We start from the raw sequence: 288,358 nt of genomic DNA, 5'->3' as shown, positions 1-288,358 counted from the left end.
CTTTTTCATGCACCCTTAGTTGTGGCCAGTCTGGTACTGTAATATCCCAGGGTTTTTCTTCTGGTGGAGGGATGAGAGAAGGGCTTTGTGAGTTGGCACAGGGGCTCCAGACTGACTGTCCCCACCGTGTGAGTGGCAGCCAGCGGTGCATCCTTGTACAGATGCTCCCTGGGACAAGTATTGTTTACTACTTATACTGATGAGCGCAGTTCCTTATTTTTCTTGTTTTACATCTCTTTTGATTTCATTTTGTAGTTTTTCAGCACTCTGCAGCCATGGCCAGCATTAAGCATATCTAGGCACCAAGAACTCATGGGCAGCCACTTTTAGCTGGTAAAGTTCGTATTTAGAGAGAGATGGGGCTTGATTCTGAGTTGGAAGTAGCAGTGTCTGAGTTTGCATCTATCCGGTTGCATGTCTGCTTATACACATTACACCACATAGTAGTGTCAATTACTCACATTACACTGCATAGTAGTGTCCCTTATTCCCATTACACCACACAGTATTGTCTCTTATTTATGTTACGCCATACAGTAGTACCTCTTATACACGTTATACCACACTCTAGAGCCCTTATTAATGTTATGCTACACCTAAGTACCCCTTACACACATTATCCCACACAGTAGTGCCCCTTACACATCATGCGCATAATAGTAGTGCCCCTTACACATTATGCCCACTGTAGTAGTGCCCCTTACACATTATGCCCATACAGCAGTAGTGCCCCTTACACATTATGCCCACAGCAGTACTACCCCTTACACGTTATGCCCATGTTTCCAGTGCGACAATTATATCGGAAGTATAGTGAGAGTTAGGGTGGCCAACACAGTTTAAACAGTCATTTATTTAAAATATAATTGACAAGAATAAAAATATACTTATCCAAGTTCCTTAAGGCAGTTACACAGGATAATCAGAATCCTAGCATAAGGTGTGGTCCCAGGGATCCTCTTTTTGCTGTGTAGTGCCTAGGTCTTGTCAGTCAAAGGAACCCTATTTCCAATCTCAGGACTCAATGGAGGATGCCATCAGTCTACTGTTACCCTCTATTTAACCCAGAATTCTGGGCGGTGGTCAAGGGATCATATCTCCGTATACATGTTATTGGAGTCCTTGGTCACTGGTACAATATTGTGAAATCTATTGTTGTATAGAATTATTATTTAGGTCAAATAGTCTTTTACGTCTGTGTATTTTGGATGTCCACAGATGTCTAGGTCACTTGATCAAAGTATACATCTATTTGGTGGCCACAAATAGATCTATTGTCTGGCCTATTATGTAACCCAAAGGGAAACCAGTTTCTGATTAATGTACTATAAAGAAAAACAGCTCGTTCCTGCAAAGATGCACAGGGAAAGTCGTACAACACAAATATATGGCTATGTGTACACATTTTATACATAGAAGACAAATATTTGGATTTAGGTCAGAAATCAATACAGTTACAATCCACCATTGGCTTCTATGTATTAAGAGTTATGGTAATATTGTCCATTTTCATCATACTGACCCATCAACCTGAGTGGCAAAACTTCTTTGCGTTCCTTAGCCTTACAGCATTTAAACAATAATAGAAATACTATATGAATCACAACTTTCATAATAATTAGAAAAAGTGATTACATAAACTATAGTATATAATGTATAATAGTTGTAGACTTTTGATCAGTCAAATTTGAGGGAAATTTCAATCCATTGGCTCAACTCTCTCCAGCTAACAGGAGTAGCTACATACTGTATGGAAAACTTTTTGATGAAATTGGGAAGTGAGTGCAGATCCACCATTCTTTTTCTCCCAATCCTTCCACATACTGCATTTGTAAAAAAATATTTTCCCAAATTGAATCTAATTCATAGAATGATCTACTGGTTCTTTTCACATTCACTTCCAATGATAATGTCTGGTCTGCTGTGTGCTGTTCAAACATGATCCAAAGGAAACAAAAAGATGAATCCGACTACCATCAAGGATGTGCCTGTTATATAGTGCCATACTCCTTGGTCAGGGCGAGATTCCCTCAGGCCAGCAAACATCTTGGCTCAACCTGTTGGGGAAAAATAAACGTGTTCATTTTCTCATCAGCATTCCCTGGGGTACAAATGACAGGTAGGAAAATACACTGGGTTAGCATCACCTTCAACCAGAACATAGTACGTTTTTCCTGGCCCTAATGCTACTATCTCTCCCATCTTTTTCCCAACCTGGTTGCTACTATTATGGTGTTCTTATCAATTAGGACAGTAGTGTCACTTACTCCTATTACATTGCCCAGTAGTGTCCCTTACTCACATTATACCGCACAATAGTGTCCCTTACTGACATTATACCGCACAGTAGTGTCCCTTTTTCACATTATACCACACAGTAGTGTCCCTTACTCACATTTCACTGCACAATAGTGTCCTTTATTCACATTACACCACCAAATAGTGTCCCTTATTACCATTACACCGCATAGTAGTGTCAATTACTCACATTCCTAGTAGTGTCTGTTATTCACATTACACCACACAGTATTGTCTCTTATTTATGTCATGCCATACAGCAGTACCCCTTATACAGGTTACACCACACTCTAGAGCCCTTATTAACATTATGCTACACATAAGTACCCTTATACACATTATGACACACAGTTGTGCCCCTTAGACATCATGCGCCTAGTTGTAGTGCCCCTTACACATTATGCCCACAGTAGTAGTATCCCTTACACATTATGCCCACAGCAGTACTGCCCTTTACACGTTATGCCTACAGTAATAGTGCCCTAGTAGTGCCCCTTACACATTATGTCACACAGTAATCCTTTTCACACCCAAGTTTACTTAAGTGGAGACATCACCAGTTCCTGTATCTCTAAATAATGAAACGCTCTGGGATACTTGTATATAGTATATTGTAAACCTGATATACAAGGTGAAAAAACATCTAACTTTCCTTAATCTGTATTCCTGATTGAGGTCCACATTGACATACTCATGTATATATAGACGCATGGATGCTATGTAAGAATTATATTAATTGGGATAGTGACTTATGACACACAAAGACCCTACCTAAAGTTTTGACTACGAGCAGAGATATTGGGATACTGACAGATTGTACATATATACATGAGAGATCTTCTTACATAGCATCCACATGTCTATTTAAACATAACAGTATGTCAGTGTGGATCTTATGCAGGACAACACTTTAAGGTAGTTTAGATATTTTTCACCATGGATATCAAGTTTACATTATGTATACACAGGTATCCCATAGCACTCTATTATTTAGAAAAACAGTAGTAGCAAAACGGTAGCAGTAGTAGTAGAAATAGTAGTGGCAGCACTGCATCTGTTGAGTCACTGTTACTGCCGGTGTCTGTTGGCACTGCAGCGCACTAGTGATCAGATTCAAAATAAACTACAGCTCCCAGCAGCCCTTGCTGTGGGAGCTCCAGACAACAAGGGCTGCTGGGAGCTGTAGTTTATTTTGTGTCTGATCATTAGTGCGGTGTAGCTGGACACAGACAGAAATAGTGACTCACCAGGTACAGAACTGTCGATATTTGATTCTACCACCTGGCCACGTGGGTGGCACACCCTTCTTGCTCGCTACCATCCTGGCCAATGGGTAGATAAGCCCCTGACAAGCATCTATGGGGAAAAACGCTGATGCAGCAGCTTTAATTCTGCCCCACCGCCGATACATTTCACCAGGGGCGTTTCAACAGAGGAGGGGGCCCGTGTGCACCTCCGGGTGGGCCCCCTCCTCTGTACGGTGCTGTAGACTCCGGCATTGTGCCGGAGTCTACTGTGCATGCGCAGGTCTCTTGAAACATGGCGCCCGCCGTGATCTAGAGACCAATTTGGCTACAGCGCATGTACGGCGGCCATTTTGGCAGCGATTTCTGTCGCGATCGCAGCACCCGCCGCTGGACTCCGGAAAGGTTAGTATTAAAATGGGTGCAATGTGTCCGATGTCGGCCCCCCCGGACCCTGGGGCGCGTGTGCACTGCACACATTGCACCCATTATAGAAACGCAAATGCATTTCACTCAGCTGAAGACGAAGCAGCTTCAGTCCCATTGTAAGTGCACATAATTAATTTAGATAATATTTAATACAACATGCAATTGGAAATGTTTATTAAAAATATAAAACATCAAAATAGTTTAATTGCTAAAATTTCATAGACAAATGCAGCTGTTACACATAAAATCATGGCTCTGATTACTGTCCGCTCCGTCCATCTTGGGTCTGTTTTTCAGGTGTGGTTCATAGGGTTGACCATACGTAGGTCGACAGTCACTAGGTCGGCCACTATTGGTAGACAGTGACTAAGTCGACACCTGAAATAGGTCGACACAGTCATTAGGTCGACCTGAACAAGGTCGACATGACAAAAGATCGACATTAGGTTGTTGTTTTATTTTGTTGTTTTCTTTGTAAAGTGACCAGGAACCCCAATTAGTGCACGTAAAGCATGAAAAATGGAAAAAAATGGGGGGAAAAATATATGAAAAAAACTCATGTCGGCCTTTTGACATGTCGACCTAGTACATGTCAACCTATAAACCATGTCGACATAATGCATGTCGACCAATAGTGGCCGACCTAATGACTGTCGACCTAAGTGTGGTTGACCTAGAGACCGGATACCCTGTTTTTCAGTGAAGCATGCCGTGCATGTCCGGATGATAGAGGTACATGCTCAGACTGAATAATGGATGTGGCTGAGGGGCCGATTTACTAAGCCTAGAGAAGTGATAAAGCAGTGATAAGTGTAAGGTGATAAAGCACCAGCCAATGAGATCCTAACTGTCATTTTTCAAACCCGTAATGATTGGCTGGTGCGTTATTACATTCCCCTTATAACTGCTTTATCACTTCTCCAGGCTTAATACATCTGCCCCTGAGTTTCATCAAAAAGAGGGGTGTTATACAGCAGATTTAGCTCTTGTCAACGAGGTTTGGAATTTTGTGTATCCTGATAAAAAATGTTTGTAAACCATTCGTGACATCTCTGGATGAACTACAGATTTCCACCTGCAATGTCTTAATGTTTGTAGTGTAGAATATGTTATGTAATATAATACACTCATATCAGGATGTACATATTACCTTGCACGCTAAAAGCTCATGTGTACAAATAATATATCTCATAATTACTCATACTATGAAACTTGTCTTCTTAGACTATTACACTGATTGTGCACCTATAATTCTGCCAGAGTGCATTGTCTTATAGTGGCATTTGCGCTGGCAGATGAGCGTATCTGTATGGAACAATGGCAGGCAGAGGTGTGCATAAATTTCTAGCAGGCAGAGGTGGGCATGACGTGCTAGCAGGCAGAGGTGGGCATTAAGTGCTAGCAGGCAGGACAATTACAAATTACCTTCATGCACTTTCTCAAAATTTACCTCAATTGGTAGAATTCTAGGAGCGGATGGCAAGCAAGACATTTCTAATATGTTACTTTTCAACAAAAAAAAGCCTTTTTATTATGTACTAGCTGAATACTCGTTCTTCTGAATTTCAAGTATTTCTGTGAGTATAATTTTAATTTTGAAGGACTACCTAGTAAACTAATTAGACTTACAACAGGACATGCGCAATTCTTTTTCAGGCTGCACCTCCAATTGATGCTGTCAAAAGGCTGGCGCTGAGGAGAATAATCCTCCTTCTTCACTGCCCCATCCCGCCTCTGATGCTGCCCTGCCCAGTGCTATAAATGCTGGGACAACTGGCCAAGCTCCGCCCACTGTATGTTAAATATGTAAGGTTTGCAGGGATATGCTGACTCTATTCCAAAAGACCCTAGGTCTCCTTGCTTAGCTTCTCGCTCTCTTTAGGGCTCTTCCTTTGAAGTAAAAAGGTAAAGATTTTCGCACAACACTTAAGGTCACTGGGAGAGCTGTCGGTATCTTTTATACAGTAGATAATCAGTTGCTGACTATCAAGCTTTCCTTTAATGCATTTAAGAGTCAATATATCTATGTCTCCTAATCTCCTGAACCATAAGGCTGCACTTCCTTGCCAGTGGCAGTTTTAGAGCAGTCCAATATTCAAATAGGGGAGCCACACCCACCAATGTTTGACAGTGTTTAGGGGTGGCAGTTAAAGTGGCTCCCCTATTTGAATAATGGAGTGCTCTGCAACTGCCACCGGCAAGGAAGTACAGGAACAGAGCATTGTGTTCTCCCCCCTCCATGACTTGGTATCGCCAGCACAATGGATTCTTTATAGCACTGACTGGGTGGGCTGTCTTAACTCTCCTCTGTGAGGGGGAAGGGGGGGGGGATTATCTCACCCCTTTTAACCCCTTTGTTGGTGGAATTTTGAAAAATCCTTTCTTAATGGGTGCTTATGTCACAAAAGCAAGCTACTGTCCAAAATATTACATAAACGCATCCCCTTATGGTTCAGGAGATTTTGTGATGAGTCAGTGGTATTTGCCTTCTAGATCTATATGGGACACAGTTTCCCTACTGTCTCCTTGCAATCTATTCCCCTCCATTACCACTAAAGTATCATATAGTACCATCACTGCACTGGTCATACATCAGCTTATGCAGGACCTATACAGTAATTGCACCCAATAGACCAATCGTTGTGAGCAACCATAATGGACCTCATTTAGCATCACAAGCCGAATGAGCTTGTACTGGTCCGTCAGACAGGGGGAGAAGGTTAAGGCTGTGAGGGAAGGGTTAGGGTTAGGTTGTGGGGAGGAGGGGCTAGGTTTAGGCTTGGGAGGGGGTGTTATGTTTAGGCACCCCTGCGGAGGGTTAGGGTTAGACTGCAGGGGGAGGAGGGTCAGGTTTAGGCTGCGAGGTGGGTGGTTAGGGGGACATTGGGGGAAGGTAAGTTTACTTACGTAGCCCCTGTCGGAATTCTCAACATCGGGATGCTGTGGTCAGCATTTTGCCTGCCAGCACCCCGAACACTGGCATATCAATCGCAACCCATTTTTACATAATTGCATTTGTGGGAATACACAAACACATCTGTCAGGGCATGCTAGTACTTGTAGTTCCGCCGAGCACAGCATGCCCTGGAAGCCATACTCATGCATCTATCTTGACACAGGAAGATGCCGCACACAAATCTGAAAGAATTTCTTTTGCGTGCTGTGTTAATAGACGGATGACAGTGTGAAAAAGAAACATAACCATGAGGTATTTCTTTGTGGTTTGCAAAGCCACGATGAAAGCTGCTCTGCATCCTTTAGACTGCGTGCAGGTTTTATCGAGGTTACTGTCATGTTCTTGTGTTTTGTTTTAAGTCCACAGTTGCTTTGATCTGTGTAAATCTGTTTGTTTAGCAGTGATGTTTTCTTAATGACCTGTCCACGCCACAGCAACACTTGGGGGACGTGATGGTCACTGGCCTAGTCTGACAATAAAAACGTACGAAGGATATATAGCCATATAGTGCACTTTCTTAGAAACAATGTTTAGTAAATATTTATTATGTAAATGAATATTAATGAACAGTGATATAGTCTAACTTATAATACTTAACATCACAATATATCTATCTAATATCATTATCTATCTATCTATCTATCTATCTATCTATCTATCTATCTATCTATCTATCTATCTATCTATCTATCTCCAGAAAGGAGATGGCATCTGATCTAAATGATTCTGATTGTGGAATGATTGAGGGCAGTGGCGTAAATACCAAGGGTGTAGTGGGTGCAGCTGCTATGGGGCCCCAGCTGCTTCCAGGGCCCGCTGCTCTCCCTGCATTCAGACATCGGTTACCTCCAAGGCCCACTGATCCCCCCATCACCTCCGCCCACTGTGAGAACAGCCGATAGCAGCCCTGCCGGTGCAGAGATTCGCAGGTATTTAAGGGGTGGGGCCTAATTCTGTGAAGTGCCCCCCTTATCAGACACCTCTGCTGTGTTCAGGATGCACAGGTAATGTATCTTAGTGGTTGGGTGTTCTGGGCAACCCTGCTATCCTGACCTGTTGCTGCAGGAGCTGCTGGTGGCAATGGGCTGTCCGGGCCCGGTGCTCCCCTAGGCCCCGTTGGGCCTACGGGAGCCCTCGCCTGTAAATAAGCCCCTAGTGACAGTGATGTGAAGGGAATAACACACATTATTATAACACTTCATTAAAGTACTATACCACGCACAAACTGTATACTGTAACGATTACTACTAACACTGTGTAGCCATTGTCTCCTGGAGCAACACATGTGTTATCCTAGCATCATCCTGGCGTATATACTGCTAGTTTTTTCCTAGTGCATATGTGCAACATGTGTCTTTTTCTGCCTGCTGTTGCATAAGCCCCAGTGTTTATTTCTCTTACGTCCTAGAGGATACTGGGGTCTACATTAGTACCATGGGTATAGACGGATCCACTAGGAGCCTTGGGCACTTTAAGAAATAAATAGTGTGCACTGGCTCCTCCCAGTCTATGCCCCTCCCACCAGACTCAGTTTAGAAAATGTGCCCGGAGGAGCCGGTCACGCTTAGGGAAGCTCCTGAATAGTTTTCTGCATTTATTTTCTGTTTGTTGTTTTCAGGCAGGGCTGATTGGCACCAGCCTGCCTGCTTCGTGGGACTTCCTGAAGATTTAATGGTCCAGTTTCTCTGCTGACAGGACACTGAGCTCCTGAGGGAGTCATTCGCAAGCCCCACCACGGCAAGCGTACCCTCCCGCAGCATGCCGCCACCCCTAACAGTTCCAGAAGATAGAAGAGTGGCGAGTACAGTGCCGACGTCCCGGTAAGCGGGTCGCCGGTGGAATGGTGGCACAAGGGTAGGAGCGCAGCACTGCTGCAGGCTGCACTCCGGGAGCTCAGTAAGGTGATACACTTGGATGAGTCCATGCTGTGAGGAAGACGCGCTGAGCCACCAATGAAACCCAGATCTGGCCACTTACCTAACAGAGGGTTTTAACTAGAGATGAGCGCCTGAAATTTTTCGGGTTTTGTGTTTTGGTTTTGGGTTCGGTTCCGCGGCCGTGTTTTGGGTTCGAACGCGTTTTGGCAAAACCTCACCGAATTTTTTTTGTCGGATTCGGGTGTGTTTTGGATTCGGGTGTTTTTTTCAAAAAACACTAAAAAACAGCTTAAATCATAGAATTTGGGGGTCATTTTGATCCCAAAGTATTATTAACCTCAAAAACCATAATTTACACTCATTTTCAGTCTATTCTGAATACCTCACACCTCACAATATTATTTTTAGTCCTAAAATTTGCACCGAGGTCGCTGTGTGAGTAAGATAAGCGACCCTAGTGGCCGACACAAACACCGGGCCCATCTAGGAGTGGCACTGCAGTGTCACGCAGGATGTCCCTTCCAAAAAACCCTCCCCAAACAGCACATGACGCAAAGAAAAAAAGAGGCGCAATGAGGTAGCTGTGTGAGTAAGATTAGCGACCCTAGTGGCCGACACAAACACCGGGCCCATCTAGGAGTGGCACTGCAGTGTCACGCAGGATGTCCCTTCCAAAAAACCCTCCCCAAACAGCACATGACGCAAAGAAAAAAAGAGGCGCAATGAGGTAGCTGTGTGAGTAAGATTAGCGACCCTAGTGGCCGACACAAACACCGGGCCCATCTAGGAGTGGCACTGCAGTGTCACGCAGGATGTCCCTTCCAAAAAACCCTCCCCAAACAGCACATGACGCAAAGAAAAAAAGAGGCGCAATGAGGTAGCTGTGTGAGTAAGATTAGCGACCCTAGTGGCCGACACAAACACCGGGCCCATCTAGGAGTGGCACTGCAGTGTCACGCAGGATGTCCCTTCCAAAAAACCCTCCCCAAACAGCACATGACGCAAAGAAAAAAAGAGGCGCAATGAGGTAGCTGTGTGAGTAAGATTAGCGACCCTAGTGGCCGACACAAACACCGGGCCCATCTAGGAGTGGCACTGCAGTGTCACGCAGGATGTCCCTTCCAAAAAACCCTCCCCAAACAGCACATGACGCAAAGAAAAAAAGAGGCGCAATGAGGTAGCTGTGTGAGTAAGATTAGCGACCCTAGTGGCCGACACAAACACCGGGCCCATCTAGGAGTGGCACTGCAGTGTCACGCAGGATGTCCCTTCCAAAAAACCTTCCCCAAACAGCACATGACGCAAAGAAAAAAAGAGGCGCAATGAGGTAGCTGTGTGAGTAAGATTAGCGACCCTAGTGGCCGACACAAACACCGGGCCCATCTAGGAGTGGCACTGCAGTGTCACGCAGGATGTCCCTTCCAAAAAACCCTCCCCAAACAGCACATGACGCAAAGAAAAAAAGAGGCGCAATGAGGTAGCTGACTGTGTGAGTAAGATTAGCGACCCTAGTGGCCGACACAAACACCGGGCCCATCTAGGAGTGGCACTGCAGTGTCACGCAGGATGTCCCTTCCAAAAAAACCCTCCCCAATCAGCACATGATGCAAAGAAAAAGAAAAGAAAAAAGAGGTGCAAGATGGAATTGTCCTTGGGCCCTCCCACCCACCCTTATGTTGTATAAACAAAACAGGACATGCACACTTTAACCAACCCATCATTTCAGTGACAGGGTCTGCCACACGACTGTGACTGATATGACGGGTTGGTTTGGACCCCCCCCAAAAAAGAAGCAATTAATCTCTCCTTGCACAAACTGGCTCTACAGAGGCAAGATGTCCACCTCATCTTCACCCTCCGATATATCACCGTGTACATCCCCCTCCTCACAGATTATCAATTCGTCCCCACTGGAATCCACCATCTCAGCTCCCTGTGTACTTTGTGGAGGCAATTGCTGCTGGTCAATGTCTCCGCGGAGGAATTGATTATAATTCATTTTAATGAACATCATCTTCTCCACATTTTCTGGATGTAACCTCGTACGCCGATTGCTGACAAGGTGAGCGGCGGCACTAAACACTCTTTCGGAGTACACACTTGTGGGAGGGCAACTTAGGTAGAATAAAGCCAGTTTGTGCAAGGGCCTCCAAATTGCCTCTTTTTCCTGCCAGTATAAGTACGGACTGTGTGACGTGCCTACTTGGATGCGGTCACTCATATAATCCTCCACCATTCTATCAATGTTGAGAGAATCATATGCAGTGACAGTAGACGACATGTCCGTAATCGTTGTCAGGTCCTTCAGTCCGGACCAGATGTCAGCATCAGCAGTCGCTCCAGACTGCCCTGCATCACCGCCAGCGGGTGGGCTCGGAATTCTGAGCCTTTTCCTCGCACCCCCAGTTGCGGGAGAATGTGAAGGAGGAGATGTTGACAGGTCGCGTTCCGCTTGACTTGACAATTTTCTCACCAGCAGGTCTTTCAACCCCAGCAGACCTGTGTCTGCCGGAAAGAGAGATCCAAGGTAGGCTTTAAATCTAGGATCGAGCACGGTGGCCAAAATGTAGTGCTCTGATTTCAACAGATTGACCACCCGTGAATCCTTGTTAAGCGAATTAAGGGCTGCATCCACAAGTCCCACATGCCTAGCGGAATCGCTCCCTTTTAGCTCCTTCTTCAATGCCTCCAGCTTCTTCTGCAAAAGCCTGATGAGGGGAATGACCTGACTCAGGCTGGCAGTGTCTGAACTGACTTCACGTGTGGCAAGTTCAAAGGGCATCAGAACCTTGCACAACGTTGAAATCATTCTCCACTGCACTTGAGACAGGTGCATTCCACCTACTATATCGTGCTCAATTGTATAGGCTTGAATGGCCTTTTGCTGCTCCTCCAACCTCTGAAGCATATAGAGGGTTGAATTCCACCTCGTTACCACTTCTTGCTTCAGATGATGGCAGGGCAGGTTCAGTAGTTTTTGGTGGTGCTCCAGTTTTCTGTACGTGGTGCCTGTACGCCGAAAGTGTCCCGCAATTCTTCTGGCCACCAACAGCATCTCTTGCACGCCCCTGTCGTTTTTTAAAAAATTCTGCACCACCAAATTCAAGGTATGTGCAAAACATGGGACGTGCTGGAATTTGCCCATATTTAATGCACACACAATATTGCTGGCGTTGTCCGATGCCACAAATCCACAGGAGAGTCCAATTGGGGTAAGCCATTCCGCGATGATCTTCCTCAGTTGCCGTAAGAGGTTTTCAGCTGTGTGCGTATTCTGGAAAGCGGTGATGCAAAGCGTAGCCTGCCTAGGAAAGAGTTGGCGTTTGCGAGATGCTGCTACTGGTGCCGCCGCTGCTGTTCTTGCGGCGGGAGTCCATACATCTACCCAGTGGGCTGTCACAGTCATATAGTCCTGACCCTGCCCTGCTCCACTTGTCCACATGTCCGTGGTTAAGTGGACATTGGGTACAACTGCATTTTTTAGGAGACTGGTGAGTCTTTTTCTGACGTCCGTGTACATTCTCGGTATCGCCTGCCTAGAGAAGTGGAACCTAGATGGTATTTGGTAACGGGGGCACACTGCCTCAATAAATTGTCTAGTTCCCTGTGAACTAACGGCGGATACCGGACGCACGTCTAACACCAACATAGTTGTCAAGGACTCAGTTATCCGCTTTGCAGTAGGATGACTGCTGTGATATTTCATCTTCCTCGCAAAGGACTGTTGAACAGTCAATTGCTTACTGGAAGTAGTACAAGTGGGCTTACGACTTCCCCTCTGGGATGACCATCGACTCCCAGCGGCAACAACAGCAGCGCCAGCAGCAGTAGGCGTTACACGCAAGGATGCATCGGAGGAATCCCAGGCAGGAGAGGACTCGTCAGACTTGCCAGTGACATGGCCTGCAGGACTATTGGCATTCCTGGGGAAGGAGGAAATTGACACTGAGGGAGTTGGTGGGGTGGTTTGCGTGAGCTTGGTTACAAGAGGAAGGGATTTACTGGTCAGTGGACTGCTTCCGCTGTCACCCAAAGTTTTTGAACTTGTCACTGACTTATTATGAATGCGCTGCAGGTGACGTATAAGGGAGGATGTTCCGAGGTGGTTAACGTCCTTACCCCTACTTATTACAGCTTGACAAAGGGAACACACGGCTTGACACCTGTTGTCCGCATTTCTGGTGAAATACCTCCACACCGAAGAGCTGATTTTTTTGGTATTTTCACCTGGCATGTCAACGGCCATATTCCTCCCACGGACAACAGGTGTCTCCCCGGGTGCCTGACTTAAACAAACCACCTCACCATCAGAATCCTCCTGGTCAATTTCCTCCCCAGCGCCAGCAACACCCATATCCTCCTCATCCTGGTGTACTTCAACACTGACATCTTCAATCTGACTATCAGGAACTGGACTGCGGGTGCTCCTTCCAGCACTTGCAGGGGGCGTGCAAATGGTGGAAGGCGCATGCTCTTCACGTCCAGTGTTGGGAAGGTCAGGCATCGCAACCGACACAATTGGACTCTCCTTGTGGATTTGGGATTTCAAAGAACGCACAGTTCTTTGCGGTGCTTTTGCCAGCTTGAGTCTTTTCAGTTTTCTAGCGAGAGGCTGAGTGCTTCCATCCTCATGTGAAGCTGAACCACTAGCCATGAACATAGGCCAGGGCCTCAGCCGTTCCTTGCCACTCCGTGTGGTAAATGGCATATTGGCAAGTTTACGCTTCTCCTCCGACAATTTTATTTTAGGTTTTGGAGTCCTTTTTTTACTGATATTTGGTGTTTTGGTTTTGACATGCTCTGTACTATGCCATTGGGCATCGGCCTTGGCAGACGACGTTGCTGGCATTTCATCGTCTCGGCCATGACTAGTGGCAGCAGCTTCAGCACGAGGTGGAAGTGGATCTTGATCTTTCCCTAATTTTGGAACCTCAACATTTTTGTTCTCCATATTTTAATAGGCACAACTAAAAGGCACCTCAGGTAAACAATGGAGATGGATGGATTGGATACTAGTATACAATTATGGACGGGCTGCCGAGTGCCGACACAGAGGTAGCCACAGCCGTGAACTACCGCACTGTACTGTGTCTGCTGCTAATATATAGACTGGTTGATAAAGAGATAGTATACTCGTAACTAGTATGTATGTATAAAGAAAGAAAAAAAAACCATGGTTAGGTGGTATATACAATTATGGACGGGCTGCCGAGTGCCGACACAGAGGTAGCCACAGCCGTGAACTACCGCACTGTACTGTGTCTGCTGCTAATATATAGACTGGTTGATAAAGAGATAGTATACTCGTAACTAGTATGTATGTATAAAGAAAGAAAAAAAAACCACGGTTAGGTGGTATATACAATTATGGACGGGCTGCCGAGTGCCGACACAGAGGTAGCCACAGCCGTGAACTACCGCACTGTACTGTGTCTGCTGCTAATATATAGACTGGTTGATAAAGAGATAGTATACTCGTAACTAGTATGTATGTATAAAGAAAGAAAAAAAAAACCACGGTTAGGTGGTATATACAATTATGGACGGGCTGCCGAGTGCCGACACAGAGGTAGCCACAGCCGTGAACTACCGCACTGTACTGTGTCTGCTGCTAATATATAGACTGGTTGATAAAGAGATAGTATACTCGTAACTAGTATGTATGTATAAAGAAAGAAAAAAAAACCACGGTTAGGTGGTATATACAATTATGGACGGGCTGCCGAGTGCCGACACAGAGGTAGCCACAGCCGTGAACTACCGCACTGTACTGTGTCTGCTGCTAATATATAGACTGGTTGATAAAGAGATAGTATACTCGTAACTAGTATGTATGTATAAAGAAAGAAAAAAAAACCACGGTTAGGTGGTATATACAATTATGGACGGGCTGCCGAGTGCCGACACAGAGGTAGCCACAGCCGTGAACTACCGCACTGTACTGTGTCTGCTGCTAATATATAGACTGGTTGATAAAGAGATAGTATACTCGTAACTAGTATGTATGTATAAAGAAAGAAAAAAAAACCACGGTTAGGTGGTATATACAATTATGGACGGGCTGCCGAGTGCCGACACAGAGGTAGCCACAGCCGTGAACTACCGCACTGTACTGTGTCTGCTGCTAATATATAGACTGGTTGATAAAGAGATAGTATACTCGTAACTAGTATGTATGTATAAAGAAAGAAAAAAAAACCACGGTTAGGTGGTATATACAATTATGGACGGGCTGCCGAGTGCCGACACAGAGGTAGCCACAGCCGTGAACTACCGCACTGTACTGTGTCTGCTGCTAATATATAGACTGGTTGATAAAGAGATAGTATACTCGTAACTAGTATGTATGTATAAAGAAAGAAAAAAAAACCACGGTTAGGTGGTATATACAATTATGGACGGGCTGCCGAGTGCCGACACAGAGGTAGCCACAGCCGTGAACTACCGCACTGTACTGTGTCTGCTGCTAATATATAGACTGGTTGATAAAGAGATAGTATACTCGTAACTAGTATGTATGTATAAAGAAAGAAAAAAAAAACACGGTTAGGTGGTATATACAATTATGGACGGGCTGCCGAGTGCCGACACAGAGGTAGCCACAGCCGTGAACTACCGCACTGTACTGTGTCTGCTGCTAATATATAGACTGGTTGATAAAGAGATAGTATACTCGTAACTAGTATGTATGTATAAAGAAAGAAAAAAAAACCACGGAAAGGTGGTATATACAATTATGGACGGGCTGCCGAGTGCCGACACAGAGGTAGCCACAGCCGTGAACTACCGCACTGTACTGTGTCTGCTGCTAATATAGACTGGTTGATAAAGAGATAGTATACTACTAATATTATATACTGGTGGTCAGGTCACTGGTCACTAGTCACACTGGCAGTGGCACTCCTGCAGCAAAAGTGTGCACTGTTTAATTTTAATATAATATTATGTACTCCTGGCTCCTGCTATAACCTATAACTGGCACTGCAGTAGTGCTCCCCAGTCTCCCCCACAATTATAAGCTGTGTGAGCTGAGCAGTCAGACAGATATATAATATATATAGATGATGCAGCACACTGGCCTGAGCCTGAGCAGTGCACACAGATATGGTATGTGACTGACTGAGTCACTGTGTGTATCGCTTTTTTCAGGCAGAGAACGGATATATTAAATAAACTGCACTGTGTGTCTGGTGGTCACTCACTATATAATATATTATGTACTCCTGGCTCCTGCTATAACCTATAACTGGCACTGCAGTAGTGCTCCCCAGTCTCCCCCACAATTATAAGCTGTGTGAGCTGAGCAGTCAGACAGATATATATAATATTATATAATAATAATATATATAGATAGATAATAGATGATGCAGCACACTGGCCTGAGCCTGAGCAGTGCACACAGATATGGTATGTGACTGAGTCACTGTGTGCTGTGTATCGCTTTTTTCAGGCAGAGAACGGATTATAAATAAAAGTGGTGGTCACTGGTCACTATCAGCAAAACTCTGCACTGTACACTACTGAGTACTCCTAATGCTCCCCAAAATTAGTAAATCAAGTGTCTCTCTAATCTATTCTAATTCTAAACGGAGAGGACGCCAGCCACGTCCTCTCCCTATCAATCTCAATGCACGTGTGAAAATGGCGGCGACGCGCGGCTCCTTATATAGAATCCGAGTCTCGCGATAGAATCCAAGCCTCGCGAGAATCCGACAGCGTCATGATGACGTTCGGGCGCGCTCGGGTTAACCGAGCAAGGCGGGAAGATCCGAGTCGCTCGGACCCGTGAAAAAAAACATGAAGTTCTGGCGGGTTCGGATTCAGAGAAACCGAACCCGCTCATCTCTAGTTTTAACCCTCTGTTAGTCACAAAAAGTCCTCAGGCCAGTAAAAAAAAATGCGGGAAGCCGCTCACCATTTTCCCTCTGCAGCTTTTACTGACAGGATACACAGGGAAGCACATCTCCTCCACAAGGACTCCAAGTCTCCTCAGCGGTACCAGGGGGTCTTAGTAAGGGGGGGAACAGTGTTAGAATACTAAGCCCTATTAAGGTGCTTAGATTGCGACCCAGCTGAGTTTTACTTAAGCTAAAAGGGCGCTGTGTGGCTGTCTCCGGCTTCTGTATCTCCCTGCGGGCTCTGTGTGGGTTAAAAACTGTGTTTTCACCTTCTATGTGTGTAACCCTTCCAGTTGCCATGTCCAGGGACTGCGTTTCCTGCACAGCAGAGTGTCTGTCCTCCCCAGGAGACTTACTGCCCTGTACTCAGGATAGTGCACATACCCTGGGGGGAATGCTGACCTGTCACAGGCATACAGGCTCTGATAGAAGCTTTCAGAAATGTCCTGCACATTCCTGACAGGGTGGCAGAGGTAGAAAAAAAAATCCTCAACAACTTTTCCTGCATCCAAGGAATTGAATGCCCTATTTGAGGAAACTTGGGCTAATCCTGATGAAGTTTCAGATCCCTAAAAGATTGATTGTATCTTTTTCCTTTCCTCTGGAAAATAGAAAGAAATGGGAAAACCCGCCGATTGTGGACGCATCGGTGTCTAGGTTGTCACGTAAGATAGTCTTACCTGTTCCTGGGGCAGCATCCTTAAAGGATACGGTTGACCGCAAGATTGAGACCACTCTCAAATCTCTATACACTGCTGCAGGTGTGGCCCAGAGACCCACTATTGCTTGTGCATGGATCACTAAGGCCATTGCTAAGTGGTCAGGTAAACTAATTGACGAATTAGATTCCTTACCCAGGGGGGGAAATAATTTTACTCCTACAGCATATTCAGGACTCTGCTAACTTTATGGTGGAGGCCATAAGGGAATTTGGTTAGCTCAATGCATACACCACTGCCATGGCAAGGTCAGCACGCAGGGGCTTGTGGCTGCGCCAGTGGACTGTGGATGCGGGTTCCAGGAAAGGCGTGGAAATCCTACCATTCACAGGTGAGGCCCTTTTTGGAGATGAACTGGATAAGTGGATATCCAAGGCCATGGCGGGTAAGTCTACGTACCTTCCTTCCGCAGTACCCCCAGCTAGGAAAACCTACTCTACTCCAACCCTGCAGTTCTTTCAGACAGCGAAATTTAAAAACAAACCCTAGGGTTTTTCTACAGCATTCAAAGGCAATAAGGGAAAACCCAGAAAGCCAGCAGCTGCAGGTTCTCAGGAGCAGACCTCCGGATCTGCTTCCTCAAAGCTTTCAGCATTATGGTGGACCACACTGCCTGGAAGACAGGCAGGTGGGAGTCCGGTTACGTTATTTCGGTCACATTTGGGCAGCATCTTGCCAGGATCCCTGGGTCACAGACCTTGTCTCCCAGGGATACAGACTGGAGTTTCTGGAACTCCCACCTCACAGATTCTTCAAATCAGGCTTACCAGCTTCTCCAGAAGCAATTATGACTTTACAGGTAGCCATTCACAAACTGGTACAGTCTCAGGTCATTGTCCCAGTTCCACCTCCACTACAAACCAAGGGTTTTTACTCCAACCTGTTTGTGGTTCTGAAACCGGACGGTTCGGTAAGGCCCATCTTAAACCTCAAATCTCCCGTACTTGCGGGTGTTCAAGTTCAAGATGGAGTCTCTGAGAGCGGTGATCTTAGGTCTGGAGGAAGGGGAATTTCTGGTGTCTCTGGACATCAAGGATGGGTACCTTTATATTCTGATTTGGCCGCCTCAACAGGCTTATCTAAGGTTTGCAGTACAGGACTGTAACTACCAGTTCCAGGCACTGCCATTTGGCCTCTCCACAGCTCCAAGGGTATTTACCAAGGTAATGGCAGAAATTATGTTTCTCCTCTGCAAGCAGGGAGTGAACATAATACCATACCTGGAAGACCTGCGGATTAAAGCATCATCCAGGGAGAGGTTGTTGGACAGAATTGTCCTCTCAACCCGGCTCCTCCAGGATCACGGGTGGATTCTGAACATACCAAAATCCCCCCTGGAACCAACATGGAGGCTTCCATTCCTGGGGATGATCCTGGATACGGAGGTACAGAAGGCATTCCTTCCGCTGGAAAAGGCGTTGGTAATCCAGTCAATGGTGCAGGATGTTCTCAAGCCAACCCGGATATCGGTGCATCTCTGCCTTCGCCTTCTGGGGAAGATGGTCACCTTTTACGAGGCTCTGCAGTACGGACAGTTTCATGCGAGGCCCTTTGAGCTGGATCTGTTGGACAAATGGTCCGGATCGCATCTTCATATGCACCAGAGGATACATCTGTCACCAAAAGCAAGGATTTCTCTTCTGTGGTGGCTTCAGACTTCTCACCTGACCGAGGGTCTAAGGTTCGGGATTCAAAATTGGATTCTGCTGACCACAGACGCAAGCCTCAGAGTTTGGGGAGCGGTCACCCAGGGGGAAAGTTTCCAAGGAAAATGGTCAAGTCAGAAAGCCATTCTTCTGATTAACGTTCTGGAACTCAGGGCCATATACAATGCCCTTCTACAGGCAGCTAATCTTCTTCAAGATCACGCCATTCAGGTTTGGTTGGACAATGTGACGTACATAAACAGACAGGGCGGAACGAAGAGCAGAGCAGCAATGTCAAAGGTAACAAGAATTCTCCTCTGGGCAGAAAGACACGCGGTGGCGCTGTCGGCAATCTTCATTCCGGGAGTGGATAACTGGGAAGCGGACTTCCTCAGCAGACACGACCTCCACCCAGGAGAGTGTGGCCTTCACTCGCAGGTGTTCGAGTCCTTAACGCGTTGGTGGGGGCTTCCACAGATAGACATGATGGTCTCTCGTCTCAACAGGAAGCTAAAGCAGTATTGTTCAAGGTCGAGGGACCCACAAGCAGTAGCGCTGGGCGCTCATGTGACTCCACGGGTCTACTAGATGGTTTACGTGTTCCCACCTCTTCCATTGATCCCAAGAATTCTCAAGAGAATAAAATGGGAAAAAGTTCAAGCAATTCTCATTGCTCCGGATTGGCCAAGAAGGGCCTGGTACACAGATCTACTTGAGATGCTCCTAGAGGACCCGTGGCCTCTGCATCTTCGAGAGATTGTTCTACAACAGGGTCCATTCGTCTGTCACGACTTACCGCAGCTATGTTTGACGGCATGGAAGTTGAGGGTCAAATTCTAGCCCGGAAAGGCACCCGGACAGGGTTATTCCAAACCTGAACTAAGCCCGGAAAGGGGTAACGTCTAAACATTACCACCGTATTTTGGAAAAAATATGTCTCGTGGTGTGAACACAGGAAATTTCCTGCAGTGGAATTTCATCTGGGACGTTTTCTCCTTTGTCTACAGTCAGGAGTGGATGTAGGCCTACGTTTGGGCTCCTTGAAAGTCCAGATTTCGTCCTTGTCCATTTTCTTCCAGAAACGATTGGCTTCCCTCCCTGAGGTTCAGACATTCTTGAAGGGTGTTTTTGCACATCCAACCGCCCTTTGTGCCTCCCACGGCACCTTGGGATCTTAACGTTGTGTTGCAGTTTCTACAATCGGACTGGTTTGAACCTTTACAGGAGGTTGACGTAAAGTGTCTTACGTGGAAGACTGTTATACTGTTGGCCTTAGCTTCCGCGAGGCGTGTGTCTGAACTGGGGGCATTGTCTCAAAAGCCCCTATTTGATTTTTCATGAGGATAGAGCTAAACTCAGAACTCGTCAGCAATTTCTTTCTAAGGTGGTATCTGCTTTTCATATCTGCCAACCTATTGTGGTTCCAGTGCTTACTGACACCTCTGCTACCTCAAAGTCCTTGGATGTTGTGAGAGCTTTGAAGATCTAAGTGAAGAGGACAGCTTGTCACAGAAAATCTGACTCGCTGTTTGTTCTCTATGATCCCAAGAAAATTGGGTGTCCTGCTTCAAAGCAGTCTATTGCTTGCTCGATCAGGCTTACTATCCAGCATGCTTATTCTACAACAGGATTGCCGGTTCCTAGAGTACAGTCCCACTCTACTAGGTAGGTGGGTTCTTCCTGGGCGGCTACCCGGGGCGCCTCGACTTTACAGCTCTGCCAGGCGGCTACTTGGTCAGGATCGAACACGTTTGCTAAGTTCTACAAGTTCGATACTTTGGCCTCTGAGGACCTTTAGTTTGGTTAATTAGTTCTGCAGGACCCTTAGCACTCTCCCACCCTGTTTTGGATCTTTGGACATTACCATGGTACTAATGTGGACCCCAGTATCCTCTAGGACGTAAGAGAAAATAGGATTTTAATTACCTAATGGTAAATCCTTTTCTCGTAGTCTGTAGAGGATACTGGCCGCCCGCCCAGTGCTTCGTGTTTCCTGCACTGTTACTTCGTTAAGTAATGTTGTCGGATCAGCTGTTGCTGTTCCTGTTCAGGTTTTGTTGGCATGGCTTTCCTCTTGTTTGTGTGTGCTGGTTCGAATCTCACCACTGTTCTGTTACATCCTTCCTCAGGATATGTCCGTCTCCTCGGGCACAGTTTCTAGACTGAGTCTTGTGGGAGAGGCATAGAGGGAGGAGCCAGTGCACACTATTGATTTATTAAAGTGCCCAAGACTCCTAGTGGACCCATCTATACCCATGGTACTAATGTGGACCCCAGTAGCCTCTACGTAGTACGAGAAAAGGATTTACCGGTAGGTAATTAAAATCCTATTTTTTCATTATATCATGCATCTGGTGCACCCAAATTAACTTGATAATGTGGGATATCATACCTCCCAACTTTTGATGCTAGCAATGCGGGACCCAAAAAGGAGGTGCAGACTTGGGTGGAAGGGGATGTGACATCAGACCGGAGAGGCATGGCCTTATGGCACAACCCTGGAGAAGAAATATCCCATATAGTGAAGTACAGTTTAATAAACCAAAAACACATATACAATATTATCACGTGCATAAAAATAGGTAAAATGTCCACACAAATTGAAGCAGCTCCCTATGGCTATGCAAGAGGTAATTACCAGCTTGTTTAGAACTGTGCCTGCCGCACCGACCCATATGGCAGCAGGAGGGCCAGTGACATTTGGAGTGCTTGGAGTGTCCGGGACTCTTACACAAACCAAACCTATTTAGAACTGGTGGCACAGTTCAAATCGGCTCCAGTCACCATCATTCATCATGGAACCCACTGCAGTTATAACTGCATGGTCCATTCATTTTTTCATGAAAGAGCATAAACATAATTTGCTTTAATACCAAACTTTTTTATACAGGTACTGCATTCTAGCTACAAGCGCTCCTTTATTGGATACTAACATTTGCTTTTATTACAGGAGCTGCTACACATTCTATATATTCATGAGCGTGGGTTTTACTTCAGTTTATATTACTTATCTTTGTGTAATTATGACACAACCCTGTTTTAGTCATTTTGGGGTCTACACAAACTTTCCCCACCTGAGGGACACCTCAGCCCACTGGTGGGACAGTGTTCGAATTGGGAGGTATAGGATATGCTCATATACGGCAGCTCATTTGGAATCTGAATGAAGCACCACATGAAGTTCATGGCCTTATTTTTGTAAGTCATGGGATGGTCCAAATTTTCCTTTCAAAATGATGGAAGCCCTTGTGTATGTTTTTTTGCTATTAAATAAGACTTGATCACTACACTTTACATTCTATTCAGTAATAGGGATGATACAATAATAAGGGACAAACTTTGCAAGCATAGAGTTTAGTGTCACAACAGGCTACTTTGCCGGAGTATAACGTTCCCAGTGATACAACGTTTGCCCTGTGCTTTGCTTACTTTACTGTCATTGCGCAGCTAGTACTCGTCTTGTGAAATTAAACAAATACTGTAGATAGTTAAAGATGGTTGTTTGCACACCAAATCTTCAACCAGCACATGCCCTATACGGCCTGTGCAGGGTGACCATGAGTGTGGGTTACCCCTGCCTCAGTGACTACCAGTCCTGTACTGGACAGCGAAGGACTGGTGAATCTATGTGGTGGAGAGCAGCAGTTGCAAAGAAATAAACCCACAATTCAAACAAAGAATAACTCAACAAAAGACACATAAGGTGTCCATTCATTATTGCAATTAATGATATAGAGAAAAACCCTTGTAATCCTTGAAATAACCACACAGACAGCAACTGCTTAGATTAAAGGTCACAGCTTATATTAAGTATGAGTATGACCCAATTAAATTCCTAAAAGGTGGTTAACAAAGTCACTTCAAATCAGCTCTAGTTAAAATGAGGAGTATACAAGGTGAGTGATGACTAAAACACCCCTCCTGAAGACTCAACTGCGGGTTGAAGGACTCACCTCCCCTTGCTCAGGCACATACTGGGCATCTCAGCAAAATGCTGCCAGGTCCCCCCCCCCCCCCCCACCTACAGTAGGTAGAACAACTTGCATTACTTCAAAGTGGTAAGTGCCCCACAGCAACCTTTTCCGTCTCATGTGGCTGGTGATATGTTTTTTTTTTTTTGGGTGAGACGATGGGTCTTCCAAACTGAACAAGATGGAAGCTACACCTAGTATCTACTATATATAACCCTCAATTAGGCTCCACCTACTAAAATCCTATAGGCCAACAGGAACCAATAGAAAAAACTATATAACAATAACTCTACCTAACAACAGGGTTCCAATCATCAGCCAATCACAAAAATGAAGGACTCTCAGGGGTGAATTTACTAAGATGGGAGGTTTATTTAAGATGGAATGTTGCCCATAGCAGCCAATCAGATTCCATGTATTATCTTCTAGAGGTATAGATAAATGAGAAGTGGAGTCTGCTTGGTTGCTATGGGCAACGACCCATCTTAAATAGAACTCCCTTCTTAGTTAATTTACCCCTAAGGGTCTGATCAACCAATAGGCTTATCAGGCTGCAGCCTGGAGCACTGGGTCCCGGGGGGCGCAGCGCCGGCACAATAGATTAATTAAGTTTCTTTTACTTCCGTATTAGCCTAGGGTGGCTGGAACCCTTTACAGGCTTCAGGGAACTCTTATCTAGTCTCAAGCTTAAACAACCCTCCCCTACCTTTAAAACACTCAGTCACCACCTTATTAAATACAAATTACTTTTTTTTATCTTTCTTGATCAGTTGTAGTCCAAGGGGCAGATTCAGTTAGGCACAGGTTTGAATTACACTGTTCTTGTAGGTAAAGTAATTGGAACTATTAAATGATTGACATATGATCAATTCATGATTCGTGACTTTCGTGACTCGGAGATGTACACTAATGCATTCACAGCTGTGAATTTGTATGAAGCTGATGTGCGAAAATAGGGTAATGCTACAGCTACATGGGAATGTATTAAGACACCCACTAACAGCTTTGCAGATCCGAGCAACTACGTGCAAATACGCAGCAGCGGTCGCAGATCCTTCCATCGAATCCTTGAGTAAACCCATAGTCATTCACAATGTCCGGGGGGAATGGAGATGCTGGCGCCATGATTTCTGCTTAAGGTATTGCAGTTGTAGGCTGAGACACACACAAGGAAATGGCAGACGGAAGCAGGACGCAGAACGTTGGGCTACCACCCTTACCCCGCTAGTTACGGTCTTGGCACTCGCTTTTGTTTGAGAGTGTGAAAGTTATTCAGACAACCTATAAATAGGTGTTGTTAAGTTGATAAAAGAGCTGAGTTCACAAAATAAAGATTATGGTCATTATGTGGTTTTCAAGAATATGCAATAACTGTTCTCAAAACAATGTCAGCCTGTACTTTCAGTTTATGTTCTAAAATATGACATATGCTTCAAACAAAAGGACGTGAGTTTATCCTGATGTTACTTAAGGAGTCGTCTGCTACCTGCCAATGACTAATGATAAACTATACCTGAGAGATGTAAGACAAATGTTTTGGAATGATGATTTCCTTTCCTATAAGAACGTATCTGACATTGTAACACCTCAAAGCCTCAATGGGCCTAGGGCCTAATTCAGACCTGACCGCTGTTGTGCAAAATCTCACAGCGGCCGATTATCGAACGACTGAGCATGCGTACAGATCGTAATGCGCGAGGCCAAACTGTGAAAAAAATACTGCGTCTTTTTTTTATCGCTAGGCGTACGCAGGTTGATTGACAGGAAGCGAACGTTTGGGGGTGGTAACTGCCCATTTTCTGGGAGTGTCAGGAAAAACACAGGCATTCCCAAGAGTTTTCAGGGAAGGGTGTGTGACGTCAGCTCCAGTCCCGATCCGCCTGTTTGTATCGCAATGTAGGAGTAGGTCCTGGACTACACACAAACTGCACAGGCTGGAAAAATCATTTGATGGTGAGTGAGTTGCTAACGGATTTGCAGCTGGCCGGCATTTGCAGACTTGTACGCAGACTTGCACGGGGCTGATTTTCACTCTGTATGGGTGACAACTATCCGATCACAGACCTCTGCAAATTCGCAGAGGTGCAATCAGGTCTGAATTAGGCCCTATATCCCAGCCATTGTAAAATAAAATAAATTTTTATATAATACAATATTTATAATCAATCCATATTACATTTTAATATAATACAATACTTATAATTAAACCATATTCACCCGAAGTAATTATAGCCGAGAACGACATATGACTTTCTCGTGTACAATACAAGATAACATGAAGATAATGTGTGCTTTGTACTTTTTGTATCACAAGGAAATGTTTGAATGCTCATTATTTGTACTCAATGTTGTGTGACTTTGTGGTATAATCTGTTTTGTGAACACACAACTATTTTATTGATGTATTGTTGTTTAAATTAGTTGTTTTTTTTAAGCATGATTATACTTTTCTCATGGAAATAAAAATGTCTATCTGTACTTGATAGTGCTTCAATTTAAGAAGACTACGAGAAAGAATCGTAAAGAATGAATAATAAAAAGGAGACTAGGGTCACATCCTGTACAGTGAGACTACTGGGCGCCAGCTGAAACATGCTCTACCACAAAGGTATTTGGAATCGAACCTCCAATTCACCTCAAAACCACAAGAAAACGTCTTGACTGAACAAAGAATAGCAAGCACTCTCTTCCTCACCTATCAGTGTGTCTGTCAGGACATTATTGTGCTAAACAACCCATAGAGCCCTAGTTATCCTATGTCATTTGGGTGTTTGAGATTACAAACGTGTCAATTTATAGGAGGAAAGAAAAATCATACATAATTTGTAACTTGGAACAAAAGCTCAACATTCTGGGATGTGATCCGTATAATCCAGGCCTCATGCATGTGACACTACATACTACTGGAAGAAGCTCTTCTTATTACCACAGAGGAAGAGGTGTCAGACAAAACAGTTATTATTATTAACCTTTATTTATATTGTGCACCAAATTACGCCATGCTTTACTGTTATATATTCCTTCACTGTCAGAACATTACTTAGGCATATGACCATTTTGATTATGTTTAATGGTCTCTACCATATTACTGTGAAAGTTCCGCTACCACCTTACCTCACTAACACAGGTCAATAAACATCCCAGTTAGCAACAGCGCCAAGCTATTAGAATTGCTTTTCCTGTTTACTTTTCACACTCTTCCACTAATAGACATTCACCAAAGATAGTCTAATGGCCCATACACACTATGCAATATCGTTCACAATCTGAACGATATTGTTCAGTGCTAAATGATATTGCATAATGTGTATGCATGATCCGACATACGATGCGCGCTCCCGTGGGTCGTATGTGACGTCATACGTCGGACTGCATGCAGTCTTGATGAGGTGATATTGTGTGGTTTTGAACTCCAGTGATGACTTTGTTTCTAGACATCGTTTGTAGTGTGTACACATGATCCGATCTGATATGATATCTTATACAATATCATACGATATTGTATCGTATGGGATCACATAATGTGTACATAGCATCACTCTAACTTTTACCATTTACAGCTCTATACAGAGGAATGAGAGAGGATTCCCTTATATCGCATTTTACCAAATGTCCCATGTCTCAAGTAGAGTATGTTTTTATTATAAAATTGCATCAAAATATACATATATACATTTTTACAATAAATAAATTAAAAAATAAATTTACATAATCAATTTTTTTTTTGCAATGATGCCATAGATAATTATATCTTTGATGACCACAGAAACTCCTCTTTTTGTTCACTGTGATATTCTCATACCAAACAACATAAATCAAACAAAAAACTGAGACACTTCACTCCAATAAACATTCTTATTTACCTTCTGACCTCCATCTATCTCCCCGTCCCTTTTCTCATAGGAGCCCAGACAAACCTCAGACTCGCACACATTCATACACCCTCCACCACCATACATCCCTCCCCATTCACTCCATACTCCATCCGCTCTCCTCACCCCTCACTCAAACCAGGACTTCCAACATTTAACAAGAAAGAATAAGGGATTTTTGCAGCACTTCAGATACATGCAAACCAATTCAAAAAATAAACCATACCAAAATCTAAAGATACAGATTAACGTGAAAGAATATCTTAGCCAAAGGCTGTAGAGAGGGAAGTCATCTGCCACCCACTAAGGGAGCTTCAACTGGTGCCACAAACGGGACCAGTCGACAACGTCCAACCTCCCCATCTCCAACACCATCATCTGACTCACCTCGTGCAGAATTAGAGCCACCACCTCCCTACAAGGAAGGACTTTGCCTCTTAGAGATACCTGACACCATGCACTCCATATGTGATACCTAACTGCTAAACTAACTAAAAAGTAGAGATGTGCGCCAATCCCATGTTTTGGTTTCTGTTCTAATTTGTCTTCGGGTTTTGGTTTTGCCAAAATCGCCCTCATGTGTTTTGGTTTTGGATCTGTATTTTTTATTTTTGTAAATTAATAAAAACATCCAAAATCACATAGTGTGGGCCTGTTTTTTCTCCTACAGTATTGTTAACTTCAATAACATTAATTCCCAGTTATTTCCACTCAATTTTGACCACCTCACAATATTCTTTTCATCCAATTTAAGCCAAAAGATTGCACCGAGCTCGCTGGCTGACTAATCTAAGTGACAGCAGATGGCAGTGCACACACGTGGCAGTTCAACTTCAAACATGGCAGATCTAGGAAAAAAAGTGGCACTTCAGTGGCAGACAGGATGGCAGTTTAATCCACTATACGGCCCCATAGAAATCAAGAATGTTTTCATTAGTCAATAACAAGATTAGAGGTCCGTGGAAGGTGGAGTATGTATGTAGTGGAAGATAGGTAAGGGAAGGAAGGATTGATTAGTAAGTTAATTTAATTTGTTTGATTCTGAAAATTTTCATTAATCATTGGGGGCATTGGTGATTGTCTTTGTTGCATAGACAAAAAAATTTATTGGTCATTGCACTAATCCGACCATTACTAATTTGCAACACATTTTTATTAACAAAAAAATAAAATTTTAATAAACAAGGATTCCTGACAAGGCTTACGCAGCCAAGAAAATGAATAGCTGCACAGCAGAGCTGCAAATATTTAAAAATTTACCAACAAACTGCCCATAATTAAAAGAAAAGCAGTGCAAGATGGAATTGTCTTAGTTGTAAAGGACATGCTCAGTTATGTTGTAAAGGACACGGCAAGTTTAACAAACCAAGCACTTCATCGACAGGGACTGTCACTTTTGTTGCTGAAGTGATTGATTTGTTTGAGCCCCCACAAAACAGACTACCAATGGGCAGCTGACAGTGCTGGCAATGATCTCTACAGAGGCAAGATGTCATTGCTATTATCATACTCATCCTCACCCTCCTTAGGGTGTACCTCCTCTTCGCACAATATTAATTTGTCTTCACTGGAATCCACTATTACAGGTGCCTCTGTACTGTGACATAATTGCCAGTAAAGGTCTTCCTTGTGGAATTTGTAGTTAATTTTTATGAACATCACCTTTTCCACATTTTGAGGAAGTAGCCTCCTACGCCGATCGCTGACCAGGTTCTCGGCTGTGCTGAAAACTCTTTCAGAGTACACACTGGAGCAGCACTGAGCAACTTAAGTAATGCAAAGCCAGTTTGTACAAGAGCCTCCAACTTGCCATTTTTTCCTCCCAGTACTCAAAGGGACTGCTTGACATGCCTACTTGGACTATTCTCCAGAAAAAGAACAAAGTACAAAAAATAAAATTTCATAAACTAGCAATTTGTTTATATTTATTAAATCTACACATTCCAAAGTATAAGAAACTACTTTGATTTAACTCGTTTCTCGGAAACCGAACCCCCCCGAACTTCACGCTTTTTACATGGGTCCGAGGCAGACTCGGATCTTCCCGCCTTGCTCGGTTAACCCGAGCGCGCCCGAACGTCATCATCCCGCTGTCGGATTCTCGCGAGGCTCGGATTCTATCGCGAGACTCGGATTCTATATAAGGAGCCGCGCGTCGCCGCCATTTTCACACGTGCATTGAGATTGATAGGGAGAGGACGTGGCTGGCGTCCTCTCCGTTTAGAGTAGACTAGAGAGTAGTAGAGACACTTGATTTACTAATTTTGGGGAGCATATTAGGAGTACTACTTGCTGATAGTGTGACCAGTGACCACCAGTTTAATTAATCCGTTCTCTGCCTGAAAAAAACGATACACAGTGTGACACAGTCACATACCATATCTGTGCTCAGCCTCAGTGTGCTGCATCATCTATGTAATACTGTATATCTGACTGTGCTGAGTGCTCACTGCTCACACAGCTTAATTGTGGGGGAGACTGGGGAGCAGTTATAGCAGGAGTACATATTTTAACAGTGCACACTTTTGCTGCCAGAGTGCCACTGCCAGTGTGACTGACCAGTGACCACTGACCACCAGTATATTGTGATTGTCTGCCTGAAAAAGTTAAACACTCGTCGTGTGGTGTTTTTATTCTATAAACGCATTCTGCTGACAGTGTCCAGCAGGTCCGTCATTATATAATATATACCTGTCCGGCTGCAGTAGTGATATATATATATTTTTTATATCATTATCATCCAGTCTATATTAGCACTGCAGCAGACGCAGTACGGTAGTCCACGGCTGTAGCTACCTCTGTGTCGGCAGTCGCTCGTCCATCCATAATTGTATACCACCTACCCGTGGTGTTTTTTTTTTTTCTATCTTCTTGATACTAGTAGCTTACTTTAGGAGTCTGCAGTGCTGAGCTGACAGTGTCCAGCAGGTCCGTCATTATATAATATATACCTGTCCGGCTGCAGTAGTGATATATATATATTTTATATCTCATTATCATCCAGTCTATATTAGCAGCAGACGCAGTACGGTAGTCCACGGCTGTAGCTACCTCTGTGTCGGCAGTCGCTCGTCCATCCATAATTGTATACCACCTACCCGTGGTGTTTTTCTTTCTTTCTATCTTCTTGATACTAGTAGCTTACTTTAGGAGTCTGCAGTGCTGAGCTGACAGTGTCCAGCAGGTCCGTCATTATATAATATATACCTGTCCGGCTGCAGTAGTGATATATATATATATTTTATATCTCATTATCATCCAGTCTATATTAGCAGCAGATGCAGTACGGTAGTCCACGGCTGTAGCTACCTCTGTGTCGGCAGTCGCTCGTCCATCCATAATTGTATACCACCTACCCGTGGTGTTTTGTTTTTTTTCTATCATCTTGATACTAGTAGCTTACTTTAGGAGTCTGCAGTGCTGAGCTGACAGTGTCCAGCAGGTCCGTCATTATATAATATATACCTGTCCGGCTGCAGTAGTGATATATATATATTTTTTTCATCATTATCATCCAGTCTATATTAGCAGCAGACGCAGTACGGTAGTCCACGGCTGTAGCTACCTCTGTGTCGGCAGTCGCTCGTCCATCCATAATTGTATACCACCTACCTGTGGTGTTTTTTTTTTCTATCTTCTTGATACTACTAGTAGCTTACTTTAGGAGTCTGCAGTGCTGAGCTGACAGTGTCCAGCAGGTCCATCATTATATAATATATACCTGTCCGGCTGCAGTAGTGATATATATATATTTTATATCTCATTATCATCCAGTCTATATTAGCAGCAGACGCAGTACGGTAGTCCACGGCTGTAGCTACCTCTGTGTCGGCAGTCGCTCGTCCATCCATAATTGTATACCACCTACCCGTGGTGTTTTTTTTTTCTATCTTCTTGATACTAGTAGCTTACTTTAGGAGTCTGCAGTGCTGAGCTGACAGTGTCCAGCAGGTCCGTCATTATATAATATATACCTGTCCGGCTGCAGTAGTGATATATATATATATTTTTATATCATTATCATCCAGTCTATATAAGCAGCAGACGCAGTATGGTAGTCCACGGCTGTAGCTACCTCTGTGTCGGCAGTCGCTCGTCCATCCATAATTGTATACCACCTACCTGTGGTGTTTTTTTTTTTTTTCTATCTTCTTGATACTAGTAGCTTACTTTAGGAGTCTGCAGTGCTGACAGTGTCCAGCAGGTCCGTCATTATATAATATATACCTGTCCGGCTGCAGTAGTGATATATATATATTTTTTATATCATTATCATCCAGTCTATATTAGCAGCAGACGCAGTACGGTAGTCCACGGCTGTAGCTACCTCTGTGTCGGCAGTCGCTCGTCCATCCATAAGTATACTAGTATCCATCCATCTCCATTGTTTACCTGAGGTGCCTTTTAGTTGTGCCTATTAAAATATGGAGAACAAAAATGTTGAGGTTCCAAAAATAGGGAAAGATCAAGATCGACTTCCACCTCGTGCTGAAGCTGCTGCCACTAGTCATGGCCGAGACGATGAAATGCCAGCAACGTCGTCTGCCAAGGCCGATGCCCAATGTCATAGTACAGAGCATGTAAAATCCAAAACACCAAATATCAGTAAAAAAAGGACTCAAAAATCTAAAATAAAATTGTCAGAGGAGAAGCGTAAACTTGCCAATATGCCATTTACCACACGGAGTGGCAAGGAACGGCTGAGGCCCTGGCCTATGTTCATGGCTAGTGGTTCAGCTTCACATGAGGATGGAAGCACTCAGCCTCTCGCTAGAAAAATGAAAAGACTCAAGCTGGCAAAAGCACAGCAAAGAACTGTGCGTTCTTCGAAATCACAAATCCACAAGGAGAGTCCAATTGTGTCGTTTGCGATGCTTGACCTTCCCAACACTGGATGTGAAGAGCATGCGCCTTCCACCATTTGCACGCCCCCTGCAAGTGCTGGAAGGAGCACCCGCAGTCCAGTTCCTGATAGTCAGATTGAAGATGTCAGTGTTGAAGTACACCAGGATGAGGAGGATATGGGTGTTGCTGGCGCTGGGGAGGAAATTGACCAGGAGGATTCTGATGGTGAGGTGGTTTGTTTAAGTCAGGCACCCGGGGAGACACCTGTTGTCCGTGGGAGGAATAGGGCCATTGACATGCCTGGTGAAAATACCAAAAAAATCAGCTCTTCGGTGTGGAAGTATTTCAACAGAAATGCGGACAACATTTGTCAAGAAGTGTGTTGCCTTTGTCAAGCTGTAATAAGTAGGGGTAAGGACGTTAACCACCTCGGAACATCCTCCCTTATACGTCACCTGCATTCATCATAAGTCAGTGACAAGTTCAAAAACTTTGGGCGACAGCGGAAGCAGTCCACTGACCAGTAAATCCCTTCCTCTTGTAACCAAGCTCACGCAAACCACCCCACCAACTCCCTCAGTGTCAATTTCCTCCTTCCCCAGGAATGCCAATAGTCCTGCAGGCCATGTCACTGGCAATTCTGACGAGTCCTCTCCTGCCTGGGATTCCTCCGATGCATCCTTGCGTGTAACGCCTACTGCTGCTGGCGCTGCTGTTGTTGCTGCTGGGAGTCGATGGTCATCCCAGAGGGGAAGTCGTACTCGTAAGACCACTTTTACTACTTCCACCAAGCAATTGACTGTCCAACAGTCCTTTGCGAGGAAGATGAAATATCACAGCAGTCATCCTGCTGCAAAGCGGATAACTGAGGCCTTGGCATCCTGGGCGGTGAGAAACGTGGTTCCGGTATCCATCATTACTGCAGAGGCAACTAGAGACTTGTTGGAGGTACTGTGTCCCCGGTACCAAATACCATCTAGGTTCCATTTCTCTAGGCAGGCGATACCGAAAATGTACACAGACCTCAGAAAAAGACTCACCAGTGTCCTAAAAAATGCAGTTGTACCCAATGTCCACTTAACCATGGACATGTGGACAAGTGGAGCAGGGCAGGCTCAGGACTATATGACTGTGACAGCCCACTGGGAAGATGTATGGACTCCCGCCGCAAGAACAGCAGCGGCGGCACCAGTAGCAGCATCTCGCAAACGCCAACTCTTTCCTAGGCAGGCTATGCTTTGTATCACCGCTTTCCAGAATACGCACACAGCTAAAAACCTCTTACGGCAACTGAGGAAGATCATCGCAGAATGGCTTACCCCAATTGGACTCTCCTGTGGATTTGTGGCATCGGACAACGCCAGCAATATTGTGTGTGCATTAAATCTGGGCAAATTCCAGCACATGTTTTGCACATACCTTGAATTTGGTGGTGCAGAATTATTTAAAAAACGAGAGGGGCGTGCAAGAGATGCTGTCGGTGGCCAGAAGAATTGCGGGACACTTTCGGCGTACAGGCACCACGTACAGAAGACTGGAGCACCACCAAAAACGCCTGAACCTGCCCTGCCATCATCTGAAGCAAGAAGTGGTAACGAGGTGGAATTCAACCCTCTATATGCTTCAGAGGTTGGAGGAGCAGCAAAAGGCCATTCAAGCCTATACAACTGAGCACGATATAGGAGGTGGAATGCACCTGTCTCAAGCGCAGTGGAGAATGATTTCAACGTTGTGCAAGGTTCTGCAACCTTTTGAACTTGCCACACGTGAAGTCAGTTCAGCCACTGCCAACACAGAGCGATTCCGCTAGGCATGTGGGACTTGTGGATGGAGCCCTTAATTCGCTTAACAAGGATTCACGGGTGGTCAATCTGTTGAAATCAGAGCACTACATTTTGGCCACCGTGCTCGATCCTAGATTTAAAACCTACCTTGGATCTCTCTTTCCGGCAGACACAAGTCTGCTGGGGTTCAAAGAACTGCTGGTGACAAAATTGTCAAGTCAAGCGGAACGCGACCTGTCAACATCTCCTCCTTCACATTCTCCCGCAACTGGGGGTGTGAGGAAAAGGCTCAGAATTCCGAGCCCACCCGCTGGCGGTGATGCAGGGCAGTCTGGAGCGACTGCTGATGCTGACATCTGGTCCGGACTGAAGGACCTGACAACGATTACGGACATGTCGTCTACTGTCACTGCATATGATTCTCTCCCCATTGAAAGAATGGTGGAGGATTATATGAGTGACCGCATCCAAGTAGGCACGTCAGACAGTCCGTACTTATACTGGCAGGAAAAAGAGGCAATTTGGAGGCCCTTGCACAAACTGGCTTTATTCTACCTAAGTTGCCCTCCCACAAGTGTGTACTCCGAAAGAGTGTTTAGTGCCGCCGCTCACCTTGTCAGCAATCGGCGTACGAGGTTACATCCAGAAAATGTGGAGAAGATGATGTTCATTAAAATGAATTATAATCAATTCCTCCGTGGAGACATTGACCAGCAGCAATTGCCTCCACAAAGTACACAGGGAGCTGAGATGGTGGATTCCAGTGGGGACGAATTGATAATCTGTGAGGAGGGGGATGTACACGGTGATATATCGGAGGATGATGATGAGGTGGACATCTTGCCTCTGTAGAGCCAGTTTGTGCAAGGAGAGATTAATTGCTTCTTTTTTGGTGGGGGTCCAAACCAACCCGTCATTTCAGTCACAGTCGTGTGGCAGACCCTGTCACTGAAATGATGGGTTGGTTAAAGTGTGCATGTCCTGTTTATACAACATAAGGGTGGGTGGGAGGGCCCAAGGACAATTCCATCTTGCACCTCTTTTTTCTTTCATTTTTCTTTGCGTCATGTGCTGTTTGGGGGGTGTTTTTTGGAAGGGCCATCCTGCGTGACACTGCAGTGCCACTCCTAGATGGGCCAGGTGTTTGTGTCGGCCACTAGGGTCGCTTAGCTTACTCACACAGCTACCTCATTGCGCCTCTTTTTTTCTTTGCGTCATGTGCTGTTTGGGGAGTGTTTTTTGGAAGGGCCATCCTGCGTGACACTGCAGTGCCACTCCTAGATGGGCCAGGTGTTTGTGTCGGCCACTAGGGTCGCTTAGCTTACTCACACAGCTACCTCATTGCGCCTCTTTTTTTCTTTGCGTCATGTGCTGTTTGGGGAGTGTTTTTTGGAAGGGCCATCCTGCGTGACAGTGCAGTGCCACTCCTAGATGGGCCAGGTGTTTGTGTCGGCCACTAGGGTCGCTTAGCTTACTCACACAGCTACCTCATTGCGCCTTTTTTTTTCTTTGCGTCATGTGCTGTTTAAGGAGTGTTTTTTGGAAGGGCCATCCTGCGTGACACTGCAGTGCCACTCCTAGATGGGCCAGGTGTTTGTGTCGGCCACTTGGGTCGCTTAGCTTAGCCATCCAGCGACCTCGGTGCAAATTTTAGGACTAAAAATAATATTGTGAGGTGTGAGGTGTTCAGAATAGACTGAAAATGAGTGGAAATTATGGTTATTGAGGTTAATCATACTTTGGGATCAAAATGACCCCCAAATTCTATGATTTAAGCTGTTTTTTAGGGTTTTTTGAAAAAAACACCCGAATCCAAAACACACCCGAATCTGACAAAAAAAATTCGGTGAGGTTTTGCCAAAACGCGTTCGAACCCAAAACACGGCCGCGGAACCGAACCCAATACCAAAACACAAAACCCGAAAAATTTCCGGTGCTCATCACTACATTTTAGATAGGTTTTTCATTACACCAATGTAGAAGTTCCAAATCATAAAAAACAATTGCCAATTATAACAAAGTTTTCACAGCACACTATTCTGTAAATTGTAACTGTTTGGAAGTACTGTATCTTCTCTTTGTTCACTCTACCCAATATGCAGTATTTTCAAATTAATATGAAATCTGCCAAATTGCTCAAATATGCACAGAAATATTAATATTTAAATATACTAAGCAGCTCCATTCCGCACATCACTGTGAAAGGCAACATGTTCATGCTGTACTAATAATAATCATCACAAAACAAAACCACCACAGCTCATCTTTGTAGTCCAAATATGTAACTAAAATCCATAAACAAATTAATATAGTTGTTTTTATTTGCTCTAAAATAGCGGAAAATTTAAAGTGTCCCGTGCATCACACAAATCAAGCTAAATCTGGGAAGTAGTAATACCCAGTGCTGTAACTAGGCATTTTAGCGCTGTGTGCAAGAAACGGCATTGGCGCCCCCACCCCCCTTATGCAAGATAGGGGCAGTGCGCGCTGTAGGTGCGTGAAAAAATATATAGGGGTGTGGCTTCATGGGGAAGGGGCGTGGCCACAAAATAATACCAATTCATACTACGGTGCACAGTAGTCTCTATTATTCAAATTATGCTGCACAGTAGCGACACTGAACCAGGTAGAGCCCCTTTTACACATTACAGCAGACAGTCCGCCTTTTTACACATTACGGCAGACAGATTCCCCTTTTTACACATTACAGTAGACAGCGTCCCCCTTTTTACACATTACGGCAGACAGCTTTCCCCTTTTTACACATTACAGCAGACAGCATCCCCCTTTTTATACATTACAGCAGACAGCATCCCCCTTTTTACACATTACGGCAGACAGCGTCCCCCTTTTTACACATTACGGCAGACAGCGTCCCCCTTTTTACACATTATGGCAGACAGAGTCCCCTTTTTACACATTATGGCAGACAGCGTCCCCCTCTTTACAAATTACGACAGCCAGTCCCCCTTTTTACACATTGTGGCAGACAGCGTCCCCTTTTTACACATTCTGGCAGACAGCGTCCCCCTTTTTACACATTACGGCAGACAGCGTCCCCCTTTTTACACATTACGGCAGACAGCGTCCCCTTTTTTACACATTACGGCAGACAGCATCCCCCTTTTTACACATTACGGCAGACAGAGTCCCCTTTTTACACATTACGGCAGACAGAATAGATAGAGATAGAGAGACAGATAGAAAGATAGATAGATACTTACCATCTTTTCGCACTGGCAGTCAGGCTCCTCGGTGCTGGCAGATGATCAGAACCCGGGCAGGGGGGAAGGAGGAGGAGGGAGGGGGACTGGATCCGCAGCAGCGCTATGTAATTGGTGGTGGCGCCGCTGCAGCTGTCCCCTCTAATTCCGCATTGGCTGCCCGGCACCGCTGTGAATGCTGGGATGAGGGAAGCGCATCCCAGCATTCACAGCAGCGCCGGGCAGCCAATGCGGAAGGAGAGGGGACAGCTGCAGCGGCGCCACCACCAATTACATAGCGCTGCTGCGGCTCCAGTCCCCGTCCCTCCTCCTCCTTCTCTGCTGCCTCTGGCGCTGCTGCTCTCCTCCCCTGCCTCCGGACCGGCTTCTTCAGCACGGCGCACATAGCAGAGGCGGCTTGTAATGAGTCAATTTGACTCATTACAAGCCACTGGCCGTTGCGCCCTCAGGGCAACTGCGCTGTGTGCCAGGCACACCTGGCACACACGTAGTTACGGCGCTGGTAATACCCTTTTGCCTTTGCAACTTCTGGAGGCTGTATCTTTCTTACAATGCTGTCCTGGGTGTACAACACCTTATCCTCCTGTCAGGGGTGTAACTAGTTCTTGTGGGCCCCACAGCAAGATTTTAAAAGAAGCCTCCTACACTCCCTGAGAGTGACGGGGAGTGGTGGTGGGGGTTTGAGGTCAGAACAGCAGAGAGGGCGCAGGGCCTCAAAGTGGTTGACGGTACGAGGCAAGGTGGAAACTGAGGTGTCAGTTATGCTAATATAAACTCACTAGGAAAGAGTGTGACTACACAATAGTAACCCCAATTCAAATTACACCGTAGTGTGTAGTACAGTAGTGCTTCTTATTCATGTTGCGTCACACAGTAGTGCCACTTATTCACATTACACCACAAAATAGAGCCCATTCATGTTCTGTCACATAGTGGTAGTGCTCCTTACACCACGTTATGCCATGCAGTAGTATTGCCGATTACACCAAGTTATGCCATGCAGTAGTAGTGCCCATTACACCACACTATGCCCCACACAGTAATGCCCAGTGCACCACATTATGCCCCACACAGTAATGCCCATTGCATCACATTATGACCCACACAGTAATGCCCATTACACCACATTATGCCCCACACAGTAATGCCCAATGCACATTACACCCCACACTGTAATGCCCATTGTGCCACATTATACCACCCACACAGTAAATTTCCATATGCCACATTACGCCCCACACGGTAATTACCGATGCACCATATTACGCCCCACACAGTAATGCCTATTGTGCCACATTACACCCCACACAGTAAAACCCCTTCTGACACATTATGACCCACACAGTAATGCCCATTGCACCACATTACGCCCCACACAGTAATGCCCAGTGCATCACATGACGCCCCACACAGTAATGACCATTGCACCACATTACGCCCCACACAGTAATGCCCAGTGCATCACATTACGCCCCACACAGTAATGACCATTGCACCACATTACGCCCCACACAGTAATGCCCAGTGCATCACATAATGCCTGCACAAGTATCATAACAGGGCACCAGAGTCTGATCCACATGTATAAAAATAACAGGACACCGGAGTCTCGTCCACATGTATATTACTATCAAGACCCCCACAGTCTGCTCTGCCTGTACTATAATAAAAAGGCACTGGCGTTGGCTGCACATGTATTACAGAAAAATTACCCCACACACTGCTCCATCTGTAAAGTAAATATTATTTATTTATTTATTTATTAACAGTTTCTTATATAGCGCAGCATATTCCGTTGCGCTTTACAATTAGAACAACAGTAATAGAACAAAACTGGGTAAAAACAGACAGATATAGAGGTAGGAAGGCCCTGCTCACAAGCTTACAATCTATAGGGAAATAGGCATAGATACACAAGGATAGATGCTACCTATTTCATAATGGTCCACCAGATTGCTAGGTTCTTAATGGGTTGTATGATAATACCGCACAAAGTTATCCAAGTGTCAGGAGGGTGTGAGACTAAAGAAAGACAAGATCTGTGATGTTATGAATATATGAATACTCTACAGAGGATGTAATTAGATAGGGAAGCACTGAAGGTTATGTAGGTGGGTCTGGAATTTGATAGGCTTGTCTGAAGAGGTCAGTTTTCAGGGAACATTTAAAGGTTTGGAGACTAGAGGCGAGTCTTACTGTGCGTGGAAGGCATTCCAGAGAGTGGGTGAAGCCCGGATAAAGTCCTGTAATTTTGAGTGTGAACAAGTAATGCGTGTGGATGAGAGACGTAGATCTTGTGCAGAGCAGAGAGGTCGGGTAGGGAGATATTTTGAGATGAGTGAAGAGATGTATATTGGTGCAGTTTGGTTAATAGCCTTGTATGTGAGTAAAAGTATTTTAGATTTAATACGGTAGAATACCGGTAACCAATGGAGGGACTGACAGAGCGGATCTGCAGATGATGAACGTCTGGCAAGGAAGATTAGCTTCGCAGCTGCATTCAAAATGGATTGTAGTGGTGAGAGCCTATGTTTGGGAAGACCGGTCAGGAGACTATTACAATAATCAATGCGGGAGATAATGAGAGCATGGATTAGAGTTTTTGCTGTGTCTTGTGTAAGATATGGTCGTATTTTGGATATGTTTCTTAGATGTATGTAACATGATCTTGAGACAGATTGAATGTGGGTAACAAAGGACAGTTCAGAGTCAAGAATGACACCTAGGCAGCGAGCTTGTGGGGTAGGGGTGATTGCCAAGTTCTCAACAGTGATAGAGATAGGAGGTTGGAAACTACTATTGGCCGGTGGAAATATAATTCATTCTGTTTTGGAAATATTAAGTTTGAGGTGGCGAGATGTAATCCAAGATGAAATGGCAGAAAGGCATTCAGTGACACGGCCCAATACAGATGGTGACAAATCAGGGGAGGATAGGTAGATTTGAGTATCATCCGCATACAGATAGTACTGAAATCCGAAAGAGTTGATTAGTTTGCCAAGAGATGTGGTATAGATAGAGAAAAGCAGAGGACCTAGGACTGAGCCTTGCGGTACTCCAACTGAGAGAGGTAGCGAAGGAGAGGTGGAATCAGAGAAACGAACACTGAAGGAGCGATTAGATAGGTAGGATGAGAACCAAGAAAGGGCTGTGTCCTGAATACCTAGGGATTGTAGTGTTTGTATGAGAAGAGAGTGGTCAACAGTGTCAAAAGCAGCAGAGAGATCAAGGAGAATAAGTAGAGAGTAATGTCCTTTAGGTTTAGCAGTGACCAAATCATTCACTACCTTAGTTAGTGCTGTCTCTGTGGAGTGTTGGGCACGAAATCCTGACTGAAGTGGGTCCAGTAGGCTGTGTGAGTTAAGAAAGTGTGTGAGGCGAGTGTAGGCAAGTCTCTCAAGTAGCTTGGAGGGGCATGGGAGCTGAGAGATGGGATGGTAGTTAGAGAGAGAGTTCGGGTCAGAGTTTTGTTTTTTCAGAATGGGAGTAATCACTGCATGCTTGTATAGAGAAGGAAAGATACCAGTAGACAGGGAGAGATTACAGATTTTCGTTAAGGTTGGGATGAGCACAGTAGACAGAGCTTTACTAATTTGTGAGGGTATAGAGTCAAGGGGAGAGGTATTAGAGTAGGCAGATGAAAAGAGTGCAGATACTTCATCTTCATTTGTAGGATCAAAGGAAGAGAAGGTGTTAGAGGGTTCAGGCAGGGAATTGAGCCGGTCACTTGCTGTGGAAGAGCATACCATTTCATTTCGGATCTTGTCAATCTTGTCCTTGAAATAGGAAGCAAGATCTTGCGCACTGACAGTGGCTGGTGGGTTAGGTGAGGGAGGGACAAGAAGTGATTTCAATGTATTAAAAAGTCGCTTGGGGTTAGAGGCTTGAGCAGAGATGAGAGATTGAAAATATGTTTGTTTGGCAGTGTCCAGAGCAATGCCATCATTACTTGCAGGTGCTGCCAGTCACATCCTCGCACTCACTACTCTCTGCAACATAGTCGTCACCCTCAACAGGGACTTATGGTCTGTACATTCCAAAGTAGAAAGGCTACAACAACATGGCCACCGCTGTGTAGCCTGGTACACAGCGGCCGCCTAATTAACACATGGGAATGTGGAGTGAATGGTGCACGGGATGAGAGGGGTGCGACTGGGTGCAGGGGAGTGGAGTTCCACAGTAGGCAGCTGATGAAAATGGAGTGACTTGGTGCGGTGGAGCAGCCAGGACCCACAGGCATCCTGAGCTCCATAGCCACATCCCCTGCACCTATGGTAGTTACGCCACTGGATCGGGTCAGGATCCCGACGTTCAGGATGCTGGAAGTCAGAATACCGATGCTGGAATCCCAACACTGCTCAAAATACAGACATTGAGATCCTGACATCGATCGCAATGCTGGTGCTGGAATCCGTCTGCCGGCATCCCTATAGTAAGTATGCCAGGGTCACTTAGGGCAAGCCCACAGGGGAGGGGGAGGTTTGGTTTAGCTAGCGGGTAGAGGTTAGGCACAACTGCGGATGGTTAAGGTTAAGCTGCAGGGGTAGGAGGGTTAGGTTTAGGCAGTGGGGAGGGGGTTAAAGTTAGGCTGAGGGTTAGGGTTAGGAACCACTGCGGAGGGTTAGGGTTATGCTGCGGGGGTAGGAGGGTTAGGTTTAGGCAGCGGGGAGGGGGTTAGAGTTAGGCTGGGGGTTAGGGTTAGGCACTACCATGGAGAGTTAGGAGTTAGGCTACGGGGGTAGGAGAGTTAGCTTTAGGCAGAAGGGAAGGGGTTAGAGTTAGGCAGGGGACTAGGGTTAGGCACCACCGTGGTGGCTTACTGTTAGGCTTTGCGGGTATTAGGAGTGGGTTTAGGCAGCGGGGATGGGGTTAGAGTTAGGCTGGGTAAGGGTTAGGCTGCAGGGGTGGGAGAGTTAGGTTTAGGCTGGGGGGGAGGGTAGGTTTAAGCAACATATTTTGATATCTTGGCTGTGTGCTTAGGGTCGTTGTCCTGGTGAAAGATGAACCGTCGTGCCAGTCTGAAGTCAAGAGAGCTCTGGAGCAGGTTTTCACGATGTTGCTGCATTCATCTTTCCCTCTAGTCTCCCAGTTCCTGCCGCTGACAAGCATCCGCACAGCATGATGCTGCCACCACCATGCTTCACTGTAGGGATGGTATTGGCTTGGTGATGAGCGGTGCCTGGTTTCCTCCAAACATGATGCCTGGCATTCACACCAAAGAGTTCAATCTTTGTCTCATCATATGAGAGAATTTTGTTTCTCATGGTCTGAGAGTCCTTCAGGTGCATTTTGGCAAACTCCAAGCAGGCTGCCATGTGCTTTTTACTAGGGAGTGGCTTCTGTCTGGCCACTCTATTATACAGGCTTGATTGGTGGATTGCTGCAGAGATGGTTGTCCTTCTGGAAGGTTCTCCTCTCTCCATAGAGGAATGCTGTAGCTCTGACAGAGTGACCATCGGGTTCTTTCTTGGTCACCTCCCTGACTAGGGCCCTTCTCCCCTGATTGCTCAGTTAAGACGGCTGGTCAGCTCTAGGAAGATTCCTGGAGGTTCCAAACTTCTTCCATTTACGGATGATGGAGGCCACTGTGCTTATTGGGACCTTCAAAGTAGCAGATATTTTTCTGCAGCGGGGTACACTGTGTTCCACAGGGAAAACATCGGGGTGTAGAGATGGATCTTGATCCAGAGGCACGAACAGGCTAAAGCTTTAGACTGTCCCAGAATGCATTGCGGGGCCTCCTCTATATAACCCCGCCTCCAGGCACTGGAACTCAGTTTTAGAGTTGGTGCCTGCATGAAGCAGGTCACTTACCAGGGTGGGCTGCGCTAGGCAGCCCTGAAAAAGCTATTTAGAAGACTTCAAGGGCTGCAGCACTTCATATGTCAGTGTGACATACTGTGCCGCGGCTCCATCACCTCTCCAGCGGCGTAGCATACTCCCGCTGGCTCTGTTCCCGGGTACTTGCTGCGGAGGCGCTCCGGTTCCCAGGCACACCACTGCAGACGTTCTCCTGGATCGCGTGGCTGCTACTAAGGGAGGAGGTAAGAGGGTGCCCCAGGCGCGATCCGCCATTAAATCACATTCCGGTTGCGGTCTAAGGAGACGTGGACACTGTGGCCATGCAGGGACCCCACTATATCCACCAGGGCATGGGAGCACAGGGCGGATAAGTAAATATCCATTTTAATAAGGCTCCATAGTACCCGGTGGTGAGGACCAGCATAGGGGATAAGGCGCTTGACCTGTAGCCCCCCCTTCAGCTCCGTGTGCCATCTACTGCTGGTGTTCACGCCCTGGAGCTGCCTCACACTCTCCCTCACTCCCTGACTGAGACGCTGGGCATCATTTTATAAGAATAGCTGCGACTGGTCTCCGGGACTGCAGGGCAAGGTTTCCTTTGTAAACCTGCCTGTACATCAGCGCCATGGTTTTACAAACACTTAAGTATTCTACATGTCGATATTAAGACAGCGTTAGTTAAGAACAAGTGTACCTGTGACAGAATATATAGTACGAGTATTCTGATACTGTATATACATCCGGTCTCAGACCGCACAATGGTGGTCATTCCGAGTTGTTCGCTCGTTGCCATTTTTCGCAACGCAGCGATTAGGTGGAAAATGCGCATGCGCATGGTACGCAGCGCGCATGCGCTTAGTAATTTAACACAAAACTTTGTAGATTTACACAAGCTCGAGCAACGTTTTTTCATCGCTCGAGTGATCGTAGTGTGATTGACAGGAAGTGGGTGTTTCTGGGCGGAAACTGGCCATTATCAGGGAGTGTGCTAAAAAACGCAGGCGTGCCAGGTAAAAACGCAGGAGTGGCTGGAGAAACGGGGGAGTGGCTGGCATTCGGCAGGGCGTGTTTGTGACGTCAAAGCAGGAACTAAACGGACTGAGGTGATCACAATCTAGGAGTAGGTCTGGGGCTACTCAGAAACTGCAAGGAATTATTTAGTAGCAGTTCTGCTAATCTTTCGCTCGCTATTCTGCTAAGCTAAGATACACTCCCAGAAGGCGGCGGCCTAGCGTTTGCAATGCTGCTAAAAACAGCTAGCGAGCGAACAACTCGGAATGAGGGCCATTATTTTATATATATATATATATATGTGTGTGTTTATATGATAATACAATGCAATTTTATTGTCATGAAAATAATTATATGCATTGCAAACATGACTATGTGTGCCTGTATCTGCTATGTGATTTCACTGCGGTGTATTACCAGATATGTCTCTTACTGTACACTAGGGGACTAGGTGCGTCTGAGTCAATATATATTGCGTCACAATATTTACCTATTATGTGTATTCTACTGTGTACTCAGTCACATAATACCGGATTTATTCACAGGTGTTGTGTACTGGGTACTCAATCACATGCTAACGGATTATTTGCAGGTACTGTACTCTGTCTGGCTTCATTGTACTAAACCATTCTCTGTTGCATTTGTGTATAATGTTTAACACATAAGGCATTAAATCTGGGGACGCTCCTGCATCTTGCAGAGCATGCGCAACGGATTTACCTGAGGGGGAAGTTTTGTGTGATGGTCTGTGTACTATGTCTCATACACCTTAGAGATGAGCGGGTTCGGTTTCTCTGAATCCGAACCCGCATGAACTTCATGTTTTTTTTCACGGGTCCGAGCGACTCGGATCTTCCCGCCTTGCTCGGTTAACCCGAGCGCGCCCGAACGTCATCATGACGCTGTCGGATTCTCGCGAGACTCGGATTCTATATAAGGAGCCGCGCGTCGCCGCCATTTTCACACGTGCATTGAGATTGATAGGGAGAGGACGTGGCTGGCGTCCTCTCCATTTAGATTAGGAGAGAGAGAGAGAGATTGACCTGAGGCTGATACTGTAGAAGAGAGTGCAGAGTTTAGTGACTGACCACAGTGACCACCAGCAGTGCAGTTGTTTTATTTAATATATCCGTTCTCTGCCTGAAAAAAACGGTACAAACAGTGACTCAGTCACATACCATATCTGTGTGCACTGCTCAGCCCAGTGTGCTGCATGCCTGCATCATCTATGTATATATTATATATCTGACTGTGCTCAGCTCACACAGCTTATAATTGTGGGGGAGACTGGGGAGCACTGCAGTGCCAGTTATAGGTTATAGCAGGAGCCAGGAGTACAAGACAGTCACATACCATATCTGTGTGCACTGCTCAGCCCAGTGTGCTGCATCATCTATGTATATATTATATATCTGACTGTGCTCAGCTCACACAGCTTATAATTGTGGGGGAGACTGGGGAGCACTGCAGTGCCAGTTATAGGTTATAGCAGGAGCCAGGAGTACATATTATATTAAAATTAAACAGTGCACACTTTTGATGCAGGAGTGCCACTGCCAGTGTGACTGACCAGTGACCTGACCACACTGACCACCAGTATAGTTAGTAGTATACTATATTGTGATTGCCTGAAAAAGTTAAACACTCGTCGTGTGACTTCACTTGTGTGGTGTTTTTTTTTTTTATTCTATAAAAAACTCATTCTGCTGACAGACAGTGTCCAGCAGGTCCGTCATTATATAATATATATACCTGTCCGGCTGCAGTAGTGATATATATATATTTTTTATATCATTATTTATCATCCAGTCGCAGCAGACACAGTACGGTAGTTCACGGCTGTAGCTACCTCTGTGTCGGCACTCGGCAGTCCATCCATAATTGTATACCACCTACCCGTGGTTTTTTTTTCTTTCTTCTTTATACATACATACTACTACATCTCTTTATCAACCAGTCTATATTAGCAGCAGACACAGTACAGTACGGTAGTTCACGGCTGTGGCTACCTCTGTGTCGGCACTCGGCAGTCCGTCCATAATTGTATACCACCTAACCGTGGTTTTTTTTTCTTTCTTCTTTATACATACATACTACGACATCTCTTTATCAACCAGTCTATATTAGCAGCAGACACAGTACAGTACGGTAGTTCACGGCTGTGGCTACCTCTGTGTCGGCACTCGGCAGTCCGTCCATAATTGTATACCACCTAACCGTGGTTTTTTTTTCTTTCTTCTTCATACATACATACTACGACATCTCTTTATCAACCAGTCTATATTAGCAGCAGACACAGTACAGTACGGTAGTTCACGGCTGTGGCTACCTCTGTGTCGGCACTCGGCAGTCCGTCCATAATTGTATACCACCTAACCGTGGTTTTTTTTTCTTTCTTCTTTATACATACATACTACGACATCTCTTTATCAACCAGTCTATATTAGCAGCAGACACAGTACAGTACGGTAGTTCACGGCTGTGGCTACCTCTGTGTCGGCACTCGGCAGTCCGTCCATAATTGTATACCACCTAACCGTGGTTTTTTTTTCTTTCTTCTTCATACATACATACTACGACATCTCTTTATCAACCAGTCTATATTAGCAGCAGACACAGTACAGTACGGTAGTTCACGGCTGTGGCTACCTCTGTGTCGGCACTCGGCAGTCCGTCCATAATTGTATACCACCTACCCGTGGTTTTTTTTTCTTTCTTCTTTATACATACATACTACTACATCTCTTTATCAACCAGTCTATATTAGCAGCAGACACAGTACAGTACGGTAGTTCACGACTGTGGCTACCTCTGTGTCGGCACTCGGCAGTCCGTCCATAATTGTATACCACCTACCCGTGGTTTTTTTTTCTTTCTTCTTCATACATACATACTACGACATCTCTTTATCAACCAGTCTATATTAGCAGCAGACACAGTACAGTACGGTAGTTCACGGCTGTGGCTACCTCTGTGTCGGCACTCGGCAGTCCGTCCATAATTGTATACCACCTAACTGTGGTTTTTTTTTCTTTCTTCTTCATACATACATACTACGACATCTCTTTATCAACCAGTCTATGGCCCTCATTCCGAGTTGTTCGCTCTGTATTTTTCATCGCATCGCAGTGAAATTCCGCTTAGTGCGCATGCGCAATATTCGCACTGCGACTGCGCCAAGTATCTTTGCTATGAAGAAAGTATTTTTACTCACGGCTTTCTCATCGCTCCGGCGAACGTAATGTGATTGACAGGAAATGGGTGTTACTGGGCGGAAACACGGCGTTTTATGGGCGTGTGGCTGAAAACGCTACCGTTTCCAGAAAAAACGCAGGAGTGGCCGGAGAAACGGGGGAGTGGTTGGGCGAACGCTGGGTGTGTTTGTGACGTCAAACCAGGAACGACAAGCACTGAACTGATCGCACAGGCAGAGTAAGTCTGGAGCTACTCTAAAACTGCTAAGTAGTTTGTGCTCGCAATATTGCGAATACATCGGTCGCAATTTTAAGATGCTAAGATACACTCCCAGTAGGCAGCGGCTTAGCGTGTGTAACTCTGCTAAATTCGCCTTGCGACCGATCAACTCGGAATGAGGGCCTATATTAGCAGCAGACACAGTACGGTAGTTCACGGCTGTAGCTACCTCTGTGTCGGCACTCGGCAGTCCGTCCATAATTGTATACTAGTATCCATCCATCTCCATTGTTTACCTGAGGTGCCTTTTAGTTGTGCCTATTAAAATATGGAGAACAAAAATGTTGAGGTTCCAAAATTAGGGAAAGATCAAGATCCACTTCCACCTCGTGCTGAAGCTGCTGCCACTAGTCATGGCCGAGACGATGAAATGCCAGCAACGTCGTCTGCCAAGGCCGATGCCCAATGTCATAGTACAGAGCATGTCAAATCCAAAACACCAAATATCAGTAAAAAAAGGACTCCAAAACCTAAAATAAAATTGTCGGAGGAGAAGCGTAAACTTGCCAATATGCCATTTACCACACGGAGTGGCAAGGAACGGCTGAGGCCCTGGCCTATGTTCATGGCTAGTGGTTCAGCTTCACATGAGGATGGAGGCACTCAGCCTCTCGCTAGAAAAATGAAAAGACTCAAGCTGGCAAAAGCAGTAGCACCGCAAAGAACTGTGCGTTCTTCGAAATCCCAAATCCACAAGGAGAGTCCAATTGTGTCGGTTGCGATGCCTGACCTTCCCAACACTGGACGTGAAGAGCATGCGCCTTCCACCATTTGCACTCCCCCTGCAAGTGCTGGAAGGAGCACCCGCAGTCCAGTTCCTGATAGTCAGATTGAAGATGTCAGTGTTGAAGTACACCAGGATGAGGAGGATATGGGTGTTGCTGGCGCTGGGGAGGAAATTGACCAGGAGGATTCTGATGGTGAGGTGGTTTGTTTAAGTCAGGCACCCGGGGAGACACCTGTTGTCCGTGGGAGGAATATGGCCGTTGACATGCCTGGTGAAAATACCAAAAAAATCAGCTCTTCGGTGTGGAACTATTTCAACAGAAATGCGGACAACAGGTGTCAAGCCGTGTGTTCCCTTTGTCAAGCTGTAATAAGTAGGGGTAAGGACGTTAACCACCTCGGAACATCCTCCCTTATACGTCACCTGCAGCGCATTCATAATAAGTCAGTGACAAGTTCAAAAACTTTGGGTGACAGCGGAAGCAGTCCACTGACCAGTAAATCCCTTCCTCTTGTAACCAAGCTCACGCAAACCACCCCACCAACTCCCTCAGTGTCAATTTCCTCCTTCCCCAGGAATGCCAATAGTCCTGCAGGCAATGTCACTGGCAATTCTGACGAGTCCTCTCCTGCCTGGGATTCCTCCGATGCATCCTTGCGTGTAACGCCTACTGCTGCTGGCGCTGCTGTTGTTGCTGCTGGGAGTCGATGGTCATCCCAGAGGGGAAGTCGTAAGCCCACTTGTACTACTTCCAGTAAGCAATTGACTGTTCAACAGTCCTTTGCGAGGAAGATGAAATATCACAGCAGTCATCCTGCTGCAAAGCGGATAACTGAGGCCTTGACAACTATGTTGGTGTTAGACGTGCGTCCGGTATCCGCCGTTAGTTCACAGGGAACTAGACAATTTATTGAGGCAGTGTGCCCCCGTTACCAAATACCATCTAGGTTCCACTTCTCTAGGCAGGCGATACCGAGAATGTACACGGACGTCAGAAAAAGACTCACCAGTGTCCTAAAAAATGCAGTTGTACCCAATGTCCACTTAACCACGGACATGTGGACAAGTGGAGCAGGGCAGGGTCAGGACTATATGACTGTGACAGCCCACTGGGTAGATGTATGGACTCCCGCCGCAAGAACAGCAGCGGCGGCACCAGTAGCAGCATCTCGCAAACGCCAACTCTTTCCTAGGCAGGCTACGCTTTGTATCACCGGTTTCCAGAATACGCACACAGCTGAAAACCTCTTACGGCAACTGAGGAAGATCATCGCGGAATGGCTTACCCCAATTGGACTCTCCTGTGGATTTGTGGCATCGGACAACGCCAGCAATATTGTGTGTGCATTAAATATGGGCAAATTCCAGCACGTCCCATGTTTTGCACATACCTTGAATTTGGTGGTGCAGAATTATTTAAAAAACGACAGGGGCGTGCAAGAGATGCTGTCGGTGGCCAGAAAAATTGCGGGACACTTTCGGCGTACAGGCACCACGTACAGAAGACTGGAGCACCACCAAAAACTACTGAACCTGCCCTGCCATCATCTGAAGCAAGAAGTGGTAACGAGGTGGAATTCAACCCTCTATATGCTTCAGAGGTTGGAGGAGCAGCAAAAGGCCATTCAAGCCTATACAACTGAGCACGATATAGGAGGTGGAATGCACCTGTCTCAAGCGCAGTGGAGAATGATTTCAACGTTGTGCAAGGTTCTGATGCCCTTTGAACTTGCCACACGTGAAGTCAGTTCAGACACTGCCAGCCTGAGTCAGGTCATTCCCCTCATCAGGCTTTTGCAGAAGAAGCTGGAGACATTGAAGGAGGAGCTAACACGGAGCGATTCCGCTAGGCATGTGGGACTTGTGGATGGAGCCCTTAATTCGCTTAACAAGGATTCACGGGTGGTCAATCTGTTGAAATCAGAGCACTACATTTTGGCCACCGTGCTCGATCCTAGATTTAAAGCCTACCTTGGATCTCTCTTTCCGGCAGACACAAGTCTGCTGGGGTTGAAAGACCTGCTGGTGAGAAAATTGTCAAGTCAAGCGGAACGCGACCTGTCAACATCTCCTCCTTCACATTCTCCCGCAACTGGGGGTGCGAGGAAAAGGCTCAGAATTCCGAGCCCACCCGCTGGCGGTGATGCAGGGCAGTCTGGAGCGACTGCTGATGCTGACATCTGGTCCGGACTGAAGGACCTGACAACGATTACGGACATGTCGTCTACTGTCACTGCATATGATTCTCTCACCATTGAAAGAATGGTGGAGGATTATATGAGTGACCGCATCCAAGTAGGCACGTCACACAGTCCATACTTATACTGGCAGGAAAAAGAGGCAATTTGGAGGCCATTGCACAAACTGGCTTTATTCTACCTAAGTTGCCCTCCCACAAGTGTGTACTCCGAAAGAGTGTTTAGTGCCGCCGCTCACCTTGTCAGCAATCGGCGTACGAGGTTACATCCAGAAAATGTGGAGAAGATGATGTTCATTAAAATGAATTATAATCAATTCCTCCGCGGAGACATTGACCAGCAACAATTGCCTCCACAAAGTACACAGGGAGCTGAAATGGTGGATTCCAGTGGGGACGAATTGATAATCTGTGAGGAGGGGGATGTACACGGTGATATATCGGAGGGTGATGATGAGGTTGACATCTTGCCTCTGTAGAGCCAGTTTGTGCAAGGAGAGATTAATTGCTTCTTTTTTGGGGGGGGTCCAAACCAACCCGTCATATCAGTCACAGTCGTGTGGCAGACCCTGTCACTGAAATGATGGGTTGGTTAAAGTGTGCATGTCCTGTTTTGTTTATACAACATAAGGGTGGGTGGGAGGGCCCAAGGACAATTCCATCTTGCACCTCTTTTTTCTTTTATTTTTCTTTGCGTCATGTGCTGTTTGGGGAGGGTTTTTTGGAAGGGACATCCTGCGTGACACTGCAGTGCCACTCCTAAATGGGCCCGGTGTTTGTGTCGGCCACTAGGGTCGCTAATCTTACTCACACAGTCAGCTACCTCATTGCGCCTCTTTTTTTCTTTGCGTCATGTGCTGATTGGGGAGGGTTTTTTGGAAGGGACATCCTGCGTGACACTGCAGTGCCACTCCTAAATGGGCCCGGTGTTTGTGTCGGCCACTAGGGTCGCTAATCTTACTCACACAGTCAGCTACCTCATTGCGCCTCTTTTTTTCTTTGCGTCATGTGCTGATTGGGGAGGGTTTTTTGGAAGGGACATCCTGCGTGACACTGCAGTGCCACTCCTAAATGGGCCCGGTGTTTGTGTCGGCCACTAGGGTCGCTTATCTTACTCACACAGTCAGCTACCTCATTGCGCCTCTTTTTTTCTTTGCGCCATGTGCTGATTGGGGAGGGTTTTTTGGAAGGGACATCCTGCGTGACACTGCAGTGCCACTCCTAGATGGGCCAGGTGTTTGTGTCGGCCACTAGTGTCGCTTAGCTTAGTCATCCAGCGACCTTGGTGCAAATTTTAGGACTAAAAATAATATTGTGAGGTGTGAGGTATTCAGAATAGACTGAAAATGAGTGGAAATTATGGTTTTTGAGGTTAATAATAATATGGGATCAAAATGACCCCCAAATTCTATGATTTAAGCGGTTTTTTAGTGTTTTTTTAAAAAAACACCCGAATCCAAAACACACCCGAATCCGACAAAAAAAATTCGGTGAGGTTTTGCCAAAACGCGGTCGAACCCAAAACACGGCCGCGGAACCGAACCCAAAACCAAAACACAAAACCCGAAAAATTTCAGGCGCTCATACACCTCCCAGTCAGTCCGCAGCTCCTGTAATTAATCAGGAGCCAAATTGGGCTGTGTTCTCCTCCCTACTGGGTGCTCTAGTGGAACGCTTTATGCCCCCTATGGGACCACCTGTAACATTACAGTCACTGATGTCCCTATGGTTACTCCACTTTTGGCGGGAAAATTTTGCCTCACAGGTTGTAGCGTATGACTAATTTCTTGGTCAGGCTAAACCCTATTCCAAGTCACTCTCGTGATTCTGGATCATCTAAGCGGGCTGCTTCCTCCTCCCTATCCAATAATCTCTCAGATATTTTATCTGACGAGAGGGGGAACATGCTGTCCTGTCAGTCCCTATATTAGGTGTTTCTGACAAGGATTTTCCATTGCTAAATGATATCACTGCCCTTGTGGTTACTGGTAAGCAAATCCTACAAATCACTGATAAGAGGTTTCTCCTACTGTGGTTGTTCACACGTCAGAAGGTAATTAAAACTCTGTTACCACAATCTGACCGTTAAGTGCACATCTGACAAGACCCGTGGTCTAATCCAGGGAAGACATTTACCCTGTCTACAACGGGCATTAGCTCCATATCCTCTCCCTGCAGAGTTATATAACAAGTAGGTAATTCACTGCTAGTGAACTCATATGTCACCCATCTCGGGTGTCGTCCACTCTGCTTTTCACCACTGTCCCCTCACTGTAGGAACCGACAGATAAGCATGTGGAGGGATGCTTGACGTCTATTACTCCCTTACAGGTGTTGTACATAGATCACGATAGCGTCCTCTTGGGGCTACACAATAAATTGATGACTGGATCAGGCATTAGAGGAACAGCTGCACAAGGATATATCTGACAATGCCAGACATTCCCTGTCTCACAATAACACTGCCTTTTTTTTTTTTACGCCAGGAGGCAAATAATGTAAGGGGCATGAATCAGGATTATTTTTCTTTCCTGTGGTGGCTAACGTCTGGGCATGCAGGTTGCAAAACTGGTGTATAAGGTAGTCTTTTCTTGCAATGTCACACCCCTTTATGCGAAGCCACGCCCATTTCAACAAAGCCACTCCCGCAGGAGACATGGGCACTTTAAGAAAGAATTTAGTTCCTGGTGTGCACTGGCTCCTCCCTCTATGCCCCTCCTCCAGACCTCAGTTAGAGAAACTGTGCCCAGAGGAGATGGACAGTACGAGGAAAGGATTTTGTTAATCCAAGGGCAAGATTCATACCAGCCACACCAATCACACCGTATAACTTGTGATAACTACCCAGTTAACAGTATGAAAACAACATATCATCAGTTCAAGACCGATGCAACTATAACATAACCCTTATTGAAGCAATAACTAATGTGCACCTGAAATTTTTCGGGTTTTGTGTTTTGGTTTTGGGTTCGGTTCCGTGGCCGTGTTTTGGGTTCGAACGCGTTTTGGCAAAACCTCACCGAATTTTTTTTGTCGGATTCGGGTGTGTTTTGGATTCGGGTGTTTTTTTTCAAAAAACCCTAAAAAACAGCTTAAATCATAGAATTTGGGGGTCATTTTGATCCCATAGTATTATTAACCTCAATAACCATAATTTCCACTCATTTTCAGTCTATTCTGAACACCTCACAATATTATTTTTAGTCCTAAAATTTGCACCGAGGTCGCTGGATGGCTAAGCTAAGCGACACAAGTGGCCGACACAAACACCTGGCCCATCTAGGAGTGGCACTGCAGTGTCAGGCAGGATGGCACTTCAAAAAAATAGTCCCCAAACAGCACATGATGCATAGAAAAAAAGAGGCGCGATGATGTAGCTGTGTGACGACTAAGCTAAGCGACCCTAGTGGCCGACACAAACACCTGGCCCATCTAGGAGTGGCACTGCAGTGTCAGACAGGATGGCACTTAAAAAAATAGTCCCCAAACAGCACATGATGCAAAGAAAAAAAGAGCTGCACCAAAGTCGTTGTGTGACTAAGCTAAGCGACCCAAGTGGCCGACACAAACACCTGGCCCATCTAGGAGTGGCACTGCAGTGTCACGCAGGATGGCCCTTCCAAAAAATACTCCCCAAACAGCACATGATGCAAAGAAAAAAAGAGGCGCAATGAGGTAGCTGTGTGACGACTAAGCTAAGCGACCCTAGTGGCCGACACAAACACCTGGCCCATCTAGGAGTGGCACTGCAGTGTCAGACAGGATGGCACTTAAAAAAATAGTCCCCAAACAGCACATGATGCAAAGAAAAAAAAAGAGCTGCACCAAAGTCGTTGTGTGACTAAGCTAAGCGACCCAAGTGGCCGACACAAACACCTGGCCCATCTTGGCATATTGGCAAGTTTACGCTTCTCCTCAGACGCTTTTAATTTTGATTTTTGGGTCATTTTTTTACTGATCGTTTGTGTTTTGGATTTTACATGCTCTGTACTATGACATTGGGCATCGGCCTTGGCAGACGACGTTGATGGCATTTCATCGTCTCGGCCATGACTAGTGGCAGCAGCTTCAGCACGAGGTGGAAGTGGATCTTGATCTTTCCCTATTTTTTTAACCTCCACATTTTTGTTCTCCATATTTTAATGCGCACAACTAAAAGCCACCACAGGTATACAATGTAAATGGATGGATAGTATATTATTATATTACTTATGGAGGACGAGTGCACTGACGACACAGAGGTAGGTACAGCCGTGGCCTACCGTACTGCTTATATATATAATATACTGTATATAATGGACCTGGTGGACACTGTCAGCAGACTGCTAAACTAGTATGAAGAAAAAAAAAACCACCACAGGTAGGTATACAATACAATGTAGATGGATGGATAGTAAGTATAGTATTATATTACTTATGGACGACGAGTGCACTGACGACACAGAGGTAGGTACAGCTGTGGCCTACCGTACTGCTTATATATATAATATACTGTATATAACGGACCTGGTGGACACTGTCAGCAGACTGCTAAACTAGTATGAAGAAAAAAAAAAACACCACAGGTAGGTATACAATACAATGTAGATGGATGGATAGTAAGTATAGTATTATATTACTTATGGACGACGAGTGCACTGACGACACAGAGGTAGGTACAGCCGTGGCCTACCGTACTGCTTATATATATAATATACTGTATATAACGGACCTGGTGGACACTGTCAGCAGACTGCTAAACTAGTATGAAGAAAAAAAAGCCCACCACAGGTAGGTATACAATAATGTAGATGGATGGATAGTAAGTATAGTATTATATTACTTATGGACGACGAGTGCACTGACGACACAGAGGTAGGTACAGCCGTGGCCTACCGTACTGCTTATATATATAATATACTGTATATAACGGACCTGGTGGACACTGTCAGCAGACTGCTAAACTAGTATGAAGAAAGAAAAAAACACCACAGGAGTGTTTTTCAGGCAGACAAACGTACACTGGACTGGTGGTCACTGTCAGCAAAACTGTGCACTGTACTCCTGCTATAACTGCTCCCCAGTCCCCACAATTAGGCAGTGTGAGCAGTGCACTCAGCACAGATATATCATGCAGCAGTGCAGCACACTGAGCACAGATATGGTGGAGCGTTTTTTTTAAGGCAGAGAAACAAAGGATTAAACTAACTCACTGGTGGTAAACCCTGCACTGTACTCCCTAACAGCTGCTCCCCGTCCCCAATCCTCCCCACATAACTAAGTCACTCAGTTTACTCTGTTCTTTTCTAATATAACGGCGAGGACGCCAGCCACGTCCTCTCCCTATCAATCTCAATGCACGTGTGAAAATGGCGGCGACGCGCGGCTCCTTATATAGAATCCGAATCTCGCGAGAATCCGACAGCGGGATGATGATGTTCGGGCGCGCTCGGGTTAACCAAGCAAGGCGGGAGGATCCGAGTCGCTCGGACCCGTGTAAAAAAAAGGTGAAGTTCGGGCGGGTCGGATCCCGAGGATCCGAACCCGCTCATCACTAATAACTATATACAAGCATTGCAGAAGAAGTCCGCACTTGGGACGGGCGCCCAGCATCCTCTACGGACTATGAGAAATAGATTTACTGGTAAGTAAAATCTTATTTTCTCTAACGTCCTAGAGGATGCTGGGGACTCCGTAAGGACCATGGGGATTATATACCAAAGCTCCCAAACGGGCGGGAGAGTGCGGATGACTGCAGCACCGATTGAGCAAACATGAGGTCCTCCTCAGCCAGGGTATCAAACTTGTAGAATTTTTAAAAAGTGTTTGAACCCGACCAAGTAGCAGCTCGACACAGCTGTAGTGCCGAGACCCCCCGGGCAGCCGCCCAAGAAGAGCCCACCTTCCTAGTGGAATGGGCCTTGACCGATTTTGGTAACGGCAAACCAGCCGTAGAATGCGCTTGCTGAATCGTGTTACAAATCCAGCGAGCAATAGTTTGCTTTGAAGCAGGGGCACCAATCTTGTTGGATGCATACAGGACAAACAGCGCTTCAGTTTTCCTGACTCTAGCCGTTCTGGCTACGTAAATTTTCAAAGCCCTGACCACATCAAGTAACTCGGAATCCTCCAAGTCACGTGTAGCCACAGGCACCACAATAGGTTGGTTCATATGAAAAGATGAAACCACTTTTGGCAGAAATTGCGAACGGGTCCGCAATTCTGCTCTATCCAAATGGAAAACCAAATAGGGGCTTTTATGTGACAAAGCCGCTAATTCAGACACTCGCCTAGCCGAAGCCAAGGCTAATAACATGACCACCTTCCACGTGAGATATTTCAACTCCACCGTTTTAAGTGGTTCAAACCAGTGTGACTTTAGGAAAATTAACACCACGTTAAGATCTCAAGGTGCCACCGGAGGCACAAAAGGAGGCTGAATATGCAGCACTCCCTTTACAAAAGTCTGAACTTCTGGGAGAGAAGCCAATTCTTTTTGAAAGAAAATGGATAGAGCCGAAATCTGGACCTTAATGGAACCTAATTTAAGGCCCAAATGCACTCCAGTTTGTAGGAAGTGAAGGAAACGGCCCAGATGGAATTCTTCCGTAGGAGCATTCTTGGTCTCACACCAAGAAACATATTTTCGCCATATACGGTGATAATGTTTAGCTGTTACTTCCTTCCTAGACTTTATCAGCGTAGGGATAACCTCAACCGGAATGCCTTTTTCTGCTAGGATCCGGCGTTCAACCGCCATGCCGTCAAACGCAGCCGCGGTAAGTCTTGGAACAGACAGAGTCCCTGTTGCAACAGGTCCTGTCTTAGAGGAAGAGGCCACGGATCTTCTGTGAGCAGTTCCTGCAGATCTGGATACCAGGTCCGTCTTGGCCAATCTGGAACAATGAGGATTGTTCTCACTCCTTTTCTTCTTATTATCCTCAACACCTTTGGTATGAGAGGAAGAGGAGGAAATACATAGACTGACCGGAACACCCACGGTGTCACGAGGGCGTCTACCGCTACAGCCTGAGGGTCTCTTGACCTGGCGCAATACCTCTGTAGCTTTTTGTTGAGGCGGGACGCCATCATGTCTATCTGTGGCAGTTCCCACTGACTCACAATCTGTGCGAAGACTTCTGGATGAAGTCCCCACTCTCCCGGGTGTAGGTCGTGTCTGCTGAGGAAGTCTGCTTCCCAGTTGTCCACTCCCGGAATGAACACTGCTGACAGTGTGCTTACATGATTCTCCGCCCAGCGAAGAATTCTGGTGGCTTCCGCCATTGCCACTCTGCTCCTTGTGCCGCCTTGGCGGTTTACATGAGCCACTGCGGTGATGTTGTCTGACTGGATCAGAACTGGTCGGTCGCGAAGTAAGGTCTCCGCTTGACGTAGGGCGTTGTATATGGCCCTTAGCTCCAGGATGTTGATGTGAAGACAAGTCTCTTGACCTGACCAAAGACCCTGGAAATTTCTTCCCTGTGTGACTGCTCCCCAACCTCGGAGGCTTGCGTCCGTGGTCACCAGGATCCAGTCCTGAATGCCGAATCTGCGGCCCTCGAGAAGGTGAGCACTCTGCAGCCACCACAGAAGTGACACCCTGGCCCTGGGGGACAGGGTGATCAACCGATGCATCTGAAGATGTGACCCGGACCACTTGTCCAGTAGGTCCAATTGGAAAGTCCTCGCATGGAACCTGCCGAAGGGAATGGCCTCGTATGACGCCACCATCTTTCCCAGGACTCGAGTGCAATGATGCACTGACACCTGTTTTGGTTTCAATAGATTCTTGACCAGAGTCATGAGTTCCTGGGCCTTCTCTATTGGGAGATAAACCCTCTTCTGGGCCGTGTCCAGAATCATGCCCAAGAAGGGTAGACGAGTCGTAGGAACCAACTGCGACTTTGGAATATTGAGAATCCAGCCGTGTTGCTGTAACACTTTCAGTGAAAGAGATACGCTGTTCAGCAACTGCTCTCTTGATCTCGCTTTTAAGAGGAGATCGTCCAAGTACGGGATAATTGTGACACCTTGCTTCCGCAGGAGCACCATCATTTCCACCATTACCTTGGTGAAAATCCTCGGGGCCGTTGAGAGACCAAACGGCAACATCTGAAATTGGTAATGACAATCCTGTACCGCAAATCTTAGGTACGCCTGATGAGGTGGATAAATGGGGACATGAAGGTACGCATCCTTTATGTCCAATGACACCATAAAATCCCCCCCTTCCAGGCTTGCGATGACCGCTCTTAGCGATTCCATCTTGAACTTGAACCTTTTCAAGTTTAGGTTCAGAGATTTTAAATTCAATATGGGTCTGACCGAACCGTCCGGTTTCGGGACTACAAACATGGTCGAATAATAACCCCTTCCCTGTTGAAGGAGGGGAACCTTGACCACCACCTGCTGAAGATACAATTTTTGTATTGCGTTTAACACTATTTCCCTCTCTTGGGGGGAAGATGGTAGGGCCGATTTGAAATAACGGCGAGGAGGCACCTCTTCGAATTCCAGCTTGTAACCCTGAGACACAATTTCTATTGCCCAAGGATCCACCTGGGAGCGAACCCACATGTGGCTGAAATTCCGAAGACGTGCCCCCACCGGGCCCGACTCCGCCAGTGGAGCCCCAGCGTCATGCGGTGGATTTTGAGGAGGCCGGTGAGGACTTCTGTTCCTGGGAAGTAGCTGTGTTGTGCAGCTTCTTTCCTCTGCCCCTACCTCTGGCAAGAAAGGACGCACCTCGGACTTTCTTGTTTCTTTGTGAACGAAAGGACTGCATTTGATAATGCGGTGCTCTCTTAGGCTGTGAGGGAACATAAGGCAAAAAATTTGACTTTTGTTAGGGTCTCCTGCCCTGTGCTGCCACGTCGTCATGGCAACCGGGAGACAAGTGCTAGCGGAGTAACCTGAGCGCAGCTGATACTCCGGTTCGGGTCTTTTGCTGTGCAGTGGTTACAGGCTCTGTGCACGGCAGGGGATCCGGTGCTGGTTTTTGTGCTCACAGTCTGTGAGGTCTGAGTGGGGCGTGGACAGCACCTGCTATATAAGGCCTCTTCTCAGGTTAAGCAGATGCTGCTGAATCTTTGTTGGTTAGTCAGTTCCTGAAAGTTAGCCAGTACTGTGTAGCTTTGTATTTGTTGTTGCTTACTGCAAATAGGCCTTGGGGTTTGGTACTACACTCTGCCAATCCAGACCTAGCAGTAAGACTGGAGTCAGTCGTTTAACTTGCTGGGGTTCTTTTGCTACTCTGTGAACTTAGCAAGTTTGCGGCTGTATTCTCAGACTTGCCTGCCTAAATCCTTTCTCACTGTGCAACGTGTTCAGGTGTCAGTTTAGTGGCAGTAAGCTGAACCTGTGCACTGCAAGTGAGGATTAGGATTGTGGAGACTCTCCTTGTGTCTATCATTCCATCTCTGACCAAGGAGTTTACTGCCACACCCGTTGGTAACCCTTTAGGGTTTTGCTGTTGCCCTTAGCAACAGCATTTCGGGTTCTCTACGTATTAAAACACAACATCTTGCTTTTTCCATCTGAGCATTCCTAATACTAGGGAGACACCCAGTTTCTTAGCCTCTGGGCTTCTCTGTTCACTTTGTGTTTATTTTGTTACCCTATCACCTTCTGTGTACGTAATGTCATATTCCCCAGTCTGTCTGTGAGTTCATTTGTTTTGCATCCCTATCCGTTCAGACACCAGTACATTCCTGCAGGCACTGGTGTGCATAACAGTTCAGACACCTGTACATTCCTGCAGGCACTGGTGTGCATAACAGTTCAGACACCAGTACATTCCTGCAGGCACTGGTGTGCATAACATATTCAGCAGCCCAATACTCCTGTTGAAATTTTGTGGGAATATGGAGCATACCCCTCAAAATACGTTGCAACAGGTGGTCGATCAGGTGCAGGTCCTGACTCGACAATTTAATGATTTATCCATTAAAATGCACACCTCCCAGGCCGCTGGCGGAGCTCCCGCAGCAGCAGCACCTTCAGGGGTTAAGGAGCCGAAAGTAAATCTCCCGGATCGTTTTTCTGGAGATCGCTCGCAGTTCTTTTGTTTCAAGGAGAGCTGCAAGCTATACTTCCGGCTTAGGCCTCAGTCTTCTGGGTCGGAGATTCAGCGGGTGGGCATAGTGATTTCCTTGCTACAAGGAGACCCACAGGTCTGGGCATATGGGTTGCAGCCTGACTGTCCGTCGCTTAAAAGTGTTGATGCTTTTTTTACGGCACTGGGCATGTTGTATGATGACCCTGACAAGACTGCCTCAGCCGAGGCTCAGATTTCGATCCTTAAGCAAGGGCGAAGGCCAGTTGAGGTTTACTGTACAGAGTTTCGGAGGTTTGCCCATGATACCCAGTGGAATGACCCAGCCCTGAGACACCAGTACCGAAGAGGTCTTTCTAACCAGATAAAAGACCAACTGGTACAATATTCCTTGCCTGATAGCTTGGATCAGCTCATGCAGTTATCCATCCGGGTGGATAGACGGCTGAGAGAGCGTAAGCTTGAAAGGGAGACCGAGGTTTCCTTCTTTCCCAAGGGAACCTCAGACTCTGAGGAATTTTCCGAGGAGCCTATGCAGATTGGGGCTACCCGCCTCTCCTCGCGTGAGAAGACGCGGAGGAGACAGCAGGGGTTGTGTTTGTACTGTGGGAATAAAGGTCATGTGGTAGTATCATGCCCAGAAAAGCCGGAAAACTTCAGGGCCTGAGGGTGACGGGAAATATCCTGTCAGGCCAGAAGTCAGAATTTCCCAAGAAGACTTTTATCATTCCGGTGACCTTGAAGATCCTCGGTCAAACTGTCAAGACTGAGGCCTTTGTGGACAGTGGGGCCGACGGGGTTTTTATGGACCGCCAATTCGCCCTGAAACACTCTGTTCCCTTAGTACCCTTGGCATTGGAAATTGAGATTTGTGGGTTAAACGGGGAACCATTGTCCCAAGGTAAAATTACCTCTTGCACTAGCCAGATTTCTTTGTTTATTGGAGCCACACACTCTGAAAAATTGTCCTTTTATGTGACTGTCTGTACGTTTGCCCCATTGGTGTTGGGGTTACCCTAGTTAAGGGCCCACAATCCTCAATTTGACTGGGTCTCTGGGGAGATTCTTAGTTGGGGTACTGATTGTTTCAGGAGTTGCTTGCGCCTTCCAGTCAGGCTCTCGCAGCTAAGTTTGCCAGGATTGCCAGGGTGTTATGCAGATTTTGCGGACGTGTTCTCCAAAAAAGTTGCAGAGGTACTACCTCCCCATCGCCCCTATGACTGTGCCATTGATTTGTTGCCGAATGCTAAGCTTCCCAAGAGCAGGTTGTACTCCCTGTCACGTCCTGAGACTCAGGCTATGGCAGAGTACATTCAGGAGAACTTGTCTAAGGGATTTATCAGACCTTCACAGTCTCCAGTTGGGTCGGGGTTCTTCTTCGTGGGTAAAAAGGACGGTTCGTTGCGACCCTGCATCGACTTCAGGGAATTGAACCGTATCACAATTAAAAACTCATACCCACTGCCTCTCATTTCGGTCTTGTTTGACCAGCTTCGTACTGCCACCATTTTTTCTAAGATTGACCTACGTGGGGCGTACAATCTAATCCGAATAAGAGAGGGGGATGAATGGAAGACTGCCTTTAATACCCACTCAGGGCATTATGAATATTTGGTGATGCCTTTTGGGCTCTGTAATGCCCCGGCAGTCTTCCAGGATTTCATGAACGATGTTCTCAGGGAATATTTGGATAGATTCTTAGTTGTATACTTAGATGACATCCTAATCTTCTCCCATTCCCTGGAGGAACATCGGAAGCATGTACGCTTAGTCCTCCAGAAACTCAGAGACCACCGGCTTGGGGCGAAGCTGGAGAAGTGCGAATTTGAAGTTCAGCAAATCGCATTTCTAGGATATATTATCTCCCCAGAAGGTTTCCAAATGGAGGGTTCCAAGGTACAGGCAGTCCTGGATTGGGTGCAGCCCACTAGTTTGAAGGCGCTTCAGCGTTTCCTGGGCTTTGCGAATTTTTATAGACGATTTATCGCTGGATTTTCGTCTATAGTGGCGCCCTTGGTGGCACTCACTAAGAAAGGGGCGGATGTTGCTCACTGGTCTTGTGAGGCTAAAGCGGCTTTTGCCCGTCTCAAAAGGGCATTTGTCTCGGCCAAGGTGCTGCGACACCCAGATCCAGAGCGTCCTTTTGTGGTGGAGGTGGATGCCTCTGAGATGGGTATTGGGGCAGTGCTCTCTCAGATGGGAGTGTCTGATAATCGCCTTCATCCCTGTGCTTACTTTTCCCGTAAATTTTCGCCTGCCGAGATGAATTATGACGTGGGTAACCGGGAATTGTTGGCTATTAAGGATGCACTCGAGGAGTGGAGACACTGGCTTGAGGGGGCTAAGTTTGTGGTCTCAATTCTCACCGACCATAAGAATCTGGCATATTTAGAGTCAGCGAAGCGTCTCAATGCCAGGCAGGCACGATGGGCTTTGTTTTTTGCTCGCTTTAATTTTTTGATAACATATCGCCCTGGGTCAAAAAACATCAAGGCTGATGCACTCTCGCGGAGTTTTGCTCCAATCCAGGAGACCACAGAGGAGCCGTTGCCCATTGTGTCCCCATCATGTATTAAAGTGGGCATTACCCAGGACCTCTTGTCATTAGTCCTTAGAGCACAGGAGCAGGCTCCTCCAGACTTTCTGGTAGGTCTTTTGTTTGTGCCTCCTAGGTTAAGACAGCGAGTGTTCCTGGAATTCCATGCCAAGAAGTCGGCAGGTCACCCGGGTATTGCCAGAACTCGGGAGTTGCTATCTAGGGCGGTGTGGTGGCCCTCGGTGGCTAAGGATGTGGATCAGTGGGTTCAGGCATGTGACATCTGTGCCCGAAATAAGACTCCTAGAGGGGTTCCTGTTGGCCCATTACATCCACTCTCTATTCCATCTAAGCCATGGACCCACATTTCAATGGATTTTGTGGTGGACTTGCCCAAATCCTCGGGGATGACAGCCATCTGGGTTGTCGTTGACAGGTTTTCGAAGATGGCGCACTTCGTTCCACTGGTTGGGCTGCCATCGGCCAGACGCCTGTCTGAATTATTTATGCTGCATGTTGTGCGTCTCCATGGGTTGCCACTTGATGTGGTCTCTGACCGCGGATCCCAGTTTGTGGCAAAATTCTGGAGGGCATTTTGTTCCGATCTCCAGATTTCTGTCAGCTTGTCGTCAGGCTGCCATCCGCAGTCTAATGGGCAGACTGAAAGGGTGAACCAGTCCTTGGAGCAGTTCCTCAGGTGTTATGTCTCCAAGTGTCAGACTGACTGGGTTGCTCATCTGTCCATGGCGGAGTTTGCCTATAACAACGCGGCTCACTCTGCTACAGGGATCTCTCCATTCCTTTGTGTGTATGGGCATCATCCTAAGGCCAATTCTTTTGACCCCCTGGACTCCACGCCTGGTGGTTCCTCTGTGGTTTCGGTCCTTAGAGGTATTTGGAGGAAAGTGAAGAAAGCCCTTGTGTCTGTGTCATTAGTGACCAAAAGGGTTTTTGATAAGCGGAAAAGACCCTGCAGCTTCAAATTAGGAGACTTCGTCTGGTTGTCTACCAAGAATTTGAAGTTGAGACAGCCATCTCATAAGTTAGGCCCCCGGTTCATCGGCCCTTATAAGATCACCAGGGTTATCAATCCGGTGGCATTTCAGTTAGATCTGCCCCGTTCTTTGGGTATCAATAAAACATTTCATTGTTCCCTTTTAAAACGGGCGATTAGTAATCCTTCTTCCAGTGGAAGACCTTCCCCTCTTCTGATACGTGGCCAGAGGGAGTTTGTTGTTGAAAGGATTCTTGACTCCAAGATGGTTCGGGGTCGGCTGTCATTTTTGGTGCACTGGAAGGGGTATGGCCCGGAGGAGCGGTCGTGGGTGCGCAGTTGTGATCTTCATGCCCCCAGACTGATACGCTCTTTCTTCTCGCAGTTCCCCGATAAACCCGGTGGTAGGGGTTCTTTGACCCCTCGTCAGAGGGGGGGTACTGTTAGGGTCTCCTGCCCTGTGCTGCCACGTCGTCATGGCAACCGGGAGACAAGTGCTAGCGGAGTAACCTGAGCGCAGCTGATACTCCGGTTCGGGTCTTTTGCTGTGCAGTGGTTACAGGCTCTGTGCACAGCAGGGGATCCGGTGCTGGTTTTTGTGCTCACAGTCTGTGAGGTCTGAGTGGGGCGTTGACAGCACCTGCTATATAAGGCCTCTTCTCAGGTTAAGCAGATGCTGCTGAATCTTTGTTGGTTAGTCAGTTCCTGAAAGTTAGCCAGTACTGTGTAGCTTTGTATTTGTTGTTGCTTACTGCAAATAGGCCTTGGGGTTTGGTACTACACTCTGCCAATCCAGACCTAGCAGTAAGACTGGAGTCAGTCGTTTAACTTGCTGGGGTTCTTTTGCTACTCTGTGAACTTAGCAAGTTTGCGGCTGTATTCTCAGACTTGCCTGCCTAAATCCTTTCTCACTGTGCAACGTGTTCAGGTGTCAGTTTAGTGGCAGTAAGCTGAACCTGTGCACTGCAAGTGAGGATTAGGATTGTGGAGACTCTCCTTGTGTCTATCATTCCATCTCTGACCAAGAAGTTTACTGCCACACCCGTTGGTAACCCTTTAGGGTTTTGCTGTTGCCCTTAGCAACAGCATTTAGGGTTCTCTACGTATTAAAACACAACATCTTGCTTTTTCCATCTGAGCATTCCTAATACTAGGGAGACACCCAGTTTCTTAGCCTCTGGGCTTCTCTGTTCACTTTGTGTTTATTTTGTTACCCTATCACCTTCTGTGTACGTAATGTCATATTCCCCAGTCTGTCTGTGAGTTCATTTGTTTTGCACCCCTATCCGTTCAGACACCAGTACATTCCTGCAGGCACTGGTGTGCATAACAGTTCAGACACCAGTACATTCCTGCAGGCACTGGTGTGCATAACAGTTCAGACACCAGTACATTCCTGCAGGCACTGGTGTGCATAACAACTTTCCAGCTGTAGCTGTGGAGACCAGGTCCGAGAGACCTTCCCCGAACAATTTATCACCCCTGTAAGGTAAAACCTCCATATGCCTTTTTGAGTCGGCATCACCTGTCCATTGCCGAGTCCACAGGATCCTTCTGGCAGAAATCGACATGGCGTTTATTCTAGAACCCAGTAGACTAATGTCTCTTTGAGCATCTCTCATATATAGGGCAGCGTCTTTTATATGCCCCAGGCTCAATAATACAGTATCCTTATCTAGGGTATCCAATTCCTCAGATAAGGTATCCGTCCAATCCGCTACAGCACTACACAGCCAGGCCGACGCAATTGCCGGTCTTAGTAAGGTACCTGAATGTGTATAAATGGACTTCAGGGTACCCTCCAGTTTGCGGTCAGCAGCATCTTTGAGGGTAGCCGTATCCTGGGACGGCAGAGCTACCTTTTTGGATAAGCGTGTTAAAGCTTTGTCCACCCTAGGGGAGGATTCCCATCGTAGCCTATCCGTTGGCGGGAAAGGATACGCCATAAGAATCCGTTTGGAAATCTGCATTTTCTTATCTGGAGATTCCCAAGCTTTTTAACAAAACTCATTCAGTTCGTGTGAGGGAGGAAAAGTTACCTCAGGCTTCTTTCCCTTATACATATACACCCTCGTGTCAGGGACAGGGGTTTCTTCTGTGATGTGCAAAACATCCTTTATTGCTATAATCATATATCGAAGGGATTTAGCCAATTTTGGCTGTAACTTTGCATCATCGTAATCGACACTGGAGTCAGAATCCATGACGGTATCTGTGTCAACAATTTGGGATAGTGGGCACTTATGAGACCCTGACGGTCCCTGCGACAGAGGGTCAGGCAAGGGTTGAGACCCTGACTGTCCCAATGCATCAGCCTTGTCAAATCTTCTATGCAAGGAATTAACATTATCATTTAAAACCTTCCACATATCCATCCAATCAGGTGTCGGTGCCGTCGGCGGAGACACCACATTCATTTGCTCCCGCTCCTCTCCCACATAGCCTTCCTCATCAGACATGTCGACACAAGCGTACCGACACACCACACACACACACACACACACACACACACACACACACACACACATACACACGGAATGTCCTTTCTGAAGACTGTTCCCCCACAAGGCCCTTTGGAGAGACAGAGGGGTATATTTACTAAGCTCCCGATTTTGACCGAGATGCCGTTTTTTCTTCAAAGTGTCATCTCGGTTAATCTCGGTCATTTACTAAACACTAATCACGGCAGTGATGAGGGCATTCGTAATTTTTTGCAAGTTCAGGTAAAAAATTACGAATGAATACACCATCGGTCAAAACGCGGCTGTTTAAGTATGAATCTCGGTCATTTACTAAGAAGTGCAAAGCCAAAAAAGAACAAACACTGCCGTGAAAAATTTCAACTCGTAAAAAAGTGCTAAAAAAAAACAGAACTTTTTTTTTTATTCGTGATTGGATAGGCATGCACGGATCCATGAGATCCGTGCATGTATATCAGTGGGAAGGGGTGGGAAAGTGCTTATTTTTAAAAAAAAAATTGCGTGGGGTCCCCCCTCCTAAGCATAACCAGCCTCGGGCTCTTTGAGCCGATCCTGGTTGCAGAAATATGGTGAAAAAAATGACAGGGGTTCCCCCATATTTAAGCAACCAGCATCGGGCTCTGCGCCTGGTCCTGGTCCCAAAAATACGGGGGACAAAAAGAGTAGGGGTCCCCCGTATTTTTAAAACCAGCACCGGGCTCCACTAGCTGGACAGATAATGCCACAGCCGGGGGTCACTTTTATACAGCGCCCTGCGGCCGTGGCATCAAAAATCCAACTAGTCACCCCTGGCCGGGGTACCCTGGGGGAGTGGGAACCCCTTCAATCAAGGGGTCCCCCCCCCCCAGCCACCCAAGGGCCAGGGGTGAAGCCCGAGGCTGTCCCCCCCCATCCAATGGGCTGCGGATGGGAGGGCTGATAGCCTTTGTTGTAAAATAAAAGATATTGTTTTTAGTAGCAGTACTACAAGTCCCAGCAAGCCTCCCCCGCATGCTGGTACTTGGAGAACCACAAGTACCAGCATGCGGCGGAAAAACGGGCCCGCTGGTACCTGTAGTACTACCACTAAAAAAATACCCAAAAAAACACAAGACACACACACCGTGAAAGTATAATTTTATTACATACATACACACATACATACATACATACTTACCTTAAGTTCCCACGCAGGTCGGTCCTCTTCTCCAGTAGAATCCAAGGGGTACCTGTTGAATAAATTCTACTCACGAGATCCAGGGGTCCAGGCTCCTCGGCAAATCCAGGGATAATCCACGTACTTGAATAAAACAAAAAAACGGTTGCCCGACCACGAACTGAAAGGTGACCCATGTTTGCACATGGGTCACCTTCCCACGAATGCCAGAAACCCACTTTGCCTTCTGGCTAAGTGGGTTTCTTCAGCCAATCAGGGAGTGCCACGTTGTAGCACTCTCCTGATCAGCTGTGTGCTCCTGTCCTCACTGACAGGCGGCACACGGCAGTGTTACAATGTAGCGCCTATGCGCTACATTGTAACCAATGATGGGAACTTTCTGCCCTGCGGTTGACCTAAAGTGACGTCACCGCGGAGCAGAAAGTTCCCATCATTGGTTACAATGTAGCGCATAGGCGCTACATTGTAACACTGCCGCGTGCTGCCTGTCAGTGAGGACAGCAGCACACAGCTGATCAGGAGAGTGCTACAACGTGGCACTCCCTGATTGGCTGAAGAAACCCACTTAGCCAGAAGGCAAAGTGGGTTTCTGGCATTCGTGGGAAGGTGACCCATGTGCAAACATGGGTCACCTTTCAGTTCGAGGTCGGGCAACCGTTTTTTTGTTTTATTCAAGTACGTGGATTATCCCTGGATTTGCCGAGGAGCCTGGACCCCTGGATCTCGTGAGTAGAATTTATTCAACAGGTACCCCTTGGATTCTACTGGAGAAGAGGACCGACCTGCGTGGGAACATAAGGTAAGTATGTATGTATGTGTGTATGTATGTAATAAAATTATACTTTCACGGTGTGTGTGTCTTGTGTTTTTTTGGGTATTTTTTTAGTGGTAGTACTACAGGTACCAGCGGGCCCGTTTTTCCGCCGCATGCTGGTACTTGTGGTTCTCCAAGTACCAGCATGCGGGGGAGGCTTGCTGGGACTTGTAGTACTGCTACTAAAAACAATATCTTTTATTTTACAACAAAGGCTATCAGCCCTCCCATCCGCAGCCCATTGGATGGGGGGGGACAGCCTCGGGCTTCACCCCTGGCCCTTGGGTGGCTGGGGGGGGGGGACCCCTTGATTGAAGGGGTTCCCACTCCCCCAGGGTACCCCGGCCAGGGGTGACTAGTTGGATTTTTGATGCCACGGCCGCAGGGCACTATATAAAAGTGACCCCCGGCTGTGGCATTATCTGTCCAGCTAGTGGAGCCCGGTGCTGGTTTTAAAAATACGGGGGACCCCTACTCTTTTTGTCCCCCGTATTTTTGGGACCAGGACCAGGCGCAGAGCCCGATGCTGGTTGCTTAAATATGGGGGAACCCCTGTCATTTTTTTCCCCATATTTCTGCAACCAGGATCGGCTCAAAGAGCCCGAGGCTGGTTATGCTTAGGAGGGGGGACCCCACGCATTTTTTTGGGGGATTTTACATTGTTTAATTAAAAATAAAAATAAAAAGAACCCCAGCACGGATCACACAGATCCGGCCGAGATTGATTGTAAAAAAAAACGGCAGTGTTTTGCTAATCACTGCCGTAAAATTAGGTAAAAAAAAACGAATGACATCGACATCGGAAGAAAAGAAAAACACGAATACGACAGCTTAGTAAATCCATCGTAATAAATTCAAAAAGTTGCAGTTTTACACTGCCGATGTCATTCGTGATTGAACTTTGACCTATTTTCGGAAATTACGAATCTTAGTAAATATACCCCAGAGAGAGAGTATGCCAGCACACACCCCAGCGCTATAATATCCCAGGAATAACACAGTAACTTAATGTTAACCCAGTAGCTGCTGTATGTATAGTTTTTTGCACCTAATTATGTGCCCCCCCCCTCTTTTCAACCCTCTTCTACCGTGTATCAGCAGGGGAGAGTCCGGGGAGCTTCCTCTCAGCGGTGCCGTGGAGAAAAAATGGCGCTGGTGAGTGCTGAGGGAGAAGGCCCGCCCCCTCGACGGCAGGCTTCTGTCCCGCTTATACAGTAATTTTGGCGGGGGCTCATACATATATACAGTGCCCAGCTGTATATATGTGTACTCTTTTGCCAACATGAGGTCCCAAATGCTGCCCAGGGCGCCCCCCCCTGCGCCCTGCACCCTTACAGTGACCGGAGTATGTGAGGTGTGTGGAGCAATGGCGCACAGCTGCAGTGCTGTGCGTTACCTCTAGTGAAGATCATGAAGTCTTCTGCCGCCTGTGAAGTCTTCTTTTCTTCTCATACTCACCCGGCTTCTATCTTCCGGCACTGCGAGGGGGACGGCGGCGCGGCTCTGGGACGGATGGCGAGGGTGAGATCCTGCTTACCAATCCCTCTGGAGCTAATGGTGTCCAGTAGCCTAAGAAGCAGGACCTAGCTTCAGAGAGTAGGGCTGCTTCTCTCCCCTCAGTCCCTCGATGCAGGGAGTCTGTTGCCAGCAGAGCTCCCTGAAAATAAAAAACCTAACAAAATACTTTCTATCAGTAAACTCAGGAGAGCTCACTGAAAAGCACCCAGCTCCTCTGGGCACAGTATCAAACTGAGGTCTGGAGGAGGGGCATAGATGGAGGAGCCAGTTCACACCAGGAACTAAATTCTTTCTTAAAGTGCCCATGTCTCCTGCGGAGCCCGTCTATCCCCATGGTCCTTACGGAGTCCCCAGCATCCTCTAGGACGGTAGAGAAAAAGGGGTTTTATATGCAGACTGTTTTACTATTGGTATTATCTCTGTGGTATTTGGGATGATATACTGTATGTGTATATGGATAGTGTAATATTTTTGGTATAAAGTAATTCATGTCTTAGCTCATTCACCATGCCAGTAAGGTATTTTCTTATTTTTAACATTATTTTTAATTGACTTAATTTACATATATTTTATTTTAGCGCCGTTCCACCAGTTTATAATATTGCTTGGTTTTGAAGCCATGGCAGTGCATGACTACCTCTCTAGTGCTGACTATCTGGCATTGCACAGCTACTGTAACTGCCTAGTTCTGATGGGTTAGGTCGGTCACCATACCGACGTAGGGTTCCCGGCTTTTAGATGGCCGGTGGGGGAAGGGAGGAGGTGAGCGTAACAAAGCCAGGTTCTATTCCCGGCCGGTGGGCTATTGAGCCTTCGGGATCCCGGCGTCAGTTTTGTGACCGGCGGTCGGTCACATAACCGCATCCCGTTCTGACTCCTTTGCCAGAAAACAAGGCTTGATAGAGAGCTGGTAGCACAATTGAATAAAGAAAAGTGAGTGCTTGCAACAATTGCAACATCTGCATGGAAATGCATCCAGATCTCCATCAGCCTCATACATGCCTAGTTTGCAATAAGTCATCATTATTATCATCCTCATGTATCATCATTATTATCATCGTCAAGTGTCATTTGCACCTAAGGCAGGTGCAAATGACACGTCCCAACGGGTGTTTAATTGCTGATTATGGATAGGATGCATTTACAGTACATGAAATGAATTCTGGATATAGTAAAAATGCCCAGTTGATAGCATGGTTCGGCGCCTTTGGTCATGATGCTCGGCCTGTCCATAGTGCACTCCAGTCTGCAATATATGCTTTTTGCTTTCTGGGCATATACAGTGCTAATACACAATGCCAACTGGCATTAGGTAAGGCGTTTTACATGTGAGGAACCAAAATATCTATGCATTTATACTATATATATAATAATTACCCAGAAATCTATGTATTTCTATTGTACAAATACATGAGGAGCAGCCATCTTGTCACCCCCATTAGTGCTTCTCACCACTAAGCCCATTCTCTGGATACGTATATCCTTAATGTGCTGCGGAGCTCAGTCACTGTGTCTGCTTTCCTCAGCTAATGGAAAATGACACTTGGTGAAGTGTCCCCGCATTTACTCCTCACCGGCAGAGCTAGGTTACGACCCATAGGGCCCAAGGCGAGAGACTTGTTTGGGACACATTCCTCCTACAATTCATATACTGTATATCAAAATACACATACATAGGCAGGAATATATATAAAGACACACTCATACAGACAGGGTAACATACTGTATAAACACAGGCAGATATACAGATGGGGGAAACTCTCACCTTGATGTGGAGCCTCCAGCACCATCTCCCTCCTCTCTCCGCCTCCTCCATGTTGCCAAGGCAGAAGTTGAACAAGCCATGTAGCCCCACTCCCTTGCTTTGGTCAGAGGAGCATGTGCTTGGCTCGACCAATCAGAGCTCAGAACACTCTCCTCAGTCCCCAGGGGCATATAGCTGCAGGAAGTGATGTATCCCCCACCATTACCCGGATTTTACCTAATGCGGTTCTTCCAAAATCGGGAGAACTTCAAAGCCCCTCAGACAGTTTCATAAAAAAAATATATATATCACTGAAAAAAAATAAAAAAATGGGCAGTGGCGAACGGGCCCCCTAGGGACCACTTTATGGATAATCCAAGTGGGCTTCCCCTGTTCAGTGACATGCGGTGGAGTGAGGCAGAGCCTTTCCTGTTATACTAATGTATGCACCAGAGTTTTGACTACATAAAGTATATGAAAAATACAAAGAATATATTAGAAATATCTTCTTTGCATTATTCTAGTCATTTTTATAGTCAAAATTCTGGAGTAAAAAGTCTATGACATGTGAGGCAATGCCTGATTTATATATGCTGTATATATATTGATATATGAAACCAGTTACCAGAATACCTAAGCAATAAATGGTGACAATATGCAAAATGTACTGCTGGTCCATATATACAATAAGTTGTTTATGAAATAGGCATCCCAAGCAGAGGTGGATTAACAGAGAAGGGGGCCTGTGTGGAGACTCCGTATAGGCCCCCTCCTCTCTACGGAGCCATAGACTCTGACATGTTCTGGTGACTAATGACTACTGCGTATGCGCGGTGGGCTATTCTCCCAGTGATGTTTTGCCTCGACTGCAGTGCTGACTCAGGACTCCAGAAAGATAATTATTTGAACATGAACAAAAGCCATGGCCTCTTCATCATAGCACTTCAAATGCAAACTCAGAGGCATTACACAGAAATATAATTTAGGAGATATTCAATTGTTTAGAGCGCCGGCAGCCAGTATATGGCGCCCAACGGAGCTATTCAGTTGTAGTTGCTGGAGCCTGCATTTCAGCTCACACTCCCTGGGGTGCGAAAAGTCATCTGTTTAAGCTCTCAAACTGGACTTTTCACGCTGTGTCATTGGCGTTTCTCTAATGGGTGCAATATGTGCAATGCACACGGGCCCCAGGGCCCTGGGGGGCCCACACTGCACACATTGCACCCATGCTTTATTAATTAACATTCCAGAGCTACAGCCGCGGTAAAAAATCACTGGGAAAATGGCCGCTGTGCATGTGCAGTAGAAATTTAGTTTCCGAAACATGGTGGGTGCCATGTTTCTGGAGACCTGCGCATTGCCGTGGAAATCAATGGGCCCACCCAGGGTCTGCACATTGGCCCCCTCCTCTGTAAAAACGCTCTTGCGTTGTGCCCATTAGCCTGATCGTGTTTAGCTGCTTTACGCGGCTAAAGCCGACCTCTCTGGGCAAGACAAGTGTGATAAATAAGCACAATTGAATATCGCCCCCCGATCTCCCGTCACTTTAGATGGGAGATCGGAAGCGATAAACAATTGAATATTGCCTATTGATGACGGCACCCATCTAGTCTGCCCATGTACACGCACACACTTAAACATTAGGGTTATTTTTTTTTGAGGGGGGGGGGGGAGCCAATTAACTTACCAGTATATATTTTGACTATGTTAGAAAACTGGAGTAGCCAGAGGAAACCCACGCAAGTATGGGGATAATATACAAACTCTACTCCACACATTTACTGCCCTGTGGGGCAGTAATGCTAACCATTGCACCATCCGTACCACTCGGTCCAGCTCAGCTGTGCTAGGCATCTCATGCCATATGACGTATTGAGGCTAGGGGACTGAGGACACATCTGTAGAAAATAAGGAAGGGACTCCTTACCCAAGCAATCATATAGGGAGCAGCTCCCCACCTTAAAACAATAAAATGAAACTTTTTTTCTCAGTGGTTTTAACTTTCCATATACAGTATTTTAATAGTTTCTTCCATAAATTCCCCTATGCCAGTTGACACAGAGCAAGGGCAGTTTTATTATTATGAATAGTATTTACTACAGTATATAAGATTGTAGGGTCCATGATCCTCAAAATATCTTATTTGGCCATTAATCCCTCATCAAAGTCCATATCCCTATCCAAATTCATATTTGATTTTGCGACATGTAGAGATAGAGCGGATGCCAAGTTATCAGTTTACAGCATCACAATTTATAGGTCTCATTAAGTTAGAATGTTGCCCCCTTTATACTTAAGTTTTATCACAGTCCATGACCCTCATTTGTTCTAATGTCATCATTATTGAGGGATAAATTATGCTTAACAGGTTTATTCCAATTAACAATGTTGGTATTACTGGTTCCCATTAATAAAAAGGGGAAGTGTGGATGTTATAAAGGCTAGCACGGTATAATGATTTGACTCCCACCATGGCCCTGTGTGGAGTTTGTATATTCTTTCCAAGCCTGCGTGGGTTTCCTCCAGGTATCGCAGTTTTCTCCCACAAAATATACTGGTAGGTTAATTGGCTCCCAACAAAAATTAGCCTAACCCAGTGGTATCACAAGAGGGGTGTGTGTGTGTGTGTGTGTGTGTGTGTGTGTGTGTGTGTGTGTGTGTGTGTGTGTGGGGCGGGGGGTTACTCTGCTCACCCGGGTGTCACCACAGAAGCCGGGTGCTGAACTGTGACCCTACGTGCAGCAACCTTGCTCCTGTCATCCTGTAGAAGCCAGCACAGCAGGCACACCAGACTCCGGGGGCAGGCAGCATCTCCTGGACCCCGTAGTGACGAAAACAGGAGTCGGGCCGCTTGGCCGCGTCCCCTCCCTTGAAGCCCCACCCCCACACTGCAAAACCTGTATGGGTAAACTATAAAATGAAAGTGTCCGTGGCCGCATGCCCCTTTTGCACCTTCCATCAATAGCCTTAACCTAATCCCCCCCTTACCAGTGCAAAGTGACAGCATTCCGACGTTCGGGATCCCGGAGTTGGCAATTCAATCCATGTTGGGGTGCCCACGCCGGCATTCCGAACAGTGTCGGAATTCAGCGTCGGGATTCTGACTGGATTCCTTCTTTTTTAGTAAAATGGAACTTACACATATACATTTTAAATTAATTTCTCCAACATCAGCCCTTCCCCAAAGAGTCTACTTCCAACCTGGTCTTCCCTAGTCAGACATCCATGAGCCACAGTTAGCATCATGTTGTGTATCTCCTGGATTAAATATAGATTTGTTTACTAAACTTTGCATAAAAAAAGTTTGTAAACCTTAAACACTGAAATAAGAGTGCAATGATTAGGACAGCAATTACGGTCAGGATTCGAGATGAAATCTGTAACATTAACAATGGTATTAACATTTTGAGAATGACTTGTTTTTCATTTATTTTGCCAAAAGCCTCTCCATTCAATCCACTGTTTACCTCTCAACAGGGGCGTTTTAAAAGGGTATGGGGCCTGTGTTCAGACTCCGGGTGGGCCCCCTCCTCTCCTTGTACTGGAGTCTACTGCGCATGCACAGGTCTCCGGAAACATGGCGACCGCCATGGCCCGGAGACATATATCCTACTGCGCTCATTTTGGAAGTGATTTTTGATGCGGCGGCCCATTGCGGTACTCCAGAAAGTTAAGTATAATACAACATGGGTGCACTGTGTGCGGTGTGGACCCCGCGTGCACCACACACATTGTACCCATGATTGAAAAGCCTATGCCCCTGAACTGCCCATACTCTTATGGTTGTAGCTATGTTACTTTCGGGCTCAGGACCTGGAAGTGACAAAACAAGAGGGCAGGAGAGAACTTCCGCCCTTACAGCACCTAAATGTTTTCTTTGTTCTCCGTTCGTTTGGGGTCATTTTTTTTGTCTATGCAGCATTGGACCTTCGCGGTCTCGCTTCGCTCGCCACGCTTTGGGCTCGGTGTCTCACTCCGCTCCGCTTCGCTCGCCACACTTTACTATTCCAAATAGATTGTGACATGGACCCAGGGGGTTATGGGAAAGGTCCTCTCCACGAAGGTAAACTAGACGCTATCATACTCTTATATTCTGCCTATTTGTTCCCTTATTAATTACTGACAGAAATTTGTATAAACCATAGCGGTCATTCTTTAATTTTATAGTTTAGCAGTAACTGAATGCTTTCTCTTTAAAACGGGGTAACTAATATTCCTGGCTTTGTGTACAGTAGTAAGTTGTTGCACAGCATGATAGAGTGTGCTAGCACTATATAAATGATTAATAGCCAGCAGTGAATGCGCTTATGAGTTTCCTGTTCTGAATAGATAACAAAAGTAACAAAAACATTTTGCAGGCCTAGTAACAAAAATAGCTTATACAGAAGCAAGGGCTGTTAATGGCTAATCAGCTGCACCAGGACACTAACTAATGCACATTTAGCTGTTATTGTAACGCTTATAAGCTGTATCCTCCTGGCTCCAATTATTATCATATGTCACAGTGACAGAATGCCCTTTGGCTCACCAACGCTCGGTTGGTAAAATGTGCAAACATTAATTAGATTCATTATAGTTCCTCTTTTATGAATGTCGTCAGCAGCCAATTGTCATAAAACAAAGGCTACTTGACCATGAAAAGACTTCACGTTGCTACCTCATAATGGCAATCCATTGCTCAAACCACAGATCCACTGCATTGTTAAAAAGGTGAGCAATGACCATTACTTAGACATGTCAATTTGCAGCGACATCTCCCACCATTATAACCGTATTAGTAGCCATTCAAGCGTAACTAGGTAATTGTTCAAACACTGAAGCATAATTCGTTTGCCAAGTTCTCAGTGGGCCTGGTTTCTTGGATCTTTCCCACTTCACATGGCCTAGTAACTCTACAGACTTTTACTGCAGGTGGCTCCAGCTCGACAATGTGACATTGCCATAAAACTACTCATTGACGTCAATTCCTAAACATAAATGATGTCTGTAAAATTCACAGCAGCAGGTCTCCTAAAAAAACAGTCTTCCCCACTCTTAAAATCATAGACTTTTTTCTTGTACTAGAATTTCTCCACCTTTCCAAAAGCCTAGGACGGAACTAACTGGTGCTATTTTTAGAACATCTGAGGGGAAAAAAATGCAAATTGCACTGTTGTTCATATTATAAGCCCTTAAGCATACAAATATATAGATATGTCATTATGCCAGGCTTTCTTTCATGAGGAAGTTACCATTCTGGAATCCTAGTTTTGCAATTTCTGCAAAATGTTATATACCTATATAAAATGTTTAATATGTTCATGAAATCACAGTTTAATTTAATAACTTTGTTGTAATGTAATAATAATAATAATAATAATAATAATAATAATAAATATAAAAGTGTAATATCACTCAAATCCAATCAGTAACACAATAGTCTAGGCTACTCCTAAAATCCCAGCCAGCTAAAATACTTTAATATGTTTTCCGTGATATGATATATAAAATGAATAATTTGGGCTCATAGAGGTAAATTGGGTGTGAAACACGTGACTGGCGGTAAGCAGCGGAATACCGGCGGGGGTGGTGAGTGGGGGGGTTTGGCGAGTGCAGCAAGCCCCTTGCGGGTTCTATTCCCGTTCTATGATGCTGTGGACACCTACGAGTGGGAATAGTCTCTTTTGGTCCGCATGCCAACCGTCGGGATTGTGAGGAGGCGGGATGTAGGGGGAGGTAATAACTACATCCTGGGTAAATTTACTAAAGCTTCTAAAAGTGAAAAGAGGTTGCCCATAGCAACCAATCAGATTCTGTCTATAATTTCCTAAAATGCAATAAAGAAATGATATAATCTGATTGGTTGCTATGAGCAACATCACCTCTTTTCACTGTTAGAAACTTTAGTACATTTTCCCCATAGTTTGGTTTCATCAGGAACATATATTTCTTTGTACTAAGTATTAGGGGTAGAATAAATTAAGCGTGGTAGATGCCACGATGGGTTCTGGCAGGTACACACATTAACTAATAGCTGAGTTCTGTTCGCAGGCTTTGCAGGTGCAAGCAGAAATCTGCTACCGTACTGGTCCGAAAATGCTCAGCTGATTGAATCCGGAACAAAAACACTTTTTGGAAACATCAGAATTGTAAGACTTTTTCATTTTCATACTCTTTGCCACCTTGATTTATGAATGAGGCAGGATCTGAAGATAGATACTGTAGAGCAGGCATGTCCAAACTGCGGCCCTCCAGCTGTTGTGAAACTACATATCCCAGTATGCCCTGACACAGTTTTGCTGTCAGAGAATGCTAAAGCTCTGTCAGGGCATGCTGGGATGTGTAGTTTCTCAACAGCTGGAGGGCCGCAGTTTGGACATGCCTGCTGTAGAGCAAAGTATATCAGAACATGTTCCTGTCGTCTTTCTCTTAATCTTCCATTAATATTGATGACTGATTATATTGCAGCTTTGAAGGACTCAAGGTTAAGATAATGAACCAAACAATATTTAATAGTTTCAGAAAGTCCTAAACTTTACATCAATCCACGTGGAGTCCGCAATGGAAAGTTGGATTTCAGCACTGTATTATTCAACAACCCCATGGCCTTGTTTGAGGGAACAAAGATTAGATTCTGCAAGTGACTTAATTTGAATCATCATACAAATTAGCTCTCACTTCATTAAATGAATCTAACCATTAAAGGATCATCTCTAAAGTTACAGTAATGTCCAAACACAATGGACAGTCTTAGTCAGTGCTGCAAGTATGGCAGTACGGGCTGGTACTGCGTACCAGTAAGAGATTGACAGCCGGTACGCAGTACCGCCAGCCCGACCACCTTGCTTGCAGCCGCTGTGTGTCCGCGGGGAGGAGAGCGCAGCGCGTGCCTCTCCTGCCCCACAGTGCTCAGTCCAGTCTCCGGCGGTATGTATCTCAAAAAAGGTGCCGGTTCGTTAGCCAATCAGAGCTCGCAGATCGACAGCGATGGCTCCTGATTGGCTGCCAGACCACAAGCTTTTATTGGCTCACAAAACGACACCTAATTTGAGATACAGTACATGCCACCGCTGCCGGAGACCGGACTGAGCACTGAGGGGCAAGAGAGATGCTCACTGCACTCTCCTCCCATCGGACACAGCAGCAGCAGACCCGGCCCCATGCAGCAGCGGTGAGTTGCATCTGGCACTGCACTACTGGAGGGCATATGTGTATCTGGCACTGCACTACTGGGGGGCATATGTGTATCTGGCACTATTGGGGGCATATGTTTATCTGGCACTGCACTACTGGGAGCATATGTGTATCTGGCACTGCACTACTGGGGGCATATGTGGCACTATTGGGGCATATGTGTATCTGGCACTGCACTACTGTGGGCATGTGTATCTGGCACTGCACTACTGTGGGCATGTGTATTTGGCACTGCACTACTGGGGGTCATATGTGTATCTGGCACTGCACTACTGGGGGAACATGTGTATCTGGCACTACTGGGGGCATATGTGTATCTGGCACTATTGGGGGCATATGTGTATCTGGCACTGTACTACTGGGGGCATATGTGTATCTAGCTCTACTGGGGCCATATGTATATCTGGCCCTGCACTACTGGGGACATATGTGTATCTGGCACTTTTGGGGGCATATGTGTATCTGGCACTATTGGGGCATATGTGTATCTGGCACTGCACTACTGGGGGTATATGTGCATTTGGCACTATTGTGGGCATATGTGTATCACACCCCCATTTTAACTGGCCATGCCCCATGTGGCCACACCCATTTTTGGGCATGCGTGCCTTAGGCGCGCGCACACAGTACCACTAACGACCGTTAACAACCCTTGGTGTCGGTGGTGCATGCATGCTCAATCACGAATGTCGTCCGCCCACCCCGGGAAGGGAAACACTAGACGTCATCGCTCATAGAGCAACGTCGTCTGGTGTGTATTCACCTTTAGTTGCACATGCAGCATAACAATGTCTCTAAAGGATTTAAGTCATTCAATCAGATCAATTCACCCTGGGTTACACTATTGTTGGTGATAGAGAAGTGGCTGTGATATAATTTTTTTAAGAGAAATCATAGTGGTTAATTCTTGTAATGTTTGCGTCAGTACTTGGAGCTAATCTCAGGTGCTTAAATTGCTTTGTAAATATCTCAGGTCACTCGTTCTATTCCATAGCAGGTGCGGGCGGCGGGCAGCAGCAGAAGGGGGCAGTGGGCAACGGCCTGAGTTGCTCAGTGCGGGCTGTAGCTCCGGCATCGCCGGGATCAGGGCGCCGCCATTTTGGATTCTGGTCACATGACCAGTGTAGCCAATCAGGAGGCAGTACTCCAGCCAGCTCCAGTGTGGCCAATCCCAGGTGAGGGCAGGGTATTTCTGGGTACAGTTTCGTGCATTCAGATGCCAGTGCACTGTCTGCCGCAGCTAGTCTGCATGCTAGTGCTCTGTGCTCCTAGATTCCTGAGTCCCGCTCTTAGAACGTGGTTCATGCTTCGTATTCTGCAGCTCCGCCTAAGGCAATCATCCCGTGTGCAAACGCACCCCTAGACCTGTCGTTATTCCAGCACTCATCCAGCTGTCGTAACCACCCTGCTACAGCACCAGCCTAGCTGTCATAGCCATTCGTGCCAGCCTGCGAGTACCCGTTTCCGCCAAGGATCACGGGATATAACCTTCTACACCTACTCAAGCTGGAAAGGCCCAGTGCGAACCTCAAGTGTAACCTTCTCCATTCCTCACTTGCAAACTTCACCATTCCTGAGTACTGACTCGCTTCATGCGAAGGAACGTCATCCACCCAGCCCGCTTCCAGACCGGAGAGTCCGCCTCCCAACCCGAATCACCAGCCCCAGCTAGTACAACTGTGACAGTCATACGGTAAGCCCCAGAAGCTGCACTTAATGCAGACTTCTCCTTGAAGGCTGCAAGGAAAAGTCTGCATTAAGTGTATCCTCTGGGGCTTAGTGCATGGGGTAGCGTCAGTAATTGGATAGCTCCAGTCAGCTTTAGCTGCACTGTAAGCGCTGTGGCTAATTGAATCTATCCATAAATGTGATCTCCGGTAAACGATGCCTCATTACTGAAACAGATTGAGTTTAACCTTCCAGACCCCAAAACATGTAGGTAAATGTCCTGTATATATTACCCACATAATGTCCACTACTAATTATAGGTAGAAATAATAGGTCTTGTATAGTGATGAGCGGGTTCGGTTCCTCGGGATCCGAACCCCCCCGAACTTCACCCATTTTAACCCGAGCGCGCCCGAACGTCATCATCCCGCTGTCGGATTCTCGCGAGATTTGTATTCTATATAAGGAGCCGCGCGTCGCCACCATTTTCACTCGTGCATTGGAGATGATAGCGAGAGGACGTGCAGCGTTCTCTCAGTTTCTGTGTTCAGTGTGCTGCAAATATCTGTGCTCAGTGTGCTGCAAATTTCTGTGCTCAGTGTGCTTGCAAATATCTGTGCTCAGTGTGCTGAAAATATCTACGTTCTCTGCCTGAAAAACGCTCCATATCTGTGCTGCATTGTAGTATATAGTAGGAGGACAGTGCAGAATTTTGCTGACCACCAGTATATATATAGCAGTACGGTACAGTAGTCCACTGCTCTACCTCTGTGTCGTCAAGTATACTACAAAAGTTCAGTAAAATGACCCAAAAATCAAAATTAAAAGCGTCTGATGAGAAGCGTAAACTTGCCAATATGCCATTTACGACACGGAGTGGCAAGGAACGGCTGAGGCCCTGGCCTATGTTCATGGCTAGTGGTTCAGATTCACATGAGGATGGAAGCACTCATCCTCTCGCTAGAAAACTGCAGTGCCACTCCTAGATGGGCCAGGTGTTTGTGTCGGCCACTTGTGTCGCTTAGCTTAGTCACACAGCTACCTCATTGCACCTCTGTTTTTCTTTGTATCATGTGCTGTTTGGGGACTATTTTTTAAATCTGCCATCCTTTCTGACACTGCAGTGCCACTCCTAGATGGGCCAGGTGTTTGTGTCGGCCACTTGGGTCGCTTAGCTTAGCCATCCAGCAACCTTGGTGCACCTCTTTTTTTCTTTGTATCATGTGCTGTTTGGGGACTATTTTTTAAATCTGCCATCCTTTCTGACACTGCAGTGCCACTCCTAGATGGGCCAGGTGTTTGTGTCGGCCACTTGGGTCGCTTAGCTTAGTCACACAGCTACCTCATTGCACCTCTTTTTTTCTTTGCATCATGTGCTGTTTGGGGACTATTTTTTTAAATCTGCCATCCTGTCTGACACTGCAGTGCCACTCCTAGATGGGCCAGGTGTTTGTGTCCACTTGGGTCGCTTAGCTTAGCCATCCAGCGACCTCGGTGCAAATTTTAGGACTAAAAATAATATTGTGAGGTGTGAGGTGTTCAGAATAGACTGGAAATGAGTGGAAATTATGGTTATTGAGGTTAATAATACTATGGGATCAAAATGACCCCCAAATTCTATGATTTAAGCTGTTTTTGAGGGGTTTTTTTGTAAAAAAACACCCGAATCCAAAACACACCCGAATCCGACAAAAAACTTTCAGGGAGGTTTTGCCAAAACGCGTCCAAATCCAAAACACGGCCGTGGAACCGAATCCAAAACCAAAACACAAAACCCGAAAATTTCCGGTGCACATCACTAGTCTTGTATAGTGCTATAGTATAATGGAGCTAAAGGAAAGCTTTTATTAAGTCAGAATGAGTAAAGATTAGGTAAGAGAATAGTGGGGTATTAATGTGTGGGTAAGGGTAGGATTGAGCTTGATAGTACATCAAGAATAAATTGTCTAAAATGTATAAAAATGATTCAGGGAATTAACAGTATCTAGAAACATGGCTGACAATGTCTATGGAAGGAATTGTACTTTCAGTTCTCTATGAATAAAAGATAAAACTTTGTCACAGTCTATATACTGGTCTATAGCAAATTGCCATCAGCTATTAATATACTTAGAAAAGTGCTGCAGTTACTCTGGTGGTGGTCTCCTAAGCCTCATGAGTCCATTTTACTGTGAACTGTACAGAAACCGCAATGTTTGAGAATTGAAAGTTCTTACTGCTGCTGGTAGTTATAAGGAAGACGTGTCAATTCATTTGGCCAGGACTTTTATAAAAACAATCAGGTAGTGAAGCAGCACTGTAGTGAGTTTGATTAATGTATAAGTACTTATTGTGATACTGAAACCAAAAGATGACACTTACTGTGTATCTTTAGTAGTTTGCTTCATTTGTCAGAATGGAAGATAACTTACTCCAGGACAGCTCATTTCAACATGCCCTGCCATACATTTACTTGCACAACAGCTGGAGAACTACAAGTTGGCTAGGCCTGGCTTACACAAACAAAAAGCTCAACTGCACCCCATCTCTATCTTCCTGAATCTGTAAACTCACCCCTTCCCTATATAAATCCATATCTCCCAACTGTCCCGATTTTCGCGGGACAGTCCCATTTTTTTTTTTTTGGGGGGGGGGGCAGTTGGGAGGCCCATGCACTCGCTGCCCTGCTTAGCAGAGCAGTGGTGAATAGATGCGGTGCGCATGCGCACAGCGTTTATTCACTGGAGTCAGAGGGAGAGGGGGCATGCCAGCAGCTCACTGAGCGTTGGGCATGCCCCCTCAGTGACGAAAACAGGGCGTGGCTCGCGATCGCGGGTCCTCCTGAGAAGCCACGCCCCTTTTCTTAGGCCACACACCTTTTTCAGGAGCGCACGCGACTTCGCCGCGTATGTGTCCTCTTATTACAGATGAAAAGTTGGGAGGTATGTAAATCTGATTAGCCCAAGTGCTCTCTTTGACTTGTCTGACTGAAGCCCCACCCTGCTTTCTGTTAGCGGCAGTGAGAGCTGACTCCCCTTCCAAAGACATATGGTAAGTCATCCACTTTGCCACACTATATATACAGCTGTCTTTAAATATCAGTTGAATTTCAATCTCTTCTGTCATCTCCGTACCTGTTGTAATTTATCTCTATCTCTCTTTTGTTAATAACTTCACTAACTCTATATTACCCCTTTCAGACAGTCAGCTTTGAACACGGGTTATTGGCACATGAGCGTGCATAACCCGTGTTCCTGTGCAGTCTAAAATGTGCCAGGGGAAATATACCAGGTCGAGCGACCCGGTATTTCAACCCTGGTAGCGAACAATGTTGAACTCGTGTTCAACCCGGCTCGTTGTGCGGTGTGAACGGGAGCCAGGTCGATGCGACCCATTTCCCATTCACACTGTGTGGACGGGCGGCGCTTGGAGATCCTGTGATCTCCCAGCGCCACCCCCGCTGCGTCACAGCTGACGTCACCAACCGGCAATATGCGGGGCGCCTGAGGTGGGTCGCACCCTGGGAGCTCCCGCGTCAGGCTCCCGTGTGCGACCCGCCTCAGGTGGTCTGAAAGGGGTATTATATATCCTGAAATTTACATAAGCATATGAGATATTACCTGCTCATAATACCTACACATTGGAATAAATACATATTATTGGAAGATATAAACCTTTGTTGGGCTATTTACTCTTTTAGCACTATTGATTATGTGCACCGGAAATTTTTCGGGTTTTGTGTTTTGGTTTTGGATTCGGTTCCGCGGCCATGTTTTGGATACGGACGCGTTTTGGCAAAACCTTCCTGAAATTTTTTTGTCGGATTCGGGTGTTTTTTCCCCAAAAACCCTCAAAAACAGCTTAAATCATAGAATTTGGGGGTAATTTTGATCCTATTGTAACCTCAATAACCATAATTTCCACTCATTTCCAGTCTATTCTGAACACCTCACACCTCACAATATTATTTTTAGCCCTAAAATTTGCACCAAGGTCGCTGGATGACTAAGCTAAGCGACCCAAGTGGGCGGCACAAACACCTGGCCCATCTAGGAGTGGCACTGCAGTGTCAGACAGGATGGCACTTAAAAAAATAGTCCCCAAACATCACATGATGCAAAGATGAAAAAAAAAAAAAAAAAAAAAAAGAGGTGCAAGATGGAATTGTTCTTGGGCCCTCCCACCCACCCTTATGTTGTATAAACAGGACATGCACACTTTAACAAACCCATCATTTCAGCCACAGGGTCTGCCACACGACTGTGGCTGAAATGACTGCTTGGTTTGGGTCCCCACCAAAAAAAAAAGCAATCAATCTCTGCTTGCTCAAACTGGCTCTACAGAGGCAAGATGTCCACCTCATCATCATCCTCCGATTCATCACCCCTTTCACTGTGTACATCCCCCTCCTCACAGAGTATTAATTCGTCCCCACTGGAATCCACCATCTCAGGTCCCTGTGTACTTTCTGGAGGCAATTGATGGTGAATGTCTCCACGGAGGAATTGATTATAATTAATTTTAATGAACATCATCTTCTCCACATTTTCTGGAAGTAACCTCGTACGCTGATCACTGATAAGGTGACCGGCAGCACTAAACACTCTTTCGGAGTACACACTGGAGGGGGGGGGGCGCAATTTAGGTAAAATAAAGCCAGTTTGTGCAAGGGCCTCCAAATTGCCTCTTTTTCCTGCCAGTATACGTACGGACTGTCTGACGTGCCTACTTGGATGCGGTCACTCATATAATCCTCCACCATTCTTTCAATGGAGAGAGAATCATATGCAGTGACAGTAGACGACATGTCAGTAATCGTGTGTCGTCAAGTATACTATCCATCCATACCTGTGGTGCATTTAAGCTTTTGTGCGCAGTATATATATAGTAGTAGGACAGTGCATAATTTTGCTGACCACCAGTATATAATATATATATAATATATAGCAGTACGGTTCAGTCCGGACCAGATGTCAGCACTCGCTCCAGACTTCCCTGCATCACCGCCAGCGGGTGGGCTCTGAATTCTTAGCCTTTTCCTCACAGCCCCAGTTGCAGGAGAATGTGAAGGAGTAGCTGTTGACGGGTAACGTTCCGCTTGAGTTGACACGTGTCTCACCAGCAGGTCTTTGAACATGTGCAGACTTGTGTCTGCCGGAAAGAGAGATACAACGTAGGCTTTAAACCTAGGATCGAGCACGGTGGCCAAAATGTAGTGCTCGGATTTTAACAGATTGACCACCCGTGAATCCTGGTTAAGTGAATGAAAGGCTCCATCCACAAGTCCCACATGCCTAGCGGAATCGCTCCGTTTTAGCTCCTCCTTCAATCTCTCCAGCTGCTTTTGCAAAAGCCTGATGATGGGAATGACCTGACTCAGGCTGGCAGTGTCTGAACTGACTTCACGTGTGGCAAGTTCAAAGCATTGCAGAACCTTGCACAACGTTGAAATCATTCTCCACTGCGCTTGAGTCAGGTGCATTCCCCCTCCTTTGCCTATATTGTAGGCAGATGTATAGGCTTGAATGGCCTTTTGCTGCTCCTCCATCCTCTGAAGCATATAGAGGGTTGAATTCCACCTTGTTACCACCTCTTGCTTCAGATGATAGCGGGGCAGGTTCAGGAGTGTTTGCAGGTGCTCCAGTCTTCGGCATGTGGTGGCTGAATGCCGAAAGTGGCCCGCAATTCTTCGGGACACCGACAGTATCTCTTGCACGCCCCTGTTGTTTTTTTTAAAATTCTGCACCACCAAATTCAATGTATGTGCAAAACATGGGACGTGCTGGAATTTGCCCACATGTAATGCACGCATAATATTGGTGTTTAATTGGGGTAAGCCATTCTGCGATGATGTTCCTCAGTTTCCGTAAGAGGTTGTCAGCTGTGTGCCTCTTATGGAAAGCGGTGATACAAAGCGTAGCCTGCCTAGGAACGAGTTGGCGTTTGCGAGATGCTGCTACTGGTGCCACCACTGCTGTTCTTGCTGCGGGAGGCAATACATCTACCCAGTGGGCTGTCACAGTCATATAGTTCTGAGTCTGCCCTGCTCCACTTGTCCACATGTCCGTGGTTAAGTGGACATTGGGTACAACTGCATTTTTTAGGACACCGGTGAGTCTTTTTCTGACGTCTGTGTACATTCTCGATATCGCCTGCCTAGAGAAGTGGAACCTAGATGGTATTTGGTACCGGGGACACAATACCTCAAGCAATCTCTAAGTCCCTGTGAACTAACGGAGGATACCGGACACACGTTTAACACCAACACAGCTTTGCAGCAGGATGACTGCTGTGATATTTCATCTTCCTCGAAAAGGACTGTTGGACAGTCAATTGCTTACTGGAAGTAGTACAAGTCGTCTTCCGACTTCCCCTCTGGGATGACGATCGACTCCCAGCAGCTACAACAGCAGCGCCAGCAGCAGTAGGCGTTACACTCAAGGATGCATCGGAGGAATCCCAGTCATGAGAGAACTCGTCAGACTTGCCAGTGACATGGCCTGCAGGACTATTGGCGTTCCTGTCTAAGGAGGAAATTGACACTGAGGGAGTTGGTGGTGTGATTTGCAGGAGCTTGGGTAGAAGAGGAAGGGATTTAGTTGTCAGTGGACTGCTTCCGCTGTCACCCAAAGTTTTTGAACTTGTCAACGACTTCTGATGAATGCGCTCCAGGTGACGTATAAGGGAGGATGTTCCTAGGTGGTTAACGTCCTTACCCCTACTTATTACAGCTTGACAAAGGCAACACACGGCTTGACACCTGTTGTCCGCATTTCTGTTAAAATAATTCCACACCGAAGAGGTGATTGTTTTTGTAATTTGACCAGGCATGTCAATGGCCATATTCATCCCACGGACAACAGGTGTCTCCCCAGGTGCCTGACTTAAACAAACCACCTCACCATCAGAATCCTCCTTGTCATTTCATCCTCAGCGCCAGCAACACCCATATCCTCATCCTGGTGTACTTCAACAGTGACATCTTCAATTTGACTATCAGCAACTGGACTGTGGGTGCTCCTTCCAACACTTGCAGGGGGCGTGCAAATGGTGGAAGGCGCCACCTCTTCCCGTCCAGTGTTGGGAAGGTCAGGCATCGCAACCGACACAATTGGACTCTCCTTGGGGATTTGTTATTTAGAAGAACGCACAGTTCTTTGCTGTGCTTTTGCCAGCTTGAGTTTTTTCTTTTTTCTAGCGGGAGGATGAGTGCTTCCATCCTCATGTGAATCTGAACCACTAGCCATGAACATAGGCCAGGGCCTCAGCCGTTCCTTGCCACTCCGTGTCATAAATGGCATATTGGCAAGTTTACGCTTCTCCTCAGATGCTTTTAATTTTGATTTTTGGGTAATTTTACTGAACTTTAGTTTTTTGGATTTTACATGCTCTCTACTATGACATTGGGCATCGGCCTTGGCAGACGACGTTGATGGCATTTCATCGTCTCGGCCATGATTAGTGGCAGCAGCTTCAGCACGAGGTGGAAGTGGATCTTGATCTTTGCCTATTTTACCCTCCACATTTTTGTTCTCCATTTTTTAATGTTTGGAATTATATGCCAGTAATATATCAATAGCAATGGCCTACAGTACTGTACTATATGTATACTGCTGGTCTCCAAAATGCTGCACTGTCCTACTATATACTGCTCACAATAATGCAGCACAGATATGGATAGTATACTTGACACAGAGCTGCAAGATACAGCAATGGCCTACTGTACTGTTCTATATGTATACTGCTGGTCACCAAAAGGCTGCACTGTCCTACTATATACTTCTCACAATAATTCAGCACAGATATGGATAGTATACTTGACACAGAGCTGCAAGATACAGCAATGGCCTACTGTACTGTACTATATGTATACTGCTGGTCACCAAAAGGCTGCACTGTCCTACTATATACTGCTCACAATAATGCAGCACAGATATGGATAGTATACTTGACACAGAGCTGTAAGATACAGCAATGGCCTACTGTACTGTACTATATGTATACTGCTGGTCACCAAATTGCTGCACTGTCCTACTATATACTGCTCACAATAATGCAGCACAGAGATAGTATACTTGACACAGAGCTGCAAGATACAGCAATGGCCTACTGTACTGTACTACTATAATTATAGACTGGTGGTCCCCACAATGCAGCACACTGAGCACAGATATGGAGCGTTTTCAGGCAGAGAACGTAGATATTTTCAGCACACTGAGCACAGATATTTGCAGCACACTGAGCACAGATATTTGCAGCACACTGAGCACAGATATTTGCAGCACACTGAGCACAGATATTTGCAGCACACTGAACACAGAAACTGAGAGAACGCTGCACGTCCTCTCGCTATCATCTCCAATGCGCGAGTGAAAATGGTGGCGACGCGCGGCTCCTTATATAGAATACAAATCTCGCGAGAATCCGACAGTGAAGGTGAAGTAGAGGGGGTTCGGATCTCGGAGAACCGAACCCACTTATCTCTACTATTGAACTATTAGTTCTACCATAGAGAGACAGATATAAGCAACATTGGGATTCAGTATAGATTCATGTCGCCAACATGTGTCCAAAGTTAATTCCTTTGGGCATTACTGCTTCTGAACTTTGTCTAGGTGGCTTATATCCTTAATAAAGTAAGTTGTTAAAAACTGTATCACAAAATCAAGATGTACTATTGTTTGAGTAGCTACGTATACAATGGTAATGTTACTGCATGTCTCCATCATGTTCATGTGCATTATCCACTTTTTAAACATCCTAGGATTCAATTTGCCTGTGCAGCTGCTGCCTGGCTCTCTGCTGCCTCCTGATAACTAGTATCGCTACATTTCCATGCAGTGTCGGACTGGGGCATGAAGGGTCCACCGGGGAATGCAGTGGTAGGTGCCCATATTTAGGGGTGTGGCCAGCCTCCAGAGGGGGTGTGGCCAGCCGCTACATTGGTTTGCGTAACCATTAGAGAGTGTATGGTCTGGGCCCCTTAATAAATATATAAATACTGATAGTGCATGTAGGATAATGTACCTGATAAATATTGGCAAAGCACTGTAGCACATACATCATAGTCCTGTGCAGTATAAGGTAAAATATGTATAATGTATAATTCAAGTGCACAGTCTGGAACCTGATCCCTAAAGAAGGAGGGGACCCCAGGCAGTGTGGCCCACCAGGAGCTTCCCCTGAACCCCTGTGGGCCAGTCCAACCCTGTTTCCATGTCAGCATTCATCAATTCTATTCCATATAATATGTAAGAAGCATAGTTAGTAGACGTAGTTTAGATGTATTTTACATATGGTTTCATCTGCCATAATCATCTGTTCAGTATGCTATATTTCAGGCAACTATCCTATTTTGTGTGTAACCCTATCTTACTAGTTGTTACTTGAAGTGTAATAGTGCAAAGGTTACAATCTTAAATATCCGGAGTGCCTCCACCCAAGCAGGGGTAAAATTACAGGGCTCGCTTGGGAAAGCCCAAAAAGGGATATTGATGTGACCCTTTAATATAATATAATTTCTTATACTGACCTTTACCACTTTATCTTGTGTTTCAGATCCAGCCTATATTTATAAGAGCAAAGTACAATATTCAGGTAAGTATTTTTTTTATTAAATCACCAAATTGTGTTTGTTGTTTTTCCAGGTCAAACCTCAGTAGATCAAAGGAACATTCAATTGGAATAAATTAGCTCTAATCATATATACCAATTTATACAATACATGTATTATACTCTATACAAAGAGACTTGCATGCAATAACCATTGTTATGAATAAGGATACGTTGGTGCACTGTTGGGGCCCTTTCGATAGCGCGATTCCTCTATACTGATAATAGGGTGGTGTACTATCGCATTTATCCTCTAAGTTTGAACCGAAGGGAGAAATAAGTTGATCTTTGGTGTCCTTCCGAATTATTCTTCTGTCCTGATGCACTCCCATAAGAGGGGAGTAGTACGCTTGGACACTAAATAGCCTAGCGGTTGCTGTAAATGCTGTTTGTCTATTCGGTCCTTTAATATATAAGCAATGAATCGCTATAGTTAATACGAGACGATAACGGCGTCCAGATGACTCAAGAGGGCTTCCACTTGTATGTATATATATATATATATATATATATCGATATTCAGTATCGGAGGATATTAATACCCGACACCAGTTCCCTCCTGTAACCTCAATAGCAGTCTTTCAGTATATTCAAGTAAAAGAGTAAGTAAAGTATAACTCCAGATTCCCTTAAGTAACGTATAACTCCAGATTCCCTCTTCCTCCTGGCCGGGCACTTTATGAAGTAGCTGTCTATACTCCGTCTTCTAATAACAATTATAAGCAATACCACCGATGTAGCCCCCAGGAGAGGACTACTGACACCTTTCACTCTGCAGTTCGGGTTGGTGCCTTATACAATCATGGTTCCAGTTTAGCGTTATCCAGTGCTCAGGTGATACTCCCCCAACTCGGTTATAAAATATAGGGCGAATGGATATTAACCATGGGGGATATGCTGTCTCTGGAAACCCCACTTAGGGTTCACTTATTTTAAACCAGTCACCTACTGGTGTCCATCAATCACCTTACAGCAGGCTAGTATAAATCTCTACTGTCCCTGGTATGCTCCACACCATGTAAGGTAATACTGACAAACAGGGAGGGGTTTCCTAAGGGGTGTTCCAATAGTTCTCCACTCCCCTAGGTCACTTTTCAGTGGTGTAACTCACATGACCCACAGCAGGCCGTAGCTGACGGATGTCCCATCATATTTGCGTCTTTTCTGCAGCCGCCAGCCGGGACTATAAAGCAGATGTCCGTGGTTACGTACAATCGCAGGGTATTGTCCGGACACCCGGGGTACGTTCAGCCGTCACTCTGGATTCCGACTATCAGCATGGATGGTCCCAATCAGTTCTGAGGTATTTGCTCCCCGAGTCTCATTAACTACGGGGCTGTCTCGGCTACAGTGACTCACACCCTCGTCTCCGTTCCCGGCTATATGCAGTACCTCCGGTGCTCTATCTCACCCGCTCCGTTCAGCATAATCCTCCTTCTGCCAGCCGTCCTCGCTCTCCCTGCTGCGTAGCTATCCCCTCTCCTCTCTTCTCTCTCACGCGCTGACTAACCGTCTTCCCCGGTCTCTCATGCTCATACCAGAAAGTTCTCTGAGGTGCACGCTCTCCAGTAACACATGTCCATAGTAGCATATCACTGCTAATACCAATATATATATTTGCTATGTTATACAACAATATTATATTACATTAATAAATACATGTACACATAAATTTTCCCATGTTTGAAAGCCAGCTCTTCCAGTCATTATATACATATAGAGGGCTACATTCTCCCCCTGGGGATTCTAATGACCAGAATTAGGAAATCCCCACCCCCTATCATATATTTGTTTAAAATAGGGCCATGGTAATACTGGACTAGGATTTACTAACAACGGTACTTCTGTAGGAATTCCCAATTGATCATAGGTGAGTACCCGAGGGGGCTTCCGAATTCTCTGTGGCCGAGGTGATGGCAGGTAAGCATTTTCTGATTCCGGATTGTTCACCCCCATAGATTCATCCAATGAATGTACATCTATCCCTTGGTCTTCAATAATTTCTTCAACTCTACTGTTGTCTTCCATGCCCCAATCATCACCATTCATGGGAGATTCATGAATACCACTATTAAGCTTGTCGGTATCCTCTGCTTTTCTCTCAACCATCCCAAAAGGTTCCTCATCCTTATAGTAACTACCACTATAATAATCCTCATCCTCGTTATCTCCTATATAGTTGAATGTCTGGGATTCCGGAGCAATAGATCTCGTCCCAGATTGAGGATTTATGTGCTCGGTATCACCATTACTATTTCCCCATCGTGTGTCTTGTGATATGGGTAATAGATGTTGACGGTGATAAGTTACAGAAGGACCCATCCCATCTTCTGGTACTAGTTGATAAACTGGAAGATCTGGGAGTTGTCGAATAATAATATATGGATAGGGTCGCCACCGATTAGTAAGTTTCCTACTCCTAGGAACTCCGAAGATTCTAAGCAATACTCTATCTCCCAGGAGCAAACGATACTCCCGCACTTGGCGGTCATATTGAGTCTTATTTTTTTCTCCTGCTCGTTTCGAAGTTGATTGAGCTAATTGATATGCATTCTTTAACTGTTGCTGAAGTCGCTTCACATATTGACTATGTGATGAAGCAGCATGGGTATGCGACAGAGTCCCCAGACACACATCAATGGGTAGTCTAGCTTCCCGGCCAAACATTAGGAAATACGGTGTATATCCAGTAGATCCATTCTTGGTGCAGTTGTAGGCATGCACTAATGATGCTATATGCTGTCTCCACTGGGATTTCTGTTTTGGACTCAAGGTACCGAGCATATTCAATAATGTCCTATTGAACCGTTCTGGTTGCGGATCCCCCTGTGGGTGATCGGGGGTTGTTCGTGATTTTCTTATCCCGCAACACAGGCAGAGTTCCCTAATTAGTCGGCTCTCGAAGTCTCTCCCTTGATCTGAGTGTATCCTTGCAGGTAAACCATAATGCTGAAAAAACTTTTCCCATAGTGTTTTAGCCACAGTCACCGCTTTCTGGTTGGGCGTCACGTAGGCCTGTGCATACCTGGTGAAATGGTCTGTAATTACTAAGATGTTTCCATCTCTACCTCCAGGCTCTTCTAAGTTTAAAAAGTCGATGCATACCAAATCCATAGGTCCAGAGCTTTGAATGTTCACTAATGGAGCTGATCTGGCTGGAAGGGTCTTTCTTAGTATACAGCTACCACAGGTCTTGCAGAAATGTTCAATGTCTTTGTTCATAAAAGGCCAAAAGAAGCGGTCAGCAATCAACCCTTGGGTTTTGTCATAACCCAAATGGCCATGTCTATCATGCAACTCTGATAATACTAACTGTTTAAATTTACTAGGTAACACCAGTTGTAATCTTTTACTGCCATCTTGCCGTATGCTGCTCCTATACACAAGGCCATCCTGTATTATCAATCGCTTCAATTGACGCATCAATATTCGGGACTTATCTGTAAGCGTCTTCTCCTGAGCTTTAAAGGATGCCCCTCTAACATATGTACTATCGGGGATATATCCAGATCAGCATGCTGTTCTCTGGCCATCTGTGCAGAATTGATGATGTCCATTCCCTCTACTGCTAATCGATTGAGCCTACAATACTGAGACGGGATGGCTTGTTCCGATGCTCCTGTCAAGGTAATGGCAGCTACAATTACATTTCGGGTAATACTAATCTGATGACATAGCACATTTACATCGGCGGCAGGAACTTCTACCCATTCATTGTGATCTTCATTAATTTTCCTATGGGCCATTCTGGATAAAGCATCTGCATCCTGATTACTGATCCCTGGTCGATATTTTATGGTGAAATTATAATTACTTAAAGCTGCCAACCACCGGTGACCAGTAGCATCAAGTTTGGCGGTTGTCTGGATGTAAGTTAATGGATTGTTGTCAGTTTGCACTAAAAACTTGGCACCATAGAGATAGTCATGAAACTTCTCAGTTACTACCCACTTAAGGGCGAGGAACTCCAATTTATGCACTGGATATTTCTTCTCACTAGGAGATAATCCCCGACTAACATAACCCACGGGTCTGAGTTGCTTATCTTGCTGCTGATATAAAACACCTCCCAGCCCATCGAATGAGGCATCTATATGGACTTCATACGGAAGCTCAGGATTCGTGTAGGCTAATACGGTGGAGTTGGTTAATCTATCTTTGAGCTTTTCAAATGCTTCTTCACATGATATATCCCACCGACTCCCGAAAGGCTCTTTAGGCTTAAAATAATCCCTAACTGTCTTCTGCTTAAATTTATAGGATTCTCTCTTTCTTGGCAGATAGCCTCGTGTTAGATCAGTGAGTGGCCGGGCGATTTGAGAATATTGCGGTACAAATTTGCGATAATACCCGCAAAATCCCAAAAATGATCGCAATTCCTTGAGATTTTCTGGTCTGGGCCAATTTTTTACTGTATTTACTTTATCAGGGTCAGTGGCTATTCCCTGTCGACTTACTATATGCCCTAGATATTTTACTGATGATCGACAGAATTTGCACTTTTCAACCGACAATTTAAGCCCTCTTGCTTGTAAACTATCTAATACTTTCAGCAATCTTTCATTGTGCTCTTGAAGGGTCTTACCGAAGACAATGATGTCATCCAAGTAGACCAACACTTCACGGTAACACATATCTCCCACGGTTCTTTCCATAGTCCTCTGGAAGGTGGCTGGTGCTCCCGTTATCCCTTGAGGCATTTTCAGAAATTCAAAAAACCCAATGGGACATATGAATGCGGTCTTGGATCGATCATCTTGACTCATGGGAATCTGATAGTACCCGCAACGAAGGTCCAGCACCGAAAACCATTGGCTGCCCTGCAGACAATCTAGTGCTTCCTCTACCTTAGGGACGGTGTATTGGTCAGGAACAGTTCTGCTATTCAACGTGCGGTAGTCGATGCACAGTCTAATCTCTCCATTCTTCTTTCTGGCCACCACTATAGGAGAAGCATATTGACTTTCTGAATCCGCAATTACGTGATTCTCCAGCAAACCCCTAAGATGACTCCTCACATCATCGAAATCCGCTGGAGCCAGCCTCCTGGATCTTTCCCGAAAAGGCGTATCATCTGTTAACTTAATATGGTGTTCCACACCTACTGCAGAACCTAGATCCCATTCACTTTTTGAAAAAACTGCTTCCCTCTGTAGTAATTGGTCCATCAAAAGTAGTTTACAGTCATCACTGATGTCACTTCCATCAAAACAGGATTCGAGGTTCAGCATCCAATTCCACTGCCCTTTATTACTGGGTTCGGTGTCACTTGGTCCCACAGTTAAACATTCCCCTTTCAAGTACCTACACTGCCCTTCTATTGCCTCTTTTCCACCATTGTATCTGCTTTCTAGTTCTTGTTTTTCACACCATTTAATAAGATTACGGTACATGTGAGTATTAGTGCCCACAATAACCGGTAAGTTTCCATTATCCCCTGGGGAATCAGGACAAACTAGAGCGATCAATGGAACAGTCTCATTGGGGGAGCCCAAACCCGGTTCAAAGGTAATCTGCGTGATGATATAACCCAGATAGGGATACCTTTGCTCACTCAGCCCCCATATAGTGAGTCCACTGAGTGGTTGAATGGGGATATCTGAAAGATGATCATTATACCAGGACTCAAAGACAATGGATACTTGCGAACCACTATCCATTAGAATGGTGCAGTCATGTCCATTAATGATGGCCCTCGTTAGTGGTGCATGTCCCAGTAATTGATCCGGAAGATTATGCGACCACTGGGCACTCCCCATTGCTTTAACCTTTATGATCGGGGAGTCTGTGAGGGGTCCACAGAGCTCCCGTTCTCGTTTTCCCCCATTGATTCCCTCCTCCTATTGGGGAAGTTACCTCCTCTGGTTTCATATCTATTGAGGGGACATTCAAAAGACCGATGCCCTAACTGTCCGCAACTATAACATTCTATATTGGTTCGAGGTCCTCCCCTCCTATTAACTCCGCGACCCCATCCAGAGGTTCGAGTTGTTTCCATAGGCTGTGGTGGAGTCTGTAAGGCAATAAGTTGATCGATTTTCTTGTTTTGTTCCTCAAGTAATTTTAACAGCCGATCATCTATAGGAGGAGTACTAGTGTCTGCAGAGGGTAACACCACTTTAACTTTCTTAATTGACTTCTCACGATTTTCAATTTGTACCTCTTCCAATTTTACTTCTTTAACTAACTCCGTCAAAGTAGGAGGGGGTGCAGTAGCCATGGTGCATCTTAACCGTTGCGCTACAGGGTTATTAGTCAGTGCTCCTTTCAGTACTTGTTTTAACCGTCTCTCATTCACTATTTCGGGACTAAGACCTCCTTTATCCACTATCTTATAGATTAATCTGTCGACACGGTATATATGATGGGTCAAGGTCTCTCCATGGTCTTGATAGGTGCAGTTCAATCGGGCCATCAGGTCTCCCACATCCTCCAATGTCCCAAACGAAAAATCCAATGCTTCTATATAATCTCTCAATTTCGCGGTAGGGTTACTCCTGCGAGTGGCCTGGATCACACCCATGGCAGGTCCGCGTAAGCTCTCAACCACTCGTTGTCGCCTTATATGTTCCGGACATTGCCATTCCTCGGAATGTTGTACGGCCGCTTCACGCCACATCTCATATGTTTCTTCTCCAGCTGGAACAGGGGCGATTCCAGAAAAGATTCTTAATCGGCGGTATCCACCTTCATAATGCCACCGTTCCAAGTGGCTTACCACTTTATCCACAACGTTATCCACTGGAGTATCAGGGTTACCCCTAGGGGTATGATTAGAAGAATCCACTCCTCTACCGGTAGTATGGAAACAACCCCCCGACATGGAATCCCCCATTCCCTGACCCTCGGAGTCCTCCCCTTGGGCAGCTACTTCAGCCGCATACTCTTCGTTCCTCTCTTCTGGCCACACTATCTGGACTTTCCTTCCCATCATGCCTTCTAATAATATCATACTGGGTATAAGGGTTCGATCCAATTGATCAGCATTGGTAATGAGAACAGCACAAACATCCCCATATGGCCCTTTACATTTATCAACTATACGGGGTTGCTTTATACCCCATAAAGACCCTACAGCCTTTAACATTCCTTCATCTGTTATGGTTACCATATTTCCATGTAACCCAAAACAGTATCTAGTATCCACACCTTTCTCTATGCACCATCGCCCAATGTAGGCTTCTGTAATAACTTCCATACTGACAATAAGTATTCTAACCAGGAGACAACTGTATACTAGGATCTCAGCAGTGCCTCCACATGTAACCCTATCTTACTAGTTGTTACTTGAAGTGTAATAGTGCAAAGGTTACAATCTTAAATATCCGGAGTGCCTCCACCCAAGCAGGGGTAAAATTACAGGGCTCGCTTGGGAAAGCCCAAAAAGGGATATTGATGTGACCCTTTAATATAATATAATTTCTTATACTGACCTTTACCACTTTATCTTGTGTTTCAGATCCAGCCTATATTTATAAGAGCAAAGTACAATATTCAGGTAAGTATTTTTTTTATTAAATCACCAAATTGTGTTTGTTGTTTTTCCAGGTCAAACCTCAGTAGATCAAAGGAACATTCAATTGGAATAAATTAGCTCTAATCATATATACCAATTTATACAATACATGTATTATACTCTATACAAAGAGACTTGCATGCAATAACCATTGTTATGAATAAGGATACGTTGGTGCACTGTTGGGGCCCTTTCGATAGCGCGATTCCTCTATACTGATAATAGGGTGGTGTACTATCGCATTTATCCTCTAAGTTTGAACCGAAGGGAGAAATAAGTTGATCTTTGGTGTCCTTCCGAATTATTCTTCTGTCCTGATGCACTCCCATAAGAGGGGAGTAGTACGCTTGGACACTAAATAGCCTAGCGGTTGCTGTAAATGCTGTTTGTCTATTCGGTCCTTTAATATATAAGCAATGAATCGCTATAGTTAATACGAGACGATAACGGCGTCCAGATGACTCAAGAGGGCTTCCACTTGTATGTATATATATATATATATATATATATCGATATTCAGTATCGGAGGATATTAATACCCGACACCAGTTCGCTCCTGTAACCTCAATAGCAGTCTTTCAGTATATTCAAGTAAAAGAGTAAGTAAAGTATAACTCCAGATTCCCTTAAGTAACGTATAACTCCAGATTCCCTCTTCCTCCTGGCCGGGCACTTTATGAAGTAGCTGTCTATACTCCGTCTTCTAATAACAATTATAAGCAATACCACCGATGTAGCCCCCAGGAGAGGACTACTGACACCTTTCACTCTGCAGGTTGGTGCCTTATACAATCATGGTTCCAGTTTAGCGTTATCCAGTGCTCAGGTGATACTCCCCCAACTCGGTTATAAAATATAGGGCGAATGGATATTAACCATGGGGGATATGCTGTCTCTGGAAACCCCACTTAGGGTTCACTTATTTTAAACCAGTCACCTACTGGTGTCCATCAATCACCTTACAGCAGGCTAGTATAAATCTCTACTGTCCCTGGTATGCTCCACACCATGTAAGGTAATACTGACAAACAGGGAGGGGTTTCCTAAGGGGTGTTCCAATAGTTCTCCACTCCCCTAGGTCACTTTTCAGTGGTGTAACTCACATGACCCACAGCAGGCCGTAGCTGACGGATGTCCCATCATATTTGCGTCTTTTCTGCAGCCGCCAGCCGGGACTATAAAGCAGATGTCCGTGGTTACGTATAATCGCAGGGTATTGTCCGGACACCCGGGGTACGTTCAGCCGTCACTCTGGATTCCGACTATCAGCATGGATGGGCCCAATCAGTTCTGAGGTATTTGCTCCCCGAGTCTCATTAACTACGGGGCTGTCTCGGCTACAGTGACTCACACCCTCGTCTCCATTCCCGGCTATATGCAGTACCTCCGGTGCTCTATCTCACCCGCTCCGTTCAGCGTAATCCTCCTTCTGCCAGCCGTCCTCGCTCTCCCTGCTGCGTAGCTATCCCCTCTCCTCTCTTCTCTCTCACGCGCTGACTAACCGTCTTCCCCGGTCTCTCGTGCTCATACCAGAAAGTTCTCTGAGGTGCACGCTCTCCAGTAACACATGTCCATAGTAGCATATCACTGCTAATACCAATATATATATTTGCTATGTTATACAACAATATTATATTACATTAATAAATACATGTACACATAAATTTTCCCATGTTTGAAAGCCAACTCTTCCAGTCATTATATACATATAGAGGGCTACATGTGTTAAAACCCTTTATAGCTTAATGACATTAGTAAATTACTGGCCATCTATAAAGGGCCCCATACACTAGAACAATGGGGGTAATTCTGAGTTGATCGCAGCAGGATTTTTGTTAGCAGTTGGGCAAAACCATGTGCACTGCAGGGGAGGCAGATATAACATGTGCAGAAAGAATTAGATTTGGGTGGGTTATTTTATTTCTGTGCAGGGTAAATACTGTCTGCTTTATTTTTACACTGCAAATTAGATTGCAGACTGAACACACCCCTCCCAAATCTAACTCTCTCTGCACATGTTATATCTATTGTCTCCCCTGCAGTGCACATGGTTTTGCCCAACTGCTAACAAAGATCCTGCTGCGATCAACTCTGAATTACCCCCAATATGTCTAGAGGCTGAAGTCGGGGCAATTTCCCTTGAACTCTCCCGGGAGCTTCCCGGAAGTGGTTCCATACGATTCCAAACTATTTGGTACATTTTGCATGCGATATATCGTATGCGTTCCCAGCCATGCCTGCGGGAACCGACATATCATGAGTGCAGCACTAGCGATCTAGGGGATCTGATCCGACCCTCACGGGAACGCGCATCGGATTGGATCGGATACACAGCCAAAATGTCCGATTTCACCCAATATATCGGCCCGAATGCCCGAATTGGGCTGAAATCGGGCATTATCGTTCTAGGGTATGGGGGGGATCCGGTCTGAAGATCGACAGTGTCTAGGTCGACAATGTTTAGGTCGACCACTATAGGTCGACAGTCACTAGGTCGACATGGATGGAAGGTCGACAGGGTTTCTAGGTCGACATGTGCTAGGTCGACAGGTCTAAAGGTCGACATGAGTTTTTCACATTTTTTTGTGTGGATTTTTTCATACTTAACGATCCACGTGGACTACGATTGGAACGGTAAAGTGTGCCGAGCGAAGCGGTTGCGGAGCGAAGGCACCATGCCCGAAGCATGGCGAGCGAAGCGAGCCATGCGAGGGGACGAGGTGCACTAATTTGGGATCCCGGTCACTCTACGAAGAAAACGACACCAAAAAAATAAAATTCCTCATGTCGACCTTTAGACCTGTCGACCTAGCACATGTCGACCTAGAAACCCTGTCGACCTTCCATCCATGTCGACCTAGTGACTGTCGACCTATAGTGGTCGACCTAAACATTGTCGACCTAGATACTGTCGATAAAACGAACCACACCCGGTATGGGGCCCTTAAGATCGTTAGTAAAAGACTAAAAATAAAAGAGCCCAAAACTGATCACTCTTGCACCGTTATCTCAATTTGAATGTGTTGCATTTGTAACTACCGTTTGGGGGAATTCAATTAGGCGCAAAGTTTAGCGTGGTAAAAAACCTTGTGGACCTTGCACCCTATTTCGGATTACCGTGGGTTTGCGCACTCCCGTTACCTGCGTTATCCAATTTTAAGAAAATGATTGCAGGGTTTTCAGCTCTGAAACCCTGCGGTGCGTGGAAAAAATAATTATACTCATCATGGTGGTCTCCAAGGCTCCCGGTGGTCTCCCCTCCATCTTCCCACTGGGGAGGAGGCTGCTGGGAGGTTCAGGCGCTGCTGTGAGATGTAGTTATCCAGCTGCTGCCTTCAAGGAGAATACACTCACATGGAGGGGATGTCACACACGCACGCAAGCACGCACACACACACACACACACACACACACACACACACACACACACACACACACTCCTGTACATAGACACACTCACAGAGGGATGCTGTCAATTTACCTACTATCAAAATCCCGACAGTCAAAATCCTGACAACCATTGACCGACGTTCAAAATCCCGACATGGTCAAAATACCAACAAGGTCAACATACCGTCATTTAAAATATCGACAGGTAAAAAAGTTGTCATGAGTTTTTCGTGATTTTTTTAATTGAAACCGACTTGTTCATACTTTACCATCCCAGTGGACCAGGAGGGGAAATATGTGTGCCGATCGCAGTGAGGCACCGTGCCTGAAGCATGGCGAGCGCGGTACACTTACAGTGTACGGTGTCCATGTCGACCTATATCAACATGAACATAAAAATATGAAAAAGTTGTGTTGACTTTTTGACATGTGGACATTTTAAATGTCCGTATTTTGACCTTGTCGGTATTTTGATCTTATCGGGATTTTAACCGTCGGTCAACTGTTGTCGGGATTTTGACCGTCAGGATTTTGATTGTAGGTATTTCATACTAAACCCCTCACAGACACTCATACACACATTACACTCGCCACTGCTGCAGAAGACCCAGATGCTGACACTGCAGAAGACACTGACTCCAAACATCCAACTGCTTATTTGTCTTGGAGGTGGTGAGGGGGTGCCACCGGGATGCCAGAGCATGTCAAGATGCAATGCTTACTATAGAAATCACTGCGTCTCATTTTCTGTCCTGAAATTGGATTGCAAAACCCTGTAGCTGCAGGAGAAAACCACAGGATTTGTTACATTTTCCGCCATCAATCGAATTCCCCCCTTTGTCTTCTATCCCTCTCCACCATGCAAATACTTCTCATCCTAGTACTCTCATCATATGCACGACACTGTCATTCATAAAATTATAATATATCACATCAAATGCACTAGTAAGGTGACGGTTTACACCAGCCACTTCATGAAAATGAATTGTGGAACTAAGCTTATACTGTGTTATCAATATATTAGTTTGTCTACAACAGAGCCGGATTAAGGGCCACATGGGCCCGGGGCTGAAAATGTTCAAGGGCCTATACTGAGAAGGGGAGGAGCTGTTACCAGTACTGTGTAGGTGTGGCCAGAGCCACGTGTGTGTGTACACCCACTATACTATCAGCCCCACTGTCTCCCTTAATAAATGAAATTAGTTAAATTGCATAATTTTTGTTTGAAAACTAAAAATAGAATTTTAATACATGTGATTTATGGCTGATTGTGTTACCAGCTAGGCAGCTGGTCCTCAGCATGCTGCCATGATGGTGGGCCTATTTTGATGTAGAGGCATGGAGCTGCGGCTCCATCCGCCCCATTGTTAATCTGACCCTGGTCTACAATATATTTCAGACTCACAACTTTCTGCCCCTTTCACATAATATACTCACATCAGAGTCTACACTCACAGATCTATAATGTCCTTGTTGCAATGTGTTCCTTTTTGGTAGCACATCTGCTTTATGACAATATCATGAGCCTGTTGTGAATGTCTCCATAAATATACAAAAGAGTTATTTATCAGTGACTGAACTTAACTCCTTTAACCCACGTGGGTGAATGCCTTCATGGCAACCAACCTTATTTGCCCATCGGCCCTAACCCTAACATGTACCCCGATACTTACCTCAGGATTCCGGCGTTGGTCACATGACCGTCGGCATCCCAACAGCCGGGATGCTCAATGCATCCCCCGAGATTAAATAATCTTTGGACTCAGTAAAATGCTTGGCTCACACCAGCACCTCTGAACACCGGTTATTGGCACATGAACGCACATAACCCGTGTTCATGTGCGGTATGAAAGGGTACCGGGGTTGAAATACCGGGTCCAGTGACCTGTTATTTCAACCCTGCTCTTGACCAGGGTTGAACCCATGTTCAACCCGGCTCACTGTGCGATGTGAACGCGAGCCAAGACAATGCGCCCCGGCTCCGGTTCACTCTCTATGTACAGGCGGTGCTTGGAGATCATGTGATCTCTAGAGCCGCCCCCGCCGTGTCACCGCTGACGTCAGCAACCCGGCAATATGCCGGGCTGCTGACTGCGGTATGCAAGGCGTCTTACCCGGGAATGTCCCTGCATGATCCCGGGACCGTATTCCCGGGTAAGACCCTGCATTTTTGGTATGAAAGAGGTATTAGTGAGCAGAACACAATTAAGGCTTGCTTTGTTTGGTTAATAATTTGTGTGCAGAGATTGGCAGATGTATTTAGCCTGGAAAAAGCATAAAGAAGTAATAAAGCGGTGATAAGTGCTAGGTGACAATGCACCAGCCAATCAGCTCCAATATGTAAATTGACAGTTATGAGCTGATTGGCTGGTGCATTATCACCTTGCACTTATCACCGCTTTATCACTTCTTAATGCCTTCTCCAGGCTTTATACATCTGCCCCAGGAGTTAGAGTTTCCACTGGGGCCACCTGACATACAATACAGACCCGATCACAGTTAAAGCAGGTTGAAGCTCCATTAGAGTGGTTGACTAATGATGTACGGACATAGGAGGAAGAGAAAACTTGAGGAAGTTTCTCATAGCAACCAATGAGCTTCAAACTGTCATTTTATAGACTGAGCTACGTAAATAATAGTTTGGAATGCTCAACTTCTCTACTTTTTCACTTCAGAAGGATGGATGCATCTTCCACATAGTGATAGTCCCCTTCCAATAACATATATCAATATCAGGTCAGTTTAGTTTTAATTTATAAATTTGCCGGCCAAAATCATTTTAAATATATAATTATATACATAGGCTATATACTGTATATATAACATTTTCCTGGCAAAACTGAGAAAGCAATCTTTTTTTGCGTATAAAGAAATAAGTTGTATTTGTGGAAAAGTGTTTGGAAAATCCTAAACATAGGTAGAAATGTCACTTATTTTTAAATGTCTATTTCTGAACCTAATTAAACCTATGAGAACAAATCATACCTGATCCACTAAACCAATAACATGTATACATCAAAATATAAGCAGTTTTTTATTTTTGTGTTAGGAAAATAAATAAACATAAGAAAATACAGAAATTCTTAAACCCCTAAAAATTATAATTATAGGAAAATACAGAAGGAAGACCTTCCAATAATACCACAAAACCCAAAGACCTAAGAGTAATAGAGCTCAGAGGATGCTCTCAGTGTGCACTTAATATAAGTCAAGCATACAGTATGCTGGGCACTGCACCCAAATGCTTGCATGGAATAAATCATGCTTGCCTACCTTCCCGGAACTACAGGAGGCCCTCTAAAAATGGGGTGGCGTTCCCGGCCCCCCAGAAAGGTCAGCAAGTGTCCTGCATCCACCGCCAGCCCCTCGCAGCCCACCTCGGCCGCCCACAATGGGGTACCAGTGGGCGGTCCGAGGGGGATCCGATGACACGATCTGCGCTGAATTGCGTCATCGTAGCTCCACCCCCGCTATACAGTAGCTGTTTCCCTCGCCACTGGATAGCGGGGGGGGGGGGGGGGGGCGAAGCCACAATTACGTCTTCATGCCACCATGCCTATGGACATGCCCTTTTATCTCTGGACATGCCCCCTGTTCGCCGACCAGGCTGCCACCTCCCGGGAAGAGAGGGCAGCAATGTCGGCAAGTATGAATAAATACGCAGATACAGTATGTACAGAAAAGTAAATTGATCACTAAATTAAGCCGTAGTGTCATTATAGTTAGTCATTGTATATGGTTGATAACTTGTGTATAATATCCCTTTCACATCGAAATACTGCGTCTGATCCAGATGAACATGGTTTCAAGTTCAGCCTGTATTGATACCCCTTTCACACCAAGGCAAGGACCCGGGAAAATCTCAGGTCTTGTGTCAATGTGATATGAGTTGACCTGGCTCGGCGACCCTGGTCATAGGGTTTTTCCTGGTTCCATGCCTCATTTAGCCCCATTGAATATAGCCTGTGCACAGTAGCCTGGGAACACCCTTTCCAAACTGCAGTATACCTAGTTCAGACCTGGGAAAAACCCTGGGCAAGACCAGGTATGCAGAGTCAGAGTGGGGCCAAGCTCAGGTATTGTAGGGGGCATGGCATAATCGCAGGTTGGCATGACCGTGCCCCTTTAATAAAATCTGTAAATAAATAGTATTATGAGCTGCACAGGAGGGTGCCTTATGCCTCTCAACCACATGCAGTATCAAAGGGGAGGTTGAGATCAATGTGATTGGAGGAGACTGCTGTTGCTCATTGGCATCCTTCAGAGTGTGCAGGGCTGGGGAGAGAACCTGGTACTGCTGACATTCAAAAAAGGGAGGGGGGCTCAGTGGTCTTTAATGAATAGACTCTCTACCCCTCCTACAGTAAGCATCATGAAGGGGGGTATATTTACTAAAGTGCAGGTTACAAAAGTGGAGATGTTACCCATAACAACCAATAAGATTCTAGCTATTACTGTCTAGAATTGGGGTGGCTCAGAAGAAAATTGTTTTACAGAAGACTCTTGTGTGGGTGCACTCTTGTATTGATTTGTTTATATGAAAATATTAAAACATAACTTTTATTATCGAGTTAATTTAAAATAAATCCACACTTACTTAGTCCATCACAATTAGACATAAGCTATAATGATACATATATATGCCTCAGCCCGCCAGCATCTCGGAGAGATACCATATATAATTGATGTGGCTGATTAGTGTAAAAGGCTGGAGCGAGTATGAGCAAAAGCCAGTCGATTCATAAATTGGAAAAATTGGAAATGTTCTGGTTAGTCTATGCTAATAGACTTAAGGAGGGATGTAGACACTATAGCTCTACACCCTGATCCTATCCCACCAGCACAAGCTCAGCTTGTGTTAATAAGACCTCAAAGGGTCAATGAACTGGACTGTTGTAGGGATTATAGATCCTGGATTGTATTGAAAACAAATCAGATCTGTGAGGTATCAGGGAAGGCGGTACTTAAGAAGAGTATTCAGTATCAGGTAAAGAGATGAACGAGAGAGATTATTTGAGAAAAAATGTGGTGATCCTGCTGTTGGTATATAGTCGAGAAAGGTCATGAATTACAACACTGGGTATTCTCTGGGGTCCCCCTCACAGATACTGGCCCAGCCCACCACCGTTTTGCTTCCAAGATCGGACGAGATCGGGCTCTGTCGGTGGGGTATGGTAGTAATTTCTCGGGCCCTCTATAACCGACTTACCGATGAGAGTGCACCTAAGGAAGATTGGGGAAGAAGATAGAAAATGTAGCGGATCTGCTGTCTACGTTAGGCACAGGATAACCCTGTGGATCATAGATGAGAGTCCGCGGATAAAATAGAGAGGAAAAATAGAAAGAGAAGGTGGAAAAGCGGAGAGAGGAATAAATTAGGCCTGGCACTGGTATCAGTATTGATATCGAACCGGAGCTATGTCAAATTGAGTTTGTTGTGCATAGGACAAAAAGATTGGCAATAATAAATATTAAATATGTTGGGCCGACACATACAGGGATAAGCCAGAAAAATTCACGATATTGGGTATGTTGAGCAATAACCCTCTTTCCCAACGGAATCAAATTGAGGGGGGGCACCCTGGCCCTACTAGGTGCTAATTACACCACTTGCTCATACACATGCATATATTGAATCCCTATGCAAAAATATTCAGAGAAAGGTTATCAAAGCCAAAAAACAATCAGTATCCATGTACGCTGGTGGCTAAAAAATGTAGTAGCCAGACAAAAACAGTCTCTGCCCAGATCTCTGGGCCACCCTAAATAGGGTAAAAGTTGGTGGGAAAGGAATTACATATACGCAGGACTGGTAGTCAGTATTGCACAATCTATTAGTGAAAGCTTATTGATCGGAAAGAGGATTGACCTGTTGAAGAAACAGTATAATATATATTATATAGACTGGAAGCAATGTGATGAAACAGTATCTGTCCAAAACCTAACCAAAATCCTACATTCCTCAGATGTATGTAAATTAAAGATCGGCATAAATCAATCCTGTAAGAGGTTTAAATGTCTGTCCCAATGCCGTTGTTATAGAGTCAGATTAATGAATAAGAGTGTAACGGTCCCTGCCCAGGTCCCTGGGTCAGTCTCAGGTTACCAGAAAGTGCTCCTTAGGTCCTTAGTTCATACTAGAATAAATGAATAAGAGTGTACCGGTCCCTGCCCAGGTCCCTGGGTCAGTCTCAGGTTACCAGGATCCAGAAAGTACTACTTAGGTCCTTAGTTCATGCTGGAAAACGCGTTTCACCCGTCCTGCGGGCTTGTTCACTTCCAATGCTGCTTGGAAGTGAACAAGCTCGCAGGATGGGTGAAACGCGTTAACTTTAAAAGCTGCTATATAGGTTCAGGGGAGGGGGGTTAGGAGGGGGAGGACTGCTATATGGGTTTAGGGGAGAGGGGGAAGGGGGGTAGGGACTGCTATATGGGTTTAGGGGAGGGGGGGGTAGGGACTGCTATATGGGTCCAGCGGGGAGGGGGGTAAAGACTGCTATATGGGTCTAGGGGGGGGGCTAGTAACTGTGCCCAAGGAGAGACAGGAGCTGTGAATACCAGCATTACACAGGATGCTGTTTGTTTTCAGCACAGTTTTTTTTTTATTTTTTTATTACTGGATTACTGTGTTTTTTTTTTTAGACATCTTGGCTTTTGCCTGTAAAAAATTACGTATGTAATGTGTATTGTGGTGTATGTTTTTATAGTTTATATATATATATATATATATATATATATATATATACAGGTTGAGTATCCCATATCCAAATATTCCGAAATACGGAACATTCCGAAATACGGACTTTTTTGAGGGAGAGTGAGATAGTGAAACCTTTGTTTTTTGATGGCTCAATGTACACAAACTTTGTTTAATACACAAATTTATTAATAATACTGTATTAAATGACCTTCAGGCTGTGTATATAAGGTGTATATGAAACATAAATGAATTGTGTGAATGTACACACACTTTGTTTAATGCACAAAGTTATAAAAAATATTGTGTAAAATGACCTTCAGGCTGTGTGTATAAGGTGTATATGAAACATAAATGCATTCTGTGCTTAGATTTAGGTCCCATCACCATGATATCTCATTATGGTATCTAATTATTCCAAAATACGGAAAAATCCGATATCCAAAATACCTCTGGTCCCAAGCATTTTGGATAAGGGATACTCAACCTGTATATATATATATATATATATATATATATATATATATATATACTCACACACTAATTCAGACCTGATCGCTAGCAGGCGACTTTTGCACTGCTGCGATCAGGTAGTCGCCACCTACAGGGGGAGGGGGAATTCGTTGTGCAGGGGTGTGATCGCATCTGCAGAGAGCTGCACAAACAAAAGTTTGTGCAGTCTCTGCACAGACCAGGACTTACTCTTCTAGTGCGATGATCGGGGCCAGAGCTGACGTCAGAAACTCTCCCTCCAAACGCCTGGTCCCTCCTGCGTTTTTCCGGACACTCCTCTAAAACGGTCAATTGCAACCCACAAACGTCCTCTTCCTCTCAATCACCTTGCGATCGCCCGTGCAATCGCTTTGTACCATCCCGTCGCTGCCCGACGCTGCGGACCGACATGCCTACACATTGCGGTGCATGCGCAGTTCAGACCCGATTTACAAGTTATTTTGTGTGTGGCCCTCGACTATTCACTGGAAGTGTTAAGCGGCCCCCCAGCTGAAATAATTGCCCACACCTGGTCTAGAAGGTGCTAGATGAATAAATAGAATTTGATTGGTTGCTATGAGCATCAATTCCACTTCTATAAACCCGCACTTTAGTAAATATACCCTCACTCTTCTGCAGGCATAATTATGTATAAAAAACAAATACAATATAATAATTTATTATTGTATTATATGATAGTATAATACAATTCTATAATACAAAAGTATAATAGTAATGTTATTTTTAATACATTTGTACATTGTGCTTACACACTTGATATAAGTTATACTATTTGTCGTGAACATGATGCTATAATAAGTTGCATAGTAATAAAATGACTGCAGTTTCTCCTACGAGGTAAGAATATGTAGACAGTATTATTGTTCCGGCCCTAGCGCAATGCAGGAATTATTCTATATGAGTGTGGGAGCAGCTTGTACACCCTGAGGTATCCACTCTCAGTAAAGAAATAATCTATGGATCAACACTATGATGGGGGATGGTGTCAAGCGCTCACCTAGTGTGTATGAAAAGGAAAGAGTGCACAATGTGATGATGCTTTGAGAGAGGTAGAAGGATGGGTATGAGATGGGCACAATGATGGAAGTTCTATACTATAGGATGTTCAGAATTAGTGATTATGACAATACAAACAATCAAATAAATCAAAGGGTAAAAAAATCAATAAATCAATAAGTCAATGGGTTTTAACAAGGAGGTGTAATCAGTGTCACACAATGCAGGGGCCCATCTAAAAGGAGTGTCAGGGAATCTTTTAGGGAACCCTTTACCTAACATAGGCCCCTGCTCCCGAAGCCTATGTCTCCTGATGGTGATTGTACTACACCTATTTGTTGGTCAAACCGGGCTGCAGTGCAGTGTCGTGGGAGTGTGTGGTGGAATCCCGTTCTAATCACTCTCCACTTACCCGTTTCACTGGTCAGAGGAAAGGAGAGGTCCCTTGCTGTTAGATATCTCCAGGTGGCTTAGCTGCAGCTGTCTCCGTGCCATGGTCCAGGCACCTGTTGCTGCAACTGAGCCACCTGGAGACATCTAACAGCAAGGGACCTCTAATTTCTTCCGACCAGTGAAACGGGTAAGTGGAGAGTGATTAGAGCGGGATGCCGCCACACACTCCCACGACACTGCACTGCAGCCTCGGTTTGACTAACAAATAGGTGTAGTCAGGGCCGGTGCTAGAGTTTTTCCTTTTCATACACACTAGGTGAGCGCTTGACACCACCCCCCATCATAGTGTTGATCCAAAGAATATGGAGACCTTATATGTGAAACAGATTACTATCTGGTCGATCAATATTGCCTGTTATGCACATGTTCACGTGTAATCGGGAGGATTGGCCATATGGCCAATAGGGAAGATTCCCAATGTGCATGTGGGGCCTGTTATGCACATGTTCGTGTGTAATGTTCCTAGGTTGAATGAATATGAACTAACTTCAAAAACATATGCTGTACAATAAGAAAAATAATGATAACAAAAAGATAATAACGCAATGCATCTTGAAAAGAAAGCAAATGAATACATATTTTTTAAATAGTTTATAGATTACATAGATTAAAATAAACTACATGATATATTTCCGTTCAGTATTACAGGTAACCTCTCTTTATATTCCTGTCTTAGCATGTCATACCCATTAATGTACCCTTATTTGTTCTCTTATAGGCTAGGCAGGTATTTCAACAACAACGACACACTGAAATGTAGCTAATGACGTAACGCAACAATTTCCATTATCTCACTGCTTTGGATTTTGTGTAAATGTATCTTTCTTTCCTGCAATAATTGTCACCCTTGGTCATTATTCCGATGCATGCTACAGTTGTCAGTTGATAGCTGCTTCATGAACAGACCTTCCTCTTGTGACACATCTACAGTATGTATCACAGTTAATCAAATGTTTATTTCATTTTTGAGTCTAGAAATAAGAAAATGATCTGTGAAATGGCAGATCATGACTGGGATTTTCCTTAAAAGAAAAAAATGTTTACTACAATATACACTTGAAAAGAGAGCTTATACAACTGTTTATAATTGTGTATATGTGGGTGTTTTGGCTTACAGTGCACACAAAATACACAAAGCTACCAGATGTAATCCTAGAAGGTCAGTTCACCACAGCTATCCACAGACAAAACATCCTTTTATTATTAATCACATTAGTTCCAGTCCACTAAAGTCAAACGCATAGGGTATTTTGGAACCTTGCTTATTATATAGCAGACTAGCTTGTAATAAACTGTGGTGGATCCATTAATATTAAATTGCGATAAGTGGGAATCAATTTACTATATACAGTACTGTGCGGTGGAGAAGAGGGGTTTGCTTTATGCCTCTACACGGAGAGCATTGGTGTTTCTATATTGGGTGCAATGTGTGCTGTGCATACGGGCCCTGGGGTCCTTGGAGGCCCATACCACACACACTACACCTATGTTTTAACGCTTACCTTTCCGGAGTCCTGCATCGGGTGCATCAATAATCACAGCCAAAATGGCAGTCGCGTATGCGCAGCTGTGAAATTAGTCTCCGGAACATGGCGTGTTCCCTGTTTCTGAAGACCTACGCATGCGCAGTAGACTGCGACACAATGCAGGGCTGCTTTTTTATGCAAACTTACCCACCTCTCACACTTAACCTGTGGTTGCCTAGTACTATTTCTTGACTTAACCAATGTAATGTGCGTGCAAGATACCATTGAGATTCTCCACTGCTACTACTAATTAAGGAAATGAAGCTCCCAGGGTCAGCTTTTCCTATGCCACCTGAGACACTTGCCCAAACATTATTTATTTTTTACCAGTTATTTATATAGCGCTCACATATTCCGCAGCGCTTTACAGAGAATATTTGTCCTGCCCCAGTGGAGCTTGCAATCTATCTGATCGTAGATGTGCTAAATTTAGTACATTTTCAGACACGTGGGGGAACGCCCAGCACAGGGCTAGTCCGCCCCGCATGTCTGGCTCAGCTTCCCCCCCCCCCCCCTCACAGGCAGGGAGCTACTCGCCGGGGACAAAGCCATGAGATGCTTTTGCACCCGGCGAGTAGCTCCCTGCCTGCGCAGCCTGCATGTGACATCACGCAGCCGCAGCGGCCCGCCCCCGCCACCTGCGTTGTCCGGACTGTGCCCCCCTAAACGGGGTTCTAAGAGCATTGGTTCTAACGCCGTTGGCACAGCCCCTCCTGCCTCGCGACTGACTCTGCCTGTCGAGGCAATCGCAGCTTTTAGCATCTCACTGGGCTCCTGGTGGGGGGGTGCGTGCACTCCGCAAAAGGCTTCAGACTGCAGTCTGAATTAGGCCCTATATTCCCTACCACATGTACACGCACACACGCTAGGGTTAATTTTGTTGGGATCCAACTAACCTACCAGTATATATTTATAGATTGTAGGAGGAAACCAATGCAAGTACGGGGAGAATATACAAACTCCACACAGTTAGGGCCATGGTGAGAATCGAACCCATGACCTCAGTGCTGTGAGGCAGTAATGCTAACCATTACACCATCCGTACTGCCCCAAGCACATTGCCACTACTGTTATTTCTTGAGTTCACTGCAGCTGCTCAAGCAAGCTTGCATGTCCGCACTTATGTGCACTGCTATTGGCCGCCATAGTTATATAGTTTGTACATTCTCCCCGTACTTGTATGGGTTTCCTCCGGGTACTCCGGTTTCCTCCCACAATCCAAAAATATACTGATAGGTTAATTGGCTTCCAACAAAAATTAACCCTAGTGTGAATGTGTCTGTGTGTACATGTGATAGGGAATATATCTTGTAAGCTCCACTGGGGCAGGGACTGATGTGAATGGCCAAATATTGTCTGTAAAGCGCTGCGGAATATGTGTGCGCTATATAAATAACTGGTAATAAATAAATAGTTACAAAATACATACAAAATACATTAAAATTGAAAAATATAAGCAACAAAACGGTTCAGCAATATGAAAGATACTGTAGTCTCCACCACAATAACCAGGAATCCAGAATCTACGTCTGAAAGTCTTTTCCACTCACCTCCCACCTACAACACTCTCAGATGTTGCTGCCTCTCTATGTCACGTTCACACGCATACAGGGGCGCTGACAGCTGTGCCAGGTCCAGGTACTGGGAGGGGCCGTGGCCAATTCAGGGAGGTGTGGCCATCCCCCCTCCTTAGGAAATGTAAAAAAACAAAAAAAAATTGTGGCCTTGAAGCAGCCATGCGCTATACAGGTGAGGACTGATGGGCGCGGGCCGGTGCCCAATACACACACATATCACGCAGGGAGATAGAGAGAAGGAGTACCTGCTTCTGCAGCTGCCTCTCTCCCCATCACAGCACAAACTTGCTGCAGCAGCAGTCACTCCTCCCCCCCCAAGTGCCGGCACTGTATACAAAGTGGGCAGGCACAGGCCCGGGTAAAGAGTACCCGCTGCCCCTCTCTCTCGGCACCACTGCATGCATATGTACTCTTGCTAGTACTCTCACCCACACTTCTCTCCTCTCAGTTGAGAGACTAAGGAGAAAGAGATTTACAAGGGAGAGGGAGATGAGAAAGTGAAAATGAGTACAGAAGAGATAAGAGGTTCTGCTAAAGCAGAAAGAGAGAATTAGGGTCAAATGTAACTGCGGCAAGTGCCAATATTTCACAGATTTAAGCTGGGTGCACATTAGACTATATACAGTATCATCCGATCTGACGGATTGGGCCAATTTATATCATGACCATTGTTTAATGTGTATGGACTATTGCGTGCTCTCCCGGGTTGTTCATTGCATCTTCTGATTGGCCAATCAGAAGGTAGTTTGAACTACAACGTGCTTGTGGATGTGACCACTGAACGATATATCTCGTGGTTGTGCGCTATATCGTTCAGTGTGTACGGGACGGCTGATGTATCATGACATTGGTCATCGGCCGACAGCTACATCATCTAGTGGAAAGCAGTTCGTTTTCCGGCCAGGACACTAATGCCAGAATCCCGACAGCAAAAAGGAATCTTGGCGGTCAGAATCCGGAGCCCGGAATCCCCACTCAGGAAGTGGTCCACGCAACCCCCCGAGGGGGAATAAATTAGTGTTGCGAGCAAGGCTCACCACCGGGCCTGAAGTGTGGCGAGCACACGTGCTGCTCTCGCCATCGGGATTGTCTCTGTGTGCCCTGTATGTTGCACTCTCTCCTACATGTATATACATGTGTGGTACCCACGTTTAGGATACCCTTCTTACCCCATCATGGCCCTAACTGCAGTCAGCGCTGCCTAAGGACCCCCTTTTCTTCTGCTGACATTGATAGGGTTAAACTCCCTACCTGGTGCCCACAAACAGTTAGGGCACTGGGACCCAGGACAGCCTGACCGCGACGGGAAAGCGGGAACCTCTAGAGTGCCAGGGATTGGAGGACAAGAAGGCGCGCAGGTGAGGAGGAGGGGTCCGATATAGAGGAGAGCGGTGTCTACAGGAGGAGGAGTCCGTCCGTCGCGTGGCTGCACAGAGAGGGGAGCTGCCAGCCGCCGCACGCGGGAAGAGGAGAAGCGATGCGGAGAGCGCACCGAGGGAGAGCTGCGGCTGTGACAGCCATCACAGTGAGAGCCGCCTGCCGCCGCCGGAGTGTGAGGGCCACGAACTGCTGCAGAGTAGAGGGGGAACCGCCGCACAGCGGGGAAGCGGGAGCAGACACCGGGGGACGGCTGGAGCTGACCCTAGCACACTGCAGGCACCATCCCCAGCCTGATAAGGAGGAGCAGGGACCAGGCTGGCCGATACCAGACCCACAGGACCGGACGGAGAGCTGAAGGAGACCGGACTGGCAGGAGCCAGCAACACACAGGTACTCTTTTCAGTGGCTCCCTGAAGTTATGGCCCAAAGTGACTTCCGCTCCCTGTTCTAAAGAGCAAGGCAGTTTCCACTCACACCCCGGCTGTTACCCGGTCTGTGCCAGAGACCAAGTAGTGTGACTCAGTGGCTCCTAAGAAAGCCAGAGACTCAGAGGCAGACAGTAGGAACCTCTAACAGTATTACAGAGTCCGCGTGCTCCCCGCTCCTACATAAATACATGTTCGGGATCCAGCTGTCTTAATTATGCCGGAGCTTAATCCATATGTCACAGTACCCGGAGTAGTTTCATCTCCTTGACTTACCTTTTCCGTGGATACAAATACGAGTACCACCGTTAGCTTTTGTTTGATGTGTCATACTACAAGTATTCCGGGTGACGCATCCCCTTACAGATACTTACCTTACGTCCACTGACGTCCTCTACAGGAGTTCTCTGTTAGGGTGCAAGTGTTTTATTAAAGGGACACTAACCGCAAACGCCCACAGAGGTGCAGGAACTGAACATTAGTGCTTGGCGCGCAACACCATCTTATGGACAGTTGAGAAAGCGCTCTCAGATTACTGTCAGGACATTTTTCTTCCTAAGATATCATTGCCATCCAAATGATTGTTATTACGTGTGATGTATTTGATTGTTTGATCCAGTTATCGTTAGGCCTTGGAGATATATATGAGCTGTAGTAACTGTTATGGACAGGGAAAGACTCAGGGTATTGTAGTAATGTTCAACCTATGCTATTGTGTTTAATAAGAATTGAGTTATAGCTATGACTGATATCTTCAGTGCAATAAATGGTTGTCACCGCCCCCATGTGTAGTGGTCCTTGAGTGTAGTGTGTTTGGGTTGTTCTTCCGGGGTTCTCCTGGTCCTTCTGCCCCTGCCCTACAGGTGACGGAACGGATAGTCGCTGGCCTCGGCATCGTTGAAGAGTGGATACGGGCGATCACGAAGACGATCAAGCTTTAGGTACGAACCCACTTTATAAGGATATTATACTTGGCGTCCGCGAACAGGATCGTTTCAAGATGTCGAACCCAGACATTCCGGAGTCGTCCTCGGCACAGGGACAACCACCAGCGGCACCCGGAAACCCGACAGGAACAACGGCATCACCTATCACCATGCCATATTACTTTGGAGCCCCCTGGTTGCCGACATACGCAGGAAAACAAGTCCCTGGCTCAAGCACTTTCAAGACATTCAAAGACAAAATGCTCTCCATGTTTCGCCTATATACGCTCACGGAAGAACAAAAAGTAGAGATCCTGAAGGGACAATTAACTGGCCCAGCACTGAGGGAAGTAGAAGCATGGGAGGATACGGAAAAGAAGAGTGCAGACTGTATACTCCAGAAATTAAGGCGCATATTTGAATGCAAAACGGTAGCAGAACTGAAGAGTCGTCTTTACGCGAGAAAGCAACGACCAGGTGAATCCTTACGGGAATTTGCACTAGGCCTGCAGGAAGCCTTGAGGGCTGTACGAACACTGGATCCACTGGATGTCGGACTGACCGATGACACCCTAATTAATTTATTTATTGAGGGAGCGCAAGGCGAAGCAATTCGGTCACAATTACGAATGTGGAGACGCCAGAAGCCAGACAGTTCTTTCTCTGTGTTTAAAGAAGATGTTCTACAGATATTAGGATTGAATCAGGGCGACGAGACTGAAGACGACAAGGCACCAAGGAAAGTGGACGAAGAAAGCCTCCAGAGCATCCCTCCGTACAAGAATGTAGATGCCACCACCTGAGCGGGGGCAGTCCTTCAGCAGGCACAGGCCCCACCAGGGCCAGACCCTATAGAAGCCCTGAATCGACAGATGTCGGAAGTGACGCTCAGCCTGTCCCGGATGTGCCAGAGGCTAGAAGAACTCGGCAAAGAACCAGGTGGAAGCAGACGCAGAGAATGGCGTCAAGAACGCGGTGGAAGAAACCACCCTCAATGGGAGGTCACGAGAGAGTCAGGCCGACGGCCCACCGATTGGTTTGATCCACAGGGTCGACCGATTTGTAGGGGATGTCACCAGAGCGGACACATCGAACGGAACTGCCCTGTTGATCCTTTAAACGGGGGGACCCCAAGGCAAGGGACCGACCCTCGGGAGGAGAACCACTGACAGGTCCGCCGTCACGAGACTGGTGGCCCCAGTATGTAGGAGAGTGCCCACACCTGCACATCCGCATCAATGGGATTGAGATACCGGCTCTCTTGGATACGGGCTCACAAGTCTCTACAATCCGACTCACGGAGTTCCTTCAACACTGGAACGAAGCCACCATTGTGTCCCCACCCGCTACATGGCTCCACCTGCTAGTCAGCAATGGACAACCCATCGTTTTCCAGGGCTACTGGGAAGCCAATGTGGAATTAGGAAACGCCGCCTTGACCCGCCAAGGATACCTCATCACCACCGCGCCCAGCGCGCACTTGCCACCCGTGATTCTGGGCATGAACATTCTGAGAAACTGTCCAGAGGAACTAGTTGAAGCCCTGCGACACGAGATGAAGAGCGCGGCCCCTAAGGAACGAAAAGCCCTGCAACAGACCGTCAAAGTGCTAGAGAGCCAAAAGAAATTCGTTAATGGTCAGGGTGAAATTGGAAAAGCCCGAATCACTGACCGCCAACCTGTTCTGCTGAGACCGAACTCTGAGCAAGTGGTGTGGTGCAAAACAAGAATTGGTCCGGGGGGGGAGAGACTACGAGGCTCTGGTGGAACCCTGTGACTGGGATGGACAACAGCCGTTCGCTGTGGCAAGGACACTAGCCAAAGTGGTACATGGGAGGGAACCAGTCCGTCTTCTGAACCCACACTCTAGTACGCCATCAGACTCTACAAGTACTGTCCGGTGGCGAAGGTCAGTTGGATCGACTTTCAAGACATCGTGGGACAGGGTGTAAACGCGGCTCAATCAGGAGCGGCAGATGGAGAAGCGTCGGCGACTGGGGAAGAACCCCCATGGTGGGCCGGGATCCAGATCGGCGATGTTGACACCCCCACTGATAAAAGAGACGGAGTATTACAGGTGGTGCAACGCAACACTGCTGCACTCAGCCAACACCCTTCTGATTTTGGGCAAGCGGATGAAGTGTATCATCACATCCCCACGGGGACAACCCCTCCTATCAAGGAACGACACCGACCCCTTCCTCCAGCCATGTACCAGCCAGTGAGGAACATGATCGCAGAGATGAAAGAGGCTGGAGTCATCCGTGAAAGCCACAGCCCATGGGCCGCTCCACTGGTGATAGTGAAGAAGAAAGACGGTAGTCTGCGCTTCTGTGTAGATTATCGCAGGCTCAATGCTGCAACTCACAAGGACGCCTGAACAATGGTTTTGATCTTACACTCATGCGCCAAAAAAAGCAGCCTGGATATAGTGGTAAATAGTGTCACCCACACTAAATAAATGTACAGAAGGAAATATATTACCACACCAATACACGGGCGCTTCACAGGGTCTGATCTGGTGGTATGACTCTCATACAGAATCTAGTGTTGTATAAACCTAGGCGGAAAATGTATAATAGTGTGATACTGTATACAATTATATAAGGAAGTGGTATTCTGGCGTGAACCCATACCGGATGGATTGGTCTACAGATAGTAGACAAAATCACTTGTCTCAAAATCAAGACGTCAGGTCACCGTCAGAAAATCTCCCCTTCTAATCTTCAACGAATGGGATCTCCCTCCACATGAACTCAATTGAAGATCATATGCAATGAAAGAGGGTCCAATAGTGTAATAACATAAAAACAATTTAATAAGTTAAAAAGTGGGACAGGTGGACTCTCACCAATTTTGTAGGTCTAACGAGTAGACAATTGAGCATGCAAAACAATCAGGCGTCCCCAAAGAGTAAAGATGCCAGCAAGGGAGTCCTCCACGTGTACCCAGGATACCGTTCACCAACGCGTTTCGATAACAGCCTGTTATCTTCCTCAAGGTGTATTGGTATCCATAATTTCCGGGTATTTATAACCCACCCAAAAATTTCTAAAAAATCCTATTTCCAGACATGGAGCATTCTAACAGCTAAGATCCCTATCAGTTCCCAGTAATGAGCCGTTCCAGAAAGTCCGTTCCGTGATGTTGTTAAACCGCTTTTACCGCTCTTCAGAATTCGTCACTCACTGGCGGAAGTATCTCTGATTCCAGTACACGTCCGGGCGGAAGTGCGTCACTCACTGGCGGAAGTATCTCTGATTCCAGTACGCGTCCGGGCGGAAGTGCGTCACACCGCAACTATCACCATGACAACGCGGCGATTCTCTCCGTGGTACACGCTACTCTGGAAGCCGGCTCGTCTGGAATATGGTGTCCCATTAGGGTCATATGCATGTGATCTTTAACTTTGTGTTCAGTTGGACCTAAATGTTTTCCAACACCATTTTCCCGGAGACCAATAAATATGAAATATAAAACAACAATGTGTCAGACACTGATAGTGAAATGAACAATAATTTTATACGAATAATGACTTAGTCCTAACAAATTAATACATTGCAGCAAGTCCTAAGCCCAATTATTGGGATTAAAAGGAAAAAGAATGAGTAAAATACAAAACAATATATAATGGAATATAGGCTATAGGATATATTCATATATAAAAAAATATGACCATACTGTAATGGGTAATACAAGATGGGATGTAGGCAAAACTGAATCAAATGAACCACTTTGTCTCGAAGTCTTTATTGAGACCAGTTGGTTCCAACGTCTTATATTTAAAGATGGCCTGCATCTCTGTTCTAGCTAATTTTTTAGGTAAATCACCTCCTCTCTTATCTGCAGTAACTTTCTCCAGTGCGTAAAAATTAATAATATGTGTGGGATCAGAATCATGCACATTTTTAAAATGCATTGACAGGGCGTGAGTCTCCACTCCTTTCTTAATATTGCGGAGATGCTCTCCTACTCTGATTTTTAATGCCCTGCCCGTCCTTCCAATATAAAAACGGTTACAACTGCATTCCATGCCATATACAACATTGGTGGAGTGGCATGTAATGAACTCCTTAACCACATGCTTTCTATTATTGATCATAATCTCCTCCTTTTTGCTGCCAAAGGTGTTTGGAATATTTCTACAGGCAACACAGGACCCGCATCTATAAAAACCTTTAGATGTTATCCTTGGTTGGCCCGAAAGTGTGTCAAGATGACTCCGCACCAATTTCGATTGTAAGTTGGGCGCCTTTCTGTAAATACAGATGGGTCTATCGGGTAAGTCCATACCAATCACAGGATCCTTTTTTAATAACGACCAGTGTTTTCTTAAGATGTTCTTGACTCTATTGTGTTGAGAGGAGTAGTTTGTGACGAAAGCCCACTTGAATGAATTGCTCTCATTTTCCCTTTCTTTAATTCTTGGTTCAATGAGGGTTGACCTCTCTAATTTGGAGACGGTGTCTAAGGCATCTTCCAATGAAGATTTATCATAACCTGATTCTTCAAAACTTTCTTTCATGGTTGATGCTTGGGTCAGAAAGGTTTGTTGGTCAGAGCAATTCCTCTTCAATCTTTTAAATTGGCCAGTAGGAATGCTGTCTAGCCAGTTGTGATGGTGACAGCTGGCTCTATTTATGTACGATCGAGAGTCAGTAGGCTTAATGTAATTTCTGGTCTTGATGGTTCCCTCTTCAATATATATGCTAAGGTCTAGGAAATTAACCTGTGTTTGACTGATATCAAACACTAATTTGACATGGTGATCGTTTGTGTTAAGGTATGAGCAAAATAGATCCAGAGTCACTGAATCCCCCTCCCAAATGAAAAAAATATCATCTATATACCTATGCCAGGACACCAGGTTCGCCCTATGGGTGCCTTCGGTCCAGACGTATTTGTCCTCCCAGGCACCCATAAAGATGTTAGCATAACTGGGGGCGAACCTGGTGCCCATGGCAGTGCCGCACTTTTGCAGATAAAAATCATCCTTAAAAATGAAATAGTTGTTGTGTAAAATGAAACTGATCCCCTCAATAATAAATTCCTGCATGTTCCCTGACAATTCTGATCTTGATAGTGTTTCCTTAACTGCTTTCAACCCTTGTAAATGGTCTATATTCGTGTAAAGGGAATTAACATCGGCAGTTACTAAAAAACAGTTCTCCTTCCACGAAATGCTGTCTAATATGCGTATAGCATCTCCCGTATCTTTCAGATGTGAGCGATTAAGTAACACAAATGGCTGCAAATGGTGATCTATCATATGTGATAGATTGGCGGTTAAAGATTCTACCCCTGAGACTATTGGTCTCCCAGGGGGTTTAACCATGCTTTTATGCATTTTAGGCAGCACATAGATGGTAGGTATTACCGGACACTCCACGAACAAAAATTTGCATTCGGCATCTGTTATGACTCCTTTTTTGCTGTATTTCTCTATTAATTCCTTTAGTTGGCTTTGAATTTTCTTAGTGGGATCTCCACGCATCTGTTTATATGTGGTTTTATCCGCCAACTGCCGATATATTTCTTCCTCGTAATCCTTCCTATCCATCAAAACAATGCCGCCCCCCTTATCGGCGGGCTTGATGATGAGTTCCTTATTGGAAATCAGGGTCTTAATTGCCCCTCTCTCTTGTTGACTAAGATTATATTGGATCCTTTCTTTTTCAAGTTTTTCACAGTCCTCCCTTACAGAATGTGTGAAAGTCTCTATAAAACACCCTTTGAGGTGGGCAGGGTAGAAGGTGGACTTGGGTTTAAAGGAACTAGTTTGGTTCACTTCGGTGACTAGGGTTTCTCCTTCTTTAATTTTGAAGAATTTCTTTAGAGTCAATTTTCTGGTAAATTTCTCGATATCTATAAAAAGGTCAAATTGATTGACCTTTACTGCAGGGGCATATTTCAGGCCCTTCTCTAACAGGGACCTTTCTGCTTCCAACAGGGTATGTGCACTTAAATTGAAAATTTTTGTAGTTTCAGGGTTTGTATTTCCCTGGATCGGGTCATCCAGAGTTCTTATGCTGGTTTTCCCTCTTTTAGTTCTTTTACTCTTTCTTTTCCTTTTGGTGCCCCCTCTATTGCCCCGATGTTGCCTTTTCACCGGTGATCTCGAAATCTGCCTCCTCTCTCTAAAAAAGGTGTCCTATATTCATTTCCTACCAGGGGTTGGTATCTATTCCTTATCGGGATTGAATTGTAGGATTCAATACCCTCCTGATGTCTGAATCTGGGTTTAGATCTTGAAGACTGATTTCTCCAATGTGGGAGGAATTCACCTCGATCATGGGGATGGGCTCTCCACCGTGTGGTGTTACCATCCCCATGCTCGTGGCGGATCCTGTCCTGTGGGGGTCTAAACTTGGATCGCCATAGCCCACGCTCATGCGTGAAATTATCATATCTGGGTGCCCTATTTTTGGAGACTCCCCTGTTGGATGAAGGATTTCTAGCCGCATGTGTGTGGTTATGGGATAGAGATTCCTTCTCTTTTCCTTTAGCCCCATTTTCTATACCTGATTCTCTCAAATCCCTTGCAAATTTGTTCTTCTTTCTAGTGATGGTAATCTTCTCTAGCCGTTCTATCTTTGATGTGATTCTGGTCTCTTTTTCTTTGAAGTCAGGATGGTCCATGTATGGGGTGATTTTCTCTTTAAAATCCTTAATCTCCTCATCTAAAACTCTAAGATCCCTCTTCCTCTCACCAATGATCAATTCCATGAGTTTGAAGGAGCAGTGTTTAATAGTTTGATCCCACTCATGTGTGAATTGCTCAGATGATGTGGTGAGGCTGGCCTTCTTGTCTATTCTCAATCCTCTTGGTATGATGTTGGATTTGAGATATTTTTCTAAGGTCACAACCTCCCACCACATTTTGTTCTCTTTAATAAGAACCACTTCTAGTTTGCGTAGAATATTATCCAGACCCTCATCCCCTATGTTAATTTCTGGGGAGGATATGGAAAATATTGTATCAAGTTTCCTTAATCTCTCATCCCTGTTATGGAACATGGCAGCAGGTGTATTATCAAGAAGGGTGGAAAAACAGAAGTTTGAACAATGGTTTTGATCTTACACTCATGCGCCAAAAAAAGCAGCCTGGATATAGTGGTAAATAGTGTCACCCACACTAAATAAATGTACAGAAGGAAATATATTACCACACCAATACACGGGCGCTTCACAGGGTCTGATCTGGTGGTATGACTCTCATACAGAATCTAGTGTTGTATAAACCTAGGCGGAAAATGTATAATAGTGTGATACTGTATACAATTATATAAGGAAGTGGTATTCTGGCGTGAACCCGTACCGGATGGATTGGTCTACAGATAGTAGACAAAATCACTTGTCTCAAAATCAAGACGTCAGGTCACCGTCAGAAAATCTCCCCTTCTAATCTTCAACGAATGGGATCTCCCTCCACATGAACTCAATTGAAGATCATATGCAATGAAAGAGGGTCCAATAGTGTAATAACATAAAAACAATTTAATAAGTTAAAAAGTGGGACAGGTGGACTCTCACCAATTTTGTAGGTCTAACGAGTAGACAATTGAGCATGCAAAACAATCAGGCGTCCCCAAAGAGTAAAGATGCCAGCAAGGGAGTCCTCCACGTGTACCCAGGATACCGTTCACCAACGCGTTTCGATAACAGCCTGTTATCTTCCTCAAGGTGTATTGGTATCCATAATTTCCGGGTATTTATACCCCACCCAAAAATTTCTAAAAAATCCTATTTCCAGACATGGAGCATTCTAACAGCTAAGATCCCTATCAGTTCCCAGTAATGAGCCGTTCCAGAAAGTCCGTTCCGTGATGTTGTTAAACCGCTTTTACCGCTCTTCAGAATTCGTCACTCACTGGCGGAAGTATCTCTGATTCCAGTACACGTCCGGGCGGAAGTGCGTCACTCACTGGCGGAAGTATCTCTGATTCCAGTACGCGTCCGGGCGGAAGTGCGTCACACCGCAACTATCACCATGACAACGCGGCGATTCTCTCCGTGGTACACGCTACTCTGGAAGCCGGCTCGTCTGGAATATGGTGTCCCATTAGGGTCATATGCATGTGATCTTTAACTTTGTGTTCAGTTGGACCTAAATGTTTTCCAACACCATTTTCCCGGAGACCAATAAATATGAAATATAAAACAACAATGTGTCAGACACTGATAGTGAAATGAACAATAATTTTATACGAATAATGACTTAGTCCTAACAAATTAATACATTGCAGCAAGTCCTAAGCCCAATTATTGGGATTAAAAGGAAAAAGAATGAGTAAAATACAAAACAATATATAATGGAATATAGGCTATAGGATATATTCATATATAAAAAAATATGACCATACTGTAATGGGTAATACAAGATGGGATGTAGGCAAAACTGAATCAAATGAACCACTTTGTCTCGAAGTCTTTATTGAGACCAGTTGGTTCCAACGTCTTATATTTAAAGATGGCCTGCATCTCTGTTCTAGCTAATTTTTTAGGTAAATCACCTCCTCTCTTATCTGCAGTAACTTTCTCCAGTGCGTAAAAATTAATAATATGTGTGGGATCAGAATCATGCACATTTTTAAAATGCATTGACAGGGCGTGAGTCTCCACTCCTTTCTTAATATTGCGGAGATGCTCTCCTACTCTGATTTTTAATGCCCTGCCCGTCCTTCCAATATAAAAACGGTTACAACTGCATTCCATGCCATATACAACATTGGTGGAGTGGCATGTAATGAACTCCTTAACCACATGCTTTCTATTATTGATCATAATCTCCTCCTTTTTGCTGCCAAAGGTGTTTGGAATATTTCTACAGGCAACACAGGACCCGCATCTATAAAAACCTTTAGATGTTATCCTTGGTTGGCCCGAAAGTGTGTCAAGATGACTCCGCACCAATTTCGATTGTAAGTTGGGCGCCTTTCTGTAAATACAGATGGGTCTATCGGGTAAGTCCATACCAATCACAGGATCCTTTTTTAATAACGACCAGTGTTTTCTTAAGATGTTCTTGACTCTATTGTGTTGCTAGACAGCATTCCTACTGGCCAATTTAAAAGATTGAAGAGGAATTGCTCTGACCAACAAACCTTTCTGACCCAAGCATCAACCATGAAAGAAAGTTTTGAAGAATCAGGTTATGATAAATCTTCATTGGAAAATGCCTTAGACACCGTCTCCGAATTAGAGAGGTCAACCCTCATTGAACCAAGAATTAAAGAAAGGGAAAATGAGAGCAATTCATTCAAGTGGGCTTTCGTCACAAACTACTCCTCTCAACACAATAGAGTCAAGAACATCTTAAGAAAACACTGGTCGTTATTAAAAAAGGATCCTGTGATTGGTATGGACTTACCCGATAGACCCATCTGTATTTACAGAAAGGCGCCCAACTTACAATCGAAATTGGTGCGGAGTCATCTTGACACACTTTCGGGCCAACCAAGGATAACATCTAAAGGTTTTTATAGATGCGGGTCCTGTGTTGCCTGTAGAAATATTCCAAACACCTTTGGCAGCAAAAAGGAGGAGATTATGATCAATAATAGAAAGCATGTGGTTAAGGAGTTCATTACATGCCACTCCACCAATGTTGTATATGGCATGGAATGCAGTTGTAACCGTTTTTATATTGGAAGGACGGGCAGGGCATTAAAAATCAGAGTAGGAGAGCATCTCCGCAATATTAAGAAAGGAGTGGAGACTCACGCCCTGTCAATGCATTTTAAAAATGTGCATGATTCTGATCCCACACATATTATTAATTTTTACGCACTGGAGAAAGTTACTGCAGATAAGAGAGGAGGTGATTTACCTAAAAAATTAGCTAGAACAGAGATGCAGGCCATCTTTAAATATAAGACGTTGGAACCAACTGGTCTCAATAAAGACTTCGAGACAAAGTGGTTCATTTGATTCAGTTTTGCCTACATCCCATCTTGTATTACCCATTACAGTATGGTCATATTTTTTTATATATGAATATATCCTATAGCCTATATTCCATTATATATTGTTTTGTATTTTACTCATTCTTTTTCCTTTTAATCCCAATAATTGGGCTTAGGACTTGCTGCAATGTATTAATTTGTTAGGACTAAGTCATTATTCGTATAAAATTATTGTTCATTTCACTATCAGTGTCTGACACATTGTTGTTTTATATTTCATATTTATTGGTCTCCGGGAAAATGGTGTTGGAAAACATTTAGGTCCAACTGAACACAAAGTTAAAGATCACATGCATATGACCCTAATGGGACACCATATTCCAGACGAGCCGGCTTCCAGAGTAGCGTGTACCACGGAGAGAATCGCCGCGTTGTCATGGTGATAGTTGCGGTGTGACGCACTTCCGCCCGGACGCGTACTGGAATCAGAGATACTTCCGCCAGTGAGTGACGCACTTCCGCCCGGACGTGTACTGGAATCAGAGATACTTCCGCCAGTGAGTGACGAATTCTGAAGAGCGGTAAAAGCGGTTTAACAACATCACGGAACGGACTTTCTGGAACGGCTCATTACTGGGAACTGATAGGGATCTTAGCTGTTAGAATGCTCCATGTCTGGAAATAGGATTTTTTAGAAATTTTTGGGTGGGGTATAAATACCCGGAAATTATGGATACCAATACACCTTGAGGAAGATAACAGGCTGTTATCGAAACGCGTTGGTGAACGGTATCCTGGGTACACGTGGAGGACTCCCTTGCTGGCATCTTTACTCTTTGGGGACGCCTGATTGTTTTGCATGCTCAATTGTCTACTCGTTAGACCTACAAAATTGGTGAGAGTCCACCTGTCCCACTTTTTAACTTATTAAATTGTTTTTATGTTATTACACTATTGGACCCTCTTTCATTGCATATGATCTTCAATTGAGTTCATGTGGAGGGAGATCCCATTCGTTGAAGATTAGAAGGGGAGATTTTCTGACGGTGACCTGACGTCTTGATTTTAAGACAAGTGATTTTGTTCACAAGGACGCCTATCCGCTTCCCCGAATCGAAGAATCTCTGACGGCCTTAAAGACGGCAACGTATTTCTCCACACTGGACCTTACCAGCGGCTACTGGCAGGTCCAAATGGCCCCTGAAGACATCGAGAAGACGGCCTTCACTACGCCAATGGGCTTATTCGAATTCATGAGGATGCCATTCGGGCTCTGCAACGCTCCGGCCACCTTCCAGCGCGTCATGGAGCACTGTCTTGGACACCGCAACTTCAAGATGGTCCTGTTGTACCTCGACGATGTGATAATCTTCTCAAGAAACTACGAGGACCATCTGCGACATTTGGAAGAAGTGTTCCAACAATTGAGCAACTGCGGCCTGAAGCTTAAACCAAGCAAATGTCACCTGCTCAAGCCCAAAGTCCAGTATCTTGGACATGTCGTCAGCACTGAGGGCGTGATGCCTGATCCGGAGAAGATCAGAGTCGTTCAGGACTGGCCAGTCCCCAAGACCGTCAGAGATGTCCAAAGTTATTTGGGATTTGTGGGCTACTATAGACGCTTCATTGAACAATTTGCCGCAGTGGCGGCCCCGTTGCATGAGTTGCTCGGAGGCCAATCGGGGCATGAGCAAAGAGGGTCGTCCTTGGTATGTTGGGGAGAAGAACAGCAGCGAGCCTTTCATCAGTTGAAGACGTCCTTAATCGAAGCCCCGTTATTGGCCTATCCCGATTATGAACAACCATTTCAAGTGTATACAGACGCCAGTCCCCGGGGACTAGGGGCTGTACTCTCCCAGGTGCAGGACGGGCGTGAAAGAGTGATCGCATATGCCAGCCGGGGCCTCCGCAAAACTGAGCGGAACTGCGAGAATTACAGTGCGTTTAAGCTGGAGTTACTCGCCCTCATCTGGGCTGTCACCGAAAATTTAAACACTATCTGGCCGCCCTGCCGTTCATCATCATGACGGATAATAACCCGCTGGCACATCTGTCTACTGCTAAGTTCGGAGCTCTAGATCAGAGATGGGTATCCCGACTCGCAAATTTCCGGTACACCATATCCTACAGAAGTGGGAAGTCCAACGGGAACGCTGACACCCTCTCCCGATTACCCACGGTAGATGTAGCGGGGGAAGATAGAGATGTGGATGAGGATGTCGAAACCCCGGTGTTTAAAGTCTCTCGAAAGGGAGAAACGGTCACGTCGGACCCCCTGTCCGTCACCGGACCTCCACGGGTGGAAAACGCCCTACTGGATGCCCCCACAGTCGATTGGCACGAGAAGCAGCGGAAGAGTCCAGTGCTGAGGGAACTGGTGGCCTTGATGCACCAGCGACGCCAGTTGACCCGGATCCAACGGGCTAAAGCTGACCTGGAATTGGTCAAGCTACTACGGCAAAGGGACCGCATTCACCTGGAGGAGGGAATCATAGTGCGTACCAGCATAGATCCGAGTACTCACCAACCGGTTACGCAGGTGGTTGTCTCCAAAGATCAAGCCCCTCTTCTGCTCACGGCCTACCATGACAAATCCGGACACTTCGGCACTCAAAAGACTGAAGCCATCCTACGCACACGGTATTTCTGGGTGGGCATGCGAGAAGATGTGGAAAGATGGTGCTGTGACTGCGTTCCATGCACAAGGAAGAGGCAGGCCGACCCTACCCAAAAGGACCCACTACATCCCATTAAGAGCCAACATCCACTACAAATCGTTGCCCTGGATCATGTGAAATTGGAGCCGAGCACCAATGGACATCTGTATGCCCTTACAATAACGGACCATTACAGTAAATTCCTAGTAGCCGTGCCGGCCAGAGTCCTCACTGCTAAAACCACTGCCGAACTGTTTTTGAAGCACTTTGCCAGGCCCTATGGGTATCCAGACTGCATCTTGACCGACCAAGGCCCCGCCTTTGAGTCGCAGTTGTTTCACGAACTGTGTTCCTACTACGGCTGTCGAAAAGCTCGGACAACAGCCTATCACCCGCAGGGGAATGGATTGTGTGAACGTGCTAACCAGACCCTCATCGGGATGCTCCGGAGCCTGGCGGCAGACGATCGCACCAAGTGGCCGACCGTACTCCCCGAATTAACCTATCTCTACAACAACACTGAGCATTGCTCCACCGGCTTCACACCGTACTACCTCATGTTTGGCCGACGAGGCAAATTACCCCAGGACCTGGAATTAGCCCCTGCTGTGACCCTGCCCGTCGACCCATCGACTGACTGGGTCCGTGAGCACCAGCAGAGGATAAAAGCTGCCCGAGAAATTGTAACAAAAAGAGTGGAGCATGCCCAGCATCGCCAGGAGGCGAACTACAATGCCCACAACCAACCTGAGGCACTGAAGACTGGAGACCTTGTTTGGAAGAAACGGAATCACCGCACCAGCAAGCTTGACGCTATGTGGGAGAGTTGCCCGTACGTTGTGGTCAGTGTTCCTGAGGGCGACCGATATACCTACAGCAGAGGTTCTCAAACTCGGTCCTCGGGGGCCCACACAGTGCATGTTTTGCAGGTCTCCTCACAGAATCGCAAGTGAAATAATTAACTCCACCTGTGGACCTTTTAAAATGTGTCAGTGAGTAATTAATACACCTGTGCACCTGCTGGGTTACCTGCAAAACATGCACTGTGTGGGCTCCCGAGGACCGAGTTTGAGAACCTCTGATCTATAGGATCCGCAAGGGCCTAGAGCAGGGGTGGGCAATTATTTCAGCTGAGGGGCCACTTGACATTTCCTGTAAGTATCCGAGGGCCACATACAAAATAGCAGCTCGCCGCACTTGCCAAAAATATAGGGACGTGGCTTCATGTGGAAGGGGTGTGGGCAAAAAATAATACAGATTCATATTAGGCTGCACAATAGTCTCCATTATTCAAATTGCGCCACTTACACACATTACACCAGGTTGAGCCCCTTTTACACACATTACGGCAGGTAGAGAGCCTTTTTACACATTAACATTTTATTTAGGATAATTATTGTGCAGCAAGCAAATTATCCAGTGTCTTATGGCCCCTGGGGAAAGGTGTGACACGGTGACAGAACACGGTGGGGGTGACACGGTGACAGAACACGGTGGGGGTGACACAGTGACAGAACACGGTGGGGGTGACAGAACACGGGGGGTGTGACACAGTGACAGAACACGGTGGGGGTGACATGGTGACAGAACATGGGGGGGTGACACGGTGACAGAACACGGGGAGGGGGGGTGACAGAACACGGGTGTGTGACATGGTGACAGAACACGGTGGGGGTGACCGAACACGGAGAGGGGGGGGGGGTGACAGTGACAGAACACGGGTGTGTGACACAGTGACAGAAAACGGTGGGGGTGACACAGTGACAGAACACGGGGAGGGGGGGTGACAGTGACAGAACACGGATGTGTGACACGGTGACAGAACACGGGGGGTGTGACAGTGAAAGAACACGGGGAGGGGGGTTGACAGTGACAGAACATGGTGGGGGTGACATGGTGACAGAACACGGGGAGGGGGGTGACAGTGACAGAACACGGGGTGTGTGACACAGTGACAGAACACGGTGGGGGTGACAGTGACAGAACACGGATGTGTGACACAGTGAAAGAACACGGGGAGGGGGGGTGACAGAACACGGTGGTGGTGACAGTGACAGAACACGGTGGGGGTGACAGTGACAGAACACGGGGGGTGTGACATGGTGACAGAACATGGTGGGGTTGACAGCGACAGAACGCGGGGAGGTGACACAGTGACAGAACACGGGGGTGTGACACAGTGACAGAACACGAGGAGGTGACACGATGACAGAACACGGGGAGGTGACACAGTGACAGAACACGGGGGGTGTGACATAGTGACAGAACACGGGGGGTGTGACATAGTGACAGAAAACGGGGGGGTGACATAGTGACAGAACACGGGGGTGTGTGACAGTGACAGAACACGGTGGGGGTGTGACATAGTGACAGAACACGGGGAGGTGACAGTGACAGAACATGGGGTGTGTGACATGGTGACAGAACATGGTGGGGTTGACAGCGACAGAACACGGGGAGGTGACACAGTGACAGAACACAGGGGGTGTGACACAGTGACAGAACACGAGGAGGTGACACGATGACAGAACACGGGGAGGTGACACAGTGACAGAACACGGGGGGTGTGACATAGTGACAGAACACGGGGGGTGTGACATAGTGACAGAAAACGGGGGGGTGACATAGTGACAGAACACGGGGGTGTGTGACAGTGACAGAACACGGTGGGGGTGTGACATAGTGACAGAACACGGGGAGGTGACAGTGACAGAACATGGGGTGTGTGACATGGTGACAGAACATGGTGGGGTTGACAGCGACAGAACACGGGGAGGTGACACAGTGACAGAACACAGGGGGTGTGACACAGTGACAGAACACGAGGAGGTGACACAGTGACAGAACACGGGGAGGTGACACAGTGACAGAACATGGGGGGTGTGACATAGTGACAGAACACGGGGGGTGTGACATAATGACAGAACACGGGGGGGTGACATAGTGACAGAACACGGGGGGGGTGACATAGTGACAGAACACGGGGGGGTGTGACAGTGACAGAACACGGGGGTGTGTGACATAGTGACAGAACACGGGGGGGTGACACAGTGACAGAACACGGGGTGTGTGACATAGTGACAGAACACGGGGGGTGTGACACAGTGACAGAACACGAGGAGGTGACACAGTGACAGAACACGGGGAGGTGACACAGTGACAGAACACGGGGGGGTGACATAGTGACAGAACACAGGGGGTGTGACTTAGTGACAGAACACGGGGGGTGTGACATAGTGACAGAACACGGGGGGGTGACATAGTGACAGAACACGGGGGGGTGACATAGTGACAGAACACGGGGGGGTGACAGTGACAGAACACGGGGGGGTGACATAGTGACAGAACACGGGGGGGTGACAGTGACAGAACACTGGGGGGTGACACAGTGACAGAACACGGGGGGTGTGTGACATAGTGACAGAACACGGGGGGTGTGACATAGTGACAGAACATGGGGGGGTATGACATAGTGACAGAACACGGGGGGGTGACAGTGACAGAACACGGGGGGGTGACATAGTGACAGAACATGGGGGTGACATGGTGACAGAACACGGGAGGGGTTGGTACAGTGGGAGCTAAAGATCTCTCCCCCAAACCTAAAAACAGTCTGACGCCACTGCCCGCACACACAAATATATGCACACTATCACACACACACTTTCTTTTCACTTTTCTCATTAACTTACTGATCTGGCTGGCAGTGGCAGGAAGGATGGATCTGTAGCAGTCTGGCTCTTGTCCCGTGTAGCCCTGCCCCCTCACCGGCATGTAGCCCCGCCCCCTTCTCGGCTGAACACAGCCGTTGTCACTGGGGACTCTGGAGGAGGCTGCTACTACGCAGCAGCAGGAGCAGCAGGGGAGAGAGGCGCCGCTGGCAGCTTGGAGGTACTGCAGTGCAGAGCAATGACAAGCAGCTCAGCCGGTCGGGCCGCTTGTCATTGCTCGCTGGTGCGAGGCAGTGCGCCGGGCAGGATCGGTTTCCGGGCCGCATCCGGCCCGCGGGCCGTATTTTGCCCACCCCTAGCCTAGAGGGTCCAGTCAGCGTTGTATCAAGAGACCAACTCAAGCTCTGTACCGTAGAGTTACCGACAAGGAGCGCAGACCCACCTGTGGCAGAGGGACAGGAGACCGTGGGGGGCATACCCTTACACGATCCCATAGAGCTCTTAGTGTTTATGGGTGGTCTACCACCACCGCATCCAGCCCCAACCGTGGCTCCAGACCCGGTGTTCGACAGGCCTGTTGAAAGCCTGGATCAGCCTAACCTAGTTACCGCTTCTAGCGAGAGCGACTTTCCCGTAGTGGAGACCAGAAGGTCGGGACGTAGCACACAAGGCGTCCCGCCTTTAAGGTACAGAGAGTAAAATGTTCACTGTTTTCCAATGTATACTTATACCTGATTCATTTGCATTTGTTTCATGTTATTTTTGAATTAAGGGACTCATGCTAGAGACTTGGGCTTGCTGACATATGCGTGAGGACACGTATCCTTCCACCATGGGCACATGTGGTACCCACGTTTAGGATACCCTTCTTACCCCATCATGGCCCTAACTGCAGTCAGCGCTGCCTTAGGACCCCCTTTTCTTCTGCTGACATTGATAGGGTTAAACTCCCTACCTGGTGCCCACAAACAGTTAGGGCACTGGGACCCAGGACAGCCTGACCGCGACGGGAAAGCGGGAACCTCTAGAGTACCAGGGATTGGAGGACAAGAAGGCGCGCAGGTGAGGAGGAGGGGTCTGATATAGAGGAGAGCGGCGTCTACAGGAGGAGGAGTCCGTCCGTCGCGTGGCTGCACAGAGAGGGGAGCCGCCAGCCGCCGCACGCGGGAAGAGGAGAAGCGCTGCAGAGAGCGCACCGAGGGAGAGCCGCGGCTGTGACAGCCGTCACAGTGAGAGCCGCTTGCCGCCGCCGGAGTGTGAGGGCCACGAACTGCTGCAGAGTAGAGGGGGAACCGCCGCACAGCGGGGAAGCGGGAGCAGACACCGGGGGACTGCTGGAGCTGACCCTAGCACACTGCAGGCACCATCCCCAGCCTGATAAGGAGCAGGGACCAGGCTGGCCGATACCAGAGCCACAGGACCGGACGGAGAGCTGAAGGAGACCGGACTGGCAGGAGCCAGCAACACACAGGTACTCTTTTCAGTGGTTCCCTGAAGTTATGGCCCAAAGTGACTTCCCCTCCCTGTTCTAAAGAGCAAGGCAGTTTCCACTCACACCCCGGCTGTTACCCGGTCTGTGCCAGAGACCAAGTAGTGTGACTCAGTGGCTCCTAAGAAAGCCAGAGACTCAGAGGCAGACAGTAGGAACCTCTAACAGTATTACAGAGGCCGCGTGCTCCCCGCTCCTACATAAATACATGTTCGGGATCCAGCTGTGCCAATTATGCCGGAGCTTCATCCATATGTCACAGTACCCAGAGTAGTTTCATCTCCTTGACTTACCTTTTCCGTGGATACAAATACGAGTACCACCGTTAGCTTTTGTTGATGTGTCATACTACAAGTATTCCGGGTGATGCATCCCCTTACAGATACTTACCTTACGTCCACTGACGTCCTCTACAGGAGTTCTCTGTTAGGGTGCAAGCGTTTTATTAAAGGGACACTAACCGCAAACGCCCACAGAGGTGCAGGAACTGAACATTAGTGCTTGGCGCGCAACGCCATCTTATGGACAGTTGAGGAAGCGCTCTCAGATTACTGTCAGGACATTTCTCATCCTAAGATATCATTGCCGTCCAAATGATTGTTATTACGTGTGATGTATTTGATTGTTTGATCCAGTTATCGTTAGGCCTTGGAGATATATATGAGCTGTAGTAACTGTTATGGACAGGGAAAGACTCAGGGTATTGTAGTAATGTTCAACCTATGCAATTGTGTTTAATAAGAATTGAGTTATAGCGGTGACTGATATCTTCAGTGCAATAAATGGTTGTCACCGCCCCCATGTGTAGTGGCCCTTGAGTGTAGTGTGTTTGGGTTGTTCTTCCGGGGTTCTCCTGGTCCTTCTGCCCCAGTCCTACAGGTGACGGAACGGATAGTTGCTGGCCTCGGCATCGTTGAAGAGTGGATACGGCCGATCGCGAAGACGATCGAGCTTTAGGTACGAACCCACTTTATAAGGATATTACACATGTATCTCACACTCTCACTGGCTGTCAGTCCTTGTGTTCTGCTGTCTCTCACCCTCTCACTAGCTGTCACTGTCTGTTTTCTGCTGTCTCTCACCATCACTATAGTTCTGCTGTTTGTCACCTGCACTCTGGCTCTGTGGACTCTTACCCTCTCACTGGCTGTCACTCGCTGTGTCTTGATGTCTTTCACCCTCAGTGTGGCCCTGCTATCTCTCACCCTCTGTCTGGTCCTGTGGTCTCTCATCCTCTCACTGACTGTCACTCTGTGCCCTGCTGTCTCTCACCCTCATTCTGTTGTCCTGCTTATTGACACATGTCTCTCCTGCTGCGTGATGTCACTTCTGAGAGAATGGAGTATGCTGGAACTATCAGAAGACGTTTTAGTTATGACCCTAGTGGCATATCTATAATGGCTGCATCCATTTCTTGAATAGTTACCCCTCCAGAGTCCCGCGCCAATGTCAGCAGCGCTGTGGAAATGGAATATAGATGTTGTGATAACTGCGCAAAAATACAGTGTTAGATTAGCAGCACATACACTTACAGAAAAAATCACCAATTTTTCCACAAATTGCAGTATATAGTAAATAAAATGTATAATTGCGCTTACACTGTACAAAGATGCAAAGTTCTAGATGCGAGGCTTTCATATAATCAAATGAATGGAACAATGAACCGTAAGGGAATGATCCCTTGAATGGTATAACTAAAAAAGAAAAGGAGCAATAGTGCAAGTACGCCAATATAATGTATAATTTCCTTTAATAATCTGTATATTGAACTCACAAACGCAGGTTTTTTGAGAGCATATCACAATAAAGGTGGTTCACGATTAGGAACAATTGATGGATTCAATACTTCTTTCTTGTAACAAGGTTAAGAAGGCTGGAAAATAATGAAAAAGTGCAATAGTGCAAAACCTGATGTGCAAATAAACAATTTAATTAGCACAAAATGCACTCACAAACATAGAATAAAAAGGAGCTTGTAATAAAATGCTGGTAATTGGAGTCACACATACTTATCAAAAGATAAGTCTCACAGAGGTCCCACAGAGTTCCGGATGCTCAAAAGGGTTCTCAGGGAGACTGTGCATTTTCTGAGGAAGAATCCGTTGGTTCGAAATGCATTAAGCAGCTGTGGCTACTTCTGGACTTACTGGAATTGGAGTCTCCCTGAGAACCCTTTTGAGCATCCGGAACTCTGTGGGACCTCTGTGAGACTTATCTTTTGATAAGTATATGTGACTCCATTTACCAGCATTTTATTACAAGCTCCTTTTTATTCTATGTTTGTGAGTGCATTTTGTGCTAATTAAATTGTTTATTTGCACATCAGGTTTTGCACTATTGCACTTTTTCATTATTTTCCAGCCTTCTTAACCTTGTTACAAGAAAGAAGTATTGAATCCATCAATTGTTCCTAATCGTGAACCACCTTTACTGTGATATGCTCTCAAAAAACCTGCGTTTGTGAGTTCAATATACAGATTATTAAAGGAAATTATACATTATATTGGCGTACTTGCACTATTGCGCCTTTTCTTTTTTAGTTATACCATTCAAGGGATCATTCCCTTACGGTTCATTGTTCCATTCATTTGATTATATGAAAGCCTAGCAGCGCTGTGGAATCACTGTGAAAATTGTGCAACGCCCATTTTCACTGTGTTCTGCGCATGCGCAGTGGAGACAAGAATGGGAAAATGGACGCTGCTCCATTTTCCTGTTGATCTACGCATGAGCAGTAGAGTCTGAGCCTTCTAGGGCTCAGACTGTCCAATGCTGCAGGCAGAAAGGATGCGGCCCGAACGGAGGAGACTGCACACAGGCCTCCTCCTCTCTTAAAGCGTCCCAGCCTGGTGCTGTTACCCAAAGAAACCAATCAGATTCTATAATTTTATAGGATACAATAGAGAAATGACAGCTAGAATTTTATGGGATGCTTCTGGACAACACCACCACTTTTCATTATTTGAAGTGTTAGTTAATCCATCCCAAAAAGAGAGACTAAACAGAGAGTGAGATGCTAAGGGGTATATTTATCAACTGGAGAAGCTGGTACCATGTACAGTATGGGGTTAAGTTCAACTGAGTGCGGGCATATTTCTTTTTTGTTTCAGATTTTTGCCAAGTGTTATCATAACAAGCCCTAGTTGGGTGTGTCTCGCCAGCCTTTGTCTGGATGTTATCATGTTACCCTCTGTATCTGAGTGGTGAGAACATTTAACTGCAATGTAATGTTGTGTAAAGCATATATGTATAGAGATTGGGGTCTATCGACGACGGACTACAATCTGAATTGTTTTGCTCAAAATATGAACAAAATCCCCATGCTTTGCCAGTTACAGACAGATTTCCCGTTCTCCTGGTAGCGCTGATACCAAAGTCTTTCTGAATGGGAGCAGAGCCCTAATTTGCAAAAATAGCTTTTTTTCACTGGATATAAGGCTTCTCCTATTACAGAGGCATCACCGGGTGTGGTGGCACCCGATGCGCACCCTTAATATCACAGCCGCTCACTGCAAAAATGGGGTATGGCTGCAAATAAAGGGGGCATATCTTTGCGGGATCGTCACTCCGGGGGCATATCTTTGCGGGATCGTCACTCCGGGGGCATGTCTTTGCAGGATCGTCACTCCGGGAGACTGTCTCCCAGCACTGTCAACTTCTCTTCTATGACAGGCGCCTGGTGCTGCACCACCTGGCTCCTGTTACTGCAGAGGAGCCAACAGTATGGTGTCACCCCTTCCAGGCGTCAAACCTGGGTGCGGACCGCACCCGCCTTGTGACGCCACTGTCCTATTGTACTGTATCTTGCTCTTGCCAGAATCAGGCACCATTAAGGTAAGACCTATAAATGCATATGTCAGTTGTGAGGTGAGTTATTGGGGCGCGGGTCCCCCTGGATGGCTTTGGCTGGGCTGCTCCAGGGCATCACCATAATACCTACCTTAGCACTCTCCAACACTTGTATTGTTTGTTTGTTTGTTTATATATGTAACAATTTCAACACATTTATTTTGTTCACCCCTATAACACAAATACATGCAATATCTGCTCTTACTTATCCTATGCTTCCTTTCATTTCACTTTTTTCACTAGTGTGATGCCTTCGGGTAGCTCTGGCTGAAGGTATTTTGGGGGTGACCCGCACCCTAGACTTGAAACCTGAGATTGTTACGGACCTGCAGAATAGTGGGGTCTCGTGACGGGGGCTGCAGGCTGAAATGCAGTGATCAATACATGAACTAAAACTCCACTGGTTATTGTTATGCAAAAAAGCTGCATATTGCAAATTGTATTATTATTATTCAGTAATGTTTGTATAGTGCCCTGGCACCCATACTCATGCCAGATACACCAGAAACATGCCCACAAGTTGTTGTGACCAATCCCCTTTGAGAGGCGCCAGCAACCTGTGTAAAACATATTCATGATGGGGTGTGGCCATGCTCCAGTCATGCCCTCTAAGTATTAGGGCAAGTATTTTTCATGACATCGCTGACTGCAGCTGGAGGAAGCCATCACTAGGGCTATCCTGCAACACATAAGGAATCTTGTTATCCATATTTAAGGACAGCAGAAGTACAGTACATGAACCATCTGCTGTCCTTCTGTGTATATAGCAGAGGCGACCCATGCAAAAAAATGCTTGGTTATCAAAATAAATGTTTTTTCCTGTGCTAATATTATACAAATAATAAAATTTTTGGTTTTTCATTATTTTACTTTTTTAAATACATTTTTAACTTTTAATGAAACTAAAGTATATATACTACCTAAACATAATTAGGTCTTACAAGATGCACACCATTGCAGTTGCTATCATACAATACAGAGAGAATTTTTGTGACAGCCACATGTTTTAGGTATTCAGCATTACAACCCATTCAACATAAATAGCCACTTGCACTTACAGTATATTATTAGCGCCTTCATCCCAATCACTAATTACTCCCCACACCTTCTAAGGATTTCATTAATATTCATTAAACCCCTCATTACCTCACTCAGTCTAATAAAAAAATCACTGAAATGAACCCAATAATAGCATTAACCCTTTTATATTAACTATTAAAGTTAACCCATTAACCACTCACCCTCATAAAACCCACTTAAATCTTACCCATTCCTGCTAATTAACTTCCATAAACTATACACTTTATACCTCCTACATGGGATTGGCTTTTCCCTCCCACCCCGCACACATAACTCACCATACATGCATAACATCCTCTTCTCCCTGTCTGTGGTTCCCGGCGGCAGGTGACGACGCAGCGTGACCTGTGATTGCACGTCACGCTGCGTAGGGGAGCCAGGAGCAGGGAGCCAGCAGCGACTGAGCGTTCTGAGGATGCTCAACGCTGATCCCTCAATACCCGGGATTGAACCTTCCAATCACGGGACTGAATCCCAGCCGTTTTTGGGCCTAAATCCCGGGATCCCACCGATCCCGGGATTGGCCTCCATAGCTCTGATCCCTCCATTCCCGACTGCAACCACTATATGGGAAGCGATACTGTCAGATATACCAAACTCTGGAATGTGAAGCATTCTAGTGCTTGCCACCCCCAACTAACGTCATCTGAAGATGGTGGTAACCTGCTGTAGCCTATGGGCATAATTAGCCAACAGAGTGTTGCCCTTTCAGAGCTCCTGTCCCTGCTGGTCTCACTCGGGCATAAGCAGCATCTAATTGCATAAGAGAACTGTGTTTACTGCACTAGGAATTCTTTCAGGTTATAATTATGACTTTTCCCCTTTATTCTGCAATGTATGGTCAGAAAGTGCCTCTATAATCAGGGGGTGCTACCACAGACTGATTGAGGTTGGGTGGGGTGTGTTCAAACTGGAATCTAAACTACAGTGTAGAAATTAAGGAGCCAGTATTTACCCTGCACAGAAACAGTATAACCCATCCAAATCTAACTCACTCTGCACATGTTATACCTGCCCCACCTGCAGTGCTACATGGGTTTGTCCATTAGTGTGCTTTTTTGGATTGCGATGGTTACCATCTCCGATGGTGGGAGGATTGCGCAAGCACAGGATGTGTCCTGCCCATGTACAGTCCTCCCTTCATCTGCGAGTCCACTCACAATCTCTCCCAGCCATAGCTTGATTGACAAGCGACGCATTTTAAGGACAGAGAGGTGGCCTTCCTGGCAAGCATTCCCGTAAACGGTGGCGTGTCACTATGAGCGATGAGGTAAGGGTCTGCATAATTCCTGGCCTCGCAAGCTGCAAGGAACCTGCCAAGCTGAGTATGGTCACAATTGGTAATTAGAGGCAGCGTCTATGGACACTGCGCGTGGACCTCAAATGCAATGCAGAAGTTGTCTATTTCATATAGACACCTCCTGCTGCATTTGCATTTTGGTGGCCAGAATTGCAAAGCCGCTTGTGTGCAGCTCTGCAATTCCGGCCCATCTCTGAATCAAGCCCTTTGTCAAAAGAAAACGTGGCGCCTCAAGGCACTAAGAAATTCTTTGACTCCCATGTTTTCACTGATATCAGCTTGATTCTTGACGCCTACTTGTTTTTTGTATTCTTTTTGGCATTGGTGTTGTCTCATTATCTGCTCCATCGCACTGACTTTGGTGTTTGTGACTTTCTCTTCTGGTTAACTTTTTGTGTCTGCCGCAATTCTATCTCCCTTTGTGTGTCTGCCATATCCGCGAGTACGATTACTTGTACCACCCATGATTTCACTGTTTATTTACCTTCCCAGCTCCAACTTTCATCCTGCAGAACTCATTACCCTGGTGAGTGATACAGTGGCCAGCTGATGTCATCACAGCCTGAGAGGGAATATAAGCATCTGTTTGCAGTTATTGTCATTGCTATAGTATTATTTGCGCACAGTGCTATGTCTTACTCCTGCATGCCTAATACTTGCCAAGAACCCCTTACAGGTTCTCCACAAAGGGCATATATATAGCACAGAATCAATGTCATCTCAGTATGTAATGATTAGTGACACATTAAAATGAGTGTATTATACTGTATTATGTCGACATTCATCCTGTCATTCATCATGCGTAGCATGTCGACCTTGACCATGTCGACATTGATGGAAGTCAACATTATTAGAATGTCGGCAAAATGTCCATGGTGGCCTAATGGTAACTTACCTGGTACAGCAGGTCTGATGGCTCCAGGTGATGCCTGATGATTTCTGGTGTATCCTGCGGGGCTTCTGGCCACACATATGACTAATCCAAACCCTCAACCCTCCCACTAATGCATAACCCTAACCTCCCCTCCAGTAGCCTAATCATAACCCTCCCCCAGTGCCTAACTTCTCCTCCCATAGCCTAAAGGGGGGTACACACGTAGAGATCCATGCTTAAATTCTAAGCAATATGACTAGATTGCTTAGAACTTAAGCACGGATCTCTCTGTGTGTATGCCCCCCAGCGATTTATCTTCAGTAGAAGTGCTAATTCTGCAGTGTTATACCCCTTTCACACCGCACAAATAACCCGGTATCGACCCGGCATATTGCCGGTCGACACGGGTCAGCGTGCGATGTGAAAGGGGCATAGCCAAAATCCCGGGTCGCCTGACCCGGCAATTCAACCCAGGAATAAAGCAGTGTTATTCCCGAGTGGAATACCGACTGGGTCAATGGCACCGTAAACGGACTCCTGGGTCGATGCGACCCGGGACCCGTTCACTACAACAGGGAGAGGCGGCGCGGATATGATCTCATCTCCCAGCACCGCCTCCACCCCCGCTGCCGGCTCTGCCCCCCGCCGCTGTGGCAACCCGCTGGCATACTGCCTGGTCAGGGAAGCCAGCGGCAGCGTCCAATGCTGAATACCACCCGGGAAGGACCATTTCCAATTCCCGGGTGGGATCCGGCATTGACTGTGTGAAAGGGGTATTATTTAACAATGTTGCTGTTGTCAGTTTCGATCATGCACTGCCACCTTTATGTCCATTGCTGAAATTGCGGCGGATCCTCACATTTTTTGTTTTTAGTTTAGTCATGTTAAGTGCTATTTTCTAATAACTAAAATACTCCAAATTCCAAACTTTGATTAATACATTTGTTAATAATTACTTGTGTGGAACACCTCATAGATTACCTTCATAGGAACCCTATCAGCCACCTAGCTAATCATCTGTGTTTCCACATCTGGTATTCCAGGATTGAGTCCTGTGGACATGTTTATAATATGGGGACTCCCGTTTGGAAGGATATACATAAAGGTAATTTCAACAGGAAAACAATTTAAGTCAAGCAAAAGGAATTTCACAAAAGAAAAGAAATGGAAAGGAGAGAAACATGTATAGACATGTTAGGGTGAAAAAGCAGGACAGATACAGTATGAGCATATATTGGCCAAAATGATGACACAAGGGGTTATTATATAAAATGGTATATGTTTTTTTCTGTATTTATTTGTCTAGTATTCTGCATTTTATATATTATGCCATGGTCTCTTCAACTACTTCTGTAACTGGCAACAAAACAATTAGTGTCCTGAAAGCTTGCAATGTTTTCCTATAGCAATTTTAAATCCTTTGCTTACTCTGGAATAAATCTGCTATTAATATCCTGTGCTAATAACATTTTACATTAAAAATAAACAGTGGAAAGTGTTTGCTCTGGGGTATCTCTATTAGCACGTAATGTAAATAAAACAGACAAAACCCTGATTGACGTCATAGTGGACTCTGAGGCTTCTCCAAAGAAGAAAATGTTGTGTGGGAGAAAACTTTTATCTTTCTTACTTCCTTTGCCCATTTTTGTAAAGTTCTCAACATCCAAAATGTAATGTGCAAACAGACTGATCATGCAGGCTTCCCAATCTGCCAAAGTATCATCTGAAAAAGTAAATAAAGGATTGATTACTTCACAATGATATTGTACTATGTTTAAACATTTTATAAAATCTGGTGCAGGAGGTTTCTTATCTCTGCAAACGAATCTGCATACATAATGACCTTATGAAATAATGAACATTAATAAGTGCAGAACCATTGTAACATGAATATTCATAAGGATTTATTTAAATTGTGAAACAGGTACCGACCAGCTGCATACCGAACCCAACCCGTCTCTCGGGATCCGGCCAGGATACCGGCAGTAGGGATCCCCGGCAGTCAGAATACCAACATCTTGACGCTGAAACAAGCCCGCCGGAGGTTAGGTTTAGGCGGTGGGGGGAGGGTTAGGGTTAGGCTGCGGGAGGGGAGGTTTAGGTTTAGGCTGCGGGAAGGGGGGGGGGGTTAGGTTTAGGCTGCGGGAAGGGGGGGGGGGTTAGGTTAAGGCACCACCAGTGAGCCCTAGGGTTAGGCTGCGGGAGGGGAGGGGAGGTTTAGGTTTAGGCTGCGGGAAGGGGGGGGGTTAGGTTAAGGCACCACCAGGGAGCCCTAGGGTTAGGCTGCGGGAGGGGAGGGGAGGTTTAGGTTTAGGCTGCGGGAAGGGGGGGGGGGTTAGGTTTAGGCTGCGGGAAGGGGGGGGGGGTTAGGTTAAGGCACCACCAGGGAGCCCTAGGGTTAGGCTGCGGGAGGGGAGGTTTAGGTTTAGGCTGCGGGAAGGGGGGGGGGGTTAGGTTAAGGCACCACCAGGGAGGCTTAGGGTTAGGCTGCAGAGGGGGGAGGGTTACGTATAGGCTGCGTGAAGGGAGCGTTAAGGTTAGGATGGTATTGGGCAAAAGTAAGTATTCTTACCTTGCCCCTGTCGGGATTCTCACCATCGGTATGCCATGGTCAATATTTGACCACCACCATCCCGACCTCCGGCATATCAAACCCAACCCCTTTGTATCACCAGAGGAATGTGCTGTGTTTAAAAATGTTTTTAGATAAATTGAAAATGGGAAGTATTTAATTTTACGTAACCAGTGAAATATTTGAATAAATAAATATTTGAATAAAATGTTATTTCTAAGAGCTAAATGAAAATACAGTTCAGCCCCATGAGACCACTATTTAATTGAAAATGTTTTAAAATTACTATTAGACATAACATTACAGTGTCCTTTCTACAGTACAGAGAGCATACTTGTGACCTCTATGTAGTAATAATAACTATCTGTGATAGATAAGCTGTATGGAAAGCAATATTGTGGCACCCATATAATGCAACTATCATTCTTAAGACCACGATACAGTGTAACACAGGGAGCATTCTAAAAGCCCACACACACTACAAGGATATTTCCAGAGACTGATATACAATACAGAGAGCATTCTAGTAGTCCCCGTACAATACAAGGAGCATTCTAGAAACTGATAAATAATACAGAGAGCATACTAGTGGTCTCCATATTATACAACAAGCATTGCAGAGACCTATGCACAATACAAAGAGCCTTCTAGAGGCCTCCATACAATACAAGGAGCATTCTAGAGACCAATATACAATACAGAACATGCATACCTACACAATAGACACAAGCAAAGTCAAACTGGCTCACAGAGGTACAGGGGATACCCCACTGCATGAGGGCTCACAGGGGCGGGTCATATGTAATGTCTGTGCCTAAGCATGTCCATGTTACCAGGGTACTTATCTACAGTAACAATATGCACATTTTGTTTGTGTCTTTTAAATAAAATATTAGAGATGAGCGGGTTCGGTTTCTCTGAATCCGAACCCGCCAGAACTTCATGTTTTTTTTCACGGGTCCGAGCGACTCGGATCTTCCCGCCTTGCTCGGTTAACCCGAGCGCGCCCGAACGTCATCATGACGCTGTCGGATTCTCGCGAGGCTCGGATTCTATCGCGAGACTCGGATTCTATATAAGGAGCCGCGCGTCGCCGCCATTTTCACACGTGCATTGAGATTGATAGGGAGAGGACGTGGCTGGCGTCCTCTCCGTTTAGAATAGATTAGAGAGACACTTGATTTACTAATTTTGGGGAGCATTAGGAGTACTCAGTACAGTGCAGAGTTTTGCTGATAGTGACCAGTGACCACCAGTTTTATTTATAATCCGTTCTCTGCCTGAAAAAAGCGATACACAGCACACAGTGACTCAGTCACATACCATATCTGTGTGCACTGCTCAGGCTCAGGCCAGTGTGCTGCATCATCTATTATCTATATATAATATTATATATATCTGTCTGACTGCTCAGCTCACACAGCTTATAATTGTGGGGGAGACTGGGGAGCACTACTGCAGTGCCAGTTATAGGTTATAGCAGGAGCCAGGAGTACATAATATATTATATAGTGAGTGACCACCAGACACACAGTGCAGTTTATTTAATATATCCGTTCTCTGCCTGAAAAAAGCGATACACACAGTGACTCAGTCAGTCACATACCATATCTGTGTGCACTGCTCAGGCTCAGGCCAGTGTGCTGCATCATCTATATATATTATATATCTGTCTGACTGCTCAGCTCACACAGCTTATAATTGTGGGGGAGACTGGGGAGCACTACTGCAGTGCCAGTTATAGGTTATAGCAGGAGCCAGGAGTACATAATATTATATTAAAATTAAACAGTGCACACTTTTGCTGCAGGAGTGCCACTGCCAGTGTGACTAGTGACCAGTGACCTGACCACCAGTATATATAATATTAGTAGTATACTATCTCTTTATCAACCAGTCTATATTAGCAGCAGACACAGTACAGTGCGGTAGTTCACGGCTGTGGCTACCTCTGTGTCGGCACTCGGCAGCCCGTCCATAATTGTATATACCACCTAACCGTGGTTTTTTTTTCTTTCTTTATACATACATACTAGTTACGAGTATACTATCTCTTTATCAACCAGTCTATATATTAGCAGCAGACACAGTACAGTGCGGTAGTTCACGGCTGTGGCTACCTCTGTGTCGGCACTCGGCAGCCCGTCCATAATTGTATATACCACCTAACCGTGGTTTTTTTTTCTTTCTTTATACATACATACTAGTTACGAGTATACTATCTCTTTATCAACCAGTCTATATATTAGCAGCAGACACAGTACAGTGCGGTAGTTCACGGCTGTGGCTACCTCTGTGTCGGCACTCGGCAGCCCGTCCATAATTGTATATACCACCTAACCGTGGTTTTTTTTTCTTTCTTTATACATACATACTAGTTACGAGTATACTATCTCTTTATCAACCAGTCTATATATTAGCAGCAGACACAGTACAGTGCGGTAGTTCACGGCTGTGGCTACCTCTGTGTCGGCACTCGGCAGCCCGTCCATAATTGTATATACCACCTAACCGTGGTTTTTTTTTCTTTCTTTATACATACATACTAGTTACGAGTATACTATCTCTTTATCAACCAGTCTATATATTAGCAGCAGACACAGTACAGTGCGGTAGTTCACGGCTGTGGCTACCTCTGTGTCGGCACTCGGCAGCCCGTCCATAATTGTATATACCACCTAACCGTGGTTTTTTTTTCTTTCTTTATACATACATACTAGTTACGAGTATACTATCTCTTTATCAACCAGTCTATATTAGCAGCAGACACAGTACAGTGCGGTAGTTCACGGCTGTGGCTACCTCTGTGTCGGCACTCGGCAGCCCGTCCATAATTGTATATACCACCTAACCGTGTTTTTTTTTTCTTTCTTTATACATACATACTAGTTACGAGTATACTATCTCTTTATCAACCAGTCTATATATTAGCAGCAGACACAGTACAGTGCGGTAGTTCACGGCTGTGGCTACCTCTGTGTCTGCACTCGGCAGCCCGTCCATAATTGTATATACCACCTAACCGTGTTTTTTTTTTCTTTCTTTATACATACATACTAGTTACGAGTATACTATCTCTTTATCAACCAGTCTATATATTAGCAGCAGACACAGTACAGTGCGGTAGTTCACGGCTGTGGCTACCTCTGTGTCGGCACTCGGCAGCCCGTCCATAATTGTATATACCACCTAACCGTGGTTTTTTTTTCTTTCTTTATACATACATACTAGTTACGAGTATACTATCTCTTTATCAACCAGTCTATATATTAGCAGCAGACACAGTACAGTGCGGTAGTTCACGGCTGTGGCTACCTCTGTGTCGGCACTCGGCAGCCCGTCCATAATTGTATATACCACCTAACCGTGGTTTTTTTTTCTTTCTTTATACATACATACTAGTTACGAGTATACTATCTCTTTATCAACCAGTCTATATATTAGCAGCAGACACAGTACAGTGCGGTAGTTCACGGCTGTGGCTACCTCTGTGTCGGCACTCGGCAGCCCGTCCATAATTGTATATACCACCTAACCGTGGTTTTTTTTTCTTTCTTTATACATACATACTAGTTACGAGTATACTATCTCTTTATCAACCAGTCTATATTAGCAGCAGACACAGTACAGTGCGGTAGTTCACGGCTGTGGCTACCTCTGTGTCGGCACTCGGCAGCCCGTCCATAATTGTATATACCACCTAACCGTGGTTTTTTTTTCTTTCTTTATACATACATACTAGTTACGAGTATACTATCTCTTTATCAACCAGTCTATATATTAGCAGCAGACACAGTACAGTGCGGTAGTTCACGGCTGTGGCTACCTCTGTGTCGGCACTCGGCAGCCCGTCCATAATTGTATATACCACCTAACCGTGGTTTTTTTTTCTTTCTTTATACATACATACTAGTTACGAGTATACTATCTCTTTATCAACCAGTCTATATATTAGCAGCAGACACAGTACAGTGCGGTAGTTCACGGCTGTGGCTACCTCTGTGTCGGCACTCGGCAGCCCGTCCATAATTGTATACTAGTATCCAATCCATCCATCTCCATTGTTTACCTGAGGTGCCTTTTAGTTGTGCCTATTAAAATATGGAGAACAAAAATGTTGAGGTTCCAAAATTAGGGAAAGATCAAGATCCACTTCCACCTCGTGCTGAAGCTGCTGCCACTAGTCATGGCCGAGACGATGAAATGCCAGCAACGTCGTCTGCCAAGGCCGATGCCCAATGTCATAGTACAGAGCATGTCAAATCCAAAACACCAAATATCAGTAAAAAAAGGACTCCAAAACCTAAAATAAAATTGTCGGAGGAGAAGCGTAAACTTGCCAATATGCCATTTACCACACGGAGTGGCAAGGAACGGCTGAGGCCCTGGCCTATGTTCATGGCTAGTGGTTTAGCTTCACATGAGGATGGAAGCACTCAGCCTCTCGCTAGAAAAATGAAAAGACTCAAGCTGGCAAAAGCAGCACAGCAAAGAACTGTGCATTCTTCGAAATCCCAAATCCACAAGGAGAGTCCAATTGTGTCGGTTGCGATGCCTGACCTTCCCAACACTGGACGTGAAGAGCATGCGCCTTCCACCATTTGCACGCCCCCTGCAAGTGCTGGAAGGAGCACCCGCAGTCCAGTTCCTGATAGTCAGATTGAAGATGTCAGTGTTGAAGTACACCAGGATGAGGAGGATATGGGTGTTGCTGGCGCTGGGGAGGAAATTGACCAGGAGGATTCTGATGGTGAGGTGGTTTGTTTAAGTCAGGCACCCGGGGAGACACCTGTTGTCCGTGGGAGGAATATGGCCGTTGACATGCCAGGTGAAAATACCAAAAAAATCAGCTCTTCGGTGTGGAGGTATTTCACCAGAAATGCGGACAACAGGTGTCAAGCCGTGTGTTCCCTTTGTCAAGCTGTAATAAGTAGGGGTAAGGACGTTAACCACCTCGGAACATCCTCCCTTATACGTCACCTGCAGCGCATTCATAATAAGTCAGTGACAAGTTCAAAAACTTTGGGTGACAGCGGAAGCAGTCCACTGACCAGTAAATCCCTTCCTCTTGTAACCAAGCTCACGCAAACCACCCCACCAACTCCTTCAGTGTCAATTTCCTCCTTCCCCAGGAATGCCAATAGTCCTGCAGGCCATGTCACTGGCAATTCTGACGAGTCCTCTCCTGCCTGGGATTCCTCCGATGCATCCTTGCGTGTAACGCCTACTGCTGCTGGCGCTGCTGTTGTTGCCGCTGGGAGTCGATGGTCATCCCAGAGGGGAAGTCGTAAGCCCACTTGTACTACTTCCAGTAAGCAATTGACTGTTCAACAGTCCTTTGCGAGGAAGATGAAATATCACAGCAGTCATCCTACTGCAAAGCGGATAACTGAGTCCTTGACAACTATGTTGGTGTTAGACGTGCGTCCGGTATCCGCCGTTAGTTCACAGGGAACTAGACAATTTATTGAGGCAGTGTGCCCCCGTTACCAAATACCATCTAGGTTCCACTTCTCTAGGCAGGCGATACCGAGAATGTACACGGACGTCAGAAAAAGACTCACCAGTGTCCTAAAAAATGCAGTTGTACCCAATGTCCACTTAACCACGGACATGTGGACAAGTGGAGCAGGGCAGGGTCAGGACTATATGACTGTGACAGCCCACTGGGTAGATGTATGGACTCCCGCCGCAAGAACAGCAGCGGCGGCACCAGTAGCAGCATCTCGCAAACGCCAACTCTTTCCTAGGCAGGCTACGCTTTGTATCACCGCTTTCCAGAATACGCACACAGCTGAAAACCTCTTACGGCAACTGAGGAAGATCATCGCGGAATGGCTTACCCCAATTGGACTCTCCTGTGGATTTGTGGCATCGGACAACGCCAGCAATATTGTGTGTGCATTAAATATGGGCAAATTCCAGCACGTCCCATGTTTTGCACATACCTTGAATTTGGTGGTGCAGAATTTTTTAAAAAACGACAGGGGCGTGCAAGAGATGCTGTCGGTGGCCAGAAAAATTGCGGGACACTTTCGGCGTACAGGCACCACGTACAGAAGACTGGAGCACCACCAAAAACTACTGAACCTGCCCTGCCATCATCTGAAGCAAGAAGTGGTAACGAGGTGGAATTCAACCCTCTATATGCTTCAGAGGTTGGAGGAGCAGCAAAAGGCCATTCAAGCCTATACAATTGAGCACGATATAGTAGGTGGAATGCACCTGTCTCAAGTGCAGTGGAGAATGATTTCAACGTTGTGCAAGGTTCTGATGCCCTTTGAACTTGCCACACGTGAAGTCAGTTCAGACACTGCCAGCCTGAGTCAGGTCATTCCCCTCATCAGGCTTTTGCAGAAGAAGCTGGAGGCATTGAAGAAGGAGCTAAAAGGGAGCGATTCCGCTAGGCATGTGGGACTTGTGGATGCAGCCCTTAATTCGCTTAACAAGGATTCACGGGTGGTCAATCTGTTGAAATCAGAGCACTACATTTTGGCCACCGTGCTCGATCCTAGATTTAAAGCCTACCTTGGATCTCTCTTTCCGGCAGACACAGGTCTGCTGGGGTTGAAAGACCTGCTGGTGACAAAATTGTCAAGTCAAGCGGAACGCGACCTGTCAACATCTCCTCCTTCACATTCTCCCGCAACTGGGGGTGCGAGGAAAAGGCTCAGAATTCCGAGCCCACCCGCTGGCGGTGATGCAGGGCAGTCTGGAGCGACTGCTGATGCTGACATCTGGTCCGGACTGAAGGACCTGACAACGATTACGGACATGTCGTCTACTGTCACTGCATATGATTCTCTCAACATTGATAGAATGGTGGAGGATTATATGAGTGACCGCATCCAAGTAGGCACGTCACACAGTCCGTACTTATACTGGCAGGAAAAAGAGGCAATTTGGAGGCCCTTGCACAAACTGGCTTTATTCTACCTAAGTTGCCCTCCCACAAGTGTGTACTCCGAAAGAGTGTTTAGTGCCGCCGCTCACCTTGTCAGCAATCGGCGTACGAGGTTACATCCAGAAAATGTGGAGAAGATGATGTTCATTAAAATGAATTATAATCAATTCCTCCGCGGAGACATTGACCAGCAGCAATTGCCTCCACAAAGTACACAGGGAGCTGAGATGGTGGATTCCAGTGGGGACGAATTGATAATCTGTGAGGAGGGGGATGTACACGGTGATATATCGGAGGGTGAAGATGAGGTGGACATCTTGCCTCTGTAGAGCCAGTTTGTGCAAGGAGAGATTAATTGCTTCTTTTTTGGGGGGGGTCCAAACCAACCCGTCATATCAGTCACAGTCGTGTGGCAGACCCTGTCACTGAAATGATGGGTTGGTTAAAGTGTGCATGTCCTGTTTTGTTTATACAACATAAGGGTGGGTGGGAGGGCCCAAGGACAATTCCATCTTGCACCTCTTTTTTCTTTTCTTTTTCTTTGCATCATGTGCTGATTGGGGAGGGTTTTTTGGAAGGGACATCCTGCGTGACACTGCAGTGCCACTCCTAGATGGGCCCGGTGTTTGTGTCGGCCACTAGGGTCGCTAATCTTACTCACACAGTCAGCTACCTCATTGCGCCTCTTTTTTTCTTTGCGTCATGTGCTGTTTGGGGAGGGTTTTTTGGAAGGGACATCCTGCGTGACACTGCAGTGCCACTCCTAGATGGGCCCGGTGTTTGTGTCGGCCACTAGGGTCGCTAATCTTACTCACACAGCTACCTCATTGCGCCTCTTTTTTTCTTTGCGTCATGTGCTGTTTGGGGAGGGTTTTTTGGAAGGGACATCCTGCGTGACACTGCAGTGCCACTCCTAGATGGGCCCGGTGTTTGTGTCGGCCACTAGGGTCGCTAATCTTACTCACACAGCTACCTCATTGCGCCTCTTTTTTTCTTTGCGTCATGTGCTGTTTGGGGAGGGTTTTTTGGAAGGGCCATCCTGCGTGACACTGCAGTGCCACTCCTAGATGGGCCCGGTGTTTGTGTCGGCCACTAGGGTCGCTAATCTTACTCACACAGCTACCTCATTGCGCCTCTTTTTTTCTTTGCGTCATGTGCTGTTTGGGGAGGGTTTTTTGGAAGGGACATCCTGCGTGACACTGCAGTGCCACTCCTAGATGGGCCCGGTGTTTGTGTCGGCCACTAGGGTCGCTTATCTTACTCACACAGCGACCTCGGTGCAAATTTTAGGACTAAAAATAATATTGTGAGGTGTGAGGTATTCAGAATAGACTGAAAATGAGTGTAAATTATGGTTTTTGAGGTTAATAATACTTTGGGATCAAAATGACCCCCAAATTCTATGATTTAAGCTGTTTTTTAGTGTTCCAGTCTATGATTTAAGCTATTTTTGGAATAGTCCACCCCTAGAAGAGATGACACAAACTGGGTGTGATTTCAGAGTCCTAAAGTTCAGAGTAGGATTCTGACAAAACTACCAGGTCCATGTATTCTTCATCCCATCCAAGCGTACCAGATGAGGCACCCATGTTGGGCGCACTTCGAAGGTTACACTGTGGGAGGTGAGCCATACAAGGGCCAAGTACATATATGGGTAAACTGACACTTGTGTAGTAGTATGATGTACCCTGTATGTAGGGCGCAATGGCAGGGTGTGCAATCAGTGGAGGCACACATTACAAGAAAAGCACACAGTGGGGTGGTAGTGAAAAATAATAATAAAAAAAAATTTATACACACACACACACACACACACACACACACACACACACACATACAAAAGGGGAGGTAAAGAACAATTGCAGGTAACCAGTGTCAGAAGGGAAATTGGATCAACATTATTTTGATAAGATCATAGTACGGGTGAGTATGAGAATGTGGGGAGCACCCACAGGACCCATGCAGATGTCCCCGCTAAACCTGGTCTTGGTGTTCTCCACCCACAGCTCCCTGCTCATCTTTAGGTTTAGGCCCAGGGGCGGACTTGATGTTCTCAGCCAGAGAGGTGGTAAACCTGGTCCTGGAGTTGTCATGGTAGAGGTGAGGAGAGGGCTACTGGTCCTGAGTTTTGTGGTTGTAATGCAGTCCTTCTGTTATCTTGTTGGTTTGTTTGCCTTCTGTTTTCCTTCGGTTTAACACAGGTATAACACTGCTATTGATTTAAGCTGCCACTTTATAACTAGCCACTTCATATACTAGGCACTGCAGCGTCCTAACGGACTGGTGTCCTGACCTATACTGAATAAATAAGTCTACAAACACATGTTGAACCTGATTACAACCCCCACCCCCCACAACAACCCTCCACCTCCAGCAAAAGGTGTTAATCAAATCTAACAAATGTAAGCTCAGTAAACCCCAATCAATCACTATAAGTTCTTAACATGGTACAGATATAAATCCACTTAGAACAGCTTTCTAAAATTTTAACCATACAATGTAATGTGAAGAAAACCCCCCCAAAAAAACCAACAATATTGATCTGAGTAAGTTTACCGAGTAAATCTTTAGTAAGGCAGATGCAATACTCTGCTGCAATATGGTTTACCGAGTAAATCTTTAGTAAGGCAGATGCAATACTCTGCTGCAATATGGTTTACCGAGTAAATCTTTAGTAAGGCAGATGCAATACTCTGCTGCAATATGGTTTACCGAGTAAATCTTTAGTAAGGCAGATGCAATACTCTGCTGCAATATGGTTTACCGAGTAAATCTTTAGCAAGGCAGATGTAATACTCTGCTGCTGCATTTATAGTTCATAGATGAATATGCTTCTCTTGCTGACTTCCCATCATTTGAGAATCTGGAATCACGACATGCTATGGTCATGATCGCATTATAGTAGATGTGGCACTGTACCTAGTATCTGTGACCATGCTTCCTGGCATAGGCAAATACAGGGGGGTTTCAGTTGCGCAGAAAGCTCCCTCCATCTGGCCAGCGGCTTAAATTATGACTACAATATCAATAGTATACAATACGATTACTAGAGCTGCCACCGGTGCAGTTTAAGGGACAAGAGCAGAGCTGCTACACATGCCCAGTGGTAGCAGCTTCTTCTGCCAAGTTTGCTGTGTGTGTGTGGATCAGTGCACTGGACCAGTGAGTAGCTGCCAGGAAGAAGAGACAGACGCCTTACCATGAGGTGGGAGAATGTGTGCTTAGAAAGTGCAGTTCTGTTTTCTACTGGTTCTTCTATTATGTTTGTGTATTTATTTATTTATTACGGGATGTTTAACCTTTTCCTGACCACTTATGTTATTTATATTAGTTAAATATGTTTTATACAGCCTATTCTATAGACCATCTAGTTAATTATTAAATTGCATTCCATACACTATGCAATGTATAAAAAGACCAGGGTCTGACTCTGTACTAGGTAATTCTACCACTCCAGAAGACTCCTGCAGTTGCTCCAATGTTCTGCATAGCGGGCAATTATGGATTGCATTTGGAATCCCCCCATTCTAGAAATCCTGTGTTAGCCCCTGCCTGATGAGCATGTTTAGCGGTAAAACTCCATTTTATTGGCACCTGCAGCTGCTGTACAGTATGTGCATATACCTCCCAACCTACCACAAAATGGGACAGTTGTGTCGATCGTGGGAAGGCAGGACAGTCTACTCAAACTGAGACTAAAATCAGGATTGCTGGAAGTTATGATCTAATAAGAGTAATGTGTAGCATGCCCACGGATAACGTCATGACGTGAGGACTAACAAAACAATTATTAAAGAGTAGATGCTATAATCAGGGCCGGCAACAGAAATCTTGGGGCCCGATACAGTGATATCTCTGGGACCCCCCTCAATCCACTTTTACCTAGGGAGAGACTCTCCTGCGCTGCACTCCACAGTACCCAGACACCGCACAGCAGGTACCATGCGACCCTCACACCCCACCAGAAGAAGCCGGTGCAGGACACGGGAATCCTGGCCAGCAGAGCTGCTGCCATGTCCCGTAACTGCCTGCAACAGTACTGGACCCAGAAGAGCGGGTGCACTCTCCTGCCGTGCAGTCAATGTGTGTGAGAGGCTCCTGTCACTCTAAGGCTGCGGCCACACTGCCTACAGCTCACTCTCTCCGGGAGAGAGCAGCCAGGTCGGCTCAGCAGGGGGACGGGTCAGGGTTATGACACTCATAGGGGGTGGGGCGGAGGCGGAACAGGGGCAGGTGGAGGCAGAACAGGGGCGGGGTTATCACGGCATATCATTTAAGCCACGCCCCCTGCTATGTAATGCCCCGATTACCGGCATTATACAGCAGGGGGCGTTGCTATGATGATGCGATTCAGCAAGAATCGCGTCATCGACTACCCGGACCGCCCACTTTACTCACTAAGTGGGCGGCCGGGCAGGGGGGCCCCTAAAAAATCCGGAGACTTGCCTGCTCTTCCGGGGGGCTGGGAGGGTCACCCGATTTTCGGGAGCCTTCCGCCCATTCCGGGAGAGTAGGCAAGTATGCCTTGAGGCCCTGTACAGGTGTCCCCTTTGACCCCCCTCCCCCCTGTCGCCAGCCCTGTCTATAATGGATTTAAATTAGTGATGTGCACCGGACATTTTTCGGGTTTTGTGTTTTGGTTTTGGATTCGGTTCCGCGGCTGTGTTTTGGATTCGGACGCGTTTTGGCAAAACCTCCCTGAAAATTGTTTGTCGGATTCGGGTGTTTTTTTACAAAAAAACCTCAAAAACAGCTTAAATCATAGAATTTGGGGGCCATTTTGATCCCATAGTATTATTAACCTCAATAACCATAATTTACACTCATTTTCAGTCTATTCTGAACACCTCACACCTCACAATATTATTTTAGTCCTAAAATTTGCACCGAGGTCGCTGGATGGCTAAGCTAAGCGACACAAGTGGCCGACACAAACACCTGGCCCATCTAGGAGTGGCACTGCAGTGTCAGGCAGGATGGCACTTCAAAAAAATAGTCCCCAAACAGCACATGATGCAAAGAAAAAAAGAGGCGCACCAAGGTCGCTGTGTGACTAAGCTAAGCGACACAAGTGGCCGACACAAACATCTGGCCCATCTAGGAGTGGCATTGCAGTGTCAGGCAGGATGGCACTTCAAAAAAATTGTCCCCAAACAGCACATGATGCAAAGAAAAATGAAAGAAAAAAGAGGTGCAAGATGGAATTGTCCTTGGGCCCTCCCACCCACCCTTATGTTGTATTAACAGGACATGCACACTTTAACGAACCCATCATTTCAGCGACAGAGTCTGCCACACGACTGTGACTGAAATGACTGGTTGGTTTGGGCCCCCACCAAAAAAGAAGCAATCAATCTCTCCTTGCACAAACTGGCTCTACAGAGGCAAGATGTCCACCTCATCATTATCCTCCCATTCCTCACCCCTTTCACTGTGTACATCCCCCTCCTCACAGATTATTAATTCGTCCCCACTGGAATCCACCATCTCAGGTCCCTGTGTACTTTCTGGAGGCAATTGCTGCTGGTGAATGTCTCCACGGAGGAATTGATCATAATTCATTTTGATGAACATCATCTTCTCCACATTTTATGGAAGTAACTTCGTACGCCGATTGCTGACAAGGTGAGCGGCTGCACTAAACACTATTTCGGAGTACACACTGGAGGGAGGGAACTTAGGTAGAATAAAGCCAGTTTGTGCAAGGGCCTCCAAATTGCCTCTTTTTCCTGCCAGTATACGTACGGACTGTCTGACGTGCCTACTTGGTTGCGGTCACTCATATAATCCTCCACCATTCTTTCAATGGTGAGAGAATCATATGCAGTGACAGTAGACGACATGTCAGTAATCGTTGGCAGGTCCTTCAGTCCGGACCAGATGTCAGCACTCGCTCCAGACTGCCCTGCATCACCGCCAGCGGGTGGGCTCGGAATTCTTAGCCTTTTCCTCGCACCCCCAGTTGCGGGAGAATGTGAAGGAGGAGATGTTGACGGGTCACGTTCCGCTTGACTTGACAATTTTCTCACCAGCAGGTCTTTGAACCTCTGCAGACTTGTGTCTGCCGGAAAGAGAGATACAACGTAGGTTTTAAATCTAGGATCAAGCACGGTGGCCAAAATGTAGTGCTCTGATTTCAACAGATTGACCACCCATGAATCCTGGTTAAGCGAATTAAGGGCTCCATCCACAAGTCCCACATGCCTAGCGGAATCGCTCTGTTTTAGCTCCTCCTTCAATGTCTCCAGCTTCTGCTGCAAAAGCCTGATGAGGGGAATGACCTGACTCAGGCTGGCAGTGTCTGAACTGACTTCACGTGTGGCAAGTTCAAAGGGTTGCAGAACCTTGCACAACGTTGAAATCATTCTCCACTGCGCTTGATTCAGGTGCATTCCCCCTCCTTTGCCTATATCGTTGGCAGATGTATAGGCTTGAATGGCCTTTTGCTGCTCCTCCATCCTCTGAAGCATATAGAGGGTTGAATTCCACCTCGTTACCACCTCTTGCTTCAGATGATGGCAGGGCAGGTTCAGGAATGTTTGGTGGTGCTCCAGTCTTCGGCACGCGGTGGCTGAATGCCGAAAGTAGCCCGCAATTCTTCGGGCCACTGACAGCATCTCTTGCACGCCCCTGTCGTTTTTTAAATAATTCTGCACCACCAAATTCAATGTATGTGCAAAACATGGGACGTGCTGGAATTTGCCCAGATGTAATGCACGCACAATATTGCTGGCGTTGTCCGATGTCACAAATCCCCAGGAGAGTCCAATTGGGGTAAGCCATTCTGCGATGATGTTCCTCAGTTTCCGTAAGAGGCTGTCAGCTGTGTGCCTCTTCTGGAAAGCGGTGATACAAAGCGTAGCCTGCCTAGGAACGAGTTGGCGTTTGCGAGATGCTGCTACTGGTGCCGCCGCTGCTGTTCTTGCTGCGGGAGTCCATACATCTACCCAGTGGGCTGTCACAGTCATATAGTCCTGAGTCTGCCCTGCTCCACTTGTCCACATGTCCGTGGTTTAGTGGACATTGGGTACAACTGCATTTTTTAGGACACTAGTGACTCTTTTTCTGAGGTCTGTGTACATTTTCGGTATCGCCTGCCTAGAGAAATGGAACCTAGATGGTATTTGGTACCGGGGACACAGTACCTCAATCAAGTCTCTAGTTGCCCCTGAATTAACGGTGGATACCGGAACCACGTTTCTCACCGCCCAGGCTGCCAAGGTCTGAGTTATCCGCTTTGCAGCAGGATGACTGCTGTGATATTTCATCTTCCTTGCAAAGGACTGTTGGACAGTCAATTGCTTACTGGAAGTAGTACAAGTGGTCTTCCGACTTCGTCTCTGGGATGACGATCGACTCCCAGCAGCAACAACAGCAGCGCCAGCAGCAGTAGGCGTTACACTCAAGGATGCATCGGAGGAATCCCAGGCAGGAGAGGACTCGTCAGACTTGCCAGTGACATGGCCTGCAGGACTATTGGCTTTCCTTTGTAAGGAGGAAATTGACACTGAGGGAGTTGGTGGTGTGGTTTGCAGGAGCTTGGTTACAAGAGGAAGGGATTTAGTTGTCAGTGGACTGCTTCCGCTGTCACCCAAAGTTTTTTAACTTGTCACTGACTTCTGATGAATGCGGTCCAGGTGACGTATAAGGGAGGATGTTCCTAGGTGGTTAACGTCCTTATCCCTACTTATTACAGCTTGACAAAGGTAACACACGGCTTGACACCTGTTGTCTGCATTTGTGTTGAAATAATTCCACACCGAAGAGCTGATTTTTTTTGTTGTATTTTGACCAGGCATGTCAATGGCCATATTCGTCCCACGGACAACAGGTGTCTCCCCGGGTGCCTGACTTAAATAAACCACCTCACCATCAGAATCCTCCTTGTCAATTTCCTCCCCAGCACCAGCAACACCCATATCCTCATCCCGATGTACTTCAACAGTGACATCTTCAATTTGACTATCAGGAACTGGACTGCGGGTGCTCCTTCCAGCACTTGCAGGCGGCGTGCAAATGGTGGAAGGCGCAAGCTCTTCCCGTCCAGTGTTGGGAAGGTCAGGCATCGCAGCCGACACAATTGGACTCTCCTTAGGGATTTGTGATTTAGAAGAACGCACAGTTCTTTGATGTGCTTTTGCCATCTTAACTCTTTTAAGTTTTTTAGCAGGAGGATGAGTGCTTCCATCCTCATGTGAATCTGAACCACTAGCCATGAACATAGGCCAGGGCCTCAGCCGTTCCTTGTCACTCCGTGTCGTAAATGGCATATTGGCAAGTTTATGCTTCTCATCAGACGCTTTTAATTTTGATTTTTGGGTCATTTTACTGAACTTTTGTATTTTGGATTTTACATGCTCTCTACTATGACATTGGGCATCAGCCTTGGCAGATGACGTTGATGGTATTTCATCATCTCGGCCATGACTAGTGGCAGCAGCTTCAGCACGAGGTGGAAGTGGATCTTGATCTTTCCCTATTTTAACCTCCACATTTTTGTTCTCCATTTTTTAATGTGTGGAATTATATGCCAGTATCAATAGCAATGGCCTACTACTATATATACTGCGCACAACTGAAATGCACCACAGGTATGGATGGATAGTATACTTGACGACACAGAGGTAGGTACAGCAGTGGCCTACTGTACCGTAATGCTATATATTATATACTGGTGGTCAGCAAACTGTGCAAAACTGAAATGCACCACAGGTATGGATGGATAGTATACTTGACGACACAGAGGTAGGTACAGCAGTGGCCTACTGTACCGTAATGCTATATATTATATACTGGTGGTCAGCAAACTGTGCAAAACTGAAATGCACCACAGGTATGGATGGATAGTATACTTGACGACACAGAGGTAGGTACAGCAGTGGCCTACTGTACCGTAATGCTATATATTATATACTGGTGGTCAGCAAACTGTGCAAAACTGAAATGCACCACAGGTATGGATGGATAGTATACTCGACGACACAGAGGTAGGTACAGCAGTGGCCTACTGTACCGTAATGCTATATATTATATACTGGTGGTCAGCAAACTGTGCAAAACTGAAATGCACCACAGGTATGGATGGATAGTATACTTGACGACACAGAGGTAGGTACAGCAGTGGCCTACTGTACCGTAATGCTTTATATTATATACTGGTGGTCAGCAAACTGTGCAAAACTGAAATGCACCACAGGTATGGATGGATAGTATACTTGACGACACAGAGGTAGGTACAGCAGTGGCCTACTGTACGTAATGCTATATATTATATACTGGTGGTCAGCAAATTGTGCAAAACTGAAATGCACCACGGGTATGGATGGATAGTATACTTGACGACACAGAGGTAGGTACAGCAGTGGCCTACTGTACCGTAATGCTATATATTATATACTGGTGGTCAGCAAACTGTTCAAAACTGAAATGCACCACAGGTATGGATGGATAGTATACTTGACGACACAGAGGTAGGTACAGCAGTGGCCTACTGTACCGTAATGCTATATATTATATACTGGTGGTCAGCAAACTGTGCAAAACTGAAATGCACCACAGGTATGGATGGATAGTATACTTGACGACACAGAGGTAGGTACAGCAGTGTCCTTCTGTAACGTACTCCTATATATTATATACTGGTGGTCAGCAAACTGTGCAAAACTGAAATGCACCACAGGTATGGATGGATAGTATACTTGACGACACAGAGGTAGGTACAGCAGTGGCCTTCTGTGCCGTACTCCTATATATTATATACTGGTGGTCAGCAAAATTATGCACTGTACTCCTACTATATACTACAATGCAGCACAGATATGGAGTGTTTTTCAGGCAGACAACGTATACTGGTGGTCACTGTCAGCAAAACTCTGCACTGTACTCCTCCTATATAATACTGTTGCTCCCCAATCCCCACAATTAAGCAGTGTGAGCACAGATATATGCCGCACACTGAGCACAGATAACGGATAAGGAGCGTTTTTTTCAGGCAGAGAACGGATAAAACTGGTGGTCACTGATTAGCAAAACTCTGCACTGTACTACTCCTATATTATTAATAATACAGCTGCTCCCCAGCCCTCCCCACAATTAAGATATAAGCAAGCACAAATATTTGCATCAACAATGAATAAACGGAGAGGACACCAGCCACGTCCTCTCCCTAACATTTCCAATGCACGAGTGAAAATGGCGGCGACACGCGGCTGCTTATATAGAATCCGAATCTCGCGAGAATCCGACAGCGGAATGATGACGTTCGGGCGCACTCGGGTTAACCGAGCCATACGGGAGAATCCGAGTATGCCTCGGACCCGTGTAAAATGGGTGAAGTTCAGGGGGGTTCGGTTTCCGAGGAACCGAACCCGCTCATCACTAATTTAAATATAGTGAGAGCTCTGTATTTACAACTGAAATACTCTGAAGAGGTTAACATATATTGTTCTTGTGCGGGAATTTACTGGGATGGGAATGGTTTCACTCTTTAAAAGCATGTGAGACATGGTACAGAATTCCCATGGGTACACTCAGGCTCACCTCCAGGCACAGCTTATTACAAGTTATTCCATGCACTAAGACCTTTATATGACTAGGCCGCTTAATGACAAAAGACTGGGCTTCCTGCATGTACTCTGAACCTTGCACAAAACCTAATTTGACAAGGAAAAGTAGGAGGAAGGTGGGGAGTCTGAGACAGAGGATATGAGGCATTTGTTTACCTAATCTGGGAGGACTCCAATGAGAGTACTGTTGCCTCTCCGCTATAATAATCTCCAGATTGTTTTATTTTTAACTTTTTTTTTGGTTTAATCATTTGGGAATGTTTATTATGGTGAGTATAACTTGTGTTTGCAGGCGAGGGGTGAGGAATTGTGAGTGTTATTGTTCATAAACCTCTGTGTATTTACTGATATAAATTATACTGATTTTATTACGCAATAAGTGTTGCAGTAATTTTAAATAAGTTGAACAAAAGAAAAAAAAAATCTTAAAGGGTAACTCCAAGTTTAGGCAATTCTGTGGTCCAGGCATGTGTGTTTACTTTGGACATGGCGGAGATGAGCTCAAACACGTGCATTGGATACATGTATTTAACCAATAAAACTGTTGTTGAATCCAGTGTTCATTTTGTTGATGAAAATTTTGACTAAAAGTAATCACTGATGACAGTTTATTTCATGTCTAAAATTAGACTAAATTGAAAACTGAGATGCACTGATTAAATCTTGACTAAAACAAAGCAAAACAAAAGTGACGAAGACTAAAACTAAATTTAAAATCCTTGACAAAATTTACACTGGAAGTAGCGTTTTACATTTTTGAAGAATATATTATATGTTCTAGATATTTGCAGAAAATAAATATCACCTGTTGATTGTGTATTGCACTTGTTTGTTTTAACAAACTTAAGGCATTCATTTGTATATGATATATGGGAGTACTACAGTAAGTCAAACTCAGTATGTAACACATTCTCAGCCTTCTGAGCCTAGATTCACGAACTTAAAGGTATGCAAAATTCTCAAGGAAATTTTAGAGAAATGTTCATCAGCAAAATCCATTACAGTATTATTAAACATTAAACTGTTTGCAAAGGTTATGACTAAAGAATTGACTAATTTTAGGCTAAAATGAAAACTGAGATCCGCTGACTAAACCTTGACTGAAACAAATAAAAAAAGAGACTAAAATGATATTTTAAACAATTTTAACTACACAAATAAAACTAAATTTATCCACACACAAAATAAACACCAAAAGGGTGCCTATAGTGTAGTATATGGTCAATAGTTTAATACAAAAATCAGTAATTATAAGTACGTAATGAATTCTTGGAAAAGGAGATTTATGGTAGACTTACCATGGTTAAATCTCTTTCTGCAAGGTACACTGGGTTCCACAGGGAATACATTGGGGTGTAGAGATGGATATTGATCTAGAGGCACCAACAGGCTAAAGCTTTAGACTGTCCCAGGATGCATTGCGGGGCCTCCTCTATAACCCCGCCTCCAGGCACTGTGAGCTCGGTTTTGTTAACCAGTCCAATGCAGAAGCAGGTAAAAGAGAAAGCAGATGTTAGTCACATAGCACCACATTCTCACGACAGGAGAAGGGACTAGCGGCTAATGCCATACAAACCCAAAGAAGCTAAGTGCGTTAGGGTGGGCACCCTGTGGATCCCAGTGTACCTTGCAGAAAGAGATTTAACCTTGGTAAGTCTACCATGAATCTCCTTTTCTGCAGCGGGGTTCACTGGTATTCCACAGGGAATACATCAGGGATGTCCTAAAGCAGTTCCTCAACGGAGGGGGCGCACCTTAGCGGGCATGAGAACTAGTGATGTGCACCGGACATTTTTCGGGTTTTGTGTTTTGGTTTTGGATTCGGTTCCGCGCCGTGTTTTGGATTCGGACGTGTTTTGGCAAAACCTCACCGAAATGTTTTTGTCGGATTCGGGTGTGTTTTGGATTCGGGTGTTTTTTACAAAAAACCCTAAAAAACAGCTTAAATCATAGAATGTGGGGGTCATTTTGATCCCATAGTTTTATTAACCTCAATAACCATAATTTCCACTCATTTCCAGTCTATTCTGAACACCTCACACCTCACAATATTATTTTTAGTCCTAAAATTTGCACCAAGGTCGCTGGATGGCTAAGCTAAGCGACACAAGTGGCCGACACAAACACCTGGCCCATCTAGGAGTGGCACTGCAGTGTCAGGCAGGATGGCACTCCAAAAAAATAGTCCCCAAACAGCACATGATGCAAAGAAAAAAAGAGGCGCACCAAGGTCGCTGTGTGACTAAGCTAAGCGACACAAGTGACCGACACAAACACCTGGTCCATCTAGGAGTGGCACTGCAGTGTCAGGCAGGATGGCACTTCAAAAAAAATAGTCCCCAAACAGCACATGATGCAAAGAAAAAAAGAGGCGCACCAAGGTCGCTGTGTGACTAAGCTAAGCAACACAAGTGGCCGACACAAACACCTGGCCCATCTAGGAGTGGCACTGCAGTGTCAGGAGGGATGGCACTTCAAAAAAATAGTCCCCAAACAGCACATTATGCAAAGAAAAAAAGAGGCGCACCAAGGTCGCTGTGTGACTAAGCTAAGCGACACAAGTGGCCAACACAAACACCTGGCCCATCTAGGAGTGGCACTGCAGTGTCAGGCAGGATGGCACTTCAAAAAAATAGTCCCCAAACAGCACATGATGCAAAGAAAAAAAGAGGCGCACCAAGGTCGCTGTGTGACTAAGCTAAGCAACACAAGTGGCCGACACAAACACCTGGCCCATCTAGGAGTGGCACTGCAGTGTCAGGCAGGATGGCACTTCAAAAAAATAGTCCCCAAACAGCACATGATGCAAAGAAAAAAAGAGGCGCACCAAGGTCGCTGTGTGACTAAGCTAAGCGACACAAGTGGCCGACACAAACACCTGGCCCATCTAGGAGTGGCACTGCAGTGTCAGGCAGGATGGCACTTCAAAAAAATTGTCCCCAAACAGCACATGATGCAAAGAAAAAAAGAGGCGCACCACAGGTATAGAATGTAGATGGATAGTATACTTAATGACGACACAGAGGTAAGTACAGCAGTGGCCTTCCGTACTGCTATATATAGTATACTGGTGGTCACTGTGTCAGCAAACTGCAAAACAAAAATGCACCACGGGTATAGAATGTAGATGGATAGTATACTTAATGACGACACAGAGGTAGGTACAGCAGTGGCCTTCCGTACTGCTATTATATATAGTATACTGGTGGTCACTGTGTCAGCAAACTGCAAAACTAAAATGCACCACAGGTATAGAATGTAGATGGATAGTATACTTAATGAATGACGACACAGAGGTAGGTACAGCAGTGGCCTTCCGTACTGCTATATATAGTATACTGGTGGTCACTGTGTCAGCAAACTGCAAAACTAAAATGCACCACAGGTATAGAATGTAGATTGATAGTATACTTTATGACGACACAGAGGTAGGTACAGCAGTGGCCTTCCGTACCGTACTGCTATATATACTGGTGGTCACTGTGTCAGCAAACTGCAAAACTAAAATGCATCACAGGTATAGAATGTAGATGGATAGTATACTTAATGACGACACAGAGGTAGGTACAGCAGTGGCCTTCCGTACTGCTATATATAGTATACTGGTGGTCACTGTGTCAGCAAACTGCAAAACTAAAATGCACCACAGGTATAGAATGTAGATGGATAGTATACTTAATGAATGACGACACAGAGGTAGGTACAGCAGTGGCCTTCCGTACTGCTATATATAGTATACTGGTGGTCACTGTGTCAGCAAACTGCAAAACTAAAATGCACCACAGGTATAGAATGTAGATGGATAGTATACTTAATGAATGACGACACAGAGGTAGGTACAGCAGTGGCCTTCCGTACTGCTATATATAGTATACTGGTGGTCACTGTGTCAGCAAACTGCAAAACTAAAATGCCCCACAGGTACAGAATGTAGATGGATAGTATACTTAATGAATGACGACACAGAGGTAGGTACAGCAGTGGCCTTCCGTACTGTTATATATAGTATACTGGTGGTCACTGTGTCAGCAAACTGCAAAACTAAAATGCACCACAGGTATAGAATGTAGATGGATAGTATACTTAATGAATGACGACACAGAGGTAGGTACAGCAGTGGCCTTCCGTACTGCTATATATAGTATACTGGTGGTCACTGTGTCAGCAAACTGCAAAACTAAAATGCACCACAGGTATAGAATGTAGATGGATAGTATACTTAATGACGACACAGAGGTAGGTACAGCAGTGGCCTACTGTACCGTAATGCTATATATTATATACTGGTGGTCACTGGTCAGCAATACTCTGCACTGTACTCCTCCTATATAATATTATACTGGTGGTCCCTAGTCCCCACAATAAAGCAGCACACTGAGCACAGATATAGAGTGTTTTTCAGGCAGACAACGTATACTGGTGGTCACTGTCAGCAAAACTCTGCACTGTACTCGTGCTATATAATACAGCTGCTCCCCAGTCCCCACAATTAAGCAGTGTGAGCACAGATATATGCAGCACACTGTGAGCACAGATATGGAGCGTTTTTTTCAGGCAGAGAACGGATAACTGGTGGTCACTGATCAGCAAAATTCTGCACTGTACTCCTCCTATATACAGCTGCTCCCCAGCCCTCCCCACAATTAAGCAATAGTGCACAGCACAATCAAGTTCAACAATAACGGAGAGGACGCCAGCCACGTCCTCTCCCTAACATTTCCAATGCACGAGTGAAAATGGCGGCGACGCGCGGCTGCTTATATAGAATCCGAATCTTGCGAGAATCCGACAGCGGGATGATGACGTTCGGGCGCGCTCGGGTTAACCGAGCCATACGGGAGAATCCGAGTATGGCTCGGACCGTGTAAAAAGGGTGAAGTTCGGGGGGTTCGGTTTCCGAGAAACCGAACCCGCTCATCACTAATGAGAACCCGGCATCCAAAGGAAGCATCCTGGGAGGTGGAAGTATCAAAGGCATAGAACCTAATGGACGTGTTCACTGAGGACCACATAGCCGCCTTGCACAATTCTTCTGCGGACGCGCCATGGTGGGCCACCCAAAAAGGTCCAACAGACCGAGTAGAATGGGCCTTAATAGCAGTAGGAGCTGGGATCCCAGCCTGTGCATAAGCTTGTGCAATCACCATTCTAATCCATCTGGCCAAGGTTTGCTTATCCGCAGGCCAAGATAAAAGATGAAACACCTTGTAATTGCGCAATTAGCTCTATAATGCAGCCCAGTTCAATCTAGGTTCACCAAACCATGCAACAAAATACAAGAAATAAGAGATCCCTGTGGCGCAACATAGAGTTACATGTAATATAAATTGACATAGAAACCAATAAATTCCTTTGATGTCAAGTCCTTCAAATGAAAGCCGTCTTTATAGTTCCAATCGATGTACCTCAAAATAGGAAAAATAACTTGACTGCTTAACGCGTTTCGGACTCACAAGTCCTTCTTCAGAAGCATGCTTCTGACGAAGGACTTGTGAGTCCGAAACGCGTTAAGCAGGTGGTTCTACAGATAACTCCTTGGATCAGTGAACACCTTCCAAGACGAGGACTTTCCTGGCTGTTTTCATCCCGATCTTTGGTTTGGAACTTTATTCGAGTGTGAGCTGTTTGCCCCTATTGTGGCTTATATGTGAATTTGTTTCTTATACATTGTGAGTGTAACTTTATTATTAAATTAATGTTTTTTATGAAAACAGTGTTGCATTATAATTCTTCTCTACTGAGTTTCATATATCTCAATTGGAGGAAGATATCTCAGGAATTGTCATTTATTGGAGGATGATGAGCTATTTTTACACTAACTAAATGTGAGTGTAATGTATCAAACATCAAATCCCCTTGTATAGTAACAAACGGTGTTGTACTAAGTTATTTTTCCTATTTTGAGGTACATCGATTGGAACTATAAAGGCGGCTTTCATTTGAAGGACTTGACATCAAAGGAATTTATTGGTTTCTATGTCAATTTATATTACATGTAACTCTATGTTGCGCCACAGGGATCTCTTATTTCTTGTATTCGCAGGCCAGCCACGTTTGTGGAAACCAAACTGTACAGAAAGGGCATACAAACGAATAAACAGAAAAAGACACCTGTCCCTATCTGTTATTCTTCCGGCGCTGATAGCAATTAGTAATTAATTACATAAAGTGCATCAATAGCAGCTGAGTAAGACAACTAGCTAGGTTGCCAATTAATTGGAGAACAAGAGAAAATATATAGTATACTCTGCGCTATATAACCACTGTATCAGGTTGAGCTATAGTGTGCAGTCTGTCATATAGAATAATTGACTCAGTAGAACTGTGAAGGTATAACAATAAATTCTTTATCTAATATTTAAAAAGCGGTATACATTTCATACAGAATAAGCAGCATGTATTAGGCAACAATTAATTTATAATCACAATTAGTATAGCATGTAATGAGATAAGATATCTTTGTTATATTACTAAAAAATGAATGAAAGTACACTGGCGTCCCAGTGATTAATAAATGTCTCGTAAAAATAATCACGGCTTTATTTAGTAATGAACTTTTGTATATATTGAGGTATAATTACCCATGTGCAGATTTCTGTGAGTATGGATAAGCAGGATCCGTTAATATACGTGCACATAGATTGGTATGCAGTTAATTGAACTGATTGAAGCTGGTTTGGAAAAGGCCGTATATTTTTCACGGCTGAATTCCGGATAAAATGGTTCTTATTGACCTGTGTGAAGATCTCCAAAGAACCCACCTCCTCACACCGGGTGTTAGACCTCACTGCGGAGGCCAGTAGCAGTCACTCGGTACAGGTGAGCGGAAAACTGGACGTCTGTGATAGTGGTAATCTCCTCAAGCCGGGTGTTAGACCTCACTGCAGCGGCCAATATCACTCACTCGGTACGGGTAGACAGAGAACCTGACGTCTGCAGCACAGCACCTGAACGGATGTCAGCGCCCTCGCCGAGAGCCGCTGGCCGGAGCTCCCGGCGTGTAACCAAGCCGTGATGGGATGTAGCTGTGAAGATCGTTGGCTGTGAGACCGTTTGGCAAGATAGGTCAGCAGGTAGTGCCGAACAGCTGAACTTCGGAAAGTGGGCGTCAACGCGTTTCGTCTCCTTGGCAACCGGAGACTTCCTCAGGATTCGTCCTGAGGAAGTCTCCGGTTGCCAAGGAGACGAAACGCGTTGACGCCCACTTTCCGAAGTTCAGCTGTTCGGCACTACCTGCTGACCTATCTTGCCAAACGGTCTCACAGCCAACGATCTTCACAGCTACATCCCATCACGGCTTGGTTACACGCCGGGCGCTCCGGCCAGCGGCTCTCGGCGAGGGCGCTGACATCCGTCCAGGTGCTGTGCTGCAGACGTCAGGTTCTCTGTCTACCCGTACCGAGTGAGTGATATTGGCCGCTGCAGTGAGGTCTAACACCCGGCTTGAGGAGATTACCACTATCACAGACGTCCAGTTTTCCGCTCACCTGTACCGAGTGACTGCTACTGGCCTCCGCAGTGAGGTCTAACACCCGGTGTGAGGAGGTGGGTTCTTTGGAGATCTTCACACAGGTCAATAAGAACCATTTTATCCGGAATTCAGCCGTGAAAAATATACGGCCTTTTCCAAACCAGCTTCAATCAGTTCAATTAACTGCATACCAATCTATGTGCACGTATATTAACGGATCCTGCTTATCCATACTCACAGAAATCTGCACATGGGTAATTATACCTCAATATATACAAAAGTTCATTACTAAATAAAGCCGTGATTATTTTTACGAGACATTTATTAATCACTGGGACGCCAGTGTACTTTCATTCATTTTTTAGTAATATAACAAAGATATCTTATCTCATTACATGCTATACTAATTGTGATTATAAATTAATTGTTGCCTAATACATGCTGCTTATTCTGTATGAAATGTATACCGCTTTTTAAATATTAGATAAAGAATTTATTGTTATACCTTCACAGTTCTACTGAGTCAATTATTCTATATGACAGACTGCACACTATAGCTCAACCTGATACAGTGGTTATATAGCGCAGAGTATACTATATATTTTCTCTTGTACAGAAAGGGCAGCTGACCTCCTAATAGAGGCAGTCATCTCCACATATATACGGAGAGCCCTTACCACATCCAAAGATGGTTCTTTGGAGGATAAGTCAGAAGAGATAAATGCCGGAACCATAATCTTTTGGTTAAGGTGAAAAGATGACACCACCATAGGCAGGGCCGGACTGGCCATCTGGCACTTCTGGCAAATGCCAGAAGGGCCGATGGCCACTTGGGCCGGTCCGGCGGTCACTGAGACACGCTGCCGCTCAGTCCGGCGGCAGCATGTCTCAGCTGTCAGGAGAGGAGAGCAGAGCTCCAGCCAGCACGGCTGTGTATGGTGCTGCGGCGGCTTCGTTCAAACCAGCCGCCGGTTCGTGAGCCAATCAGAGCTCGCGGACCGGCAGCCAATCAGAAGCCGCCGGTCCGCGAGCTCTGATTGGCTCACGAACCGGCGGCTGGTTTGAACGAAGCCGCCGCAGCACCAGACACAGCCGCGCTGGCGGGCGCTCTGCTCTCCTGATTCACCCCCGTCCCTCACAGCCCGGAGGAGCAGCAGCAGCAGTGCAGCAGCGGTAAGTAGCTGCAGCACTGGCTGCTGTGGGGACAATTGTATATCTGGCACTGTGGGGGCAATTGGCTGGCACTGTGGGGCATTTGTATACCTGGCACTGTGGGGGCAATTGTTTACCTGGCACTGTGGGGGCATTTGTATACCTGGCACTGTGGGGGCAATTGTATATCTGGCACTGTGGGGGCAATTGTATACCTGGCACTGTGGGGGCAATTGTTTACCTGGCACTGTGGGGGCATTTGTATACCTGGCACTGTGGGGGCAATTGTATACCTGGCACTGTGGGGGCAATTGTATACCTGGCACTGTGGGGGCAATTGTTTACCTGGCACTGTGGGGGCATTTTTATACCTGACACTGTGGGGGCATTTGTATACCTGGCACTGTGGGGGCAATTGTATACCTGGCACTGTGGGGGCAATTGTTTACCTGGCACTGTGGGGGCATTTGTATACCTGGCACTGTGGGGGCAATTGTATACCTGGCACTGTGGGGGCAATTGTATACCTGGCACAGTGGGGGCAATTGTTTACCTGGCATTGTGGGGGCATTTGTATACCTGACACTGTGGGGGCATTTGTATACCTGGCACTGTGGGGGCATTTGTATACCTGGCACTGTGGGGGCAATTGTGGATCTGGCACTGCACTATTGGGGGCATATAATGTAAATTTCGGCTCATACTGGGTGCTATAATGTAAATTTCGGCACATACTGGGTGCTATAATGTGAATTTTGGCTCATACTGTGTGGTATAATGTGAAAGAGGCACCAGTACTAGATAGTATAAGGGGTCCTACTATTGTGGTGCATAATGTGTATAAGGGGTGTATGGTGTGATAAACTACACTGAAGGACACGCCCCCTTTTGAGTGGCCACGCCCCCTTTTCTGGAGCGCGCGCGCCTTAGGCGCGCGCTTATTTACAAACTTCACATTTACATACCCCCACTTAAAAATTTCCACTTCAACCACAGGTTGTGTGTATTTTAATAGAAAATGATGTACGCTTGTATGTTGTTAGAATATTAATTATATTTGTAAGAGCATAGACTAATAAGTGGGAGGAGTCAGGAATAGTAAGGGGAGGAGTCACAAAGGTGGGCCTGTGTGCTTCAAAAATGCCAGGGCCTATTTTTAGTCCCAGTTCGGCCCTGACCATAGGTAAATAACGGGGGCGAGTTCAGAGAACTGCTCAGTCACGATGTAATATCAAAAAGGGTGGACGACAAGACAAAGTGCCTAAGTCCGATACCCTTCTGGCAGAGGCAATAGCCAATAACAAAAGGACGTAGCCGTAAGCCATTTAAGGTCCACTGACTCAATAGGTTTAAATGGAGACTCTTGCAGGGCAATCGAGACAACAGACAAATCCCATGGAGCCACAGGAGGGACATAGGGAGGCTGAATCCACAGTACGCCGTGAGTGAAAGTATGAACGTCAGGTAGAGACGCAATTTTTCTCTGAAACCACACCGACAAGGCAGATATGTGAACCTTGAGGGAGGACAGACAAAGTTTTAAATCCAGGCCTTGTTGCAAAAAAGCCAGAAGTCTGGAAGTACTAAACTTGCAAGCATTGTAATTCTTAGCAGCACACCAGGTGAAGTAAGAATTCCAGACCCTATAATAAATCCGTGCAGAAGCCGGTTTGTGGGGCCTTCTTGCATAGTTTGGATAACCGCCTTGGAGAATCCTTTGGCTGTCAGGAGTGAAGCTTCAAGAGCCACGCTGTCAAAGCGAGTCTGGCCAGGTCCGGGTAGACACAAGGGCCCTGAATGAGGAGGTCTGGGCGTTGAGGAAGTAGAAGAGGGCGCTCTATCGATAGACCCTGCAGGTCTGAGAACCAATGTCGTCTGGGCCACGCTGGAGCAACTACAAGTAGTATTCCTCCTTCTTGCTTGAACTTCAGTAGTACCCTGGGCAGAAGTGACACCGGAGGGAACACGTAGGGTAGCCAAAAGTTCCATGGAATTGCCAGTGTGTCCACGAACGCTGCTTGAGGATCCCTTGTTCTTGATCCGAAGACCGGAACTTTGTGATTGTGTTGAGACGCCATCGGGTCTACATCTGGTAGACCCCACTTGTCCACTAGGACTTGAAAGGCTTCCTGATGAAGACCTCCACTCTCCAGCGTGTATGTCCTGACGACTGAGGAAATCCGCTTCCCAGTTGAGGACTCCCAGAATGAACACTGCCGATATTGCTAGCAGATGGCGTTCCACCCAACAAAGGATTTTTGACACTTCCATCATAGCCATGCAGCTTCGAGTACCACCTTGATGGTTTATGTATGCCACCGTGGTGGCGTTGTCTTATTGTACTTGAACAGGCCTGTTCTGTATCAGAGGTAGGGCAAGAGTCAAAGCATTGAACACTGCCACCAATTCCAGAATATTCATCGGGAGGAGAGATTTCTTCTTGGTCCACCGATCCTGGAGAAAGTGTTGCTCTAGCACGCGCCCCAACTCCATAGACTGGCATCCGTAGTCAGTAGGACCCAGTTTGGGATCCAGAAGGGATGGCCCCTGCTCAGCTGCTGGTCCTGTAGCTACCAGCCCAGTGACAGACGATCCTCCGGAGTGAAGGAGATCATTTGAGACATGATCCGATGAGGCAGGCCATCCCACTTGGAAAGGGTTAACCTCTGTAGATGGCAGGAATGAAACTGAGCGTACTCTACCATGTCGAAAGCCGACACCATGAGGCCTAGTACTTGCATCGCCGAGTGTATCGACACTTTTGGGTGAGAGAGAAAGTATCTGATCCTGCCCTGATGTTTCAGGACCTTCTCTGAAGACAGAAACAGTCTTTGGCTGTGTGTGTCCAGCAGTGCTCCCAGGTGCACCATGCTATAAGCAGGGACCAGCGAGGACTTCTTCCAGTTGACGAGCCACCTGTGGGCTTGTAGGAAGCATACCGTCAGTTACAGATGACTGAGGAGGACATCTTGGGAGTTCGCCAGGATCAGCAAGTCGTCCAGATACGGCAGGATACTGATTCCCTGACAACGTAGATGAGCCGTCATCACGGCCATAACCTTGGTGAAGATCCGAGGGGCCGTGGCCAGTCCAAACGGCAGAGCCTGGAACTGATAGTGAAGGTTGCCAATAGCAAACCGCAGATATTGCTGATGCGATATGGCAATAGATATGTGCAGATAAGCATCTTGTATATCCAGGGATACCATATAATCTCCGGGTTTCATGGCCAGTACAATCGAGGGCAGCGTTTCCATATGGAACTTGGACACTCTCACAAATTTGTTCAGTGATTTGAGGTTGAGTATAAGCCGGAAAGAGCCATTGGGTTTCAGTACTAGAAACAGGGTCAAATAGTATCCTCCGCCTCTCTGGGACAGGGGCACCGGCACTACCACTCCTGCATCCAGGAGGGAACGCACAACCAGGTGGAGAGCTTGCGCCTTCAACGGGTCCGGAGAAATAACCATCGTGCAGAACTGGTGAGGGGGACGTCTCCTGAAAGAGATGACTTCTCGCACCCATGCATCTGAAGTGGTCTTTAACCAGACCTGGGTGAACTGCAGAAGTTGGCCTCCCACCCTGGGATCCCCCAGGGGGAGGCCCGTCCTGTCATGCAGCAGGCTTGTCTTGCTTGGATGCAGGCTGACGGGCAGCCCAGGATTGTTTTGCTTTAGGCTTAGTGGTTTGGGAGCACGAGCTTGTCTCGGCTATGCCTGACCTTTTGCTTTCCGTTAAGGTCGATAGGAACGAAAAGTGGTACTCTTTGCCTTCTGTGCAGAAGGATTAGTATTCGGGAGAAATGCAGTCTTAGCAGCCGCTAAGTCAGTCACAATCTAATTCACATCTTCCCCAAATAGGATGTCTCCCTTAAAAGGGAGTACCTCCAAGGTTTTTTTGGAGTCCAGGTCCACCTTCCATTACCTCAACCACAGAATTCAGCGAGACAGGATAGACGTAGTCGACGCCTTGGCCGCCATTACACCTGCCGCAGAGGATGCCTCCAGAATATATTGGGAGGCGGTGGTAATATGAGATAGATATTGTCTGGCAGTGTCAGATATATCCTGAGGCAGATCTTCCTCTATCGTAAAAAGAAAAGGTACAATCTCACTGTTTGCGCTCCAAATGTCCCTTCACTTGGATAATCCTCACATCGATGATAGAATATACATGAAACAGAAAATAAAACACAATATAGTGTAATACTGTATGTGAATAAAGTTATTTTCCCCTGTGCAGCGGAGACTATGAGTGATGGAAAACAGTCCCAGTAGAGATCAGACGTCCACCTTCTTATGGGATCACCCGAAATGGTGTGATGATAACTTGACAATAGGTTCTTACATGTATGCTTACTTGTAAAAATGTAGTAGAACACCCATAAAGGTTTCTTTAGAGGAGATACTTCTTCCTTTCTCTTTACACCATATGGTATGGATGAATACCACTTGTGGAAATATAATGTAGAATTAAAAAAGGGAAGCCAAATTATGGCAAAGCAAACCCCTTTTATTTTTAAAAAAATTACAAACAAACAACCAATCAATCGTACCCAGAGTGGGAAACAGAGATGGATTTCAGCTGACAAAGTTACATCTGGATATAACAAGGTCATATGCTCCCCTCAATGAATACACTGGTAAAGTACTTCAAAGTAACACTGTATCAACGCGTTTCGACGCGTTTCGACGCTCTGCGGCGTCTTTATCAAGATAAAACAGTGTATTTAACTAAAATAACAAAAACATCAATCAAAATATATTTCATGTTATTGATAAAACATCCTAAATAAAAACATCACGGAATAACACATGGAACATACCACTGGTGTGCAGCATCTCATGTCTGGTCAGCTGAATGAAATGATTCACTAGCTGACCCCCCTTAAATAACAAGAACCTGGTGTATTATTAACCAATTATCCAATGAGGTGTAAAATAATTTGATGGACATTTGAACGCACAAATCAGACATGCAATTTATTTGCATAATGGGCGCCAAGCTTAAATACCCTTCAGGATATTATCCTACATCCTCCTCCTACGAGTTAGCGTCTGGTTGCCAAGACAACCCGCCGGAAGTGCTACAACTGCGTCACCTCCTCCCATCCAGCGCCCATTACAACTGAACATGCGTTCCATCGTCATGGCCGCAGCTCACAATAAACATATCCCCCATACAATATGTAATGATGTTTCACGCTGCCATAGTATTATACATACAAATAACCCAGTGCTGCACCACCGGACACCTATAATTATGCTTCCGGGTTGACAGTGCGGTATTATATCTGGTTGCTATGGCAACCCGCCAGAACTCCTCTGACCCGTCACTTCCTTAAGTTCAGCCCCCGTCATAGCCGAACTTGCGTCTCATCGCTATGGTTATGGCTCTTGCACCTATCAGGCAACGACATGTCACGTTGCCATAGCAACCTGCTGACGGCTTGTGTGGACCTTCAAATATATATGATCCAGTGCTGTCTGGCTGGACATATAATACAAATCCCCACCACATATATACTTAACACGGGCAAAGTAATAATAAATGATGGAAGCGGACACGTATACCTTATATATGGGATAATCATTGCCCACAATAAAGATGGCCACTATTATCTTGAATTACACTTAATAAGTACCAATGGGAAATGTGAACAGGGACTAAAGATACATCTCTGCTTAATGCAACATATATTAAGCAGCATATACAAACTCATGAAAAAAACACCAAAAAGAATTGAAATATCACAAAAACCATCTAATTTCGAAATCAATCTGTTTATGTCCAGATGGGAGGAGTCCCATGTTTGGACGGGGCATGGCTGGGGTGCGAACCTGGTGCGGTGGTGGCGGTATATAGACGATATCATCTTTATTTGGAAGGGGGATGAGTCTACCCTCCACGAATTCTGCCAATATCTGAATAACAATAATTTAAATATTCAATTATCATTTGAAAGCAGCCGACTGTCTGTCCACTTCTTGGATTTGAATATTGAAGTTTTGGAGGGAGTCCTTACCACTAGCAATTATATAAAACCTACGGATTGTAATACGTATATACCCCTAAATAGTAACCATTTACCTATTTGGTTAGAAAATGTACCTAGAGGCCTGCTACTTAAACTGCGTAGGAATTGTTCCAATGATGTTAAATATAAGGAACAAGCATCCATCATGATCAAGAGTTTTACAAACAAAGGGTACAAAGGTGCAAAATTATCCCAAGTTTCAGAAGAAGTGGGCAGTATAGACAGATCCACGTTATTGAGAAATAAGGGGAAAGGATCTAAGAACACCACCAATTTCCAAGTATCCTTTCATACCCAATTCAATAAACAGTATAAAAGGATCGAGGGAATCATTAGGAATAATTGGAACATCCTTCTTAAAGATGAAATTTTAAGAAATGTACTACCCGAGAGACCAAAGTTTACCTATAGGAGGGCACCTAATATTAAAAATAACCTGGTATAAAGTGCATTACATATGGATGGTAAACGTTTTCTCCCTAGGAATAAGGGTTTTTATCGGTGTGGGGATTGCAAAATGTGCAAATCCTGTCCAAGTAGTGAATCTAAAGTGACCAATTTTTGCTGGGAAAAGAAAGTTATGAAAATAGACGAATTTATTACATGCCATACAGACTATGTCATATATGGTATTATATGTAAGTGCAACCTATTGTATATAGGAAAAACCACACGCCAAGTGAAAATTCGATGGTCTGAACACGTGAGAAATATCACCAATGGAAATATTAATCATCCTTTCTCGTTACACTTCAAAGAGAAACATGATAAGTCAGTAAAAGGAATCAAAAGTTTTTGTGCCATAAAATGGATAAAAAACAACTGGAGGACAAGAGATAGAGATAATAGATTGGCAAAAGCAGAAATGAAAAACATCTATGAATTTAATAGCCTTAAGCCTCACGGTTTGAATCATGATTTCGAAATTAGATGGTTTTTGTGATATTTCAATTCTTTTTGGTGTTTTTTCTCATGAGTTTGTATATGCTGCTTAATATATGTTGCATTAAGCAGAGATGTATCTTTAGTCCCTGTTCACATTTCCCATTGGTACTTATTAAGGGTAATTCAAGATAATAGTGGCCATCTTTATTGTGGGCAATGATTATCCCATATATAAGGTATACATGTCCGCTTCCATCATTTATTATTACTTTGCCCGTGTTAAGTATATATGTGGTGGGGATTTGTATTATATGTCCAGCCGGACAGCACTGGATCATATATATTTGAAGGTCCACACAAGCCGTCAGTGGGTTGCTATGGCAACATGACATGTCGTTGCCTGATAGGTGCAAGAGCCATAACCATAGCGATGAGACGCAAGTTCGGCTATGACGGGGGCTGAACTTAAGGAAGTGACGGGTCAGAGGAGTTCCAGCGGGTTGCCATAGCAACCAGATATAATACCGCACTGTCAACCCGGAAGCATAATTATAGGTGTCCGGTGGTGCAGCGCTGGGTTATTTGTATGTATAATACTATGGCAGCGTGAAACATCATTACATATTGTATGGGGGATATGTTTATTGTGAGCTGCGGCCATGAAGATGGAATGCATGTTCAGTTGTAATGGGCGCTGGGTGGGAGGAGGTGACGCAGTTGTAGCACTTCCGGCGGGTTGTCTTGGCAACCAGACGGTAAATCGTAGGAGGAGGATGTAGGATAATATCCTGAAGGGTATTTAAGCTTGGCGCCCATTATGCAAATAAATTGCATGTCTGATTGGTGCATTCAAATGTCCATCAAATTATATTACACCTCATTGGATAATTGGTTAATAATACACCAGGTTCTTGTTATTTAAGGGAGGTCAGCTAGTGAATCATTTCATTCAGCTGACCAGACATGAGATGCTGCACACCAGTGGTATGTTCCATGTGTTATTCCATGATGTTTTTATTTAGGATGTTTTATCAATAACATGAAATATATTTTGATTGATGTTTTTGTTATTTTAGTTAAATACACTGTTTTATCTTGATAAAGACGCCGCAGAGCGTCGAAACGCGTCGATACAGTGTTACTTTGAAGTCCTTTACCAGTGTATTCATTGAGGGGAGCATATGACCTTGTTATATCCGGATGTAACTTTGTCAGCTGAAATCCATCTCTGTTTCCCACTCTGGGTACGATTGGTTGTTTGTTTGTAATTTTTTAGAAAATAAAAGGGGTTTGCTTTGCCATAATTTGGCTTCCCTTTTGTAATTCTACATTATATTTCCACGAGTGGTATTCATCCATACCATATGGTGTAAAGAGAAATGAAGAAGTATCTCCTCTAAAGAAACCTTTATGGGTGTTCTACTACATTTTTACAAGTAAGCATACATGTAAGAACCTATTGTCAAGTTATCATCACACCATTTCCGGTGATCCCATAAGAAGGTGGACGTCTGATCTCTACTGGGACTGTTTTCCATCACTCATAGTCTCCGCTGCACAGGGGAAAAGAACTTTATTTACATACAGTATTACACTATAATGTGTTTTATTTTCTGTTTCATGTATATTCTATCATCGATGTGAGGATTATCCAAGTGAAGGGACATTTGGAGCGCAAAAAGTGAGATTGTACCTTTTCTTTTTACGTACTGTTTGTATAGGTTGGTGATCTATTAGGTACCATCTATTTGCTGCTCTTTTGCTGCACCTCAAAGAGGAATCTTTTCTTGTTTCAGATCTTCCTCTATCGCCTGAACCCATGCTTCAATTCCTTTTGCTGCCCAGGAGGCTGCCATAGTGGGTCTATGTACAGCACTGGTAAGAGTGTAAATAAACTTCAGGCATCCCTCCACACGCTTATCTATTGGTTCCTTCAGTGAGGTGACAGTGGTGACAGACAGAGTAGATGACACCACAAGACGGGTGACATGAGAGTCCACCGGTGGTGAATTTTCCCACTTGTTACTCAACTCAACAGGGATAGGATAATGAGCTACTGTAGCATCTTTTTAGACAGGGAGAATTTCTTTCCTGGAGAAGACCAGGGTTCCTGACTTATGTCTACTAAATGGTCAGAATGCGGTAAGACTAATTTAGCTACCTTTTGACGTTTAAACTTATCAGGTTTATTAGACACAGTAGTGGGATCTACCTCATCATCAATTTGTAAAATCAGCTTAATAGCCTCCACTAGGTCAGGGACATCAACCTGCGACATCAATCAGCTTAATAGCCTCCACTAGGTCAGGGACATCAACCTGCGACATCAACCAACCTAGGTCCCTCATCAGAAGCAACCGTATCAGTGTCTGACGGATCAGTATACTCCCCATCCTCATAAGCAGTATCATCTGAAATATTAGTGGATTGTGAGGAGGAAGCGGCCCGCTTAGATGACCCCTTGATTCCAGAGGGACGGGGGGTAGATTTTTGTCTAACCAAAGATTGATTCAATTGTTGTATCTGGGTAGACAGAGTGTCCGCCCAGGGCGGATTTACCACAGGGACAATATGTGGCTGCAATGGCACAGGAGGTCCCATAGGGTGCATGAGGCGTGTCACAAGCGTATTTTTAGCGTATTTGAGAACGCTGCCAAGGTGGCTCCTGATTGGCTACAGGAGCAGCGGGCTGACTGGGAGATGTATGGCACATATTACACAGACCATCCTTCAAAACTTCCCCCTCAGGCAAATTCGTGGTGCAAGCACTGCATGATGCAGGGGCGTCCGCGGATTTCCCGCACTTTGTGGTAGACATTATAGTGAATGTAACCGTAGAGCGTAAGAGTACGATACAGCCAGACAAATACAATACCTGCAAATAAATACCCTATTTATGTGACCGAAAATACAGAAACACAAACAGAGAATAAATGCGGTATGAGGTGACTGAAATACACAGTAGAATACACTGAACTGTAAATACTGCGCAGCACTATATATTGTACCCTGATGCACCTACTCCCTTAGGGTACAGAATACAGTGATAGCTATAGCTGGGATACACTGAAAGTGAAATCCACACAGCAGGTCCAGGCACACACAGTCACAGTGACAATGCAGATAATTATTTTAGTCAGACAATAAAATAGCACTGGACTAGTAAATATATATATATATATATATATATATCTGCAATTAGGGCAGCACTCCCAATAATAGATGCAATGGCTCCGGTGCCCTCCTAGGTGCCCAAATAGGCCCACAGCATACTCCCAGGTACGGCGGCACTCAGATGTAGAATACGTTCAAGGCAGAATATACAACGTTTCGGAGAACTTTATTACCACTCCTGATGACGGAGTGGTAATAAGGTTCTCCGAAACGTTGTATATTCTGCCTTGAACGTATTCTACATCTGAGTGCCGCTGTACCTGGGAGTATATATATATATATATATATATATATATATCCAATGTATTCGAGTGGCACTCCACGAGGACTTTCCAAGTCAAATAATCACAGAGACAGCACTCTTATAGTAACGTTTCAGTTATATTAACTTTCGTCAGACCAACACATACAATACATTCACATACCTTTATACCTCATCAAACCCTCGTGTCCCGCATCCCTTCGGCCCGATCAGCTGGCGGGGATGGATGACGTCATGGCACAGCGCCTGTGCAACGCGCTCACGTCCCACGCTGCATATCGGTTACCTTGGAGACGAAGACGCAGTGTGAATCATTGCTTAACAGTGCAATACATGTGATACATTAATCGTTTCCATCATAGCAGCATACTAGAAAACTTAATATTCATAAAAATACAATCTCCACCAGTATAAACACTAACAATAATATATACTAGTGTTTACATACAAAAATACACCAAAAGAGACAGAAAAAACATATCAAAAGAGACAGAAAAAACATATTTGGATGCATAGATTCACAGAAGCCCGTTTGTAGAAACCTCAAGAGAAACAATATAGTGGCAACTGTTCATTGAGGCCACCTGGAGTCACCGTATTGAGGCGATGAATCCATCTAGCCTCACGTTGTAATAGCAATTTATTTCTATTACCTCCTCGAATGTTATCAGGTTGCTGATCTATGATTTTATACTTCAGACTTGACAGATTGTGTTTAAATCTAGCAAAGTGGCGTGCCACTGGCTGTGCTTGACTCTCTCCCCCCAGTGCCGCTCTAATAGAAGACCTGTGCATGGCCATTCTTTCTCGAAACTGTCGCGTCGTCTTACCAATATAGAACAACCCGCAGGGACAACGTATATAATAGATGACATGAGTACTTGTACATGTCAAAATGTTATCTATTTTCACGAATTTCCCTGAATGTGGGTGTGAAAAGCCAGGTCCTACTTCCATATAGCTGCAAGTGGTGCAGCCTATGCACTTGTAGCAACCTGGCTTTTTGGTTAAGAATGTCCGGATTGGGCTGGGTTTAAACCCAGAAATATCATTATGTACCAAATAATCTTTAAGGTTTCTGTTTCTAGTATAACTTGGTAACAACTTTTTGTGTTTCAATATCCCCAGATCTTTATCTGTGGAGACCACCGGCCAAGTATCCCTAGCATGTTTATTAATTTCTTTGCTAACCACTGACCATCTCTGTACAAATGGAATTTTGTTCTGCATCATATCTGGATTTTTATCTGGATGGTGCAATAAAGTATCTCTATCAATGCCCATTACCTTATTTTTAGTCCTCATTAATTCATCCCAGTTATACCCCCTCTTGCTAAATCTCACGGCCATTTCATCGATCTCGGATTCGGTCCGCACTGGATCATCCGAGATCCTGTGGACCCTGAGGAACTGAGAGTAAGGTAGACTGTACTTAGTTGATGGTGGGTGAAAACTGGCTGCATGTAAAAGAGTATTTTTATCTGTGGGCTTCTTATATAAATTGGTGTGAATTCGGCCCTTATCAATTGAAATATTTACATCCAAATAATTAACCCTTGTCTTACTAACGCTAGCCGTGAATTTAATGTTCTCATCAGATTCATTAATCATCTGTAATGTATCAAGGAATTGCTCCTCAGTTCCTAACCAAATTAAGAACAAATCGTCTATATAACGAACAAAAAACTTTATCTTATCTGCAATTTCTGGTTTTGTGAAGAACAACTTCCTTTCCACTTCAAACATAAAACAGTTCGCAAAGGCAGGGGAAACGCAACTGCCCATTGCGCACCCCTGCCTCTGCTCGAACCAACCATCGTCAAACAAAAAATAATTACGTGCTAGAGTGAGTTTCAGAAGATCTAAAAAGAATTCCAAATCAGGGCCTTTGTACAGTGTGCTCGTGGACAAAAGACGCCTGGCTGCCTCTACACCCCTATCGTGCGGGATATTGGTGTAGAGGCTCACCACGTCCAACGTACACAATATACAGTCCTCTGTAAGTAACGGTAACTCAGTCAACTTATTAATCAGTGAGGTAGTGTCCTTCAGATAAGTTAATTGAGACTGTATGACCGGCTGGAAATAATAATCCAGGTACTGTGAGATCTTATAGTAGATGGAATTCCTTGCAGATATTATAGGGCGACCCGGTGGCACTTCGGGATCCTTGTGGATTTTAGGAATGGTGTAAAACACCGGTGCCACCGGGTAGTCCTGGAACAAAGCCTCATAAACATCAGCAGTAATAATTCTATCATCCACAGCTCGCAATAACATCTGCTTTAACTCATTATTGTATGTGCTGGTAGGATCTTTACGTAAGCGAGTGTATACTGAAGTTTCATTCAATTGCCTATAGGCCTCTGTTTTGTACTGTTGTAAATTCTGTACAATTACCCCCCCACCTTTATCGGCGGGGCGTATTACTATCTGTCTGTCCTTGCTTAAGGTAATAAGAGCTTCTCGCTCCCCCTTAGTCAAGTTGTTACCGGAATGTCTATGGGTTTTAACCGATTCCATGGTCATAGAGTCTAATACCCTGGCAAAACATTTTAGAGAGGAATTGTTGCTCTGAGGATCAAAGTTGGATCTCGGCTTTAATTTAGATGGTACGTCCGTCACCGTCATAGGGCCAGCCTGATGTGCAAAATGTTCTTGTAATCTCAGCCGCCTGTGGACATTATATGAGTCAACTTTCCACTGAAATTCATCAAATGGAGTCGTAGGGATAAATGAAAGGCCCTTATTCAATACTGAGAGTTCTTCCGTAGTTAGTGCACGTCCTGATAGGTTGAACACTATGTTGTTTTCTTCTTGGCTTTGGGGACTTTTTTTGTGGATTCTTTGGCATTGCTTGCCCCGCCTGGTGTATTGCCTTTTTTGGGGCCCAACATAGCCCGTGTGTTCATCCCTAAAGGGGGCTTACCACCCCGAGCTCTTTTCGATCCCTCCTCATCACTCTGTGAGGTTCCCTCTCCACTAGAGGTCTCAGTGTATTGGCCCCGACGAGCTCTATATCTATTGTATCGCTTAGGTTGTGATCTCCCCTCTGGGTTATTCACCCAACTGTACACTCGACCCTCCTGATAGTCCTTCTGAACCGTCATAAGTTTTTGTCGCTTGAATTTGACCAGCTCTTGTCTGTAAGTCTCTACTTGGGTCGCCAGTTGTTCCATCCACTTGTTGTCAACATCGGCCTTTAGGATGGAAACATACTGATTCTCAAAGGCAGAAGTCATATCTTTAAGTAAATTCATCTCCCTCGTGGACTCCTCTATCACCAACAGGATTAAATCTAAACTACATTTGTTTAGGATGCCGACCCACTTACGGCAAAATTCACTGTTATATTTGCCTATAGTGGGGATATTCCGGACTCTAAATCCACGCGGTATTTGGCGATTGCGATGGTAATCGGATAATGTGACTCCATGCATATAAAAGTCTATCTGTTTCTTGTGTAGACGTAATAGCTTAGTGAATAGCAAATCATTGCTATCTGTGCCTCCTGCAGTGGCCAAGTCCTCCTTGAATCTAATGCTTTCTGCATCCGCATCCGAAAATGACCATGTCTCACATGCCGCAACATCAATATGTCGATATCCACTCGTGTCGACATTGTCACTAGCCCGTGACATGTCTCCAATGTGTCAACCACCACCCAACAAAAATGTAAGAAATCAAGAAAATGTTCAGTTGGAGGTATAGACAAAAAAACTTTTTTGGTGCCTTGTCAGTTCCGTGTCCCAAGCTCTCACTTATAGTGTCAGCTAGGGTTTCACAGACATGTAAATTGCGGTTATAACCGGCACTCACGTACACCATGCATCTGCCCCGGTGCCCCCTCTTGCCGCAAGCAATTGTATCCAATGTATTCGAGTGGCACTCCACGAGGACTTTCCAAGTCAAATAATCACAGAGACAGCGCTCTTATAGTAACGTTTCAGTTATATTAACTTTCGTCAGACCAACACATACAATACATTCACATACCTTTATACCTCACCAAACCCTCGTGTCCCGCGTCCCTTCGGCCCGATCAGCTGGCGGGGATGGATGACGTCATGGCACAGCGCCTGTGCAACGCGCTCACGTCCCACGCTGCATATCGGTTACCTTGGAGACGAAGACGCAGTGTGAATCATTGCTTAACAGTGCAATACATGTGATACATTAATCGTTTCCATCATAGCAGCATACTAGAAAACTTAATATTCATAAAAATACAATCTCCACCAGTATAAACACTAACAATAATATATACTAGTGTTTACATACAAAAATACACCAAAAGAGACAGAAAAAACATATCAAAAGAGACAGAAAAAACATATTTGGATGCATAGATTCACAGAAGCCCGTTTGTAGAAACCTCAAGAGAAACAATATAGTGGCAACTGTTCATTGAGGCCACCTGGAGTCACCGTATTGAGGCGATGAATCCATCTAGCCTCACGTTGTAATAGCAATTTATTTCTATTACCTCCTCGAATGTTATCAGGTTGCTGATCTATGATTTTATACTTCAGACTTGACAGATTGTGTTTAAATTAGAGATGTGCACTTGAAATTTTTCGGGTTTTGTGTTTTGGTTTTGGGTTCGGTTCCGCGGCCGTGTTTTGGGTTCGACCGCGTTTTGGCAAAACCTCACCGAATTTTTTTGTCGGATTCGGGTATGTTTTGGATTCGGGTGTTTTTTTCAAAAAACCCTAAAAAACAGCTTAAATCATAGAATTTTTAGTCCTAAAATTTGCACCGAGGTCGCTGGATGACTAAGCTAAGCGACCCTAGTGGCCGACACAAACACCTGGCCCATCTAGGAGTGGCACTGCAGTGTCACGCAGAATGGCCCTTCCAAAAAACACTCCCCAAACAGCACATGACGCAAAGAAAAAAAGAGGCGCAATGAGGTAGCTGTGTGAGTAAGCTAAGCGACCCTAGTGGCCGACACAAACACCTGGCCCATCTAGGAGTGGCACTGCAGTGTCACGCAGGATGGCCCTTCCAAAAAACACTCCCCAAACAGCACATGACGCAAAGAAAAAAAGAGGCGCAATGAGGTAGCTGTGTGAGTAAGCTAAGCGACACTAATGGCCGACACAAACACCTGGCCCATCTAGGAGTGGCACTGCAGTGTCACGCAGGATGGCCCTTCCAAAAAACACTCCCCAAACAGCATATGACGCAAAGAAAAAAAGAAGCGCAATGAGGTAGCTGTGTGAGTAAGATAAGCGACCCTAGTGACCGACACAAACACCTGGCCCATCTAGGAGTGGCACTGCAGTGTCACGCAGGATGGCCCTTCAAAAAAAATACTCCCCAAACAGCACATGACGCAAAGAAAAATTAAAGAAAAAAGAGGTGCAAGATGGAATTGTCCTTGGGCCCTCCCACCCACCCTTATGTTGTATAAACAGGACATGCACACTTTAACCAACCCATCATTTCAGTGACAGGGTCTGCCACACGACTGTGACTGAAATGACGGGTTGGTTTGGACCCCCACCAAAAAAGAAGCAATTAATCTCTCCTTGCACAAACTGGCTCTACAGAGGCAAGATGTCCACCTCATCATCATCCTCCGATATATCACCGTGTACATCCCCCTCCTCACAGATTATCAATTCGTCCCCACTGGAATCCACCATCTCAGCTCCCTGTGTACTTTGTGGAGGCAATTGCTGCTGGTCAATGTCTCCACGGAGGAATTGATTATAATTCATTTTAATGAACATCATCTTCTCCACATTTTCTGGAAGTAACCTCGTACGCCGATTGCTGACAAGGTGAGCGGCGGCACTAAACACTCTTTCGGAGTACACACTTGTGGGAGGGCAACTTAGGTAGAATAAAGCCAGTTTGTGCAAGGGCCTCCAAATTGCCTCTTTTTCCTGCCAGTATAAGTACGGACTGTCTGACGTGCCTACTTGGATGCGGTCACTCATATAATCCTCCACCATTCTTTCAATGGGGAGAGAATCATATGCAGTGCCAGTAGACGACATGTCCGTAATCGTTGGCAGGTCCTTCAGTCCGGACAAGATGTCAGCATCAGCAGTCGCTCCAGACTGCCCTGCATCACCGCCAGCGGGTGGGCTCGGAATTCTGAGCCTTTTCCTCGCACCCCCAGTTGCGGGAGAATGTGAAGGAGGAGATGTTGACAGGTCGCGTTCCGCTTGACTTGACAATTTTCTCACCAGCAGGTCTTTGAACCCCAGCAGACTTGTGTCTGCCGGAAAGAGAGATCCAAGGTAGGTTTTAAATCTAGGATCGAGCACGGTGGCCAAAATGTAGTGCTCTGATTTCAACAGATTGACCACCCGTGAATCCTTGTTAAGCGAATTAAGGGCTCCATCCACAAGTCCCACATGCCTAGCGGAATCGCTCTGTGTTAGCTCCTCCTTCAATGTCTCCAGCTTCTTCTGCAAAAGCCTGATGAGGGGAATGACCTGACTCAGGCTGGCAGTGTCTGAACTGACTTCACGTGTGGCAAGTTCCAAGGGCAGCAGAACCTTGCACAACGTTGAAATCATTCTCCACTGCGCTTGAGACAGGTGCATTCCACCTCCTATATCGTGCTCAATTGTATAGGCTTGAATGGCCTTTTGCTGCTCCTCCAACCTCTGAAGCATATATAGGGTTGAATTCCACCTCGTTACCACTTCTTGCTTCAGATGATGGCAGGGCAGGTCCAGGCGTTTTTGGTGGTGCTCCAGTCTTCTGTACGTGGTGCCTGTACGCCGAAAGTGTCCCGCAATTCTTCTGGCCACCGAAGCATCTCTTGCACGCCCCTCTCTTTTTTTAAATAATTCTGCACCACCAAATTCAAGGTATGTGCAAAACATGGGACGTGCTGGAATTTGGCCATATTTAATGCACACACAATATTGCTGGCGTTGTCCGATGCCACAAATCCACAGGAGAGTCCAATTGGGGTAAGCCATTCCGCGATGATCTTCCTCAGTTGCCGTAAGAGGTTTTCAGCTGTGTGCGTATTCTGGAAACCGGTGATACAAAGCGTAGCCTGCCTAGGAAAGAGTTGGCGTTTGCGAGATGCTGCTACTGGTGCCGCCGCTGCTGTTCTTGCGGCGGGAGTCCATACATCTACCCAGTGGGCTGTCACAGTCATATAGTCCTGACCCTGCCCTGCTCCACTTGTCCACATGTCCGTGGTTAAGTGGACATTGGGTACAGCTGCATTTTTTAGGACACTGGTGACTCTTTTTCTGAGGTCTGTGTACATTTTCGGTATCGCCTGCCTAGAGAAATGGAACCTAGATGGTATTTGGTACCGGGGACACAGTACCTCCAACAAGTCTCTAGTTGGCTCTGCAGTAATGATGGATACCGGAACCATGTTTCTCACCACCCAGGATGCCAAGGCCTCAGTTATCCGCTTTGCAGCAGGATGACTGCTGTGATATTTCATCTTCCTCGCAAAGGACTGTTGGACAGTCAATTGCTTGGTGGAAGTAGTAAAAGTCGTCTTACGACTTCCCCTCTGGGATGACCATCGACTCCCAGCAGCAACAACAGCAGCGCCAGCAGCAGTAGGCGTTACACGCAAGGATGCATCGGAGGAATCCCAGGCAGGAGAGGACTCGTCAGAATTGCCAGTGACATGGCCTGTAGGACTATTGGCATTCCTGGGGAAGGAGGAAATTGACACTGAGGGAGTTGGTGGGGTGGTTTGCGTGAGCTTGGTTACAAGAGGAAGGGATTTACTGGTCAGTGGACTGCTTCCGCTGTCGCCCAAAGTTTTTGAACTTGTCACTGACTTATTATGAATGCGCTGCAGGTGACGTATAAGGGAGGATGTTCCGAGGTGGTTAACGTCCTTACCCCTACTTATTACAGCTTGACAAAGGCAACACACGGCTTGACAAATGTTGTCCGCATTTCTGTTGAAATACTTCCACACCGAAGAGCTGATTTTTTTGGTATTTTCACCAGGCATGTCAATGGCCATATTCCTCCCACGGACAACAGGTGTCTCCCCGGGTGCCTGACTTAAACAAACCACCTCACCATCAGAATCCTCCTTGTCAATTTCCTCCCCAGCGCCAGCAACACCCATATCCTCCTCATCCTGGTGTACTTCAACACTGACATCTTCAATCTGACTATCAGGAACTGGACTGCGGGTGCTCCTTCCTGCACTTGCAGGGGGCGTGCAAATGGTGGAAGGCGCATGCTCTTCACGTCCAGTGTTGGGAAGGTCAGGCATCGCAACCGACACAATTGGACTATCCTTGTGGATTTGGGATTTCGAAGAACGCACAGTTCTTTGCTGTGCTTTTGCCAGCTTGAGTCTTTTCATTTTTCTAGCGAGAGGCTGAGTGCTTCCATCCTCATGTGAAGCTGAACCACTAGCCATGAACATAGGCCAGGGCCTCAGCCGTTCCTTGCCACTCCGTGTGGTAAATGGCATATTGGCAAGTTTACGCTTCTCCTCCGACAATTTTATTTTAGATTTTTGAGTCCTTTTTTTACTGATATTTGGTGTTTTGGATTTTACATGCTCTGTACTATGACATTGGGCATCGGCCTTGGCAGACGATTTTGCGGCCATTTCATCGTCTCGGCCATGACTAGTGGCAGCAGCTTCAGCACGAGGTGGAAGTCGATCTTGATCTTTCCCTATTTTTGGAACCTCAACATTTTTGTTCTCCATATTTTAATAGGCACAACTAAAAGGCACCTCAGGTAAACAATGGAGATGGATGGATACTAGTATACTTATGGATGACGAGCGACTGGTAGCTACGAGAGGTAGCTACAGCCGTGGACTACCGTACTGTGTCTGCTGCTAATATAGACTGGATGATAATGAGATAAAATTAAAATATATATATATATATATCACACTAGTACTGCAGCCGGACAGGTATATATTATGTAATGACGGACCTGCTGGACACTGTCTGTCAGACTCAGCACTGCAGACTCCTAAAGTAAGCTACTAGTATCAAGAAGATAGAAAAAAAAAAAAACCACGGGTAGGTGGTATACAATTATGGATGGACGAGCGACTGCCGACACAGAGGTAGCTACAGCCGTGGACTACCGTACTGTGTCTGCTGCTAATATAGACTGGATGATAATGAGATAAAATTAAAATATATATATATATCACACTAGTACTGCAGCCGGACAGGTATATATTATGTAATGACGGACCTGCTGGACACTGTCTGTCAGACTCAGCACTGCAGACTCCTAAAGTAAGCTACTAGTATCAAGAAGATAGAAAAAAAAAAAACCACGGGTAGGTGGTATACAATTATGGATGGACGAGCGACTGCCGACACAGAGGTAGCTACAGCCGTGGACTACCGTACTGTGTCTGCTGCTAATATAGACTGGATGATAATGAGATAAAATGAAAATATATATATATCACACTAGTACTGCAGCCGGACAGGTATATATTATGTAATGACGGACCTGCTGGACACTGTCTGTCAGACTCAGCACTGCAGACTCCTAAAGTAAGCTACTAGTATCAAGAAGATAGAAAGAAAAAAAAACCACGGGTAGGTGGTATACAATTATGGATGGACGAGCGACTGCCGACACAGAGGTAGCTACAGCCGTGGACTACCGTACTGTGTCTGCTGCTAATATAGACTGGATGATAATGAGATAAAATTAAAATATATATATATATCACACTAGTACTGCAGCCGGACAGGTATATATTATGTAATGACGGACCTGCTGGACACTGTCTGCAGAATGCGTTTATAAAAACACCACACGACGAGTGTTTAACTTTTTCAGGCAGACAATCACAATATACTGGTGGTCAGCAGACAATCACAATACTGGTGGTCAGTGGTCACTGGTCAGTCACACTGGCAGTGGCACTCTGGCAGCAAAAGTGTGCACTGTACTTAAAATATGTACTCCTGCTATAACTGCTCCCCAGTCTCCCCCACAATTAAGCTGTGTGAGCAGTGAGCACTCAGCACAGTCAGATAATGATATACAGTATTACATATGATGCAGCACACTGGGCTGAGCACAGATATGGTATGTGACTGTGTCACACTGTGTATCGTTTTTTTTCAGGCAGAGAACGGATTAATTAAACTGGTGGTCACTGGTCACACTATCAGCAGCAAGTAGTACTCCTCCTAATAATATGCTCCCCAAAATTTGTGTCTCTCTCTAGTACTCTAGTCTAAACGGAGAGGACGCCAGCCACGTCCTCTCCCTATCAATCTCAATGCACGTGTGAAAATGGCGGCGACGCGCGGCTCATTATATAGAATCCGAGTCTCGCGATAGAATCCGAGCCTCGCGAGAATCCGACAGCGGGATGATGACGTTCGGGCGCGCTCGGGTTTACCGAGCAAGGCGGGAAGATCCGAGTCGCTCGGCCCCGTGTAAAAAACCCTGAAGTTCGGGCGGGTTCGGATTCCGAGGAACCGAACCCGCTCATCACTAGTTTAAATCTAGCAAAGTGGCGTGCCACTGGCTGTGCTTAACTCTCTCCCCCCAGTGCCGCTCTAATAGAAGACCTGTGCATGGCCATTCTTTCTCGAAACTGTCGCGTCGTCTTACCAATATAGAACAACCCGCAGGGACAACGTATATAATAGATGACATGAGTACTTGTACATGTCAAAATTTTATCTATTTTCACGAATTTCCCTGAATGTGGGTGTGAAAAGCATGGAGTCACATTATCCGATTACCATCGCAATCGCCAAATACCGCGTGGATTTAGAGTCCGGAATATCCCCACTATAGGCAAATATAACAGTGAATTTTGCCGTAAGTGGGTCGGCATCCTAAACAAATGTAGTTTAGATTTAATCCTGTTGGTGATAGAGGAGTCCACGAGGGAGATGAATTTACTTAAAGATATGACTTCTGCCTTTGAGAATCAGTATGTTTCCATCCTAAAGGCCGATGTTGACAACAAGTGGATGGAACAACTGGCGACCCAAGTAGAGACTTACAGACAAGAGCTGGTCAAATTCAAGCGACAAAAACTTATGACGGTTCAGAAGGACTATCAGGAGGGTTGAGTGTACAGTTGGGTGAATAACCCAGAGGGGAGATCACAACCTAAGCGATACAATAGATATAGAGCTCGTCGGGGCCAATACACTGAGACCTCTAGTGGAGAGGGAACCTCACAGAGTGATGAGGAGGGATCGAAAAGAGCTCGGGGTGGTAAGCCCCCTTTAGGGATGAACACACGGGCTATGTTGGGCCCCAAAAAAGGCAATACACCAGGCGGGGCAAGCAATGCCAAAGAATCCACAAAAAAAGTCCCCAAAGCCAAAAAGAAAACAACATAGTGTTCAACCTATCAGGACGTGCACTAACTACGGATGAACTCTCAGTATTGAATAAGGGCCTTTCATTTATCCCTACGACTCCATTTGATGAATTTCAGTGGAAAGTTGACTCATATAATGTCCACAGGCGGCTGAGATTACAAGAACATTTTGCACATCAGGCTGGCCCTATGACGGTGACGGACGTACCATCTAAATTGAAGCCGAGATCCAACTTTGATCCTCAGAGCAACAATTCCTCTCTAAAATGTTTTGCCAGGGTATTAGACTCTATGACCATGGAATCGGTTAAAACCCATAGACATTCCGGTAACAACTTGACTAAGGGGGAGCGAGAAGCTCTTATTACCTTAAGCAAGGACAGACAGATAGTAATACGCCCCGCCGATAAAGGTGGGGGGGTAATTGTACAGAATTTACAACAGTACAAAACAGAGGCCTATAGGCAATTGAATGAAACTTCAGTATACACTCGCTTACGTAAAGATCCTACCAGCACATACAATAATGAGTTAAAGCAGATGTTATTGCGAGCTGTGGATGATAGAATTATTACTGCTGATGTTTATGAGGCTTTGTTCCAGGACTACCCGGTGGCACCGGTGTTTTACACCATTCCTAAAATCCACAAGGATCCCGAAGTGCCACCGGGTCGCCCTATAATATCTGCAAGGAATTCCATCTACTATAAGATCTCACAGTACCTGGATTATTATTTCCAGCCGGTCATACAGTCTCAATTAACTTATCTGAAGGACACTACCTCACTGATTAATAAGTTGACTGAGTTACCGTTACTTACAGAGGACTGTATATTGTGTACGTTGGACGTGGTGAGCCTCTACACCAATATCCCGCACGATAGGGGTGTAGAGGCAGCCAGGCGTCTTTTGTCCACGAGCACACTGTACAAAGGCCCTGATTTGGAATTCTTTTTAGATCTTCTGAAACTCACTCTAGCACGTAATTATTTTTTGTTTGACGATGGTTGGTTCGAGCAGAGGCAGGGGTGCGCAATGGGCAGTTGCGTTTCCCCTGCCTTTGCGAACTGTTTTATGTTTGAAGTGAAAAGGAAGTTGTTCTTCACAAAACCAGAAATTGCAGATAAGATAAAGTTTTTTGTTCGTTATATAGACGATTTGTTCTTAATTTGGTTAGGAACTGAGGAGCAATTCCTTGATACATTACAGATGATTAATGAATCTGATGAGAACATTAAATTCACGGCTAGCGTTAGTAAGACAAGGGTTAATTATTTGGATGTAAATATTTCAATTGATAAGGGCCGAATTCACACCAATTTATATAAGAAGCCCACAGATAAAAATACTCTTTTACATGCAGCCAGTTTTCACCAACCATCAACTAAGTACAGTCTACCTTACTCTCAGTTCCTCAGGGTCCACAGGATCTCGGATGATCCAGTGCGGACCGAATCCGAGATCGATGAAATGGCCGTGAGATTTAGCAAGAGGGGGTATAACTGGGATGAATTAATGAGGACTAAAAATAAGGTAATGGGCATTGATAGAGATACTTTATTGCACCATCCAGATAAAAATCCAGATATGATGCAGAACAAAATTCCATTTGTACAGAGATGGTCAGTGGTTAGCAAAGAAATTAATAAACATGCTAGGGATACTTGGCCGGTGGTCTCCACAGATAAAGATCTGGGGATATTGAAACACAAAAAGTTGTTACCAAGTTATACTAGAAACAGAAACCTTAAAGATTATTTGGTACATAATGATATTTCTGGGTTTAAACCCAGCCCAATCCGGACATTCTTAACCAAAAAGCCAGGTTGCTACAAGTGCATAGGCTGCACCACTTGCAGCTATATGGAAGTAGGACCTGGCTTTTCACACCCACATTCAGGGAAATTCGTGAAAATAGATAACATTTTGACATGTACAAGTACTCATGTCATCTATTATATACGTTGTCCCTGCGGGTTGTTCTATATTGGTAAGACGACGCGACAGTTTCGAGAAAGAATGGCCATGCACAGGTCTTCTATTAGAGCGGCACTGGGGGGAGAGAGTCAAGCACAGCCAGTGGCACGCCACTTTGCTAGATTTAAACACAATCTGTCAAGTCTGAAGTATAAAATCATAGATCAGCAACCTGATAACATTCGAGGAGGTAATAGAAATAAATTGCTATTACAACGTGAGGCTAGATGGATTCATCGCCTCAATACGGTGACTCCAGGTGGCCTCAATGAACAGTTGCCACTATATTGTTTCTCTTGAGGTTTCTACAAACGGGCTTCTGTGAATCTATGCATCCAAATATGTTTTTCTGTCTCTTTTGATATGTTTTTTCTGTCTCTTTTGGTGTATTTTTGTATGTAAACACTAGTATATATTATTGTTAGTGTTTATACTGGTGGAGATTGTATTTTTATGAATATTAAGTTTTCTAGTATGCTGCTATGATGGAAACGATTAATGTATCACATGTATTGCACTGTTAAGCAATGATTCACACTGCGTCTTCGTCTCCAAGGTAACCGATATGCAGCGTGGGACGTGAGCGCGTTGCACAGGCGCTGTGCCATGACGTCATCCATCCCCGCCAGTTGATCGGGCCGAAGGGACGCGGACACGAGGGTTTGGTGAGGTATAAAGGTATGTGAATGTATTGTATGTGTTGGTCTGACGAAAGTTAATATAACTGAAACGTTACTATAAGAGCGCTGTCTCTGTGATTATTTGACTTGGAAAGTCCTCGTGGAGTGCCACTCGAATACATTGGATACAATTGCTTGCGGCAAGAGGGGGCACCGGGGCAGATGCATGGTGTACGTGAGTGCCGGTTATAACCGCAATATATATATATATATATATATATATATATGTACGGGAAGTCCCACACTCTCACCCAACACAGGTAACGGCTTGGGTGCCAAATCAAAGTCTGATCCAATCATTGGGTCAAACTCAAAGTACAATACAGTGTTTCTCCACATATCAGTGGAGAAAGATAGCACTCTCCAGACTTGTAGGATATAGTGTAAGTAATAAAGTCATTTATTCAATAAACTTGGTTCCATGTAATCTTCATATCACAAACAAAGTATATACACAGAGTGAGCCCCTTCTGTGTGATATGTGGAGAAACACTGTATTATATATATATATATATATATATATAAATGCGCGGCCCGAGACCGGATGTATATATCAGAATACTCACACACTATATTCTGGTAGAGGTACACTTTTTCTTAACTAACACTGTTTTAAAATGACATATAGAATACTTAAGTGTCTGTAAAATCACAGCCCTGCCGAATCAGGCAGATTTACAGAGGACACCTTGCCCTGCAGTCCCGGAGACCAGTCGCAGCTACTGTGAGAAGATGGCATCTAAAGGCTCAGTCAGGGAGTGAAGGAGAGTGAAAGGCAGCTCCAGGGCGTGAACACCAGTAGTAGATGGCGCCCGGAGCTGGGGGAGCGGTTACAGGTCAATCGCCTTATCCCCTATGCTGGTCCTCACCACCTGGTACTATGGAGCCTTATTAAAATGGATATTCAGGTATCCTACCTGTGCTCCCATGCCCTGGAGGATATAGTAGGTCCCTGCACTGCCACAGTGTCCACTCCAGTGTCCCGGTCCGTCTCCTTAGACCGCGACCGGAACGTGATTTAATGGCGTGTCCTGCCTGGGGCACCCTCTTACCTCCTCCCTTAGTAGCAGCCACGTGATCCAGGAGAGCGTCTGCGGTGGTGTGCCTAGGAACTGGAGTGCCGCAAGTACCCGGGAACAGAGCCAGCGGGAGCATGCGATGCCGCTGGGGAGGTGATGGAGCAGCAGCACAGTATGTCACACTGACATATGAAGTACTGCAGCCCTTGAAGTCTTCTAAAAAGCTTTTTCAGGGCTGCCTAGCGCAGCCCCCCTGTTAAGTGGCCTGCTTATGCAGGCACCAACTCTAAAACTGAGCTCACAGTGCCTGGAGGTGGGGTTATAGAGGAGACCCCGCAATGCATCCTGGGACAGTCTAAAGCTTTAGCCTGTTGGTGCCTCTGGATCAATATCCATCTCTACACCCCAATGTATCCCCTGTGGAACACAGTGTACCCCGCTGCAGAAATTATGCTTATAAACATTTTCTTGGTTCTAACCTTCTCCAAATCAAATGCTTCTTTTGGGCAAACCAGATGGATGCAAGACCTTTGCTTGTTCCTATAACAAGACCCTTGAATCAAATGCACCCAAGAAAAATAGCCATAGGCCATTCAATGTGTAGCATTTAAAAACTAATGTTACTCTATAAAAGACGTTTAAAATTCTCTTACTTGTCACGAGGCAGAAACTTCTTGTCAGAACTAGCACCCCTCCCACATGTCCTTGGGTGATTTTAATTAGTATGGGTCCTTGCATTTGCAGTATGCATATTGAAATAGGCAATATGAAAGGTAAGCACTGGATACATTTATGATTTGTCAACATTATGAGTGGGTTCGGGATATGTGTGGTTTGTGTGGCTGGGCTGCTTTGGGGCATTATTATTGTAACACTTAATGTAACACTTTTTAGCACTTTAATTGCTTTTTACTAATGTAACACTTTTTAACACTGTAATTGCTACTTCTCACATATATAACACTTCTAGCACTTAAGCTGCTACTTCTTATTAATGTAGTACTTTTAAAAAAATGTTTAAGGGCTCATCTGATGATGTCACCTGGTCGTGGTAGGTGAGCTCAAAATTATGCTAAGAACCTCAATTTTACTTCAGGTTAAATTGCAGAGTTTATTAGAATTGTTCTGGTTACCAGTGTACTTAGTGCTTAGAGTGTGCATCTGCATTTTCCCCTTTCCAGTGTAATCCAATACTTACTGTTGGTGTACAGCTCAAGATGTCATAGAGGTGAATCTACCTATGAATCTACCTATGGCCAATACACATGAGACAGATGTTCAAGATCAACAGACCATGGTCCAGAATGTCATCAGCAGAATGGGTTACCTATAGCATGAAGTAATCTGGAGAGCCTCTGGAGTTTGTAATTAATCTGGGGCTTGATGCTTGGGTCTGGGAGGCCTGGAGTGATACTCAAGAAGTGGGTGTTCTGTACTGCAGAACAATTCTCTGGAGGAAACTGTTCTGCATTTCCCGATGCTTACCGCATGGTGAATCTGCAAATAGGCCTTCACTGATCAAGCAGATGCAGCAAGTCCATCTACCCAATGTAAGCCTCAACTAAGCCTGCAACAATGGAGCTCGCCTTCCAAATGGATCTCTGCCAGTTGAATGCTGTGCTAGTCTATGGCCACCCTCAGAAACCACCGCCACATGGAGAGCAGTCATGGGCCAGGAGTAACTCAAGCCAAGCAGCCCAGTAGTTCGAATTTCTGGGCTTTATCTTCCAGGCATCTAAGCAAAGAGAGGCAAATCTCAAATTTCTGGTCAAGGAAAGTTATGGGGGGTAATCCTGGGGTTCTAATGACCTTGATACTGAACATGGTGCAGATGAAAATGAAAGGGCTATTGTGGTGTGTGGTGGCAAGGTGAACCACATTGTATGGGGATTAGCCAGTTTGGTGGAGAGGGCTGGCACTCTACATGCTGACATCCTATTTTAAATATACAAGTTTGTTGTTTTCAAAATGAGGGAAGATCAACATTTAGCAATTGCATGTTATATTTAATTCCACGTTTAACAAGAAAATTGTATTTTTATATGTCCCCAAAAAAAATATTGGGGCATAAGTAATAGGGTCCGAGTTTACCGGAGGTGCGGGATGCCGGCCGATCTCGCACTTTTTTAAAGTGGCAATCATTTACAAAGCAATTCCATGCCTTGCAAATGATTGCAGCTTTAAAAAAAAAAAGTCTGAGATCGTCCGACATCCCACACATCCAGCAAACCCGGACCCTATACATATGCTTCTGACCAAATTTACCCTAGTATGTATGCGTGCGTGGTATAAAATTTAGACTGTTAGCTCAAATGGTCCTGGGAGTGATCTGAATCATTTGCCCTACAATCTTGCATACAATGATATGCACTATATACTGTAAATGATAATACCTAAATAATAATAAACTGTAAAGAGAGGAGACAATGTTAGCCATTGCTTTCAGAGCTGCTCCATCAACAGTATTATTTAAGAAATCTCCTTTCCCAAATCCAACATCCAGCTCACACTTTCTCCTGCACTTACCTGTCCACTGTCTTTCTGTTTTCCGAGGACCACACTACTGTTTTCCTGCCCCTCTCAATATGCCCTCTTAACCACATTCTCCCACAACTTCTGTTCCCTCCCTTAAATGGTTCCCACATCTAGCTCAGTTCTTTAGCTGGAGATTACCCATCTGTCTTCAAATACATGCTCATCTCTTCTAACCTCAAGAAAACTTCTATCTATCCTACATATTTTTCCACCTGTTATCCCTCCTCCCTTTTGCTTCCAAACAATTTGAGAGGTTTGTGTGCAGCTGTATAACCTTTCTCTCCTCTCATGCCAGTTGTTGTTGTTCCAGTTTCTACACTACACAAAGCAAACCCTAACTTACTGTAGGTGGACATCAATCTGCTTAAAGCTAAGCCAAAGAGTAATTTCTCTCTACTTCTATTACCGTGCTCTCCTGTCTCAGGATGTACTTAGCATACCGACAGTTAGGATGCCGGCAGTCAGTAGACTGTGATGTAATCCCAACACAGGTGAGAATCCTGACACCGGAATCATGATAGTTAGCATCCCGAATGTAAGTATGCCAGGCAGAGGCGTAACAAGGGTAGGCCCAGGAGAGGGGGGCGCCGCCGGCGGACAGGGCATCATGCCCCACTCGCCCCCATCACGCAGAAATGTGAGGGGAGGAGAGCGCAGCGTCTCTCCCTCCCCTCACTGCCGCTGCTAGCACTAGCAGCGCTGCCAGCAGCGCTGCGTGTGTCCGGTCTCCGGCGGCGTTAGCCAATCAGAGCTTGCGGACCGGCTCCTGATTGGCTGCCGGTCCGCGAGCTCTGATTGGCTAGCGAACCGGCGCCACACAGCCGTCGGAAACCTGGAACGGTGAGGGGAAGGAGAGGCGCTGTGCTGCGCTCTCCTCCCCTCACATATCAACAAGCGGTGAGTGACCGGGTGGGGGGGGGGGGGCGGCACAGTGGGGCATGTATCTGGCACTGAGTGGGGCATGTAACTGGCACTGAGTCGGGCATGTAACTGGCACAGTGGGGCATGTAACTGGCACAGTGGGGCATGTATCTGGCACTGAGTGGGGTATGTATCTGGCACTGAGTGGGGCATGTAACTGGCACTGTGGGGCAATGTAACTGGCACAGTGGGGCATGTAACTGGCACAGTGGGGCATGTATCTGGCACAGTGGGGCATGTATTTGACACTGAGTGGGGCATGTAACTGGCACTGTGGGGCAATGTAACTGGCACTGTGGGCCATTTTCAGTGGCCACACCCCTTCGGGTGCGTGGCCACACCCCTTCTGGTGCGTGGCCACACCCCTTCTGGTGCGTGGCCACACCCCTTCTGGTGCGTGGCCACGCCCATTTTTCACAGCACGGGGGGAGGGCGCCATTTTCCATCTTGCCTGGGCTCCGAAAACCCTAGCTACACCTCTGATGCCAGGGAGGGTTAGGCTGAGGGTGGAGCGTGGGGGTTAGGGTTAGGCACTAGGAATAGGGTTAGGCCTGCAGGAGGGGAGGGTTAGGGTTAGGCTGTGTGTACAAAGGGATAGGGTTAGGCTGAGGGAGGGGAGGGTTAGGGTTAGGCTGCGGGAGGGGAGGGTTAGGCTGTGTGTAGGAAGGGATAGGGTTAGGCTGAGGGAGGGTTAGGGTTAGGCTTAGGCTGCGGGGGGAGGGAGGGGAGGGTTAGGCTGCGGGAGGGGAGGGTTAGGCTGTGGGTAGGAAGGGATAGGGTTAGGCAGAGGGAGGGGAGGGTTAGGGTTAGGCAGCGGGAAGGGAGGGTTAGGCTGTGTGTAGGAAGGGATAGGGTTAGGCTGAGGGAGGGGAGGGTTAGGGTTAGGCTGCAGGAGGGGATAGTTAGGCTGCAGGTAGGGAGAGTTAGGGTGAAGGGTAGGGTTAGCATACTTACTAAAAATTTTAGGGAATCTGACAGCTGGGATGCCGCTGTCAGTATTATGACCACCGGCATCCTCTCTGTTAGGACCTGAAGTAAGGGTGTAGCTACCATAGGTGCAGGGAGTGCAGCTGCTTTGAAGCCCAGAGCTGAGAGGGGCCCATCTTCCTTGTCACAGTTATATGAGTCATATACATTTTTCACCATTGGTTGGTAGTGGTACATAGGGGCCCTTACAACCTTGTGCCTTGGGGCCTTCAATATATGTAGGTATGCCACTGGACATGCTCACTGTAATGTGGTATAAAATGAACAGGAGGACATTATGTTACATAACATGAACTGGGGCACTGTAATGTGGTACAATATGAAGTGGAGGCACTATAGTGTGGCATAATATGTACTGGACACATTGGGGGGAATTCAAATGTTTGAAAAGTAGGTTGGGTGTCTGTTTTTTCCTGTCTATTAGATAGGAAAAAGCAGACACCCAACTGACTTTTCAAACATTTGAATTCCCCCCATAGTCATAATGTTGATAATGATTTTTGTACAATATACAATATACAATGAGGATCGCCGGAATTCCTGATCTTTTTATTAGTTTGAGAACCCTTGGGATGAGTGGAAGTGGAGGGAACACATACACTGACTGGAACACCTACAGAGTCACCAGGGCGTCCACCGCCACTGCTTGTGGGTCTTGTGACCTGGAACAGTACCTCCGAAGCTTCTTGTTGAGGCGAGAGGCCATCATGTCTATTTGAGGTACACCCCATTGGCTTGTCACCTCTGCGAATACCTCCAGGTGGAGGCCCCATTCTCCTGGATGGAGATGGTGTCTGCCGAGGAAGTCTGCTTCCCAGTTGTCCACTCCCGGAATGAAGATTGCCGACAGAACCAGCGCATGTCTTTCTGCCCAGAGGAGGATTTTTGTTACCTCTGACATTGCAGTCCTGCTCTTCGTTCCGCCCTGCCTGTTTAGGTAGGACACGCTGTGACATTGTCTGACTGAACTTGAATGGCTTAATCTTGCAGAAGGTATGCCGCTTGGAGAAGTCTGTTGTATATGTTCCATAATGTTTATTGGAAGGACAGATTCCTGACTTGACCACCTTCCTTGGAAGTTTCCCCCCTGGGTGACTGCTCCCCAACCTCTGAAGCTTGCATCCGTGGTTAGAAGAATCCAATTCTGAATTCCGAACCTGCGGCCCTCGAGCAGGTGAGGAGTTTGCAGCCACCAGAGGAGTGAAAATCTGGCTTTCCGCGACAGGCGTATCCACTGGTGCATGTGAAGATGTGATCTTGACCACTTGTCCAGAAGATCCAGCTGGAAGAACCTTGCATGGAATCTTCCATACGGTAGAGCCTCGTAGGAGGCTACCATCTTCCCCAGAAGGCGAATGCACTGATTAACCGCTACCCGGGCTGGATGCAAGACATCCCGGACCATTGATTGGATCACCAACGCTTTCTCCAGTGGTAGAAACACCCTCTGCACTTCTGTGTCGAGTATCATCCCCAGGAAGGGCAGTCTCCTTGTTAGTTCCAAATGTGACTTAGGAAGGTTCAGGATCCACCCATGATCCCGGAGTAGTCGAGTTGAGAGTGCAATACTCTGCAACAGCTTCTCCTTGGAAGATGCTTTTATCAGAAGATCGTCCAGATATGGAATTACGTTCACTCCCTGTTTGCGGAGGAGAAGCATCATCTTCGCCATGACCTTGGTAAACACCCTCGGTGCTGTGGAGAGGCCGAATGGTAATGTCTGGAATTGATAGTGACAGTCCTGTAGTGCAAACCGTAGCTAGGCCTGGTGAGGTGGCCAGATCAGAATGTGAAGTTACGCATCCTTGATATCCAGGGATACTAAGAATTCCCCCTCCTCCAGACCTGAGATCACCGCTCTCAGAGACTCCATCTTGAATTGGAAATCCCTCAAGTAAGGGTTCAATGACTTCAGGTTCAAAATAGGCCTTACCGAACCGTCTGGTTTCGGTACCACAAACAGGTTTGAGAAATAACCCTTGGTTATTAGGTGAGGTGGAACTGGAACAATAACATTTGTTCGTACCAATTTTTGAATGGCTTCCTGTAGGATAACACTTTCTGTCAGCGAAACGGGTAAGCTTGATTTGAAGAATCTGTGAGATGGGAGTTCCTGAAACTCCAATTTGTACCCCTGGGCAACAATATCTGTTACCCAGGGATCCAGGCATGATGACGCCCAGGCGTGACTGAAATCGTTTAGTCTCGCTCCCACCTGTCCGATCTCCAGGTTGGGATGTCCACCGTCATGCTGAAGATTTTGAGGAAGCAGAACCTGGTTTCTGTTCTGTGGAAACTGGTGGTGCAGGTTTTCTGGATTTTCCCCTACCGCCTATAAAGAAGGTGGGGGAGTTTGGATTTTTTAAATTTTGCAGTCCGAAAGGACTGCAGTGAAGGCGTAGGATAAGATTTCCTAGCTGGTGCTGCTGCGGAGGGAAGAAATGTCGAATTACCCGCAGTCGCCGTGGTAATCCACGCATTCAATGCGTCCCCAAATAGTGCCTGACCTGTGAAGGGCAGGTTCTCCACACTTTTCTTAGAGTCTGCATCCGCTGTCCATTGGCGTAGCCAGAGTCTTCTGCATGCCGATACTGCCATGGAAGTAGCCCTCGCATTAAGCAGGCCAAGGTCCTTCATGGCCTCCACCATGAAACTTGCAGAATCCTGTATGTGACGTAAGAACAAGTCAATGTCACTCCTATCCATAGTATCTAAGTCCTCTAGTAACTAAAGTGCTTGACCATTTTACTATGGCTTTAGAAATCCACGCACAGGCAATAGTGGGCCTTAAGGCCGCGCCTGTAGCCGTGTATGGTGATTTGAGCGTAGTCTCAATTTTGCTGTCAGCCAGCTACTTTAAGGCGGTTGAACCAGAGACAGGTAAAACCACCTTTAGACAACCTAGATACAGAAGCGTCTACTATAGGCGGGTTTTCCCACTTCTTCCTATACTCTTCAGGGAAAGGGAAAGCAATGAGAATTCTTTTAGGGATTTGGATTTTTTTCTCTGGGTTTTCCCAGGACTTTTCATATAAGGAGATTAATGGTAAGAACTTACCGTTGTTAAATCTCTTTCTGTGAGGTACACTGGGTTCCACAGGGAATAACATCAGGGTGTAGAGTAGGATCTTGATCCGAGGCACCAACAGGCTAAAGCTTTGACTGTTCCCAAGATGCTCAGCGCCGCCTTCTCTATAACCCCTCCTCCGTGCACAGGAGCTCAGTTTTGTTAACCAGTCCAATACAGTAGCAGGCAAAAGAGACGACAACCATTAGTAGCCACGTACACCACATTCTCACAACAGGAGAAGGTATCAGCGGCTAATGCCATACAAACTCAAAGAAGCTAAGTGCGTCAGGGTGAGCGCCCTGTGGAGCCCAGTGTACCTCGCAGAAAGAGCTTTAACAACGGTAAGTTCTTACCATAAATCTCCTTTTCTGCAGCGGGGTACACTGGGTTCCACAGGGAATAACATCGGGGATGTCCTAAAGCAGTTCCTCATGGGAGAGGACGCACTGTAGCGGGCACACGAACTCGGCGTCCAAGGGAAGCATCCTGGGAGGCGGAAGTATCAAAGGCATAGAACCTTATGAACGTGTTCACTGAGGACCACGTAGCCACCTTGCACAATTGTTCAAGGCTCGCACCACGGCGGGCCGCCCATGATGGTCCAGCAGACCAAATAGAATGGGCTTTGATGGTAGCAGGAGCTGGAAGGCCAGCCTGTACGTAAGCATGTGCAATCACCATTCTAATCCATCTGGCCTGGGTTTGCTTATTCGCAGGCCAGCCACGTTTGTGAAAACCAAACAGTACAAAGAGAGAATCAGACTTCCGAATGGAAGCTGTCCTCTTCACATAGATACGAAGAGCCCGTACCACATCCAAAGACCACTCTTTGGATGACAATTCAGGAGAGATAAAGGCCGGAACCACAATCTCTTGGTTAAGGTGGAAAGAAGACACCACCTTAGGTAGATAACCAGGGCGTGTCCGAAGGACTGCCCGGTCACGGTGAAAAATCAGAAAGGGAGACCGACAGGATAAGGCACTCAAGTCTGAAACCCGTCTAGCAGAGGCAATAGCCAGCAGAAACAAAACCTTAAGCGTAAGCCACTTAAGGTCCGCAGACTCAAGAGATTCAAATGGAGACTCTTGCAAATCCTCTATAACCACCAACAAATCCCAAGGAGCCACAGGCGGGACATAGGGAAGTTGAATCCATAACACACCCTGAGTGAATGTATGAACATCAGGCAGAGTCACAATTTTTCTCTGAAACCACACCGACAAGGAAGAAATATGAACCTTGATGGAGGCCAGACGAAAGCCCAAGTCTAGGCCCCGCTGTAGGAAGGCCAAAAGTTTGACCTTACTAAACTTGTAAGCGTCATGATTGTTAGCTGCGCACCAAGCAAAGTAAGAATTCCAGACCCTATGATAAATCAGAGCAGACGCCGGTTTACGGGCCTTCAACATGGTTTGAATGACCGCCTCAGAAAATCCTTTGGCCTTCAGAATGGAAGCTTCAAGAGCCATGCCGTCAAAGCCAGCCGGGCCAAAACCTGGTAGACACAAGGGCCCTGAACGAGGAGGTCTGGGCATTGTGGAAGTAGAAGAGAACGCTCTATCGAGAGACCCTGTAGGTCTGAGAACCAATGCCGTCTGGGCCACGCTGGAGCGATCAGAAGTAGGATTCCTCCTTCTTGCTTGAACTTCCTTATCACCCTGGGCAGAAGTGACATCGGAGGGAACACATACGGCAGCCGAAAGTTCCATGGAATCGCCAGTGCGTCCACGAACGCTGCTTGAGGATCCCTTGTCCTTGCTCCGAAGACCGGAACCTTGTGATTGTGTCGAGACGCCATCAGGTCTACGTCTGGTAGGCGCCACTTGTCCACTTGGTGCTGAAATACTTCTGGATGGAGGCTCCACTCTCCAGCGTGTATGTCCTGACGACTGAGGAAGTCCGCTTCCCAGTTGAGAACCCCCGGAATGAACACTGCCCACTGAAGAATCTTTGACACTTCCCTCATTGCCATGCAGCTTCAAGTGCCGCCTTGATGATTTATGTACGCCACCGTGGTGACATTGGCCCTCATTCCGAGTTGTTCGCTCGTTGCCGATTTTCGCTATGCTGCATGCGCAAGGCACGCAGGGCGCATGCGCTTAGTTATTTAACTAAAAACTCAGCAGTTTTGCTGTGGATCCTGCGGCGCTTTTCAGTCGCACTGCTGATCGGTGAGTGATTGACAGGAAAGGGGCATTTCTGGGTGGTAACTCAGCGTTTTCCGGGAGTGTGCTAAAAAAACGCAGGCGTGTCAGGGGAAAATGTGGGAGTGTCTCGAGAAACGGGGGAGTGGCTGGCCGAACGCAGGGCGTGTTTGTGACGTCAAACCAGGAACTAAACGGACTGAGCTGATCGCAATCTGTGAGTAGGTCTGGAGCTACTTAGAAACTGCAAATAATTATTTAGTAGCAGTTCTGCTAATCTTTCGTTCGCAATTTTGCTATGCTAAGATTCACTCCCAGAGGGCGGCGGCCTAGCGTGTGCAATGCTACTAAAAGCAGCTAGCGAGCGAACAACTCGGAAGGAGGGCCCTTGTCCGACTGTACTTGAACAGGCCTGTTCTGTAACAGATGCTGGGCCAGGATCAGAGCATTGAACACTGCCCGCAATTCCAGAATGTTTATCGGGAGGAGAGACTCCTCCTTGGTCCACCGACCCTGAAGGGAGTGTTGCTCCAACACCGCACCCCAACCTCTCAGACTGGCATCCGCCGTCAGAAGGACCCAGTTGGAGATCCAGAAGGGACAACCCCTGCTCAATCGTTGGTGCTGGAGCCACCAGTTCAGTGACAGACGAACCTCCGAAGACAATGAGATCATGTGAGACCTGATCCGGTGAGGCAGGCCATCCCACTTGGCAAGAATCAGCTTCTGCAGAGGATGGGAATGAAATTGAATATACTCCACCATGTCGAAAGCCGACACCATGAGGCCTAGTACTTACATCGCCGAGTGAATCGACTCTTGCGGACGAGAGAGGAAGCATCGAATTCTGTCCTGAAGTTTCAGGAACTTCTCCTGAGACAAGAACAACCGCTGATTGTGAGTGTCCAACAATGCCCCCAGGTGCACCATGTTCTGAGCAGGAGGATTTCTTCCAGTTGATGAGCCACCCGTGGGCTTGCAGAAACTGGACGGTCAGATCCAGATGACGGAGAAGAATTTCAGGGGAATTCTCCAGGATCAACAAGTCGTCCAGATACGGTAGGATCCTGACACCCTGATGGCGGAGTAAAGCCGTCATTACCGCCATGACCTTCGTGAAGACTCGCGGAGCTGTGGTCAAACCAAAAGGTAAAGCCCGAAATTGATAATGGAGGTTGCCAATAGCAAACCTCAGGTACTGCTGATGCGACATGGCAATAGGAATATGGAGATAAGCATCCTGTATGTCCAGAAAGACCATATAGTCCCCAGGCTCCAAAGCTAGAACAATAGAGCAAAGAGTTTCCATCCGAAACTTGGAGACTCTCACCAATTTGTTCAAGGACTTGAGGTTGAGAATGGGCCGGAAGGAACCATTCGGTTTTAGGACTAGGAATATCGGTGAATAGTACCCCTTGCGTCTCTGAGCCAGAGGCACCGGTACTACCACTCCTGTGTCCAGGAGGGATTGTACCACCAAATGAAGAGTTTTTGCCTTCACCTGATCCGAAGGGATGTCTGTCAGGCAAAATCGATGTGGGGGACGATTCTTGAAGGATATGGCGTATCCATGATGCAGAAGGCTTGTCTGATTTGGAAGCAGGCTGATGGGCAGCCCAGGCACGTTTAGGTTTGGGCTTAGCGGTTTTGGAAGTGCGAGCCTGTTTCGGGTATGCCTGACCCTTTGCTTTACCTGGAGGACGAAAGGAACGAAAGGAAGTACTCTTAACCTTCTGGACCAAAGGAGCAGTACTAGGTAGACATGCCGTCTTAGCAGAAGCTAAGTCAGCCACAATCTTGTTGAGATCCTCAGCAAACAGAATGTCTCCCTTAAAAGGCAGCACCTCTAAGAGTCCAGCTCCACAGACCAGGACCGTAACCAGAGAATCCGACGAGCCAAAAATGGACGTAGTAGAAGCCTTGACCGCCAGAATACCGGCAACAGAGGCCGCCTCCTTAATGTAATGCGATGCTGTGACAATGGGGGTCATTTCGAGTTGTTCGCTAGCTAGCTGATTTTAGCAGCATTGCACACGCTAGGCCGCCGCCCTCTGGGAGTGAATCTTAGCATAGCAGAATTGTGAACGAAAGATTAGCAGTATTGCGAATAGAAAATTCTTAGCAGTTTCTGAGTAGCTCCAGACTTACACTGCGATCAGCTCAGGCCGTTTCGTTCCTGGTTTGACGTCACAAACACGCCTTGCGTTCGCCCAGCCACTCCCCCTTTTCTCCAGACACTCCCGCGTTTTTCCCTGACACGCCTGCGTTTTTTTAGCCAACGCCGGGAAAACGCTGAGTTACCACCCAGAAACGCCCCTTTCCTGTCAATCATTTACCGAACACCAGTGCGACTGAAAAGCGCCGCAGACGCTACAGCAAAACAGCTAAGTTTTTAGTAAAATAACTAAGCGCATGCGCTCTGCATACCTTGCGCATGCGCAGTTAGCGACTAATCGCAGTATAGCGAAAATCGGCAACGAGCGAACAACTCGGAATGACCCCCAATATACGAAAGACATTGTCTAGCATTTTTAGAAAAGTTGAACGGCAGCTCTGCTTCCACCTCCTGAGCCTATGCTTCAATAGCTTCTGCAGCCCCAGTAGCTGCAATAGTGGGTCAATGCACAGCTCCTGTGAGGGTGTAAATAGCTTTTAGGCAACCCTCCACACGCTTATCTATCGGTTCTTTCAGAGAGGTGACGGTAGTTACAGGCAGAGCAGAGGACATCACCAGCCGCGCCACTTGTGAGTCCACCGGCGGTGGTGTTTCCCAATTCTTACTTAACTCCGCAGTGAGGGGATAGTGAGCCAGCATCTTCTTGTGAGGTGTGAATTTCTTTCCTGCATTTTCCCGGGATTCCTGATGTATGTCAACTAAGTGGTCAGAATGAGGCAAAACTTGTTTAACAACCTTCTGACGTTTATACCTAACCGGTTTCTTAGAGGTAACAGGTTCTGGGTCATCATCAATTTGAAGAATCAGCCTGATAGCCTCCAATAAGTCAGGAACATCCACCTGCGTAACAGATTCCCCATCAGAAGCATCTGGGTCAGTGTCTGAGGTGTCAGTATATACGCCATCTTGATCAGTCGAAGTGTCTGGAACATGGGTGGATTGTGAGGAAGTAATGGCCCACTTAGAGGACCCCTTGGTCTTAGGCGGGCGAGGGTTAGGTTTTTGTCTATTCAGTGAGTGATTCAATTGCTGTAACTGAGTGGACAGGAGATCTGCCCATGGTGGATTAACCGCAGGGACAATATGTGGCTGTACCGGCACCTGAGGTCCCATAGGGGGCGTAAGTCTAGTTTCCAGAGTATTTAGTAGGGAGGAAAAAGCAGCCCAAGGTGGGTCATTATGGACCCCCGTTGCTACGGCCCTACTGAGGGGCAGGGAGCCCCCAGAACCTGAACCCTCCGCTGCTATGTTTTCCTCCAATGTGTCTGCAGCGTCACCACCACGCAGTGTGGGATCAGCCGCAGAACCGTTGCCCCTTGAAGCTGACATTATATGAAAGCGTGAACCACGGGCAACACAGTACAATATCAGCAGTATAATACCTAATCAAGAACCCCCTGTGATAGCACAAACAGAGGATTCAAGAGGTATATAGTGACTGAAAATCACAGAGAAAAATACACAATGAGTATATCCTGTGAAATACCTATATCAAATAACCCTGACGCACTCAGCCCCCTCAAGGTACAGAATATAGGGATAGCAATCTGAGTGAGATACACGGAATAGAAATCACACAGCAGCTATATGCACACACACACAGTCACATGTACAATGCAGAAATGATGACAAGCAATAAAACTGCACTGGACTAGCAATACTAAGTAATACTAAGTAAAGCAATACAGATCAATAGATATATCAATGCACAGTAAAGACTGGATGTATATCACAAGGTACTTGTACTACATAACCCTGAAGCAATGCACTGTTTCTTAACTAACACTGTCACCAGACATGTAGAATACTTAAGTGTCCTGTTAAATGCACAGCGCTGACATGCAGGCGGCTTTACAAAGGAGGTTTTACCCACAAACAGTCCCAGGATCAGCTCAGCATGCAGTAATGGCGCCCAAACGCTGACAGGGAGTGAGGGAGAGAGAGATGCAGCACCAGGGTGGGAACATTTACTCTAAATGGTGCCCTGGGGCTGGGGGAGGGGCTACAGGTCAGAGCCTTATCCCCTTGCTGGACTTCACCACCGGGTACTGTGGGCCATATGTAAATGGTTTTTAGTAAAACCGATCTGTGCCCCTGCCCTGGTGGTCTAGTGGGGTCCCTACCACAGTGTCCACGCCAGCGCGCGCGTCCCGCCTCCCCCTGGCCGCGCCGGACCGGGATTTCCCGCCTGGGGGACCCTCTTACCTCCTCCCTAAGTGCGGCCACGCGATCCCGGAGAGCTACGGCTGGTGTGTGTGCCTGCTGTAGAGAACCGGAGCCTCCGCTGTAAGTACCCGGCAACCAGGGACACGGGAGTATACAGCGCCGATGGGGGAGGTGATGGAGCAGTAACAAGAGATGTCAGAATGACATCTAGCACATATAATGCCTCTGCTGCAGCCCTTGAAGTCTTCAATCTTCACTTCTTTAAAGCTCTTTCAGGGCTGCTGGAGCAGCCCTGCCTGTTGTTAGCTGCCTGAGCTGCAGGCACCAACTTACAAACTGAGCTCCTGTGCACGGAGACGGGGTTATTGAGGAGGTGGCGTTGAGCATCTTGGGAACAGTCAAAGCTTTAGCCTGTTGGTGCCTCGGATCAAGATCCTTCGCTACACCCCGATGTTATTCCCTGTGGAACCCAGTGTACCCCGTTGCAGAAAAGGAGTTTAACGCCTTTGAAGCCGGGAAGGTGAGCGAGTATTTCTTATTTACTGTAAAATAAGATTCCCCTTCTGACTCAGGTACCTCCTCCTTAATAGTGATGAGCACCGGAAATTTTTCGGGTTTTGTGTTTTGGTTTTGGGTTCGGTTCCGCGGCCGTGTTTTGGGTCCGAACGCGTTTTGGCAAAACCTCACCGAATTTTTTTTGTCGGATTCGGGTGTGTTTTGGATTCGGGTGTTTTTTTCAAAAAACCCTAAAAAACAGCTTAAATCATAGAATTTGGGGGTCATTTTGATCCCAAAGTATTATTAACCTCAATAAGCATAATTTCCACTCATTTTCAGTCTATTCTGAACACCTCACACCTCACAATATTATTTTTAGTCCTAAAATTTGCACCGAGGTCGCTGGATGACTAAGCTCAGCGACCCAAGTGGCCGACACAAACACCTGGCCCATCTAGGAGTGGCACTGCAGTGTCACGCAGGATGGCCCTTCAAAAAACTACTCCCCAAACAGCACATGACGCAAAGAAGAAAAAAAAGAGGCGCAATGAGGTAGCTGTGTGACTAAGATAAGCGACCCTAGTGGCCGACACAAACACCTGGCCCATCTAGGAGTGGCACTGCAGTGTCACGCAGGATGGCCCTTCCAAAAAACACCCCCCAAACAGCACATGACGCAAAGAAAAAAAGAGGCGCAATGAGGTAGCTGTGTGACTAAGATAAGCGACCCAAGTGGCCGACACAAACACCTGGCCCATCTAGGAGTGGCACTGCAGTGTCACGCAGGATGGCCCTTCCAAAAAACACCCCCCAAACAGCACATGACGCAAAGAAAAAAAGAGGCGCAATGAGGTAGCTGTGTGACTAAGATAAGCGACCCAAGTGGCCGACACAAACACCTGGCCCATCTAGGAGTGGCACTGCAGTGTCACGCAGGATGGCCCTTCCAAAAAACACCCCCCAAACAGCACATGACGCAAAGAAAAAAAGAGGCGCAATGAGGTAGCTGTGTGACTAAGATAAGCGACCCAAGTGGCCAACACAAACACCTGGCCCATCTAGGAGTGGCACTGCAGTGTCACGCAGGATGGCCCTTCCAAAAAACACCCCCCAAACAGCACATGACGCAAAGAAAAAAAGAGGCGCAATGAGGTAGCTGTGTGACTAAGATAAGCGACCCAAGTGGCCGACACAAACACCTGGCCCATCTAGGAGTGGCACTGCAGTGTCACGCAGGATGGCCCTTCCAAAAAACACCCCCCAAACAGCACATGACGTAAAGAAAAAAAGAGGCGCAATGAGGTAGCTGTGTGACTAAGATAAGCGACCCAAGTGGCCGACACAAACACCTGGCCCATCTAGGAGTGGCACTGCAGTGTCACGCAGGATGGCCCTTCCAAAAAACACCCCCCAAACAGCACATGACGCAAAGAAAAAAAGAGGCGCAATGAGGTAGCTGTGTGACTAAGATAAGCGACCTGTCACGATCCGGGTATCTGGACGCCATTACCTGCCGTTTAGGTGTCTTCTGAGACTGGCCCAGCGTTCCAAATCCGGATCTCATCTGTGTCAACACTCTGCACATCCCTCCTGTCATTCTGAGACACTACCACAGCGGCGCCATGTTTGAATCCAACATGGCGTCTCCCGGCCTCCGCGGCCTCCGCCGCCATTACTGTGTTATTGCTGCAGGTTCTCAGAATCATGTATCATGCCTGCCGCGGCCTCTGCTGCCCTCCAAGTGTCTCAGCATATAATTGTCATCTGGCGTCTCCTGTCCTCCGCGGCCGGCGCCGCCATTATCATTATGTTAGCACATTTCATTTCAAACCAGTTTTCCCTCCAGGTTCCAGCATGGGCGCAGCCATGTTGGATTTGATCACATGCTCCAATTCCTCCAATCCACCGTTGCTGGAATCTGCATAATTGCCCAGCCAATGCCTGCATAGCAGCAGGTATAAGTATCCTGTGTCTGGGCCAGATAGATGTCAGTGCTTTGAATGTCATACCTTGTTCCAGTCTCTCTCTCCTGTGGCTTGTTTCTCCAGGTTCCAGCTCCTGTCTCCAGCATCCACGAAGAGACCCGCACCTGCTTTCCATCCTGCGGTGCAGCCTGACTTTGCAATCCTCTGTGACTGATCCAGCTTTCAGCTATTACTTTGTTTGCTTCCAGCTTCCAAGCTTTCAGCTATTAACCCATCTGTTTCCAGCAACCTGCTTCCAACAGAATTCAGCCTCCTTAAAGAGCCGGTGTTCTCCCAGCGGATTTCTTCTTACCAGCAGTATCCACTACCACCGGTAACCACTCTTCATTTCATCTGTTTCCACGCACCCTAGCATCTTTCAGTTTTAACTCCGTGTCTCCACCATCTGGCTGGTTCCGTCCAGTGACTCCTACAGTGCATTCCAGTTACCAGCATCATCTCATACACCTACTGGCGTGTTCCTCGGTTGTCTCCACTACTACAGCTTGGCCTGGTAAGGTTATTCTACCCAAGGACTATAACATCCGTTCTGCAACCTACCAGTGCCCTGTTATACCTTTTATGGTTTAGTGATCCAGGAACTGTATTATCTGCCACTGCTAATACTGACTGTGAACGCTGTTGTGATTATACGGAGTCTGTTTAATAAACTTTCATTTGACTTTTAACCTGCTTGTCATGGTCACACCTTCGGGTTTCCTTCCACACTTACATGTCCAGGGGTCTGATTAAACCATCTAAGTTTAACTTCATTCCAGCCCCTACAACTGAGGCTTCCTCCCGTCAGCCTAAACCCTCAGTTGTGACAGTAAGCACTGACCATATGAATCCAGCCGGAGACCAGGATCAAGCGGCTAGACCTATGCAAGAACTGGCAGCCAGACTCGAACATCAGGAGGCTGCACAAGGTCACATCATCCGCTGTCTCCAGGATCTCTCTACTCGGCTGGATGGGATTCAGACGACCCTCCGTGGACCTGGCACGTCTGGTGCGTCCACCACAGTGACTCCAGCTGTAACCCCACCCACCTTGCCCATTTCCATACCACGTCTTCATCTTCCAACGCCAGCAAAATTTGACGGATCTCCAAGGTTCTGCAGGGGATTTCTCAACCAATGCGAAATCCATTTTGAGCTTCAATCTGGCAACTTCCCCAGTGACCGTACCAAAGTTGCTTATATTATTTCTCTCCTCAGTGGCTCAGCCCTTGATTGGGCATCACCGTTATGGGAGAAGTCTGATCCCCTGCTGTCCTCCTATTCTGACTTTGTAGCATCATTCAGGCGCATCTTCGACGAGCCGGGCCGGGTTTCCTCTGCTTCATCTGAGATTCTCCGTCTACGCCAGGGAACACGTACTGTGGGACAGTATCTTATACAGTTCAAAATCCTGGCATCTGAACTGGCCTGGAACGACGAGGCCCTGTATGCTGCATTCTGGCATGGCTTGTCAGAACGCATTAAAGACGAGTTAGCTACCAGAGACTTGCCTTCTAAGTTGGATGAGCTAATTTCACTATGCACGAAGGTTGATCTACGGTTCAGAGAGAGAGCAACCGAGCGAGGAAGATCATCCGTTCCTAAATCTTCTGCTCCTCCTCCTCGTCAACCATCTCCATCCAAGGATGAGCCTATGCAAATTGGTTGTTCCCGTCTATCTCCCGCTGAGCGCCGAAGACGCCTCTCCGAGTCTCTATGTCTCTACTGTGCAGCTCCGTCGCACACTATCAACGCCTGTCCCAAACGTTCGGGACTCCAGATCCTAGCTCGCCAAGGAGAGGGCCGGCTAGGAGTAATGATCTCCTCTCCATCTCCTCATGATTGTAACCTCCCAGTGTCGCTCCAAATTGCTCAACGTTACAGGAACATCATTGCCCTCCTTGATTCCGGAGCAGCTGGGAATTTCATAACCGAAGCTTATGTTAAACGGTGGTCCCTACCCACCGAGAGACTGTCCTCGTCCATCTCTTTGACTGCCGTGGATGGCAGCAAGATTTTTGACGCAGTCATTTCCTTAAGGACTCTTCCAGTTCGTCTGAGAGTGGGAGTTCTTCATTCTGAGTATATTTCTTTTCTAGTGATTCCAAGAGCCACACATCCAGTGGTTTTAGGCCTTCCATGGCTCCGTCTCCACAACCCATCGATTGACTGGATGACTACGCAAATACTGGCATGGGGTCCCTCCTGTGCTGAGACTTGTTTAGCCAAAGTTCTTCCTGTTTGTTCTTCCTTCCCCAGGTCATCTGATGTTCCGCCTCCTCCATATCAAGACTTCACGGACGTGTTCAGTAAAGCCTCTGCTGATATCCTTCCTCCTCATAGAGAATGGGACTGCCCAATCGACCTCATTCCAGGGAAGGTTCCACCGCTTGGCCGAACTTATCCGTTGTCTCTGCCTGAGACACACTCCATGGAAGAGTACATCAAAGAGAACCTGGCGAAGGGTTTCATCCGACCATCTTCTTCTCCAGCCGGCGCAGGCTTCTTCTTCGTTAAGAAGAAAGACGGTGGTCTGCGTCCGTGCATCGACTACAGAGGTCAGAACGACATTACCGTCAAGAACCGATACCCTTTACCCCTGATTACCGAGCTCTTTGATAGAGTTAGTGGTGCAACCATTTTCACAAAGCTGGACTTGAGGGGTGCCTACAATCTCATCCGAATCCGTGAGGGTGACGAGTGGAAGACCGCCTTTAACACCCGTGACGGACATTATGAGTACCTCGTCATGCCCTTCGGATTGAGCAACGCTCCAGCAGTCTTCCAGCACTTTGTGAATGAGATCTTCAGGGACATCTTGTACCGCCATGTCGTGGTTTATCTAGATGACATCCTCATCTTTGTTAATAATCTCGAAGATCATCGTTTCTGGGTAAAAGAGGTTCTTTCCCGTCTCCGTGTCAATCACCTCTATTGTAAATTGGAGAAGTGTGTGTTTGAAGTTAAAACCATTCCGTTTCTAGGTTACATTGTGTCCGGTTCCGGACTAGAGATGGATCCTGAGAAACTCCAAGCAATCCAGAATTGGCCTATACCCTTAACCCTCAAAGGGGTCCAGAGGTTCTTAGGGTTCGCCAATTATTATAGAAAATTTATACGAGACTTTTCCACCATTGTGGCGCCTATCACTGCATTAACCAAGAAAGGTGCTAATCCGTCCAAGTGGTCCGAGGAAGCTACGCAGGCCTTTCACCTTCTGAAGCAACGGTTCATCTCTGCACCAGTTCTGAAACAGCCCGACACCGACTCTCCTTTTATCTTAGAGGTAGATGCCTCCTCCGTTGGAGTAGGAGCAGTGTTATCCCAGAGGGCCAAAGATGGACATCTACATCCTTGCAGTTTCTTCTCCCGGAAGTTCTCCCCAGCTGAGCGCAACTATGCCATTGGCGATCAGGAGTTGCTGGCCATCAAGCTCGCTCTGGAGGAGTGGAGATACCTGTTGGAGGGAGCTTCCCACTCAATCACCATACTTACCGACCACAAAAATCTTTTATATCTCAAAGGCGCACAATGTCTGAATCCTCGTCAGGCCAGATGGGCACTTTTCTTCTCTAGGTTTGACTTTAAACTCCAGTTCTGTCCGGGTTCTCAGAATCGTAAGGCCGATGCCCTTTCCCGCTCATGGGAGCAAGAAAATGAGTCCGAGTCTGCAGACATGTAGGGATGGACTCTACGCCTCCACCAGGGAAAAGTTTTGTTAAGCCAGTTCTAAGGAAGAAGCTCATGCATTGGGCCCATGCTTCCCGTTTTGCTGGACATACAGGCATTCAGAAAACCCTTGAATTTATTTCTAGGTCCTACTGGTGGCCAACTCTGAAGAAGGACGTTATGGAATTTATTGCCTCCTGCCCAAAGTGTGCCCAACACAAAGTCTCCCGCCAGTCACCTGCGGGGCAACTGGTTCCATTATCTGTTCCCCGTCGACCATGGACCCATTTGTCGATGGACTTTGTTTCCGATCTACCTATCTGCAACAAGTTTAATACCATCTGGGTGGTAGTTGACCGGTTCACCAAGATGGCACATTTCATCCCTCTCACCGGTCTTCCGTCAGCTTCCAAGTTGGCTCAAGTATTTATACAAGAGATCTTCCGACTTCACGGTCTTCCTGAAGAGATCATCTCGGATCGTGGAGTACAATTTGTAGCCAAATTTTGGCGAAGTTTGTGTCAAGCCCTCCAAGTCAAGTTAAAGTTTTCCACGGCTTACCATCCTCAGACCAATGGTCAAACCGAGAGGGTGAATCAGGACTTGGAGGCCTTCCTCCGTATATATGTGTCTTCCTCTCAAGATGACTGGGTTCAACTCCTTCCTTGGGCCGAGTTCAACCACAACAATCAATACCATTCCTCATCTTCTTCTACACCATTCTACATTAATTATGGATTCCACCCTAAAGTCCCAGAATTCCAACCGCTTCCCGCAACTTCTGTTCCAGCAGTGGATGTCACCTTGCGTCAGTTTTCAAATAACTGGAGGAACGTCCGCGCAGCCCTGCTTAAAGCCTCATCCAGGTATAAGAAGTTTGCCGATAGGAAGCGTAGAGCGGTTCCTGCTCTCAAGGTGGGTGATCGTGTGTGGTTGTCCACGAAGAATTTGAGGTTGAGAGTTCCCAGCATGAAATTTGCACCTCGCTACATCGGTCCCTTCAAGATTGAACAAGTCATCAATCCTGTTGCCTTCAGATTACAGTTACCACCCTTCTTGAAAATACCCAGGACATTTCATGTTTCCTTGTTGAAACCGCTGATCCTAAATCGGTTTCATTCCGCACTTCCTCCAGCTCCCAAAGTTCAGACTCAACGGGGAGTCGAGTACGAGGTGGCCAAGATTTTGGACTCACGTTTCCGTTACGGTCAGCTACAGTATCTCATTGACTGGAAGGGCTATGGTCCTGAAGAACGCTCTTGGACCAATGCCTCAGACATCCATGCTCCTGCCTTGGTCCGAAATTTCCACTCAAAGTTTCCTTTAAAGCCTAAGAAGTGTCCTGGGGCCATTTCTAAAGGGGAGGGTGCTGTCACGATCCGGGTATCTGGACGCCATTACCTTCCGTTTAGGTGTCTTCTGAGACTGGCCCAGCGTTCCAAATCCGAATCTCATCTGTGTCAACACTCTGCACATCCCTCCTGTCATTCTGAGACACTACCACAGCGGCGCCATGTTTGAATCCAACATGGCGTCTCCCGTCCTCCGCGGCCTCCGCCGCCATTACTGTGTTATTGCTGCAGGTTCTCAGAATCATGTATCATGCCTGCCGCGGCCTCTGCTGCCCTCCAAGTGTCTCAGCATATAATTGTCATCTGGCGTCTCCTGTCCTCCGCGGCCGGCGCCGCCATTATCATTATGTTAGCACATTTCATTTCAAACCAGTTTTCCCTCCAGGTTCCAGCATGGGCGCAGCCATGTTGGATTTGATCACATGCTCCAATTCCTCCAATCCACCGTTGCTGGAATCTGCATAATTGCCCAGCCAATGCCTGCATAGCAGCAGGTATAAGTATCCTGTGTCTGGGCCAGATAGATGTCAGTGCTTTGAATGTCATACCTTGTTCCAGTCTCTCTCTCCTGTGGCTTGTTTCTCCAGGTTCCAGCTCCTGTCTCCAGCATCCACGAAGAGACCCGCACCTGCTTTCCATCCTGCGGTGCAGCCTGACTTTGCAATCCTCTGTGACTGATCCAGCTTTCAGCTATTACTTTGTTTGCTTCCAGCTTCCAAGCTTTCAGCTATTAACCCATCTGTTTCCAGCAACCTGCTTCCAACAGAATTCAGCCTCCTTAAAGAGCCGGTGTTCTCCCAGCGGATTTCTTCTTACCAGCAGTATCCACTACCACCGGTAACCACTCTTCATTTCATCTGTTTCCACGCACCCTAGCATCTCCACCATCTGGCTGGTTCCGTCCAGTGACTCCTACAGTGCATTCCAGTTACCAGCATCATCTCATACACCTACTGGCGTGTTCCTCGGTTGTCTCCACTACTACAGCTTGGCCTGGTAAGGTTATTCTACCCAAGGACTGTAACATCCGTTCTGCAACCTACCAGTGCCCTGTTATACCTTTTATGGTTTAGTGATCCAGGAACTGTATTATCTGCCACTGCTAATACTGACTGTGAACGCTGTTGTGATTATACGGAGTCTGTTTAATAAACTTTCATTTGACTTTTAACCTGCTTGTCATGGTCACACCTTCGGGTTTCCTTCCACACTTACATGTCCAGGGGTCTGATTAAACCATCTAAGTTTAACTTCATTCCAGCCCCTACAACTGAGGCTTCCTCCCGTCAGCCTAAACCCTCAGTTGTGACACGACCCAAGTGGCCGACACAAACACCTGGCCCATCTAGGAGTGGCACTGCAGTGTCATGCAGGATGGCCCTTCCAAAAAACACCCCCCAAACAGCACATGACGCAAAGAAAAAAAGAGGCGCAATGAGGTAGCTGTGTGACTAAGATAAGCGACCCAAGTGGCCGACACAAACACCTGGCCCATCTAGGAGTGGCACTGCAGTGTCACGCAGGATGGCCCTTCCAAAAAACACCCCCCAAACAGCACATGACGCAAAGAAAAAAAGAGGCGCAATGAGGTAGCTGTGTGACTAAGATAAGCGACCCAAGTGGCCGACACAAACACCTGGCCCATCTAGGAGTGGCACTGCAGTGTCACGCAGGATGGCCCTTCCAAAAACTACTCCCCAAACAGCACATGACGCAAAGAAAAATGAAAGAAAAAAGAGGTGCAAGATGGAATTGTCCTTGGGCCCTCCCACCCACCCTTATGTTGTATAAACAGGACATGCACACTTTAACCAACCCATCATTTCAGTGACAGGGTCTGCCACACGACTGTGACTGAAATGACGGGTTGGTTTGGACCCCCACCAAAAAAGAAGCAATTAATCTCTCCTTGCACAAACTGGCTCTACAGAGGCAAGATGTCCACCTCATCATCATCATCCTCCGATATATCACCGTGTACATCCCCCTCCTCACAGATTATCAATTCGTCCCCACTGGAATCCACCATCTCAGCTCCCTGTGTACTTTGTGGAGGCAATTGCTGCTGGTCAATGTCTCCACGGAGGAATTGATTATAATTCATTTTAATGAACATCATCTTCTCCACATTTTCTGGATGTAACCTCGTACGCCGATTGCTGACAAGGTGAGCGGCGGCACTAAACACTCTTTCGGAGTACACACTTATGGGAGGGCAACTTAGGTAGAATAAAGCCAGTTTGTGCAAGGGCCTCCAAATTGCCTCTTTTTCCTGCCAGTATAAGTATGGACTGTCTGACGTGCCTTCTTGGATGCGGTCACTCATATAATCCTCCACCATTCTTTCAATGGGGAGAGAATCATATGCAGTGACAGTAGACGACATGTCCGTAATCGTTGTCAGGTCCTTCAGTCCGGACCAGATGTCAGCATCAGCAGTCGCTCCAGACTGCCCTGCATCACCGCCAGCGGGTGGGCTCGGAATTCTGAGCCTTTTCCTCGCACCCCCAGTTGCGGGAGAATGTGAAGGAGGAGATGTTGACAGGTCGCGTTCCGCTTGACTTGACAATTTTGTCACCAGCAGTTCTTTGAACCCCAGCAGACCTGTGTCTGCCGGAAAGAGAGATCCAAGGTAGGCTTTAAATCTAGGATCGAGCACGGTGGCCAAAATGTAGTGCTCTGATTTCAACAGATTGACCACCCGTGAATCCTTGTTAAGCGAATTAAGGGCTCCATCCACAAGTCGCACATGCCTAGCGGAATCGCTCTGTGTTAGCTCCTCCTTCAATGTCTCCAGCTTCTTCTGCAAAAGCCTGATGAGGGGAATGACCTGACTCAGGCTGGCAGTGTCTGAACTGACTTCACGTGTGGCAAGTTCAAAAGGTTGCAGAACCTTGCACAACGTTGAAATCATTCTCCACTGCGCTTGAGACAGGTGCATTCCACCTCCTATATCGTGCTCAGTTGTATAGGCTTAAATGGCCTTTTGCTGCTCCTCCAACCTCTGAAGCATATAGAGGGTTGAATTCCACCTCGTTACCACTTCTTGCTTCAGATGATGGCAGGGCAGGTTCAGGCGTTTTTGGTGGTGCTCCAGTCTTCTGTACGTGGTGCCTGTACGCCGAAAGTGTCCCGCAATTCTTCTGGCCACCGACAGCATCTCTTGCACGCCCCTCTCGTTTTTTAAATAATTCTGCACCACCAAATTCAAGGTATGTGCAAAACATGGGACGTGCTGGAATTTGCCCAGATTTAATGCACACACAATATTGCTGGCGTTGTCCGATGCCACAAATCCACAGGAGAGTCCAATTGGGGTAAGCCATTCTGCGATGATCTTCCTCAGTTGCCGTAAGAGGTTTTTAGCTGTGTGCGTATTCTGGAAAGCGGTGATACAAAGCGTATCCTGCCTAGGAAAGAGTTGGCGTTTGCGAGATGCTGCTACTGGTGCCGCCGCTGCTGTTCTTGCGGCGGGAGTCCATACATCTACCCAATGGGCTGTCACAGTCATATAGTCCTGAGCCTGCCCTGCTCCACTTGTCCACATGTCCGTGGTTAAGTGGACATTGGGTACAACTGCATTTTTTAGGACACTGGTGAGTCTTTTTCTGAGGTCTGTGTACATTTTCGGTATCGCCTGCCTAGAGAAATGGAACCTAGATGGTATTTGGTACCGGGGACACAGTACCTCCAACAAGTCTCTAGTTGGCTCTGCAGTAATGATGGATACCGGAACCACGTTTCTTACCGCCCAGGATGCCAAGGCCGCTTTGCAGCAGGATGACTGCTGTGATATTTCATCTTCCTCGCAAAGGACTGTTGGACAGTCAATTGCTTGGTGGAAGTAGTAAAAGTGGTCTTACGAGTACGACTTCCACTCTGGGATGACCATCGACTCCCAGCAGCAACAACAGCAGCGCCAGCAGCAGTAGGCGTTACACGCAAGGATGCATCGGAGGAATCCCAGGCAGGAGAGGACTCGTCAGAATTGCCAGTGACATGGCCTGCAGGACTATTGGCATTCCTGGGGAAGGAGGAAATTGACACTGAGGGAGTTGGTGGGGTGGTTTGCGTGAGCTTGGTTACAAGAGGAAGGGATTTACTGGTCAGTGGACTGCTTCCGCTGTCGCCCAAAGTTTTTGAACTTGTCACTGACTTATGATGAATGCGCTGCAGGTGACGTATAAGGGAGGATGTTCCGAGGTGGTTAACGTCCTTACCCCTACTTATTACAGCTTGACAAAGGCAACACACGGCTTGACAAATGTTGTCCGCATTTCTGTTGAAATACTTCCACACCGAAAAGCTGATTTTTTTGGTATTTTCACCAGGCATGTCAATGGCCCTATTCCTCCCACGGACAACAGGTGTCTCCCCGGGTGCCTGACTTAAACAAACCACCTCACCATCAGAATCCTCCTGGTCAATTTCCTCCCCAGCGCCAGCAACACCCATATCCTCCTCATCCTGGTGTACTTCAACACTGACATCTTCAATCTGACTATCAGGAACTGGACTGCGGGTGCTCCTTCCAGCACTTGCAGGGGGCATGCAAATGGTGGAAGGCGCATGCTCTTCACGTCCAGTGTTGGGAAGGTCAGGCATCGCAAACGACACAATTGGACTCTCCTTGTGGATTTGTGATTTCGAAGAACGCACAGTTCTTTGCTGTGCTTTTGCCAGCTTGAGTCTTTTCATTTTTCTAGCGAGAGGCTGAGTGCTTCCATCCTCATGTGAAGCTGAACCACTAGCCATGAACATAGGCCAGGGCCTCAGCCGTTCCTTGCCACTCCGTGTGGTAAATGGCATATTGGCAAGTTTACGCTTCTCCTCCGACAATTTTATTTTAAATTTTTGAGTCCTTTTTTTACTGATATTTGGTGTTTTGGATTTTACATGCTCTGTACTATGACATTGGGCATCGGCCTTGGCAGACGACGTTGCTGGCATTTCATCGTCTCGGCCATGACTAGTGGCAGCAGCTTCAGCACGAGGTGGAAGTCGATCTTGATCTTTCCCTATTTTTGGAACCTCAACATTTTTGTTCTCCATATTTTAATAGGCACAACTAAAAGGCACCTCAGGTAAACAATGGAGATGGATGGATACTAGTATACTTATGGATGGATGAGCGACTGCCGACACAGAGGTAGCTACAGCCGTGGACTACCGTACTGCGTCTGCTGCTAATATAGACTGGATGATAATGATATAAAAAATATATATATATCACTACTGCAGCCGGACAGGTATATATTATATAATGACGGACCTGCTGGACACTGTCAGCACTGCAGACTCCTAAAGTAAGCTACTAGTATCAAGAAGATAGAAAAAAAAAAACACAACAGGTAGGTGGTATACAATTATGGATGGACAAGCGACTGCCGACACAGAGGTAGCTACAGCCGTGGACTACCGTACTGCGTCTGCTGCTAATATAGACTGGATGATAATGATATAAAAAATATATATATATCACTACTGCAGCCGGACAGGTATATATTATATAATGACGGACCTGCTGGACACTGTCAGCACTGCAGACTCCTAAAGTTAACTACTAGTATGAAGAAGATAGAAAAAAAAAACCCACCACAGGTAGGTATACAATTATGGACGAGCGACTGCCGACACAGAGGTAGCTACAGCCGTGGACTACCGTACTGCGTCTGCTGCTAGTATAGACTGGATGATAATGATATAAAAAATATATATATATCACTACTGCAGGACAGGTATATATTATATAATGACGGACCTGCTGGACACTGTCAGCAGAATGCATTTCTAGAATAAAAACACCACACGACGAGTGTTTAACTTTTTCAGGCAGACAATCACAATATACTGGTGGTCACTGGTCAGTCACACTGGCAGTGGCACTCTGGCAGCAAAAGTGTGCACTGTTAAATATATGTACTCCTGCTATAACTGCTCCCCAGTCTCCCCCACAATTAAGCTGTGTGAGCAGTGAGCACTCAGCACAGTCAGATATACATAGATGATGCAGCACACTGAGGCTGAGCACAGATATGGTATACTGTGTCACTGTATCGTTTTTTTTCAGGCAGAGAACGGATTATATTAAATAATAATAAAACTGCACTGGTGGTCACTGGTCAGTCACTAGTAAACTCTGCACTCTCTGAGTACTCCTAAGCTCCAGTAAATCAAGTGTCTCACTCTCACTATCTATTTCTATTCTAAACGGAGAGGACGCCAGCCACGTCCTCTCCCTATCAATCTCAATGCACGTGTGAAAATGGCGGCGACGCGCGGCTCCTTATATAGAATCCGAGTCTCGCGATAGAATCCGAGCCTCGCGAGAATCCGACAGCGGGATGATGACGTTCGGGCGCGCTCGGGTTAACCGAGCAAGGCGGGAAGATCCGAGTCTGCCTTGGACCCGTGTAAAAAGCGTGAAGTTCGGGGGGGTTCGGTTTCCGAGAAACCGAACCCGCTCATCACTACTCCTTAATATGCAAAACATCCCTAATGGCTTCCATCATGAGCTGCACCCCTTTAGAAAGGGATGCATCTCCCCCCCTGCATATCCCCATCACCGTCCCCTGTATCAGAGTCGATATCAGTATCAGCTTGCATTATCTGGGCAAGCGTATGCTTTTGCGGGTATGTAGGTGGGCTCTTAGACAAAGTAGTGGGAGCTAAAAACTTCAAACTCTCTACAGGTTTTCTCAAAAACTGCGTCTCCTTCTCAGTATGTGACATACTAGTTGAAATCTGGGATATCATTCCCCTTAAAGATTCTACCCATTGGGGTTCGGATTCAGAAGACTGAGACAGCATATTGCAGTCCTGAGTGCATGGAATAAACCTCAGGAGAAGATAAACACTTTGCAGCACAGGACGCAGATGTGGGATATACACACTTAAACACAGACACAGGAAAATGTCAGACACAGTTTCCCCCAGAGTACCTTCAGAGAGTCACAGAGTATAAGGAGCCAGCCACACAGCGCCCCTGTAGGCAATTATTATGATAAAAGCCTGGCGCAGACTAACTACCCTTAATAGGGTAATTAGTACTACTATCACACTCCCCCCCCTGTCTATAACACCTTGGTACCGCGGAGGTATGCTGGAGTTATGTGGAGGGCAGCGCTCCCTGTCAGCGTTCTTTCCTATGCATCTGTAGGGAGAAAATGGCACTGGTGAGTGCTGGATCTGCTCTGAGAGGAAGCCCCGCCCCTAGCAATGGTGCGCGGCCTCCCGCACCAATTGTTTATACTGGCCTGAGGTATTTGTTGCTAACAGTGGGATTAGCCCCTGTTAGCTGAGTGACCAGTTTAGGGTGAATTGTGCATGCTCAGGACGCCCCTCAAAGCGTTTACACAAAGTGTTGCTGAGCTGTCCCGGAGTGCAGCCTTCCAGAGCTGCACTCCCACCCTTGTGCCGCCATACCCGCCGGCGACCCGCTAACAGGGATGCCGACGCTGTACTCACCACACTTCTTTCTTCTGGCTCTGTTAGGGGGTGGCGGCCGTGCTGTGGGAGTGAGCGATCGCCTCGTGGGCTTGCGATCATCACCCTCAGGAGCTCAGTGTCCTGTCAGCGGAGTAGAGAACCATTAACTTTTCAGGAAGTTGGTTCCTACTCCCCCCCTAAGTTCCACGAAGCAGGGAGGCTGTTGTCAGCAGCCTTCCTGTACCTAACTAACTCCTAGGAGCTCACCTAGCTGTGACCGGCTCCTCCGGGCCCTTTCTCTAAACTGATTCTGGTAGGAGGGGCATAGAGGGATGGGCCAGCCCACACTATTAATCTCTTAAAGTGCCAGCGGCTGCCAAAGGTCCCGTCTATACCCCATGGCACTAAATTGGACCCCAGCATCCTCTAAGACGTAAGAGAAAATATAAATATATTTGCTCCCATTGCTTGGTTTGTTCCAGACACAGGGGGTAATTCAGATCTGATCGCTGGGCTGCGATATTTGCTGTCCTGCAATCAGATAGTCGCTGCCTACAGTGAGAGTGTATTTTCGCTGTGCAAGTGTGCATTCCTATGTGTTAGCAGAGCTGCTAAAAATCAGATTGTGCAGTCTCTGCGCAGCCCAGGCCTTACTCTTCCAGTGCGATTGAATCCTGCTGATTGGGGCCAGAGCTGGCGTCAGACACCCTCCCTCAAAAACGCTTGGACACGCCTGCATTTTTCCGGACACTCCCTGTAAACTGTCAGTTACCACCCACAAATGGCCTCTGCCTTGCGTACGCCCGTGCAAATGGATCCTTCGCACCATCCTGTCGCTGACCGGCGATGTCCGTTGTAGCCGTCCAACGCGACTGCGGATTGGGGTGCATATGCATGTGCAGTTTGGACCTTATCACCCGCTGTGCGAAAACGCACAGCAGCGATCAGATCTGAATTACCCACACAGTTGCTTGCTTTTTTTTGCTTTGCTTACAAAAATGAATCAGACCCTTTAGGCCATATTCAATAGGAGTTGGAAACTGCCGTCTTGTCAGAAAGAAGGCAGTTTCCGACTGATTGAGGTCGGAATGTGTTCCGACCTATTCAATGTCGGGCCTTTTCTTCCGACAAGTCGGGAAACACGCGGATCGGTGGCTTCAGCCTCCGAGCCGCGTGTATTGTCGGAAGCGGGGCCAAACCCGACAGGTTTTAGCCCAGTTTCCGACAATGTCAATCCGACTTTAAAAAAAGTCGTATTGACACTGTCGGGACCAGGCCAAACCTGTCGGGTTTGGCCCGGCATTGAATAGAGTGCTGTCAGGTGCTTTCCGTCGGAAAGGACCTGTCAGCTATTGAATACAGCCCTTTGTCCGTGTCTTTCCCATACACCTCAGTTGTGTTAGATCACCAATGTTACCTGGCAAACAATTACAATTACAAGTTATCTATTGCTTTTCATAAATGCAGATTCACACCAGCCACATCACAATTCACAATTATTATAATTATTGTTATTATTATTATTATTATTATTATTATTGTTATTATTATTATTTTTATTTACATGGAATATTACAATGATACACAGAAACAATACAATTTAAAAATGTTTAAGCGCTCAGTTCAAGGGAACAATCAAACAGTGACATAATGTAGAGTGGCAGCTACTGTATTGCCTTAGTACTCAGTGAACCAGTGCCATTGGAAGGGCAGACAGAAAGCATCAGAGTCACTGTGAGAGGGGCACAGTGTGGACAAGGATAGTGCAGGGTGAGAAACAAAAGGGTGGAGGCTAGCAGCACAGCATGGGGGTCATTCCGAGTTGATCGCTCGCTAGCAGTTTTTAGCAGCTGTGCAAACGCATAGTCACCGCCCACGGGGGAGTGTATTTTCTCTTTGCAGGAGTGTGAACGCCTGTCCAGCAGAGCTCCGCAAACACATTTTGTGCAAAACAAGACCAGCCCTGTAGTTACTTATCCTGTGCGATGATTGCTGCGACGAGTGACACGGTAATGACGTCAGATACCCGCCCAGCAAACGCTCGGCCACGCCTGCGTTTTTCCAAACACTCCCAGAAAACGGTCCGGTGACACCCAGAAACTCCCACTTCCTGTCAATCTCTTTGCGTTCGGCTGTGCGATTGGAATCGTCGCTAGAACCAGTGCAAAAACACAAAGGACTTCGTACCCGTATGTCGCGCGTGCGCATTGCGGTGTATATGCATGTGCAGATTAGCCTTTTTTTCACTGATCGCTACGCAGCGAACAACGGCAGCTAGCGATCAACTCGGAATGACCCCCCCATCTCCAATGCAGAAGTGTGTCACCCATATTGTATTGCACAGCATTCATAATGGTTTGTTATTTATAAAATAGAAATGACATAACATCAAATGGCAATACAGTAGATGCTAGATTCACTAGAAAAAAATTCAGAGAAAATAAATGTATATTATTTACTGCGGCCACTGGTTATTAATACGCACACTAACTATATAAACCCTCCCTTGGTGCCTATTTATTTTGTTATTAAATGATGGTATAAAGGCCAGAAGGTACACTGCAGACACAGATTTATTTCACTGACTCACCGCTGTACAGTAAAACATTTTACTGAAAAAAATATGTACTTATTCCACAGGTTGTAATGTGTGTTTTATTCCTGCTGCCATAAAATAGAACCCCTCTCAGTCTAGATTTTCAGCAGTCAAATAAGGGTTGGCCTATTCATTTGTGGATGTCGTCGCAACAAAATAATAGCGTGATTGAGTGGATTAACGTGTGGTCTTAGACAGTACAGTGGGCCATGGCCAATGTTTGCCGCATTTCTATTTTCTGGCAATGCTAGGTGATATACATAAAATACTCTGCAACTTAGAAAATAGTTTATTTCCATGAACACAATTTTTCACTGAGGCAAGTGTTATTTACCTACAGTATTCTACGTCCTTTCCAAAAACAATAAATGTGAATTGAGCAAATTTGATATTCAGTCTTAACACGGAACATAGACCAAGACAAGGTCAAAACGACAAGGTCTAAATGTATCCCAGTGCGGTTTGCAATGTAACAAATAGCCTAAGGTCAAACCGCAAAATATAGGTTTTGAGACATCAGACAAATATTAAATGGCAAATACATCAAGTGTTGGTTTGGATGAAAGAAAAAAGTCTAAGGGGTAAATTTACTATCTTGTGGCTTGCCATACTCATCAATCATCGGTGGCTTTGACCGATCGTTTTAGAACCGCAGCAGAAATTAATGGTAAACAAGCTTGGTTTAGCATTTAATTCTGTTACTGTTTTAAAACTATTAGGCGACTTTGATAAACTGCTGGGTAGTAAATCTTCTCCCAGGACTTTAGATCTTGTTCTGATACACGAGATTATGTAGATCACACGCGGTTTCAGCAACGAATCTGAATTGTCAATTTGTCATAAAAAACATATCCAAGCAGCTCATTGTTGAAACGTAATAGTTGAGCCAAGCTGTTTTGATGAAATCGCTATATTATATAAATACAAAAAATATAAATGAAAACAGTCCGCATGCCACCCTTTAAATCAGGGGTGGGGAACCTTTTTTCTGCCAAGGGCCATTTGGATTTTTTTAACATCATTCGTGGGCCATTTCTGAATCGCACCCCTCCCCCCCCCCCCCCCAATCTCCTGGGAAAGTAGGCGTGGCCTTACACAAATTGCCCACATTAGTGCTCTTTACACATACTGGCCACAGTAAAAGCTACTTACACACTGTCCCCAGTAATGCCCACAATAGTGCCAGTTACACATAATAATATCCTCAGTAGTGCAGATACATATAATGTCCCCAGTATAGTGCCAGATACACATAATGCTCCAGTAGATTGCCAGTTACACATAATGCCACCAGTATAGTGCCAGCAGGGCACTCACCACCACTGCAGGTCGGATCCCATCAAGATTCCTGCACATCACCGGTTCATGGCCTGGGTCTGCTCTGCAGCACAGCAAGACATTCCTCCCACCCGCCCACAGCCAGCAGAGCAGACCTTCGTTGAGATTCCTCTCCAAAGCTGCCTCACATCACTGCCTGGAGCCGCCTGCCGCACACTGCATTATTGAAGATGTAGTGCGCGGCAGACAGCTTTGTACACTCTGCAGCTACCTTGGCAGGGCCCCAGGCAGGACCAAAATCCCCACTGCTGTCTTAAATGTTGATGAACCTCAGTGCTAGACAATTTGGGACTTGTGCCACTTAAAACGTGGTACAAATAGCATGGTGTTACTGTTAAACTGGGTGGACACCACAGCGACATGTTCGTGGACCCACTTGATATGGCATTTGAATTTGCCTGCCCAGCTGGAATTTGCCTGCCCAGTCCCTGCAGCAAGTGTACAGGCAGTATATATTGGGCATCGATTGTGTAGCAGAGACAACACAAAAAGTCTGTAAATGTAGCACACAGACGTATGATTTGTATACCTCCACCAACCCGCTCGTGATTTATTGGCTGCTTGATCAAATGGTCGATGTATCGCTCAGTGCGAACCCAGCATTAGAGTGGAGACCAACCCCAGCTAAAGAAGCTTGCCACAAGGATTGCTGTGTGGATGTCAGAGTGGCATGTGCCTTTAAGCCAGTTCCATATTGGACTTACTGAACCAACTTTGGGGTACATTTACTAAGCAGCAGTCCTGGATCTGAGTATATATATAAAGAACAACCAGATCTGTACGAAAACCCACCGGAAACCCACGGATTCAAATGCTTATTTGAATATAAACAGTGAACATCATTTTAGATAGCTAGAGAACATCCCCGTTGGGCAATACAAAAGATTAAAAAGAAATTGCACGAATAGAGACATCCTAGAACAACAGATGGACGAAATGACCAGCAGGTTCCGTGAGAAAGGATATGATGAAACAGTTCTGGAAAAAGCCAAAGAAAAAGTCCAGAAAATTGAAAGAAAAGACCTCTTAGTGGAAAAAGAAAAAGTGAAACAGGGAGATAACCCATATCAATGGGCCTTTATCACCAGATATGGTGGGTACCACAAGAAGATTGAACACATCTTCAGGGAAAATTGGCGTATATTAAAAGATGACCCGGTGCTTGGTGAACATCTGCCGAATAAACCGGTGTTCATCTATAAGAAAGCCAAATCACTCAAGGACCAACTGGTACAGAGCAGCCTAACAGAAAATATGGGAGTTAGAAGCTGTAATAAGGGCTTTCACCGGTGCGGGGCTTGTCTCATGTGCCGCACTACAAGTAAAAAGGATACACTACGTAAAATTACTGAATTTGAAGTGAATGGCTCTAAATATAAAATCAACGACTTCATTACCTGTCACTCTCGAAACATTGTGTATCTGTTAGAGTGCCAATGTGGATTGATCTATATAGGGAAGACATCGCACCCTTTAAAAACAAGGGCTGCTGAGCACATATATAATATAAGAAAGGGATTAGAGAGTCATCCCCTGTCAGACCACTTCAGAATCAAACATAATAAATGCGAAGGACACCTAAAAAGATTTCTGGGACTACAGCAAGTTAAACCAAATTGGAAAAACAAAAATTTGGAGAAAAGACTCGCACAGTGTGAAATGAAGTGGATCTTTAATTTAGACACTTTGAAACCAAAGGGGCATAATGCTGATTTTGAATTAAAATGGTTTTTAGATTGAAAAAAACTTTTTATGGGGAAAATTTTTTTATGAAGAAATATTTTATGGAAAAAAAAATTTTTATGAAAAAAAAAAAAAAAATATTTTTTTATTTTTTAATTACAGTTTTTCCATATGCAAATATGTGTGTTCCTCCTTTCTTTCACGCTGCCTTCATTATGAGCTGTACAGACATTTTGTTTATTGTGCATGTTTGTTCATTGTGTATGTATTATCAGATTTTTATATCCTCTTATATATCCTGACAAAATTTTAATTATTCTCTCTTTATCCAATTTTATCTCTTTTATGTCCTCGACCCCACACATGTTTGAACACTGATCCTATGGAGCAAATAAGGGACCCCACTCTGGTAATAGGGATGGACTAGCTGGGAATACCAAGTACCACGAAGAGAGGTTGGGAGTGGGTGTTCCCGGCTGCTCCCAACTTACTGTATGAAAGTACTGGATCCCTTAAGTGAGATGGCGGAAGAAGAAACAGCGTTCTGCAATGAATATATGAGATCTCGCGAGAACGTTTGGAGTGTATGCACCGCAAGCAGGTCACTTCCTGGTGACTCTGGAACGCATAAAGCTCATACTACCGGAAGTCGGGTGAAATAGCACACGTGACTTCCGGCTAGCGATAGCGGAAGTCACGGAGTTTGACGGAGATGGATATAAACAACACTTCAAAATAAGAATGAGGGAGTGAATCATCGAAATAAATGGAGGGATCATGGGAAGGATATGGGGAACAAATAATTAAAGAGATCGGAACATATCTAGGTCACTTCCGCTGACGGAAACCGGAAGTGATGTCATGATTGATTATTCAATTGAATAGATCATTTCACCAGGTATAAAAGATGGCACAGGACAGTTAACCTCATCCAATTCTTGAGAAAGGTTCTTGGGAATCGAAACGCGTTGTCTTGGACTGAGGACTGATACATGTGGACTGAAGGTGAACTTATGCTGAAAAACTGTTTGCGGTGGTGCTTGGCTATTTCAGCCTAGGACCACATCAGCTTATTTCATAAGCTAGCCCACCGCAACACAGGGAGAGGGTGAGAGCTTCTTTACTGTCATAACTAAGCACTAGCCACTTTTTGGAAATATTCAGTCCACTTTGCATTTTTATCAGTCATGTATTTTAATGTTTGTAAATAAATTTGTAATCCTTTGTGTATACATTGTGATTTGACTGCCATCGTTTATACCTTCCTACCACATGGTTGCACCCACCACTTAGTGATTAAGTATCATTTATGGGGAGCTGTGGTGAGAACAGCTGTTGGAATTAGAACTAACGTCTTATCGATTAAGCGCCAGTGACACTCAGTTCGTTTTTCTGTACCTTTTTGTAAGCAGTGATAAGAGCAGAGAAGTGAGCCAGTGGAGAAGTTGCCCATGGCAACCAATCAGCACTGAAGTAACATCTATAATTTGCATACTATAAAATGATACAGAGCTGCTGATTGGTTGATGGGGAAATATCTCCACTGGCTCACTTCTCCGCTCTTATCACTGCTTAGTAAATGTACTCCTAAATCATGGTCAGACCCAAGCAGTGTAAACAGAGCTGCTGCCCTTCCTGGTATCTTATCACCACACCCATGACCAGCTTATATGATTTGTTCCTCCCCTTCTTTCACTCCATGCCCCTTGGTCCTACAAGCAGAGAGATTCCTTGCTCTTTGTCCCACTGCTTTAATAGAAACCCTTCCCACGCAATCTAGTGGAGGTGGTGAAACTCATATCCTTGGCCACCTAAACTCCACTCCCCCCCCTTCCCATTAGGTGGAGCCAGGCAGTGGCGCACGCAGGGGGGGTTTCTGGGTACCCAGAAACCCCCCCTGATGGACCAAAAAGCTTTTTTAGAGCTGCCGGCAGGAAGTGTCCGGCAGCTCTTATCGCGGGGGTGCAGCGGCTGGTGCAGACGGAGACCGCCGGCAGCTCTGATCGCGGGGTGCCGCAGCTGGTGCAGACGGAGACAGCCGGCAGCTCTGATCGCAGGGTGCCGCAGCTGGTGCAGACAGAGACAGCCGGCAGGAAGTGTCTGGCAGCTCTGATCGCGGGGGTGCCGCGGCTGGTGCACTCATCAAAGGACAAGCTGCAATTTGTAATGTAAGTATGCTACAGTATGTGTAATGAATGCTGTGTATGCATGTATGTATGGTACTGTGTGTGTGTGTGTGTGTGTGTGTGTGTGTGTGTGTGTGTGTGTGTTTGTAAGTATGATGTGTGTGTCTATGATGTGTGTGTGTGTCTGTGTAATAATGATGTGTGTCTCACAAATTATTTATATATAAATATATCTGGCACTCCACCCACCAGCATAAATATAGACTTCGGTGGCCCCTGGAAGTGATGTAGTGCAAATGTAGAAAGGCAGCGGCACACAGATAACTTTTTCAGTATTCAAAATTGTATTAAAACATTACAAAATATTACAAAAGTATGCGAACATTTAAGGGCTTAAGCGCCACAAAGGTCCACTTGAGCCCCGAAACGTCGGCATTAATACAAATGAATACAATTTGAATATTGAAAACAGTTCTGAGTACTGCTTTCCATATATATATATATATATCTATATATATATATCTCCATACATACAGCGTAACAGCACTCTGGATGCCCCCTAGGGCTTGCTTACTCTGGTGCCCTCCATCTGGGTTTGGCAACCCCCATATGTAGATCAAAAAATGAGGCGGCACGCAGAGATTTGTTGAAAAGCAAACAGGTGTGTATTCAAATCATGACATCACACATGATGTGATCTGATGATTTGAATACACACCTGTTTGCTTTTCAACAAATCTCTGAGTGCCGCCTCATTTTTTGATCTATATATATATATATATATATATATATATACATACACGAATATGTGTGTGTATAATATAGATACGGAATCCCCCCCATAAAAATCCTGCATTTGCCACTGCCAGGGCCAGAACAAACTATAAATTTGTGCCCTATTTCCATACTTTATAAATGGGATGAGGGCCTCACAAGGAAGGGGCGTGGTCACATAATAGTACCCCCAATTCAAATTATGCCACACAGTAGTACAATCTTCATCACATTACACCACACGTAGTGCCCCTGATTCATATTGCACCACATAGTAAAGCCCCTTATTCACATTAAGTCACTTAGTAGTGCCCCTGATTCACGTTACGCTACATAGTAGTACCTCTCATACACTTTATGCCACACAGTAGTGCCCCTTATAAACAATGCCCAAAGTAGTAGTGTCACTTATACACATAATGCCCACAGTATTAGTGCCTCATATATAATGCCCACAGCAGTGCCGTTTATACACATAATGCACATAGAAGTGCCACTCTCTCATTCCAGTAGCTGACCGCCTGTATTCCTCCAGCATCTCCATGTCCTGTGTCCCTCCCGCTCCCTCTCAATTTGTCTTCAGCATGCACAGAGTCTGCTTCTATTCGTGACTCTTCTTCACTTCAGAAGTGGTGATGGCATGACATCACATACGCCGTGACAGAAAAAGAAGAAAGAAGCTGCTGGGACCTGAAGAGGGCCAATATACTATATAGTATACTGCACACAACTAAAATGCAGCACAGGTATGGATGCACAGTAGACTTGACGACACAGAGGTAGGTAGAGCAGTGGACTACTGTACTGTACTGTACTGCTATATATACTGGTGGTCAGCAAAATTCTGCACTGTCCTCCTACTATATAGTATACTGCGCACAACTAAAATGCAGCACAGGTATGGATGCATAGTATACCTGACGACACAGAGGTAGAGCAGTGGACTACTGTACCGTACTGCTTTATATATACTGGTGGTCAGCAAAATTCTGCACTGTCCTCCTACTATATATACTGCGCACAACAATAATATTTATTATAACTTGTTTGTCAGTATATGAATCTATGCTCTTTGTTTATTTTTATTTTATTTTTATATATGGAATGGTAATTGTTTACTCTTGTTGGGGCTGTGTCCTACTGATTTCTGTACTCAGGGCAGCATGGATGACATTGCAGTGAGGTCCTCTGTTTCCAGCAACTGTGGAGTTTGTATATTCCCCATGTGTGTGCGTGGGTTTCCTCCGAGTACTCCGGTTTCCTCTCACACTCCAAAAATATACTGATAGGCTAATTGGCTCCTAACAAAAATGAACCCTTGTGTGTCTGTGTGTGTACATGTGGTAGGGTCGGGAATATAGATTGTGCTATATCACAGGTTCTCAAACTCGGTCCTCAGGACCCCACACGGTTCATGTTTTGCAGGTCACCTGTAGATATTTAAAATGTGACAGTTGGTGATACACAGTGCAGCTGCTGGGTGACCTGGAAAACGTGAACCGTGTGGGGTCCTGAGGACCGAGTTTGAGAACCACTGTGCTATATAAATAACTAGTACTAATAATAATACACTCAACTGATGGGTGCAAGAACTTAAATATTCAGCTTTTGACTATAAGCGCCATCATATATTTTTTTCTTTGTGTTTGACTAGTAAGAGCACTGACTGAGAATCCCACCATCTTGCATTTCCAATATTAAAAAATGTGGTCATTTATGGAAAACTAGGCATGAGATGTCTTTTGTGCAGTGATCCTACAGGGCATATTTACTAAAATGTGGGTTTTCAGAAATGGAGATGTTGGCCATAGCAAGCAACCAATCAGTTTCTACTTATCATTAACCTAGCACCTTCTAGAACAGTGGTTCCCAACCTCGGCCCTCAAGTACCCCCAACAGTTCATGTTTTCCAGGTCACCCTAGAGTTGAACAGGTGTATTCATTACTCACTGACACATTTTAAAAGACCCACAGGTGGAGCAAATTATTTCACTTGCAATCCTGTGAGGAGACCTGGAAAACATGAACTGTTGGGTGTACTTGAGGACCGAGGTTGGGAACCACTGTTCTAGAAGATAATATCTAGAATCTTATTGGTTGCTATGGGCAACATCTCCATTTCTATAATCCCGCTCTTTAGTAAATATACCCCTACATGTCTTGTACTTTTGTAAATGACCTCCATTTTGTACTCTTTAGATTTGTATAGACAGATACAGTGTAAAAATATAACCTCTAGAGAGTAATTATATGTTTAGCGTCAGTGCATATGTACTTGGCACATATATTTTCCGTATTATCATTTTGAATTTATTCACGACAGAAAGGTTGAAGAATACTGTCTGTAATTGGTCTGTTTATATCTTCTTAGGGAAACGAGCATAAATAACAATTTTATGACTTTCTTTTGTCCAGGACACGCCATACAGATAGTATTTAAATTAATTACATTTTAGTGGTCACTAAAGTGCATGAAGGCCATTTTTGTAACTTAATGCGTAAAGGTAATTATACTGGCCATAAAACTCTTCACGGAGGTAGAGCTGCCATCTCCCAAAGTCTTTTAGTTACAGTTCTGAGATCTCAATCTGGATATGCTTAAACTAATGTGCCTGCCGTTTTAAAAGATGGCATTTACTAGTTTTCTAAATCGGAGATGTGATAAGTCAGCTACTGATTGTTTCACCTTTCACTAATATTTTAATACCGCATTCAAAAACCGAAGGTGCTAGAAAGCCATTTGTCTTTTCTCATTGTTCTTTTTAATAGTTTTGAATTTTGCTATTTTAGTTTATTACTTAAATAAAAGTTGAGAAAGTACAATATGCTTCAATAATCTCCCTTATTGCTATTGTAACTCTGTAGATTTTGCTAGTAAACTAACTATTTCAGATAAGCAGTGGCACCAAGAGGAGGGGAGCGGGTACAAATTACCCAGGTCTAGGCCTGATGGCGAGGCCCGGGGGAGCCCGAACCGCCGCACGCCCACTCACCCTCCCTTACCTGTCAACTCCCTTTAATGTTCTCAGCCTGGGCTGCAGTTACTGCAAGGAGGCAGCCTTCTCTGTCTGTGCTTTGCGGAACCATAAATACTATTTTTTATTATATTTTTGAGGAAGGAGGCATGGTCACGCCCCCTCCCATTAAGGCACGCCCCCCTCATTATCTGGGCCCCGCCACGCTGTCTACGGCCATGCAGATAAGTCTTTATTGCTGGCCTTTCAACCTCTTAGGGGTTATCTTAACACATCATAATATCACAGGACCATACTGTGATTATGAAGAAGTGTATAATACTTCACCATTATTTCCCATGGGTCAGATATGGATATACAGCCTACTGAATACATCCCCCCAAAAAGTTCTACTATGATATATGTAAAAATAAACTGTTTACCTATACCTCCCAAATTTGAGCTTCTATAGATCGAGGCCCTTGCGTGCTGTAGGCATGTGACACAGAAATGGGGTGTGGCATTGGATGGGAGGGGCATGGCCCGGGGGATACTGTGGCCTCCTGATGTGACAGTGTCCGAATAGCAGGACTGTCCCACTGGAATCAGGACAGTTGGGAGGTATGGTTTACCACTGTTTACAAAATCAGAGGCATTTCTAGATGTGTCCAGTAGTGTATACTCCAGATCAATGTCAGACCTACATTATACACACTTTAGGGCACCATACACTAGTGTGATAATGTCCAATTTCATCCGATTCCGAAGTTATGGGCTGATAAATCGGATGAAAACGGGCAAATCGCATGTGCTTTACTTCCGATCCGATCCAATGCGCGGTACTGTGAGCATCAAATCGAGCCCCCAGATCGGAAGTGCTGCACTAAAGATATCTCGGATCCCTCAGGCATGGCTGGGGTTGCATACGATACATCGTATGCAAAAGGACCGCATACAATGTATCGTATGCGATCCTGCCGACCCCGGTAAGCTGCTGGGTGGTTCAAGGGTATTTATGTGACTTGAGGGTCTGACATGTTGCTGTAGTATATGGGGCCCTTTACACCCAACCAGGTTACAAGCAGAAATAGATTTTTTTTTTTAATAACACGTTATTATATCAATAAATGCATTAGTAGGTTTGATGTAAATATATGTGCAGTATAAGTATGCATATTTCATGCAAAACAAATCAGTGTACTCCCAATTCAGCATACAGGCGATATCACCAGCAAAAGCCGAATGAAGCAGGGCCCCCGCTCCCACACCCACCTCCCCTTACCTGTTGTTTGTTGTTGCTAGCACTTCTGCCGGGTACCATCGGCGATGACATGGCATCTTAGCGAGTTGTCCTAGTGTGTATGTAGCCTAAATCTATAGCTTAAACATAAAGCTGGGACAATTTATCACATCTACGATCAGTTTCTCTGACATGCGGGTGGACGCCCAGCACAGGGCTAGTCCGTCCCACATGTCAGGCCCTCCCCCCTCCCCCCACAGGTACAAAAGCATCACACGGTGGCAATGCTTTTGTACCTGACAAGTAGCTCCCTGCCAGCGCAGCTCCTGTGCACTGACAGGAGACTAACTGCCGCGTCCCGGGTTGCAGCGGCTGGTGGTGACATCATGCAGCTGCCGCGGACCGCGCCCCACCAATGGCGTTCTAATGCCGTTGACACGCCCCCTCCCGCCCCGCAACCACCTCTGCCTGTCAATCAGGCAGAGGCGATCTCCCCAGTGAGATGCTTTATACATTTGTCAGCACTGTGTAAACGGCAGCAATCTAAGTTAATGGAAATCTTGTCACATGAACATTAATGTTTGTATAGTGGACAGTGGTTTAGAGAAAGACACTGAAATGCAAGCTTACTTGTTAAGATGTTCCTATAGCCATCACATGATGGCTTCATCAGTAGTTACCTGGCAAGCTGCTTTGCACCAGGGAAATCCCAGGAAGGCACACAGCTATTCGGAGAACTGAATTGACATCAATAGGCCTCCCTGTAGACATCTGGTGTCCATAAGGAGGTCATGTCTGAGGGAGAGAGTGCACTGCAGAGAAAGGGTTTGTGGTGAGAAAATTAGCAATGCTCGAGTGAGTTTCCCAGCCTTTGAGGTTTACTAGTTCCTTTAAAGTGTCTCTCTTAGGCAGCTTGTTTGCCTGGGACAGCTGAAACTAAAAGCCACAGCGCCAACACAGCGCAAAGCCTAATATTGCCTACCACAGATCCACGTTTCCTCCTGAAATGTCTATAGATGAGCAAAAGATTCTTCTGCCAGTATTGGATCAGACAGACAACAAAACACACGTTTTGGAAGAGATTGTATGCTGAAAAAAATAAATCTGTTTAATTACTGAGTAAAATAAGCTGAGCTGTGTAGCTTTTATGCGTCTCTTCAATAGGAACTCCTTCATACCTGTGTGGAAAGGAACTGAAATTATAATTTCCCACTCCGACTTGGTTTCCAGCTTTCCCTCTCCGTCAAAAGACCTCACACAGGTCACATGACTCCTCTGTGCCAAGTCCAAGGTGCATTTCTCAATACTAATTCTTGACCTTACGTTGACATTTGATACTGTTGATCACCCCTTACTCCTGCATACCCACTGTTTCATCAGCCTCCATATACATCAGCCTTCTTGCTTCACATCATGGTAAGCTTATCATCTCTTTCAGTCTTCAATACCACCAGTATGGCACCCACATTTATTTCTTTTCCCCTGACCTCTACCTTTGCTTTGAGTCCTCTCGCATGTCACCAGCTATTGCCCATCATCTCTTTGAAAATGAATTTTTTGTTAAACCCAATATCTCTAAAATGGCACCTGCAAGTCCCCACCCCCTCCATTGACAATACTTCAGTCTCCTCTGTTACAACAGTCTGACGTCTTGCCTCAGCACTCTTCTTTACACATACTGTACATACAGTTCCTTTCCAAATCTTGCTTTTTTCAGTTCTGTAATATTCCCAGGATCAGGCCCCATCTGATCCTGAAAGCCACTAAAACTCTTATTAATTCCTTCATCATCTCTTGCCTTGATTACGGGTTCGGTATGATTTCCAGGCGGCTGGGATGCCGGCCGTCAATATTCCGACAGCGGCATCCCGGCCGTCAGTATGCCGGCATCGGGGCGAACGCAAAGAGTACCCTTGCGGGCTCGCTGCGCTCACCACACTGTGGACTAGCTGTGATCGCCACGCTGCAGGCTCAGCGGCTCACTGCGATCGCCACAGGTTCTGTTTCCACTCTATGGGTGTCGTAGACACCCACCAGTGGGAATATCCCTGTGTGTCGAGATTCCGGATGTCGGCATTGTTGGCGGTCAGGATTCCAGCGTCGGTATCCTGACCGTCGGGATCTCGCCAGCTGGCAAATTAACTGCATCCTTTGATTACTGCAACCTTCTCCTCAATGGCCTCTTATCCCTCTTCAGCTTATCCTCAACACTGCTGCTAGCCTAATTTTTTTCTCGTCATTCCACCTTTACTGCCGCCTCTCTCTGACAGTCCCTCCACTGGGTCCCTGTCCTACCCAGAACTACTCTAACTCACCTTCAAAGTCCTCAACCACTCCTGCCTCATTTTAACACACAAACCCACTTTGTACTACCAATGACTGCCACCCCACCTCTTCCTGGATCACCTTTTCCCACTCCCAGTTTAAGGATTTCTCCCATGCCGCTTCTAACCTCTGATATGCCTTCCTTCTGTCATCCGGTCTCCCAGCCTTTAAACTGTCTTTAAAGGGCCCCATATACTAGTGCGATATTGCCTGTTTTCATGCAATTGAGACAAATTGCTGAGACGGATTGCATGAAAAGTGTCACATTGGATGTCATTTACGTGCGATTGTGATGCAATGTGCGTTCCCGTGTGTCTCCCATCGCAATCACAGATCACACGTGCTGCACGTTAGATTTCTCTCAATTGCATGAAAATAGGTTTAATAACATTAAATTGGATGAGATAAATCACATGTAAAAATACACTCAAGTAGCAAATCGCAATCGCAGGCCCCCCGGGAAGCTCCCGGCCAGATGCAGGAAAATTGCATGCAAGTAATTGCTGAGATACATCTCCCTGGTATATGGGGCCCTTTAACACTCATCTCTCCCAAACCTCCTCCAAGCTTCTACAATCCACAACACTGCTTCACTCTTCCTCTGTGTATCTGCCCATAGCCCTCTATCCTATTGTCTCCTTTAAGGAATTATGTAATTTGCCAAGTTGCCGGTTACAGTTATATAATTATGTACTGTATATTTTAATTATACATACTTGTCTGTAACTGTCTTATGTACTTGTGCAATTTTGTTGTATGTCCTACCCCCTGTGTTGGTCTCTACACAACTTGTGGTGCCATATAAAAAAATATTTAAAAAAAATAACAACGAGCAAAATTACAATATTCTATAGCGCAATCTAGAAATCCAGCTGCATTACATGTAAATATGAGTCACCTGTCGCATACATGCACAAAAAATTCAAAAAACGACCACATGTATTTGCGCTTAGAGACGTTACAACACAGATATACTTAGTACCCTGTTATTCTTGGTATGTCACAAATCCACAATCCGTCGATCATCATATCGCTCCAGACATATGAAAAATAAACACAACAACAAAAAATAATATAGTGTAGTATTTCTGATCACAAATGTCCAAAAGTATAGCCACTTGGTGTACAGAGCAAGGAATAAATTGTGGACCCATTTCCAAGAGGTTTTCTTCCACCAATCGTTGCTCCCCTTCAATGAACAGGAAAGACACCACGTGTACCACCAATACATATATGTGCTTACATGAAGCTTACTTGTAAGCCAATTTGGTAAAAGCGCATAAAGGTATCTTTCCCCTTTAATCTCCTCTGGTGTTTATGGATTACACTACATAAGTACGTATCCGAATGCCAAATGCTTAAAATATTGACACGCGTCGGAAGTGGTGACAAACAGGATAGAGTACATCAGCCTTGCCAGCACATTTTTGGTCTAGAACCATCCGGAGGGTGAGATAATCCCGGGATTCCACTCTCCAGGGAATGGTGACTATGTTATAATCTGACCGTTTGAAGCTGATGAGAAAAAGATTGAAATGTCCCTGACTGTATCTTTTTATGTTTTAATATTTTTTATCTGTGAAATAAATGTCAATATTTTAAGCATTTGGCATTCATGTAGTGTAATCCATAAACACCAGAGGAGATTAAAGGGAAAAGATACCTTTATGCGCTTTTACCAAGTTGGTTTACAAGTAAGCTTCATGTACATAATATATGTATTGGTGGTACACGTGGGGTCTTTCCTGTTGATTGAAGGGAAGCAACGATTGGTGGAAGAAAACCTCTTGGAAACGGATCCACAATTTATTCCCTGCTCTGTACACCAAGTGGCTATACTTTTGGACATTTGTGATCAGAAATACTACACTATATTATTTTTTATTGTTGTGTTTATTTAATAATAATAATAATAATAATAATAATAATTAATTATTGTTATTATTATTATTATTATTATTATTAGGGACCTAGTAACATGAGCTGGCATTTTTTTATGTTCTCTATTGTATATCAAATTCTACTTATGTATCCTTTAAACCAATCTCTAATTGAACTACAGTATTAGTCACCTTTACCTCCTTAACTAATTATTCCTAATGACAGAAGTATTGAAATATTATAGTATTTCAAATAGACATGAGCAAGATTTTTAAAACTGTTCCACAGAAATTTATCCTCATTCCACATTTGGAGGTAGATTTACTAAGAATCAGTTTTGCTGTCTATTGCAACCCGCTGGACATTGCCATTGGATTTCTGTCAAAAAATCAAGTATTTACCATCGGAGCATCAACAGAACCCAACAAGCAATCATACAGTATACAGTATTTACATTCTAAACCCCCACTGTACTGTACAGTATGTACCCATTTCTGATAGAATCAAATTGTAAATCTGACAAAAACCGACTGAAACGAATGAACACTTCCTATCGCTTTTCTATTGGTTTAAACAAGCACATGTTAAATTTAACTTTACAAAAAATGTGCAAAGTCATGACAACTGTTGATAGTGTCTTGAGGTAGCTGGTGGTTAGGTAAGAAGTGAGGATTGATAGAGCTTGGAGGAGTCCTTTGGAGTGAAAATGCATTACGGTCTTGTCTATCTGTTCTTGTCTCGTTTAAAAGTTGGCCCTATTTTTTGTCACTTTTGTCATCATTATTTTTGTCTTATCAGTGTTTAGTTGTGTGTGACTGTGGTGTGCTTGTGAAGAGTGCAGTGTTAGGGGGAAAATTCAGGGGTGGATTAGCCGTTGTTGCAGCATTTAATCTCAATCAACGGCACCCCGATCCGCCCCCTTCACCCAGCCGACCGAATGCCGGATATGCCTAAAAGTGCTCGTTGCCTATGGATCGCAACAGGGGCACCATACCATCGCTGGTATACCGGCGAGGTAGGTGATTCACCCACTATGGGTGTCCACGACACTCATAGAGGGAGAATAGAACCTGTGGCGAGCGTAGCCTGCAAGGGGCTTCATTGCGCTTGCCCCCCTGCCGGCATTCTACCACTCAGGATGCCGATGTCGGTATACTGCCATTAGGCATCCCGTTCGGCAGCAACTCATACCGAACCCCTACAGACACTGTGGCTCAGGGGTTAAGGTGGTCCGGAACAGGGCGGGACTGTGTTCCTTTAGTAGGCTGAACGCATTCCACCTCCGCCAGTCCACCTTGCCCGGCTTGTACTGGAGCTGCTGTGGCTGGTGATGTAGGAAGTGGGTCTGACCTGCTGTGCACCGCACCGCCTATATCAATAGATGAGGCAGGCGGGTGGTGCTACAGTGACATTGGCCGCCTCCCTCCTCCTATGACAGGCTGGGAATGAGACGCGCTGATGTCATGGAGCAATGTCTGATCTCATTCCCAGTAGCGCCAGAGAGCAGAGGAGCTGGGCATACTAGGCAGAACGCATGGCTGCCGCTATGCTGCACACATTAGGACTGGGCTCACAGACAGGAGTGCTCACCCAGCCCCTACCTTTTCATTAGGCTCCTCCTCTCTGACATGGAGCTTGACCCGCTCTGTCCGGACTCTGGGAGGTACACACAGAGCACACAGTAGCCCACAGGTGTCCTTAAGCCCTATCCTGATCAGCAACAGTGAGTGAAGGCTGAAAGGAAAGGGGGGAGGGTATACTTAAATTACATGTTTCTGAGTAGTGCTCTGAGGGTTTTTTTTTTTTTTTTGGGGGGGGGGGGGTTGTTGGTAGTTAATGAGGGGTGATGGTGGTGTTATTAATGAATGAGGGGTGTGGGTGCTGCTGGGGTGTTTTTGCTGAATGAGGGTCCAGGGAGCTACTGGGGTGTTATTAGTGAATAAGGGGTGTGGGTGTTTATTGGGCATTATTAGTGAGTGAGGGGTGTGGGAGCTGCTGGGGTGTTATTAGTGAATAAGGGGTGTGGGTGTTTCTTGGGCGTTATTAGTGAATGAGGGGTAAGGGAGCTGCTGGGGTGTTATTAGTGAGTGAGGGGTATGGGAGCCGCTGGGGCGTTATTAGTGAATGAGGGGTGTGGCTTCTGCTGGGGTGTTATTAGTGAATAAGGGGCGTAGGTGTTGCTTGGGTGTTATTAGGGAATGAGGGGTATAGGAGCTGCTGGAGTGTTATTAGTGAGTGAGGGGTGTGGCTTCTGCTGGGGTGTTGTTAGTGAATAAGGGGGGGGTGCTGCTGGGGTGTTATCAGGGAATGAGGGGTATGGGTGCTGCTGGGGTGTTAGTGAAGGAGGACTACAATTTTATCAAGTCAGTAAAAAAGCAAAAATCTAATGGTGAAGTGGGGTGTGTTGGGTAAGATTAGAGATTTCTGGCCTGCTCAGCTGACAAATGAAACAAAACGGATTTAAAAGGGGGGAGGTGCAGCAGTGACCAATGGGTCTATTCATGAAGCAGTGAAAAGTGTGGAGAAGTGAGTCGGTGCAGACGTTGCCCAAGGCGACCAATCAGCATTGATGTAACATTTATAATTTGCATACTATAAAATTATACAGAACAGCTGATTGGTTGCCATGTGCAACTTCTCCCCTAGATCACTTCTCCACTCTTTTCACTGCTTTATGAATAGACCCCTAAGGCATATAATCAATACATAAAGGAACGGGTATGAGGCTGGAGACACGCCAGTGGGGATGAGGCTGGGGAGACACAGGTAGATGGTGCTGAAGAGATGCAGAAGGGAATGGCATTGGAGAGACACAGGAAGGGATGGTGCTGGAGAGATGCAGGGAGAGAGGCATGGTGTTGGAGAGAATCAGGGGAATGATGCTGGTGAAATGTAGGTGGATGTGTCTCCAGAATGTTAGATCAGGGAAGTTCACATTTTCCCCTAGTCTCAAGGCTCAACATGCCCCAGACTAAGGGTAAATTGATCCAAGTCAATGGGTAAATTGAGCTATCTGGGGGTAAATTGACAACTGACTTTTTCAAGTTCAAACATGAGCATAATTAAAAACAAATATTTACTAATGCCTTTTCCTTTTCCAAATAGTAATATTTATTTTCTTAAAGGTAAGTTTAAACAATATAAAACCATCCAAGTAAAGTTTGTCATTCAAACAATTTTCATACATCATCTGTTCGGCATTTCAACGACTGTTTAACATTCCACCAATCCATGTTGCAGAAAAATATGAAGTATTGCTCTCTCTTTGCATTCCCCCAGGCTTTTAAGGTTGAGATAGCTTATTCAAATTACTTTAGGGGAGATTTATCAAAACTTGGAAAGACAAAGTCGAGAGAGAGAGAGAGATAAAGTTCTAACCAATCAGCTTCTGTCATTTGTAAGCCTGTGTTTGAAAAATGAACAGCTAGAAGGTGATTTGTTGGTACTTTATCTCTTTCCAAACTTTGATAAAACTCCCCCTTTGTGGGAAATATGCCACCTCCCTTTCTTTGAATGCAAAAGTGGTTTTCTAGTTGCCAGTGCTCTCCAGGATTCTTCTCAGAATTGGACGGTTGATTCTGTAGACACGTCAATCTGAAAATCACCACTAGTGCCTTATGGGTTACTTATGACACAGTAATTGCCACCAGCAAGATGAATTCAGTGCTCTGACACTAGGTAGCTTTTGCTGCTACATGCATATGTAATTATTCATATTTCATGAACCAGGTAACATGAGCCTCACAGGGTGTAGGTCTAAGAACACAGAAAATCCGAACTATAAAAAAGGATTTAATTACAAGAATAACTTCAGATCTCACAGTTACAAAAAAATAAAGTTATAAAGTATACATCATTTTAAAAATGCACACAGGTTATAGATAATTTCAGCAAATAAAATGATAAAAACAGTGTTCAGGGTTCACCTTTGAATGAGCAAAGTCCTGATGCAGTACACATTTGTTTTTGTTTTTTTCCAAACTATTTTTATTAGAATCTCACACCATACAGAGTAGATATGTAACATTTCGAGACATAGAATATACAGTTAGCATTGTATAACATGATATACAGTACATAGAGTCATCCTGTCGAAAGACAGGAAGACAAAAATTATTCAGTCTCATATCATATCAGGTAGAGATTAAAACATATTTTCCAACTTTTCCTCACATAAAACCTTTATACATTCCAAGAAAGGGAACGTATATATAACTAGTGAAATCAAGAAATTTATAATATATTTTAATCACCGGAGCGGAGAAAACTAAGGGCAAAAAAGGATAGATCAAATATTAGTTCTCCACCAGAAAAGGCATAATACCTTAGAAATCCCTAAGTATAAACATAATACCTAAAACATAATAAAATAAAATAACATGTAGTGCCTGCCGTGGGTCACGAGCCGTCGATCCATCCACAGAACAATCTCCCAAATTGGGGGTCCATATCCCCAATCAACCCGGCAGACAACAGAATATAGAAAGGAGTGGAGGAGGGATCCAGAGAAAAGGGAAGAGGGTAAAGTAGTCAAATGTTCAAGGGGTTAGGGTGGTCTATAGTGTGAAGGAGATACCATGAGGTAGATTGAAAGCATTTTTCAATGGCTTGTTTAGTATGTAGGGGAAGTGTCAAAATGTAGGTGTCCCAACACTGGAACAAAGCAGGGGTGAGCCTTTCCTTATGGATAGAGGCCTCCAGCCAGTCCATGGTGAATAAAAAAAAAAAGTCTAGAGGTCACCATCGAAAGATTGGGAGGTATGTTGTGGATCCACTGCTGTAAGATTGCTTTCCTGCCAGCCGCTGATAATATCATAAGCAGTTTTTTGTTAGACCTAGGGATGTCTGGCTGGTCAGTCAAACATCCAAACAATGCCCAAGAAATAGTGCAACTAAAAGATATGCCTAAGGACGTAGTTCCATAATGATGTACCTCATGCCAAAACCGTGACACCAAAGCGCAGTCCCAGAAGCAATGGAAGAGATCAGCCCCATCCATTAAGCATTTAGTGCATTTAGTGTCTTCTGAGATGCCCATTAAAAATCGGCGTTTAGGTGAGATATATGCCCTATGGAGCATTTTATAGGCCATTTCTTGGTAGGAGCTTGCAGGAATAAGCTTTAGGGTCAGTTGAAAGTGACTTAAGAGGGAGTCAGGGGTGACCGTTGAGATGTGGGAGGACCATTGAGACAGTTCTGGAAGGTCCGTGTCTGGAATAATTTCAATACGAATACGTGTATAAATGGTTGATATAGAGTAGTAGGCTGATTGGAGAAGTGTGTCTAGAGAATTAAGAAAGTCGACACCTGTCAGTTTAGATAATACAGTTTTAAGATAGTGCATTGCCTGGAAATAGGCAAACTCGTGGTGAGGAGGTAAACCATATTTCTCCCTTGCCTCCGCGAAAGACAGCGGGATGCGAAAGGAGTTAAGCAAGCTGCGCAGGTTGCGGATACCGAGAGAATGCCAGGCAGTGAAGGGCTGTAGAGCCTCTCCCTCCTGAAACTCCAGGTTACCGATAAAGGGCAGTGAAAGTGAATAGAGATATTGAAGTTTGAGAGATTTCCTCGCCATTTTCCACGCCTGTATTATGGGAAGTAACAACAAATTGGTAGTGACATGTAAGGCCAATCTGGAGGGTCTGGCATGGAGAAGATAACTGAGGGACAAGGGAGCGCAAAGCTGAGAATCTAGACTAGAATCCGTGTAATAATTATTGTCTCCAAGCCAATCCATAGCAATGCGGAGGAGGCACGCAAGATTGTACTGTTTAATATCAGGTAGGTTAATTCCACCTCTAGGTATCGTCTGGGATAATTTTTTCATGCTAATCCGTGGTCGCTTGCCAGCCCAGATGAATCTGGAGATAGAGGCATTCAGAGAAGATAAATCCAACTTAGACAGTAATAAAGGGGTCATCTGTAAAACATAAAGAAGCTTCGGAAAGCTGGCCATTTTAAACAGGTTGCATCTCCCCAGCAAATTAAGAGGGAGGGATTGCCAAAGATCAAGTTCGGTTCTAATCCTGCGCAGGACCGGAGTGATATTAAGCCTATATAGGTGGCAAGGATGAGCAGGGAGTGCGACACCTAAATAAACAATATGGGTATTCGCCCATTTAAAGGGAAAGGTGTTCTCCCAGCCCAGTTTCGCCTGTCCATACATGGCCAGCGCCTCCGACTTACCATAATTAATAGAAAACCCTGCGAAAGAGGAAAAACGATCAATCATGGCAATTAGCTGTGGGATTGTACGGTGAGGGTCTGACATAAAAAGGAGGAGGTCGTCAGCGAATGCCACCACTTTTAATTCCTGTGTGCCTACAGCAATGCCCCTATAGTTCTTGTGTGACAGGATATGGCGTATAAGGGGTTCCAGTGCTAAATCAAAAAGAAGGGGAGATAAAGGGCATCCCTGCCTAGTGCCTCTTTCCAATGTGAAGGAGGGAGATGTCACATTGTTGACTAAGACCTGCGCCACTGGGTTAGTATATAAGGTCTGTACCAAGTTACAGAACGCTGCGCCAAAACTCTGGTGGGCGAGTACTCGAGACAGATGAGGCCAGGCAATTTTATCAAATGCCTTCTCCGCGTCTAAATTTATAATGATGTTATTTTTGGCCTGACTGAAGCGGGTGTAAGATATCGCAGTTAGGGCCGCCCGCACTCCCCGTGTGGATTGTCTACCCTTAACAAATCCCATCTGCGCGGGCGAGATAAGACGGGGCAGGCAGGCTTGCAGCCTATTAGCTATGATTTTAGTCAAGATTTTAAAGTCCTGATTGAGGAGTGAGATGGGGCGGTATGACCCTACCTGGGCAGGATCTTTACCAGGTTTTGCAAGCACAATGAGCTTTGCTTCATTAAAACGAAGGGGAGTCTCCCCCGTTGTAAGGATATGATTATATAATCGTGTTAATATAGGGAGGACATCAGCGTCCAGCATCTTATAGAATTCGGCACTAAAGCCATCAGGGCCAGGGCTTTTTCCATTGGGGAGGGATTTAATAGTGGCTCGAACCTCATCATCAGTTATAGGAACGTCCAACAAGTCTCTCTCCTCCGACACAAGTCTCGGCAACTGCGCCTCATCCAGGAATAATTGACCATCAGTCGCGTTATCAATGTCTGCAGTATATAAGGATTTGTAGAAACGCATAAAAGCCGAGCATATGTCAGTGGGATCAGAAAGAACAACTCCAGAACTGTGCAACGAATCAACCCACGTTTTGTTCCGGGGGCCCCCTAACCAAGTTGGCCAAGAGCTTATCGGACTTATTCCCCCACCTATAAAACCTATTCCTGCCATAGTCGTAGCTGATCTGGGCCTGTTCAGTAAGACAGGTAACATAAATTTGTTTTGCCATGAGGTACGTTTCTCTATGAGTAGGGCTATCGCATTGTTTGTAGGTGCGATAAGCAAGTGTAAGAGCTGCACTAAGTTCCTGCAATTTTGTGTTGAATTTCTTACGCTTAGAATTAACATAGGAAATAATATGGCCTCGAAGGACCGCCTTAGAGGCCCCCCAAAAAAGCGGAGTGTTAGATTCCTGATCCAGGTTATCAGTAATATAATTACGCCAGGTGTGTTTAAGATGTAATAAGAAATCCTCAGAGTGCATGAGATATGCTGGGAATCTCCAACATTTGGATATACTCTGGGGCAGGGCCAAATGTAGGGACAAGGTTATGGGGGCATGGTCCGAGATAATGATATCCTTAATTGAGGTGTGGGAGACTTTAAAAAAAAAGGTGTTTAGATAAAAAGAGATAATCGATGCGAGAGTGAGTGGAGTGTGGGTGTGAGTAAAAAGAGTAATCTCGTTGAAGGGGATGATGTATACGCCAAGGGTCTAGTAAAGTAAGTTGAGAACAGAGAGAGGAGAGCGGAAGAGGGCCCGGGTCTCTTTGTACTCACCCCCGACCTATCCATGGATGGATCAACGACCGTGTTGAAATCTCCCCCTAGGATTAAGTTTTGGCCACCCCAGGACAAAACTCTCTGAAGGACATCTGCAAAAAAGAGATTGTTAGATCCCGTAGGTGCATATAAATTCAAAAAGGTATATACCATATTATCAATAGAGACATCTAAGAGGATAAATCTGCCCTCGGGATCAATATACCTTTTAAGGATTGAGAATTGAAGATTCCTATGAAAGAGAATGGCTACACCTCTGGTTTTATTGGTGTAAGGAGCAGATACGCATTCCCCAATCCAAGGGGCCCTCAATGACATAGGGGAGTTATGCATCCAGTGTGTCTCTTGTAGGAACATGACTTGAGGGGATAAGCGAGAGAGATGGGCGACTACCTTCTTGCGTTTAATGGGACTATTAAGACCCTCCACATTCCAAGAAACTATATTAAAATCAAAAAGTGGAGTTATCACCGGGGTTGAGGGTTGAGAAACAGCACGGTCAGCCATGCTATCCCACCCCCGCAGATGGAGAATAGAATATCAAAATCGTATAGGTAAAACGGTGCCCCCCCCCCCGTCCCAGTGAGCAAGGAGGGGCCAACCTATGGAGGACCGAGACACACCATCCCAGCAGGCAGAACAAACAAAAACATCAAACTAGCAAACATGAAACAATGAGAGGCGGAGCCTCCAGCATGCGTAGATAGCATGCCCATATCATATCCCGAACACTGTGTGACCTATTAATCATAGCAATTGTAAAGACAGGCAAACTTTAAGCAAGGGTGAACAGTCAAGTGTCAGGGTGAGCAAAATGGGTCTTTGCTTCCAACGGATCATCAAAGAAGCATGGTTTTCCATTGACAAAGACTCGAAGACGAGCCGGGTATAACAGTGAGAACTTGACGTTGTCTTCAAACAGCCGTTTGCATATCGGAGCGAACTCTCTGCGTCTGTTGGCGACATGAGTGGAGAAGTCCTGGAAAATAAGCAACCCTTCTCCCTTGTAGAGAAGATTCTCTGACTTTCGGTAGTGGTCCAAGAGCTTTGCTTTATCCGCGTAGTTCAGAATCCGCATAATAACAGGCCTAGGACGTCCAGCAGAGTCTCTGCGTTCAGGGCCAATCCTATGAGCCCTTTCAATGGCCAATGGTGAGCCCTGAAGGCCCATATCTAGCTTTTCAGGCAGCCAGGTGGATAGAAGGTCTAGCAACGCATGGCCCCTCACCGACTCCGGGATGCCCACCACCCTCAGGTTGTTTCGACGGCTCCGATTCTCTAAGTCGTCGAGCTTTTCAGTGAGGTCTTGATTTCTGTGGTCTGGGTCTTTATAGTGGACTGTGCGGCTTGTAAATCATCCTCTAACGTTGAAACCCTCTGCTCGGCTTCATCTAAACTGCTATTATGTTGAGTCAGCTGGGTCAAGGTGGAATCAATGGCTTCTTTAATGCCCGCCAGTTTTTCATCTAGGAGAGGCCCAAGAACCGCAGCAATGTCAGTGGGTTTCATTTTAGGCTGCTTAGGAGCCGTAGCGGTAGCACATTTTCTTTGGGATCGAGACCGGGTGGTGGAGCAATCGGAATCAGAAGAATTTCTATGGGATGTGCCACATTGGGGTGGACACCAGGAACTTTTCCATATGAGGTCGCTAGAGATAGATATGTAGAGCAGAAATAGTGAAGGGCGCAGAGAGCAGTTTAATGAGGGTCACATCAGCGTAGGGGAGAGACTGAAAAGTTACATCGCTATGAAGATGGCAGGCATGTCAGGGTGTTGCGGAGCAAATTTGCAAGAAGCAACGTGTCAGAGATGTCACAGCGTGATGCTCCAGAATATCACAGCAACGCGATATATAAGCATCCACAGCAGCGAGTCCGTAACCTCAGGGCACAGCAAATGGCGACAGGGTTGTTGAGATGTCACATCTGTTTTCCTAGGGCTCAGTGTAGTGACCCTCCTCCGGCTGCCAAGCATCCAGAATAAATCTGGTAGGAGATATGAGGATAGGCAGGACTATAGAAATAAATGTGCAGCAGCTGCCAGCCCTCTCTGGGTAGCACACATCCAGTGGGGTATGTAGGACAAAGCTTTAGCAGATGGAGCGGCTAGCAACACTGGGGGTGAGAGTAGCCATACCTATTCGCAATGAGCTTGGAGGTCCAAGGGCCCAGTCGCCTAATTGAGGTCCCGGCTGCGGTACGTGGAGCAGGCCGCAATCCACAGGAACAGCCACGTTGTTCCCCCGACTCCGTGGCCCCACTCCGGTCACAGCAGAAGGTAGTAGGAAGATTGTGCAGGGGGTGACAGGCCCAGGTATCCGGCGAGGGGAGTGATACACAAGACGCGAGCCGATCGCGGGTCACTTCCGGTCCGGGCCTCCTCTCAGCCCGAGGTCCCGGCCTTTCGCTCCTCGACTCTGCGGCTCCACTCCGCTCACTGCAAGGGGCGGCTGGAAGGTATGCGGGGGGCGGCAGGTTCAGGTGTCCGGCGAGGGAAGCGCCGGACCCGATACGAGCCGATCGCGGGCCACTTCCGGTCCAGGCCCCCTCTCAGCTTGAGGTCCCGGCTTTCCCCCCGGCACAGGCCGCAACCCGCACGGACCAGTAAAAGGCTTGCCGGCTCCGCAGCAGGCACCAGGGGGGTCCACACTGCAGCAGGGGTGGTGGTGGAGTCTGTATAGCGCCGATTAGTAGACAGGGAAGCCCAAATTTATAAACGGCGACCAGGAGCTCCGGGACGGCACGTCTTCCCTGGTGTGCAGCTAGGCCACGCCCCCCCACAGTACACATTTGTTAATAATTGACCATCTGTGCATGATCATCCTACTGTTACTCCTGGTTGGAGAAGCAGATACAGGTGCAGGAGAGGGTTTTCAGGGCTGCCATGACCTGGGTAAGATGACTGGAGAACATCATCTGCGGTACACCCACCTCTTCAGGAAGGACTATCTTCAGATTGTAATAGCCATCATGTAGTACAGACAGCATTCCAGTGTCTACAAAGAAAATATGAATACCAGTGATGGGGTGCAATTTCAGAAACATTTAATAAAATAAATTATGTAAATTGCCATAAATACAGTTTATTGTTACCATACACATAAAACATTAAAAAGAAATACTTTCTTATATATTTACTGTAAAAATATTCACCTGTATAAATATATCTACCTTGACAGTTGATTATGGTAATACAGTAGGTCTGAGTGTGATTGATAAAAACTACAAGTCCTTATTTACCCCAACAATCATTTTAGATTAGTCTCGCCAACAGACCTTATATACCAAATGAATGATGCAAGGTTAGTAAGTCAGATCTTATTGAAATTAGGACAATGTTAATGGGTTATAAAACTTATTTTTTTACATTTAAGTGGATGCAAATGACCCCAAAATACATTTGTTCTTTACTTTTTCATTTTAGTTATTTATATTTAAACGGAAAAAGTCTAAATTTGATATTTTTTTGTGTTTTTAAAAAGAAATGCAAAAGACAGCCATTTTTATATTTTTAAAGCTTTAAATATATTTCTTTGCCACCAGAATATATTTTTATTATATTACCCAATATTTTTATTTGTAATTTTTTTGGGTGGTACAGGCTGATTTTTATTAATTTTTTTAATAAAAATTTAATTTCCTTGCTGGGTTTTTTGGTACATATTACAGCAATAATTTTTTGCAATTGGATAGTGTGTTAACGGGAAGCATGCAATCTCGCGTGAATAAAAAATGGTTGCAATGGCTACGATAATTCGCACACCTAATTGGATATGCCACTATATGTTGAGGAGAAGTATAAAATTCAGTACAACTCTAGATATGGCCTTTCGAACCTGGTGTGTTTCATGCTGTAAGGGCTTGATTCAGATTTGGACATAAAATCTGATGGTGAGCGCTCTGCGCAAGCACAGGACCCGTTTGGCAAATGGTATCAAATTGTTGATTTTTGCAACTTTGAAAAATGATAGAAAATGATAGACAGCAAGCATCTTTAACCAAATAAAAGTGTCTAGACTCTAGAGTATTTGGAGTACATTAAAGCGTCTATACAGTGATTTAATTCCAACATTCTACAAACTTGAAACTAACATGCTCAAGAACTTAAGTGAGCATGTTAGTTTCAAGTTTGTAGAATGTTGGAATTAAATGCTTGCAACTCCCATCTGCAAGTTGAAAAGCCATTTACCATCAACACAACAAACAGCATACCCGTCCCACATTATTTAGCCCATTTTGCTACTTTCTAGAGGAAATCACCTGAAAAATGTTTGTATTGGCCGATTTTTCATATTTAAAATCATCTAAATACATTATTATTATTATTATTATTATTATTATTATTAATTTGTAGGGGTGTCCCAGGGGCAGGGCCGTCTTTCCGTATGGGCTCAATGGGCTCTTGCCCAAGGGCCCCAGGAGTATAAGGGCCCTAGGCTGATAGCTGAGGGTCCCCTCTTTCCAGGGGTACCAGATTTTTGAAAATCAGCCTTGGGGAACCGGAGATATCCAACGTGAAAGCAGTGGTCCCCATCCGAGCCTGTTAATTGCTCTTCCCAGCCAGATATCTCAGGTTCTGTCTGACTTAGAGTTTTTCTGAGGGTATAATCCAAAAGCTGGAACTCTCCCCTTTTGCTGGACGCTGGCTGCTTGTCTCTACTGTGCCCAGAACCAGAGATATCAGCCTTCCAGCAGCTGGTCCCTGCTCCAGCTCCACGCGCCTGGTATACAGTTTTATATATTCATTGGAGGATTGCTCTGGCTCCTGAACTCTGATCCCCAAGTCCCCAAAACCTTCTGAAAGGTGGGAATCTCTAGTTTTTTTATCCCATTCAAAACAAAGAAATATATTTTCAGGAACTTGAGATATCTGCAGTCAAGCAAGCTGCCCTCCCACCAGAAAATGATGAATATTAAGCCTACTCCACTATCCATCCCTCCCCTGTGTATTAAACACCCCCTACCACCCCGGAAGTCATGTACCGGGGCCCCTTCATTCAGCCCAATGCCCTCTTCTACAGTTTAGTGTTCTCCCTCCCGCCCCATCTGTGCAGTAAAGGAGCAATTAGCAGAAATTACTGCTCCAGGTCCTACATGCTGAGCGGAAGATAGAACACCCCCTACCACCCACGGGACATCAAAGCTGCCGCTGATAGCACCCCCCACCCCTACCGCTGGAGGATGGGTAGGGGGCCCAATGCATTGCTGTGCCCAGGGGCCTACACTGCCGTTAAGATGGCCCTGCCCAGGGGTACTGCATGGTGGGCCTGATTCAGAGATGTTCACAGTCCAGGTTGCCACTGCGTCTATGGTAGCAGCAGATCAGGAAATTTATCCTAATGCCGTAGAAGCTGTCTTTGGTAAAAAGCCACCCACTGTCAGATTCTCAGATCTGCTGCCTGTGTCCGAAGACACAGCACTGCATCAACATCGTGATCATCGCAACAACCATCGAACATCTGAGCAACCGTAAGGTTGCTGAGAGTGTCCACCAGAACTAACCTGCCCAGGCCATTGTCTGCGTCCGAGGATGCAGTTGCTGGATTCAACATGCCCCTGTTTTCAAAGCTGCTCCCCGTCTCCATTCCTAAACGTCTGCAGCCTGCCAGTCATACTGTGCCTAATTCCACACTGCATCTGGAGGCGCAACACTATCGCTGCACATGTGCACTGCGGCTCATGCAAAAAAACAGAACATAGGTCAATTGAGACTGATTCATCAGTGCATCTGGAGCTGAGTCAGGCCCTGTGTCCTGACATTTTTGCTTTAAACAAGGATTTTTCTCTACAATTCATCTAAAGTGGGATGTACTAAAGGGAAAATGTGGCCAAAATCCCGAAAACCCATTTTCATAATTTGGCCGTATTTTCCATATGTGCCAAGCTCCGGAATGCAATACATTACAGGGTTTGGATACCAAGGGTAACACCAGCTTTTGTTGGCATTACTCAATAAAAGCCAATGGGCTTATCGGATTTTCCACTGAGAAGGATCCAACCAGATCCCTCACAGCACCCCCTGCTGAGTGTGCATCATTGAACACATGCGCAGAAGAACTCCAGGGCGCAGAAGAACTCCCAGGTCCTAAACCCAGAAGTCCTTCTATTGCAAAGGACAGCTCTCATTAGATTTGTACATATACATACATGGGAAGCAGGGGCGATGCCAGAACTTTGTGGGCCACATAACAACATTTTGAAGGGGCCCCTGTCCCAATGTTTCTAGAGAGACACCTCACCGTAGCAGTTGTTCATTTTATGCCCCACAATAGTGCCCTAGTTCATGTTCTGAACCATATTAGTTATTTCGTTCATTTTATGCCCCATAGTAGTGCCCTAGTTTATTTTATGAAGCATAGAAATGCCATAGTTCCCATTATGCACAATGTAGGGCTGCCAGAACCCATTATGCAACACAGTACCCCCAGTTTACATTATGACATACAGTTCATAATATGCCACACACTATAATGCCTCCACTTCATACTGGGCAACATTACAGCGCCCCAGTTTATATTATATAACATTATAAGACCCTCCAGTTCTTTTCCTACCACATTACAAAGAGTCGGTCCAGGGGCATACCTAGATTAATTACAGGAGCCAAGGCAAAAGATTGTAAGAGCCCCTGTGTAGCACCCAATGGTGAAAATGTATGTACTGTAACTCATGAAACTGTGACAGGTAAGGTGGCCCCTCTTGGCTCTGGGCTCCATAGTAGTTGCACTCCCTGCACCTTTAGTAGCTGCGCCCTTGATGGGAAGTATGAACGCGATGTGTGGCGGGATGTACCGCAACGCAGATGTGATGCTTAGTACATCCTGCCCCTAGTCTGGAATGCAAATCAAAATCTGTCTTAAATCCAATTAAGACCTGCATTAATTAATATGGATTTCTAATTGAATAGCAAAAGCTTTTGGTTTTTAACCATCAAAAAGCAATTTTCAGCAAACTCACTGCTAACTGAATCGCCCTTTAGTCAGCCGTTGTGGGATGTGATAGGTTTCTGCACTAGTTCTCTATCTGTTCAGAACAGATACTGTACAACTTCTAGCTGTTCAGAGCAGATACTGTACAACTTCTAGCTGTTCAGAACAGATACTGTACAACTTCTAGCTGTTCAGAACAGATACTGTACATCTTCTAGCTGTTCAGAACAGATACTGTACAACTTCTAGCTGTTAAGAACAATTTACCATCATTGTTTATTTAGAAGTAGGTTTGCCATAGTATTCCTTAAATCCACTTTATTTGACATGATTTACACAGGTTCTGTGGCTGATTAAAACCAGGGGAAATGCATAACTGAATTTAGCCAGCCACAGAACCTGTGTAAATCATAGGTGTCCTGGATTACAGAGACATTATGGCAAACCTATATAAGGAAACACAAACGTTTACGAAACCAGACAGACAATATAACAAATCACACAACAAAGAAACAAAACAAACAGCAAATGGAAACAGAATAAAGACACACATGAAGAAGGCACACACATTAGACAGAGGGCACAGGCTGCCATGCTACTGTAGTTATCTTTCTATCTAGAGCCCCCATCCCCTCCCCTCCCCCTTCCCCCCCACTTCAGTATTTATTCTTCTTGGGCAGACCTCTTTTAGGGGTCTATTTACTAAGACTTGGATGAAGATAAAGTGGCTGGAGATAAAGTACCAGCCAATCACCTCCTGTCCTTTTTCAAACACAGCCTTTATCTCCGGCCAATGCATAGTAAATAGACCCCTTGGTCTACATCATACTTACCGATATTCTGGCTGCTCTCTGCGGGAGAGAGCAGCCAGGTCGGCTCAGCGGGCGGGCAGGGGAGGCTGTGCTGTAAAGGAGGGGGTGGCCGGAGGTGGGACAGGGGCGGAGCAAGGGCGGGACAGGGTGGAGCAAGGGCGGGGTCACAGTGACACCTCCTTTAAGCCACGCCCCTCGCTCTGTAATGCCGCGATCACAGGCATTACACTGCAGGGGGCGTGGCTATGATGACGCGATTCAGCAAGAATCGCGTCATCGACTGCCCGGACCGCCCACTTTACACACTAAGTGGGCGGACGGGCAGGGGGGACCCCGCAAATCGGGAGACTTGCCTACTCTTTCGGGGGGCCGGGAGGGTCACCCGATTTTCGGGAGCCTCCCGGCCATTCCGGGAGAGTAGGCAAGTATGGTCTACATGCTAACATGATTACTTATCTGTCCAGAAAAACAGAAATACTATTTTTTTGTGGGGGAAAAACATCATTAAAGTTATAAAATAAAAACTAAATAAAAATATATATATTTAAGAAAGGGGATCCTCATCTTCTCTGGATTGTCACCTGATAATGTTTGTTTTCAATGTTATTGCTGTGCCACAGATTTCACATATTCAGATAAATATTTTACAGCTGTATTGCGTCACTGTAACACTGCAGAGATTTCCGAAGATGCAAACCATGGCTGATCTCATGGTTGTACCCATGTTAACATCGTGCAAACGCCGGGATCCCGACGGTCAGCATCCCGACACTGGGATCGCGGCGCAGAATGCCGGCGGTGGGGGCGAGCGCAACAAAGCCCCTTGCGGGTTCGGTGGCGAGCTTCCCACTCTATGGGTGTGTAGACACCCATGAATGGGAATAGTCCCTGCTAGTAGGCATGCTGACTGTCAGGATTGTCAGGGAGTACACAAGTACACATTGATGTTACACTGCACATGAGTGGCATCTGGTACACTCCTTGCTTTGCACACATCCTTGATTTAATCATGTAACCGTTTCTGAAGACGATCCAATGCACACAGAAGCTGGTAGAAGTGTTATGGAGAATCTGTGCTGACTATATCGTCGTGTGCTGCTAATAATGTCCAAATTCACATCACATCTGCAGGACTCATCAACTTCAACGCGAATGCAACCACTTCATGCAGGCAGTGCTGAAAGAGCTGTACAGGCAGCCAAAGGCCATTATTGCTAACATCATTAACGTCATTGATAAGACCAGGGCAGTGGCATCTCATCACAGTGGCATCTCATCACAGACCTACAGAATATCATATTGTAACATGGTTATAGGATATTTTCTTATGTTGTAAATATATAAATTGTACTACATGTATATTTATTTTAGCGAATATAATATATATTGTAATGCCCCTAATGGTACCTTTATGTTTAACATGTATATTATAGAAAAGGTGTACTGAGTATACAGGAGGTGCAGTACAGTGTGAGAGGACAAGAAGAGCAGCCTGCGCGTGCCATTTATTGATGGATGAGTGAAAGGAGACCTAGGGAGATCAGCGCGCGCTGGTAATAATACGGGCTGAGTGCAAAGGGTCCCGTGCACCGGGGAAGGTAGGCCGTGTGCAGAGGGGTCTCGCGCCGGTAAAGGTGCTGTGTGCAGAGGGGTCTTGCGCCGGTAAAGGTGGGCCGTGTGCAGAGAGGGTCTCCGCGTGCCGGTAGAGGAAAGCGTATAAAAGACGCTCCCCGCCGGCAGTGAGGCAGAATGCTGTTCCCCCTGTTAGCGCTACTCACCTGAAGTCTTACTGCCGCCTAGAGCTGTAGCGCTGTGAACATTGGCGGTGGGGCTTGGGTGAGGCAGCCGACACAGGGTAGGCTGGCCGGAGCTAGCCCAAAGAGAGGTGGGCGCAAAGGAGGCGCTGGCACCAGAGACCTGTCGCCGCATAGAGTTGTAAGCGCTGTAAACATACAGCGGCGGCAGGATCTGGGCAGCGTTGTCTGGTGCTAGAAGCCGGGTCGTAAGCGCCAGCGCCGCTGACAAAGTAGCGGTGGGCACTCACTCAGAGCGGTGTGGCGGTAGGAGGCTCCTTGTGTCAACCCGGAGAGTAAGCTGAGCGGCGCAGGCTCACAGCACTTCAGTAAGAAGTAGCAGAGATGAGGCGTGCAAGATAGGCAGGCAAGCTGGCCAAAGATATTCTGAAGGAGGAGTCGGGGAAGTGCTGCCCAGATCATGACTGGAGCTACGGGAGGTGTAAGTTAAATAATTGACACCTGCATATATTTAACACCACAAAGGCACATCCAACCCTAGGAGATATATAGCTGCACTTGGATATTGACTGTAATAAGCAATACTAGCCACAGGCTTTCCATATTTAACCCCTAAAGACTAAGAACATATTAATTCCCTAAAGTTAAATAAGGAATTGTATACTCAAGGAGATGGAGATAGTGATTGTATATATCTATATACACATTGGTAATGAGACTTCATCTACAGAAGAGCAGGAGTAAATATTCTAGTATACAAACAGTACCTACCTTCATGCCAGCTACACTGTTCGTATAGAGATTGTAGAGAGACTTTTAATGAGGAGCTAGAAGGAAAGCAAAGATATTAGAGACATTGCACTCAAAGAGAAAGTAACTTGTTACATTGAAAACTGGATAGTTCTTTAGAAAACAAACACAAGTAACATTTTAGACTGCTGGATACAAAGTAATGGTATTCCACTTCTATGTACTGTACTGTTTCTATTTATGTAAAATTCAAGCTTGAGAGGAGGATTAATTCATCATCATCTGTCAAGATAGTTTAAAGGGAGTTGAATACACTTATTGGGCCCCAACTGCGCATTTTAAGATTGAGAGTACCCGGGTCACTCAAGTAGAGTATATTATATATTTTTTGTGTATTGCATGCATATTTATATGTATAGGCAAGAAATGAAATGTTTATTAGTGATTAGATATTATATTGGAATATATATATATAGATGTATTGTTATTATAATCTAATCTAAGAAAATGATATACTTACCATAAAGATATTGTGGTGGTTTCTCTGGATCCTAAAAAGAAAAGAAAGAAGAACAGATATTTAATGTAGTAATAAGAATTGGGTATTAAATGTGTACTTAGTAAATAGCATATCCATTTCATACCAGGTTTACTGGCTTACCCAAGCAAGCCACAAATAGTAATTAGCTTGGGTGGAGGCATAGACTTATATTAGTACTCGCACCTAAAGGTAGATAGCGTTACAATATATACGCTGGTAACTACTTGTATAGATCAACTGTGCCCACAATGCAGTTTTCAGCTGACACTTATTCCCTCCCCATCTAGCAATCTTATGGAATTGTCATTCAATGGATCCTAGCAGTGTAGGAGAACTCACTCCCAGCTCTGCCTCAATGCTTTGTCCCTGTGTTATCCATCAGAAACAGTTCAAATGTAAAAGATGTGGTGTTCTGTCCATGTTTAAGAGTCAGTGTTGACTGAGCACAGTTAGGAACACTTATTTCCTTGACTGTCAATAAGGAGAATAAATTTATTGCAGAGATGGAACATCAGCTCATGGCCATAGGGACTTACTTTGACTTTATTCCTTATTTAAAAAAAAGGATGTTCAAAGATGTGCATCAGCTTACAGTTAGTCTATGCCACCATGTGTCAGTGTACCATTGTTCTGGGACCCAAAGTGCCAGTGTACTATTGTTCTGGAGCCCCAAGTGCCAGTGTACTATTGTTCTGGAGCCCCAAGTGCCAGTGTACCATTGTTATGGGTCCCCAAGTGCCAGTGTACTATTATTCTTGAACCCAAAGTGCCAGTGTACCATTGTTCTGGGACCCCAAGTGCCAATATACCATTGTTCTGAAACCCCAAGTGCCAGTGTACCATTGTTCTGGGACCCCAAGTGCCAGTGTACCATTGTTCTGGGATCCCAAGTGCCAGTGCACCAATGTTCTGGGACCACAAGTGCCAGTCTACCATTGTTCTGGGACCACAAGTGCCAGTCTACTGTTGTTCTGGGACCCCAAGTGCCAGTGTACCATTGTTCTGGGATGCCAATTGTCATGGTAACTTTGTTCTGGGACCCCAAGTGTCAGCATACCAATGCTCTGGGACTGCAAGTGTCAGCGTACCAATTGACTGGGACCCCAGGTGCCACTATACCATTATTCTGGGACCATAAGTGTCAGCGTAACATGGTTCTGGGACCCTAAGTGTCAGTATTACATTATTCTGGTGCTACAAGTGTCAGTATAGCATTATTCTGGGACCTCAACTGTTAGTATACCATTATTCCGGGACCATTTAAAAAACCCAGTGGAACAGAGTTTTTCCCCGTAGCTGCAGGGTAGTCCTTTTCAATCACAGAAGAGAAATCTGCCACGTCCCCTCCCAGCAGCCCCTTCGCCTCCCAGCAGACTCCTCCCCATTGCAAAGGTGGAGGGGAGACCACCAGGAGCCGTGGAGACTACCGGATAGGTAAGTATTATTATTATTATTATTATTATTTTTAACAGGGTTTTCATAGCTGAAAACCATGTGTGCATTTTTTTGTTGTTGGATTCTGCGGGTATCAGTAGAGTGCATGCCTGCAGTAATCCAAAATTGGGTGTGAGATATACAAGTTTTTTTTGCAGTCAAAACCTCACGCCCAGTTGAATCCCACCACCCCAAATGTCAGTGTACCAATGTTCTGGGACCACAAGTCCCAGTAGACCATTATTCTGGGGCTGCTAGTGTCAGTATACCATTTTTCTGAAAAAAGATTGCGGGGGATGTGTACCCCGTTAAATCGGGCGCTAATATATTAATTTTTAAGAAAGCGTCTGATAAAAAGTATATAGTGTAATAGCAGCTCCTATAGGGCAACTGGATGCCTATTTCAAAGATACATAATTTAATGTTCTATAGAAAACATTAAAGGAGCGCTGATATCGGGTAAAAAATCATTTAATAATAAATGCAGTGGAAAGGACCACTTAGGATAATTAGTTGAAAGTTTAAAAACAAAAACAGTGCAAATACATATGCATATATAGAATTAATCACATTCACAATAAATAAGTTGACTGCAAGCGGCTTATACGCCCATTATGATGTTGCAGTCCACAATAATATATTATGCTGGTGACATCCGTACTGATAAGGGGCTTAGATAAATGTCTTGGCAGGTTAGTTAGAAAATCTGCTGATAATTTAAGCAGAGGGGTTGAGTTGCTGTTGCTCACCCCTAATGTTAGGATCCGTTCTCACCCGTAGTTGTAAATGCTGATTCCCGTCAATAGCAATTAGCGGAGGTAGCTCTCGGCAGCTGACAGTGGCTGTGTCAGGATGTCCGGCAAAGAAAAGCGTGCAAGCTGTATAGCACCTCAGCAGAACGGGGCTTTTTCAAGCACAGCAGGGAAAGTTTGGCAGAAGTGTATCCGGTTAGATGATGAGAGAACGTCCTAATCCCTCAGTATCAGTAGCGGAAGGTCCGTGAAAGTCTCCAGCAGTGGACAGGTAGCAAAGGTGACCCTCTACGCGTTTCTCCGCCCACGATACCGGCGGTTTCCTCAGGAAGTGTGAATACCCATTTGGCAGGTGTATGTGTATTTAAATGGTCAGCAACCAATCAGCTTTAGAGTCTCTTAATTAACACCTGAAAGTTGTAATTGTGTTTCACACTATGTTGGGTCGTTTGCACATTTTCATTCACTGGTTTTATCAGGTGTACAAATTATATACTTTCCAAGTGATAATACAAAATAGGTTAGGCAACAAGAAAGAAAGAAAGAAAGAAATATAAACATTACATTATCGCTATCGGTAGAAGAGGTGTCGAAAATATGGGTATCGATAACCTCATAATTTACATGTATATATATAATTGACATATAGAGAAACTTACTAGGGGCAAATAAGCTTGACACTCCCATATTATAAATTAAAGTAAGTTTCACAAGGGTTACAGTGTATTTACTTTTTAACTGCCCTTGATGTATCACAATTACATTTTGATTTTTAGTATTCACTTTATAGAAATCACTTTATAGTAATCAGCATAATTTCGTCACCCTAATACCGAAAGCTGCTAATAGCATGCACATGGCATCCCAGAGAGGTTATATATACATAAAGAGAAGAAATACTTGTTCTCACAGCTGCAATAGCCCAGCGAACAGAGGAATGGACTTCGGCCAAAAGGTCATCGGTTCAAGGACAGGAACAGGGAACAGATTTTCACATTTTAATTTTTTAAAATTATTTAGACGTAATTTCAGTTTTTATAAATAAATAATTATCTACTGTTATGTAGAGGAGGGAATTTAAACAATCTTTCGATAGATATAATCATACACAGTTCAAATTAAAACCAGAGCTACACAGATTAAGGAAAAGAGAGAAAACCTATGAGAGAGAGACAAAATAGCGTATTGCCTATAGACAGACATAGGTAGTTTATATCTCATACCCAGTTCATTGCTGAATTTGGCATAGATGAGATTCTAAAATAATACCATTTTGATATTGAAAAGATTTATATAGAGGAAGGAGACCGTTTAAGGAAGACAATCTACTTTTGAAAAAAGGGTGTGTGTGACAACACCTACCCTAGTATGCAGGTAGAATAACTTGATATAGAAACAAAACCTACCCACAAAAGTAGATTGTCTTCCTTAAATGGTTCCTTGAACCGATGACCTTTTGGCCGAAGTCCATTCCTCTGTTTGCTGGGCTATTGCAGCTGTGAGAACAAGTATTGGTTCTCTTTATGTATATATAACCTCTCTGGGATGCCATGTGCATGCTATTAGCAGCTTTCGGTATTAGGGTGACGAAATTATGCTGATTACTATAAAGTGATTTCTATAAAGTGAATACTTAAAATCAAAATGTAATTGTGATACATCAAGGGCAGTTAAAAAGTAAATACACTGTAACCCTTGTGAAACTTACTTTAATTTATAATATGGGAGTGTCAAGCTTATTTGCCCCTAGTAAGTTTCTCTATATGTCAATTATATATATATACATGTAAATTATGAGGTTATCGATACCCATATTTTCGACACCTCTTCTACCGATAGCGATAATGTAATGTTTATATTTCTTTCTTTCTTTCTTTCTTTCTTGTTGCCTAACCTATTTTGTATTATCACTTGGAAAGTATATAATTTGTACACCTGATAAAACCAGTGAATGAAAATGTGCAAACGACCCAACATAGTGTGAAACACAATTACAACTTTCAGGTGTTAATTAAGAGACTCTAAAGCTGATTGGTTGCTGACCATTTAAATACACATACACCTGCCAAATGGGTATTCACACTTCCTGAGGAAACCGCCGGTATCGTGGGTGGAGAAACGCGTAGAGGGTCACCTTTGCTACCTGTCCACTGCTGGAGACTTTCACGGACCTTCCGCTACTGATACTGAGGGATTAGGACGTTCTCTCATCATCTAACCGGATACACTTCTGCCAAACTTTCCCTGCTGTGCTTGAAAAAGCGCCGTTCTGCTGAGGTGCTATACAGCTTGCACGCTTTTCTTTGCCGGACATCCTGACACAGCCACTGTCAGTTGCCGAGAGCTACCTCCGCTAATTGCTATTGACGGGAATCAGCATTTACAACTACGGGTGAGAACGGATCCTAACATTAGGGGTGAGCAACAGCAACTCAACCCCTCTGCTTAAATTATCAGCAGATTTTCTAACTAACCTGCCGAGACATTTATCTAAGCCCCTTATCAGTACGGATGTCACCAGCATAATATATTATTGTGGACTGCAACATCATAATGGGCGTATAAGCCGCTTACAGTCAACCTATTTATTGTGAATGTGATTAATTCTATATATGCATATGTATTTGCACTGTTTTTGTTTTTAAACTTTCAACTAATTATCCTAAGTGGTCCTTTCCACTGCATTTATTATTAAATTATTTTTTACCCGATATCAGCGCTCCTTTAATGTTTTCTATAGAACATTAAATTATGTACCATTTTTCTGAGGCTGCAAGTGTCAGTATACCATTATTCTGGGACCCCAAGTGTCAGTATATCATTATTCTGGGACCCCAAGTGTGAGTGTACCATTGTTCTGGGACCCCAAGTGTCAGGGTACTGATGTTATGGGAACCCAAGTGTCAGTATACCATTATTTATTCTGGGAACCCAAGTATGAGTGTACCATTGTTCTGGGACCCCAAGTGTCAGGGTACTGATGTTATGGGAACCCAAGTGTCAGTATACCATTATTTATTCTGGGAACCCAAGTATGAGTGTACCATTGTTCTGGGACCCCAAGTGTCAGGGTACTGATGTTATGGGACCCCAAGTGTCAGTATACCATTATTTATTCTGGGACCCAAGTGTGAGTGTACCATTGTTCTGGGACTGCAAGTGCCAGTATACCATTATTCAGTGGCAGCAAGTGGCAGCGTGCCATTGTTCTGGGGCTCCAAGTGTCAGTGTACCATTGTTCTGGGGCTCCAAGTGTCAGCGCAGAGCCGGCCCTAACCAATATGATGCCCTAGGCAAGATTTTGGCTGGTGCCCCCTAGCACCACCGCTAGTTCCGCCTCTGACCCTGCACCCCTTTCCCAGCACCATCACCCCTCACCCATAGCAGTCCTTATTTTGGTGTTCCTACCCCCTATATTTTAAATAGTAACAATGTGCACATTCGGCGCACAGCCCAAAAAGGGGCGTGTGTTTGCTGGCAAGGGGCATGGCCACATAATAGTACCCCCATTCAAATTACGAGAGTACCCCCAATTCAAGTTACGCCACACAGTAGTGCAACTTTATTCACATTTTATCATGCGATAGTGTCCCTAATTCACATTACATCACACAGTTTTACCACTTTACCTTATAAACATTACTGGTCACAGTAATGCCCCTTACTCACATTACATCACACTGAATTGCTCCTTATTCACATTATACCACACCATATTGCTCTTTATTCACATCAGACCACACAGTAGTGCCCTTTCTATATGTAACACCACACAGTAGAGCACCTTATACACATAATGCCACACATTAGTAATGCCTTTATACACATAATACCACACAGTAATGCCCCTAACACATATGACACACATTATTAATGTCCTTAGAAACATAATGCGCCTTACACATTATGCCAACCTTTATTAATGCCCTTATACACATAATGGCCCTCATTCCGAGTTGATCGCTCGCTAGCTACTTTTTGCAGCCGTGCAAACGAATAGTCGCCGCCCACAGAGGAGTGTATTTTCGCTTTGCAAGTGTGCGAACGTGTGTGCAGCTGAGCGAGACAAAAAAGTTTTTTGCAGTTTCTGAGTAGCTCTGGACTTACTCAACCCTTGCGATCACTTCAGTCTTTATGGTCCCAGAATTGACGTCAGGCACCCGCCCTCCAAACGCTTGGACACGCCTGCATTTTTCCAACCACTCCCTGAAAACGGGCAGTTGCCACCCACAAACGCCTTCTTCCTGTCAATCTCCTTGCGATCGGCTGTGCGAATGGATTCTCCATTAAATCCATCACCCAGCAACGATCCGTTTTGTACCCGTACGATGCGCCTGTACATTGCGGTGCATATGCATGCGCAGTAGTGACCTGATCACTGCGCTGCAAAAAACTGCAGAGAGTGATCAACTCGGAATGACCCCCCCATGTCTCTTACACATATGCCGCACATTATTAATGCCCTTATACACATAATGACACACATAGTGCCTCTTACACATATGCTGCACATTACTAGTCCCCTTATACACACAATGACACACATAGTGCCCCTTACACATATACTGCACATTATTAGTGCCCTTATACACATAATGACACACATAGTGCCTCTTATACATATGCCGCACATTATTAATGCATTTATACACGACACGCATAATGGGGGTCATTCCGAGCATGTCAGTGCCGCCCCCCCCCCTCCAGAGAAATGCAAAAGCATCGCATAGCGGCAATGCTTTTGCATCAGAGGAGTATCTCCCGACCAGCGCAGCAGCCGCCGCTGGCCAGCCGCTGTGACGTCATGCAGCCGCCGCTGGCCAGCCCCCCCAACGGTCTGGCCACGACTGTGTTGGCCAGACCGCACCCCTAAACGGCGGCTTAATGCCTCCATCCAGCCCCCTCCCACCCAGCGACCGCCTCTGCCTTTCAATCAGGCAGAGGCGATCGTTAGGCAACTACGGCCTTTGGCCGTCTGGCATGCTCCGGCACACTGCGGCACCGGTACACGCGCAGTTCTGACCCGATTGCTTCGCTGCGATAAACTGCAGCGAGCGATCGGGTCAGAATGACCCCCAATGCCCCTTACACATATACCGAACACTATTGCGCAACCAACCCACCCGTACACAGCACTCACACAGCCGCTGACACTGTGATCTCTGCCTCTGCTTGCATACAGATGTGTCCTCATACATCTTGCCTCAATGCGCCATGCAGCAGGAGATGCCTGGCGTGAGTCAGCTGGCAGCTCTGCTAACGTTGGGCACCTTTTTTGATGAAAATGTATCTTATTTGCATTGCTATGTGGCTAGGATGCACAAGCAGCTTCTGCTGATTAAAATGACATGCAGCATGCCTATATACTGTGTGAGACTGTGGCTGTTTCTGCATACGAAATGCTACACACAGAATCTAGGCATGCCGCATATCATATTAATCAGCAGAAGCTGCCGGTGCCCCTAGGCATACCAAATGCCCTAGGCATTTGCCTAGTTTGGCTATGCCTAGGGCCGGCTCTGTGTCAGCGTACCATTGTTCTGGGGCCCCAACAGTCAGCGTACCATTGTGCTGGGACCCAAAATACAGTATACAGTATATCTACAATTTAGAACACCAACAAAAACAGATTTGCATACCCACTTTAGGTTCTTGCCTCAGAGGCTGAGCACTTCAAATCTAAAGATTATTCTATGCTTAGAAGGCTCTAGTAAAAGTAACCTTTATATAACAAAACCTGTATAAACATTTGGTTATCCTTGTAGAATGGTTACACCAAGGAAAGAAAATCGGAAAATCAATGGACTCAGAGAACAAAAGGCGACTGACAAAATGTTATGCAAACAAATGAAATAGGAAGTTAAAATATTGTTTCAGCTCAGAGCATGACTGTTGGTCTAATAATGACGTATAGTCTCTTTTTCCAAGTTGGATTTTCACGTTCGCTCTATAATTGCGCCTAGAATAATTGTATGACATAAAGAAGGAGACAGCCCCTGGCATTTTTCACCAACAATTTTATAGCTTTTGCCAAGCAGAAAACATCAAAACTTTGTACCATTAACCTCATTCATTAACCATGAACCATTAACCTCTTTATGTGGTTGTCTATTGATTCCAGCTCATTATTACTCAGAATATTGGGCAAAAAATTCCCTTGCATTTACTTTGATGCCAAATAGCACAGTGACTCCTTACTGTCTTTGACATTATAAAGAAGTCTGGTGGAGTAAGGAGTGTGAATGACACATGCCCCGTCCAGCACCTAATTGTGAAAACAGTCTAGTTGCCTATCTGGTGTAATAAGCAAACAGCAGAGTAAGTGGCCGATCACTACAAGCTGAAACACGTCCAGCTATGAAGTCAGGATCACATGGAAGGACAGGAAACCAATGCTTGTTCTGAATGACACTGTATTACGCTGGTCAGTTCTGGAATTGGCCTTTGGGTTTTTCAGCGTTGCCATAGAACTGAACTTACGCAGCTTTCTGCATTCCTAATTATTTTTCAAGACGTTATTTCCTTTTCTGACATACTGTACATATCTCAAAGGAGTTTTGAAAAAGAACTGCATATTATATTATTATACTCTGGCTATGGTTATGATTTACAGTTTGCCTTATTAAAGATTGAGTCAACTTCCAGAAACACTGTGTTTTCTCACTTTATTGTGTTTAGAAATGATGCGTTTAAAGATGAATGATTTTTCTTATTTAAGATGTTTTATTATGTATCTATAGCAACACCTATAAGAGTACATATATGTTTATATTTCTGTGGGGTATTGGCATTTCGTCATGAATTCCTTTCAAAGAATCTGCACATAAACACTAATATCAAGATTATTTATAATGAATATTAATATTTAAGTGTAATATCATTATCTTTACATAAATCTTTGCATGTTTATACTGTTGCTTTCTAAAAAAGATGAACGTTACACCAGGCACACAATTACTCCAAACTAGTGGATAACTATAATAGCACCTGTGCAATTATTCCACACACCTTTTAAATTGTAAGATTGTTTGGGCAGGGCAACTGTCACCCTCTGTTTTATGTCATTGTTTGTACTTTATGTGGTGGTGCCCTCGTTGTCAGGACTTTTTAAATAACATAAAAATAAATTGTCATGGTATGGCGTTGTTTTTTTTACATACAGTATGTTGTATGTTGTATATTGTATATCAGCCTTTATTAGGATTTCTATAATATTCATTTAAGCCAGGATACCTATGAATTACACAGGGATAGAAACATAGAAACATGGAATTTGACGGCAGATAAGAACCACTTGGCCCATCTAGTCTGCCCATGTACTGTACATGCACACAAGGGTTAATTTTTGTTGGGAGTTAATCAACCTACCAGAATGTTTTTGGAGTGTGGGACTATACTGGAGTACCTGAAGGAAGCTCATGCAAGTATGGGGAGAACATACGAACTCCACGTAAGACCATGGTGGGAATTAAACCCATGACCTCAGTGCTATGAGGCAGTAATGCTAACAATTACACCATCCATACTGCCACATATTTTGGCAAGCCAACCCCTTAATAGATTTCATTATTTACAAAACAGAATACTTACCTTTGTTAACAAATAACCAAGATAGATTGTAAATCAATAAGGGTTAAACAATATTACTTTGACATCTATTTTAAAAACATTAATCCGTGGTCATTTCCATAAATTTAAATCCAACAAACAAAACATATATTTTTTTTTTCATGGCGCACTAGAGTACCAGCAGATTTTCAAGGCACCCCTAAGTCAAAGGTTTATTATTGAGAAATTCAGCCAAAATGACTTTCAAATTCTAAGTCTGGGACAATATACAGCTATCACACAGTAATAATAAGAATTTACTTACCGATAATTCTATTTCTCGGAGTCCGTAGTGGATGCTGGGGTTCCTGAAAGGACCATGGGGAATAGCGGCTCCGCAGGAGACAGGGCACAAAAAAGTAAAGCTTTACTAGGTCAGGTGGTGTGCACTGGCTCCTCCCCCTATGACCCTCCTCCAGACTCCAGTTAGGTACTGTGCCCGGACGAGCATACACAATAAGGGAGGCATTTTGAATCCCGGGTAAGACTCATACCAGCCACACCAATCACACCGTACAACTTGTGATCTAAACCCAGTTAACAGTATGACAACAGAAAGGGCCTCTTAAAGATGGCTCCTTAACAATAACCCGAATTAGTTAACAATAACTATGTACAAGTATTGCAGATAATCCGCACTTGGGATGGGCGCCCAGCATCCACTACGGACTCCGAGAAATAGAATTATCGGTAAGTAAATTCTTATTTTCTCTATCGTCCTAAGTGGATGCTGGGGTTCCTGAAAGGACCATGGGGATTATACCAAAGCTCCCAAACGGGCGGGAGAGTGCGGATGACTCTGCAGCACCGAATGAGAGAACTCCAGGTCCTCCTTTGCCAGGGTATCAAATTTGTAAAATTTTACAAACGTGTTCTCCCCCGACCACGTAGCTGCTCGGCAGAGTTGTAATGCCGAGACCCCTCGGGCAGCCGCCCAAGATGAGCCCACCTTCCTTGTGGAGTGGGCTTTTACAGTTTTAGGCTGTGGCAGGCCTGCCACAGAATGTGCAAGTTGAATTGTGTTACAAATCCAACGAGCAATCGACTGCTTAGAAGCAGGTGCGCCCAACTTGTTGGGTGCATACAATATAAACAGCGAGTCAGATTTTCTGACTCCAGCCGTCCTTGCAATGTATATTTTTAAGGCTCTGACAACGTCCAACAACTTGGAGTCCTCCAAGTCGCTAGTGGCCGCAGGCACCACAATAGGTTGGTTCAGATGAAATGCTGATACCACTTTAGGGAGAAAATGCGGACGAGTCCGCAGTTCTGCCCTATCCGAATGGAAGATTAGATAAGGACTTTTATAAGATAAAGCCGCCAATTCAGATACTCTCCTGGCAGAGGCCAGGGCTAGTAACATAGTCACTTTCAATGTGAGATATTTCAAATCCACCTTTTTCAATGGTTCAAACCAATGGGATTTGAGGAAATCTAAAACTACATTTAGATCCCACGGTGCCACCGGAGGCACCACAGGAGGCTGTATATGCAGTACTCCCTTGACAAAAGTCTGGACCTCAGGGACAGAGGCCAATTCTTTTTGGAAGAATATTGACAGGGCCGAAATTTGAACCTTAATGGATCCCAATTTGAGACCCATAGATAATCCTGATTGCAGGAAATGTAGGAAACGACCCAGTTGGAATTCCTCCGTCGGAACCCTCCGATCCTCGCACCACGCTACATATTTTCGCCAAATGCGGTGATAATGTTTCACGGTGACTTCCTTCCGTGCCTTAATCAAGGTAGGAATGACTTCTTCTGGAATGCCTTTCCCTTTTAGGATCTGGCGTTCAACCGCCATGCCGTCAAACGCAGCCGCGGTAAGTCTTGAAAAAGACAGGGACCCTGCTGTAGCAGGTCCCTTCTCAGAGGTAGAGGCCACGGTTCGTCCGTGAGCATCTCTTGAAGTTCCGGATACCAAGTCCTTCTCGGCCAATCCGGAACCACTAGTATTGTTCTTACTCTTCTTTGCCGTATGATCTTCAATACCTTTGGTATGAGCGGCAGAGGAGGAAACACATACACTGACTGGTACACCCAAGGAGTTACCAGTGCGTCCACAGCTATTGCCTGTGGATCTCTTGACCTGGCGCAATATTTGTCCAGTTTCTTGTTGAGGCGAGACGCCATCATGTCTACAATTGGTCTTTCCCAACGGTCTATTAACATGTTGAAGACTTCTGGATGTAGACCCCACTCTCCCGGATGAAGATCGTGTCTGCTGAGGAAGTCTGCTTCCCAGTTGTCCACGCCCGGGATGAACACTGCTGACAGTGCTATCACGTGATTCTCCGCCCAGCGAAGAATCTTGGCAGCTTCTGCCATTGCACTCCTGCTTCTTGTGCCGCCCTGCCTGTTTACATGGGCGACCGCCGTGATGTTGTCCGACTGAATCAACACCGGCTTTCCTTGCAGGAGAAGTTCCGCCTGGCTTAGAGCATTGTAGATTGCTCTTAGTTCCAGAATGTTTATGTGAAGAGACTTTTCCAGACTCGTCCATACTCCCTGGAAGTTTCTTCCTTGTGTGACTGCTCCCCAGCCTCTCAGGCTGGCGTCCGTGGTCACCAGGATCCAATCCTGAATGCCGAATCTGCGGCCTTCTAATAGGTGAGCCTTCTGCAACCACCACAGAAGTGACACCCTTGTCTTTGGTGACAGGGTTATTCGCAGGTGCATCTGCAGATGCGACCCTGACCATTTGTCCAACAGATCCCTTTGGAATATTCTTGCATGGAATCTGCCGAATGGAATTGCTTCGTAAGAAGCCACCATTTTTCCCAGGACTCTTGTGCATTGATGTACTGACACTTTTCCTGGTTTTAGGAGGTTCCTGACCAGATCGGATAACTCCTTGGCTTTTTCCTCTGGAAGGAAAACCTTTTTCTGAACCGTGTCCAGAATCATTCCTAGGAACAGCAGACGAGTTGTCGGGATTAAATGGGATTTTGGAATATTCAGAATCCACCCGTGTTGTCTTAGCACCTCTTGAGATAGTGCTAAAGCTGTCTCCAGCTGTTCTCTGGACCTTGCCCTTATTAGGAGATCGTCCAAGTATGGGATAACTAATACGCCTTTTCTTCGAAGAAGAATCATCATCTCGGCCATTACCTTGGTAAAGACCCGAGGCGCCGTGGACAATCCGAACGGCAGCGTCTGAAACTGATAGTGACAGTTTTGAACAATGAACCTGAGGTACCCCTGGTGTGCGGGGTAAATCGGAACGTGTAGATACGCATCCTTGATGTCCAAGGATACCATAAAGTCCCCTTCTTCCAGGTTCGCTATCACTGCTCTGAGTGACTCCATCTTGAACTTGAACTTTTTTATGTAGAGGTTCAAGGACTTCAGATTTAGAATAGGCCTTACCGAGCCATCCGGCTTCGGTACCACAAATAGAGTGGAATAATACCCCTTTCCTTGTTGTAATAGGGGTACTTTGACTATCACCTGCTGAGCGTACAGCTTGTGAATGGCTTCCAACACCCTCTCCCTTTCGGAAGAGACGGTTGGTAAGGCAGACTTCAGGAAACGATGAGGAGGATCCGTCTCTAATTCCAACCTGTACCCCTGAGATATTATCTGCAGGATCCAGGGGTCTACCTGCGAGTGAGCCCACTGCGCGCTGTAATTTTTGAGACGGCCCCCCACTGTCCCCGAGTCCGCTTGAGAGGCCCCAGCGTCATGCTGAGGTTTTTGCAGGAGCCGGGGAGGGCTTCTGTTCCTGGGAAGGAGCTGCCTGTTGGTGTCTCTTCCCTCTTCCTCTGCCTCGTGGCAGGTACGACAAGCCCTTTGCTCTCTTATTTTTGTAGGAGCGAAAAGGCTGCGGTTGAAAGGTCGGTGCCTTTCTCTGTTGGGGAGTGACTTGAGGTAAAAAAGTGGATTTCCCGGCAGTAGCCGTGGCCACCAAGTCTGATAGACCAACTCCAAATAACTCCTCCCCTTTATACGGCAAAACCTCCATGTGACGTTTTGAATCCGCATCGCCTGTCCACTGTCGTGTCCATAAGGCTCTTCTGGCTGAAATGGACATAGCACTCACCCGAGATGCCAGTGTGCAAATATCCCTCTGTGCATCACGCATATAGATAAATGCATCCTTTATTTGTTCTAACGACAGTAAAACATTGTCCCTATCTAGGGTATCAATATTTTCAATCAGGGATTCTGACCAAACTACTCCAGCACTGCACATCCAGGCAGTTGCTATAGCTGGTCGTAGTATAACACCTGCATGTGTGTATATATTCTTTTGAATAACTTCCATCTTTCTATCTGATGGATCCTTAAGTGCGGCCGTCTCAGGAGAGGGTAACGCCACTTGTTTGGATAAGCGTGTGAGCGCCTTGTCCACCTTAGGGGGTGTTTCCCAGCGCGCCCTAACCTCTGGCGGGAAAGGGTATAATGCCAATAACTTTTTTGAAATTATCAACTTTTTATCAGGAGCAACCCACGCTTCATCACACACGTCATTTAATTCTTCTGATTCAGGAAAAACTGTTTGTAGTTTTTTCACACCATACATAATACCCTGTTTTACGGTATCTGTAGTATCAGCTAAATGTAACGTCTCCTTCATTGCCAAAATCATATAACGTGTGGCCCTACTGGAAAATACGTTTGAATTTCTACCGTCGTCACTGGAATCAGTGCCCGTGTCTGGGTCTGTGTCGACCGACTGAGGCAAAGGGCGTTTTACAGCCCCTGACGGTGTTTGAGGCGCCTGGACAGGCATTAATTGATTGTCCGGCCGCCTCATGTCCTCAACTGACTGTTTAAGGGAAGATAAACCATCACGTAATTCCACAAATAAAGGCATCCATTCTGGTGTCGACCCCCTGGGGGGTGACATCTGCATATTTGGCAATTGCTCCGCCTCCACACCAATATCGTCCTCATACATGTCGACACCACGTACCGACACACACCGCAAACTCACAGGGAATGCTCTAATGAAGACAGGACCCACTAGCCCTTTTGGGGAGACAGAGGGAGAGTCTGCCAGCACACACCACAAAGCGCTATATATACAAGGGATATCCTTATATTAAGTGCTCCCTTATAGCTGCTTTAATATATATATATATAGCCATTAATGTGCCCCCCCTCTCTGTTTTACCCTGTTTCTGTAGTGCAGTGCAGGGGAGAGACCTGGGAGCCGTTCTGACCAGCGGAGCTGTGACAGAAAATGGCGCCGTGTGCTGAGGAGATAGGCCCCGCCCCTTTTTCGGCGGGTTCTTCTCCCGCTATTTTTCCAGTCAGGCAGGGGTTAAATATCTCCATATAGCCCCTATGGGCTATATGTGAGGTATTTTTAGCCTTGTATAAGGTTTATATTTGCCTCTCAGAGCGCCCCCCCCCAGCGCTCTGCACCCTCAGTGACTGCCCAGTGAAGTGTGCTGAGAGGAAAATGGCGCACAGCTGCAGTGCTGTGCGCTACCTTATGAAGACTGAGGAGTCTTCAGCCGCCGGTTTCCGGACCTCTTCACGCTTCAGCATCTGCAAGGGGGTCGGCGGCGCGGCTCCGGGACCGGACTCCACGGCTGGGCCTGTGTTCGATCCCTCTGGAGCTAATGGTGTCCAGTAGCCAAGCAGCAAATCCACTCTGCATGCAGGTGAGTTTACTACTTTCCCCCTAAGTCCCACGTTGCAGTGATCCTGTTGCCAGCAGGACTCACTGTAAAGAAAAAAACCTAAACTAAACTTTCTCTAAGCAGCTCTTTAGGAGAGCCACCTAGATTGCACCCTTCTCGTTCGGGCACAAAATCTAACTGGAGTCTGGAGGAGGGTCATAGGGGGAGGAGCCAGTGCACACCACCTGACCTAGTAAAGCTTTACTTTTTTGTGCCCTGTCTCCTGCGGAGCCGCTATTCCCCATGGTCCTTTCAGGAACCCCAGCATCCACTTAGGACGATAGAGAAATTATTCTGGTTATACTAGTGGTTCCCTAACTGGGTGTCGTGGCACCCTGGGGTTTGCTAGGCACTTGCAGGGGTGCTAAGGGTTGATGGTCCAGGACCAAATCAAATTATTTTCGGTCAATGCGATAGGCAAAACCAGTGCGGGTTGTTGGCTACCGATCATAAATATGTCGACAAACAGAAGCACATTGTTTTCCACACCTGTCTGGAATGCCAATTCTGGAAACTGGAAACCTTATAGACTATATTGTCCCATTCTGCAGGCCCTCGTCTCCCTCTCTCTGCCTACACATTTCACTTCCTCCCCCACACCATCCACTCTTTTTAGTTGGCTATCTCTTCTATTGGTTTCTCTCCTGCCCTACCCACTCATTTCCTCTCACTCAACCTACTGTACCAGAGGTCATCAACTTGTTGGCCACACCTCCTACTGGGCCCTCACTCTAATTCAGGGGTGGGGAACCTTTTTTCTACCAAGGGCCATTTGAATATTTATAAAATGCTTCGGGGGCCATACAAAAATTATCAACTTAAAAATTAGCCTGCCCCCAGTAGTTATGCCCCAAGTCAGTAGTTATACCCCCAGTGGTAATGCCCCAAGTCAGTAGTTATGCCCCCAGTCAGTTGTTATCCGACAGTAGATATACCCCCAGTCAGTTGTTATGCCCCAGTAGATATGCCCCCAGTACATATGCCCCCAGTCAGTTATGTCATTAGATATGCCCCCAGTCAGTTGTTATGCCCCATTAGATATGCCCCCAGTCAGTTGTTATGCCCCATAAAATATGCCCTCTGTAGTTATGCTCCATTAGATATGCCCCCTAGTAGTGCCGCTTACACACACATATTAAAAGAAAAATAAATAACCACAATACTCACCAGCTCTGCTCCTGCTTCCGCACCACTGCCCTCCGCCTGGCCGCCCGCTCCTCGGAACTATGGGAGAGACGTCATGACATCTCTCCCATAGCGCGCACAGCCGCACATGTACACTGCCTGAGCCGGAAGTCAGAGCTAAGGAGTGAGCTCCTGTCTCCGGCTGCTGCTGACGAGAAGGAGCCGGGTGCCCACTGGTAACAAAATCCGAGTGGGCGCCTGGCATCTCCCTCGGTTAGGTGAGCCTGGCCGGGCCGGATCAAGTGGCTTTGAGGTGCCCCACCCCTGCTCTAATTTATACTACATATCGCCTATTCTACTACTAGCTCTATGGATATGTCTATCTTTTGGAGGCCATGTTTCTCACCCGTAATTGTTCAATTATCCATATAGTCAACATAGTTATTTTTCTCTCTATTGAAAGTTAAAATAAAAATGTACAATAAACAAATATATAGATTTAGACCTACAGTATCTAATGGGGCCCATACATAAGACAACGATCGGGGCAATTACCCTTGGGTTGGGGACTCGGGCAAATCCAACATGTTGCAAATCCTCGATTCCAACCAAAAATGTTCTTGATCAGTGAGTCTGGGATTTTTAACATGCAGTTTCTTATAGATTCCCCAACAGGTCTCCGGTCATAAATGTCCGTGATCTGTGGTTTTGTTTGCTGTTCAGATTGGCGCTGTCAGAAAAGGTAATTGGCCCATAGATGTTAGGCCCCCATTAGTTCTATATTGCCCCATTCCATGTAATCAAAATGACAAGCCAATCAGTTATGGGGTGTATTTCTAAGATTTTACTAATAGGGTCAGTGTAACTACAGAGAGACTCATTTTCATAAAGAAGTTATTCATCCATATTCACAGTGCGAGCAGAACTAACATACTGTACAGTAGAGCTGTATGTGATTAATCCAATCATTTTGTATAATTAAACAGGTTGACAGGCAATTAGACAGCAGCCATAGAAGGCATATACCAGATGTAGCCAGGCCCATCTTACTGCGATGCGGCATGCATCCTAAGGGAATTGATGAGGCGATTGCCGGCTGCGAATAGTCGCAACCTGGCATTCCATGCAGCATGCCGCATCGCAGCAAGATGAGCATGGCTACATCTGAACTCTCGTTACTTTTGCTTCTATGGTGTCTTTTCTATTTGCGGCTGTTATTGCAGTATAGTGTTTACAGTATAGTATAGCCATATTACATTATTTATGTCTGTATGGGGTGACACTGGGAGTATATACTGTATATTTAAATGGTCTTTTTTCAAAAAGTTCTTCGGGGCAGGGAAATTAATTCTGTTTTTTTTTTTACCTACTACACTAATTAGAAATAATTAGGATCTTGTTTTTATCAGTGTATTGTATTCAGTGTATCTCTTGTAATTATTTACTAGTGTGATATCACCAGTGTCAGACTGGGGTATGAACGGCCCACCATGGGAATGCAGTGGTATGGGCACATGTTTAGGGGTGTGGTTAATCTCCAAAGGGGGTGTGACCAGCCACCTTATTGGTTTGCCGAAACATTAGTGCATGGGCTGGTCCCATTGATAAAAATGTATAGTAAATACTGCTAGTGTATACGTGAGTATGTACCAGATTAATAACAGTAGTGTCTGTATAAATACACCATAGGCCTGTGCAGTATAAGGTAACATCAAGGTTGTAGCTACCATAGGTGCAGGGAGTGCAGCTGCTATGGGGCCCAGAGCTGAGAGGGGCCCACCTTCCCTGTCAAAGTTACATGTGTTATATACATTTTCAACCATTGGGTGGTACATAGGGGGCCCTTACAAACATTTGCCTTTCATCCTACAATATATCTAGTTACACCCCTAGACCTGCTCATTCTACTGTGGTATAAAATGTACTGGAGGGCATTATAATGTTACATGTAGTAACATGAACTAGGGCACTGTAATGTGGCACAATATGAAGTGGAGGCACCATAGTGTGGCATAATATGAACTGGAGGCCCTTTAATGTGGCATAATATGAACTGTGGACACTGTATATAGTAATTGGAAATAGTAATAGTGAATTAGAAATACTGTATTGCATAATGTGTACTGACAGCCCTAAAATGTAACATACTATGGTCTATAAAACAAACAAGGGCAGTTCTAGTTGGGATAACATTAACTAAGGCACTACTATAGTTCAGTACGTAAACTAGAACACTAGTATGGGGCATACAATGAACAACTGCTCCAGAGAAGTGTCTCTCTAGAAACATTGGGTCAGAGGCCGCTTCAAAATGTTGCTATTGGGCCCACAAACTTCTGGTTACGCCCTTGGGTAACATATAATATGTAATTGAAATGTACAGTCTGGAGCCTGATCCCTAGGGGAGGAGGTGGGGGCTACAGGCAGTGGGGTCCACCGGGGGTTTCCCCTGTCCCCCTATTGTCCAGTCCAACAATGAATATAATTTACATAAACATATTCATAGATACGTACAGATAACTGAGGTCTAGATAAACACAAATTATTGCGTCACCTACAAATGACTATCACTATGCAGTTCAAGAGCCTAGCAGATAGGCCCCATTGAAATGTATGTTATGGTCATATGTAAGGCAAAGATTGTGATAAAATAAATCAATGTACTGTATTATAGGCACTGCAGCATCGGGATATGGAACATATCTCATTCATTATATGAATAGAGGGGTTTGGTTTATGAGATGACATAGATTCCTCTTACTCTTAGCTTGGGTAACAGCTCCTTACGTCAAGGGTGAGGTCTTGGAAAGCTGTTCCTGTAGTGAAGAACATAAAATATGTGGGTTACACAATATGTATCAGAAATGATTTACTCCAGCCTCATTAAGAGCATCCACTTAATCCTGACTGTGTATCCCATGTTCTTTCATTTATTTTGTAACTGCATTTATTATCATGATCTGTTGTTGGTGTTGTTGTTTTTTTCCTTAACAATTCATTTTAATTCTTAGCATAGTTACACGAAAATAAAAACTTTAATAACTTGGGTTCTCAAGGCTTTAGCACACACACATGCCTCTCAAGTTTAACAGTGTTAACCAGTTATCTACTGGATAGCAGCCTATTCAGGTTCTGCTCGAGGTGATATGTGATAAATGTTTTGTGGTTATCCAGAGGGCTTACCCACAGTGGTTGCAGTATCATTAGAGAATGTGGCTGTTCGGGGTATAATGCCACTCATTTGTGGTGTGTGGGCGTTCCAGTGGAGTTTGCGTGATTGATTAAACCGCATGTGCTAAAGACAAGTAATATTATTAATATTATTATTCTTGTATTACTTTTGGATTACATATGTACACACACAGTTGGAACGCTTCCGTCATTCTCCCAGAAGGGCTTGTGAGCTTTCCAGGTATAACAATTAGCTGTAACGAAAGGCAGTGGATTAATTAAGGGTACAGCACCTAAATGAATTTGGGATTTTAAGATAAAAATAAATTCCGCTTTTATTGTTCTAAAGACCCTTAGGAACTAATTGCTTGATCCTTATATGTGTGTAATACATCTGAGTGCTCCAGCAATCTGTCTGCGCCGTTCTCTTCCATTATTAAAATGTCCGGTGGCCCGGTGCCAGGCATTACAGAGACGTCCAATGTGTATAGTGAAAATCATTGTATCTCTAGGCCAACTTACAGTGTCGGCAAAGTGCCACTGCTACTATAAAACGAGACATTGACATGTATTTCCTTCTCTTTTACTGTAAGAAAACAATGTTTTTTCTAACTGGAAACGTATGTTGTACTTAGTTATTAATTCTTTTTGTCTGCTCATGGCATCGTGACCAACATATTTTTTAATTTGTATAACATACTTTTCTCATCATGTAATCTCTCAGTCTGTCTGTCCGAGGTCTACAGGGCTTTTCTAGCACATTCTCTGTAATCTGTTACACCAAGCTCTGTGCTTATTCTTACTCAGCGGCTTTTACAAAGTGGCAATAATATGAACACGTCAACACTTACAGCATATAACAACAGATATGACTTTATCACATACTTACCTACTCTCCCGGAAGCTTTTTGGGGTAGCCCCCCGCACCCCCGGAAGAGTGGGCAGGTCTCCCGCATCCTGCTCGCACCCTAGTGATGCGAGCAGGATGGAGAGATAACCTCCCGCGGGTCCGTCGGGTGGAGAAGAGGTTAAAATGACGCAAATCGCGCCATTTTAGCCCCGCCCCCTTCCCGTGGACCCACGAATCGCGGCATTTCCCGGTGCGGGGGCGGGGCTTAGTGATGTCACAGCCCCCCCCCCCCCCCCCCCCCCCCCCCCCCCCCGAAGACACCTGCACCTGCACAGTCCGGCCCCGCCCCCCGAAGACACCTACAATGTAGGTAAGTATGCTTTATCATAGTCATTTGTAAGATATTACGATATTTACCACATATTCTGGAGCATCTAGCAGTGAAAACCAGTTGCATACCAGTATTCGGAATCCCGACACCAGACTCCCGACGCTGGTTAGAAGACCAATGCTGGGATCCAGACATCGATTACAATCCCGATGCCGGAATTCCGACTGTTGGCATCCCGATCGGCATTGTGCCGGGGAAAGTTAGGGTTAGGCTACAAAAGGATGGAGAGTGGGAGAGGGAGTGTTGGAGTTTTGGAGTAACTGAATCACTTGTAGATAATAAAAAAAAACTCACTACAATGTTTTAATCATGGAAATCATTTCACTGATTTTATCACTGAAATTAATAATAAAGACTTATCATGAGGCCATGATAGTGAGATAGAATCAAGCTTACCGGGGCCAGAGCTGACGTCACACACCCTCCCTGAAAACGCTTGGGAACGCCTGCGTTTTTACAGACACTCCCAGAAAACGGCTAGTTACATACCTCCCAAACATTGGGAGATGAGGAGGAGGGACACCATGGCGTGGCCAAGCCGCGCCCACCTGAAAAGGGGGCATGACCCATAGAAAAGGGGACGTGGCTTAGTGGAAGTGCTGCGATTGCGAGCCGTGCCCCAGTTTTCCATCACTGTGGGGGCATGGCCAGCGCTCTGTGAGCTGCTGGCACGCCCCCAGTCCCTCTGACGTCAGTGAATAAACACTGTGCGCATGCTGCAGTGACTGCTGACGGGAGCCTCCCAACTACCCCCCCCCCCCCCCACCGCGCAGAGGAGGATTTACCACAAGGCAACCAAAGTGGTTGCTTAGGGCCCTATTGGTCTCAGGGGGCCCTGCTGGTCCCAGGGGGCCCTCCAACAAAGCTGTATAAAGGGCATTTCTGGTGGGCCACGAGTTTCACCGAAATTGTCTAACAGCTGGGCTGGCCGAATACTCCCATACCCTCCAACATTTTACGTAGAAAAATCGGTACAAATTAGGAAAGGGGGCGTGGCCACGGTCAATGGAAGTTTGAAGAGACAAAAATCGGTACAGACCATAAAAAAAGGTACTGTACCTGCTAAAAAGGTACAGTTTGAGGGTATGTACTCCCAGCAGGCTGTCAGTGATTACACAGCTGTTGGATGCCGGCTCCAGCGCATGCCTGTGTCTCCAGTCCTGCAGTATTGTGCATGTGACCAGTCTTGACACACGTTCCAGTGTACTTTATTACAGTATTATTTTGTAAAGCATCCACTTACTTCCATTTAGGCGTGTGTGGGGGATGGAGGAGGGGGGGGGGGGGACAGTGTTATTTTAAGTACAGTGTCTAACATCTGCCTGCTACAATCATTGCTGGGGAGGAGGCACACACTGACTGGTGATATATCAATATGCTATAATACTTTGTTTTAAGTACTACCGTGTATGGGAGTTGCCTGCTACAATCAGTGGGGCACTGATCTATAATCAATACAGTCACACTGACTGAGGGGTGAAATGTTGGGTATTATAAGGGCACCTACTAGGCTTCTACACTCAGTAAGTATGGGGGGGAGGGGAGAGGAACTATATATAATGCAGTCAACACTAATGTAATTGAGTGTAATAATAAGTATTATAGGTATGGGTGCCTGCATTATATATCTGTGCCCCCCCCCCCCCCCCCCACACACACACACACACACATGTAACACATCGCCTATCCCCTATTAGCAGGTACCCCATCCCTTATAATATCCATTACTGCACCCCTCAGTCAGTGGCTGCATTGACTATACAGTATATCAGTACCTTTAGTCTGACTCCATTATACGAGGTCTGACAATTAAGTTAGAGAACTATCCACCATGCAGTAGAGGATTTACCACTAGGCAACCAAAGCAACCAGAAGGGCCTGGTGGGTTGCAGGGGATTGCTGATGGATCATGGAGTCAGGATGGCATTTCTGATTTCTGCCAAAAATGTCCAAGTGCCGGGCTGGCTGAATACTTCCAGCAGGCTGCCTGTGACTAGATAGCTGCCAGGTGTGATTTTAAGGGCAGCACGGATGGTGTAATGGTTAGCATTACTGCCTCACAACACTCAGGTCATGGAATCAATTCGCACCATGGCCCTAATTGTGTGGAGTTTGTATATTCTCCCCGTACTTGCGTGGGTTTCCTCCAGGTACTCCGGTTTCCTCCCACAAATCAAAATATATACTGATAAGTTAATTGGCTACAAACAAAATTAACCCTAGCGTGAATGTGTACACGTGGTAGGAAATATAGATTGTAAGCTCCACTGGGGCAGGGACTGATGTAATGGCCACATGTTCTCTGTAAAGTGCTGCGGAATATGTGTGCGCTATATAAATAACTGGTAATAAATAATAATCAATACACTAGTACAACTACCATCCTTCCTGCTATAATCGGCGGGGGGGCAGATTGGGGAGCATACACTGACTGGGAGGTGGCAGAATGAGCAGGGACCTGTCTTCTACAATTGGTGGGGGGGGCACACTAGGGATGAGGAAGGGGGGCCCCAAATCAGTAACTCGCTTAGGGCCTCATGAGGTCTAAATCAGCCTCTACCACCGCGGGACACTGTGGCCCATGGGTGGAACAGTCCCAAAAAATGGGACTGTCCTGCGAAAATCAGGACAGTTGGAAGGTATGCAGGTACCACCCCCAAACGCCCCCGCTTCCTGTCAATCACCTTGCGCCCACCTAGCGATCATAATTTTCACACAATTCTGTCGCTGTTTGGCGTCACACCTGTGCATTGCGATTTATATGCATGCGCAGACATTTGATAATCGGCTACTGTGCGAATTCGCACAACAGCGACCATGTCTGAATCTGTCCCATAGTGCAGCTGTCAGAAGCATGCCCCCTATACATAGTTACTAAAACAGCACAGTCACTTGTGAGTCTGGACACAGCACAATACAGCAGAGCATAGCGTAGCATTCAGCAGCGTGTCCTGTATACACAGTCACTTTAAGCAGAGCCACTTGTGGGTCTGGACACAGCACAATACAACAGCATGCCCCCTATACAAAGTCAGTTAAAGAGCACAGCCACTTGTGAGTCTGGACACAGCACAATACAGCAGAGCATAGCGTAGCATTCAGCAGCATGCAGCTTGTCCTGTATACACAGAGCCGGCTATAGGCATAGGCAAACTAGGCAATTGCCTAGGGCATTTGATATGCCTAGGGGCATCAGAAGCTTTTGCTGATTAAAATGATATGCGGCATGCCTATATTCTGTGTGTAGCATTTCATATGCAGATACAGCCACAGTCTCACACAGTATATAGGCATGCTGCATATCATTTTAATCAGCAGAAGCTGCTTGTGCATCCTAGCCACATAGCAATGCAAATAAGATGCATTTAAATAAAAAAGGTGCCCGACGTTAGCATTGAGGCAAGCTTTATAAGGACACATCTGTATCCAAGCAGAGGCAGAGGTCACAGTGTTAGTGGCAGTGTGAGTGCTGTGTGCATGTGAGTGGGTTGGTTGTGCAGTAGTGTTCAGAATATGTGTAGGAGCATTATGTGTGTCATGTAAAAATGCATTAATAATGTGCAACATATGTGTAAGGGGCACTGTGTGTGTCATTATATGTATAAGGGCATTAATAATGTGCGGCATATGTGTAACGGTACTACTGTATGTGTGTCATTATGTGTATAGGGGCACTAATAATGTGCAGCAAATGTGTAAGGGGCACTATGTGTGTCATTATGTGTATAAGGGCATTAATAATGTGCGGCATATGTGTAAGGGACATTATGTGTAAAAGGGCATTAATAAAGGTTGTCATAATGTGTAAGGTGCATTATGTTTATAAGGACATTAATAATGCGTCTCATATGTCTAAGGGGCATTAATGTGTAGAATTATGTGTATAAATGCATTACTAATGTGTGGCATTATGTGTATAAGGTGCTCTACTATGTGGCATTGCGCATAGAAAGGGCACTACTGTGTCGTCTAATGTGAATAAAGAGCAATAGGGTGTGGTGTAATGTGAATAAGGAGCAATTCAGTGTGATGTAATGTGAATAAGGGGCTCTACTGTGAGGAGAAACATTTATAAGGTAAAGTGATACTACTGTGGGATGTAATTTGAATTATGGACACTATCGCATGATCAAATGTGAATAAAGTTGCAGTACTGTGTGGCGTAATTGGATTTGGGGGTACTCTTGTGTGGCCATGCCCCTTGCCAGCAAAAACACACCCCTTTTTGGGCTGTGCGCCAAATGTGCGAACTGTTCCTATTTAAAATATAGGGGGTACAAATACCAAATTAAGGCCTGCTATGGGTGAGGGGTGATGGGAAAGAGGTGCAAGGTCAGAGGCGGAACCAGCGGTGGTGCTAGTGGGCACCAGCCAAAATCTTGCCTAGGGCATCATATTGGTTAGGGCCGGCTCTGTGTATACACGGTCACTTTAAGCAGAGCCACTTGTGGGTCTGAACACAGCACAATATAGCAGAGCATAGCGTAGCATTCAGCAGCATGCAGCGTGTCCTGTATACACGGTCACTTTAAGCAGAGCCACTTGTGGGTCTGGACACAGCACAATACAGCAGAGCATAGCGTAGCATTCAGCAGCATGCAGCGTGTCCTGTATGCACAGTCACTTTAAGCAGAGCCACTTGTGGGTCTGGACACAGCACAATACAACAGCGTGCCCCCTATACAAAGTCAGTTAAAGAGCACAGCCACTTGTGAGTCTGAAAACAGCACAATACAGCAGCGTGCCCCCTACACATAGTGCCAGTGGTGGAACTACTGCTGGTGCAACCGGTGCATTGCACCAAGGCCTGCGGGAGTGAGAGGGCCCACAGCCGGCGATATAAGCTGTACTAATAATGAGTGTAAGTGACTCATCATAGTACGCTGCCCAGTTGCTGCGGGCCCGTAACCAAGAAGTTGACAGTCTGCTCGGAGTGGGGGAAGGGGGGGGGGGGGGATTGGGACAGATATTGCAGTACTGCCCAGTTATTTCTCTCTACGCTGTTTCCTCCCATCCATAGGGCCAGGCCCACCGCCTTCTTACCCTCAGCCTGCCCACTCTACCCTTCTATATTGCTCCTTGCCGTCCATCGGACCAGGCCAGCCCCTTCTTCCCCTCTACCTTGTTCTCTCCCGCCTGTGCTCTCTCCTGTCTGTAGGACTAGACCCTGACCCTTCTTCCCATCTACCTTGTTCTCTCTCATCTGTAGGACTAGGACCTGCCCACTTCTTCCCCTTAGCCTGCCCCCTTCTTCCCTTCTACCTTGCTCTTTCCTGTCTGTAGCACTAGTCCCCTACCCCCTTTTACCCCTCAGCCTGCCCTTCTGCCCATCTACCCTGCTGTCTCCAGTCCAGTGTACCAAGCCCGCCTCCTCCTTTCACTCCACGCTGCTGCCCTAGGCTCTTTCTACTCAGCCTGGCGCTCCGTTGAGGAGAGGACTCATGGTGAGTTCATATACAGTAGAGAGAGGTACTGAGATGTTTTCATTTATTGTGAGGAATGTAGTGCGGTGTAGTAGTGATGTAATATGTTGTATGGGTGGGTATAGAGTACATATGTAGTGCACAGGCCGGACTGCCCTCTGGCACTTCTGGCAAATGCCAAAATGGCCGATGGGCTGGCCTTGTCTAGAAATGGAGGCGTGCTGTGAGTCCACGCCCCCTGAGTCGTGACACACCCCTGTGTGCGTGTCGTGTGCCCCTGCTCCCCCGCCCATCTCCATGGAAATGGGGGCATGCCGCAAGTCCACGCCCCCTGATTTGCGGCAAGCCCCCGTGTCCACACGCCCCCCATTCACGATGAGCCCCCTTTATGTACTTTAGAGATTTTAGGGTTAGGCACTAGAGGCGGGTTAGCCGCTATACCCCCCCCCCCCCCCGGAGCCTTAGCCCTTGCCGGCACCCCTAATGACTCAGCCCTAAACACCACCCCTATTATCTTAGCTCTAGCCACCACTTCTGGTGGGTAAGGGCTAGGGTAGATGACAGGGAAGTAGTAAAATAATTGTCCTATTCCCTGTCGGCATTCTAATTGTCGAGATGCCGGTATCGGTCTTGTGACCGCCAGCATCCCGACGTCCGGGATCCTGTATCACACCCATTATACACATAAACAAATGTGTAATGTATTCTAAATACTGTGGGGCTGATTCAGATTTGCCAGCAAAGCAAAAAAATTGCAGTGACCTTGCACCTTGGCAAAACAGAGTTGCACTGCAGGTGGAGCAAATTTTAAATGTGCAGAGAGATGTAGATTTGGGAGAGGAATGTCCTAGAAAACAACTAAATTACCACCTACTGTTAAAATGAAGCTGTCCATAGGAATGGACAGCGGTGTGCTCAGGGCTGGTGCAAGGTTTCTAGGCGCCCTAGACAAAATTTTAGCCTATCAGCCCAACCCATCACTTGTGCCCCAGCTCCTCTGTGCCACCTTCCGCCGCTTCCCGACACCTGTATCCTCGGTGCCAATCCCCCACTATCCATTTACCTGTATACCAGCTCCTCAGTGACAATCTGCCCTTCCCGTCACAGTTATCCCAGCTCCTTGGTGCCGCTTCACCGCATCCCGTCTCCTGTATCCTGACTCCTCTGTGCCGCCTCCTCCTGCATGTCATCACCTGTATCTCAGCTCCTCTGTGCCTCTTTGCTTCCCCCCGCATCCTGACAAATATATCCCAGCTCCTCTGTGTTGCTTCCCCACTATTCAGTCACCTCTATACAGGCTCCTAGATGCCACTCCCCCATCCTGTCACCTGTATCCCAGCTCTTCTGTGCCTCTTTGCTTTCCTCCTCATCCCAACACCTATATCCCAGGTCCTCTGTGCCATGCCGCCATCCCATCACCTGTATCCCATCTCCACTGTGACGCTCCCCAACCATTCCATCACCTGTATCCCGTTTCCTCTGTGTAGCTTTCCCATCATTACAGCACCTGTATCTCAGCTCCTCTGTGCCAATCTGCCCATTCCATCACCTGTATCCCGGCTCCTCTATGACGCTTCCCCATCATCATCATCCAGTCACCTGTATCTCGACTCCTTAGTGCCGTTCCCCCCATCCCATCACCTGTATTCCGGTTCCTCTGTTCCACCTCCCCACCATCCCGTCACCTGCATCCTGACTCCTTGGTGCACTCCCCCCCATCCCATCACCCATACCTCCCAACATGACCCTCTCTAGGAGGGACAGAATGCTCTGCTCCTGGACTTCCCTCTTAATTTGTGATTGCCATCACCTGTGCTGAAAGACATTTCTTATCCATTAACCTGTTCAACACAGGTGATGGCAATCATAAGTTAAGAGGGACGTCCAGGAGCAAAGCATTCTGTCCCTCCTGGAAAGGGTCATGTTGAAAGGTACAGTATGCATCACCCGTATTCTGGCTCCTCTGTGTCACCACCCTGTAACCTGTATCCCGGCTCTTCGGTGTCACTTCCCGCATCCCATCACCTGTATCCCGGCTCCTCTGTGTCACTTCCCCCATCCCATCACCTGTATCCCGGCTCTTCAGTGTCACTTCCCCCATCCCATCCCCTGTATCCCGGCTCCTCAGTGCCACTTCCCCCATCCCGTCATCTGTATCCCGGCTCCTCGGTGCCACTTCCCCATCCCATCACCTGTATCCCGGCTCCTCTGTGCCACTTCCCCCATCCCGTCATCTGTATCCCGGCTCCTCAGTGCCACTTCCCCATCCCATCACCTGTATCCTGACTCCTCTGTGCCACTTTTCCCATCCCGTCACCTGTATCCCGGCTCCTCTGTGCCACTTCCCCCATCCCGTCATCTGTATCCCGGCTCCTCAGTGCCACTTCCCCAGCCCATCACATGTATCCTGACTCCTCTGTGCCACTTTTCCCATCCCGTCACCTGTATCCCGGCTCCTCTGTGCCGCTTTCCCCATTCTGTCACCTGTATCCCGGCTCCTCAGTACCGCTTCCCATCCCATCACTGGTATCCTTGCTCCTCGGTGCCGCTTCTCCCATCCCGTCACCTGTATCCCGGCTCCTCAGTCCCGCTACCCCCATCCCATCACCTGTATCCTGGCCCCTTGTGCGGCTTCCCCATCCCGTCACCTGTATCCCGGCTCCTCGGTGCAGCTTCAACCCATCATATCACCTGTATTCCAGCTCCTCTGTGCTGCCTCCTCCAATCCCATATATATATATAAATAACAAGTCCCATGTGCTCTGTATCTACATATTAAAAATCAAGATATCCTAATAATGAAATCCCACAAAAGATTGCTACAGACACCCACCCCCACTACAAACAAACATAAATTTACACCACCGACAAGTAATATCTAGATTTCTAAATGTGACATTATACTACAACCCCACCCCACATAACATTACTACGATACCCATTTCCCCAGATAATATTCAAAAATACAGCCCAATCCCAAGATAACACTAAAAAACAAACACCTTCTGCTTGAAGGGGGTCCTGCAGTGATCTCTGTCATGGTCCACACTGAGAACTGATGGCCCATACTCACTAGGAGATATGAGCGATAACGACAGATGTGAACAATCAAATCGTTCAGACCGCTCAAATCGTTCTAGTGTGTACACAGCAAACGATCATCAACGCGCGTTCCCGTGCTCGTTGGAAGCAGGTCATCAGTCGTCCATGCATGCAGCTCAATCCCCTCAATCCCAGCAGAGCAGATTGTTCATCATTCAGATCGTTTGCAACAAAACTCAGTGTGTACACTCAGTCTCATTTGTCAGGGAGTTCAAGGGAAATGGTTCATGTTCCACACTTTTCATTTTCTTTCACATTGTTCAAGTCTTCTAGTGTGTATGGGCCTTAAGCAGAGAAGGATAGGCACACAGACAAGAGCAAGGCGTGATTAGAGGAATTGGAAAAGGCAGGACCTCGGGAGGAGGGGAGGAGCCTAGGGAGGGGCAGCAGAAGGGACTTCTAGACAACAGTAGATAGGTGGCTGGTCCCG

At 45.8% G+C, this 288,358-nt stretch overlaps 1 long non-coding RNA gene across 4 annotated transcripts; it reads right to left on the bottom strand.

Moving 5' to 3' along the window:
- Window positions 1-141,113: 141,113 nt before the first annotated feature.
- On the bottom strand, window positions 141,114-279,195 carry LOC134966172 (uncharacterized). 4 transcript variants are annotated; one of them, XR_010188593.1, is made up of 6 exons: window positions 279,052-279,195; window positions 277,753-277,807; window positions 258,416-258,446; window positions 257,917-257,972; window positions 250,582-250,646; window positions 141,114-141,628 (listed from the first exon to the last, which is right to left on the bottom strand). It is a non-coding gene; the product is annotated as an uncharacterized LOC134966172 (long non-coding RNA). The 4 variants fall into 4 exon arrangements; XR_010188596.1 differs by lacking the exon at window positions 250,582-250,646; XR_010188595.1 differs by lacking the exon at window positions 141,114-141,628 and having other exon boundaries at window positions 243,510-250,646.
- Window positions 279,196-288,358: the final 9,163 nt, after the last annotated feature.

This window comes from Pseudophryne corroboree, chromosome 10 (genome assembly GCF_028390025.1).
Source record: "Pseudophryne corroboree isolate aPseCor3 chromosome 10, aPseCor3.hap2, whole genome shotgun sequence".
Classification (NCBI taxonomy): domain Eukaryota; kingdom Metazoa; phylum Chordata; class Amphibia; order Anura; family Myobatrachidae; genus Pseudophryne; species Pseudophryne corroboree.
The sequence above is the reverse complement of the archived record's forward strand: the minus strand, read 5'-3'. Positions and strand labels throughout refer to the sequence as shown.